Below are 240,689 nucleotides of genomic sequence, written 5' to 3'. Positions count from 1 at the left end.
GCTAAAACAAGCCCACAGGTGCCCAGGAGATATTGCAGAAACTGTGTTAGAAGAATGTGCAAAACAAGCATATGCATTGGAAGTGAGAACAGCACCAAAATAATTACTTTAGTGTCTTCCTAACAGAAGTGTTAGCTCAGTGGCATATACATTAAAATTATAATACAGAAAACTTTCAATATAAGCCCGTCATTAGTGGTCATAAAACACTGAATAACTGAGTGTAGATTAAGTTCTCAATAGGGAAACCACAACTGTCATCTTTTAAAACCTTGAGAAAAAATCTTGAGAAACCTCTAGAGTCTCTATAAATGTCATTAAATTAATTTCTCCCTAACATTGACATCAAGATGCATTTTAAAGATCATTAAGGATCATTATGACTTAACTTCTTAAACCTTGAAAACTAAGGCACAGAGAGGGAAAGAATTTGCAAAAGGCAGGCAGCCAGCCAAATTCAGGAAGGAATGGGATCTCCCAAGGCTCAGCTCACTACTTTTGACCATTAAAGAAAGGTTTTCACCCCACATCACATTTTCAAAGGGGGGGGGGGGGGGGGGGGCGAAAAAAAAGGAAAAAAATTACCTCTTGCTCAGTTCTCCTTCCTACCCAGAGCAAAATGCAAATGCAAGCAGTAGGAAATAAGTGCCCATCTTTGGCTGGCCTTATGTCACTGAGCATAACCACTGAAATTAAGAGCTCTGTTTCCCCAATAGTTTTAGTCCTAAAAGAGGATGCCACTTTTCAGAGATGACCAGATTATCGATAATTTGCTAAAAGAATTTAAGTGAGGCATTTACAACAAATAAACTCGAATGGTCACTACTAAAATGTCAGAACTCCTTTGGTAAACACCAAAGCTATTGACATTTTAAATGTCAACTATTTTGTGTTTCCAACCCTATAAGCGAAGCCCTTTATCCTTTAAAAGGTACTGTCCATTTTTTCAAACTTATTTCTGCAATTTCTTTTTAATTTTCATCCATTTGTTCAAGACAATATTATGTCCAACTTAATTCAAGCATCTATGTCCCAAACATAGACTATTTCATTTCACCTTTTATGGCAGCCAGAACAAATCAAGGCAAAGCCTTTTTGGTACCTTTTCTTACACTGTCATCACTTGTCTTCTTTCTGTGTACAACACATCATTGCTATTGTGCAGAATTCCAACTGTGCATGACTAATGCCAAGCTGCTGATAATCTCACCAATTCCTGCTGCAGTGATATTTCCAAAAGGATTAATTCCAAACTCAGCCTCTGTTTTCCTTCAGATTATTTTAATGGGAGGCACAGGACAATGCTGACTATGCTTGAATGGAATGAACAGGGCTAGTAAAGAAGCTTGTTATCTCTGCATCCTTGCTTAGTCTTCATAACCCACATTGTCAAATACCTTAAAATGCACTAAAAAGTGTGTCAGTGACTGTAGCTGGTCACTACAAAAAAACCAGATATTTTCCTATCAGCTGTATTTACTTTGATTTTAGCTGTCACTTCTGTAATATTCCAAGTGTGGAGCTTACATACCAAAATTATTTAAACAGCTTAAAGGCTGGATTTTTTATGAATTTTGCTTCTGCAACAGGGAAAGCTTTGTAGTGGCTTTGTTACAGTTGAATTAATGTTTCTGTTATCAGCCTTCTTTCATGGAGGATGCTTTATCAGAAGATAAACATGTCCATGGAGCTGAACATGAAACACTCAACTTCTGTACACCACCACCTTGTTTTTACCTGCAGTAGCAGGACAGCTGACTTTGAAACTTATAAAATTCAAGACACTGACTAGCAGCAGGAAACTGAGGATTTATCAGTTCATTGATATTTCAAGGGCTTCTCAAAAGTAGAACTCCAATCCCACCCTCGATTTTAAGGCCCAGAGAGCAGAGTCCACATTAACATACTGTGATTGAGTCTCAAACAGATTATTATGTATTGATGAGGATGAATGAAAACCTCCAATTTTAGCAATCCACCATACACCTCACGTACATATACAACCTGTGGATCCTGTTATTTTCTGAAGTATATGCTCATTTCCAGTCTTTTGTAAGTAGTGCTGGATTGTATTCAAGGTGTGGAAGGCCATGACTTATGTTTCAAATGTTTCACCTCTCAGAGCTGAGGGGTCTACAGCTGGAAGAAGGAAAACTCATCTTTTTGTGGTCACCAGAAATAGACCTGCTGTGTTTCAACAGACAGAATTCAAAAGACCACAGAATCATAGAATGGTTTGGGTTGGAAGGGACCTTTGAAGCTCATCTAGTTCCAAGTCCCCTGCAAGGAACAGGAATATATTCAACTAGATCAGGTTGCTCAGAGCCCCATGCAACCTGACTTTGAATTTTCCCAGCTACAGCTTCTCTGAACAATCTGTAAAGACCCCTTTATGCAAGCCAGAAGGCATTAATATTTCTCTCCTGTGACAGGTAGCAATGCTTAATTCCCAAAGAGCTTTCTCTAGGAAGGCAACAGAAGTACAGATTTTGTATCTTCTGAAAAATCTCTACAGATTATCATTGAACCTCTCTGGGGCTAACTGGTTCCTGTTACAGAGAAATGTACAGACAGCTGCAGGATTCTGCGACTATTTTGCATGTTCCTTTCAATAAAATTGAATTTTGCTTAACTAGCAGAACCTCATTAATAACTTCTGATTTAAGTCAAGCAAGGGAACAGTATGCACACCTTCATTATTCAGGGAGCCAAAATGCTTATTGGCAATAGAATCAGCCATCCCAGTTGCCACCACCTCTGGTTACCATGAGATTCTGGAGTTTCAAATTAAACACAACACAACTCTCAAATGGAGACCAAATATGCACAGCCTGACCACATTTGATACTGGATCTGACAAGGTCTGAAGTGAGTGAAAGGGCAAATTCTCAAGCCTACAGTGCTAGACTGGCACCAGAGCCAGGAAACACTTTCAGATCTCACCATCACCACCCCCTTCTGACCTTCAAATGACTATAAAAGGAGAGCTTTCCAGTGGGCCACTTTCCATATAGGAGCCCCCTCTGTAAGAGGACGGATTTTCAAGAGATGATAAACACGATTAGATGCTGGCTCAAAATCTCTGTTTGTTGATCTGCATGCATAAAATTAAATAGCATCTCCCTGTTAAAATATCATCTCCCTGCCAGGTCTGGTTTGTCAGAATGCTTCATGCTGTAAACTTCAGATGTTCTCATTACGCATTTGTAGCTTTGCATAGCACAGTGGAACTTAGATTTATTAGGGCTTCTAGCCATAATACACAAGAAAGATTCCAAATAAACTCCCTTTCCCCCCCTCAAGTGGCTCTTTTACTTCACTCACTGACAATACAACCCCAGGAGAGAGGTAACAGACAAAGAAGAACAAACACAAAAATATTTGCCTTATTCTTTCAAAGCAGTAACCAGTGTCCCACTGTTTTCATAATCTTTGCTATGTCAAAGGCCACTTATGTTTAACTAATTAAAAATAAAGCCAAGAAAGAACAAACCAGCAGGGTAAAAGAAAATTAGAAAAATAAAATAGATTTGGGAAGTACAAATAAAATGGACTAAATGTGAAAAAGGAAAGGGCTAACATGACTCAACAGTAGAGCTCCCAGATGGTCTAAAGAGACATTTTTGGATATAAATGTATGAATGAAATCACATTAAATAAATATTACCCTTGACATTTTTCACTCATCATTTTACACCTTTTCCTGGAATTTTCCATAGCAGCTACAATTCAGTCTGCAGCCAAAGCATACCGGCAATTTGAAAAAATTTAAATTTTTTTTAGAAGTGAAATATATTCCTGGTAAGACTAACTAATTGCCCAATTGATTGTCTTTAGCAATGTTATTTCTAAGTAAACATTATTTCTACATATCCAAATATGAACTTGAAACAAGCATTTAAAACAAAACTTCAGAAAATTCATAAAAGCTTGAGAGATGTGTAAAGAACAACCAATTCCTTATCTGGATCATGATCAGTATTAGAAAATCTATTACTGCCAACAAAGACTATTGATACCACATGAGAGAGAGCAGAGAATGCAAGAGATTAAGTTATTCCAATAGACAAACTGCTTTCCAACTGAAATGTTGACAGAGTAGTCAACACAGTAAGTAGTGTTATACAGACCAATGCATAGTAGCCTGCAATGGGAATACACAAAAAGAGAGCTGACACTACTTGAAAAACTACTTCTGCAGCAGAAGATGCCAGCACTCCTCCTAATTCAAGATATCCCATCCCATGACCCATGGCAAAAGCTGCCAGCGAGATCACACAGGCAGTTAGGGGATTTGTTTCTTCCCACCGACCTCTGTCATCTATTATTATTTTTTTGCTCACTGAAAGAGGATTTCTGTTTTCTTGTAACCATCTAATTCTCAGGTTCCTGGCCACACTACCGTTCAGAGGAGGGCTTTCCTCTACACCAGACTTCTGCACCTTACTGCATTGAGTTCCACAGGCAGGAGAGACTTTAACTCCAGTTCCACAGTGAGTTAAAGTATTTGCTTGTTTGGATTGAGAACATAAGTGACACCCTTTGGAGGCTTTGCTGTGCCTTCTTGCTATAGCTGCAGTCATAACAAGGATAACCTTATTCAGTGCCTTAGAACAAATGAAAAAACTGCCCTGCGAGCATCTCCGTCAGTGCCCAGCAGGGAATCCAGGCCACATTCCAGCATTTGTTATTCTGTAAAGGCAGCTTGCAGGTCATTGTCTCACGCATTCTCCACAGACTGCAGCACTCCAACAATTTCAGGGAATTTTTTTAACTCTGATGACTTTAGTGATCTGGCTACAAGGGTGTTTCCAGAAAAATAGCCTCAATGGAAAACTACAGCCGTAGGGACATGCAGGGATGGGAAATTGCAGCCTGTGAGAAGGGCGGGGCCACGGCAGTGTTTCACGATCTACTTCTCTGAACTCTTGAAGTTACCACATCAACACAACAGGAATTCAGGAAAAATTAATCCAAGCCACTAAAAGAAGCTTCTGCAATACTTCTCATTAATCTGGTCACTCCAGAAATCACTTTAAAGCACCAAGGATAGCACACTGTAATATAGACTAAGTATGTAATACAAGCTTTTCACAGCACACAGCTAGTGTTTGAAGCCACGTAACTGAATATTTGAAATGAGATTATCTGGAATTGTTGTGCCATAAGAAATGATAGATGAAGGTTGGCTTTGAGCTCAACTATTCAAATGTGGTGAAACTTCCAGACACTAAATAAAGGCCGACGGACACAAGCCACAAGCCTGTGCATTGTCAACACACAGAACACATGGGGGCACCCATGTTCAACCTGACAAAAAAAGCTTCTCCTCAAAGGCACTTCTTTGGTAGCAGGTCTTGAGCCTCTCCCTGTCCCTTCCTGAGAAAAACCAATATTTCTTTGTTCTATGTTATAATTTTATCCCCTCTTCGAAGGCTTTATAGTTAAGCAAAGCCACTACAAGGATTTTTTCTATAAACCATAATATTGTCACACTGTTGTATTTAAAAGTTTTTAGATCCAGATTTAAAAGCAACTTAAATAGTCAAGAAAGTAAGAGCTGAGACTGTCAACAGCACCCCCTATAAAATTTTCTTAGACCAATAAAATAAACAGTTCAAAACAATGTCAAAAAGGCTAATTAGAGAGTAACTTCATATACAACTAGCTAGGATCATCAGAACTGCTCATATGCCAGACATGCTGAGAAAGAATGGTTTTAGAAAAGCTCCCATGCTGCAGTAAGTAATATACCTGATAATTTCATGTTATTATATTGGTAAAATCAATCAGACTATCAGAACAGAGCCTGCAATTGCAAGCAGCAAATATTAAAAAGAAAAAAAAGAGGCATTAAATCCATTTCACCCTTAAGACTTGCTTCTGTAGTATCAGCTGTAGGTGTTTTATTTGAGTTTGAGGCTTACCTTGATAACACAATTGCTGTAGGAAGTTACAATTCTGTGAGCTCATAGGCTGCTCCTTGAAGAGCCTGAAAATTCTTCTTTGGGCCATTTCACCCAGGTCTCAGCAGTAAAACTAAAAAAAAAAAAAAAAAAAAAAAAAAAAAAAAAAAAAAAAAAAAAAGGGACAAATAGCCTAAGTAAAAAGACATCAGTATCAAGTACAATATCTCTAATGAATCATAAGAGTAAAAAAGTTACACATAACCCATAACTTTTGACTGTAATTATGTAGAAGGTTGATTTGTATTCTCACACACATGATTTTATATAAAAAGGGGAAAATTTTTCCAACCCACTACAAGTACTATACAACAAATATCCTACTGTTCAAAGTCTTTAGAATTTGCTTGCCCAGATCCTAATCCAAATTTCTCATCTATTAAAGGTAATCTAAACTATACATTATTTGCTAACTAGAAAGATCTAAAGGGCTTTTTAGAAGTAGAAGTGGGATAAGAAAGAAAGAAATTCAGTTTTTCTCAAAAACAAAAAGGTTCTTCTTGTCTCATTGCAACAAAAAGGTAACTGAAGAACTCATAAAACCCCAAAGTTTTATACAGTCACAGAATTTTCCAACCAGTCTATGGGCTAGTTTATGACCAAGTATATTAGCAGATCCTTGCTTAGAGCCTGGCTTTCAGTGAGAAGCCCTCTCTACTTTCACACACCTCCCCAGAATAACCTAGCCCTTAGATCTGGAGATATTATTTGCTTCTTGTGTTAGTCTTCTGCTGTCCAGCTCTCAGAAGTGCCACCATATGCAGAAATCTGCTCTTTGTTAATAATAGAATAAAAATAAAAAAGAAGAATCTCCTATTAGAGCACCCAAACTTTGTGCTTGTCATCATTTGAAACTAAGCCCTCACAGTGCCTGTTGCAAAGCAGGTGATTTATTTACCATATTTTGCATTTCAGAGTATACGTTTCAGTCTCTGTTCAGGTGAACTCTCCTGTAGAGAGTGTACAGTGCAGCTTCTCTTCCCCAATGCCCAGGGATGCAGGTGCCCTCCTGTGCCGTCCTGAGGCACTTCCAGCCATGTGGCACCATCCTCCCTGGCACAAACAGCAGCCTGAGCCACCAAAACCCTTGGTCACCCGAGAACTGTCCTGTGGTGGTGACAGCCTGAGCAAGGAAAACGTGTTTGCAGAAGCTAAATGCTTATTTAAATCTCAAATTTGTTGATATACAAGTAGTCACCTTGCAAACGGATCTGCCACAGCTTTAAAAGGTACAGTACTCAAGGCTACACCTTTGTGCCTCATTTATAGTGAAAAATCAGCTGCTGCATGCATGCTTTTAGACAGTTCAGTAACACCTATCATTAGTTGTAATTCAGATCCTGTGACACGCCATTGCTTTCCCACCAACCTTCTGTAATTGCCATAGAAGAATCTTTGAAGGGCCCCAAAGGTGTTCTGATTAAAAATCAAGTCCTTAAATTCTGGTTATTCTTATGAATCTCTATATAGACTGCATCTGGTTCTTCCCCTCCAACCAACTATAAAAATCAATAGGCAGTGTACAAAGGAGAAAAGAGTACAAAAGCATTAAGAGATCCAGGTCCCAGCAGTCAGTGTTGTTTTCCTAAATGTTCCTGTCTAACCAGCTGCCTGAAGTAACTACAGGTCAATATCTACCATCTATTTAAATATCTGGAATTAGATTCACAGGTAACATGCCTATAGCAAATGCCATTTGTCAGTGCAAAAGAAACCTGAAAGGCAGGAACAATTGTCTCCACCTTCTCTTTTAATGCCTACAGGCCTGCTTGAGTATCAGCTGCAGCATTTAAGGTAGAGAGAAGATACTGCATACTCATCGGTAACAGTAACACAATTGTCTAAACTTACCTGTTATGTCTATGTGAACAATTAGAACTAATACAACCTTTGCATTTGCTGGGGGCTTTTGTGTTTAGTCTCAAAATATATTTTGTGATAAAATATGACAAATGTTCTCAGAGAATGAACACTGCAAGAAAAATTGAGGTTGTATTTATTCCTGCACAGGTACCTTTGAATTTGGTAGCTCTTTAGACAAGCTTTTTAAGAAAGTCTGCAGCCAGCAGAGCCACAGCTATATACAAGCTGTCAAAATGATTAAAGCTCAGTGCTCCAAGAGAACCATATAACACCTACACATGGATAATCCTTTTTACAGTGTCACAAGGATATTTGTACTGACTTGCTCAAGCAAGCTACACCCAACCTCAAACATTGCTTTCTGACATCTCGTTGCTCTCTTCTGAAACTATGGAACAGTTTTGCTTTCACATACCACGCTAGGAAATACTTTGCCTATCCAATAAGCAGCAGATACAAGGTGAGTACTCTGGGCATGGCCTGTAGTCATGCACCACATTCAAGAGTGCATATCTTACCACTTTTATTAATCTTGAGATTAGCTTTCTGATTCCTGGAAAATTTCATAGAGGAAGTGTAGTTGTGTTAGGTTATCGTAGAACTTACATTGAGTTGATGAGATCTACTCCATAGAAGTGTTTAGAAAGAGATTAAAGTCACTTCAGCTCAGCATGAATAGAGAACATGACATTGTAAGAGGAAGAAATACCAAATTAAAAATGATATATTCTGCAGTTTCTTCTTTTCTTGCAGGCTGTACAGCACATTGAAAAGCTTGAGTCTTCTACCTCTGAAACAGATCCCTCCCTGTGTTTTTCATCTGCTCTGATTCAGCTGAGGGAATTCAGCTACATTTTCTTTTAATCACATGCACAAGGGACAAACAAGACTGTTTATACAGTTTACTCACTGTTGAAAAAGCAATTGAAGCTTGTTTGTTGTTGCAGGTTTAAGACAAACTAGAACTTGAGTATTTAACCAGAAGTTGCTGCCTTTTATTTCCATAGTGTTACACATGGCCTAACAAGGGAAAGGATTATGCAATAACTGTTTGGAAGTTAGTCAAGCAAAGGATTGCTGGTTACTACATTATCAAATGATAGGGCCTATCGTAGGAATTAAAAGCAGCAATTTCCTGTTCTATATTTGTTTCTTTCCAGACTTGCTGTGTGAATTAAATCATCTTTAACTCAGCAGGTATTTCTTGTGATCCTGGCTGCTCAAGAAGTCACAACAAAGTCAGCTAGGTAACTGGGATAGCACATCTATAAGCAGCAGCTGTCAGCTGAAGGCACTGTTAGAAGCATCCACAGGTGTTTTGGTTTGAAAGACACGTGTCTGCCAAGGAAGGCAGGAGCCTCCCTTGCAAAAGAAAATATAACCCCTTTCCCTCCAAATTATTATAACTTCAAAATTACGGGGCTTTCAGGCAAAGAGATGGGAAAAGGAATAACAGTTCTTTACTAGTGTGTACATATATAAATAAATAAATAAATATATAAAAACCAGGCAAACAAACAGCAGCAACAAACAGAACCAGGAACCCAGTGGCAGCCTTCTCTCGGACCCTTGGGCACAGTTCCGCTCACAGCCGGCAGGGGCGCTGGTGGCTCCCGGCCAGGCAGGGCGGGTGCGATGAGTCCCCCGCGGCTGCAGGGGGCGAGCTCAGCCCTCCCGTGGGTAATGGCGGGCAGGAGAGATAGAAAAGGGGCTCCCTTTGGAAACCTATGGGAAGGAGCTGGTCTCAGCGCCCCTCTGAATGGCAAAATGGGCTGTACCAGGAATCTCGGAGTGACAGCTGGAAGGGCAGAGGCAGGCACACCCTAGGGTAGCAAACAAAATGCAGCAGAAACTCTGCAGCCATAGCAGGAGCGGTGGTGGGTCAGGCAGACACAGGGTATTGGGGTAAAGTTTAGTGAAAAACCCAGAGCAGCAGCAGAAGACAGCGGGGCTGGACAGCAGCAGCCGGGCTCCTGCAGGCAACCACGAGAGGCTCCCTCAGAGGGGTTGAGGTCCCAGGTTTGGGGTCGAGGTCCCAGGTTTTCCCCTAGGGCACCCCAGCAGATAGTGAGGGTCTTCTCCAGTGAGGTCGGGTGTTAATAAAATCCCAATTCAACAGGTGCTCTTACGAGCAAAGGCTCACCCACGGTAGGAGAAGCAGTGGGAAGACAAAAGCTCCACAGTAGCAGTCACTCCTCTGGGCAGTAACGGTCCAGCACCAAACTTCACCTGTCTCCACTCCGAGAGAAGAGCCAAGCCCTGCCCATCACCCCCAGCCAAAACCTCGCTGTGTTTCTGTCCTTCCCAAGATAAAAGCCCTCTGCTAAGAGGCTGCACCTGGCTGCACCCTCCCCTTCCTCCTCCCCATAGCAACCCCTTTTACTCTCTTAATTACCGGTCGTTATCTTGTCTTAGGCAGCAAATGGGACGTCATTCCCTGAGAGAAAAAAGAAAAGGAAAAATCCTAACTTCCATCAACAGGGAAAGCTGGAGGCACGGTGAGCCTTGGTATCCCAGAGTCCAAACATACGTATGGAAAAGGTGCTGTAGGTCTAACAAGGGAAAATACGGAGTAGATTTACTTAATTCTACTCATGAATGGCCAGTACACCATCTGTACTGGCATCAGAGACTTTTTTGCTGAGAGCAGAGATGAGAAAACTTTTCCCTGAGTGTGTACACAGTCCATCAGGCAATAATGAGGACGAGTTTTATTTCACATTCCTTGTGCAGCAACAAACTTCACATATTTTAACTGTCCTTTGAAAAGAATGTTATTTGAACACCAGACTATGGGATGTGCTGACTGAAATATAAGATGGGATTATAGACTCTTACTGTCTGCTTTGTTTTCAGTTGTAAAACAAACAGTATGAAGGAGCATGTATTTGTGCTGTCAAGTGAAGTCTCTAATCGTGGTGAGGAGTTCAAACAAGAAAAATTCTAGCCTCTTCCTTTGACTTAACAGTGGTACCTGTGCATAGTTAATGTTTCTTTTTGTTTGTTTGTTTTATTTCTGGTACAAATAGCCTATGAAGAGTACCTCAGTTTTCATCCAAATTCCATTTTAGTCCAGTAACTCAGACTCACAGTATTGCATTTGGAGTAATTTCTGATTTTAAACTGAACATCAAGTGTTCGTTTTAAAATCCAGCAATTTAACTGAAAAGTTGGCCCAGACTAGGATGATGACACCTGAGTCTTGTTTCCTGAGGAGTTCAGCGACTTCTGTGAACTATCTCCCAGAAATGTATAGATGTCACAGAGCAGGTACCCAAATGCAGCAGCTTTGCAGTTGGAGTCTCTTTGTAAGTGTTTCACATGGGTTCCTTTGATGATGCCAGTATACAAAATGACTTGATCATCTGGTATTGAAGCGTGTCTAATTCTTTAGTTACAAAGGTGAGATCAATTTCCTGGCTAATTTTAGTACCTTAAAGCAAAAAAAAAAAGCATCAACAAAAGGTCAACCTTGCTAAAATATGTGAACTTTTTCCGCTGTGCCTCCTATCAATAGGACTATTGACTTCTAAATTTTTTTTTTTTAAGTTGCCTTCTGTGCTTCTTAGAAGATTTGCCACTGTATGCCAAATTTAAAGACAATAAATTGAGTTTCTGTAAAAATACTGACAGGCAAGTTGCAGTACCCAGGGTTTGATTGTGGGCATATGGTTAGTAATGACATTCTAATTAGATTTTGATACTTAAGCCTGGTGTGAGGAGGGTCAGTCTCTTAATCGTGTTAGACTTTGAAGAGATTATGAGTGACTTTTTTCCTCCTTACAGACTCTGCACTAAAAGCTGCCTCTCTTTAACTGGATTGCAACACTAAATGTAACTTGATAAAACATTGGCACATTGCTGTATTAGCTAGAAAATCACGCAGGCAAATTTAGTCATTTCATAACCCCACACCACTGATGCAATATGAAAAAGACTCCCCACACATAGTCCTGCTGGAATAAACTGGTGTGATGGCCAGCTGAACAACTGCTGTGAATTTGTTCTCTCTGCAGACTTCACTGACAGAGGTGAATTAACACAGAAATGAGACTACCACTAACGTCAGTCTCCCAACAAGTTTTCTGTAACTTGTTCCTCTGTGTAAATAAGAAATAACAGTAAAGAGCATCTCTGTCACTTCCACTGTCATTTTTGTTCTAACTTTGCGCAAAATTGGTGTTTCAGGAAAACAAACACTACTCTTCATACTAGAGGAAAGCTAAAGGGGAGGGGAAAATGCAGGGATATAAATGCAATGCTTTAAAGGGCACATGGTCTAAAATTTATTACTTGGTACTCTTATATTACATACCTATCCTTCCTCCACTTCCTCTCCAAAAGTACTCATCTTTACATGCACATTTCAAGTTACTAGATCTGTCTGACATAGTTATCAACAGCAATAAAATTTATTTATGCACATTAAAAGCTGACATGTGACATGTACAGATCACAGTCTGTACTTGGAATTAATCTCCCTGATCTTACATATAAGCTTATGTATGAGTCAAGAGGCCTTCAGAGTGAAAAATCTCTTAACTGTTACTGAAACAATGAGCTGTTTTCTCCAAAGCCATCATTCTGGGCTGCCATTGTGCCAAGGTACAGCCTATACAGGAAGTCAGAAGGAATTTTGTGCATGAGACTGCAGAAGATGCAAACATCAGAATTGGACTTAGCCACGTAAGGCTGTACTGAGTTCCAAGACAATGCTATGCACTCTCAGTGTGCTTTCTTAGGATCTATGGCCTGACTGTACAGGCACTGAGGTAAAATGCTTCTGTTTTGTCCAATAATGTGAGGCTCATGCCAGTGTCCATTAATTACTGACACAATAGGTGGCAGAAAGAATAAAGCAGATGAAAGGCGGGTTCTGTCTACAAACACAAGAAGTAAATCGGGCCTATTTGAAGTAGCTGATTTTAAAATCTGAGAACAAAAATACCTCAGCATTGTAAAAAAGATGCACTACTTTGGTACTAACATACCTGCTAAGCTTTGCTCACAGCAGAGTCTTACACAGCTTTAACTTTAGTGTGTGAAAATCTGGGCATGAGAGTTAAACGGAATCACCTAAGAGACAGGCTGGAGTAAAGCCTATTTCTCTCTCTCTTTCTCTCTCTGCTTTTTATTTTCAGCATGTTCATTTTAGTTCACTGGCCTGGCTGACCACTTTCATAGGCTCTTTTGAGGTGAGAAATATCTCCATAAATGCAAGCAAGTTGTTGAAAATAGTAATGAGTAGAGCCCAGCTAAACACACTGTTATGAAAAACAGCTGAAGCCACCCTGACAAGACAAGACTTGTGCTAGTTTAAAGTCCATAAACAATAAGCAGGGCCACACTTCACCCCTAGTACAGTTGGCCTCTGAGGAAGCTGATTGTACTTGTCCTTGAAAGAGAAAAAAGCAGATAAGCCACAAAGAGTTATATTGTGGGGACAGCTTGTATGGATGCTGGTGAAGGACATGAAAGGAGCCAAATAAAAATACATTCAGTCCTGATTGTAGCCAGCTTATTTTGATGGGAACTATTTACATATTCCACTTAGATCTTTAATGTTCTTGTGGTGAATTTCTTTTTTTTTAAGCCTCAGCAATTGATTCCTTATTAACCAGTTTGGGGAGAGGGGGGTGTTTGTCTAAGAGAAAGCAAATAAAAATTTTAATCATAACTGTAAATTTAAAAGCAGGATCAAATTAATTGCTACATTTAGCAAATTGTTGCAGACATGTAACAGGAAAGTTCTATGTATTTGGATATGTAGAGGAGGCAAGTTTGACAAATACTGCATTTATATGACTTGCTACCTTGTTACCTGTAAAAAGTCTTGAATTTAGAATTTATGTCTCTCAGTTTTCAGCTGTGGTTCTTATCACCCTTGTTGATTGCAGATTGAGAGTGGGTCTTCTGTGGAAGTAACTGCCTGACCCAACCAAAACTGAACTCTCACAAACCAATTACGAGAAACTGAGGAGCAATAACAGAGTGGTTCATAAGCTTCTTGACTTTGGGTTCTTTATTTCTTTTTCTATTTCTACAAACTATTTTATATTCATGTGCTCTTCTGGCTACTGGTTTTGCCTCTTGTTTACACACAGTGCAGAGGACTAAGTTGTCGGAGAGGAACTGCACATCTTTAGCACTGACAACATCAAATACATCATAAGCAAGTGTGAGGTAACTCACAGTCTGTACCGTACGGACACTCTTGTATGAAGGCACATGGAAATCAGCATTTATTGAGGGTCGGGGTCTCCTCCCCCCACCGTGTAGCCCTGGGAGAGGGGCCCTGAGGGGAGGCACGGGCTTTCCCTGTCCCTGGTCAGTCTCGTTCCCATTGGTTGGTTTGTGTTCCCTGCGCGGGCAGAAGGACCCTTGGTCCAGCGACTGGAACAGTTCCTCGGCAGAGCCCCGGCCATGCAGCTGGAGAAATAAACATCTCTGAAACATCTACCGAGAATCTGTCCACATATACATTTCTTTTCCACGGGACTCCTGGTTTGATATATGCTTGTTACAGTAATCCCCGCTGTAACTGAGGCTCACCTCAGCTGTTAAATAATATTTCAGTTTGCTGAAGAGCAGAGCTTTTCAAAGGTATTGCTTTTTGAAACTCAAATGTCTGGGTTGTGTTTTACTTTCAGTCAGATTCACTGCCCTGACCTCCTGCAGAAGTACCAAAGACAGGCCAATTCCATCTTACAAAATATTAAACTGGTGTTTCATTTGAATCCTCCCTCTGACTGTGATCCATCCCCTTCACTATGATAGCTATGGTTAAAATCCCTCCAATACTTTGCTGTGTTTGAACCCTGGAGATTTCCTTATGTCTGGAGGTGTATGGACAGTACTGTGTTCTCCAGGCAGTAGTATTTCATTGGCAAGAGAAGAAGCTACATCAAAAGGACATGCCCCAGCTTGGAGCTGGCAGGCAAAATATGTGCTGAATTGTCTGCTTTGGTTCTTAAAAAGCATCAGTTTATGAGGACTGACTTTGCCAGACATTTAAATTCTATCTCACATCCAGTGCTGCAGTTTAAATAGGCAAAACTTGTCACTGCTGCCAAGAGACATGGCCTCATCCATTGCTACATGACTGGACAGCTGCGCAGGGGTAGAAGACAAGAGAAGAAGCAGGCAAGGGCAGGCAGAACTGCCTCCAGGAGCAGTAGCAAGCTATGGCAATTCAAAACCTCACAGGAAATTCCCTAGATTTGAGCTGAGAGGAATGCTGAGCAAGAATTAAATGGTTCTATGTGTATTTGACAGACCATAGGCAGCCTAGGGTTTGGTGAAAGGAAAGAGGTGAGGAGTATCTAACCATTAGATATTTATGCATCAAAATGGCAACTTGGTGCTTTCACCTCCCTATTGAAGCAAACCCAGAATATCCTGTTATAGATCCTGACTGCCTTCACCCAGAAGTTTCATGGCCCAACTGGTATTTCCCTCTTCTAGTGAGTCTGTACAACCACTTTCTGTGGTGAGATAAATCAATTTTTGTTTTATTTATTTAATAATGAGTGAGAATTACACTGCATATAGTCCCATCCTCTCTCTCTTAATCATGAAATCGCTAGCCTATTGTATGACACAGACCTGTGAAAGGCTGAGACCTCTGCCTGAGGTCTCTAATGTTGTTAACCCATTATCAATTCCATCACTGTGGGCCATGGACATTTCCTGAAACATTTCTGTTTCAGTAGTGATATCTGTATTATTGGTATTGCCAGAGAATAGCATAAATCATGGCAAGCTGGAGAGCCTTAGACCTTGTGGTGTCAAGTACTGATGGCTGTTTTGAGAGTCCCATGAGATGGTGCAGAGAAGGGAAGGAGAAGCTCAGGCCAGGCTCTGTGCAGAGAGCAGCTGGGGACAGCTCCTGTTGCCTCTCAACCCTAATCAGGGATGCCTTTACTTTTGAGACTGTCCCATTTGTTAGGCTTTCACCCAAGTCTCAGTTGAGCTGCAGCCCATCACACACAATGAGTGCACTAGCTGGCACTCTTGAAGCACTCAGGCTCGCTTCAGGAGCTGACAGAAGAAAGAACATCAGACCTGCCCAGCGTAAGCAGTGTCTGCCCAGCTGGCAGGCACCTTCCTGGCTAGAGAAGAGATGTGCCTTTAATGATGCTGTTCCCGACACCAAGAGCCCTGCCTGCATTATTTCAAGAGTGGAGAGAGAATTTTGGACAGATGTTCCCAACTGCAGACTCCATTTTAATTAACTGTCCACTGGCAGGGTGTATTCTGTTCAGAGAGCTTGGAATACAGGCTGTGACTCCGATGGGGAATTTTCTTCCAAAACCCAGCACCTGCTGTGGGTCTGACTATGCTGTGTGACACGGGAAATCCAGAGCAATGGGGAACTGCGCCCCAGGGGAAAGCAGCACTTTGTATTGGCAGCATCTGCCTACAGATTTGACCCGGGCCAGTGGCTGTGCAGGGGGATAATTACTCCAGAATGGAATGAGAACTTACGACCTTCTGAGCACAGCATGAGGCACTTTTTCCCTTCCCCGGGGAACGACTGAAGAAGCAAACCGTATTCCGGATGACGTAGATGAGAAAATGAGAAACGGGGACGGGGGAGGAGGAGGATGTATTGCTGAGGAGGAAGCCTTTTACTTTAGCACGTTTCGTTGGCTATCCGTGCATCCAGGACGGCCGCAGCGCTCCGGGAGCGGCGCGAAGGATCCCGCTGGAGGCGGCCTGGCGCCCCCTGCCGGGCCCGCTGGGCACGGCACCGCCGCCCGCTCCGCGCCCTCGGGAGCGCCGGGGCACGGAGCAGCTCCGCCGTGCTGCGCGGATTGGGAGCGTTCTGCGGGTCAAAGATACAGCAAAGGAAGCTCTGGGCTTCCATAGGAATATTTTTGAATAACTCACTAACTCTTAAAACGGTACCGTTGATGTTTTAAGTGCAATTCTCTATACCAACTGGTGGAGTTTAAGTCAACTCTGTCATATTGTATTTTAGTTGCTATGTTCTCATCTCCTTACCAAAAAGGGTTCTAGCATAGGGACAAGAATGGAAGATGACCATTCAGGTACCATCACAGAAGATGACTCAGAAAGAAATTACCTTTTTTTCAGTGATCTTTTCTTACACAACCTTTTCCATGCCACTTCGTTTTCAGTGCTGTGAACAAGCAGTCTCAGAGGAACTTCTTATGAACCTTCTTCTGGATGTAGTGAACACTTACATAATTGGAACCTATAAAATCCTTAGGGTCCACACAGTGCTGAATTAGGGTGGAGGTTTTTAATCCCCGTAGCATATAATCACCTCTGAGAACCTAAGGTGCTGTATCTGTAAAGAGATTCACTTGGTTGCTTTGATGTTAAAATTTGTAATACAGGTCACTTGGGTCAGGTAACAGATGGCACTGAAATCCTTTTGTGAGGTGGAGTCATCATCCAATTGCATATAATTTCATAAGGAGAAGGTGTATTTATTTCTCAGAGTGCTTGAATGAGATCACAGTTGGTAAAAGTCTGAGGAACAAAAGATTTCATAAACTTTTTGTATTACTCCTATAAAAGAATGTTTGCAAATAGGTGTTAATTATCAAAATTGCTGTACACTTGCACTCCATTACTCAGTGCTCTGAAGATGTAAAAATAATCTGTACAAATAGCACAGTATTTGCAAATAAGAAAGCTTTAGTCTTTCCACTGGTTTGAAAGCGTGGGTGACATTAATTTTGGCTTTCAAAACCAAAAAAGCAAAGACTGCTGTTAAAATAAAAAAATACCCGAGAGAGAGCACACCCCAGAGGTATTTCCTGGCTGTTGTCTTGAAGGGATCTTGGCACAGATTAATACCATCCTGTTCCCATCAGGTGTGTCCTTTACAGAGAGAACAAACAGGCTTTAACTATAAAACTCCTATGAACAGCATTTTTTTATTAAGTTATTCAAGATAAAAGCCTGGATAGTTTCTCAGATTGGCATCTCTCAGACAAATTGGTCGCATTGTGAGCAGTGGAACACCCAGGAGTATCACCGCAGCAGGGCTCACAGAACTAACACATCACCTAGCAAGAGCACATGGGACAGAAATGTGTCAATCCCTACCTTTCTTCCAGTTCCACAAATGCATCCCTGGGACGTTAGTTCACACCTGTCCATGGCATGGGATCACCACTCCCCCAGACAGCCAGAAATCATGAGGGGGTACCAGCTTGTCTTCAATAGTCTACAGGTGCAGAACTCTGCATGGCTGTTGGTTCTGGCAGTGCCCCCAGAGGCTTTACTCCCTCAGACACATACCCAAGCTGCTCTGAAGTCTGAGGTGGCAGCTCCCCTGTGCAGGACTTGTGCCACCTGGGTGAGCACCAACACGGCCCCAGCCCCTTGGCCCTCGCCTGGTGGGTCCAGTGGTGCCAATGTCATGCCAGGGCAGAGGCTCCTCCTGCACAATCCACCCTCACACACAGAACAGAGAGCAGGTTCAAAGTGTATGCAACATTTTATTGAAAAAATACGAATGTTCTGTACATAAAGTACAACTTAATGGGCTTGATAAAATCTCCAGAGACTTATTGGTTAATATAGGTCTTCTTGTCTTCTTTTCCCTCTAAGGGCATAAAGCATACAATGAAGCAGCAGGTCCCCTGTACTTGGGCAAGTGCAATCCCATCGCTGTGCGTGCAGCATAGCACCTGGCTCTACACGGGACTCCAACATGCTCAATGTACTTTTGATGGATGGTCTGCAAGAAATTTAAAGCATGGAAGAACTGCACAGGACTGGTCCTTCAATCCACTGGGGATTCAGAATTTATTGTGAGATCTCTGTTCTCCTAAAGTCTGCATCTGCATATCCAATACTTCCGACAAATAAATACAAAAATAAATAGGGATCTGGCCTCACAGAACCTGAAGTCTCAGAAGCAACAAAACTTATAGCAAGCTACATACATAATTTCAACTATATCAACATAATTTATTTAAATCTCTATCAATAAATGTATTAAAAGTATAAATTCTTACCCAATACTGAGAGTTTAGTTCTGGAAATAAACCCAGAAAAGGAAAGCTTTTTCAGTCCTCTCACAATTTAGTGTGCTCTTAGAAAATGCTTTATAGCTGAACAGCAGAACCTAGCTGCTATATAATGCACTTCTATCCCCCCAAACCTAATATAAAAAGCTTTTTAGATCTTTTTACAGTAACTGGCTTTCATGTCCTAACTTTACATACAGTTACTAAAAATACTGCACATAGCAGTGCTGACTAAAGATAGGTTTAGTGTTAAAACTACATGCACAAATGCTGGGGTACCAAAGCAGAAACTGAATAATGTGGCAGCTTCACAATTAATTTACGTTGCTAATTGGATGGTGTAACAAATACTGCAATCCCAAAAGATATGTATGTTGCGAATGGAAAAACAATGAACAGGACTGGATGAGGAGAAAGTTAGGCAAAAAACCTTTTTTTCTTCTCCTTTTAAAACTGGAATGTCCGTTATGGCCAAGAAGGTAAATGTAGAGCAGGGTTAGGAGCTTCTAAATCAGGAGTAAATGGTGATGACTTCTCGGCCGCCACCTCTAACAAGTAATACCCTCTCCAGACCCTCAGTCAAGACTTCGAGAAACTCCATGTCTGTTTCAGTAAAGTCAAGGACAAAAAGCATCAAAACCAAAATACAAAGGGATTAGAGCCGGGCCAGCTCACAGCCCTCAGCTGTGGTCTCGCTTAGGGGCATAGTGCAAGTATCCCTCTAAGTATCAAAACACTGAGTTTGTGGGACTTTTTCCTTTAAGCAATTACTACCTTACAGCCACAAGCCAATACCCTCTACCCAGGGGACGCTTTGTCACATGTTACAGCTCAACAGCACTGGTGGCAAAATGAATTTAAGAGAACAGATTAAAGGAAAACCTTCTGTGTGGCCCAGGCCTTGGCTGAAAGGATACAGTTTTCATCTCCATCAGTATTCTTTGGAGGACCAGGCATGTTGAGGAGCACAAGTCTGGCATCATGGGATCTATTTACAATGACTTCATTTAGCTTCACTGCTGTGTGCATCCTTCGGACATTAGACTGGTTCCTGTAGAAGAAGCACATTCACACTTGCTGTTAGAAACGTGCCTCTGAACACTGAATTATTAAAAAGGTCCTTAAAAGCATACTCTAATCTCCTAAATACCCTGTTAAATGTCAACACAGTAATTTTTTTCAAACTTTGTGATGAAGATACCAAAGAGATTTCCCAGACTTATTCACGTACAGCTAGTCCATTGGTTTTAAGATCTCTGGAGTCTTCAGTTTAGAAAGTTACAATGCTCTTCAAAAAGCATATTTGATAAAGATGATTTAGTGTTGCATAAGAAATTGAAACACAGAGGGGATGTGCTCTTTGACCAGGCACACTCATGACTGCAGGGCCTTCCCTCAGGGCAGCCCTGCCCAGACCCCTCATGCCCATGGCAGCACAGGCCATGCAACTCTCCAAACTCAGAACCACAAAACTCTCTCTCAAAGACATGGGAACCAAGCAGGAGACTGGCACCATCGTGCTCAGCCCACACTTCCCAGGAGTGCACTTCCCCCTTGGTGTTGAACAGCAGTTGGCATCTCCAGAGAAAGCCTGGTTTGCTACAGATGGCAATCACATGATTCCTGGAAGTACAGGAAGGCAGCCTAACAGGCTGAATGTATGGGGCTTTTCTGGAGTGTAATAAGGATGTTAACCTCTCCTTCAGGACACTAATCAACCTCTCTGCCTGGCTATTTACAAGAAACACTTTTACCCAGGTGTCTTTAAAATCTCAATCACACTTCCAAACTTAAGTAGCCACTTAGTTCAAAAGTTAGGGGAGAAAAGGGAATAGGTGCAGCATAATCTCGTAAGCCTCCGCTCCATAAGAATCCAGGCTAAGAGAGGTAAAAGCATTAATTATTTGGAATATATTAACAAAAAATAACATCAATTCATGCAGGAAGAAAACTCAAAAGTAACCTTTAAGGATTTCAAGCCAGGGAATGTTTCCTTCTTACAGGAAATCCACCATTATTTTGGTAACAGAAAAGGAAATAAAATACAGAAATAAACTTATCAAAAGGAGAATATATTTACACTTTTGAGGCCTTTCCGCTTGGGTTTTTGTCTTCATTTTAATATATTAATATAAGTGTTAGTAGAAAAAAATGAAATATGAATCTGTGGTTTCATTGATTCAGCTTTGCATGACTATGAGTGAAACTCTTCAGTAACCTTGCTGCTCTTCTGAATATTCAGATTTGCAAAGAAATAATTTATATACACAGAGAAAAGAAGATGCAGTGGGAAAAATAATGTTTATTATGCTAACAGAATAATTTACCCACTGTGAACTACCTCTCTGTTACTTCATATTCTTACATAATTTGGAGCAAGGACACCCTCTGTCTTCACCACATGAGCTTCAGAAAGCCAGGGACAACACTGAGGCCAGATTATGTTTACAGGAAGTGAGGAAAAAACCAGCAGCAGGAAGATAACAGTTGTTAGCTATGTATAGTTTTGGAAAGGGTATTAAAAACTCAAGGTTTGGTTTTCTCTAAAGTGATATTTAAAATTGGCATCTCCCCAGTGATTTGAAGGTGTAGGCTACAAGAAAGGGCTTGTTTAGTGCCCAGAACCTGCCAGAAATAACATCCAGCAGTGTTGTGAAATGAGAGCTTCTCTAAATGAGTAATGTTTCCCCCTGCTTGTGTCATACTCTGCTTAAGAAAATAGGTTCAGACTGGAATTGTTTTCTATCCTTAGTTCTCGTCAGGACAACTCTTGTAGTTTGTTATATCCTATTTATAATGATACTTAGCTTAAGTAGCTAATCCTGCTCCCTTTAAAACATTGCTAAGAGTGCTCAACTCTAGTGCCTTTCCTTCTATCAGTACACATAGTTTTCCTGCTTTTAGTTGAGAAAATTAAGTCTTTCCTCTTAATGTAACCATCTCTAACCATCTTAATGTACTTCTAATTTAAATAACAAACTTACAAGATCTCCCACCCTCTGAAAGCATGGAAGAGGAAAAAGTACAGGTAGTTAACACCAAATTCAACAGGATTTCTACAGCATGATTCAGCCTAAAACAGATTTGAATTCTGATTTACCAGGAAGAAAAATCTGGAACTTGGCCAAGTATGCAAAACTGACTGACTGAGCTCTTCATGTGAGATGGAGGACATCAAAGAAGTCACAGGAGATTCACACAGTTTTACACAAAGCCAAAATAGACCTTTACTTCTCACTCTTCAGGGGGCACACTCGTGGTAGTACTACAGCTGTTGTTACGTCAGAGCTCCTGCAGCAGCAAGTCTGTCTCAGAGAGTTTATCACACACAGATGCTATTCCAAGTCATTCACCACCATCTCCATAGCTTCTTCCTTTATGTGTTAAACATCCACACTACACACTAGATAGTGAAATGATCATATTTTTTAAGAAGTTCTGATTAGATCAGTGAAATTATCAGTGTGTTCTACTGATGCGTTTGGAAGACAGGACGGAAGTTGTTACAGGATTTTAACAGCTCCAATTTAGAATTTGACTATACCAAGTGAAATATTGAGGGAAGTGTGCACATTTGATTGGTTAGAGATTTCTGGGAAGGCTAACTGCTGTCTTTTCATTGCCAGGTCTCAGTGTTTATAGCACAAGTCCAAACCAAGGATTAGGAAACAGCAGATAACAAAAGCACAGCACATGTAGACTTTCAGGAGATGCAAAGTGTAGACTTAGACAAGACTCACGGCTTAATGCTGATGAGATCTCTAAAGCTTCCCACAGCACTGCCTCGGTTCCGCTTCTCAGCTTCACATTTCTCTTTTGTCCAGGTCATCTGGATGTTCTCAGGAACAGGGTCTCCCTCATCTTCTTCATCTGAGTAGAGGCTCTCCAGACGTGCTATTGAATGTCTGTCCTTTACAAGCTGAGCCTGGAGGGGACATGAGTGACAAGGTGAATTCAGAGACTCTTTTATGCTCTCTGGTTCTCTTTAAGCAATTATAGACTTTTTGTTCCATTGTATCTTTTATTTTGCTCAGTCAGTTAAGCCTCCAGGAGAGCTCTGATACCAGGCATTTGCTCTAGCTGAAAGTCTTACATACCAAACTGACTTTCAACAGTTTTGATGAGTGTAAGCCAAGCAGAATTTGGACTGACAAAGGCCTGTATCTATACAAGAAAAAAAAGTCAGTCTCATTCACATCATGATATGGTCAGAAACAACAGACAAGACTGACCCAAAATCGACAACTAAAAAAAAAAAAACCTTGACAAACACATGCAGAAAAGATGGATCATCTTCCATAGCTACATGTCATGGACATTTTTCATAGCCATGTGTCCTATAAGTCCAAACAGGAATGACATCTTCAGTAGGAGAACAGGATATGTTATAAATTGAGACAAATACCGGATATCCCAGATAAAGAAAAAATAAGAACTACATGTAATTTTGGGAAACAAAAAAAGCTACACTACAAGTATTTCCTTACATCTTTAGAACACAGGAGTTAAATTTAAGCAGCAGCTACATAACACACTGCTAGGAAGGCACATTGTGTCATTCCCCTCAGCAGCCCATAGAGAGCAACCAAAATTACGTACCTCCCTTTCCCTCTCAGTTTTTGTCAGCCTCATTTGCCTCAGCATCTGAGATCTCTGCTCCATCATAAGAGTTCTCTCATAAGTATATGCTGAGATATCACTATTGTGCTGCAGAAATAAGGACAAATATTGTGCTTGTAATCAAGTCATAACCAAACATCACCACGTGCATAATAAAGTGAAAAATGGGCTCAATTCCCTTACCATTTCTACAACTTCTACCTCTGCCTCTATTCGGAGTTGATAGAGGAAAGTAGCCAAATCCTTCTTCATCTGGATGCTGTTATCATCCATCTGAGCTACAGTAAAAATTCTCATTTTGCATTTTCTCCAAACCTGGTGAGGGAACACAAACTCTCAGCTATTTGAACCAATAACACTTTGCTCTACAAAACAGAAACCTAGCAACATGTCCACTCTCATTTATTAATACAGGCTCTACAACTGGACCTTATTTCCTTAAACTAAAGCATGCAGAAGTAGGTGGGGGACATTCTCTGTGTAGCTGCTTACTTTGTGCTGTTTGAGAAGAAAAGGAAGCAACATCAACATGCCTCCATCATGCACAATCCACCACACATCAATGTTGCCTTCGTTGTAACGCTCATGGTTGCTGGGGTAGAAAGACACATTTTTGGGAACTAGCAGAGCCAGATGAGCTGCTGTTGTGCAGCGAACAGTACCTGCCCAGGAGGGGAAGAACACAGTTACTTCCAATCCTGAAAGAATCATCTATGGTTAGAAAAATGCTGCTCACTGAGAAAATGTCAGCAAACCATAAAAGTCATCACTTAAGTAAAGGAAAGTATGTACAGCAAGGCTTGCACAGACAGATCAGTCCAAATGACAAAGCCATGATAAAGCAGACTCGCAGGAACACAAGCCCTATTTCACATTCAAAAGAAAAGCAGCAACCTTCAAAGTTAAGTATGAGGAGACAGCATCTGCTCTGTTCTAATTTGATTAAGCAACTGGACCACAGTAGAAGAAGAGAGATAGAGGCAAGGAGAGTGTTATCCACTAGTGAAGGATAGGTTAGAGCCAGTGACAAAACAGAGATTATCTAGGAAACGAATTATAGTTTGCCATAAAACCAGCATTTTTTAACCATTTGTAGTTAGACATATGAGTTTTAGCTGCTAGATTAATCTTTGAAGATCTTTCTTAGGTCTTTTACCTACAGGAAGTGGTATTTCAAACAGAGCAGTTTTGTGAGAAAATACCTACTTCTCCATCAATACTAGAAAAAAAAAGACAAACTCAAAACCAATCTTACAAGGATTCTGTTAAAATCCCCTGTGTGTACCATGTGTGTAATAAACATCTCTGTTCACACTGTCTGATCACAAAGAATCATTAAAGCTCACCTATAAATGTCTTCCAAGACCTTGGATCTTCACTCTGTCTCCACCCATAGGGCCACCCCAAAACCACAGTGTTGTGCTTCATGCCACCAAGTCCACACGACTGGATCAAGTGAGCAATTCCTTCTCGAACTTTATTGGCTACAACTACTTGACAAAATCCTTTAACCTTCTCAATTTCCATCATATTCTTAATAGTCTGCAAGACAGACAAGGAAAAAAAATCTCAGTTTTCCTTTCCAAAAGGAACTCCTAATATTTCTCTGTCATGAGATTACAATGTAAATTCCTGGTTCACATGTCCATAGGTAAAGCACATTACAATGCAAAGTTCTGCTCATCAGATTTCCTTAATAAAACAAAACAGAAAACACCCATTTGTTTAAAACACAATTGCCTTCCAAACATAATCATTTCTAACAGATTAAAGTAAGGGGGTTTTTTCGTTTGTGCTATCATCTCTTATTCATAGTAGTATATAGTGATATCCGGATTACTATTTCACTTTCCATTTTCTAATCCTATAACACTCACCTTTTTAAACCCAAGGTCAATTGACTTCATTTGGATTTCCAGTTTTAGATTTCCATGTTACATGCTGTGTTATATTAAATTTACAAATATAAGCACCAAATCCCACATACCTATCAAGTATACCTCTTATTTGTTTAAAAACTAAATAAACTTGATCAACACATAGCCCATGAATTAGTTTTCCTTTTGTAACAACTTTCCTACAGAAAAAGCCTCTGTGGAAGAAAACAAATATGCTGATGCTATACATATGTAAACACGGCTATGATGTTATGTTTACACAATGAGGAAGATTAAGTATTTTATTGAAAAATTTTCAGGACCATCCTTCAATGCTTTTTGTAATAAATTTATCAACACACTGAAAAAAATCACATTTGCTAAGTTTGACAGTTACTGAAATGCTACTTGGAATGTTCAGAAAACTAAATAGCCCTCTTCCTTCCAATAAGCAGCATACAGAAACTTCCACAGTAATTATTTCCCATAAATGAAGACAGTTTTCTGCAGTAAGGCTGTTTACAAACATTGTGAGCATTGATCTTGCATTCCCAAAGGCACAACTGGCAGCTGAAACATGTATGCAAGTCCTTTACTGAACAGCTGTAGCACTGCTCAACTTGTCCTGTGTTTCACACAAGCCTTAATAAGATGCTTTTTCCCATGTATGATTAGGAAACAAAATTTCACATTACCTGCCCAACCACCCCTTTCTACTTCAGGACTTAGGACACTGACCTGCTCAGCAGCCTGGGCTTCTCCATAAGTTTCCAAGAAATTCCCTTGGATGACTGATCCTATGATAGTCAAACCTTTACCAGCTTTCAGCTGGGATGCAAATGTTAACAGTCTGGGGTATTTTACATGCAAATCTTCATCAAGTTTCAGAAGCACCAGCAACTGAGGCCTGGAGAAAATAAAAAAGACAATGTATCTTTTAACTAAGGCTTTCACAATAACACATGTAAAAAACTGCCTCTCATCAGTTATATTGTGCTTGAATATTAACTTGGAAACGTTCTTTTTGTATCTGACACATTTGAGAGGTTTTACTTAATGTTTTGTTTCTCTTGGTTAAACACAGATATGAAACTGTGGGAACTCTGCTGCTGCATTGTGCTGACAGTAATAAAACCTGCTGATATACTCAGTTTAAGAGGCTTGTATTAGTGTTTTATTTACAGGCGTGTTTTTCAAAGCTCTTTTAAGTACTTTTGGAGCATACATAGTGTTCATACTGTAAGACTGTTCTCCCAGATCTGTCTGGATACCTGTGCCAAGAAAATACCTGTATTCTGTATCCAGAAACCTGGCACATGGAAAACACGAAAATATTTTCATCTAAACACAGATCCCACCTTCCTTCTGTTCTTTAAGGTATTGCTACACAATCAATCGAATCCTCTTCTGTCTGGCTGAGCAAGTATAAAAAGATCTATAAAACTCTGTCTTTGGTGGATTCCAAGTCCTCTTGTTCAGAGCCCAAGGGCTGTGCCATGCCCAACCAAGAGGAGGGTTCTTGCCCACTTAATCTGTTCTCAACACCAAGAAGGGATGACATCAGAAGGAACAATGCTGGCCACTGTTCATTTCCTGGCCTCTACTCCTCTGTACTCACGGACTTCCAGTTTCCAATTCTGAATTCACCAATTTGGAGTCCAGTTAAAGATCCAAGGGGCACTAAAGGTCTTTCCATATAGGATCCACACAGCAGGGCTTGGTAGTGACAGGACAGCCTACTGCAAACTCAACACTTCTTTTTTAAGTATTCTAGGCATATAAATTCATTCACACAGACCAAAAGCATCTTGTTTGGAGTCCAGTTAAGTTCCTTTAGTGTAAGCAGATAACCATGAAAGTAATTTCATTAGTCCAAGATGAGTACCTCCAGTTCTTTGTGTGTGGAGGGCCCTCCTCCAGTCTGAGTAAGGCGTATCTCGCTGCGCTGAGTGACAGGCCCCGGATGCCATCACCCCACTCCTTCTCTGCACTGTGAAGAACAAACAGTTCAGCCAACATAGGGCTCCATGAGCACTTAATTTTACATTTACAGTCAGGCTGTAGAGATTTGAGCACCTTGCAATGAGTTTAATAATGTGACACATAGCATGTATTGCATCTACATTTATAACTTGTACATGAATGTCTGTGTCACAGATCACATGAGAAAAATGCAAATGTTTCAGTAAAACATATGTGATGACATCACCATTCCAGGCTTAATTTGTAATCAACACTACAGAGAAGGCTTCCCAAGCATATACAAACATCTGGCATTTCAACACCCAATTTAGTTATTAGGCCAAATTAAGTTACAAAGCTACACTACAGCCTGACTCCCATCCAGTGTTAATCTTCAGCAATCCAATCAGCAGATTCAACTTTTCAAGGACTGTTCTAGACAGACCTTTGCACCAGAAAAATTGGAATGGTTGGCATCAGCTGTTCTGAAGTAATCATGTGCAGTATACAGCAGATAAGATCCCAACCAATTTTCTACTTCCTGTGATTTGTTTCACCTAACAGCTTTAGAAGCTTAACAAGAAAGTACTTTGGGGCTTTTGTTTAGCAATGACACAGTAAAATAATGAGAACAAAAATGATCTAACAAGGAAAGCCCTTCAAGTCATCTCTGGACAGTTTCTTTTCCAAATGTGAACAATCAATATAATTCATTAAAAATAGATCCAGCCTCCTTCTTACCCTTTCTTATCCAGTTAATACTTACCCTTGGTATTCGATGTACTTGTAAATCATGCCAGCAATAAGCATAGCTACCAAAGCATAATACCAAGATGAAATGAACATCAGTGCCAGGCAAATACTCATGCCTAAAAACGAAAGGGCCCTAAAACAAAAAGCAAAGATATTAGTAAGTAGTGGGGCAGAAAAGCTTAAAAACAAGCCAGTTACACTCCTGCTCTTTTTTCTTTAAGCTGTCTATTCTGAACTGGCAGTGAAAGTAAAGCCTCCAATGGATCTCCCCAGTTCCATCAGTTTTAGTATCCTGTTGTTAAAATGAAACTCGTGCCATGACATATCTGAGTCTGGCTCTTGTGTACAGCTGATAACCAGAGAAATAAAAGATGCCCCCTGCCCTCACGGAGAAGGTTCTCAAGTGCAGATTGCAGGCTCAGTGAGGTGCCAGCCTTTCACTCACCAGTGGTAGTATTTAAAGCGAGGCCGCCAGTTCGGAGTTCGCAGAAGTGTCTGGACTGCACATGCAAGGTTAACAAAGAGGTAACACATCAAGAAAAACCTGCAAAACAAAAGTGCAAAACCTTTTAGCATGCACATTTATAGATCCTGGCATATATTATTATTACATGATTGATTTCAAGTCAAAATCCCACTGCCCTGTCACATGTGCCTATCCCTCTGATTTTTTTTAGCCTGAACTATCAGCATCAAGTAGCTAGAACAATATTTTAATCGGAGCAAGTCAGATCTGTTCACAACATAATGCCGTCTTTGTTCTGTGATTAAAATGTTTTCCCAAAAAAAATAAAAAGATAATAAAAACGTGCCTATTCGCAGAATACTCCAGAGCAGAAACAAACAGATTTATATGTAGAGCCTGAAGTCAGAGGATTCATAGAAATTACAGAAGTGGAACTCAGGCTCCAGGAATTTGCTTTACTGGTTTAAGATATGGTTCCGAAAGACAATCAAACTAGCAAAACTCAAGAGTATTTCTATTCCACCCCCCAAGACAGCAACCAGCCTGTTTCTTACATTGAGAGAATTGGAGCCACCATGTCAAGTGAAGCAATAAGGATTCCCAGCTCAGCAATTAATGCTGTTAACAGAAGAGCCCACGTCGGTTCACCATTCGCTTTTCCATGACCAAAGATCTGAAGAAACAGAGACATTAAGCATATCTTCCAGGTATTTAACAAGGTTGAAATGGGAAAAAAGCAAATTACATTTTTTAAAGTCAATAGTAATTCTCCTACATACTTCTCCTTCTCTAGAGGAAGGAGTCAAATTATTCTAATGGCTTTCTGTGCTTCACAGAATTAGATGTTCAACTTCTTGATAAAATTACCACATAAGTCTAGTTAAAAATCCTTGAAAGTATTCCTTGTTTTCAACAAAAGAAAAAAAAAAATCAAAATAAAAAATATTGCCCTTCACTTCAGTGCTGGGCAAACTGGGGAGAATAAATCTGATTTCCGAGAGCACGAAGTCAGATAGCTGGCTAGGCAGTATGAGCAGAAAGCCTTTTAAGGCGTACGAACCCAGAGGAAAGGGATGATGTTGTCCTTGGCTATGGCCTGCAGCAGCCGGGGGGCCCCGGTGAGGCTCTGCAAACCCGCCCCACAGGTGGAGAAGAAGGACCCTATGACGATGACCCACGGCGAGGGCCACGACAGGGTGCCCACCACCAAGTTCTTGTTCACCGCGTCGCCGTACCTGCAGGCAGGAGCACACCCAGGCATTCATATTCTAAGGACTATTTTGAGACTCATGTTTGGGGTTTTTGGGTGAGTTTTAACATGTCATTTATACACTGTTATTAGTAATACCATATTTTTCATATACTACACTATATTATTAATAATACTATATTATGTTCTTAACTAGGAGACACAGGAAGTAGCAAACAATCTGAGTTACTTCTGATATACAGATAGAAAGTGTCTGTAGCTTGATTTCAACAATTCAAAAGCTTTCTTTCATTATATGTATTTTAAAATTCTTGTATTACTATCACAGCATTATTTCTCACTATCAGCAAAAAAATGCGAGAATTAAGACAGGGGATGGAAAATCTGAAGGTGCCATGCCAGAAAATATCAGATTGAATACAAGAAGTTTCCAAAAACACTGTTTACAATTTACATACAAATATGGTTTAAAAGGCACCCAGAGGTAAAAATTAAAAACCAACCAACCAACTAAAACACCCACACAAAAAACAAACCAAAACAACAAAAAAACCCACCCCAAAACAAAACAAAAAAACCAACAAGGGAAGGAGTGGGGCATGCAGACAAGATGGGCAAGAACACACCTACACTACAAAAAAAAAAAAAAGAAAAACAAAGGAGAGCATTAAAGCAGTAAAACTTACTTATCTCTCAGGACAACACCTTCTATGCAGGCTCCAAATAATAACACACAACTGAAGTCTGGAGGACGGAGCATGCTAAGGAAGCAGAATTTATTTAGGCAGACGAAAGTATTGTGTAAAGGACAGTATGTGCCTCCATCCCGTGGCATTTGCACTCTAGCACCTCCACAAGTATGTGGTAAAGCTGGCAAGTAGATTAATGTCTCATGCTCACATATACCTTCTAATGTTACAGAGAAAAAGTTCTTCTAAGTTTCAGTTTTTAGAAAAGACAGATTTAAATGTTATGATAAAGGAGACAAAATCAAATGAAGCATTTTTACACTAAAATGTCAATTTAATCTTCTGCTAGTACAGAAGCTGATGTTAAAAATCTTTCTTTTCTCTCTCCTTCTCCTGTGTCTGAAGATATTTTGAACATATGGCAAACCATTACTTTGCACACTCCTTTTTTTGTAGTCTCAGCTGGCATTTACATCACCAGTAAGTCTTTGGCTATCAGGTTTGTTATTAAAATGTACTGCCTTCTGCATTGGGGAGTACAAGACACCTCAAGCTTTTTGGATCTGGCATTCCAGTGATGTTTTTGATTTTGTAAATTAAGTTCATACAAATGGTTAAATCTTGAATTCTACCCCTGAAATGCAACTATAAGTTACAAACTGCAACAAAAGGAGAACCATTGCTCCTAGAAGTGACAGTGTCAGCCTCCCCCAGGGTGGCGTATGAACATGGACACATTCAGTTACCCACTGAGTGAGGCCCGAGCTGCCAGTGGAGCTGGGGGTTATTGGCTGTGACCTGTGTTAATATTTATTATGTCCACAGGAAATGCTGACTTCTTGGTACAGGGTCAGTTCCCAAAGTGACAGCTGGGAAAGGCTGTGCTCCTAAAGAGCTGAGACAAGCGAGCTGGGATCCTGATTTACAGCTTGGCAAGTTTTGGGAAAAAAACAGGAATGAAACAGCAGAATTTGCAGGAGAGTCACCATCTTGGCCAGCTGCCCTTGGGGTGAGTCTGATTCAGAAAGCTCTTTTGACTTTTTTTTAATCTTCTTTGTTGATAAATTGTCCTTTAGGGCACCAAGAGCTAGATAAAGCTGAAAGATCTTGGCTCATCTCTTCTTTAGCAGGAGAGCAGAGATGAACACAGTCTCTCCTAAGCAAAGCTCCTGTCATCCTAAGCCCTGAAGAGCTGAAAAAACACTTGGGAACATTTAGTCAAATTTCTGACTCCAGTTTATCTTGTCCTAAAATGTTCAAGAAAACCTATACTCCTTAAAGTCATTCCAAAAAAAGGCTATTTTTTTTAAAAAAAGGAACTGAAATTTATGAACTCTCCCATTAAAGCCTCCCCTCATCTTAATGTTTCACTGCAACCTAAAAAATCCCAAAAATCTCCAAGTACACCACCAGCCTGAAAAGCTATAGATCACTGTGTAGCAAAGAACAGCAATGGGAATGCAGAACAGAACCCACAAAAAGGGGGATGGAAAATAACAGGATAATAATTAAAGTTGTTTCTTTCAGCTCAAGGACTGATGTTGTACTGTTTGGGTTTTTTTTTTCCCACTGGCCAATCATACTTGCACTGACAATTTGGTGACCTGAAAGCAGCTCCACAAATCAGATACAATGTACCAGCACTCCAGTAATTTTAAAAGGATACAGACTAGTGATGTGGTGACAATGGCGAGAATTGTTCCAACAGGGATGGACTTCTGTGCATCTTTGAGGTCCCCTGACCTGTTTGAACCAGCCATGATACCTGAAAGTACATTTTGGTAAGATCACAGGGTGGGAGGAAGCTCAGAGCCCGAAGAAGCCCCCTCACACCAGCATTCTCACCAGTCACTGAAGGGAAGAAGATGCCAACCAGCACCATGAACGACGTGGAGATATCTGACAGCACATACAGGTGCAGGTTGTTCTTCTGGCTTGCTACATCCACAGAGGGCTGATGTGCTCTCTCCAGTATCTCTCCTTTCTCCAAATAGTTGCTCCATAAGTTGTCTTCAAGGTTATCGTCACACCACAGAAAAGAAAAGCATGTTTCAGTTCAAACCCGTTCTCATTATAATTGGTTTACAGCTGAGGATTACAAATGCAGTTCAGTGATCAACACAAAACCACAAATACGTATCAATAACCTACAGAAGTCTAAGCAACTTACCCTTCATTATTACTAAATGGAACATTCTTTTAACCTCATACCCATTTCAACCCAAGGAAATACACCGAGTATTTTTATGAGCCACCATACCACACAGTAGCTCAGAGAATGCAAAGCAGCAATATTGACCAGTTTTCTAGACAGAAATGGGTTTATTCTTCAGTCAGTGAAGAATTACAGAATTATATGTTTGGCATTTGAAATTTCACTAACAAATGCTGAGTCTTCTTGTAATCTTAGAAACTAGACTGCTGGTTTCTGAGAAAATGGGAACCCTCAGGACTCAGCACCTGCACAAAGCAGCTGCTCAGGTGTTCCTTTCAATAATGAACACTTTTCAATTATGCTTTATTCAGAAGTGGGCAAAGAAGGAGACACGCTGTTTCTATACAAGTACTCTTCTTTCAGGGCATAATCTTAACCTGTCTAAAGTGGAGAGCTGTCACTACAGAGTTCTGATAAATTTTAATAATTTATTAATCTTAGTATAACTCATAATTACAGCTGACTTCATGCTGAAATTATGAGATGAATAAGGGAAACTGAATCAATTTTACAGCAGACAAGTGCTGTATCAGGACAAAAGTGCCATCTCCTCTTTTGAAAGGTCGTAAGACTTGACTTTCTTTATTGAAGATAATTTTCTTCACTGTAATTATGTTTCTTCAGTCCCTCTTTCTTAACCAGCAGGGAAGAGTTTGACCCATTTCAGCTGCTCAGCATGCCTCCTCTTAAAGGGAAAAAAAAATGTTCTACCATACCTATTAAAATGCCACTAGCAGCTCCTGGAATTCCTGCTATCTCCGAGACATTGTTCATTAGGAAATATTCATCACAGTGTTCAGTGGTTAAGTTTGTGCTGTGGCAGAAGAGCTCCCAAAGCTTAGAGGCCACAGTTATGTTATCCTTAACTACAGTTTTGGCACAAACATCAAAGTGATCTCTTGACAGAGTCCTGTTGCCCAACATGCAAATCCTGGAAGGGAAACATGAACACCAGTGTTATTGGATGTTACTGGAAAAATGAACATATTGCCCATATTTATTCTTTTACATCATGTGGAAACTTCAAGTGGCTCTAGTTTGCTACATAATTTCTCACCTTCAAAAGGATGGTGGTAGCATGACAAAGACTGTATATGCTCCTTTTAAGGGCCACAAGTATAAAGCTACTTTTAGGGAGAGGTATAAAGAGCCACGTCAATGTGATTTATGGAATTTGATTGATTTATCTTAAACAATGAAAGGGATCAATTAGGACACTTTTTGTGTTTTTTGTTGTTTGGGGTTGTTTCGGGTTTTTTTATTAAACAGAACTACTGGAGTGGAAGAAATGTGAAGAGTACTAGAATTTAAATTACTAGATACTTAGAATATCCAAAGATATTTGGAATCTCATTAACTCAGTTTCTATATCGCAACACTTGAATGACCCCTGACATTTTAGATTCAGAATTAGGAACATATATTAAAATCAAAATAAGGAAAGATTCTTCTTATCAGAAGATACTGTGCTTAATTGCTAAAATCCTCCACTGCCTGTTGCGTTTTGTCTAACCACAAACATCACTTAGTCCAGCACTGAAAAATTTTTAATCCACTTGTCCAAAGACAATTCCACAAGACAGTGATCTAATGTAACAGCTCCCTGCTACTTAAAGTTCACTCAGCTTTTCTTCCCACTGTCAGAAAACACCCACAGGAAAAGAGTTTCTTCCATTTTAATTTTAATTCCATTTTAATTGTTTCACAGGTCTTATTGATCACTGAAAACAGGAAAATGGAAAACACAGGGCCATTTTTGCATGGTTTGCAGGCCTGTGAACTGTAGCTTCCAAGAAGCCTTCCCTTACAAAATTAAAAATAAATACACTATCTTGTTACTTCAGGGGAAAAAAAAAAAGGAGGAATACAGTCCAAGAAGAAAGATAGAGAAAACATTCAAGAACAATCTAAGAGATAATGAGGGGGATGCAGAGACATTGTTTTATTTTTACTGCTGTAAACCTTCGCTGTTCTAAAACGTTATAATCACTGGGCCTTAAATATCCAAAGGGAAGACTTGAGGGCTGCAAGTACTTAGTTATGGTCAAAGCATTTCAAGATGTGAATAATTATGCAGATCCAACTCCTCTATTTCCATTCCATTCATCTCTTTTCAGCAGTATCAGAAAATACAGTTTGCATTCCTGGTAAAACACATGCATCCACATTATTGCTGCTCCAGCTCCAGGTTCAAGAAGCTGATTTCATGTTTAGCAGCCAACATGCCAAGGAGCATGTGTTGGGTCCAGAGCAGGCTCCTCACAGAGCGGGGGAAGTTTTTCTGGAGCCTCAGCATGGCCCCACATCACACTCCCAAGACCTGCCCAGTTTCTCAGCAAGGAGCTGACCAAACCATGAATTTCCAACCATGAAGGCAGTCTGCTGTGTCTGACTGGCCTGGGGAAAAGGGACCTGCCAAACTGCTCCCTAAGAACTGCCACAAATAACCCAGCAACACTGTCACTCAAATCTGAACAGCCGCAGGCCAAGAGACTGGATTGTCTCTGCAGGAAGCAGAGCAGTGTCAGCCTCCATCAGCCTCATGAGACTTCCTTCTACCAAACAGTTTAAAACGTGCAATCGTGTCTTCATTTTAGCCTAAGAAACTTCTCTTCCATGAGCTCTGCTCACTGTCATTATACACAGCTAAAAATATTGGAAGTAGTTCACAAAAAGAGGTATCTTCAACAATGTATCAGGCACAAGTTCTAAGTAACCTACATGATACCCCAGCTTCCAGACCCACAGGCAAAGCTATAACCCACATCCAGAAATATTACTCACGGAAATTCAGGTGGATCAAAGATGGACTTAATAGCTCCAGCATAAATGGACAGGATGGATATTACTACGCAGGCCAAGAAGAGCGAAGCAAATTTGTTCACATACTTCACACCTACGAACACCACCACTGCCATCAGAATTAGGAATACAGTGCCATACACCCTCATGTTGTTCAGCATGGCACTGGATGCATCATGGGCACCAGATGGATGAAAAATTGCTGCTTGTGGCACAATATATGTCTGAAAGAAGAGAAAGCAAAAGCGAGTTGGAGGAACACCAGCACAGAACTCTGTCTGGAATCATATACCTATACTAGAAATGTAAATCCATTTCCATTCCACAACATGCTCTTCACTGGGAATCTTTTACAGGAAGAGTCAAGAGATAACAGCCCTTTCTATGTCAGCAGTACAACTGAGCCAACTTTATCAAAGATGGAACATGTATCTTGGATTAAGTCACACTTTCATCTGTCAGAAGAGCTCCCAGTCTGGATACTCAGAGCATGCAGCTTCCAAAGGGAAGCACTAGTGGTAAAGAATTGGACACCAAGGAACTGGAGACCTGCCAGTCTCTTCCTGTAAATGTGTATGCAAATATGGGACAAGAATACTGGGGCACTTTCTATATGTTATTTGTCTTCAAAGCAGGAGTACTCTGGTATTACTCACCAATAAAATCTCAATGGCACCAAGGATATACATGGCTCCTGCAAATGTTGTTCCCAAGTAAAAACACAGCCCTACAGCTCCACCAAATTCTGGGCCCAATGATCTAGATATCATGAAATAGGAGCCACCAGCTGTGAAACAAGAAAAGTGAGAGTAAAATTATAATTTATTGCTATAAAATTTTAAATATTCACAAAAAGAATACAACAGAATTACATACAGTCCATCTGCTATTTTGAGGTTCAACTGAAGTATCTTTTTTTATTGGCACAGGGGTAAAAACCAAATAAATTGATCTTTAACCTGATAGATACTAAGAAGAAATACTAGATATTAATTCAGGCTTTGTATTCTGGATTAAGCAAATTTCTCTGGAATAAAATCATGTTAACAGTTTATAGCAAATTAGGTTTTGGGTTTTTTTATATTTTTAACACAGCTGAGACACTTACTAACTACACTTACCTGGAACAACACCATTTGTGGCAATTGCGCTCATTGATATGGTTGTCAACATAGTCTGGGGAAAACAGGGAAAAGGAAGCAATTGTGTCAATAACACTTTTTAAAACATAACTTATTATCTTGATAAAATACAGCTGCCACTGCATATATGATACAGTATTTCTATTTATTCTGTCTGTCATTATCTAAAAGAAAACAAGGACAGCAGGAATTTAATCACTGAGCCATTGAGACTTCTGTTCGAGATGGCCCCTGCTTTATCAGGTCAAACAATGGCTGTCTGCAGACAAAGCAAGATAAGAGAAGGCAGGTGTCCCTCCATCTGCAGAGCTACAATTCCAACAAAGGCTGGTCCAGCAAAGCAGGCAGGCCTCACACGGGGCAGGCATGGAAAACAGCTATTTGCTAAACAGACACTCTTTATAAGACTATACTTATAGTAGATACAGTTTGTCACTTTAGAAGTAACAGTAAAAAAAAAAAGTTAAAAAAAATCCCGCAGCTACAAACATGACAGAGGTGTCTGGCATAAATGTGACTTTTCTTTACACAAGCACCTACAATTCTGCCTCTCAGTAGTTTCACAGAGGTTATGTCACATGCATTATACTTACACAACAGCAGCAAAGCAATACAATCAGGAAGGACTGAAGAACTCCAGCCATTCCCACCATCCAAGTCAGCCGAAGAAAGAGAATAACCCCGAAGATATTCTGCATGCATGGCAAATATACCCCCATCAGGGTGCCCATGCTGGGTGACTGGAAAAAAAAAAAAAAGTTGATATTCATTAACTGAAATTATTCAGAGCAGAGATAGCCAAAAAAGCCTTAAAGTTCAGTTTTTTAAATGGTAGAAACCTGGGAAACATAAGGTAGACACATCCAAATACTGTTGTGCTGGATTTCCACAAAACACAACAAACTCCAAAACCATGAATTTCTGAACAAAATGCTGATCCTGTCATATATTGAAGTAATTATCCTCAGTATTTAACACTGACTACTAACAACAGGAGATATATTTATTTGGGTTTTTTTAGATCCATAGAGTTTCTAGTATGAAATGTGTCGAGTGCTGCAGACCGCAAGTAAGATAGAACCTTACCCTACTGCCCGGAGTTCAAGAATTAGTTTCAAGGAAAACCTACTTTTGTCATGTTACAACTAGAAAAGATTTGGAAGCAATCTGGACACATGATGTATTTTATTCCATTTTATATATTCCATGTAAAACTAATGGTTCTACCCTTTCTTAAGTTCAATGTCAGCATCAGACTCTGAATTACTTTTGACAGCAACTGAGAAAACACAAGTTGCATGATTTCACAGGAACTGCACGACTGGCCTTCAGCATAGCATCCTGCAGAATAAGTATCCAAAATAATGGCATCAAAGTGCCACTGGGAAGGGTTTTATTCCAAAGAATATAAAAATGTTTGTTGCATTGGCACACCTGGCACCAGCACCATTTCAGAGTCCCAAATCTCTGTGGTTTCCTGCCAAGACATTTCATTGCTTCTGCTTTCTGAGATTTCCTTTTGCATTTAAAATTATACTGAATTCTAAAACACAGGAGGAATAGAGTGTCACTTCTGAAAGGCTCATCCCTTTTCATACTCCCTTCTATAAATAAACATAAATTCCAAAACACATTAGATAGACAGCATTTAAAGAAGCCCTTGAACAATCATTCAAATGAGAAGGATATTAAAGGGAGGTGACAAAACTTGTTCAAATTTGACTCCACACAGCATTAACTAGATGCAAAAATAAATAGCACCTTTATAGACAAATTAAGTCATGAACCCAAAGCAACAGCACTTAAGGCAAGCAACAAAATGTCTGCCAAAAACTTTACATAAGGTAATTCAAGAGTGTATTTCAACACACAAAGCAAAATCCTTAAAGAATCACATGTTTATAAGATCACCAGGTCAAAAGCAAACAAAGAATTTAGTGCTTCAACTTGCAATTACATGTTACAATCCAGAATTTCCTCATCTGTACTAGAAACCTGCCCCGCCAGACATGAAACAGAACTGTGCCCAAGAACATGATCTGAACCTTTCTTTGTTAGAAGTGCCAGGAGTTGCTGACTGAGTTTTCTGAAGTCAGCTTTGAATTCCTTGTGTGACTAAAGCTGAAACAGATCAACCAGACTTTGTTCATACACACTACAGCTCAGGTGGACCTCCTGAAGGAAAGTGAGCAACAGAACCATGTGCTGAGGGTTTGCAGTGGAGCTACCCTATGAGACCTACAAGCATGGGGCTAGAGCTGTTCCTCATATGTTCCAGTGCCATAGTACCAAAAAAAATTTAATTCCCTAAACCATCACCTGCCATTTTATAAAAATTACCATCCTAAATATCTAACCTGATCAGCTTTGTCAGGATTATGTATGAGGACAAAAGGAATTGTCTTCTGATAGTAACAAAAATGACACTTGTTACGTAAGTGTCCTGATCAGGGCAAGGTAAGGATTTTTTACTGAGTTATTTCAGTGCTACAGTTGAGGAGGATCTTCATGGAGTATTGTTTATAGTGTACTTATTTCCTCAAGGAAGGGAAGGTTTAGATACTTTTGATTCTAACTGTATCTTTAACTGCAAAAACATAAACTGAGAAAGGACTAAATAATGTTGCCAGGCACTGCGCATATTTTGCCCAGCACAGGGGCTTCCTACTGTCACATTAATGCACACTTTCCCTCTCAAGGACACATTCCACATAATTTTATCATTATCCATCTGACCATTCTTCCATCAGTCACTCCCTCACAACATCTCTGAACCCATCAAGTGAATTTTATCAGACATGTGGGTATCTCAGGATAAAGGCGTCAAAGAGTTTGTCAAAACTGGCATCTGGGAAAAGAAAAGAAGCCCAACCTGTTGCTTCTACACAGGAGAAGCAACTGGACCACACTTACTGTGTTTTCTACATGACAGTCCTCCACACACCATGAAAGCAGGTGAGATTTCAGCCTGCCCTTTACACACCTGCCAACACCAGCTTTCTTTGCACAAGAATCCACTTTAGCTCAGCTCTTTCCTGTCTTCTGACCTATGTGGTCCCTGCAGCTTTGCTCCACTGTTCCATCATCTTCTCCCCCTCCCTCTTAAGTGGCCTCCTAAGCCTATCAAGTTACAAGCTCACTTTGACCACAGAGGAAGAGAAATTGTGCATTAGTTGTACACTTGTGAGACCACTGCAGAGCAGAGCAGCCTAGGAAATGCCCAAGTGTCTGCCCACAGCCAAAACTCAAGCCACAGTATTACTAAGTGTATCTCAGGCATAAGTTTAGTCTAGATTTTCTCAGCCCTGTGGAAAAAGAAAATACAAGAAAGAATGATCTACAAATATTACTTGAACCACCTTGACCACAGAAAGATTTAACCACTACACACCAATAACCTGCAGTGACTTGACCCTTTTTTATAGCATCTAATCATCACTGAGTGATACTAAACCAGTGCTGAAATCTCAACAGAATGTGACCTGAAACAAGGGTATTATTATGTTCAGCCTCAATAGCAACCACATGAAAAAATGTAACACCCTGTGCTGCATAAATGAAATAAAAGAGAGACATTTTGAAGAACACTGTTTTAGAACAACTAAGAAGGGACAGAAAAATCTCGAAAACAGTCTCAATTTCAGTGATGCAGATCATGTTTCTGCTCACTCTCATCAGCTGCACACATAATTTATGTAAATATTGATCTGAGTCTGAAGGACACTATTTCCATTGTGCCAGTGTGATGGGTTATTAAAGCACTTGGCTGCAGGGCTCAGGGACATTGATCAGCAATGACACCTCTCACGGTTCTCTATAGCATGAGGACAGACAGCAGCACAGAAATGAATTGCCCTGTTAAAGATACATGAACTACAACAGTTTATCTAATTTTTTTCCATCATGAGAAGGGGATATTTCTATAGCACTGTGACTGTTAAGTGCTTTATTGTAAGACTGTATTTAGAAAAGAATAAGCAATCCAATTTCTACCATATTACATTGGAGTTGTGTCAATTTTACCTGACCTGTACCTAACACGGAATGCTACTATCAAAAGTATTTAGTGGGGTTGCTGAAACAGGATAATATGTTCATATTAAGATGTCTTGCACTGAAATGATTTGAAAGGATATGATTTGGCTGGCATGTCTGGCATGTCTGTACTCACTGAGAGACATGTCTTACCTGCTAAGAGAATTACAGTCACTTACTGAAAGGACTGCTTTCCTCAGTTCCTTTTTGAATATCAGATCTAGAGCCTGCTCATCTGCCTTGCTCCAGCTCTTGCCTATGAGATGCCAGTTCCAGCAAGTGACAGGCAGGTTATTCTTTGTCACACCAGCTGAGCACTCTCAGTGCAGCACTCAACAACGGGTGGGTTAACAGTGGTTTAACCACTTAAAACAGACCTGCTGGAGGACTGCCAGACTTCTGTTCTCATGCTCAAATGGGAAAGATAAGGTAACAGCAGCACAGTGATTTATACTTCAAAGACCATTAAAAACAAATATGTAGAAGAATCCCATTTGCACTGTTTCTGAATACCTTCAATCCATACCCTTGTCCAGTTACTGCTTTTGAATTTTCTGGGTTTAATGGTTGTAATTATTGGCCAAGTTTTTCAGTCGTCTTATATTCTGCAAGATGTTTAAAATTTTATATTGCTCATGGCAAGAGAGGGAGAAGAAATTCAACCTGCAGTTACAATATTGCAGCTGATGTAATTTATCCCAGAGACCGACATGAAGACAAAGGTTCACCTAAGGAAACTGCAGTGTTTACACAGAAAACACTGAGATATTAATACAGCATGATACTGTCACTTTTGGAAAGGTTACCAAACCCACTCTACAGAAAATATCTGTGAAGTCTGTGAACACACATTTTTGAGACATGGGAAAACATAATGCAGGAAAACCCAGTTATTAAACCTGAACTCCATTTTGTCACAGAAGCAAAGCTTTAATAAAGTTAATAGTCCTTTTTAATGGCTGCAAACAGCTTGAAAATATGCAAACATAAATCACACCTAGATGTAGAAATATTAAGACCACACAATCATGGTACTCCATCAGGGACTGAAAACAAGTTCTCAGTTTTCTGGTATTTGCCCCATTTTTACCTTGTGAAATTTTATATACATTTGCTTTAGCCAGCTGTATATTACAGTCCCATTGCCAAATTCTCCCAATTCTTCTTCCATCACAGAAGCTTGCAGATTGGTCTGCATCTTACCCTAGTACTCTGGTCAGGCAATCAATAAGGAAATAAACAGCAAAAGTGATCGGAACTTCCTCAAAATCACAAGGACTGTATCTATTGTATCCCTCACCATTCTACTTTTGTTAGGGAACTAATCAATCTGCTTCTGATAGCAAGAGGGTGAAAATTATTTTAGATTATGCAATAATACCATATTAACAGCTGATGCCTGCCATTATTCCCACCAAAAGCATGCTAAAACAGAGATGAGGTGACATTCTTTGTTAGTAATGTGAAGGTAAAAGCTTTGGACAAGACTCAGACATTAATACAGTAACAAGTACCACACAAAAGAAAATCATAATTAAAATGCTTAAATTACGTTTTTAATGTCAGCTTATAGGACCAGAATGCAGCTACTTCACCCAGACAACCTTAGCTCAGTCCTGTAATGATGTCTCATTAACCACAATATTGCAGAACTTTAGTGCATGTGGTCTCAAATAAAACTGAATTTTAAGCTTCACATTGACAAAACAACTTTGTTATCCCCAGTGTAAAATTGCAGAGTAAGGAACTGGAGTGTGAGTAAGGGCATTCAGCTTGGGGTAACATGCATGCTCCTTGAGAGCACTGCTGGTTTTCAACATTATCACTGCCATCTCTTTCTGAAATGGCTCAAACTTTGTAGGGCAGTGCTATAAAACCTGCAGAATTCAAGTGCTATCTTTTGGAAACCTTTCTTTTGACAGAATTTGCAAGCAAACTGACAAGCCTGCAAGCCATAAAATGCAACCACACCATTTGCAGGTGCAGCAGTAACCAAAGCACCTGCGGCACTGCCAGAGGAGAAAGGAGCAGTTAAGCACTGCCCTCCTGAGAGAAATCAACTACCAACAATCACACCTCACCTGCTACAGCCATTCCAAGGCCAGCCCAAATGGGCCAACCATCTAAATGCAGATCCTTTGGGGCAGAATTCAGTTGCCTAAGTGTCTGACACCAGAATGACTCCTGAGCTGCCCCAGGGTGTCAATCTGACCTCCACCCACCACTCTAGACAGGTGTTGTCTCCTGCAAACCTTGTGTCATTACCTATCAGGCTTCTAGAGATGTGTCAGATACCACTGGGCAGCTAAAACAGCACTAGGAAAATGCTGGGTGACTGTTTAGTTTTAATTTGGATCCCACTAAAAGCCTATCTCCTTCTTATCTAAATCCACACCGAGTGTAAGGAATTGCACTGTAGCGCACAGTTTTAACCACCACATCTTCTCCGGTAGCAGCTGGTTCCCTACAGGTTCTATGTCATTTCTTTGCAACACTGTTGTGGCTCCTGAGAGAGGTTAAGAAAGATCAGAAAGGAGGCCAGCTCCCCAAAGATCACATAGGGGATCATCCCATTCATCAGCTGCCCATGGAGAGAATCTTTACTTACTTTTGATACTTTCTTCTTTGATCCATCAGTACTTTCTGCTTCTTCATGTTCCTTGACACCTTGAGTAAGATTTGTGTAGTTGACCAACTTGCCAAGCAGAGATGACACTTTTGGTCGTATATCAAGTTCTTCCTGTGGAAAAAGACAACAAGTCAACTTCTGCAGTTCACAGCATTTCTGAAGGGTGGCTGGGATCATGCCTTCCTGGGCATGCCTGAGGCTACCAGGGAACACACCAGGAAAATCATCCAGGGAATGACAGAGTATTTCACTGTGCCTGAACCACTGATGAGAGGTTTTAATTTTCTGAAAGGAGGGCAACTCTGATAGGAAAAGGCTATGCCAAAATGTCTGCACCATATGAATCATTCTCCTTAGGTGCTGAAAAGCGTAATTACAGCAATAAAGAAGTCAGAGCCTTGGAACTGTAAGAAAATGAATGTGTACCTTGCATGCATGTCTAACATCAACTTACATCAACAGATACACTTTTGAAAAGGTCAAGTTGCCAAACAAATCAGAGATTTAGTGATTAAACTCTGCTAATTCTAGACATGTATGCAGTCTGATAATTTTCCTGTTTTTCAAACTATGTTATCTAATTCATGTGGATCTAGACAAAATTCCCAAAAACCACATGTATGGAGGGCCTCCCACCTTTACACTCATCCCATCCAATTTCTGTTTCTGAAAGCTCAAGAGGGGAGAGAAGAAAAAAAGCTCCAGAACAAAATCATTCCCTTTCCCTTTGAAATTAAAAAGTCTTGCATGTCTTGTAGCACAATAAGGAATGCATGGTATAGAGAAACAACCTTCCACACAGGAAATAAAAACTAGATGAGAAAGATTTCACTGTCTGCAGCTTTATCATATCTTTAGGTATCACCTTGAACAGTTTCTGGTGGGATCAGTAGCATTATGTGCTTTGTACATGATGCAGAAACTGACCCCAAATGGGGTCATCCTTAAGGGATGCCATGAGCCAAGCACCCCTTTTCTTATTCCTTCCTCTGATCTGACCTGCAGTTCACATGTTTAAAAACCTGATTACAATTCCTTCCAGAAAGGGGTTGAGGGATTTTCAGCACAGCAGCATGGCCTTTGGGATGCTACTCCCTCTACTTAGTCCCACAGAAGAGCCTGCACACCTGGTGTGGCCCTGTGCCATCACTTATGGAAAAGGCTCCAGCATGAGTGTCTGCCCCTCCTTTTTTCCAGGTGGATACCGTTACACAGAGTTATACCTCTGCCTCACAGACCCAGGGGGTCATCATACCTGAGCTCTGCCACCATACAGGATCTCTCTGCCTGCTGGTACCTCTGACAACAGATGGACACCCACAAAAAGGCATATTGGGGAGAAAGATGTGCTCAATCCCCTCCCATCATGGAAGATCACAAATCACATCAGAAGTATAAAAAACAGCTAGAAATTACCTCAAACAAGGCCAGATTTCTGTCATAGTAATCACCTCCCTTGCCAGCTTCTGAACTGCTCAGGAAAGGACTATTTTCTTTATGGTTGCCATGACCTGCGAAGAAAAAAAGAAGCAGGTTTTGATAAGCAGAGAATGAGACTTTGTAATCTTGATGAATCCATAGGGAATAAACTCATTTGGTTAATTGAATATGTTTCTTTTTAGTATCTCAAGTTATATAATGCTAGCAATATCAAAGGTGTTACTCTCAAGGTAGAGTTGTTTCTATTTCTACTCCTCTGTTTCATTAAAATAGAATAAAAAGTCACCTCAAAGTAAAATTTACGAGTGGGGTCACAGCTACAATGCTGTATGTGCCTTTACTCTCTAGTGCTCACTTCTGTAACTGTTTCTTACACAGAACAGTGACAAGCACTAGGGCAGTTCCTCTGCATTTAGAAATCCCTACTAATGATAACAGCAACCTTTGAGCTGTATGTCCGACCCAATCAGATACATTTAGTAAGACTGAACACTTCAAAGACTAGCTTCTCTAATGACAATACAGGTAAACAGCCCCCAAAGCACCTTTTTAGTTTTTAAATGCTGTTGGTTGTTCACTATGCCCACTAATCCCAGACATTCAACACCCTCATCATGATTTTACCCTTACAGTGTTTTGAATATTTAAGGCTGTGCATTCGTCAGGCTCCTTTTATACTTTTAAATTAAAACCAGAGCATTCACATATGCAATGAACAATGTTTAAAAAAAGGATAGCATGGAAGATCAGTAGAGCAAGTAGTAATAAAAAAAAAAAAAATAAACAACCAAGGGCACTATAGTTTAAAACAACCTCTGAGGGAAGAAAAAAAAAAAAAAAAGATTAAATTGATTTCTGTCTTCAGAAGTTCTTGGACCTATGTCTCCCATTACCCTCTGATCAACAAACAAAAATTCTTTTCTTTTGCCCGTACCTCTTCACTCCCTGCTCCCTCAGCCAGTACAAATGAATGATTTCCAAGAGCATCTCCTTAAGAAAGGATTAATCCAAGGAATACTTTTTTCTATTTACAAAAGTAACCACTGTAGAAATTAAAAATGAAAGAAAAAGAAACTATTATCTCAAATGAAAATACTGCAAGTTAAAATATTGTACACTGAATACACCAAAAGCGAGAGATTAAACAGCTGGATTTTTTGGTGCATCTTTTCAGTGATTATGGTAATCAATTCAACAAGGCTACACTAAATTATCTGAATAAAATTCAAGTGAAAACATCTCTGCATTTTGAAATTTGAATCAACTTACAAAATGAACCTAACAGGCAAAGAGAAGAGTCCTCCCCTACACACAGTCATCAGCACAAACCACACTGTTACAAAAGTAATTGTTATAAGCCAAAAAATTATGAGAACTTTCAGTCCTACTCTTACTGAGGGGCAGGGATGCATAGAAAGCAGCACAACTTTCTGGAAATTGCTGACAGGTGCTTTGAACAAAAGTGTTGGAAAAACAATATTCACAAAGAACAGAGGGATTTTTAAGCTTCTGTAAGTAAATACTTAGCTGACCAAAAATATATGAAAAGAGCTGCCTATGGTGTTTATGTACCTACTGCCTTTCTCACAGCTCTGACAACTAACCCCAAAATGTTAATGAGCAGCTGCCTTAACAAGTGGGCTCAGCTTATCTGCTGACCCCACCCACACATAGGAGATGCTCACTTTGCTGTAATTGTAGAATTTTTTACACTACTAGGAAAACATCAGTAAGCTTAACAACACAGCTTCAAAATCAAATGGTTATCAACTTCAGCAAAGGTAAAAATCTGCAAAAACTGCTTGCTTGCTGTATTTGTTACGCCTATACTGGAATATACCAGATCAATTTTGCTGCAGTGCATGCTGCAGTCCCCCCATCCTGTTGCGGTTAAAGTACATTTGCAGTTTTTGCTGAGGAAATGGAATTATCTGCCATTACCTTTACTCATTAAGTTTGACACAAATGAAGGTGCAAATTACGACATCAACAGAAATACTGTCTGCTCTATTCTTCAGTGCTCTGGTCTCTGCAGTATCTTCTCACCATTACACTTACCAAACACAGCAAGGTCATGAGCAACCTTGGCTTGTTTCCTCAATTCCTATATGCCCTATATAGGAAATCCTATATACTAGATAGGAAATCCTACATATACTAGCTCTGGTGACTGAATGTTTGAAATATCAGCTGGGGGGAGTGGGGTGGGAGGGGTTTAATCAGCACGTGATTTTTAAAGCAATTCTTTGCTTTCTTAGTTTTCCTTCTTCCATCAGGAACCCAACCTTATCACTGTGTCAAGTCAGTATAATGGATGTTCTTGTACTTGTAACGCTTACAGAAACTCTCAACCTTTTTATGTACAAATCCCACTGTTGCCAAGATGCAGTCATACATTTAATCTCGTTTTTTTAAGCAAGATGATAATTGCTTTGCTCTTTCAAAATGCTCTTGTTACCATAATCCACATAACCTCTCCTTAGTTAAGAAAGATTACTTCATACCATCTCCCTGAGTCTGACAAAGACCAGTGACTTAAGATGAATCTTCAACTTAATTGATACTATTTTTTAGATGCATCTTCATTTTACCACTGACAATTTTTCACAATTGGTCTGTTCAGAAGACCTCTTTCTCTCTCTAAGAGCTTCCATCTTTTCTCTCATTTTCCATTTACAAGTTCAAGCATCACTCACACCCTTTCCCTTAGACTTTCCTTCCCAATTTGACTCCTTGGCATGCTTGCTTTATACACCATCCTGCACACAGGAAGCCCAAACTTAATAGAAAATTCAGTAGAACTAGTGACTGGAAATATAGTATTGATTTTGCAATTGCTAGGGCACATTTTCCTCTTGATGGTTCAGATGATAGAGAAGTACAACTGGCTTTTTACCACATTCACAGCACTAGCTCCATTATCCTGAAATAACATACATATAAATTACTGCAGACAATGCAAAAATAAAAGTGAACCTTCCTGCTGATCTAATGAAGTGCCACCTTAAAGTCCCTCTCAAACATTGTACACTTTCAACAGGAAGTGAAGGAGTGGAAGTTTATATGCAAGTTCTTTACAATGACATCCTAGTTCCACTTCACCAATAAGCAGAACAGGGTGCTGCAGAGATGAGTGCTAACTCAAGACTATTACACTGCTAACTTAAATACACCTAATTAAATGACAGTCAAAAAGCACTTTCAACCATTGCTGCATGTTCAATGCAATCTCTACTTTACAGACATGTTCTAAATAATTTCTCTCACTTTCTCTCTTCTCATACTGTGTTTCCATTTCAGGAGTAAAACCTCCAGCAAATGACCATTTCCTCAACAAGAATCACAATTGTACTTCGACAAAACAGACCAGACTGCAGCACAGTACAGAAACTACATTGCAAGAAAAAAATTGTCCAGTATATTCTCTCTGCCAATGAGCAATAGCAGCAGCTTCAAAGAGACTTACTTGCATGGGAAGAGCGTGTTATCTCCATCAGTTTTGGAGGAGAGCGGATGTGACCTTGGAAAGCTACTCTGGGGAATTCTTGCCCCAGCTTCACCCGAGGACAGTTTACATTCTGAAGCATGAAGTCTCCTGGGCAAGCACCATCCCGTGACATACGCACAGTTCTCCACATTCTTAGTTATCAAGTCTTTGGTCCTGACCAGTAGCTATGTGGTGTTAGTTTTCATCATGCAAGATTGCTTTGCAAGGAACATTTCTTAAAGAGGGAGCTAAACACTCTGCAATAGAGAATAATTTATTTGCCTTAGTCCCTAATTAATCTCAAATTTTGAGGCATTCAAGCTGTATTCCAAGTAGGCTAATATTTCCCCTTCACTTGTTTCATTGCTTCTCAGTCTTCATTATCTTTCGATAATTAAGGCGTTTTATTTCTGAATGCTACCAGTTCTCTTCCAAACCAGATAATTCTATCTGCAGTCACCGCTTCAACTATACAGTTTATCTAAACGTCTCCAGCATAGTTCCCTGAACATTCTAGAAGCTCCCCTACGCAAATATGGGCACAGGTCCATAGAACACATTCCTCATCCTGTGGATCACCTGAGTTCCTTAAAACATCAAAGATGATCCATGGAACAAAATCTAAAACTCTCAAGTGCGCATAGTCCCACAATGCCATCACACAAGCTCAGGAAACAGAACAAAAGCAATAAATGGATGTCCAAACTTTTGCCTCATAGCCAAGAAAAAACACTGTGACTAAATTGCAGCAGATATTCTACTGACTGGTTTTATTTTGTTCTTCTCCAAAAGGTTAATGTTGTCTTTACTTTTAAAAAATAAATTAATAAAAAAGGATTAAGAACACGGAGGACAGTATTCATGTTACTGCTTTCCTTCTGAAGGAGGATTAGGCCAGACAGACACAGTTTCACTGCTTGAGCAAGCTGAATGCAATTCTTTTGTGCAAGCCATTGTGTTTTCTTTAGTAACTGAGGGATGAAAACCAGAATTTAGAGAGAATTACAAACAAAAGACATATATGAAAGTAACTAAAGACAGATTAGTGAGGATAAATGAAAGCTGAACAATTAGGCACAGTGAGACTATTGTAAAAAGACCAGGAAGCTTCACAATGATAAGGTCTACTCAGCCAGACTAAAATAACCATTGAGAAGGTGGCAAGAGCAGTTGCATGACTTGACCTGTCAAGGTTTTGTTCTCCTCTACTGCCAGTTTCTGAACTCCCTTACAAAAAACCACCACTCCCCTACTTCATCACATTCAGGTAAAGAAGAGGAAACTAGTACATCTTTTAAAAAACTACAGATTTTTGCATCACGACATGACTAACTCAGAGATGCTCCCCTACTTCTAATGGAAACTTTAGCTAGCTGGGAAGTTAAGATGTGCTGAAGGCACAGGTGGACAGAACCTGACCAGCCCACACAGATAACAAGGAAAGCAAATAGAGCAATGCCACTTAAGCTACTGCACGGTTAAAACATTAAAGAAAAAGCAAATTCTGAAGAGGGCTGAACTTTGGTAAGAAACTTCTGCCACTGTGCTTCTACAGGCACATCATATCTGAGCTAATGCCAGCTGGCAGAGGCTCATAGCATCTCAGGAGGAACGCAGCCTCAGACACGCTCTGGTGGCAGCAAAGCTGGACAAAGCTCCAGACACTGCTGTGACATGTGAGGATGGCATGCAGGGCTGCCAGAATCCTCCCTGCCTCAAGTACCAAGAGTTAAGAGTCTTAAGTGAGGGACTAAATTTCTTCAAAGAATTTCAGTGTGAATCAGAGTACAAGTCGGAATTGGAACTGAAATGCTTGGCTCAACCAAGAACCATGCTGGTTTATTTACCCCTTTATAATTAACAAACAGCAGATATTTCCTAGAAAACCAGCTCAAAGGACAGCCCAACACTCCTCCCCTCAATGTAATTTAATTTCTGGAGCAGCATGAGAGTTAATATCTCACTTGCAATTGTACTATGCATGTAGAGACTCTTTTGTGTACACCACAGTAACAAACACTGCGATGAAATAGCCTGTCTAGCAGCTAACACCATGTTTTGCTATCACTCAGACACTATTTCACAAGTATTACTGGCCACAAAGCCTGTGATAGTTACGGGCACAAACTGAGCCATTTTTATGCACAGAGAACATTACTTGATCTGACTTTTTTTTTTTTTAATTACAGAAACAAACCGTTCATGCTTATAATATTTTGTCTACTGGTAACACTGAAATCTAAGATTAGAAATCAGAGTTGATACCCAAGTAGTTGCTGTGGGTTCCCCTTAATATGAGCAATCTAAACAGCAGGCAATTACAGCCAACTAATCACACAGGCTCACTTCTCACTTAGAAAGAGATGACTCAATTAGCTGACCCTGGGAGTGCCTCTCCTGTGCATGCACCTTGACATGCTGCAAATTACTTCTAAAGAGAGCCTAACCTAAATAAAACCCGAATTTATAGATGGCTTAAGGTAGACAAAATTTATCCCACTTGGAAAGCAAGTTAGTTCTGTTCTGATTTATTTATGCTTTCTCAGATTTTCATGTGTCAGTAAGTTCTGCAAATTTCTACACAACTGGTAATTAAGACACAATTTACATTGATTTTTGACCACAAAATCAAAATAGGTTTGCTACACTTAACTGTTCTCACAAGACCTAGAAGCAAATGAATACGCCCAAAGTAGGTATTCTACAGAGGGGAAAAAAAAATTAGAGAACCAGTGGGATTGCTCCAAACAGAAATTATTGCATAATCAGGTTTTATTAGTCACATTATTTTGAGGGCATTTCTTCACAGCCTTATGGATAAAATTTTAATATAAAAAAGCCGTCCATGTCCATTTTTATCACATTTTGTGGGTTTGGTTTGTTTTTAACACAGTTCCTGAGACACCATTTCCCAGATGTCAATAAGGATAACACTCATACTGCTCCTCCCAAAGGCTGTGTAATGTTCAGAGTGTTCTGCTCATCACCCACACGCTGTCAAGACCTGCAGGTCTGAGTATTGCTGAGAAACAGAAAGATCTCAACAATCTTCCTGGACTTTGCCAGCACTCCAAAAATCCTGGTATCTCCACATTTCAGCAGTCAAGCACTCAAGAGTACTGCTGAAGTATATCCAGAGACTGTCATTTTAGGATAACCCAAGAAATATGCAGATAACAATTTGATTTCAAATACATTCCAAATCTGCTTCTATTCATGTGCTTCCTCACATGTGGCTGGACTAAACAAAACTCTTATTCATTCTCAGAACTGTTATGGAACATTTCTCTTGGTTCATTCGTGAGACTACACCAAATAATTTAATGCACAATTATGCTTTTACAGATATCATTACCTTGACATTTCATTAACAGAAATCAGACATTGCTTCTTTTCTTAAATTACTCACTTTCAACAATTTAGCAAAAATCCTAATCCAACATCAGCAGCAGTCCACAGTAAAGATAACTTTAAGCAATAATTTAAAAAGCCTATTAGAAATGCTTGTTTCTCCATGGACAACACACAACTAGACAGAAACACAAAGAATTTCTAATATGAAAATTCTAGTTGGAAACTCATTTATGGCAGCAGAACAGGCAGCTGACATCACGGGCTCTGATAACGAGGAATACTTATTTTCCCTCTAGCTACAAAGTAGTCAGTGTTACCCAGAGCATTTTTTTCATGGAAAAAACCAGAAAGTCGTGATTTAACTTTCATATTTTTCAAAACTGAAAACAGTAATTTCTTTATTTTGCAGTAGCAAAAAGTCAAAAGTAGCATTAGACATTCCAAGCTCAGAAAAAAAAAAAATCTCAAAATGTTTTGAAAACTCCACTAAGTTCTTGGTTTGAGGCTGGGATGTTTTAGGTGTGTGGGGTTTTTTAATAGGATTATTGTATTTACACTAGAAACAGGAGAAACAGGAAATAAATAGCATTGCATCTAGTTAGATAAAACTCATTCACACTACAGACTAGGCATTACTAATGAAATAACTAACTGAAATCTGCTCATGCCAGTTCACACAAGACCTTGGGCAACCAGGTCTTTTTCACTGAAGGTGGCAGAAAGCACAAGCTGTAAAATCTCAGCTGACCCACTGTTTTATGAAAATAAAGGCCAAATTCACACTAGTTAAGAACCCATGCACAATAAGGCTTATGAGAGGAAAGCATAGCAGAATGAAAGGACAGATCTTTCCCTGGATAGCTCTGAGATCCTCTGTACTTTAAAAACAGGCTCAAACTATCAGTTTGAGTTACACTGGCAACACCGAATGCTCACATGCCTGGTCCAGACACACGTTTCCACCAGAAACAGCAGCTTAAACACCAAACTATTGACATTCGTGGGTATTTTAATCATACATGCTGTTCACCCACTATTATAACGTTATTATGCTATGTAATAACATTATTTACTTCACTGTTAATTGACACTGTCAAAATAGTTTTGGGTTTACTGAATTTTACCCAACTACTAAAGGTGTGATTCTTAAGACTCATTACATACTACACTGCAGTACATATTTACCATCAGCAACAGTTAAGGCACCTACAAAAGTGACACAAACAAAGCATAATTGTACCAAAAAATAAAACAAAAAGCTGTATTATTGATAATATATTCGTTCCTCTGAACCAGTTCAGAGTTCAAAAGATGGCATTTGCTTGTGCTCTGCTTGAAAGAAACAGCCAAAACTTTCCCAGACAATACCCTATGCAACAGGCTGGAGCAGAGTACAAAATCAAGTACGCAATCAAGCACAGATCTTGGATTTATCCCTAGATAAACATGTGTGACGTTACTATCAGACTTCTACTGTCCTTTGCAAAACTAGAGTAGAGAACAGCCTTACAAAGCTGACTGAACCTACACAACCAGAAGGATTTAACAATTTAATAATCCTGTGTTTCAGAAAGCACTACGACTTTATTTTTCAGTTAAGATACACTGATAGTTTCAGAACACTACAATTCTTTGTAGGTGCTAATATCAACATGAAGTACTTACCCTTTAGTAATAGCTCTTTGACATTTTCAGTAACTTGATTTACCATTATTCCTCTTCCAGCTCTTAGCATATGCTTTAGTAAATGTCTCCTCTGTGAAGTCCTGAGGATTGCACAACTTCAATAATATTGTATTTCCAAAGGAACTTTCTCTACCTGCTCTGACAAGGTGCTGGCTGCAATATTGAACTGGACTGATCTCTTCCAGGAAGCAAGGGTTTCTCACAGAGAACTAAGCTGACACTGATATAATCCTGGCATTACAATCCTTTCAACACTGAGAAAATATACAAATATCAGGATCTTACAGAAAATGCTACTTGTCAAATCCAAACCCAGACATGTTTAAGAGGCACATTGCAGTTGTTTGCACACTTACTCAGACAAGTGTGCCACAAATCTGACGCTTGCTGAGTGTGGAATCAGACAGGGTTTTAAACCTGCCAATGCCACGAAAAGTGTGGCTCTGTGACGTTAGCCCTGCAGGCATTCCAGCTTTCAAGTGAAAATAGTGATCTATTTCTTTCCATCTTCAATACATTAAAATATGATGGCCTATTAATGGATGAACCATATGCAAGATCACAAAAAAAAAAGCAAAAGCAAGATGAAATGGGAGGTTTATATAAGATAAACGAGGAAATACTAACGTAATGATTCTAAGCACTTCATAATTACCAGAGCCCCCACCATTCTGCCCATTCACGAGGAGGTCCTCTGGATACCAGCACACACCACACTGAGACTTATCTACATGATGAGATAGGTGCAATCACTGGGAATACCTGTGTAATTAAAGATGCCAAGTCACTTTTGAGAAACTGAATTTAGGAACTCACATCACTTAGGAGCTTTCATAATATAACTTGTCATTGCCAGAAGAGAAAAAAAACACTATAAAAACAACCTTTGTATCTCACTGTAATCCACTTCAGAGGTTCTTTCATGTGGAACGACTCCAAACCATTTCTCACGACTATCCTCCCTGAAACTCCATCCCTTCACATGCATGAGGGCACCTCAGAGCACACCTTCTATCAAAATACAGGGAGCAGCATTCTGGTATTTTCCCTGCCTCAGGAAAAGCCTCTTGTCTTGCTATAACACATTCTCACTTTTTCTGAAAGACTGCAATATAAATCTGTGAGACCAGCATGCAGATTCCATGCAATATTCAATTCAAATCCACCTTCCTCTCTGATACCAAATACAGAGAAATGTTTTCAGCCCTATACATGTTCAGCTGACCATGGCTTCAAAGTACAAGAGAGAGAACAACAAAAATAAAAGTCCACACACCACAATTTTGGACATACCTGCTCCCTCCTCCAGCTCAACATAGGTCAAAGAAACAATTGTACAGACACAAACCTCGGAGTGAGAGAAAGCAGATGGGAACAGCAACCACTAAAAGCCAGTATGGCCACCAGCTCAAAAAGCTTCCTACAGAGAACAAGTGGAAAGAAATAAGGTAGAAGCCAGGATGCTAAATATGCTCCAGACATGCAGAAAGTAACAGAAAAAAGAAGATTTAATTACTTTGAACATTTCAGTGCATGTACATTCTGTGCATTGCATACTACACAATGTACATTCACAGACATCTACTATCCATTCCTGGAAGACAGCAGAAAGACATTGGTAACCAGTTACAAGCTTATTGTGAAACCTGAATGTCATTAGTTTTCAGTCAGTTAAGTCATACAGAAAGTGCTGAACATCAGATATTTCCTACATTTGAGAAGTACTGTGTTCCATGTGAAAACAAAGTTCATGAGAGTTTTGGGGTTTTTTTTAAACCAAGGAAAAAGGAAAGGGGGGAGGGCGTTTTAAGGAGGAGGAAAAAAGAAGAGGAAAAAAAGAGTTAAGCCTGCATATAGTCCAAGGCTGAAATCCAAGGATGACCTTTCAGTGTGAAGTGCTACAAACAGCCAAACTCACTGTAACTCTGGTCATAATACTTACAGAAAGTACAAGTCAGCATGAGACTTCTCCAAGCAAAGGGAGTCACTCCTTCCCACCGAACATTTTAGAGGGTGGAAGGATCTCTGACATTGCACATGATAAACAGCAAACCACCGTACTTCTAAAATACAAATATTTTGACACACATTTACAAGTCTCCCAAAACAGCACAACACATTTCACAAAGTGCAACACAGCACAGACCAAGATAAAGTCAGATATCTGGAGAAGCCGCAGTGGCTTTTACCATCATTTTACAAAAGGTTCATCTGTTTGCAAGAGCATCAGAGCAAAGTGAGTATAACACATTAGCTCACAGTTAAGACTCTTCAAGGAGCAATCAGCAACATTAGATCACTTTTCTGCTCCACCAGTCAGGAATTAGGCAGCTGGAACACAGTCTAAGTCAGGAAACACTCCAAGATGTATAATAATGAGTTTGCTCCTGCTAAATATATGCTTCTACCACAAAGTCTACAATACAGTGTCTTAAAAGGGCAAAGGCAAAATATTGCAATTAAACCATTCTGTCTGTGTTGCCTTGAGTTACAGCTTTAAAGCACCTTTGCATGTGTCTAAAAGGCATCTTAACACAAGGCAGATAATCATCCTACTATCTGGTTACGTAGAATTGGGATTTACCAAATATGGCTCAACTATACCTCCTTTCATGTTTGCTTACCATGTCCCAGAAATTAACCTCTGACGTTGTTACTGCATTTCATGGAACACAGAGACACATCAAGAGGGAGTGGTTTGTGTTGGCCTAGGCAAAGAAGTCAAGATAAAAGTTCCATGTGGGAACTGAAGAAAGGGCTGGCTTGTGATGCTCTCAAAACAGCTGTGCCCCAATACACGTCCAGAACACAAACAGGAATCAAGGAAGGGAACCTGTTGAGGGGAGATGGTCAAGTGGTACTATTGCCAAGCACTTCATATTGTGAAATCACAGGCTGGACAGTTAAAACCTTAGCAGAACAAAGCCAAAAATATACAGGAGCAGTAGGTTCTAAAATCAGACCTGCAAGACAATTAACACACTTCTACCTTTGTGTCAGCCCTGGAGACAAATACATACTACAGCAAGTAGCAGGAAAAATAAGATCAATTATACTATTGAAGAAGAAGATCAGGAAGACAAAGCTCCTGAATGCAAAGGCAGAAGGCAGAGGAGAACAGTAATGTGCTGTCCTCCATCAGACACAGCAGCAGCTATGCCATCCTCTTGAACTACTTCTAGTCCTGACTCAGATCTGACCTCCTACAAGGAAATCCAGAGGTGGACTTTGCACACAGTTAACTAAGCTCAGGACTACTCAGCTTGCAAGCAGAGACTGGGTCACAAAACAAAGTTGCATTGCTATAGATAATTTTATGGAAAGCAATTATACTCCAGGGCATAAAAACTGTGTTTTACTGCAGCAATCAGCAATTTAAAGTATGCAAGAGCAAGTCTCAACAAGTTTGCCATTCTTAACTCAGCAAATGAGCAGCTTCTAACAGCACACCATAAAAAGCCTTTTTTCCCTTTGACATGGAAGTGAAAGTCAGAAGTTTGTATGGTCTAACCTGCTTCACGATAAGAAGGTAAATGCAGTGATTGAATGACATTCTAAATCCCTCAGATAAACAGAAGAAATTGCTGGCTACTGGTAGGAGATGAAACTGAAGCTTGGTGATTAGACTGTAGGGAGGAAAAAGAAAATGCAGTTTTGTTGAGGCATAATTACCTTGAACCTATCCACAGTACAGCATGCCTCTGCCCTACACACAGCTCTGCGTCATCGCTCCTCTGGCAGGATCCTGTTATACAATCCCTGCCACAGATCCCTGCAAGCCAGCCTCCAACATCAGCTCACAGCTTTGATTCTCATTTTCAAAGTAATCGATGGATTGCATCCTCATGACAGTACAGACCACGTGCCAATCAATGAAAGAGCTGGGATTCTAGGACAATGCAGGTCACTCGAGTGGAGAGAAAGGGGCAAATTAAGCATTTTACATTCAAGAGGATGCACTTGTGGGCCAAAAATCCATGAGACATGAGGCAAACACAAAATGTAAATACCTGTGGAAATGCTGGCACACAATGCCTTACACAAAGGAGCTTCCTGGTGTCCTGGAGCAGCACTGTGACCATCAATACTGAGATGGGATGATGACCATCCCTTCACCAGTACCAGCCACCTCCTCCCTCACTGCTTGCCCAGCCCTGCCTGCCACTGGCCTCTCATCTTCTGCTCAGCAAAATGCCATTTCATTTACATTTCCAGCAAGTCCAAGCTGCCTCCAGTCAGTAAATCATAACTGCCAAGTTATCAAACTTCCCCATTCATCCATAAGCACATCAAGTAAAAGCTTTCTGGGGGCAATTAGCACTTTATCTGGCATGTCAAATTCCATCTCTCTGTCCTACAGAGCACAAAGAAGATCAAAAGATGATTAAGAAAGAACTCCACCAGGTACCTTTAACAGCAAGAAAAATTTTGAAAAAATGTATTCCCAGAACTGTTCTGACCTGTACCTCTGCTGCTCAGACATGAATTAAGACTGCTGGAAAGCAAACAACCTCCTTTTCCAAGCCATACCTAGCACCCACCACAAAATCTAAAGCCCAATTAAAAGCCTGTTAGGAAAAAATGCTACTCTGTTCACTCCAGGAACTTCTTTTTATGGTTCAGAAATGACAGTTTGAAACTTGTGAAACCGTGTCTAAAATAAAAGCTACTGGGGACATATAGGCAGTAAACAGGTTACAAAATAACCTCCAAACACAGTTTTTTATATATATATATATATATGCAGTTACAGTATACAAAATGCTGTCATATTCAAAATCAGAGAGATTTACCCTACAGGCATTATAAGAGCTGTGTTTTTGTGTAGACTCTTTAAAGACAGACACAAAAACTGTCAAGTATTTGAGTCTGTAAAAAGACTAGTATTTTTTGTCTATGTATTTTGCAGTCAAACAAAGATATTGTTTGCTTGGCAATTGCTACAGCAGCCACTGTGAAAGATGCACAGTCCTCCATGCATGACAAAATCCAAGTATGCTGAAAGATATCATCCAAAGCAGCTCAACTGAAAGAACAAGAACAGTACTACTCATTGCTAAGGCATCACTTGGCAGCATTTAAACAGTTGCCTATTGAAAACTAATAATTAAGAAAGAAGTTTTACTAAATCAAACAAATTAAAAAAACCCTGAAACTTGATTATCTGAGAATAAAAATCAGCTTAGTACAATTAAGAGATGCAAAATTTCTGATTTAGATGTTACTGAAGACAAAGGAAACACCCCTAAAATGTAAATCAAATAGGCTTTAAACCATGTCTTAAAATGGTGCGTTTTTTTTCTCTGTAATTCAGGTCACAGAACAAAGTATTTAAAGAACAACCTTGAACCAACAAGTTGAAGACACGGACCCTTTGATCAAAGAAATTTTGCTCCACATATTGGTGCTAACAGCAATTTTTCTGACATTTAAAGCAGTTTGCACATATATTTGTTGCATCACAATCAAAAACAGACGTAAATCCTTAACTTGGTCTTGGAAGGGGAAACTCACCAAATGCAGCTTTCCTCTCCCTGTGGCACAGGGTATCCCCCATCCTGTTACACACACTTCAAAACAAGGCAGTGATCACTAACTCTGATCTTTCTCAAGGTGGGTGTTGCCAACCTCAGCCAACAGCATTTATTATGTTTGGCTACATTTCCTAGTCAATGAGACTGCAAACTACCTTAGTCTTCATTCTACACAGAACTTTAGAGCAAAAGCCAAAACTGAATCTTACATTGAAAAGCATGCAAAAACTTATGCTTTAATTTTGTTGCAGCAGGGAAAAGAAAGCAGATGTCACTATTTTCTTTGAGGAAGTGAAACACTGAAGAAATTTTTAAGGGGAAATTGAATAACACACACAGATCAATTTTATACATGAGAGAGAGATGCAATACAAACACAAGACACCCAAAAATGCACTTAAAATTCTTTAGAAAAGTTCAAAGATTGTATAGAAGGTATAACTTCAGCATTATTAAAATATTCCCAAACTTAGTCTCAACTCAAGTTTGAAATGGCCACTTAGCAAGCATTGGCAGAGAAAGTTAGATGGAAAACCCATGTCTTTTCATGTACAACTGCTTAGCCTTCTAATGCAGGTGTTCTCCAAAACACAAAAAATCTGCAGCTGCAAAAGACCAACAGAGGGTTGTTTGGGTTTTCTTAACAATCTTCTGTTAGTATTTTGCAACACGGAGACCCACGCACACACGGGTACGGGAGCTGCTTTCACATCACTTAGACATATCACAAAGATTCTTCCCAGAGCTTTTTCAAATAACTGAAATACCAGAGAACCCACAAAAAGGCCCATGTTTTTCTATATTTAGCTAAGTCTCCTGTTCAGCAGCAGCTGGCACCACGATCTCCTTGGTACTGGACAGCTGCAGCCTCTCCAGCTCGGTCCTAATCACTGCACAAATAAGAAGTATGAGACATGCTTAGCAAAAGTAGCAGTTTATGCAGCAACAAGAACTTTTCTGTTTTCCTAGACAAGCATTTTAACAAACTAAACCTTACTACACTACAAGCTCATAAAAGAAACTGGAGGTATTGACCATGGGCTCATGGGTCAAGGAAAACAAGCTTCTCAGAAAAATTCCTTTGCTTATAGGGTATAAAGAAAGTATATACCACCTCCTTCACCCACCCAGCTATTATGAACAGCTAATTATGTCACAAAGCACTTTCCCATTCTCATTTTTCACATGCCGAACTCATTTTTTCCTTATCTCAAGCGAGAGTCCACTTCTCTGCTCACCTGTATTGTTGAGAAAAGCATTCTGGAATTTAGCACTGCAATCAGTGCTGTGTTCATTGCTGACTGCTCAAGCAGAAAGAAAAAAAAAATCTAAAAAGTAAAAAGGAAAAAAAAGGAAAAAAACCTTAACAACCTCCCAGGACTTCTAAGACATGACCCTGCTGCTAAGATCCCTTTCAGGATCTGCACTGAAAACCATAACCATTGCTGTGGATCCCACAAGTATCCTTTCTGAAACAACATATTGACATATTTAGCACTGACAGGACACCTTTAATATCCCCAAATTTACACATAATACTTTTCAGAGAAGGGAAAACAGATGTCAGCAGAACAGAAAAAAAAACCCTTCCTGATTAAAATGCAACTACATCGAAGAAGATGCAGTCTCCATCCCATTTCCAGCAAGAAAATAGTTAACAAATCACTAGAAGAGATAGTTCATTGACATCAGTATTGCTATTCTCAGGTCACTTTCTTTTCTCTGAAACAATTCAGAGGTTCTGCCTCAACTCTACCCCAGGCTGCCTCCTCTATGACTTCTTTCTGTGGCTTTTAGGCAACACAAAAAATGCTGAAGATGCTTGTGCTACTGAGGTTATGCAAAAATATTCCGCTATGACCACCATAACAGTGTCATTTGCCCACACTTCTGCCAGCAGAAGTTCTTAAGATAATTTAAGTGCTATTTGGACATGTTTCTGTCGGTCCTATTTAGCTGTAGTGTCTAATTTATTATGTGACTAATTTTATCTTATCTCTGGACTTTGCCAAAACACCTACACGTAAGAATTAAGCACTTTGAAGAAGAATTTTTGAATGATTTATGCATCCCCATTAAAAGTATCTTCAGACACATTTGCATGAGCTTAGCTTCAAGTCTTGCAAAAGACTGAAAATCTAAACTAGTAAGTTACCACATATTAAAGCAGTGAACCAGGAGGACATTTAAAGTAAAAGCACACTGCTATCACACCAGAACTTTACCCACATTTTCCAAAACAGCTCACTGCAAGTGAGCAGCAAAATCTGTTGCTGCACAAGAGCACTGAACACACTGACACAGAATGTAAGCTTGAGGTAAAGGTCTCAAGTCTAGTTAGAGAACTCTGGGCTTGGAGAAAGCCATGTGATAACTGGAACATAAGCAGAGCAATTCCTTGGCAAAAACCAAGGGTGGCAGCTGACCAAAGCTGGTTAGTGACACCAAGCTGATTAGTGTCTCATTTCCACAAACAAAAGTCAAGGGAAGATAAATAACTTCCCACAGGACACATGACATTGCCACACTTTGGTTAACTTGGTGCACTGTGCAGCTGAGATTCCTAGTAAAGCAAAGTGTATTTGGTTTTTCAAACACTATTCAGACCCCACTGTCCCTCTCTTTGCCCTGTGTACCCAACCTAACATGCTGGCGTTATTTCAAAGACGGAGGGGATGCCAAATTCACATTTCTCATCCCTGACGATCCATAAAGAAGGGCTCACGTGTTTATCATAGGATCACAGGATAATTCTTTGTACTTCTTTTTCTAAATGAAAGATGTCAAAGTCTATTACAAGCAGTGGCAGTCAGTGGAACCTACTTAGAAATAAAAGGCTGATTTTATTCATAAGCAAGCACTGGAACTACCTGACAAAGCTAAATTATTGCACACTGACAAACGTCTTCTTATGGAAATGGTTGACAAGAAATTCTGTTGGAGAATGGCTTCACAACTGTAGAGTTTAGATGACACCCCATCACTTGATGCCCTAAAAAAAGCAAAATTTAGGAAAAAAACCTTCAAAAACAGAGATATGACAAATAAAGGCAGGGGTAGAAAGATCAAACCAAAAAAAGAATCTGTCAGAATCATAAGCAACAGCCTAAGATATTGTGCAAGGAGTACTGGACAACACAGCCCCTACTTTGCAGACTGTTACAGAGCAGCTATAAACAGTTACAGGGCCATGACCACACTCTGGAAGGGCCATGAGTCACCTCAAGCCATCCAACCAAACTCAGCAATCCAAGTAAGTCTTGAAATCAGGTTCTGAATAGCAAGCTGTCAAAATAAAATCTTCTCAGCAGAAGGTTCACCAGAACAACTACAACCAGTTTCTCACACTGTGGTGGAGCTACTTGATGGCCCGGAAAGCCTGGACCAAGGGCACTGCTTAGGCAGCTCTGTGTGCATGCATGCAGGGCCAGGATCAACTGCGTGCACTTTGATAAGGCCACAGCACTTGAACTCTGCACTCAAGTCAAACAGTTTATCTTATCTTGAATCAGGGGCATCACCAACACCAACAAATCCCTCCATGAGCCCCATAATCAGCTGCTACAGAAGGCTCTGCAGGGTCACTCTCTTGCCTCCAGTCTGCAGGCTTCAGCCAGTGCTGAAGAGCTCTGAGATACTGACTTCAACGGCAGCTTCCACCTCTGCTGTGTCATATCATCAACTCTCCCCTGTAGAGAGGCCAGGGTAACTGCACAGGATGTAGAAACCAGCACCAAAACTGAAACGAATAATACAAGAGAGTTCAGATTCCCCTCTACAGAGCTACAAACCCAAGAAACCTAGGTCAAGACAGAAAAGGCTAGTGGGGAAGAACATGCTTGTCAGTACAGGTAGGCAAGACATATCTTTATAGGCACACCCTGAGGATATGAAACAATACTTAATTACTGTGAAAGTAAATTAAAAAATAGAAGGCAGTTAGAGTTCAAACAGAAACAGAACTAGCTACCATATATTAGTAGAGAAGTTACTAGATATTTATCAGCTTTAAAATAAAGAGACTCAGCTAACTTCCACCAGCATGGCTGAGCACTGGAGTTGGGACAGCAGCACATTAGAGACCACAGCTTGCCAGTGACTGATGGACTGTGACAGGGAGACGAGTGGGTATCCTGAAGTGTGTTGGTTGCACACATCCTACAGGCAGTCTCATACACAAGAAAGAGGTGGTTTGAGTTGACCCTCCTTTATCCACCATGGCAGCAGCTTCCACAAGCCACGCTTACCAACCCATGGCCAAAGCTAGCTACTGGAAAAAGCATCCCACGAGGTCTCCACCTCAATCTGCCGAGATGGGAAAAAACACCTGTTACTTTCATACACACATGGACTATATGGTCCATGTAAAACATAGACCTGAGAGTAAAACAGACCTATTTTACAAAACAAATTAAAGGCCCTGCATAGCCCTTAGGGCTAGTGCCTCAAATTGTCAGTGGTAATAGGCAGCTTGGGAAAAGTACCTACCTTTCATCATCCTAAAATACCCACAGTAGGCATGGAAAGAACGGGCATTAGGGCTATGTAAGTTACTTGATATTCGAAATCTAAATTTTCCTTGAAAATGATACAAAGAAAGAAAAGAAAGAAACTCTCAATGCACACATACTGGAGATTGAAACACATGTTCTCAGAGAAAGGAGCAAGGTAACAAGGCAGGAACTGAACTTTGATTCTTATGACAGTTGAGTCTCACCCTGCAAAATAACCCTGTTGCCTTCCTTAAGCACAGACCTGAGCAGTGCAGGCTCCCCTCAGGGATTACTGTACATTCAATAACATTTGCAGTCTGAAAAGTTTGACCGCACAGGCAAGGAAGAACAGGTCAGGTGTTTACTGCTTTTTCTTTTGTTGCCTAGAGTCATGCATGATTCACAGAGGGTAAGTCAGATCCACCAGATGAGCCCATGGGAAGATCCTCTTCCTAAAGGTTACAGAAAGCTAAACATAACCAAGACAGAAAAAAAAGAACAGATTGCACAAAGAGCTAAAACAACCTTGTACCAGAACTACACTACTGCCCAAATCTAAGTGTTCTTCACATTCCCACTAGAAACACTCACTGTATTTAAAGTGATTTATATCTAAAACTCACAGCAAAACACCAAGACAGGCTGAGCACTGATATCAGCTGCCTAGTTAAAGAATGTACTTCTCACCACCCAAAATCCCCTCCTACTTACGTGATCATCTTCTGTAACTGGAATAAATTAACCCCTAACAAAAAGCAGCTCTGCCTGGCAGAAGCAGTTGTGAGAGCCACATAGCCACAAAGCACTTGCTGTAGTATTCAAGGGCCCGGTTTGCGGGAGAGACCTTTCTGGGCAGCCGCGTTTTTAAGATGATATAAACAAGTAGAGCAGCCACCGTTAAATTCGGCTAATTTAAGTGAATTCTCTATCACCCGTTTATTTTGGCAGTGGAGCACTGAAAACATCTGAGCCTATCTCCACGTACTCTTATCACTTCGGGAGACGGCAGCCTGTGGGAGCACCGATAAGAGCTGTACCCCGGGCCAGCCCCGCTCCCCGCTGCACCCCGGGCTATCACCAAGCGGCTGGGGGGGTGGAGGGAACCCCGGGCCGGCTCCTGTGCGCTCCCGGGAACCCCGCGTCCAGGGCATCCCCGGGGCAGCCGGGCGCGCTGCGCTCCCCAGCTCGGCCCGGCCCGGCCCGGCGGGCTGACATCGGCGGCAGCGCTGCCCCGGCGCGCCGGGCTCCCGCGTCCCGGCCGTGGCAACAGCGGAGCCGCCGCTCGCCCGGCGCACCCGGGGGGCTCCTCCTCCGGGCGCGGCGCCCCGAGTCGCCCCGGCAGCCGCCGCCGGCGCCCCCGCCTTTGTCTCTGCCGCGGCCGGCGGCAGCGGGGCGGGGGAGCCGGGCTCGCCCGAGCCCCCGGAGCGTGGGCACCGCCGCCCCCCGCCCTGGCCGTGCCCGCTCACCGTCGGAGCTGACGGTGTCGTAGGAGTCGCCGGGGGCGGGCGCCGCGGCCGGCTCCCGGTAGTCCACCCAGCTGAGCCCTTCTACGCTGTCGTACTCGGCGCGGGGCTTGTCCTCCACCGGCACCACGGTGAAGTGCGGCATGGCTGGCGGGGCGGAGAGGGCTCCCCGCGGCACCGCGGTGAGGCAGGCGGGACGCGGCGCGGAGCCGGCGGCGCATTCCTGCCCCGTGCGGTCACTTCCTCTCAGGAAACCGCGCTCCTCAACTCCACCCATTCCAGTGCGAGCGCCGGGGCGGTGCGGATCCCGCCGCCCCCGGGGCCGCCGGGCGAAGACCGGGCGCGGGGGCGGGGGTCGCTCCGCCGGGCGGCCGCGCTCAGCAGCGGGGGCGCGGAGGAGGGGCCGGAGGCGGCGAGGCAGCGAGGGGAAGGGGGAGCCTTCCTCCCCCATTCATCGTGACAGGAGCCGGGCCCGGGGGCGGTGGGAGCGGGGCGGGGCGGGGCGGGCGCCCTCCGCCCGCCGCCCTCCCTTGCGGGCGCTGCCGGGCCGCCTCGGGGAGGAAATATCCACTCCGCCGTGCCCCGGGCTCGGCATCCCCGCCGCCATTTGCTAGGCAGGAGCGATGCGCTGAGAGCGGCGGCGGGGATGGGGGGGCGAGCCGCGGGGATGGGGCCGGATGGTCCCGAAAAGCCCGGGGGGGGGAATGGGGTGGTGTGGGGCAAGCATCAGCAAGTGAGCCGCGGGCAGGGGGCCCGGGAGCCCCGCCGGGCCGGGGCAGCGAGAGCGCCAGTCAGGGATGTAACGGCTCCAGTCCCAGCCCGGCGTGGGCCGGCGGAACAGGCGGAAGGCGCAGTGGGCACCCGAGAGCCGGCTGCGTGCCGGGTGCCGGTACCGGGCGATCCGCAGCTGTTCCTGCTTCCTGCGCCGTCAGTGCCGTGGTTTCCCTTGTGCTCGCTCTCGGCTCCGGCGGCACGAAACCCTCAGCGGGGACGTGGCAAGCGGAGCAAGCCCACGGGAAACGGGGAACATGGCAGCGAGGGAGGCGTGGGGGGAGCGCGGGGCACGGCGCTGCCTGGGAAGATTTGCATGCGGGTCGGGGCCGAGGATATTTGTAGCTGTATGCAAAGCAGCCAGTTGCTAAGGCAGCAGACGGATGGGCTGTGGCCCTCCCACTCAGACTGGGGCCGCGGAGCCGGGGGACACCATTGTTCGGTCCCACTCCCGGAGGCAGAGCGGTGACATCCCCTCCATAAAGCTCGGGGCACGCCAGTTGCCCAGCCTCTTGTCCCTGAGGGAGCAAAATTCGATTTTGCCTTCACATTTGGAAAAGCTGGCGCCAGTGATGGGTATCTTGGCCTTCATTTCGTGTATGGTAGCCTTCACATGGGAGTTTAAACGTGAATTAGTAGTTGATAATGTTGTTTATTGTCTGTTTGAAAGGTAGCCTTGACAGTAGAAGGATCTCTTTTTAATGTGTTGTGTAATCATCAGAAAAAAACTCAAGAAAACAGTTCGTGTGTTTTACTATGGACTGTCAATTCAAACTGGTACTGTAGATTTCTGTAGACTTACATATTCCTTAATCAAGAAATCCGTGTACAGCGACAAGACATTCCAGCACGGATGTAAGTTTTGTCTTTTGGATCACACATGAGTCTCCAGGAGGATACAAAGTTTAGAGAGAGGAAGAGGCTAAGGCTGGGCCTTGCTTGTGCTCAGAACCACCTTACCCCCAGCTTTCTGAGTATGTCCTGTCTTTTTGACAAAGCAACCCGCAAGTCACTGGGAGAAAGAAAAATTTGTAATGAGCTGGAGAGAGACAAACAGGAGGGAGAATGCTTTGTCCACAAGAACTGACTAATAAATCTACTTTTAATTAGTTGGGGTTTGAAATAAACATGAAGGATCCATGCTGTGGGGCGACTGCTGCCAAGGGGGTGCAGGTCTCTCAGTTCACTTAGCACAAAGCTGCTGGTAGACCACCTCTGGGGAAAGTCAGAGCAATTACACCTCTTGGTATTGATCAGACAGGTGGAAAGACTTCTAAGACTCCTATGCTTTCATATAACCTACATTTTACTTTTGTCTCTTTGCTCTGTTGAGGGAAACAACAAGGATCTTCATGTGGCCATGTGTATCTCTGTAAACAGCCTTATCAGTTTTGGAGGAGTTTGAAAAAAAAACCACCAGAATTTCCTCTTGAAAACTCCCAGTTTCTTGAAGACCTAGGGTGAGATTTTTTTCCAGTAACCCTAAAATGAGCATGTTTGTAAATGCAGTCCCCAGAGATCTATGAGGCTTTACTTGCTATTTCTCTGGGCAAGCAGTAATTTTTTCCCCCAGAGGAAAGTAGAACAATGGGCCCAAAAGTAGCATTTGCTGTTTTACCCTCTATGAATTACGTTTTGTTCGTGTTCATGGAAGGGATGACCTAACAAGCTACACCCCACCAAGAAAACGGAAAAGTAATTGATAGGGGGAAAATAATTTTATATAGAAAAGGGGCAAGATGCTAATTCACCATTAAGCATGTCTGTTCATGTTCAGTCTTATTCCCTGTTTTCCACTTTATAAAGCTTTTGAGTGAAAATGTCTGGTCTAAGGAAGCCGGTGTAGAAAAAGGAGACAGGGACTGTAAGAAGTAAGTCTCCAAAGTTAATGTTTTTGGAGTCATGCATATTCAGGAAGAAGTATTAAACAAGATGCTTCCTTCTCATTTCACTATTGAAAGCAGATGTGGCAATGAGACACCATTCTTTAGGTACCAAAAATGCATCTATGCCATCACAAAACATTTTAGTACAATAAAATCAGTGATACTGAAATTGTAACCCATGAGCAGAAAAAGTTTAAAAAAAAACGAGGCTCATGCACATATACCAGCACCTCCCTTCTCTGGAATGGAAACTATATCCAAATGTGTTAGGGGAGAATTGAGCCTTAGGAAACCATTCAAGTCTATTGAAGCAAAAATATTTCTTTTGTCTAGGGACAAGGGTTCTTTACTGACTTGCAGAAAGGCCATATTTAAAGCTAAGAAGTTATCTACCCATGTCAACTTTGTTTAGCATCTGGTTTGTAAGAGAACGCATTTTCAACCTAACTTTTTTTTTTCTGAGGATAGTAAGTGACTGTTACTCTGAATGGTATGAGTGGCCATCATAAGCTCAAAAGTTGTCTGATAAGACTGTGATGCTGGGATGAAACTGGATGATCTCCAACACTACACTACAGTATTTACCTGAAACAACATTGCTATCCTCTCATTAAATAAAAGATGAAAATTACCTTTACAAAGCTAAATAGAATTTGGGATTATGGTTTCATATGGATACAGACTGGTCAGCGAAAACAAAAAGCAGAGACAATAATTTTAATTTCCTCTTTTTCATCTCATCTTTCTACACACCCCATTCCAATATAAACAGAGAAAAACTGCACTTCTAAGAAAAAGCCTGGTGGTTTCACAGCAAAAACAATGAGTCCAGCTCAGCAGAATCTTATTAGATTATTAGAAAGCTTATTAGAAGAAAAAAGGTCTTTATTTTCAGTACTCTAGTGTAGATTTACAGCATCAGTGAAATCAGCAGCCTAAAGATCAGCAGATCCATCATCTCCCCTCTGATACACAACCAGGAACTGCTTTTAAGTTGTTATTAACTACGAGTCATATAATCAAAGACACAGTTCAATTCTTAATTAGGAAGCCACATGATATTTGTGAACTACTTTAAGTAGGTGAAGCTTCCAGCTGAAAGGTCAGTACACTTCCACAGTAGATAACTGTTGTTCAACTCAGAGAAAAGACTGTATGAGAAACTCTTGAGTCCTCCAGAGGAGTGGTTTGGTAACTGCTGTAGAGCCTGATATAAATCCTCAGGCAAGTGAGGTCAAGTTTTCCTTGAACAGTTTTTATTGCAGGTGACACCTCTGAAGCATTAAAAAGAGGAGCTTGGCTTTTACAGCCCAGCATGAGACAGTGACTGCACACATCCTCAGCTGTTAGACAGGCTTGGCTCACGTGTGCAGGGAGTTTCCTGCATTTCCTGGCAGACAGTGCTCAGAGGTTCCCCTGTGGTACTCACACAGCCATCCTAGGAGAAAGGGAGCAGAGAATTAGTATCAGTGTTAGTTATCACTTACAAGGGTTCAGCCCTCACGAGGGATGTGGTGCACACATTGGTAGGCTCTGGTACACAAGCTCTGGAGTATTGCTGATTTTCAGACTTGCCAAGTGTGATGTTAACCTCAATCGAACAGCAAAAAGCATCACCATTTCAGTTCCTTCTCAAAGCAAGTGATTTCCTGTTTGTTTAAGGATAGAAAGACACAGCATCTGAAACTGTGTTTGAGGACAACTTTTATGTTCCTTTCTTCCTGAATTTCATGGAGAGATGTCTAATTTTAAATATTTAAATATTAAGTATTTTTTTCTAACTAGGAGAATCAAGGCCAAACAAAAAGTATCATCTGTAGAAATAAGTCATAACATTGCAATTCAGATAATTTTTTTAAATTCGTCTCTAAAATTATGTTGCCCCTAACATTATTTTGGTGTGCTCTATAATAACATCATCCCTCAAAAGCTTAGTAGAGAGTTTAAATTAATTTTCTGTAAATGAAGCTTTGAAATATCTCATTGGTGGCGTAACCTGCCCAGTTATTGCTGTCATTGTTGACAATGTTTATGTCCCCAGGCAGAATATGTGTCCTGCTCAGAGGTGTATGCACAGGATGCCCTGCCCTAGCAGCCTGAGGGATAACATCCATTACTCTGTTTTTCCAAAATACATAAAACTTCTTGAGTGAAATACCTGTATTCTGGTATTTTACATAATCATATTGCATTTCTGTTAATACAGCAGTATAATGATTCCTCTTTGTCAGTGGGACAATCCATGAAATTATGCTTTAAAACCATGGAAAATTTCTAAACCATATGACATGAAAAGTATTTATGAAATATCCAGGATCATACAGTTAGTAGCAGGATAGTGACCCAGAAAAGAATACATAGAGGAGAGGTTTGCAGATTTATAGACAGCACAGATCTAACAGTATAATAATCTCTGTGAAACTGAAAACAGCTCAGTTATCTGCCATACGATTAAGAAAAAAGCCCTGGTATCTGGAAGTATTAAATGCTTACAAGTTTCAAAGCCAACCCTTTATTTACAAAGCATAGAGATATTTAAATCTGTGTAACGAGAAAGGCTGGGATGCACACAGCAGGGAAACCGTAACTGTTATTTATTGGTTTGAAAGATTTTTCCCACTAGAGTGGGACCTGGGTGACAAATAGCCAAGAGCTGAGCATCAGAAATAAAACAACAAAACAAAATTTGCCACTGCCAAGCTATAGTTTCCCTGGACATCAGGCTTGGCAGGAATTCTGCAAGTTCATGGCCAGCATTTCACCATAGTGAACTTTGGTTTTCAGCACATTCCTGCTTCTCCACGTGCGAGGATCACACCAGCCTTGTGGACAAAGCAGGCCAGAACTGGCAACCTGGCTGTGAAGGTTTCTCACTCACAAACACCAGGATCCAGTCCCCGTGACAAGGACAGGCAGTGGCTGGAAGAGATCAGCATGTACAGCATGTACCTCCATGTAATAAATGCTTGTAGGAGATGCAATGTGCAATCCTCCACAGGCCATTTCCAGGAGAAAAGTAAGGCAAGGAAAGGCCACGTTATAGAAGACAGGAGCTCTTCTGCTAAAGACAACTGAAAATTTTGCTGTTCTGCTAGAAAACATATCACAGCTTAAACATTAAAAGACCACAAGAGGACACTGTGGTGCCACTTACCTTCAAAATTTATTTACTTTAAGGGACTTCTGCTTCACTTGTAAAATTACTTATAACTGTATTTGATACACGGAATATCCATTTCTACAAAGATACCTTCATCTCATCTTTAGAAATTGAAAAGTTACTTAGTCTTTGAGATACCTTTTTTTCCCTACTCACCCAGGTTCTGTACATTCAAATAGGAGAACTGTATTAAGGTTTTCTACAATAAACTTGTTAAATATGGCAGTAATTTTTAGTGCAGAATTAGGGTGCTGGAAAAATACTACTCAGTGTTTTGGTGTGGTCTTTCCTTTTATCCTTTTTTAAAGGGATCAATTTTCAGATCAGTGTCATCTTTAGCATGGGTAGATTTGTCATAGTCTATTTCATTTTTAATAAAGGGCTCAGAGAAGAAACTGAGCACAGGCCTAGACAAGATTTTTGAGATGTTGAGTTTAGCTACAGGAGGAAACTCAGGAAGATTAATCCAAATTGACTTTTCAAAGCTCTATTAAACTTTTTTCAAATGTTTGTATTCTAGACTAAAGGGACCTTATTTTGAGTTGTCTGATGAAACTTGTATTAGCTTCAGTTTTAATCTCACTTAGTTTGATCTTTATTTTGTTTCTCAGCAACAACCGTCAGGGGAACTGGAATTCTTGTTTCCTGGGCTTTATGCTTTCCTTTCATTGCAGAATTGACAAAAGAAATGTTTTATGAAAACCACAGATAGAAGATAGACCAGGTGCTGAGAAAGGACTTCAGAAGAAAATACCCATTATACAGAGGAAAGAATCACCTTAATGGAGTTTTTAAAAAAGTCTGGGGAGAAGCAACAGCGAAAGAGCAAAATTAAGTGCCCTCTAATTTGAGTTCTGATTGTTGAGGCCAGAGCCTTGATTAGAAGCAGCAACATTTCTCTGTTGTAAGATAAATGCTGAACTTTGTTTACTTAGCTTGGGGTTTTTTTCCCCTCCACTATTTGTTGTCTCATGACAGAAACAACTGAACCAAGTCCAATACCTCTCTCAGGTCACAGTTTTTGGAAAGAGGGGTTGGTTTTTTCTTTTGCTTTGCCAAAAAAAAAAAAAAAAAGAAAAGTCATAATGAAGTTATAAATAAACATGAAGGTTAGTGAAAGCTTTTCCATTTCTCTGGTTTCAGAAGATTAAAAAAAGATAATTACAATAGCAGCAAATAACCATTCCTATGTCAAGTTGTTCTATGTAGACGTAAGGCTTGTAGGTAAGATACCAAGACAAAAATCAAGACCAGATTAAAAAAAAAGAAAGAAAGAAAAAAAGAAAAATATAATACTTGAAACACTGAATCAAGCCTTCCAGAACAGTCAGAGTAGGTTTATCCAGGATCACAGTCTGTCCTGAAAACAGTTCAGCAGATCAACTAAAATACTGCTCTGGGTCTGCAAATTAAAGCCAACAAATCTTAAGAAGAAATGAAAGCCACTATTACTGGGAAGAATCTTTTGGTTATTTAATTCTTTTGTAGTTTAAACATGTTACATTTTCGGAATTTGAAGGAATTTGATCATTTCCATATGTATAAATCCAGAGAAGAACAAACAGAACTGCTGCTTTCAATAGCAAGTGGAAGAAATCCAAGTTGCTGCAGTCTCACTCTGCTTTTTCACTCCTCCCCTCCCCTAACACTGAGCATGGTTAATGCAATCACTGACGTGATCAGCAGGAAACTCATCTCTTGAAGGAGGAAAACAGTCTTCTGTAGGACCAGCTTCCTGAACCAGCTTACACAAACACCAGTGCTGTCTCAAGGGACAGGGGAGGCAACATGCAGCCGAGGGACAGAGCAGTGCAGCAGCCCCAGCTGACCCTGTCACAAACTGCTCTGGCACTGCTTCTCACTCCAGGACAGGAGGAGGATGCAATACCTGGCTTTGCAAAGTTGATTCTGTGGTGCAGATGCCCACTGAACCTTAGGTGTAAAATCAAACCAAGTGAATAAACTTAGATTCATGTAGGTGGTTAGACTTAATGCACAATATTTGCTGACCTTAAAACAGAGAAATATGCTGGCATGTTGCTTGGGCAACTCAATGACATGCAAGAAGGAATGTAGATGTTAAGCACAGCTGAGTGTTTTATATTCAATGTAAAACCTGCAAGAGTCCTTCCATGGCCCAAACAAATCACCTGCTGGGTGGAAGTTGGATACAGGAACTGAACTACTCAGATTTTAGGTGACAGAACTGTTGTGCGTGTCAGACCAGCAGAAGACTTTGGAGATTTGGTTTCTAGCATCATCTCTTCCCCAGATGAGACAACTTAGAACTGAGTTATTTATTTCTGTGTCTGCTACAGTCCATTAGTCTGGAAAAGGAGAGTACTGGGGAAAGGGCCCTGGCATCAACCTTTTATAATCAAATCAATAGTCTGCATCAATATTTATCCCTATAGTTCTTGGCTGTTCATATCACACATGTAAAAGCATGAGCTTTTGGTTGTTTAAGATGCCTTCAACTCTGGGTCTTTTGAAAATCGGCCTAAGGTAGTTCATAGTACATAGATTTTGAGATTTACAGAAACAGTAATATTTTCAGAATTCACGTTAGCACAACTCGTTATTTAGAAGACGTAAGTCATGACTTGCATTCTTTCATTTGGCAGCCAACAAAGCTTATTACAAAGTTTGTATCTCAATTGTAACTGGTACTTCAGTGATACCAGCAGCCATAACAGAATCTGTCAGCTGAATGCATTCGAATTACCAATGCAAATGGCTGTTATTAATTGGGGCAGGGCAAAGGCATTCAATTGCAGCATGAATCATCCTCCCACTGGGAGGCAAAAAACAGAGTGTGATCATTTTATGCTTGAGTGGTTACAAATGCAGTGTTGTGAATACTACAAGTTGCTGTCAGGGCTGGAGACACTAGCACCAGAGTGAAGCATCACTAGTTTTTCTGAGAGCAGTCACAGCTGTATCTTACATGATTTTACTTTTGAAATTAATTTCTAATACGTTTCTTCTATCACGTTTCAAGTTGCGTGGTTTTGATCATTTAAGAAAAATAAATTAGCTGCATCTATTAAATAAGCTAGATAATATGGATAACCACTGCACAAGATTCCATCTGTTGATTTTGCCTTCTGATTTTGTTTCACACAAGCAGCTTATTTGAAGCATTCTAAATTAACATTGTAACTGGTAATGGAAAAGGGACTTCTAGATCATGACACACCTGTGAGAAGTGCTGTGAGGCAGAGGTTATCCTAACTCTGGTGCAGGCAGCCCATCTGGTTGCCCATATGTCTTGTTCTCCAAGCCTTGACAGCTTGACCAGGGGTTTGCTGCAGGTAACACTGTCATCATGGACTCACTGCAGTGACTGATCCCTTCCCATGGGCTTGCTTGGACAGGTTTAGCACTATCTGAGTTTGGATGAGGCTGCCTGCCTACGTCCAGGATGCTCTAGGATTAAACCTGCTTGAATTTCTCCTGCCTGCCATTGAAGGGGCAACCCTTCCCTCTGATATTGACCTCATGATACTCTGGCCTTCTTTCTGCCACAGGGGTGCACGGTTCTTTCAGGGCCTCATGGGCCTCTAAATATCTACACTGTTTTGTGAGATTACACCAGTATCCTTACAAGTTTTAAACAATATTTTATTGAAATTTCATGTCTATGTTTTGCCACAAGGTTACAAATTACTCATTGCACAAGCAGTCAGCAAATAGGCGCAAAATATAATAGGTAAGATGAAACATATAAAAGTATTTTCTGTGTCTTTAAGGAAAGGAATATATATCTTTATATTGTAGTAGTATTATATGCTGTAGTATGGGAAGGTAAAAAAGTAAAAATTAGCAGGCAGTGACAACACAGTATAAAGAAAACTGGAAGCTGGAAGGAATAAAGAAGCATCTTACATTTCAAGTATGTAATGAAACACCTATCAGAATACTAGTTATGAAAAAAGAGACCATGGATGGCAGTTTTCCAATGGTTTATGAACCCATTAGAAGAAATATTGATGGGAAGTAAACATTTGCCCTATTGAATTAATCATTTTACCAGTAAAAATACGTTCTGATGCCAGTCAAGCAATATCAGGGAGGCCAGACTTCTGAGTCAGTAATTCCCTTTTCTATGTGCATTACCAGGATCAGTATTTATTGAGAAACTATTCTTAAAAAGTTGGCTTGTGTGCAACTAGATTGTTCCACATGATTTGTAAAGAATTTGGTAACATACAGGAATATAGTGACAATATATTTATCAAGGACACGATCTTATCAAAATAATTAATGAGGCTTAACTTTGAAGCTATAAAAAAAGTGTCCTTCCAGAAATCCTACTTGTACATGGAATGCAGAAATGGATGGTAGGAACAGTCTCAAATGCCTCTAGAAAAAAACTAACTTGCTGTTTTTCCATTCTGTTCATGCTCAGCCTTCTCTTTTAGTTGTTAAATACTTTGTGTGTTTACAAGTGCTTCCCTTAGATCAATTACAGGGCTTTTATTCTACACTACGGTTAAATTCTGTGGATGTCATATCAGTAAATAAATATTGGTATTGTAAAATCACAATTAACAACAAATATCGTAGAAAAGCATTTACCAGCAAGCACTGGGAACTGACCCGACAAAGATGTAGTGCTGCCATCTTATAATTTCACCATGAATCCCAGTATATTTGACTAAAATGTCAGTTTTGAGCCTTCCAAGAACAGCCTATCTCAATATATGCTCTTCTCTGCAACAGGAGCTTCTAACCTCACATACCTGCTGTATTTCGAAACATATTCCAAAGGCTGAAACAGCAGATTTATATAAAATGATCTCTGTCTAATCTCATGTCTATGAATCCATTGGCCATGGTCTGATTTTAGCCAGCTAGAATAAAAAATGAAATAATAAAACACGATGCTGATAAGGATAATGGTTTAAATGACAAAAATATTTCCACAACTCTCTTACTAGTCAGAATTCCTGCTTTGTCCTGGCTTGTTCTTGCTCCCATCATCATGAAAATGTTGCAAACAGCTGTCCCCAAATTATAGAAAAGTATCTACAACGTTGCCTGCACCCGAATGCAAGAGATCTCCGTCCACCCTTCAGTAACTTCCCAGTTGTCCACTGTCCTGGTCAGGGTTCAAAAATAAGAGTTTAGTACTGCAGGACGGGTCTCTAAAGTTAGTGGTAGGCATGCAGTCCAAACTGGAATAGGCTTCTCACCCATCTTGTTGTCTTAAAAAACAAAACAAAACCCCAAGCAAATCATAAAAGCACTCTTCCCCATGTGGCAGGGGCTGGTCTTCTCTGAGTAAGCCATCAACTGTTGATGGTAGTTGCATGATTTAACAAGAAGTAATATTTGAAGACTTCTTGGCACAGCTGTCTGAATCATAACCTCTATTTCCTGTGTGGAACTGCTGGTTCTGGACTCCAGTATTTATGCCACAACGTGGGTACCAAAACCATGCATCAAGTATTACAGAATTTATTCTTTAGTTGTGAATACTTTCTATTAACAATGTTGGTCTTGGTCTAGCCAAGATGACACAGAATTTATCACTTCAAATTCCAAATGCTTTTGCTACATCATTTATAATTTACATTAATTTTCAAGTATGCAGGTGAATTTATAGAAATTATTTTTTAAATTTATTATAGTTTTCCATTAACAAAACACAGAAAGATAGGTAGTTGCATTGCAGAGTACTCCATAAATCTCTCTCTAGATTCCATAGATCTTATGATACAGAATACACCATTAAACAGGATACAAGTGTCAGACTAAAAGGTTGTGCCACAGAAGGAAATCCAAAGGAGCTGGCTGGCTGAAGCTGAAGCTTACGTAGGTCTAGGCGACAGGAATTTTGTACTTCTTGCAAAATTTCACTTTCACCTGCGTCCATTACTCCAAACATGTTCCGCACCTACAAAAATTCAAAAGGTTGTCCCTGAAAGCCAGACTGGCACAACAGCAAAAGCTTTATGCAGCTAGGAAATCCCATGCTATTTCAAGTTACCCAACTCCAACTGTATTGCAAAACCACATCTGAATGTGAGGAAATCAACATCATTATTCTGCTGTTTGCTTTCCTATGAAACACTTCCCAGAATTCAGCATATATTACAGGCAAGAGTCACAGTTCTGGCTGTTCTTTGTCTTGGCTCTCTCCACACGTGTAGCAAACAAACTTAAGAGCTTTCTTCCCTGAGGTGAACTCGCACTCTGAAGACAGAGCTTCAACATCTCTAATTTAGAATGGAAAAAATGTTACTAAATCCCACAGATTGGTTAGGTGTGATGAATTTGAGCCTCTTCATAAAGTCAGTCTGCCACTCGATTAAGTCAGCATTATGTAGATATTTTGGCAGATTAACTGGAATAGTGCAAATTTCCCGGATTTCTGTTCATCCAACATGCCCGAAAAGGACAAGTGGAAGGAAAGTGAGTGGAAACTTCTCACTAGAAGACAGTGAAATATATGTTGTCTATAAGGCTTTGTGAGTATTATCTACTTACTTAGCCCTGTAAATAAAAGCAGTAGGAGGCAAGCAGTCTGGAAGTTTCAGCAGAGGCATTTGTAAAAGTTACACTTCAGGGGGCCCTACTCTTACACCGTCTCCTTCCCTCCTCTCCTCCCTCATGCTTCTGGACTAACTTCTACCATTTACACTTAAAGCTTGCTGTGATCTAGTTATGTTTATGGCTTGTTAGTGATCTGGTCATGGCAGAAGCCTTTTGAATAGCAGCCCAATCCCATGACAAGAATTAAATTGATTTGCAGGAGTCAACATTCCTTACTGCCCCAGCGAACACAGCCAGACTGTGGTGCTGGTACATCCGCAGTTTCTCCAAACCATGAAGTGATTCCATTTAGAAGTCACTGATGTGTGTTTATCAGATTACTGCAGAGAGAAAAAGTTCCAAAGAGCTTTGTCTGCTCTCTCTCATTTTCCTTTATTCTGCTAACACTCTCTTGCCATCTTGGTTTCTTTCCCAGCGTTTGGAATTACTGAATTAGGTGCTTACATTCCCTCATATCTCTCTCACTTAACAAAAAAAAAAAAAACCAAAAACAAACCAAACACTCAAAGGCAAAACACATAAAACAAAAACAAAAAAAAAAAAAAAAGAAAAAAATGAAAAAAACCATAAAACACCAACAATTCCTTCCCTCCTAGTAAGAATCAAGATTCAGTTTGGATTTTAATCTTACATTTTCCACTTCCCTGAAGACACGGAGAAAGTTCTCCCTTAAGACTCCTTTCAGTTCAGTTTCATTCCATCCTCTTCTAAGAAGTTCCTCTATCAAAGAAGGGTATTTAGAGACATCTTCCAATCCCTCAGGGAAGCTGTTGGTAAGTCACACGAGAATATTCAACACACATCAATGACAAATTGGAGAAAAAGGTTTTGAATTAGTCTTTTGCACATACTGACTTTTGGAATGAGATCACTTGGGACCCAATTCTTCCTCTGAGAATTCAACTGACAAGCAGAAACAGGTTTGGGACACAACAAAAGGCTTTTCCTTTTTTCAAAAAGACCCAATAGACAGAATACAACTGGAATGAAGATGCACTTCTATAGAGGCAAAACAACAGCATGGGAGGATATTAGAACAAAAGGGAAATTCATGTATACGTTAATCCACAGTTTCCATCTGGCCTTTAGAGTAAAAGGAAACAGCTGCATCACAGATTAAGTTGGTGCAATCCACTCGTAACTGAGAACAAAAGGAAACCTGCAAACACATGATGAGCTCTGGAGTTGCAGGCAATTTAGTGAACTCTGTTGTTTACAAAGTATTTGAAAAAAATACAATTAGAATAATAATATTGGTTTGAATTAAGCCAATTGTTTAGGCAATGGAAAGAAAACTATTCAGAGCCCTCTACTGAAGAAATTAGAAAAAGCAAAACTGATCTATGTCTTGTGCTACTTCTTGTCAGAATAAAAAGAATTTAGAAATAAGAAGCTGCAAAACCTGCATTAAACAGCTCTTTTAAATTGTATTTCCACAAGACTTTGACAATGTGTTGAGATAACTAATGTTTTTGGTATTTTTCTGTTCTGTGGAGGTGTGGTGATAATCACATCTCAAGCAATCTGTAGCGTTACTACCAGGAATTAGGGCTTTAACAAGTCCACCACCAATTTAACTGATGCACTTTCTGAAAATGCATGTGATAAAACGTGTCCTTTTGTTGCAAACTGTGTTTTTCTTTTGAACATTATAGTTTCAGAGCTATGATATCATGGAGCTGACACAATGGGTAGTGTTTGTACTATACAGATGGCAGCCTGACTCTGACTCTCATTCCCAAGGAGGCCTGACTCCAGGAGAAAAAGAAAAAAGAGAAAGGAGATGATGATTCAACAGAAAGATAAGAAGAAAAAAAAAGTTTAGGGTTACAGCAGCAAATGCCACCCAATCTGCTTTTATTTCCTCAGCTGTAACTGCACTAGCCCAAGAGTGAGGAGAGGTTTTGTGGTAGGCTGTTCACCAGGCTCTGCTTGCCTCGAACACTTCCCAAGCCCCAAAAGCAGGAGTGGTTTCACAGCACCCAAACACTTTGGGCTTTCCCCAAGGATAGTGGAAGAAAGAGTTTTGCAGCATCTCTTTAGGCTGAACCATTTACCATGTAAAGGTTGAGGCAGCTTTTCTGTCATTCATCTTTGGCTTTTGGAAAAAAACAACCTCTATCAGTGGTTTTGTATGCACAAACCACCATGTAGAACACATGGCTGCAGAGTTCACAGGCCATGAGGATCCATTTCTACATTTGTAGCACTACTTCATGCAGTTCTAAAAAGGAATCATTGTGCCTCTCTTTCATAAAACTTGGTTTAGTGCTCATCACAAGACAATCTGATACCAGTTTTTTTGTCTGCCTTCTTTTTTCCCTTAAATGAATCAAAACCTGCATAATTTAAGGAGCAGGTGTCAATGTATGTACAACTTTACTAACCGTTCCACTCCATCATAGTCACCGCCAATTCCTATCGATTCTGAGCCTGCAATTTTCTTTATATGGTCAAAATGATCTGAAAATAAATACCAAAGAAAACAACACCTAAGCATCCAGCAAAAAAGAAGTATTACAGTTCACACATATTGGCACTAGGTGACAGCTCTCCTTAATCATGGATTCTTGATCAAATCCTTTTTAAAATGTCAAAAGACCCACCCCATCAGGCAGCAATCTTCAAAATAAAAACAACACTGATGAAATGCAAATGAGGAAAGAGACATGATCATCACAGCACATTCATTCCTAACAAGTAGCCCAACTACACCAATAGAATTTTCATTATCCATTGCATACCTAGGTTTCCCACTCTTAATTACATAGGCTTAAGGTGTTTTCCCGAAAGTAATAACTACTTTGGGATTAATGGTTGTTGGCTCAATTTGTGAGCATCATATCCTCCAGCTACACACACCCCTTGAACTCTTGTTATTGTTTAATGAGTATTAGCTCAAAAAGTACCTAGAGCTGGGCTAAGGTGTGGATGGAATAAACAAGCAGTATAATTTACATGACCTTGAAAATTATTCAGGCAACAGGAAATTCATAGAATTTATATGAATTCATAGAACCCACAAAAACTACAGTGTATGAACATCAAACCTGCAAGGGTAGAAATATTAACAACTTTTCTTCCACAGGCCAGTACATCTGCATTGAAAGTCACCATGACAATTCCCTTGTTCTTTTTCTGAAAGATATGAATAGACAGGTGATGATCACTTATGTCCTGCAAGCTTCGTGGGCATCTTATACAGAACCTTCTACACCCATCAATCAGTGAGAACTGCAACACTAAGTCAAAGCTGAGGTGGCAACACAAGGCTTTTCTTCCCTGTCCTATCTCCGGGTTCATTTTACTTTCATGTGGACTGAATCAGCAGAAGTGCAGTGACTACATCAAAAAAACTCAACCAGAATTTCAAAGTATTTTCAAGCACTTCATTTTTGTAGTCATAGACTAAATACAACCCAAAGAAAATGTCTCAGAAGCAAATGTAAGCTGCTCCTCAGGGATATGCTTCTAAATCAAATTCAGGGATGAGGAGGTGGAAAGTAAACATCATGATTTGAATGCACGTTTGCTGCAGCCCAGGCAAACACTGCCATTAAAACAAAAAGCAAAACCCCCAAGAAGCAAAACCAACAAATTCCTTCCTCCAAAAAACAAACCAAACCCAAAAACCATATGACTCACCAGTTGCTGGAGAATATCATCAGGAACATTTCTTGAGTGATTACAAACAGAAAATGCTGAGGAGTGGCTGAAAATTACTGGTGCTTTTGAGATATTGAGTGCAGCTTTTGCTGTGGAATATGAGGTATGAGATAAATCTATCAGCATACCCAGGCGATTCATCTCCTTTACCACTTCCTAAAACAGATGTACAGACAACAGTGTCAGTATTACGTTTCCTGAAGGGAAACCGTTTAGCTGACATATGTAAACAGATAGATTAATTTTGCAGCTGTCAGCTAGTCATAAACATGCTGTGCCTGTGTTGGTTTCTACGTACCTATTAATTCAATAGTAATTTATTCACTCAAAATTAGCCAGCACACCACTACATGCTCAAAACTTAGAAAACTTAGTCAATCTAAAATAAGTCATTCAAAGTGTTATTCACATCTCACTGCTTGCACATATGAATTCATACATTTAATCGGTATTAAAACCGTTGTAATTAAATCTAACACTTCTTTTACCCTAACAAACATCACAGGGAATTTGATTTGGACTACATCCTGATCACCTCCTAACTATCAAGAACTTCTAGTAATAAATTTTTAATGACAATTTGCTCTTGAGAAGATAAGGCCAGAAGTCGTTAGTTGCATAACACATTGCCCGGATTAGCATTTGAAAGAGATCCTTACTTGGCCAAATGCGGTCAGACCAATAACACTAGGATAAAAGTTGTGTATTCCTTTAGATGATGATTCAGACCTTAAAAAGGGGAGTGAGGGAGGAGAAACATCATTATTCTGGAGAATACAGTATCAACAGCTAAAACCTCTTACACTACACACAGGAAATATTACCATGTCACATAGCCAAATGTGGGGATAATGGGCTACATAATAGGTATCTTGCTCAGGCAGTGCTTTTTATGTTCATAACTGTTTTCAGGTTCACTGATGTTGATGTTTGTAAAGGAATTTAAGACAAGCAGAGAGGTGATTGTCAGCATTTTTCTAATTAAACAAACTTCCATGAGAGAACAAAGAGGCACTGTAATGGCAGTTACCTGCCAGACAGAAAACCTGCTTTTCAGCCGCCTGTACAGAATTCCCCTTCCCCTCAGTCAGTGCAAGAAGGTATTTTGCCAGTCCAGCAAAGAGAAGTTGCAAAGATTCTGATACAGGATCTAAATACCCATCTCTGTAGCTCCATATGGGACCTGCACTTATGAGCTGGCCAGAGAGGACAGTGTTGAAGGCTGCTGAATGCTGAGTTCTTGCATATCATTTACCCTCTTTTATCTACATCATATGCATTTTCAGTACTTTTTTTTTTTTGTCTGTTTTGCTGTATGTAACTTTCCCAATATAGCAAAGGAGATATCAATTTGACCATCTTTGTGTTGTTAAAGAGGTTTAAAGTGTCCAAATCATGAGCATAACAAGCACTACATAACGGATGTAGTCTCCCACTATACACATGGCAAATTATTTACCCCCAAACCCTATCACCTGGACTTGGTTCAAGGTCTTTCACACAGTAAGTTTGTGCCTGAATCCATATTTCTCCCATCATGCAGCTGCCACTCTTTTGCATTAGATAGTCACACAAAATATGTGCATTAGTTACCAAGGAGTGTTGCAGGAATGTGTTAAAGTCATGTAACGAACACCCAAGTCATAGTACATCCTCAGTGTCGCCAAACTGCTGTCAATGGAGTGGCCACCTTCTATTCCAATCAAACATGCAATCTTTCTACTGTCAGAGATACCTGGAAAACACAAAGGAAGATAATTCCAAAGTAATTCCATGACAGATAAGAAGCCAGCACTACTGAGCAGCAATTGTTTGTGTAAATTGCAATACAGACATTTTCATAGAATGGGAGCTTACAGAGTACATGTTTTTATGGCAAATTCTCTCATGACTGCAGTGGACCAGGACTGTACACAGAGTCAGTGGCTGTGGTTCAGAGGAAGTGTTGAAGTTAAAGTTGCTCTTTAAAGCAGGATAACTTGTCTGCTTGCATCTCTCTGTACATACCTCCCACAATCACATTTTAAAAATTCTTTTACAAGAAGGAGCCTCACCTTGGGAAGTCATCACAAGTTCCAGCTCTTCATAGCTGTTACACATCCTCTTGACAACATCGATTTGCTCTAAGGTCAGGCGCACAGCATCCTTGTTCTGAGCGCTGCAAAGAACATACACTGACCAAAACTGAAAGAGATATTGACAAGTAAAGCAGATAACTTGTGTTTTGACTTGGAAACTTCTGTTTGCTCATAGTTCAGGAGCCCAGACCAAAGTAACTTCCTGCAGTTTATAAGGGCGTTGCCACTCTAGCTTTTCCCCCAAAGAAAGAGTTAGGATGCAAGGCAAGAGCACCCACTCCAGACATGATTAAGGCCTTCTGATACACTCAGCTACTCCACAGCACATGCATAAGATATAAGCTTCCTTTAATTTATGTATCACAAAACATATGCTGCTGTTTTGACTAAGGGTACCTGAATTATAAAACCCAAACTTTTGAAACACAACTGTCATGAAAGAGTGTCTGTGGCTTTTCAGTTTTATTATTTTTTTCTTTTTCAATATAAAGAGCCAAAATCAGGGCTAGAAGTACTTTTGTGTTTGGGGAAGAAGCAAATGTAAAAATATGGTCTCAGACTCACCACCACGGCAGTACATACCTGAGCTCCCACATAACCAGCCTGAAGTTTCACAAGGTTTGTGTGCGTCGTGTTGAGTTCTCTTAAGTTGACTCTACTGAGTCTATTTTGGTAAAGTATTCTCAGCTGCAGTACAAAGTCATTGTGGCTAGAATGGAAAAATAGGGCTTGGGATAGAAATAAGTTGTTCCCTTTCTAACCCAAATGTAATTTCTTCCACTGTTCATAGTCCCTTAGACTGTTAGCTGCCAATAATCCTTGCAGCAATAGATGCCTTAAAGTCTCCCTTCTTTTCTGCCTTTTCTGCTTCTCACCTCATCCCGCCAGCAAGCAGGTTGGGGGTGTACAGTAAGTTGGGAATGGACACAGTGGAGACAGCAGACCCCAGCTGGCCAAAGGGTTGTTCCAGACCATATGGGTCATGCTCAGCATATAAAGTTGAGGAGACAAAGGAAGGCAGGGGATATTCAGAATCAGGATGTTTATCTTTCCAAGAAAATGTTATGTGTGATGGAGCCCTCTTTCCTGGGGATGACTGAATACCTTAGTCATGGGAAGCAGTGAATTAATTCCTTGTTTTGCTTTGTTTGTGCATGGCTTTTGCTTTCCTTATGAAGCTGTCTTTATCTCAACCCACGAGTTTTCTCACTTTTCTGATTCTCTCCCTCATCCCACCAGAGGGACAAGTGAGCAAGGGCTGCGTGGGGCTCAGTTACCAGCTGGGGTTAAACCATGACTCCTGGCCAGATCCCAGTGGTGTTTAGAATAACGCAGTCCTACATTAAGCACCCTCTGAACCAAAATTCCTTCCTGATACATCACTGCAACAGTAGCTCGGTGCTATGTGCTCATAAACAGCCTGTGTCTCTGCTAATCTAAACACACTTCAGCATTTCCCCCTCACTTGTCAGGACTCACAAAGAGGGTTTAGTTGAACATATTTTATATACCCATCGATTAAACGTGCATCTTGCATCAGCTCCATAGCTCTTTCTCTCATTGATTTCTCACAGCTGAATGGCACAATATCAGAAAAGAACATCAACAGCCACAACAACTCTGCTGTATTTCTCTTCACTTCCATTTTCCAGTGGAAAAAGTGCTAAAGCACAGGAATACCACAATTGTTCACTGACAACAATGAAACAGCAAAATTTCCAGTCTGCAGAGGCTGTAGGCTTAACAGTACAGGCAGAGTTGAATGCCTCTCCTTCTGATAAGGCTTGTGTGAATTCTACAGGAGGAAAGAAAAAAACAAAGAAATCATAGTAAACAGAAGGGAAGGTAGTATTGGAAACTCTGAAACTGCTACATTCTCCTAAGGATTTTAAGGTCTCTGGCTATTGTGCTCTTGCACATATGACCGCTCCTTAAACACTGCTGCTGCCACCAGCTCAGTGCTGAAGGAACCAACTGCTCAGTCAGAGATGGCAGGCTGAACCTGCCTAACCCTGGACTCACTCCTCCCAAAACAGCTTCCAAAACAGCTGAAGAAGATCGTTTTTTCATCATGTTAACTAGGCTTGTTCTCTTTATATGGAAAACCTCACACTGAAATGAGCACTGAAACTGTTTTCTGAGAAAGTTGAGAAATTAACTGCTTCTGAGTAAATTGTCTTGTTAACACACACAGAACATCCAAGTATTTTCAGAGAAAAGCTATTGAAATCTGACAGTTCTCCAAACCTTAGCAAGTGCAATATCTGCCAAACTTGAAAGGGTCACTTCATGAGGAAACGGGTGTGACAACAAGAGTCATCAGAGTACCTCCTGTACTTTTTTAAAAATAGTACTCAAATATTTGGACAACAGTCTTTCAAGAAGCATTTTTACAAACAAATGAGAAATAGTTCCTGCTCTATGTAAAGTAAATGTAAGATCTACCAGGAGGGGCAAATACCTTTACAGATAAAAGATTGGCTTCACCTATACCCCACTCAGAGTTATTGGCAGCATTACCTATAAAGCTGAGGAACACTCGTTGCCTTCATTCCTGGGAGTGATATCCTGATTGAGGCACATGCCCTCAGGGGGGACAGAGCCATAAAGAAGCAGGAGGGCCATAGCTGCCATGTAAGGATGCAACAAGGGGGCTTTGCTCTTTTAAAACAGATAGATTTTAAAGGAAATTTCACAGTTAAAAAAGGGTGGTTTTCTGTATGCTTCTGTCATTTACCATCTTTGGAAACAGGGGCAAGCTGCCTGGCCCCTCCTCTCCTTTCCAGCAGGCAGGCCAGGCCCCAGTGCAGAAGGTTCAGTAAACAGCTGCTATTTAAGTGGAGCAAATCTCAGTTAGGAATGGCATTCCTTTCATCCCATCTAGAGTCCTTATTTTCCATTTTATTTTTTATTGAGACTCTTAACAGCCATTACATTAATCCTCAAATTTGTTGAATTATTGTGCCAAATCAAATATGCAAAGTGCATTAAAATAGATCCCACTGCTCAAAATAGTAACATATCCTGAAAAACAAAGAAGGTTCATCCCCTCCACAGTCCAGTTATGCTGAGACCTCATGTAGATAATCCTAGCATAGCTCTGAATTACCTACCTCAGATCATGGCAGCATCTTGGTTGCAACAGACAACACAAGGTGACCAGAACCTTAGATAGAAACTTCCTTGATGACCACTGCTAAAAGCTTGGATTCACCCTATTCTTTAAATAATAATTAAATGTAATTAGTAAAACATAAATATTAGACATACTTGTAGGAGCAGAACACATGCATCATACTAAGTATGTTTTAAAGAAAAGCTACTGGTCTCTCTGAAATTCATCTTTTCATCAGGATAGTCCTTCTAATCTTTCTCAGATTTTCTTGAAATTCTTTCTGCCATCACCAGCTCTAAATCATGATTCCTGACATGTCAGGTTTATTTCTTCTTCTGTTTGGAAGCCCACTTAGTGCTGTGTTACAATTCCTGATTTCCAACCTGCCATTCCTTCACTGCCTGTGGAGTAATGTAATGAAGTTCCACCAAGCAATGAGAAAACATGGTGTTTATTGCTTAAAACAGGGATGAAAGGGAATAAACACAGTAATATTTGGGAGGCATTTCAGGATAGCTTGTCCCAAACCTCCTGGGACAAAGGAACCCACTAGAGGCAATTCCAGTACTTCATACACAGGGAAAGGGTGCTGCCCACATTTTTCCGGTCTAAAGAGAGCACTTTGTGTTATTCTGGTCATGGCATGCCAATGAAAGATTTTGAGGAACAGTGATTGCTAGAAACACAACCATCCTCAAAATCCTCCTTCAGATAACAGTACAGTCTTAGACTAGAAGTTCTTCTGCCATAAATATGCATCAGAAATATACCTGCATTGTGAGACCCAAAAACTTTAGTGGAATAACACTTCTACAAAATCATAAAGATTAGACAGCAATCAGAAGTAGTTTCTTTTCTGCTCTGTGGCAACCATAGAGATTTCCCTCAAATGTCAAAGCACAAATACAGCCTTACCCTTTTACCACAAATGCAGACTTTGTTACCACAGAGAAAAAAATCCTTGTGTCTCTAATCTAGAAATCTAGAAAATGTTAAATTTGTTTGTGGCAGCTCAGCATGTGAAACTTTAAAAAGAAAAGGTCAAAACACTGCCCAAACAGAAGAATTCTGAAAAGTTAGTACCACAAAGGCAAATTAGTTTCTGTAGTCACATTTTGGTTGCAAATTCCTCAAACCAAAATACAAGACAGATCTGGAGCCTGAATCTCTAGAACTCTGCCAGATCCTGACAAAAGGACTCGAAAGGAAAAACTAAGATTTTATAGTATATTATCTGCTCTGACCTCATACACATATAGAAGTCCATATAATTTGTCAGTTCAAAATGCTTAATGAGAAAGTAGCAAACCTTGTTCACACAATGAAACAGTTCTGATGCTATAAAAACTGATACGCACTGTAGATTTCAGTCCAAATATTTACTATTTTTTCGTGAAGTCAACAGCAATTTTCAGGAAGATTTTTCAGCAGGAAATATGTGTTCTTCAAGTGGTTTGTCTGCTAAGATAAATTATTTTTATCTATTCATTACCAAATCTCCATTCTGTGTGTTTGTGCAAAAATGCAATTCTTTGCAGCTACAAGGATTTTTTATAGATTTGCTCTATCAAAGTATCTTCTCGGTTTCATGCAAAATATTCTTTATACTTTGACAGTGAGATTCATTTGCCTTTGAAACTGTTTAGGTAAAAAAAAGACACATAATTATATCATCATTCATAGATCAGTTCTTGAAAATTGAAGGAGTATTGCAAGCGCTACACAAAATTAAGAACATGGCATATTAGCATCCCTGTCTAAACAACATTCAAAATACAGAACCCACACAGCTTTTTCCCATGCTGACTAAGCAGAGTTGAGAAGTGGAAGCTGAAATGAGATTTTTAGCTTTTCTTTTGTTTATCTAAAGGCTCCTCGGAGCAGTTACCTTCTTCAGATAATGCAGCTGAGTCGAAATCCACATTCCACTGTGTTGGATACAACAGCTGAAGCTTGGCACCAGATCTGCTTGGCATCACAGCAGCAGCCAAGAAACCTCTGCTATTTGTTTAACTCATGTCACAGGCTGCACACACAACAGGCATTTGGAAATTGCCACTTTGCGAGCTGCAAGGTCTGTGAACGAGCTTTCAGCTCAGCTACGCCCACGTGGGAGCCCCACAAGTCATTTGCCGTGCCTTGTTGAAAACCCAGCATTTCCTCCCTCTTGTGGCAGCCTGGCTGTGCAGTCCACGATGCCTCTGTTCACTAGCAGATGACGTGTTAAAATCACTCTGTTTGTATTGCTCAGAAATAGGTGTCTCTCACCACAGAATAATTTAGGTTGGAAGGAGTTTCCGGTGGGATGTCATCTAGTGCAGCCACCTGGTCCCAGGTAAGGTAACTCCAAAGTTCGATCAGGTTGCTCAGATCCTCACTCAGTAGAAGTTTTGATATCTTCAAGGAAAAAGATTATAGAACCTTTCCAGGCCTCTGTTCCAGTGCTTGCTTATTCACACTGACTACACTTAACCCAATAAATATCTACCTCTTCTACTATATCTGCTGTGTTTTATTCAGGATTTACTGTGCCACTGTATTATATCCGTAAAGGTCAAAATTGTCACAAGGTACAGGTGGCCTTTCCAAAAATAATTATGTCTCTGAACGTGCTGTGGCTTTTCACTCCCTTTCAAACATGAAAGTTTGGAAACAAAGAAATATATGCAAAACCATGATGCTAGAGTTTTACAAGAAGTAAGGTATGCTTATCATCATTTCTATTTCACTTTGTATTTTGCACTGGAAACCAAAAGGGCATCATGCTTTTGTTTATGATTCCATTGCAGAGAAATGATCAAGTCTCATGATAAAATCTCCCACAGACCTGTTGTGCAAGTTATGTCTTAAGTGGAACACACATTCATCATCAATCCTCTAGTTCCCACCAACTGGAAAACTTAAACAGAACCCCCCACATTCCTGAGAATTCTGCTGCACATTGCTAATTTGGTGAATTTCACTTATAAACACTTGCCATCCACTTCTGTGAAGCAGAGAACCCTAAACAATACAAATGAGGTAACAAGAGAAAAGACAAATATTTTCCCTTCCTAATCTGAAGTTTGATCCAGGCCAGAGCCATTATTATGCCTATGACAGGAAACTATCTTTCATATTTAAATTAAAGCAGCAAATAACAGGCTCAGATTCCTTTTCCATTTGTGGTCTAGTTCTAGCCCATGTTTCACTGTTAATTTTAAACTTGTCAGATTCTCATCTCTATCTTCCAGAGTAAGAAAATATCACATAACCGTCATTGCTTGCAATTTTTTCCCCCGTTTTCTAAATTTTCTCTCTTTGGAGAGTCAAGTTAAATCTCTGATCTGATTTCTACCTAAAACTCTGTTTCCACAAGCCTCCAGAAAAACTAAGCTCACTGACTCCTTATTCAACCACCGTTTTTGCTGAGCCACTAAGCACCTTCTTGAGCTTTTAACAACTCACCTCCTTGCAGATTCAGAAAACAACTGATTTTTAAAGCTGCTAAAGGCCAAATGCTTCCTTTGGCTCACAGTGAGGTTTCTTCTGTAATTTTATTCCAATAGCCCTGGATTAGCGTTAGCAGCTGTCTGTGTATAGTAATTCTTACAAATGTGGCATTTGTGATGTACATCCTTCCTGCAGAGTTCATCTGGCAGGACTGGTCTCCTAATAAATATCCCAAGAGCTATCTTTATTGTCCAGAATGTTGTTACACAGCTGTGTCTCTCTGATAATAGCTATCCCTATGTTTATATCATATTATATTCACCTCACACATATTTTGGAGCAAGCTGAGAAGCTATAAAATAACTGCAGCACTCACACTCAAATCAGTTGCTGTCAGGAGGCAGAGAGATATTACGTATTGGAACTACTTTTCACACTAGGAAGGCTTGTTCCATCCCAGAGCAACTTCATTAATTTCAGTACTTACACATCCCAACCACTTGTGTTCTCGCTACCAGCACAGATTAAACTGTAGATGACTACAGCTGGGAAAGTAGGACTTTCTACGTGCAGGTACCTATTGCAGCAGTCATTTTTAACTGCAATTTGGTTTTCTCTAAAGGTCTTCTATTCTACCAGCTCCTGGTATCAACTACACTACATAACAGCACTTCAGCATTTGGGATGGTGTCTTGGTTTGAAAAGACAGGCGTCTGCCAAGGAAGGCAGGAGCCTCCCTTGGAATGAAAAATGCAACTCCCTTCCCTCCAAATTATTATAATTTTGAAATTAAGGGGCTTTCAGGCAAAGATGTGGGAAATAGGAATAACAGTTCTTTACTATTATATATCTATATGTGTGTATAACCAGTCAAACAAACAATAACCATGGCAGTAGCAGCAAACAATCACAAACCCAGTCCCAGCCTTCTCGGCTGTCGGGCCCTTTCCCCTCGGGTGCAGTTCCGCTCGCAGCCGGCAGGGGCGCTGGCGGCTCCCGGTGAGCAGGGCAGGTGCGATGGTTCCCCCGCGGCTGCAGGGGGCGCTCCGGAGCGAGCTCGGGGAGCACGCGGCGCTGGTGGCCTGGGATCCCGGGAAGGGATGGAACAAAGGCTTCACAAACCCCTGGGCAGCCAATCCTGGTGTCCGGCCGGACCCTCGGGAACAGCAGGCTGGAACAGCAGGGACGAGCACAAATCCCGGGTGGCAGACGAAATGGTTCAAACTTCGGAGCTGCAGCGGGAACCCCCGGAGGTCTGGGCAGGCAGGACGTGCAGGGCTATGATGTAGCGAAGGCTCAAAGCAACGGCGGGGGCAGGGTGGCTGCAGCCCGGCTCCCAGCAGGGCAGGGAAAGGCGGGCTTGGGAATCCCGGGGTTTCTCACTGAGGCACCCGAGCAGATGGTGAACAGGTGCCTCTTTTAGTGAGGTGGGGTGTTAGGGTCCCAGTGCAACAGCCGCTCCAGTGAGCAGGCTCCACTCACAGTAGAAGGAAGGCAGCTGAAAGCAGAAGCCCGCAGCACTGACGAAATCCCTCCAGAACAATGGCAGCCTCTCTCCGTCCCAACTCCGAGAGCACCAGCCCACCCGGGGTGTACCCAACCCCCAGGTGAAAGAGAGTAGCCAGTTTGACCCCTCCCTCTGTGGCCACGCCTTTTGTTTTTCTTAAGCACACAGTAATTTGTTGCCCCGGCAACATCAATGGGAAAAATTCTTTAAGAGAAAAAGAAAACAGGAGAACTCCTAAAAACCCCAACAGATGGATATAGTTTTGTGCGTGAATCAGCTTTAAAACCACATTGCAATTGCTTAGGAACAGGCCACATTAACATAGTATTGTAAGTCCTGCTTATCCAGTATTCAAACTTGCTGTTGTACTTCTGTCTGAATATTGCAATCTCCAGGGCAGTCAGTTTGGCATTTCTTGAGTGCAGATATCAGTGTTTTAATTAGAAAGTGTTACAACATGTTAGGAAGAGGAAATCCTGTGTACCAGGACTTCTGTTTGCATAAAAATAGCAATACAGGCAGACTTAACTATTGCAAATTGAGTTCCATCTGTTTCTTCTACTCATCTCAGCATTAGTTTCAGGTCCTAAAAGGAAGTGAGTTCACACTTGGAGGGGGTGGTGATGGGAGGTTCTTTGGTAATTTTAATCTGTTTAAATCAGCATGGTTGCAACATATTTCTCAGATGAGACCTTATGAGAAATATTAATCTTGGGAGATCAAAGAAAGAGGTTAAAAACCAAGTCAGTAAAAAACTTTTTCCCATGTTGCTCTGCTCTGTGGGTGCCTGAGGCTGCCCCAGTTTCACAACTAATTTGACCGGCACCCTGAAGTTAGTTCAGAGAATGCCATACACTCTCAGGATGTGAACATACAGAACATCATCAACTGTCACCAGTTACCAAACACGAAAGAAACAGGAAGTACCAAGATAAGTTTTTCTCTTCACAGAGAAAAGATTTCCTGAAGCACATCAAGATACCACCAAAGCTCCTAAGAAGGAAGCTAGAGCTGAACGTTCCCTGTAGCTGAAAGAAAATAGTGCATAATAACGCAGATACCTTTCAAGATGAGCACAAATTAATACTATTCTGACACCCTGTCTTGGTTTGAAAGACAGGTGTCTGCTAAGGAAGGCAGGAGCCTCCCTTGGAATGGCAGATGTGACCCCCCTTCCCACCGAGTTATTATAATTCCGAAATCAAGGGGCCCTTAGGCAAAGACGTGGGAAATAAGAATAACAGTTCTTTACTATTATATATCTATATGTGTATAACCAGTCAAACAAGCAGCAATAACCATGGCAGTAACAGCAAACAATCACAAACCCAGTCCCAGCCTCTCTCAGCCGCAGGCCCTTTCCCCTCGGGTGCAGTTCCGCTCGCAGCCGGCAGGGGCGCTGGCGGCTCCCGGTGAGCAGGGCAGGTGCGATGGTTCTCCCGCGGCTGCAGGGGGCGCTCCGGAGCGAGCTCGGGGAGCACGCGGCACCGGTGCCCTGGGATCCCGGGAAGGGATGGAACAAAGGCTTCACAAACCCCTGGGCAGCCAATCCTGGTGTCCGGCCGGACCCTCGGGAACAGCAGGCTGGAACAGCAGGGACGAGCACAAATCCCGGGTGGCAGACGAGGTGTATCCAAATGGGGAACCCCCCGGAGGTCTGGGCAGGCAGGACGAGCATGGCTGCAGCGCAGCGAAGGCTCGAAGCAACGGCGGGGCAGGGCGGCCATGGCCCAGCTCCCAGCGGGGCAGGGAAGGCGGCTTCGGGATCCCAGGGCTTCTCCGGCAGAAGGAAAAGCAGCCGAAGAAACAGCCTCCCTCTCTGTCCAAATGCCAGAGACCGAACTGCCCACACACCCAGGTGAAACAAAAGAGTAGCCAGATGCACCCCACCCCGTAGCCACCTCTTGGTTTTTTCTTAAGTACCCAGCCATTTGTCCCCCTAGCAACACATGTGGGGAAAATTCCTTTAACAGAAAAAAAAACCAGGAGAGCTCCTAAAACCCCAACTCACCCATCAAGGTCTCTTGTCAACAGGATTTTACAAAAATACCAAAGTTGCTGTGGATTCTCCTGTCTCAATACTCTCACAGAATTAATTTCTGTACTTTCTTGGAAACAAAGATGGATAAAGCAGCAGCAGAAAAAAAATAGCTGCAATAAGCTTATCTAGTAACTTAAATTATGTTTATTTGAAAATAGTATTAATATTTGCAATTGATAAGGCCCAAATAGTGAAACAAACCGAGCAAGGCCTGTTTGTTTGGCTATACATTTGTTCTACAAAGGTATCAGGTATCCAGTTTAACTCTTTTGATTCAAGCAAGGTGAAAGTTCCTCATTAAAATAATATGTAGTCTGTGATCTGATGACAGATTGCTAACTGACAGGACTAGAGACCACTTCTGAGAACCAGGATGCAAACTAGCTTGTTTCAGATGGGTGGGCTTTTTTGTTTGGAGGTTGTTCCCGCACCCAAGGAAATTAAAAGAAAAATCTTTTTGAAAGGCAATTGAAGAGGTCACAAAAACCTCGAGGACAATAGAAGTTGTTGCCTACTCAGTTTGAGAATTTTATCCAAAAAGACTTCCAGAAACACAAAAAGAAAAGGAAAAAGAAAAAAAAAAGACTTTCCTCTTTAAAAAAGGCAGAATTCTCAAAGCTCTATTTCTGCCACTTCCTATTCAAATTTTTCAGGAAGAGCAAAGCCATTCATATTCATATTTAATGTAGCTGCTGCCCTTGTGGCATTGAGCACCCACAGCCCTGCAGGGCAGCAAGCTCCACTGAGTGCCATGTTTCCTGTTTAGCACAGGTTTCTGAGAAGAGCCAATAATTTTGGTATCAATAAGAAAATCAAATGTAGAGCAAGTCTACATGGATTCATTTTTGCCACCTAATAATGCGTCTAATTGTTTTCTTTGTGTTCAAAGACTTTGCTTTGAGTTTGGGGAGATGCCTAAAAATTGTCATCATTGCCTGATCTGCAGATGGATTATCCAGGTAATCCTTGAGCAAGGCCTGATTTCTTACTCATTCTTTTGCTTATGAGTAGAAGCTCCCAACCACCTTTAACTGCAAGCTTGTCAGCACATGCTAGGATATTGGAAGAGTGTAGGTTCTTGTACCAGTTTTCCAAATAATCAGTTGTGTGCCAGTCTCTTCATTAGCAATTCTGAAAGGCTTAAGCAATGACTTCTCTTTGCTGTGTATCTGCAAACAGCTGTACTGGGCCCGCATACAGGTGGTGTTTATTTTCCTACCTCAGAAGCATTATGAACCCAAATGCAGCATGGAAATAAACTGACTGGTTGTGTCTCTTATCCAGACCACACTGAACAAACTGGAAACTAAGTAAAGTTGCTCATTAAGTCTGTCAGAGGCTTTCAGAAAAATCTAGAATTTGCTGTAATTATTTTCAGTTAGCTGCCTCAGAATCTGACATGAAGCACAATCAGGTGCTCTTAAACATCCAGAGCTGTGTGCAAATAAGATATCCCAAATATATATATATATTATTTTTTAAATTTTTTTTTTCCGTAAGTACTAAAAATCTTCCAAGTACTTTTGTCTTGGGATGTTTTTGTTAGACCAGAAAATTTATCAACCTAGAATACATTATTTCTGGGTACTTTACAAAACATGTTATGTTTCTTAAGAAAAGGTTTCTTGAATTGAGGAATTTGGCAGTAATTTCAATGAGGCAGTAGATAGAAATTTGCTGTGGTTCTATTGGAAAGAGAGTACCCTTGCAGCAAGGAGAGCAAATCACTGTGGACACTTTTTTGCTAAGATGGTATTAAAGTGCAGCATGTACACTTTCATCTCTCCTTTTGTAACAAGCAGCATTTTGTGATACAGTCTGGAGTGACTGAGTAAAAGGGTTATTTGCACAGCAAGACACCAGGACTTTCCCAGAACTGTTGCAGAATTTTGTTATGCTCCAGAGCTGGCCAGTTGACAGCACATCTTGTTACACATAAAAGATGAGGGGATGAGTGAACTTACCCAAACAGTTTGATAAACTCAAGTTGATACACACAGAGGAAAAATAGATTTGTGAACTTAAATTAAGTTATCACCATGAGAAGCTAACTAAATGTTCTCATGTTGTCATAGAATGATCTGGTTTTCAAATCAGAGGGGACCAAACTCACACACTCCACTGAACTTGTAGTATCTTCTTACCTTCCTTTATGTAAACACCAGCTCTGGTATTGAACAGGGGAGCAGCACCTCTCCAGGGAGACATTGTGCTTCTGGCTTTCACAACACAAGCATGTCTCAGACTCTGCACTGGGATCTGATTGTCCTTTGTATGGAGGCTCATATATATTTACAAATATATCACACTAGGACCCAGATAAAGACATCTTGTTCTTCCGTGTTAAGGCCAAACAGTGAGAGATCACTCACATCACTTATCTCCTCTCACTTCACAGAAGAGCTGTGCGCAAAACCACAGGGACACACAGGAAGAGATACATTGTCTTGAATCTGTTGACACAAGCCAGAACACGTTCCTTATTCTCTAAAGAATACTAACTAAGTGTCAACAAGCATCCTATTTTGAGGTTTATTATGGTTTTGACATATTCCTGTCCCAGTATTTGCCAACACTGTATGCCAAACAGTCTTTTCTTTCTGTAGCTTTATTCCAACATCATTTCTGTCAGAACCAAAATCATGATTTTTTTACTCAGTTTTTTGGTTATAAGTGAATAACAAACTTTGTTAAACAATTGTACCTGCCTTTTTAAAAATTAAACTGCAGAAGAAAGTTTGCTAACAGTGTGGATACAATGCTTTTGGCTGTTTAAATGAAGTTGTTCTATTTTTACTACAAATTCTCGGTAAGGCAAAAGCCATTTGTAGGGTATTTGTAACTAGCTACAGTAAGGTTGTAATGTCCAGTAAGTACAGTAATGTCCAGTAAGGAGAACACAAAAAAGTTGTGTGAGGACTTAATGGCCAGAGTGAGACATGTAAGTTCAATTCTGATCCTTCACCCAAGAGACTCAAAGGTTACAGCTCACAAGAAGCGAAAGGTTTTACTTATTCTAGCCCTGGGAGGTTTGTACTTGCTTCAGCACTTCATCGTAGCTCCGCAATGGGCAAGACTACCCCGTACAGCTCAGCTTGAGGCCTGGTGGAAAAGTTAACTTCTAGGGGGATTAAGGTTTCTGTTCCTTCAGGACGTATCTAGATGCATCTCAGGAAAGGGATTATGGAAAGGAATTGAATCTGAGCTCTCATTTTGGGGGAAAATATGCAGAGCAGTCAACAGGACCTCCGGCCTCTCTTGGGGTTATATTTCAAGAGGAATGACCACTGCACCTTCTCTTTCCACTTGGGATCATAAATGGAAAGAGTTGAGCCAACTGCAAATGTTTCTGCCCTACCACTGCTTGTTTCCTGGTTGTGTCTAGGTAGCTCATTAGTCAGCCTAAAGGGCTTTTCAGCCTGAATCAGCCTTTCAAAGAGCAGCAAGAGCTGCCGAACCCAAAGCCACAAACAGGCTTTTGATCTGGATGTTTGTTTTTCTTTAAATGGACCTGAATCTGAGATGTAACCCACATTCTCCAGAGAGAGAAAAAAATGTGACAGTAAGGTTTTTGCTTGCTGTTGTGCTTAAGTGCCCTCCTCCCACTCAAAAGTCGAGAGGCTTAGAGAGCTAATGCACAGGTACCAAAACATTGAACCATGACTATCAAAACAATAAGAGTGGTTTACAACATACCTGATATTCACTGCAATTAGGAGCTGATGCACCCATTAGCAATCAGAAAATGGACAAATCAGTTTGTACCTACACAAACTAAAAATGTTACCATTTAAATACTACAATCTAATGTTTTGGGGTTTTTTTCCCCTACCGTTATTCTTAGGGTTGACATCCTCCCAGTCTTCTCCTTACACAGCGATTGCAATTTGTTCACAGAGGTCCAGTACTATCCTCTCTCAACAAGGCACCTCTGATGCCTGTTTAGTCAGGGATAAAAATCCAATGTTTTTAGCCCAAATAAACTCAGACAAAAGCAACAGCATCTGGCTTCCAGTTCAGTCTTGATCTTGACCATCAGTGATGCCTGTCAGACTTCTACATTTTTTTCTTCTCACAGAGTATTCAGTGTCCTTTTCCTACATCGTCCCACTCATGTTTAAATATTTGTTGTCTTCATCAAAGAAGCAACAGAGTTTCTAAAGAGCAGCAGGTTTTTTACAGCTGAGGTATTTCATGCAGCTCGATCCACAGGGCATTAATTGTTTCTGGTTTCCAGATGAAACACAGTGAATTTTAAAGTACCACACATAATGTGGGTGTTCCCAGCAAATCAGACATTACAGGTTCATTTGCTATTTATGCTCCTGTATTTATTCAAGTGACTTGACCTTCTCCTCCTAGTTGGGCTAATGAACAGGTCTTATGGCAAGTACTTTGTCTTGGCATTGTCAGTTCCCTTCTGACTGCACTTGGATTGGGAATTCTCAGGGACAGGAGATTTCTCTCTGTCAAAACAACATGATTTAAAGCAGTTGAGAAGCGGCACAATGAAGGAAACAGAAGAAGGAATCTTTACCTTTGTGAAACTTTTGACTGCCATGGTAAACATACTTTCAGGATAAGTTTTCAGCAAAGCATGTAAATTAACACTGGAAATTATGTGTAAGTCCTGTGAGCAAGGCCAGCCAGGAATACTTCCACACCAGCCAAGCTCCATTTGAAATCAGATTTGCAGCATCTCAGTTCCCTAATGAAAACAAGCTGAGTGCCTGCACATAGTTTTCTGGATGCCTAATTCAGCAGGTGATCGCCACTGTCTATCCAGAATATTCACCTTTCCTCCCCCTGCCCCAGTTATAACACTTCCAGAGAACTGGAATGTTCCTTCTGTAAGAATTTAGTTAATTGTTGAATTTTATTTTTTTTTACAAATCTAAACAATCCTATGATCTGTCCCTCCTCACTGCCAAAACTGTGCTGTTCTCTGCCCATTTTCTGCTTAGTATGCCATGAGATCTTTCAGATCTCCAAAGCTGTGTTTGTTCTGCAGGTGGCACATACAAGCAATTCTTAAATTCCTGCATGCATCGTCTCAAGTCCCCGGCAGTAGAAACCACACACATTGCAGTTTTTATTAGTTTGCCCAAACCCACTAAAAGACAAAATTGCCTGCTCTCATTTGTTACATTGTTACCTGATTGTTGCAGGTGCTTTTTAAATAATTCTTTCTGGTATGACTGTTCACTAAAGAAAAAGGGATAAAACAAAACCACAAAAACCCCAAACATCAAAAATACAGAGATAGCCATTGAAATCACTTTCAATAGCCTTCTCTAAAACATTACATGTATTTATATGAATAATATTACAGAAGTAACCTTACAGTGGTCACATATTATCACAAAAGGAAAAAGCAAAACATATTTAAGTTTCATCATTTAAGGCGGGGTGTGTGCATAAGGACGAGAGAGAACCACAGCAGACAGAGTCAAGTACTGAACTGACTCTGTGTTCGAGGGCAAGAGAGGTTGAGGGCGCCAGAGGAGTTGCCTGAAGGCAGCGAAGGAGGCGGAATGTCAGTAGATGGCACTCGGGCTGCAGCACAGCCCCACATCTTGCACGGTCCCCGCAAAGATCCCATCAAACAGACAAAACATTCGGGAACTGGAAGACGTGTCTGAGGTCCTGTGCCGCAGCAAGTGAGGCAGCCAGGCCATGGAAGATCCAGAGAGCTGCAGGTGGCGCCGGGTCCAGCCACGGTGATCTGCTCACGGCAACGAGAGATCACTTTTTCCATTGCAGCTTAGACATCACATCTTTCCTGCCCTGGCCACTTCCCGCCTCACCCCGTAACTACCCCGAAGCTATGAGGGAAAGAAGGGACTTAGCTCCAGATCAGTTTTTAAGCAAGGGTATAATCAGAGCAGGCTACGGAAGGCAACACTGTCTCCTCTCAACAAGAGCTTAGAAAAAAAATCGCAAGGGAGAGCAACTGTCAGGTCCTGAACTTCGTTTCTAAAATTAAGGGGTTTCCCCCGTCCCGGCCTCCCATTCACAAGATCCAGTGGTGCCCCACTCTGATCAAGTGCCTGGAGTTGTAACCACTGAAAATAGAGGTGGGTACTCTTCTCTGCAGGCAGCTGTCCTGCATCCATAAATCACTGTGTGCAGGTACTGTTAATGTTTGCCTAAACTTTGTTCCCTCCTCACTACCTGCAGAGTTCCTTAAGAAATATGAGTAAAAAACCCATTAAAACTAACCTACTTAGTACATTCTAAAACATATGTACTGTTTCCATAAGTAAGCATTAAAGCCACAGTAACTGAGCCATTAATCTTTAATAAAACTTCTGTTAAAAAAACATATCTTTGTTCCCTGGCAGGGAATATTACAGCTGCTCATAGCTACTAAGACTGAACATTTCCTTTTCCAGTGAGAGGTTGTTGGCACTACTGGGCTGAACTCAATACGTCTTTGAAGATGGATCAACAAGGTCCAAGAATATTCAGGCACTAAGGAATTTGGGCAGATATCCCAGAAGTAGCAAGACCCACTCCTGAATCTAAAGTTCTCACAGCTTTTTGTGTTGGAAACACAACTATTCAGATGGCTTTATGCTCTAATGGGAGCATTGAAGACTATGACACAAACAAATGAAATCCTTATCTGTTGATTAAAGTATTTTAGCTTTTTTTCCTTCTTGTACAGCCAGTAACAGTGCTGCCTCTCACAGAACTGCACACACTATTGTTCAGCAGCTGCTGCTTATCCATCCCTTTGGATGAGAATGGTTGCTTTGCTCTTCCCCCTCATGAGCAGTAATGCATGGGGACAAAGATGGCCAGGGGTTGTTTTCTGAAGTGCTCAGGTCCCAGACAGCATTTGTTCTCTCTGCCACAGCTCGGCATGGAGATGGGAAAGCAGGTATGACAGCCACAGATCCAGGGAGTGTGGGAGGGAAGCAGAAGAGGAGGGGCATGAGGAAGCCGAGCTGCTGCTGCTCTGCTGCTGCTCCAAGCTCCCAGGGCAGCCTCATCCTCTGCTCTTCCAGCACGGACTTTTTCTCTGCCACACTGGCACCAGCTGCCAAACCTGGGTGTCATCTCTTGGATAACACAGATTCCTCAACCTCCTTTTTGCCAGTCCCTGGAATAATCTGTACCAGAGACAGAGAGAACTGGGAAAAATCATCTTTAGAAAATTGCTCCTCAAAGGAAAGACACGGCGCTGGAAAAGACAAAAGTTCACCTCTGGCCACCCCTAACAAACACAGATGTACCTGTCAGCAGTTCAGGGCTGCAGTGACTGCTCCTTGCCTGGCTCCATGAAGGAGCAGAAAAACAACTTTGTGCTTTCCCTTGGAGCCAACACCAGCAAGTGCAACCTTGAGACCAGCCAAACAGAGTCCCCAACATGCTGGGCAGAAGCAACCAGGGGCGGCCCAGAGGTGGTGATTGTACCAGTGCTTTTTGGGTTGATTTTTCTCCTGGGAATGGTGGGAAACACATTAGTGTTGGTTGTTTTGGGGCGTTTCCGGCCTGGGGGACGCCCATCACGCAGTGCCACCAACATCTTCATCCTGAACTTAAGCATTGCAGACTTCTCCTTTCTGCTCTTCTGCGTTCCCTTCCAGGCCACCATCTACTCCTTGCCCGAGTGGATCTTCGGTGCCTTCTTTTGCAAGTGGGTTCACTACTTGGCCATGGCAACAATGCTGGTCAGCATCTTCACTCTGGTGGCCATGTCTGTGGACAGATACATTGCTGTGGTCCATGCCAAACGCTCGCCCTGCATCCGCAGCAAGCGCAACGCTGCCCTTGGCGTGGCTGTCATTTGGCTGCTGTCTCTCCTCATCGCCATCCCCGTGGCCCAGCACCAGGCCCTCATGAGTGGCCATCAGCAGGCACCCAACAGCTCTTTCTGCTGGGAGCACTGGGCAAACGGTTCCACAGCCAAGCAGATGTACAAGATTACCATCCTGCTGGTGGGATACCTCCTGCCCCTGCTGCTCATCACCTGCTGCTATGCCAAGGTGGGTGCGAGGGATGGGAATAATGTTTAAATGGAGAGAAAGATCTCAGACTCCTGGTGGCTTCTGTGTGTGCTTAGCTACACAGCCAAATAACTGATCCAACCCTTTCCGTATTCTCTCCTAGTACAGAATACTTTTTTGAGGTGGGGGGAGGGATGGAAAACAGAATGAAATTACACCAGATCACAAAAAGGATTACAACTGCTAAGATGACACCCAGCCTGGCTCCCAAACCCTCTAAAGAATCTTGCTGTTTTTCATATTTTTCATTTTGTTCTTTCTAAGTAACAAATGTTTGCTACTGGCAAGAGAAAAAACCTATGGAAGGATAAACATTTCCAGGTTATTGCTGTGCTGTAAACAGTTTTCAAAAGCTAGATCTAGATGTTGTTAATTGAGAATTGCCTGCAGTGCTTCAACACTCCTTATGACCCTCCCTTCAAGGGTGAGCCCACTCCTACCACCACATTTGTTTGTGCTGCCTCCAGGAGCAGCAGGACAGTCCCACCAGGGAACAGGACTGGCAGCCTGCTCTCTGCCCATGTGCATCATCAGCCTACGGAATAAATGAAGACAATCTGAGGCACAACATAAAATTCAAAGTCCATGTGAAAACCCCTGTGGATTTCAGCATAGTGCCAGCTGAGCTCTTAATATGTGCTGAACTACTGGAAGCATAGCAGGTTTAATGCTCTTTCCAAACCTTGTTTCTTAAAAGAGAAAGTGGAGAGTTTAGAATTAAAATCTGAAAGTATCATATTTGAAGTAATGTTAAAATAATTATTTCAAATTTTTGGTGCTTGTATGAGGAGTTCAAGTATTAATACACAAATTTCAATTTCTCATTCCATATATTGCTCCTTTTTTCCCCCCAAGGTTTTATACCATCTTCATACAAAAGTAAAGAACATTTCCAAGAAGTCAGAGAGATCAAAGAAGAAGGTAAATATCTTTGGTTTAATCTGTTAATTGACCATAATACAATAGGTATGCCAGTTTTATAAAGTAATCAGCCTGGTCTATGCTGATTCCAGTTGTTTTACAGTTACAATTTCTGTCAGTCCTTTTTGCCTATGGATCCTAACTAGATTTAACTACAGATTATATTTAGTTTCTACTGGTTCATTACATTCACTAACATACACTCAGCTTTATTTGCAATATACTTATGAGTATCAATTCATAATTGGTCTTGCACCTACACTGTCTGTAAGGATAGAACTCAATTGGTACTTACAATAATATCTCATAACACAATAACTATAGAAGTTATACACCACAATATTGGCTAGACTGGTGTTCCTTTCCCTTTCCCCTCAGAGTGTTTTTGAACATGTTTTCTGTGTTCATCTAACTTCAAGTAGGTTCTGATAAACTTTCTTTTAACCACCTTTTCTAAGGCAACACATTATGCAGAAATGAGCTGCTGTGTGTTGCCTGCTGCAGGAACACCACCAGACCTAGATGGAACAGACTACATTGAAGAACACCATGTCTTATTTTGCCTGCTGATTTTTTGATGAATGCTGATGCTACCACAGATAAACTGTGAATTAAAATTTCAAAATCAAGAGTATAATTTCTTGATCAATAGTGCAGACTACAAACAGAAACCGGAGTCAGAGTTTGGTGAGTTTAACAGCTACCATGAGAAAAGGCAACCAAGACATGCTGACAATTTTGATAATGTAAAATGCAGCAAATAAAGTGCTAAGAAGCAATGTCCTTCCACATAGAATCATTTCACAATTTCATAAGTTTGAAAAGTTGTTTTGGGTCTCAAAGTCACCAGCAAATCCCTAAACTGGTTGTATGAAATTCCCCTCCAGAATTTCTTTACCCATGTATGAATGGCACACTACCTATTTTGTTGCTAATTTTTAAGAGAATACTACCAACAGTTGAAAATTACTACTGTCACTTTTCTGTAAAGAAGTTAAGAATTTCATTTATGACAGTCACTTTTTCAAATGTACCCACTTGTGTTGTTTTCAGATTTGCTTTGTAGAGTTGGATGAAAAAATAGCTCTACAGTTTCTTCAGCCTTGGGCATTGTTATTAGATATAGCCAAGAGGATCAATCTTTAAAAACACCTTTGATTTTACCTGTTCAAACAAGTTAGTGATGCAGCACTTCTTCCTCCCTCCCCTTAAGTATTTTCCTGGCCATAATTATGAAACACCCAATAGCAATTCTTGTTCCATGTGGCACAGTTAGGCCTAGTTTAATAGGTGATCCTTTCAGATAAAAGAAAAATAAAATACATTCCTCTACACACACATATCATCCTTCACAATATGTCTTCTTCCAGCACTGTCTGTGTAGAAATTGTCCATATAGCTTTCCTGCACGCCAAGCATCTTCTTTAGTGTACTTACTTCAAGTATTTTTTGTGGCAAACACTACTCTTAACATTTCATAAGGAGGCTTTCTTGGTCTGGTTGCAGACACACTGAATTCCTGCATATGCTTTCAAAGCATACTTGAAACACAAGAGTGAGAGTCCATCTTTTAAAGCACGTCTTCTTAAGCACACTTCACACTAGAGCCTAATAGGAAACTCATAGATGCATGTCAGTTCTGCTAATCCAGCTTCCTTCATATGTACTTAGTTGGTCCATTTGTGAAAGTAGTTGTGTTTGGGTTTAATTCATAAACTTCATCAGGGATTAAGTGAACAGCTTTTGCTTATTTTACTCAAAGATATTTGACAAATGAATCTTGATCCACATTTGAAAGGTTAATTTAGTACATACAGAACATCGAGTTTGTTCTGAAATATGTGTGACTTCAGTGGCTAAACGCTGATTGCCTTGAGCTGTGAGAGAAAGTGTAGCACAACAACCAAGTCTTCCCATATGAGGTGATAAAATCATGTGAGTCACATCTGTTAATTCACAGTGTGCATCTTCACCACACTGATATGGAAAACAGTGTCATATTCATAAAAAGGAGTATAGTCTGAAACTATGACCATGCAGTTCCTGCTTCATTCCTATCATTTTAAGAAAACTGGGCTATTATCCTCCTTCCACCTCCAAGAGAACGGGGTTTGGGTTTGCTCTTTTTGGGTTTTCCTATTTGGATTTGGTTTGGTTTTTTTCTGTTTGGTTTGTGGGTTTGGTGTTGTTTTGTTTTTAAACAGTTAAATAGCAAATTTTGCAAACAGGTTTTTGTTCAAATCTCCCAACGCTCATCTGGGCTACATACATGAATAAAAGTCTCAAAAGAATCAAATTGCAGGCTCAGAGTCCTTGTTGAACAAGATTTTCCAGTGAAAGAGTTGCCAGCATTACCACTGCAAACAATTTGCTTTGTCACTCAGCATTTCAGAAGCTATAAGAACTCTCCTCAGGACTGAACACTTCAAGATAAAACATAGTTAAGAAAGAAAGCAAATGCCATAGAGTTCAGGCTGTGGTCTTGCCATAAGCAGCATTCCACATGCTGATTGGAAACACATTGTTATTATGCTCCGTTACAGACTGCTTCTGAAAAAAATAGTACTACCAGGTAAGAGTTTTTAAAATGTCAAGACTTATTTCTGGATCTTTAGCTTTCATTGACCTTGCTGGAGTCTTGGTGTAATATCAGTCCCTCCACCCCCAGATCCTATAACACTGATATCAGGCAGAAGAGACATCATTCTTACTCACATAGTTTGAGCCATAGAACACAGAAATACAGTAGGAAGTATTACTGGGACAAATCCAAATTAAAGCCACCTGAAAGGTCATAGAGGGGCTGGTATTTTATCTGCTATTAATACATCCTGGAAATTTGGAAACAGCATGTGAACCTCAATAAGACAAATATTTACGGAACAAATGGGATACTGCTGGATCCAGCCCTAGGGTGATTTCTAATGAGATGGTGATAGCATGGCCAAATTGATAGTCCCAGTTGTGCAAGTACATGCCTGACTTTCCTAGCTGCACTGCTGTAGCAAAGAAAGCAAAATAATCCTGGATTTAACTGACCCTGAGTATGTGAAACATATTACTGGAGCCCAGATACTTGGTACTGTGGCTCAACCTCCCCCTTTAAAGATCGTACTGTATCATGAATTTATATCTATGCCTTTAAAATGAAAAAAAAAAAAATAAAACCCTGTTTTAAAAAGTAAATCAAACCCATGGAAACAGGAAACAAAGCCTAATGAACTACGGTATTGGGAATTCGTTATTTCAAGAAGTCTCTTGCTTGTTTCTCTACCCCTTTTTGCCTTTTCATGACACAGTATGGTTCCCAGTGCCTGCTCCCTCCAGCTGTGCTCCCCTCCCTCCCTGGTGTGTGCTGCCTGCTCCCAGCAGAGCAGCACCTGCTGCCCAGGGACCCGCAGAGCTGCACGTGCAGACAAGCATGTGATAATTCTGTCTGTTATCACAGTATGGAAACAAAACCCAGTTAAAAGTTAAAAGAATTGTAGGGGTTTTGGCTATCCACACAGTTAAGAGGAGCTCTGACACATACACCTACAGAGTGGCACTGCCACCCAATTTCCTCTCAACAGGGTCTTGTCAAAAAATTCCCACTGCTGTATGAAGCACCTTTAAATAAATGTCTCCAACACCAGGCTTCACTTCAGCAGCATCTGAAGGCCCATCTGTTGTCTCCCAGACCACAGTGCCACAAGATATACCTGGGGTTTCAGCAGGGATTTTATTCCCTGCACTACATTTGCGAAGTCACTTTTCCCTTCTCCTCCATTACTGATGATCGTTCTGCTCTCTGTCATTGTCCCATTTGCCACAACATTGTACTCAAAGTCTGTTATTTGAAGGTACATAGGGGCTAAAAGGACAGCTTAAGAGGGCCCTGATTTTTAGGACAAACTACTCATGGGCAGTGTTCAGACACACTATTGTAAAGTCAGTTACAACCACATTTTGTTTGAATGGGTCCAGTTTACGAATAATCCGGAGAGCTCTGGCAGCTGTCACCCCCTCCAAGTCAGTGCTCAAACACCTGCTGAAAAGAACAAGTTTGTCTTTAGCAGAAACCTACAAAAGACATACAGGCACAAATCACCAAACAAAAAAAAAGGGAAGGTTTTGTGCTTGGGTTGTGATGTGGAAGCTTTTAAGTTACAGGATGATTATGTAGAGAAACCTTTTCAATTTAAGCACACAAGAAACTTTGTAAAAATTTCCCCTGCACAAAGTTTGCTGCATCCTGACTTCACATCCCGTTATAAAAAGATTTTGACCTTTAATTCAGATTCCCACTTTAAAATTTTTATATAAGTTTGCCATCTACATGACAATGTTGGACATGCTCAATTTAATGTGCTTTTCCATTTATATGTAACATCTGTGCATTAGATCAAGGAAGATGTTTAGTACTTTTCACAAGCTTAGGCTGAAATTCTGCATGATGCACTAAGACTGTGCCTGCAGAAGAGATACATGACCGTCTGTTTCCCCATTTAATGCCATACTGGCTGTACAAGTTTGCCAGCCTTGAAAATCAGATGGTGTGATGCTGCGGGATTCTCCTTTGAAGTTTTGGATAATCGTTTTTTGAGGCCAGCCAGCAAGACCACAGGCTAAGAAATTCTGTGCACCCCTCTATGACAATTAAGTGTATTTCAATTCTGTTATCTCTTTTCTGAACTATGCAGAGTACAGCAAGTCTGTAATTTGGCTCCAAGGAAAGTTAACAATTCCCCCTCTGACAGTGTTGCAAAATATTTCATAAGAGCCCAGCCCCAGGAACTCTGCTCATACATCTGCCTTAAATAAGATGATTTAATGACGGAAATTAATGCAAACCGAGGGCTATCATGGCCCTATGGTGTTTTACTGGCCTCTGGAGCACACCAGAGTTCCTCAGTGTTTATTCAGTTCTGTCTTGTGCATCTTTGAAGAACAAATAACAAGGCTTGCAAACTGAACAATCTGAAATGCTTTTTCAAATTTAAGAATGTTTCTGGGAATGTGAATTTCACAGCTATTTTGCAGGCTTCCTTGAAAGGATAGTAGGAGCTGTGGGGCCTTGAGGCCAAAAGCTTCAATTAACAGACCAAATGAGCCACTCAAAGATAACAAATTAGTACTATGCTTTTCTATTGGTTAGCTACAATAGGAAGGTGAGCCGTGCTTACCTGGTGGGTAAGCAAATCAGCTGTTCATTGCTTCCAGAGATAAGTAAATACGAAGACACACGGAGTTTATTTGGGACACTCCCTGGAGTGCTGCACTTTGAAGGTCATACAAGAGCTTAAGGTAAAAGATACAGAATTCCTCCAAGATAGACGGGTATTCCTGAACATCTTGGCCAAGAGAGGCAGATAAAAGCTGCACTGTTACTGCTTTCTTGTATGCTAAACTAACTATTTGGCTACTGTTCATGCAAATTGAAGGTTTTCATGGAGATAATGGACGTGAAGTTCAAGGCCTTGGCATTTGAACAACAGTAGATACAGCAAAGGAACATGGAAGATCCTGGGATCCATTGAGCAAAAGAATATAATTCCAAGGTGAAATCCTGCACGTTGTTTGGTTAACAGGAGCCCAGGGCAGCAGGAATTAAGAGCATCATTACTAATTAGGGGATAATAGAAATATCACAATGCTCATAAGCATTTATGAATACAGGATGAGTCAGTTTCAAGGGCACCAACAGAGGAGATTAGAACGAGAGATGTGCAGATGAGCAGCTGGAACAGTGCAAGCAAGCTGCTGCGAAATGAAGAGCCCCCTTTGTACATAAAGCAAGTAACCAAAATGAACTGATAACATCTGAAAATATATTTACTTCAGTCCCTCCTCTTCTTCATGACATCCAGCTGCCATCTCTGACTCCAAGAAAGAAGACAGAACAATGAAAAAGAATACTTTCAGTGTCCTTCTCAGATCACTGAAGAGTAGAATTATATACAAATGTAATAAAAAAAAAGACCAAAGGGCAATGAGAAGTGCTTCAATAGTAATTAAAAGATGTGTGTGCTCTGAAGTAGAGAAAGCTGCTATCCAACATTTAAGTTACTTAAGAATAGGTATGCCATTTTCTGAACATTTTGCATTTATCACTTAGCTATGGGCATGTTTCTGGAGATCAGATTGTGTTTGGGACCTTTCTGTTAGAACTTTATGTGCAAAAGGAAAAGAATGTTTGCAAATCCATCAGGGGGAGTCAGATTTGCCAACAGAGCAAACAAGAATGTGGCAGCAGGAGTGAAGAAATTGGCAGTTTTCACTTTGCACGTTGGCTCACAGATGGACTTAGAACAAAGGGATGTTCTTGGTTCAATATCCCTGAATCTAAAGCCACAAAAATTGTCTTCCTCAGAGGTTGGTAAGTTCCTTCAGCAGTACAGTAGTATATTGCACTAAGCCACATGTCTTTCCTGGGCACTGACACAGGGTACCTGCAGTATCTAAAACCAAAAGCTTTAAAAAGTGACCCAAAAGCCATGGGTCACTACATTTTTTTCAAGTCTTCACTACAGTAAATTACAATATATAGTGAAGTCTGTAACCCTGTAGCTTACCATAACCAAGTCTGGGGCAATCAAAACATGCACCATTTGTCTCTCAAACTTTAAGGGAAAAAATATACAAGTTAGAGATGAGCATAACAGGAGAAAAGATTTATCAGTGAATCACATAATCAGGTATCAGACATCCTCCTACAGAGCAGCAATAAAGGAAGAGTCAATTGTTGTTTGCTGATAAGACAGTGTGGAAGAACAGGCATAGGCTACTTTATGCTTCTTCATTCAGAACTATGGAAGAAAAAAAAAGAGAAAATAATCTCAGCATATTCAGGAAACAGCAGTTGTCTCACTAATGAAGCCCAGTTTGTCTGCAAGCCAGTACTCTTTAATAAAAACCTAATTGAATGTTCTTTCCCATTTCTGTGTGGCTGAAGTACACAGTAGAAATGGATGGTCTGATCAGCTCTGAGAAATGATGTGCAGCTGGGCTGTCTCCAACTGGGACTAAATTAGGAAAGTGGCAAGCCCTCTACCCCTCTAGACTGTTCTGTCCACTCTATATTTTAATCTCAGGAATTCAGCTAGTCCTTCCTAAAATATGTAAATCCATGGAATACTTGAAGCATTTGACTCATTACAGGACAATCTTAATTTTGCCCTTGAGCAGATGCCTGACAAGTTGAAGCAACTTCATTAGAAGCTTATCAAGGACAACAGCTCTAAACACAATTAAATTTAAGGACTTCATCATCCTCCGGAATGAGGTATCTCTCCCAAAATGTTTTTTAAACATATTTCCCATTGCTTTTTGAAGGATGGGAGAAGGCTAAAAGCAAGAAACAGCTTGTCTAGAGCGAGGGGAAAAAAATAATCAAAGGGCAAAACAGACAAAGAAAGTCTGGAAAGCATAAATGAGAGGCAGATGACCAATAAAGATAACAAAAGAATAAGCAGGTAAATTCGAGACAATCTGCACATGACAGAAATGGGGGGGCGGGGGAGGAATAACAGAAGTTTGTCTAATTATCTGACAAACAAAAATATCTCCTTGTCTTTCTTTGTCACTATGCTATCAATTCACTGTACAGCTTAAACACACTTACTTTGACTCTACAACAAATAACACAGTAAGTTATTTTCTGGAGCTGCTTGAAAGACTTCTAGAAGTATTCTAGAAGTATTAAGAGAGACTGAAACAACCCAGTAGAGCGGATTGTACGTCTATTATGGACCCACCAAAACTTCAAAGTTGAACCAGAAGGTTTGCATTAAGTGGGGACAGCTTGACCAACAGTAATGCAATGTGCAAACTATCACAGCCCCTGGAAGAAGCTCTAACAATACACAAACTATTTGGATCAGTCCTCCATAGCTGGTCAGTCTATAGTAACAGTAGTTTAAGCTACAACAAAGTTGTAACATTAAAAGTCAAATAATGTTTTGGTTCACTTTCCTCTATCTTAACTACATGATCCCTAACTTGAAAAAACAGACACAAGTTCCATTTCCAAAATCTGTTTCTTGAGTCATGAATGATGTACATTATTGCTCTAATATTGTCTGTTTTCCATCTCAAAATCCCCAAAAGCTGGACCCCAGAAATAGCTTTGTGCTATTACATAGCAACAGTAAACCCATTTTGTAATACTCAGCCCTATGTTAAATGCAAGTTTTGTTATTTCACAATAAAAGGGGAAAAAAAGCCAGGTATATAAGCCTTATTCAAAAGAATGTTTCAGTGCTTGTAGCCCCCTAATTTAAGCAGATGGATGCTATGAAAGGTTGCCTGGGTAACAAGCCTAAGCTACTTAACATTGCTAGAGGGTAAAGAAGTAGCACCATTACTTCTGGTGAAAGCTAATGATGAGACCTGTTTATTCATCATTTCTTTGGTACCCATCATACCAAGCTTACCAAGTGGGTAAGCTAGATCCCACAAGACCACTAGGTCTGTGTCTTTTGGTCTCATCAACTTCTAATCATTCCAGTCTATTTTTAAGGACATCATCTGGCTCAGAGCATGATTGGTTTGAGGACGCTTGGCAGTGTAGTTTGTTCACTCTCAGGGGAATATCTTTGTTAGCTCAGCTGTCAGACACCATTCTGGTAGGTGAAACAAGGAAGCACCTGGAGTATGCCAGGTACACAATGAACCTACAGGTTATTGCCTTTCAAAGTTAATACAAACTTGTTTGAGAGACCTATTTGACAGAAATCTCTTTTTTTTAAAACTTGTATTGTAGTCTTGATCTAAAGCAATAACATCTTCCTTAGAGAGGTTAATGGGTTTAACTAAATGTGGCCATGATAACCACTGACTAAATGAATTTTTGTTCACTAGAAAATTATCCCTGTTCTAGGAAAGTAACTTTACACTATTCACTTGAAGTCATGCTAGGGAATTATTGACAGAAGCATTGACGTAGCCTAGCAAGGCTGTAAATCTTAAGCTGAAATGCAACCTAAGTTTTAATTTTTCTCCACTGCTTTCCTGCTACTTGTACAACAATTCGCCTCAGGGGAAGGATATCATCTGTATGTCTGCAAGTTGTTATATTTATTAAAATGACAAAATACAAATGAGAAACACTAAATACCAAAGTTAAAAATCAGACATTGTGCAGAGAAACAAGTGGAGCAAGAGGAGGGAAGTCACCAGTTGTGCATCTGCTACAGAACCCCAAAATGAGGGATTAAATACAGAAAAATTGGTCACCTTGTATTACCATTTGTATTTTTGAAAACTCATGAAGTCAGGTGGAATAAGCCCCACAAAAACATTTGGAAAGGATCTTAGGGCCCCCAAGTCAGCAATCTCTGAGCCTTGCTAGGCATTCACTTAGTGTTCTAGAAGTAGAAAGTGAGAGAAAAGCAACACTATCAGGTCTCCTAAACGTGAAAAATGAGATCCTACTCCCACAGGCCTCAGGGTCTTACAGAAAGGAAGCTGAAGTGAGTTATAGCCTAATTTTATTTACTGTCACTGATAACCTTCATTTTGTATGGTGATCTCGAAGAACACTGTTTTCAGGAAAATTTTACCTCAGGTCAAGCTTTGGGACTGTGCCAGAGGCTGCCCAGTTAACTGGGAAGCAACCATGGCAGAGGAACACCTCTAATCCAGCCAGCACAGGCTGGGATCCCAGAGGCACAGGGAGCCTCCCTCAGGTCATCACCCAGCTAGGAACATTTCTAATCAATGCACACTGCATACGTAAAAAAAATCCTCTATTCAATGGTTTTCTGGGTTTCTCCTGTAATAGGGAAGATACTGGAAAAATCCTTCTCCTCAGGCCAGTTTTTGTTACTCCTCTCAGTGGCAAGCTTGCCTGCAAGTTGTTTTTCCCTGCAATTATTTTCAATAGCGTTAATGTTCCTCAGCCTCCAAATGAGATATTATTTCCACTCTTCCTTGTAACACAGTTAGCATTGTTGCAGCCTTTATACTGTTTGAAGTTTTATAGGCACTACCTCCATTGTCTATAGCTATTTCCTTGAGCCAAAACCAGCCAATCCAAGTTTACCAGGGTTTTTAGCATCCTTTTTCATACTGTCATAATGTGCCCACCTGGCAGTCGTGAGTGTTGCCTGTGTTATGCTGCCTTCACTAATGACAGAGGAAAGCAAACTCACTCATTCCACAGCCTCACTTGATCATTGTGACCATTTAACACACGATCTCGTCTTTTCCAGACAGCGCAGACAGTGCTTCTCGTGGTTGCTGCGTTCCTGCTCTCCTGGCTGCCACACCATATCATCACCATGTGGGCAGAGTTTGGGCACTTTCCCCTGAACAACATCTCCTTCACCTTCCGCATCATCTCTCACTGCTTGGCCTACGGGAACTCTTGCATCAACCCCATCCTTTACGCTTTCCTCTCGGAGAATTTCCGCAAGGCCTGCCGGCAAGTCTTCACCTGCAAGTTCTTCCAGCGGCCGGCTTCCACTGAGAAACTGGCCAGAGTGCGCGTGGAGAATTTCTCTACCACACACTCCACCACTAATGTGTAAGCTGGGCTCACAAACATGTTTCAGGAGAAAGAGGAGGGAAGAAGGTTCTGTCTGGGGAGAACATGTATATGAGTGCATTCCAGGGAGTGGTGGAGTCTGCAGAAGTGTGGGCTTCGTCAGATTGATGGAGTGGTAGGAGATGTATTTCCCTCTGACTGTCATGATACGTGACAGAGTTTGTCCTAGGGTACCTTGCTAGACACTGGGCTATGTGAAACAGAATTACCTGAATGCCCGTAAGATAGAGCCCAAATGCAGCTGTAGTCGTGACAATAGGATCTAAAATAAGATTTACACAGAAGGTAGCATCTATACAGACAAGAAAGCAGCAGTTAATTATGACTGTAGGCAGTCATTTGGATGTGAACAATGAGTGATGCGACTCAGAGAGCAGTTTAGGAGAAGTCAAACTAAAGTCTTTGTATGTCTTTGTTTCGTGAACAAATTTGACTATGTGTGAGCTACACACACATTTATATCACTACCTGTGAGATAAATCTCTAAAGTCTCTAAATCCCCTTGAAGGCTTTGCTATAGCATTTACCTATTGGGCAGTAAAACCTTTCACATGTGTCAGTGACGTGGCTGTCAGCATTTGGTGGCTCTGTATCAGCTTATGCATCCCAGGGTCTAAATGTCTGTGTGCTCCTGTGTGTAATTACTCCTGTTTATCACTGCCTCCAACAACTGTCTCTTGGTGAGCAACAGGAGGAAAGTGGTATTTCTTAAAAAATTGCTTAAAAAACTGGTGGTATTGCTTAAAAAACTGATTTCGTTTGAAAGCAGTCTACAAAAAATTTTGTTGGTAAATATAGTGTTCTCTTGAGTCTATCTACCCAAGGCTTTTAATCAGCCACTTTAGTATATACATAAAGTGCCCGAAATTTTGTGGTGCGGGGTTTTTTTTGGTTTTTTGCTTGTTTGGGGTTTTTTTTACTAACTGTTGTGATCAACAGTGCTCTAGCAACAAACAGTTAAGGGCATTTGTACCAAGTTCAAGGTTACTACTTGTAACTATATAAAGTGCATATTACTTCAAAAGTAGGAAGCAAATCACTGAAAGAACTTCATTATTTCACTGTGTTGTCTAATTTAGTATTTCTGCGTGCTGCAATCCAGACTGACCTGTTCACAGACTGTAAAAATGTGAGTTACAGAACTTAAACTACAAATTATTTGCCGTCCATGCAACGAATGGGTTTCCAGTCTCCAACTGGATCGCTCTTTCACTGTATTTCTAAAACTTGGGAGCCATTGTATTAAATAATTATACTGCAGTTTGTAACTTCCTTTAAGAGCCCCTTAACTGTGCAATATGAACAGAGCAAATGTGTACAACAGGATAAGGTCATATTGCCTGATTCTTAGGTGACTATCTGTGCAAGTTTTCTTTGTTTAGCTTTTACTCTCAGTATATTAAGAGTAGCTCCAGTGTATTACTTAGATCCAATGCTGTGATCTTCTCATTTACCATAATGTAGAAATCTACTATTTCTTCATTCCAAGTGATTGCACAGCCTAAAGTGGATGGCATGGGAAAAACAGCCACTAAAAGAAAGGGTTAAAGAAAGGGTTAAATCACTGCAACAAAAATCAGAGCTAAAATGCTTATTTGTGTGATTATTTACCATGGATACAAACTTTTTGAAGCAAAATAGGACAATGGCACAACATTCAAAAGAAATCCTGCACTCACTCTGTTACATGAGAGTCATTAGAAGCTGTGAGTCAACACACTTCTTTCACTTAACAGAAGACATCTTTCAGTATATTGGGTTTTTCTGGGTTTTTTACAATCAGTTCAGAAACTGGACATGTCACTACAGTATGCAGAAAAAAATGTGCAGGAAACACTTTAGGCTTTTAAAATTTTATTTACTATAGAATGAAGGAGCAAGATCCCATTTCTCAGTGAAAGGTAACCATAAAATAACAAATTAAGGCCTTGAAAGAGCCTCAAGCATTATTGTGCCTTCTCGTTCCCACTGAACTTTACAGGTATCTGGTCTAGAATTCTCCAAGTGAACAGCTACATCACAAGAAAATCAAGTATCCTTCGTCCTTTAGTCTCTCTACGTGTGTCTGTAACTGGTCAGGCTTTTTTTCCTGCCACAGTAGCAATTTTTAAGTTTTAATAATGAATGTTAGCTGATGGTGGGCAGCAGTGAAATGCAACAGAGCTGTGTTTCATACAGACATACCTTCATTTTGATTTGAATTTAAGTTATAAGTCTCAAAATAAGTAATCCAAATCAACTGATGAAGTAGTTCTTCAATATTCTCCAAATGCAGTCTGTTACTCACTTACTAGTTTCCTTTGGGAAAGCCACATGTTGTGATGGCTGTGGGAATGAATACTGCAGCTTCCAGAACAGTACACAAAGTTAACCTGATCACCTGGTTCTGAAACTCAACTCTCTTTCAGTCTGCTTTACACACAGCAGCTCATTTGCTCTGCTTTAATGACCTCAAGGTAAGCCCCTACCAGGGAATGCCTGGCGACCTGAATCAACCTCCTTTAGGTGAAGGCTTATTAATAGAGGAGTCCATTCCTGGGAGACCTGTCCTTTTCCGGGCTGCAGTCTCTATTTTCCGTACCAGGTCCACATCCCACCGATGGGTGACAAAACTAACCACAGCTCCACGCGCCTTGCTCCCAACCCGGCCAACTCTCCCTGCGCGGTGCAGGTAGTCCTGCAGGGTGTCTGGGAAGTCATAGTTGACCACTAGCTGCACATTGCTGGTGTCCAGCCCCCGTGAGGCAAGGTCAGTGCAGACAAGGACAGACACATCATCCTTCTGGAAAGAGGCAAAGATGCCAGCTCTAGCAGCTGCCGACATCTGTCCCTGCAGCCTCAGGTGCTTGATTTTGTGGTCGTCCATGATATAGCCCAGCCAGTTGACAGTACTGGCACTGTTGCAGAAGATGAGAACAGCCCCGCCAGATGATGGGCGCTCCTTGAGCAGCTGCAGCAGTTCGGGCAGCTTGTCCTGGCCTTTGAGGCGGACAAACTTCTGCTGGACGTGAGGCGGCAGGCAGTGCAGGCTCTGGGTGCCGAGGGTGACAAACCGGCCCACGTCAGTGAACTTCGCCAGCGTCTCGCTGAGCCCCACGGGGAACGTGGCTCCGACCACCACCACCTGCGTCCTCTCCTCGTCGGGACCGGCTGGCCCGGGAGCGCCGGCGGCAAGGGGCGCGTGTGCCAGGATCTCTTCCAGCAGCTCCGTGAAGGACTCGTCCATCAGCGAGTCCGCCTCGTCCAGCACCATCCAGCGCAGCCTCTCGAGGGCCAGGAAGCGCCGCCGCAGCGCCTCCCGCAGCGCGCCGGGGGTGCCCAGCAGTACGGCGGGGCCCGGCGGCGGCGCCCGCAGCTGCCTCCGCAGCCCGCCCGCGGCCCCGCCGCCCGTGAGGCCGCGCACCGCCAGCCCCGCGGGCGCGCACAGCGCCGCCGCCACCGCGCCCACCTGGGCCGCCAGCTCCCGCGACGGCAGCACCACCAGCCCGCGGGGCGCCGCCGGCCCCGCCGCCTCCGCCGCTGCCTCGGGGCGGCCGAGCAGGCGCTCCAGCAGCGGCAGCAGGTACGCCAGCGTCTTCCCGCTGCCCGTCTCGGCGGCGCACAGGGCGCTGCGGCCGCGGCGCAGCGCGGGGATGGCGAGGCGCTGCACGGCCGTGGGCCGGCCGATGGAGAGCCGCTCCAGGCCGGCCAGCAGCGCCGGCTGCAGCCCCAGCTCGGCGAAGGTCGGGCCCTGTCCCGCCTCAGCCGGCGGCGCCTGCAGGGCAGGAGCCGCCTCCTGCGAGGGCTCCAGCTGGAAGTAATCCCCGTACGCCTTCCGGTGCTTCCAGCCCGCCGACACCAGCGGCGGCTGCTCCCAGCGCCCCACCGTCTGCCAGCGGGGCTGGCTCAGCTCCGGCCGTCGGCTCCGCAGCAGCAGCTTCCCAGGACGCGGCGCCGCCGCCTCCCCCTCCCCGCGCCGCCGGCGCTGCACGCCCCGCTGCAGGCGCAGCCGCAGGGCCCAGGGGATGCGCACCACGGCCCCGAGGGGCTGCGGGCTCCCCGCCGCCGCTGTCCCGCTGCCCGCCGGCCGCCGCGGCAGCAGCAGCGGGAGGGCGAGCGCCGGCCCGGCGCGGCCCAGCGCCATCGCGGCTCTCACGTGGGGCGGCGGCGCTGCCCGATGACGCCTGAAAGAGGCGCTGGCCCCGGTTCTCCCCGCCTCGCGGAGCCGCTGCGGAGCCGCGCGAGGACGGTGAGTGTCGCGGGCGGTGCCGGTCTCTTCTTTCGCCTTTTTCCGCTGCCGGCTGAGAGTTGTCCCCGCGCCGCGATCGCGGGAGGAGACGCGGGCCTGAGGGGCTCTGGCAGGGACGGCCCGGGACCCCTCCCGCGGGGAAGGAGCCGGTGTGGCGCGGAGATCCCCCGGCGCCGCTCGGCTCCCTCACGGCTGGGCGAGCCCGACCCCCGCTGCCGGGCGAGCCCTGTCACACCTGGCGGGCACCCACCGCCCCTTTCTGGCAAAGGACACGTCTGTGTTTTCCGGTAGGAAATGACACTCCATGGCAGTCCTCCCGGGGTTTCTCTTTCAGGTGGTACAGCAACAGGAATGACGGTGAACACACCGCTGTCTTTTAGAGGAAAGAAGATCCTGGCTCCAATGGTGCGAGTGGGAACACTACCAATGCGTCTGCTTGCTCTGGACTATGGTGCCGATATCGTGTACTGTGAGGTATGGAGGATGAGCAGATGAGGTGGCTTTATCTGATAACATTATTATTAAGAAAAGTGCAAATGGAATTTTTTCACTGTATGACTTGTTCTTTTTACACATAATTTTCCATTAAAAATGAGGAAAGGAGAATCTCTATGTCTTAGGGCATTTCTCCAAGCAGTTCTCAAGTTACTGCAAATCCATATTTTAAGGCTGTTCAGCAACTTCAAGTAGTTTAAACAAAACACCATAACAATTTTTTCAAGTTGTACTTTTCTTTGCATTTGGGGTGGGGGGGTTAGTATTTTTCTTTTGTATTTTTTTTTTTTTTTAGTACAGTCAGAACTTTGAAGGAACTTTGTGGACTGACCTCATGTCTCATCTGGTTAGTTCTCCTGTGCCTCCATATATATTTTTACTCACAGCACTGCTGTCCTTGTTTCTTAACCACTTTTTTTAAAGCTGACTGAAATTGAGGTCTGGGGTCCTCAGCGCAAGAAATATGTGGACCCGTTAGAGTGGATCCAGAGGAGCCACAGTGATGATCAGAGTGCTGGAGCTCCTCTCCTACAACCACAGGCTGAGAGAGTTGTGATTGTTCTCCAGAGAAGAGAAGGCTCTGAGGAGACTTTGTTGAGCCCTTCCAGTACTTAAAGGGGACTTTTAAAAAGCGAGGGAGAGGAACTTTTTACAAGGACAGATAGTGATAGGACAAGGGGAAACGGTTTTAAACTAAAGAGAGGAGAGCTTTAGATTAGGTGTTATTAAGTAGTTCTTTAACCAGAGGGTGCTGAGGTACTGGAACAGGTTGCTCAGAGAAATTGGTCTCTCTAGATAATTATTTAATAAAATGGGCAACTGTTTAGAGCTGACTGGCTGAAACAATTCAACTCACTGAGATTTTTTTATCCTTTCTACTCAGGAGCTGATTGACATAAAGATGCTGCAGTGTAAGAGGGTTATAAATGGTAAGTATGGCATTTCTTTTGATAATACCTGTAAGCAGTCTCTTTTCTAGTTAAGAAAAAAAGTAATTGTCTCTACTGCAATCCAAACAAACTGAAAGTTTGAAACTATAGTGCAGCAGACAGGTCTAAGGTAGCACTTCAAAAGCTTACTGTAAGTCCCTAGACACAATTTAGTGAGATTATATGTACTACACTATAATTGATACATCACTATAATTGCTACAAAAATGCTTCAGAGAAATAGTTTCCAATCATGAGTCTTTTTAAATGTTAGCTGTTTGTGACATGATAGTATACACACCTTTTAGTCTACTGCAATAAGGAAGCAACACATGCAAAATCTCACTGTTTGTCGTTCATTTACTAACTTGAAGTCCATGGGCTGGACTTGGAATAACATGATTGTCCCTGCAAGTTCTTAAAAAGATGTCTTTGAGACCTGGCCCTGTCTGAGTGACGTTTGTAGTGTCCCTGCTGGGAAACAGAAGTTCACTACAAATCTCCTCTCTCCTCCTGCCCCTTCCCAAAAATAGTACCGTTCATTCTGGTGAGTCATCACTGGGCTTGTCTTGGTGGCGATGTCCAAGGAAAAGGCTGCAGGGTCATTAGGGAGCACTGTGGAAGGGAAACGGCAGTATGTCAGAAATGTACTGCAGGGACAGGTAGGGTGCCATTAGCTCTGCTGTTCATGGAAGACTTCAATAGCATTTCATTTATATATAAATTACATAGTCATATGGCTTTTAAAATTTTTACATCTCTATAGAATTTTCATCAGTTTTATCTGTTTCTCATTTGATACAGAAGTACTTGAAACAGTGGACTTCGTTGCACCTAATGAAAGAGTTGTTTTCAGAACTTGTGAAAGGGAGAGGCAACATGTAATCTTCCAAATGGTAAGAAACAAAGTACTCTTCTAACAACACAGATGTGGTATGCTGGTGACATGTTGATGTCAGTCTAAAGCAGCTCTCTGTATTCCAGACTGTCAATTTCTTGGTGTTTCAGGGGCAGGTAAAGCTTCACATGAAATGTGCTGCAGAATTTCTAAGCTATTGGTACAAATCAAGATGCTATTGTAAGCTCTCCTACATGTGTTTTCAGAAGAGGTGATTAACATGAACTCTGTGCTCTCTGACAACAGCTTGCTTTTTAATAGGTATCTCAGATATATTTCCGAACTTGTGGATGCCAGAAATAAATTGTGGTGATGTCTGATCACATGTTGAAGTTTTGCACTGTCCTGTAAACAGTCTCACTGGAAAGACTGAAAGAAATGGCATTGTTTAGTATAGATAAGAGAGGATTAATGTGTGCCTTAGCATTGCACAAATGGATTAAAGATTCCCTCTCTGCTGAAGAGAAAAAGACAGTAATTTGCTCTTAGAGACCACTCTGTGTAGGGCAAGAGACAATGGGCTTGGAGGAAGGGAGAAGCATGAATGGACTGCATTAGATATTGAGAAGACCTTTTTTGGTGGTAATGTAGCCCTGAAATAGGTTGCTTGTAGAGGCTGTAAAATTGTTATTAGTGGAGCTTCTTAAGAACATTAAAGTATCTGTTGCTGAGGGGCTAAGCACATTTGATATTGCTGTAGGTAAAGAGGGCAGACAGACCTCTGTGGATCCTTTTTTGTGACAGCTTTTATCATCCAGTGTCTGACTCCAATACATGCTTTAGGTGAATGTGTTAAGTATCCAGTGTGTCCCTGAGTGGGTCCCTGTCTGTACTAAATGTTCAGAACAAATACAGTTGTACACATGTGCAAGTAAGCACCTTTCTTTTTATTAATTCAATGATATTTTGTAATTATAAATCCTCTTCTTTTACCAACAGGGTTCAGCAGATGCTGAAAGAGCCCTGGCAGTAGCTAAGCTTGTGTAAGTCATCTGCTCTCACCCCCATCCCACCATGGATTTGTCTGGGGTTTTTTGTACAGAGGAATTATTGTAGAAGACAGTTTTTTATGATTAAGGGGATCAAGGTAGCTCTTGATAGAACCAGGAAAATTCAGCTGCATAAATTCTGTTCTGGGATTGATGGCTTTTTGCTAGTGCAAGTGTGTCCTTGATCTCTCCAGTATGAATTTTCCTGGGTATTGCACAGCTGCAAGACCAATACAACTGAAAATGTTTCTTACTGTTTGTGGTTTAAAGACTCCAATAATGCATTGTGCAGAAATGAAAAGTGGCTCTCAAAAAGGTGATTTAAAGGCTCCATTTAAATAGATGGAAATTTCAATAGGACTTGCTGTAGTGATTGTGGTGAATTTAGTGGTGGATGTGCTTTATATATGATTAAGTATATATAAGGTATTTAAGATGAGTATTTGCAGCTTCTGCACAGCACTGGTTATTGAAACCTGTGGACAGAGTGCTCTTCAGACCACCATTAAGATTTATATATTTAACTTAAATAAGTGAGAAGCTAAAAATTCTGAAGTTCAAATAAACTTTACCTTAAGCTCTCATTTAAGCCTTAAAGATGATGGAACAAATTACCTGGAAGGATATCTGGTTCTTGATTCTTGTTCTAATAGGCTAAAAAATAGTTTCATTTTTTCCTTCTCTTTCAGAGAGAGTGATGTGGCTGGTATTGATATCAACATGGGATGCCCAAAAGAATATTCTACTAAGGCAAGTGGATTTTGATTACTCTTAAATGAGCCTTTTCTGTCTTGAAGGTATGGAGTGTGGAATACTCACACTCCATTCAATACACTGAATGGTTTTCAAATTGAAGCAGTAAAATTTTGATCCAGAGAAAAATTGAACTTAATTTTTTGTAATAAGCAGAACACTCTAGAAAGTGTCACAGCCCTAATACAGTAAAATAACATAGGCTGTTAGATAATTAAATTCTTAAAGGCTAGGTAAAATGAAGTATTTTTTTAGGGTTTTTAATGTTTTTCTGAGGTCAATAATTTGTTGGGTGAGTAAAATAAGTTCTGCCTAGCCTTAATAAGAATTGAAATCACAATTTGTCGTCTGAGCAAATAGATGGCAAAAAACAGTCACAACTTAGTAATGCTGAATTCAATTATTTGTCAGTTTTAAATGGGAGGACAATGGATCAATTAAAACCTGATTTTAATTTTTTTTTGTAGTAAAGCACACGCAGCTCTAAATTAGTCCTGTATCTGTGGCTAAAACAGAGCATTCAAACTGGTTGTTAGGACTGTTAAGCCACTTGGTGTAGAGATAAAGGATCAATAAATCAGACTATGGTGCTCTGTTTTGATGTCAAATGCTCCACAGAACCATAATTAAGAACAAAACATCAAAATATCCATCTTATACTAGGGTGAAAGATCAAATGTTCAACTGCTGGTGAATGGTTATTCTCCCACAATAGTTCTGGGTCAAAAAAGTTTGTACAAAAAAGTTGTTGGCCTCTGCAGATGAAATAGTACGGGAAGAGTAGCCAAAATACTAAATTGTTCATAATTATGTTAAATGTTCATTATTTCTGTTCATTACAGGCACTTAATTTGTCTTAGTCTTTTTTTTTTATGTAGTGTATGGACAGAAACTACTGACATAAAAACCTCAAATGTAGTGTGTAATGTTAAAACAATAAATCTGTTGAGCTGTCACTTAATGAGGGGAAACTGCATGATTGTATTTGCTAAAAATAGCTTTTTGAAACCCTGTCTGCTCCATAAAGTAATGAGAGCAAACTGATGCTCTGAATTACTGCTTAATTATTCTTGTACAGGTCTAGGGAATGTAGCACCGAAGTGTTCACTAATGCTCCTGTATTTTAAATTTTGCCATTTTTTCCTTAATATAACATTATGCTTTTGTTGTGGTCTGCTTTTAGGCAAAATGGTTGAGTTGAAAAATATGTTTGCCTAGTGCATAAAAGCTTCTGTCTATTTTCCCAGGGAGGTATGGGAGCAGCGCTGCTGTCTGATCCTGACAAAATAGAGTCTGTAAGTATCACCTGGTGGGGTTTGAGTTGCATTGGAAAGAATTGTGCATTGCGCTCTACTGGCAGCAGGAACGAGTTGTATAGATGACAAATTTGTAATAGCTAGAGTGGAATACTCAGTTTAGGACACTGGAATCAAGGTTATAAATAAATATTCCTGATTTTGTTCTCCTTGCCATTGTGTGGACTGTAAAATTACTGCCTTCTTTTCAGTTTTAAAACTTTCAGTGTGGTGCTGTATTTGCAAGTTTTATGTGTCTATACATGTAATTTGAAATTATCAGAGTTCACTGGTCGACTCATATTAAAAGCAGTGTTGAAACTCCAGCAGCAGTTAATTGCTCTCTAAAAAATCCAGTTGAAAGCAACAAAGAAGTGGAAGTAAAAATGTCTTAGACTAGAGACAGGTTTGTGTATCTACTGGATAAAATTGTATATTCAGTTGCAGATTGCATGTGTCTGTCTAGCGTGTAAGACTCTTTATAGAGGAATAGTAAATAGTGTTACATTATTCTGTATTAATTTATTAATAAAATATAATAATTTTATTGATTTATTAATTTATCTTCAAGAGAGGAAGGAGGAGAGTTTTAGTAATGTCACTGTTGTGATCAGGTTTTTGTCTTTTTTTCTTTTTCCAGATATTGACCACCCTTGTTAAAGGAATTTGTAAACCAGTTACCTGCAAAATCCGCATTTTGCCCTCAGTAAGAACGTAAATCATTGTGCCGAAGTGTTCAGCTGTTATTTCTCTGATTTACTGTCAGTTAGAATATGTGGTCTTCTGGTATGGTGCCATTGTAGGCCTCTTGCTGTGAAATAGCACTTGGATCTACAATTTCTGTTTGGGATGCTGTCCCGGCCTAAAGGGTTATCTGACCTGCAGGTGCACAGAGGCTGTGGTTGTGGGCTTGTCAGATTCCATGATATGCAAGGCTACAGAGGCTTTTATCCTCTAAATTTCTCAACTAAGCCATTTTTATGTCATAGAGGTACAAAAAGGTGTAGGACACCACCCCCTTGAGCAGTCAGTAGATGCTGTTAATTCCTGTTTTTCACATGGGGTTGCCAATAGATGATCGTTTTCTTTTCTTTCAGACTGATTTTTCTTCCAAACTGTTTTCCTGTTCTCGCATTTAGAATAGCCAGTGAAGTTACAGGGTCTGTCTTTTTCAGGATCTTTCTCCAGACTTTTTTTACAGCTGATGTAGCTTCCTTACTGCTTTTTTTTTTGCAGATCAATTCTCTACATACTCTTATACTTCCAAGAGATGATGGGCCTTCTCTTTTAAAGACTGATTATTTTGCAATTGGGTATTTAATTACCTGCCTAGATACTGTGATTGCATATGACCTAAGGAGGTATTTTAGTAGATGGATGAGCTGTTCCTGAGCCAGCTTTGTTCAAAAGTCATTTATGTGTTGGGATAAACAAATGGAGCTTGTGTGAAAAGAATCAGTAACCCAGTCTAAGATCATTTTCGTTCTGGTGTATTAAATCAGAGAACTGGTACCTTTCCTTTTTATTTTCTACAACAATCCTAGAGCCTCTTCCTTTTTGTTTCAAGCTGGTTTTGCATAATGTAATCCATCAGAACAGCAGGTGAGCTTCTGTTTCTGCGTCCCTGCCAGCTGGGACATGTTGCAGTTTTCAGACTGAATCTAGTATGTTTGGGATGAGCCACAGATATTCCTCCAGCTTTTGAAAGAAAAATTCACCTTCCCTTTTTTTCATTCTCCCTTTCCCTAAAGCTGCATGAGACAGGCTAATGCTGCAGTGTGTCAATTTTGTTTCTGCCTTTTAAGAGCATCTCACCTCTTTGAAGATATACTGGGCCTTTTGATTCACTGGGCATGTATGAATGTCCTTAGAATTTTTTAGATGCTGGTTAACATTTTCAAGACACATCTGAGAGGTATATTTATAGTTGTGTGATTGCATGTTATGTTGATTTCAGAAGGCATCCTCTTACTGGAAAGCATTTTAATTACAATTTACAGAGTAGTCATTAGAGAGGAGTTGCTAATCAAGTGTTCCAATCATTTTCAATTGACAGTCTGAAAACCTGTTGGAAAATATTCTCCTGCTCCAGAGTATTATGTTACCTGTTTTGAGAAAGTTTGTAGACTATAGTTTCAAGGAAGCATTGAAAATGGATCTTTATTTTTGCCATAGCATGTAGTTCTTTAATTGAAATATATATTAAATGATTATATGTGTTGGGCTTTATTGATGAAACACACGAATCACATGGTCACATGATAGTTTTGCTTTGAATTAAAATCATGTCAGTCTGTCTTATCCCTCAGGTTGAGGATACTGTGAATCTGGTGAAGAGAATAGAAAAAACTGGCATTGCTGCCATTGCAGTCCATGGAAGGTAAATTGATTTTAGGCAAAAAAGATTTTTTTTAGTCTGTTGATGAATGGAGCACAGTATATGACTGATATCAGTATCCTCTATACTCTAAATGTCATATGTGGTTCTGATGTCAACTGTTAACTGAATTGCTGTTCTAGAAAATCAAGCCAGTATTTAGGGAATGGAACTGCTTGCTGCTCTTTTCCTAAATATTTGTCCTCAAAGACCAAGTAGAACTAAAATTATCTTGCATACTTTATACCTGAAAAATTAAATATATAAAATAAATAAGCTGAAGCAAGTATATCCCAATAATCCTTCTGTCATGTCTGCTGTGATTTAGAGACCTATAAATTCCACAGGAAATCTTTGGTCTTGTCTTTTTTTTTCTTTTTTTCTTGTTTGTTGGAAAGGAAGAAGGAGGAGAGGCCTCAGCACCCTGTCCACTGTGATGTGATCAAGGCCATATCTGAAGCAGTCTCCATTCCAGTAATAGCAAAGTAAGTTGGACTAATTAGCTCATTATGATCAGATGCCTGTACCTAACTTAAGATTTGCAAGTGCAGGAAGAAGAACCACAATTAGTTACATTTGTGTTGTTAATTTTTAGTGGAGGATCTCATGACTTCATCAAAGAATATGCAGACATTGAGACCTTCCAGAAAGCAACAGCTGCCTCATCAGTCATGATTGCTCGTGCTGCCATGTGGAACCCCTCTATCTTCAGAAAAGAGGGGTTTTGCCCCTTGAAGGATGTCATGCAAGATTACATCAAATATGTATGGTTTATTTAAGATCTTACTTGTAATTAACATGATTTAAAGTTGTTAATCCAAATTTTACTGAAGCATCTTAACTCCATTTCAAAGGCTTGGTTCTGGGGATATTTTAACATAGTGACGGTGACATGAGTCTTGCAATCAACCACCGCTTCCTCTGATTTTGTTCAGAAAAAAAATACTCAGAAATCAGAATTCAGAAGACATGCTTTTTAGGCCTAGTTTCTTGGGAACATTTATGAGGCTTACAAGGCTTTCTAAAAATGTCAAGAAATTTAAAAATATGTAGTCCAACTCTTTTGAAGTCACAGTTGTACAAATTGAACAGAATATTATGTACAGTATACAGTATTGAATATACAATATTGAACAGAAAAGTGAGAGAATATTAAATTCTCTGTTGCTCCTAGATTCATTTTTAGCCATTAATTACTTTTCACAAATAATGTCAAGAAGTATTCACAGCAGGGAAGCAAAGGGAATGATTTGCCAATAAAGTAATGCAGTACTGTAGTCCTGTAGCTCCATTAGCCAAGTCATCTAACATACAAAGTTTTATCCATTATTCAAAAGAGAACATTTTAGTGATGTAATAGGAAATTAGTCAGAAATCTGTAACTTTGATCATGTCATCAGTTCAAAATTTTTTTGTTTTAATTTGAGCTTGCTATTAACCAGTTACTTACTAAAATACCAGTGCATTGCTAGTCAGTGATGTAAACTGGTCAACTCTTTCTTCAGAAGTATGAGTCAGTTGAACTTTAGTTCATGAAGTCATGCCAAAATAATCAGATTATAGTCACATTCATGGGTAGTGTTGAATATGTTATTGAGGAAACCACTGTGGTTTGCCTTTCAAAAATGATTTTGAAAGTCATCAAGAGACCATACACAGTATGTAAGAAATATTTGTTTGGTGTGTTTTTAAATTGTCTCTTTCCATCAGGCAGTGAGATATGATAATCACTACACCAACACTAAATACTGTCTGTGTCAGATGTTAAGAGAACAGCTGGAAACTACTCAGGGTAAGAAGCTGCATGCTGCACAGTCCACACAGGAGCTCTGGTAAGCATGGACTTCAGAAAAGGTATTGTACTCTGCCAAGCTGGCACACCACTTCTCTGTCTAGCACTGCCTGGCATTTCACAACATCACAAGTTGCAAAAACCCCAGAAACAACCCCAAAAAAATCCAGATAAGGAGATGTGAAATAACATAGTAACCTTTTCCAGGTTTCCTTCACGCTCAGATGATAAATCTTGAACCCTAACACTCTCTATATTCAGCACACTAATTTGAGTGGTGCTTCACTGAGTGACAGGCATTTGTTTGCATGAAGTGATTAAGAAAAATTTCAGCTTGTCTGAAATTTTATGGAACTTGTCTTCTTCCAAGGATATTTATTTGATTTACCTCTCTCTCTTGCATGTGGGGTTTTTAATGTTACTGGAATATTTGCAACATATTTGTTTTAAAATGAACACTTACAAACTCAAAACCATGTATCAGGGTTGTGTGGTTGCATGGTACTTAAATGTATTTTTTTGTTCTGCTTTTCATACCTGAAATATCCTGATGACGGCAATCTTCTAAGGAAATATAGTAGTTTTAAAAAATCTTGTCATCCCACACATCTGAAACAGACTGGATGAAATTTCTCAGTGGGAGAGACAGAAATGGAAGAAGGAAAAATTTAAGAGAAACCATAAAATAGGCAGGTGATTAAAGAGTTTGCACGGAATTAGGGGAATTCAGGTTTGGACCCATCCCAAACGGAACAAAATAAAGTTCTGAGCTTGTATGTGTCATATCCATGTTGTGTGTTATAATTGTCCTCCTGGTGGAAGGGAGGGGAAGAGTCTCCTTGTTTTTATAAAAAGTCTGAAACTGTTTGATATCTAATATGTATAAAAATGGATAGAAATGTTGAAAGTGTGAAATACTTTGCAAAATAATTTAATGGTTTCTAGCAAACCCTAATCAGCATTCTGTTCATGTTCAAAATGAATGGAAATGCCTGCAATCCCTTTGCCAGTTTATTGCCTTTTACCAGTTTGGGCTTGCTATAAATACTTCTGTCCATGATTATTACATTACATTACAGGACAATGAAGGGAATTTGTATTGCATATATAAAGGCAGCTAGGCTTCATTATTCTTAAAGGAGCAGTGGAATCCATGAAAAACATTTAAACTTTGCAAGTTACTTTTCACTTTGGCAATTTAAAGAAATTAACACATTTTAGTATAGTATCAGACTATCTATTTTGATTATAGATTTCAAGTTTAAGAAAAAAGATATAGTATAGATTGAAACTAAAACAGTCTTTTGCAACTTCAGTTAAGTCTTAGCCAAAAGGATGGTGGTGTTTTCTGCTGCATGAACAGTAAAGCATAATATGTAAATAAATATTGTAAAGTAAGAGTTTTACACAGGTAATTAGAGGTGTCACAGTTCATACATGTAAACACTGGATACAGATCTAGTGTAAAACTTTGGGGCTTGTGTGCTATGCCTGACAGTTCTTTAGGGGCTTCCAAAATCGAATTTTCTCAGTTTTTGTACCTGTGATGCAATACCAACATTAAAATGGGCTAAAGCAATGTGTGTGCAGGAGAGGGGGACAGACAGTGCCATTTGAAAATTTATGAAACTGCTTTCTGCCAGCAAACTTGGTCTTTTAACCCCTGTTCTGAACAACCTGTTTCATGTCCAGATAACTGAGGAACATTCAGTTTTTTAAAAGGCACCAGTTTATCTTCAGATAAAAATGGTGCATAATTCTGCTGTCTCCTGGTGGTGAGAACAGGTTACAGCCATTTGAGCTTCAACCTCAGTGCTGAATGCAGAATGGCCTGCTGCTCTTTCCACAAAACATTTACATAGCAGTACCTAATGAATTGCCTTCCCTTAGAAGCGTAAGTTAGTATTGTTCAGCTTCATTGCTTTTTTGCTTGGAACGTTGGAGATGGCTTAGTGGGCAGAATTCATTTTGTCATTGAACAGCCCCATATCAACCAGCATCCTCATAACAGAAAGTGAAAGTTTATTTTATGCTGCAGGTTTAATTGCCATTATCATCTGCAGAAAACCAATAGTCTCAGTTCTTCAAAGTAGATCCAGCCTGCCATGGATCTGAAATTTAAAAGGATCTGAGGTTTTTGCCTTCGACTAAAATCCTGGTTGCAGCAACTCATTATCTGTGCTTGTGAATAATACTCTGAAGTCAGAAAATCTGAGATTTTGAGGGGTTTGGATGCTATAGTGTTCATTGCTTATAGTATTTTTAATTACTATAATTAGAAGAAGAATCTATTTCCTACTTTTGGTTCTTATTGCCTTTGTGGAACTGATGCACTCTGAGATGTTCGTTTGCTGACTCATCCAGCTGCAAGTTATTAAATGAGCTAATACTTTGAACATTGCAGTACCTGTATTTCTGACTGATTCTGCCTGGACTTCCAAGCTACAAATTGCATATGTAGTGCTGGAAATCAGAACGTTCTTTTTCTACTTGTAGCTCAACAATGTCTGGTTAGAATTGAAAGAGAAACAATATGTCACTGTGCAGAATATAGCCACGCTTCCAGTTCATTCTCTGTCCTCTTAACATATACCATAAACGCAACTGATTTCTCTACTTACTTTCTCTGTCATAATGTGATACAAAAATTTATAAACTGATCTTTAATACAAAGGAATTCTGTTTGAATAGTGAAGTCTTTGAAATGGGTGACTTCTATGAAGAAACAACAGCTATTTTTGAAGCAAAGAAAACGTCTTTAGAAAGCAAGACACAAGATGAAGATGACCAAATGGAAGATCCAGATGTAATAAAAATGGCTGTTAGATTTGACAAGTAAGCATGCAAATCAAGTTTTTCACTATCTTGCGTCTCTGAATAATAAATGTGAGGTTGACAGTGTCCTAGTAATTTTTTGAAAATGATTTGCAAAACAGCACTTACTGAGTGAATTCCTATGAAGCAGTATCTCTTCTCTAGCTGTATTACTACAGGATGTAAATGTTTGGGAAGAATTAATAGAAAGCTTTAGATTTTATTTTAGATGTTTTGTCACATCTATTACTTAAGTTATCTAATGAGGAAGAAGCATCTTTTTTTATAATTTGAGCTGTAAAATTAAACCTCAAATAACTGGTAGAAGTAATGCAATAAGCAGCACTGTCTGTCTTAAAATAGAACTTTGTGCACAGTTGTTGACCACAATTTTTTCTGTCTAGGCGAGAATATCCACCACAGATCACTCCAAAAATGTATCTTCTGGAATGGTGTAGGAAAGAAAAGCATCCTCAGCCTGTTTATGAAACTGTGAGTTGATGAAAAACCCTTTCAAACCTCTTCCTCTGCCTTGTACATGAAATTAAGTATTTTAGGACTCAAGGTAGTGAGAAATTATGCTTCCCAGTCTGGTGTAGCTCTTTCAGAAAGCAGCTGCAGAAATGGTAATACATATAGGGATGAAAAATAGCAGCTTATTTTATTAGAAAATAAAAAATTAGAAGTCAGACCTTCAGTCTGCTTTGGTTCATGTGTGAAAGAAGTTGCTGTAACTTCTTGGTCATTATATAGGAGCCCATGACTTACTTTGTTTTACTACTTCTGTGAAGTAAAGAATTAAGTCTCAGAATGTTTTCTCTCTTGTTGCACACTGTTAACACATAGGAACTGCATGGGACAGGAGCACCTGTTTGGTTAGATGGGGACATTATTTGTTTATTTGTTATTTTTGTAAAGCAAAATTATTTGCAGCTTGGACAATTTCTTATTTTTTTAATGTTAAGTATGTACAGTTAAATTTGTGGTGTGAATTAGAGTAACTTTAAAGTTATGTTACTTGTTATTCTTGTCTTTATACCTATGAAGGAATGTTGATGATGTTGTTTCTTCTGTAAATTACTGGTTTTTGACAGCCCCTTCCCTTCTAATGCTTTTTTTTCTACAGGTTCAAAGACCACTGGATAGATTATTCTGTTCAGTAGTGACAGTAGCTGAGCAAAAATACCGATCAACTCTGTGGTAAGCCATCCTTAATGTTTTTTTCAGCTGGATTTTTGTTTCTGAAATGTTGCTTAAAAATTTGCATTAAAAGGGTACTCCAGTTTATTCCAGTTGACTTTGATAAAGGTCAGCTAAAAGCTACCTCCTAAAGCTACCTCTAGGAGGGAGAAAGGATTAAAATTTTCTGAAAATTGAATGTAACAAGAGGAAGTTAGCACTGGCATAATCAAGTAAACAGTTACAGATTTTAATTCCCTTTGCATTAGTCCACAAGTTGTATTGGAAGGGGAGCAAATAGGTGACCCAGTTCCATTGTGTGTGATGAGTTCAGAAAGATGCCAGGGGAGGCAGAGGGGAATGTTGGAGGAGGTTGTGTCTTCAGCCACTACAGCAGATCCATTCCACTGAGAAGTCAGGACTAAGTGTGTATATCCAGTGAAGCAGAGGACAGTGCAGTGAGTTCTTAGAGATCACAGTTAATTAGCAGCTACATCCAGGGCTGCTCTAAAGTTTCACGGTGGTATTTTATACAATCATCCATTAATACCGGAGTTGACTTGAGGCATTTGCACCTAAGTTGATCTTGATTTAACTGCAAAGCTAGAGCTCAGCATTGAACATTTTAAGCAGGACAAGTGCACACATCTGCTTTGCAGCCTTCCTGTTCAACACTTTAGGAAGTTATATGATATGAAATTTTGAGAAGAAAGTGCTTTCAAATACTGACTTTCACAAATGTGTGATGTGCAGTCTCTCTCAAAAATGACAGAATTTTTATTATTATGGAGCACTTCCTGCTTTTGTCAGCATCAAGGAACTTGTACACCTGCCAGAGAGTATACTTAAGCCTGAGCCTCTTTCAAGAAAAGTGATCCTTCATAACTCAGTTTTGTTTAGTGATCAGATTTGTAAAAGTTACCTTTCTGAGGATTGTGACCACTTGGGCCAAGCACACATTGACTTTGTACCTTTGAAATGAAGAGTGTTTGAGAGACAAGACCTGATAGAGACAGATTTTCTAGGAATATTGCATCAAGAGTGATGCATCAACACTTGACACCTAGCAAGATTGAAATAATTTCTGGAACTGACCTGTTTTGTTCCTCTGCTGTGAGACGACTACAAATGCTGGTTGTTTCCTCATGTTGCATCAGAGACAAGAAGTTGTCTCTTGGCAGGTGGAGACCTCTATTTCCACTTTTATGTGTGCTCTGTCTGCTTGCTCTTCAGGGACAAGTCCAAGAAACTGGCAGAACAGGCTGCAGCTATTGTCTGTCTGAGAACACTGGGTGTCCCAGAGGGAAAGCTCTGTGAGGGAGAAAATCACCTGATTAACAAACGCAAGAGGCAAGACCAGGAGCGCTTGATTAACAGAGACCATGGAGAAGATCTTGCTGAGCCTTCCCATAAAAAAGCCAATTTTATTGAAGAAACTTCTGACAGGAATGTGCCGAAGATGCCACGATAGCATGGAAATTAGAGGTTTCGTGCCTATGCAGCTACAAATGAGCTCCTGTTTGTATATCTTGCTGTTCACATTTCATTTGGATTTTCTCGGAGACAGATAAATTTCCCAGTTGTAAAAAATGCCACTGAGATGTTTACTGTTCACCACTCGCTGTCCCTATGGTGCCTTTCAGATGATAATTAGGAACTTGATTTTAAAGAACATGGAGAAGATAATCCCAAATAATAAATTTTTTTAAAATATCAGGTATTTTCAAAGCAATTTTGTCATTGGTTTTATTATTCGTTTTTTATTTTTAAGAAGTCTACAGTGTGCTGGTAAGAGATGTATTAATATATCATCCATAAGCAGAGGAATTCCCTATGGAACTGTGTAGTTAATCAGAAAAATCAATGTAGGAAAATATTAATAGCAAAGTAGACATGGTTGCGTCAACTGAGTTTTATGCATGACTTGCAAGCTTTGTTTACATCTCTTATGTATCAAGAAAAAGTTTTTTGCAGGGAGAAGGACTTAAAAATTGTAAGACAAGCATTAAAATAACAGTCTTCTGTGATAATTTCTACTGCATTCTACCCTTCAGAAATATGACATAGAATTAACCATCCTTTCTTGGTCTTACGTATTACAGTTGTGTCTTTCCAGTAAGGAGCTGGAGCCAAGCCTGGCAGCAATGGCTTTGTTGAATGAAGGCACTTTGAGCTGTTTTTTCTTTTGAACTTGAAAGTACTCATAAATGTCTACAAGTAGATTACTTGCAATAATGGCCATCCAAATATGGCCTTGTATGTTCTTGAAATGTGACCTTGTTTTTCTCAGTAATCAGCTGTTGGTGATGCAGGGGGTCTCGATCAAAGGCCCGTGTTCTCTTCGTTGTTTCCATCATCACAACTTCTTATTAAAGTAAACTGTAAGGAAATGCTTTATGCCAAGAGAGGATACAGATGCTGTCTGATTCATGGCAACTCAGCTGAGCTTGTCTGATTTAGGGTTCTGAATCTGCAAAAGAATGCCAAAAGAATTCAGAGATTTCTGTTACTAACAGTTTATTGAAATGGTGGTTTAGTTTCCCTCAACAGTGTGAGGGCTCCTGAAATTATCATCTCTGGTCTGAAAACAAAATTATGGGGATGTTTCATGCCATGACCTCTAAAGTACTTTGTATGAAGAATGTACAAGATATAATTCGTTTGGTTGCAATTCATAAAGAATATTCCTATTTAAAATTTTGATTTTTTTCCTCAAGTGATCGTGCCAAATTAAACCATTCTTTCAAAAAGGAAGAACAATATCTCATCAGATAATATTCAGGGTTGTGAAATTAAAATGTCTGCTGTTTAGATTAGAGTAATTTACAGTACATCTATACAGTCTAGGAAGAAGGAATTTTCTTGTTCAATTCATACATTGAAGTAAATGCACTTAAATATATTTACATTTGATATCATTTTAGTGCTACAATTTTACTCTGAAGCACTAAAAAAAATTGCAGTAATAATCAGAAATTTCAGAAGTAGCCCTTTTCCTATTATAAATTCTATCTGGATATCTTACTTTTGTCAGAACTATCTGGAGCCATAATAATAAAGAAAAAGTCATTTTTAGGTCCTGTTACCAGTGTGGTTTGCAAGGTCTAATGTAATAGAATCATGGACTGTTCAAGTGTGGAAAGAACCTCTGGAGATTGTCTGGTCCAAACCCCCTGCTCAAAGCAGGGTGAACTCGGGCTGGTTTCCCAGAACTGCATCTAACTGGGTTTTGCACTTCAAGGATTGAGACTCCACAACCTTTCTTGGCAACCTGTTCCAGTGTTTGAGCACCCTTAAAGTAAGCAAAAATGGGTTTTTTTTCCTTCTCCTACATGGAATATCTTGTATTTCAGTTTGTGCCCCTTGTCTCTTGTACTGCCACATAGAAGGATCTGGCTTAGTCTCTAATCATTAGTGTCTGTCTAAAAGGGAAATTGAATCTTTGGGTAATACAGATGGTGATGCCTAAGTACAGTGTGGACTTGTATGGCAGCAGTTACTATGGATCAGTGGAAGTTACAGTCGATTGGGATGAGTTTATAGATAAGTCAATCGTGAGAAGCATGTTACTTCTCTTTTGACTCAGGAAAAAACCCAAAAAATTACTCAGCAGAAAGTGTGCCGCTGCTGATTTGAACTTCTTAGAGAAGTGAGATAGGATTGTTCAGTTTAGGAGCCAAGGCCTTCATAACAGTATTTGTAACTTGGGGGTTACCTCTGGTATTTTGTCATGCAATGTGGATGGGCATCCTCCTGCCTCCTTAGTGAGGTACAGCCTGTGCAGACTTTTCATATTGCTTCCTTCCAGCCAGTGACTCCATGCAATTCAGAGCTCAGGTCTGTGGTGAGAGGTGGGTGTTCCAGTGCTGCTTGAGGAGGTGTAAGTCTTGGGTTCATTTGAACAGCTGAGCAGATTTCTGCAGGATGCTGTCAAAAATTCTCATGGAACTGTAGCTGAAGATAGATACTTTAACAAAGGCTGTATGAGTTGGCTGGAGGTGCTTTAATACTCATCTTATATTACAGGATATGTGCTTTGGCTTGGTTGATGGAGAGGGTTGGATAATACTGGCTGCATAGTTTGCTATGAGTGAAACAAATGCTATGTAGACAGCAGTCTGCAAAGTGTGTATGTTAAATCATATGAGTGCTGGAAGTTGGGAGGGATGTTTCTGGTTTTTAATAACTGCATGTTTTCAAATCCTTCCTGAAATTACTACATGGTTGCCAATGTTGCCCTTACTCCTCTTAGCTCTCAGCACTGGTTGTACGCATTAACGGGGTTGTCGGTGCTGTAGTTATGGATAGACCAAACAGAGCCTGTGAAAATGAGAGTGAGGAGTCACTCTGGTGGAATGAGCTTTTAATGCTAAATATAGAAGGGCTGTAATTCTGGCAAATGGCTAGGAAGTGTAACATTTGACAGCTTTGATCAGTTTCAGAAAGAACCAAAGAAAAGTTGCACTTGTATATATATGCACGTGTATGGCAGAATGTTATGTTTTAATGACTTTGTTACATACTTTCATTCCTTGTAACTGTTACAACTAATGTGTGACAACTTGCCCTACTTTGATTATTCAATCCTAGCCAGTTCTACTGATAGCATAATTGTATTCATCACGTGTGTTCCCTTCTCAGCACTGGTGTTAAAGTAATTACTTCAGTGACCAGTGCTTTCCTCCTAGAAATCATTCCATGCACATTGCTTTTAAAGAGCAAACTACACTGTGTGGGTTTCTCCCGTGCTTCTCTTCCCTGCTGTACCTTCCAGGAACAGAAGGTGGCAGGTTTTTTTAGTTTTCAGAAAAATACACTGACTTCTGCAGTGTTTAACAATCCAGCCATTGCACTTCTGCATTCTTGCATAGGGTGGCAATTGAGACCACAGCTGGGTTGGAGGATATTTAGCCTCACTTTTCAGAAACTTTTTTTTTTTAAACGTAGTGTGAATATGATACTGGGTTAATACTGATGAAAGCTGTGCTCTATTTTAAGTATTTGCTTAGTGAAAATGTTTCACTATTAATCCTGTGGAACTCTGTGAAGCAACTGGAGGGTTTTTTGTCCCGGGGTACCATCAGCCAACAAAAAAAGCAGTTGTATTTTTTACTTGATAATGATGCTGCAGAGAGTATTTGTAATGATACCTGCCAAATTGTGGTCCATGGGTATGGGGAGAACTGTAACTAGTCCTCCCTGTATTCTGCTTACTAGAAACGTGAATGGGAATACAGAGATATTTTTACCAGCCTTTAGCGTGGATGCACTTCACTCACTGTGGGTCTACCTCCAGGGCCTTGCTGGCTGGAATGCTTTTTGGAATGTCCCGGGCTCTGAGCCCAACCCCGCCCTGGAATGTGAGGTTAAATGTTGGCGGTACAAATACAGAGTTTGAATATCAGAATCCTAGAGTTCCCCAGCACTGCAGTTTCAGAAACTGACAAGTGAGCCACATGTCAGCTCAGCTGCTCTCCAAGTCAAAGAATAAGCATGCCTTGGGTTGCTGGGGAAGGAGGGGGAGGTGGGGTGGTTTTTGTTTTGGTTTGGTTTTCGCTTACCCGTTATGACACGCAGAAGAATGTGCTTTTCAAACACGTCAACTGGCAAGATTGTGAGAGGTCCCAGACAGGTGTTAGCTGGAAGGCAGTCTTCATTCACAAAAGCATTTTACTGCCATTCTTTAATCAAACCTAGGAGCTCAACATAATGAGAGCTGTTGCCTTGTTAAACAGGAGCCTGCTTATATTTGGACTCCGAGTCAAGGAGTGATGAGATGGCCTGTAAGGCTTAAGTTCCATCTGTACCACAGTGCAGGAGGCCAACGCTTGAGGCTTTGAGTCAGAGGTGCTGATGACAAAGCTGATGAAAAACATTAAAAGCTAAACATGAAAAGCAAGCCTTTGGTGAGGAGGGAGTGCATCATGTATTGTTAAAAAACAGTTGCCTAGGTCAGTTAAGGAGAAGAACTGCTGAGCTCCAGGGGGAGTCTGGTTCAGTTGCCCGTATTCCAAGGAGCTCTAACCTCAGTGGGCTTTGTGAGAGGAGGCTTAAAATATGCCTCACTTGTGGTGTTCACTTAGCTCCCAAATGAAACTGTGTTGCAGGAGCTAATGTGAATCAGCTGTTAAACAACTATTAGTTAAACAAATAAATACTTTTCACTTGCCCTGGTATGGTGGGAGAGTCTCTGTTTTCTGTTTTTAGAAAATTATTGTCTGAGAGATAATCTCTTCTGAGAGTTTACAGAGCACTGTAGTACAAATCTGATACTTCACTCATTTTAACTTAATTTTCCTTGATAAACTCCATACGTTTGTTAATGCTTCAGTATGTCATTGTGTTCAACGTGAAAAATTCCTGTTCAACTGCCTTTAAAAATTATTGTTTGGTGATTGGAACCAATGGATCTAATCTATGTATAGTTGTGAACATGGATTTTTTTGATTAATATTCTGTTGCATAGAGCCGGCAGAACTGGATTTGAATACAGATCTTCAACCTACTTTTTAGCTGCTTTAAAACTATATAAACATGTTCCCTTTTCTAATACAGTTTTTTGTTGACTTGCAGACTTCTCTGTGCAGTGTTAGGCTGCTGTGGTTGCCTGTGCACTTGCCACTGCCTGTGCACAGGTGTTAGCATGGATTTTCAGCAGCTGGTCATGGGCCTTTGTGTTAAACTTCTTAAACAGAAACTGATAAAGTGGTTTCCCCTTTTTTGGTCAAAGAAAAGTGAGTGTTATAAAGATATTTAACTACAGCTAGTACGTTTTTGCCTTTTCTCATCTCAAGTGTTGGAAAATATTATCTTTTTGAGTTAAAAAAAATCAGGCTCTAATTGAACTTCATTGTGAATCTTCTCAGTGACTGACCTGGTTTGATTCAGTGTCTGCTTATTTACTTAAGAAATGGACTACTGCAGTTTTCTAGTTTTATTTAAGTTTTTCAGGCAGCAAAAGCTTTTTTTTTTTTTTTTTTGGTAGTAGTTTACTGATTCATTAGCTCTCTGAATTGCTATAAAATTAAAAGCAAACTTTCAGGCTATCTGTGTATCTGTTCTAGTTACATACTCATAGTAAATCCCAGGCAACAAAAAGTTTAAAAGCTGAAACCATTGTTTTCTTTTGTGCTGAAATAGAGCCAAATCCTGGACACCAGACAGAACACAAGTAAACATGTGTGGGTAGAGCTACCTATATGAGCCACAAAACCTTTGCGATCTGAAGAGTGTTAAAAACAATATGGGCGGTTTCACTTGAGCAGAAGCGTGCATTTATTTCCCCTGTTTGGCATACAAAAGGGGTGTTTGTAAGGGTTTTTTATTTTTAGAAGTTAATTGAACATTGTGTGCTCAGATCTCTAGGTGGAAGGGAATGGAAGGTGGAGTGTTCACAAGGGCATCAGAATGATATGATTTCAGAGATGTGCAATACTGAGACTGCAGGATTCGGGCAGTAAATCACTGTACAGTTAGATCACGTTGCCTACCTGTCACATCAGTGGCATGGTAATTGTAATTTACTGTCATGCTGCCCTGTGACATTCTCTTATTACAGCTAATAGCAGCTTTCATATTTTGCTGTGCCTGAATGTGGAAAACAGTTGTAGTTCTTAGAAAGTTTGTAGCCTGTAGGCTATAGAAATACTGCATTATGAATGCTGAATTAATAGGCATTTAATAAATGACCTTCTCTCCCATTAACTTTTATCAGCATGCCAAGTGTTGCAATGTAGACTGTAAAATCAGTGGTAGTTTGCTCACTGGTGTGGGTAACATGCATGACTCTGCAGCGTCATGACCTGAGAGTGTGCATGTCCCATAATGGCAGCGATGCTGGGTAAAGGGATAGAGAAAGAAAAACAAAAATAAAATTAGTCACTTCTGTCTTTCTGTGCAATAGTACTGGTACAGCATTTACCCACAGATTGAGCATTTACCCCTTTTACTTGTGCTCATATTCAGTATTTAAACTCTTGTGAGCCTGTAGTAGGATTCTCCATTCTTTGTTAGAGGCAAAATGCGTAATGCAGTGTTTATTTAAAGTGATGCCTTATGCCACAGAAGCAAACACAGCTCATAGTAGGATAGAGGAAAGAGTTTCCATTTAACTTTGTAGAGAAACACACTGAAGACAAACAGATTTGATCCACCCACACTTTATTTTCTTCATACCTCTTAATTAAAAAACAAAATCAATTTAGATGAAGAGGAGATTTTACAGATACATTTTCATGAAAGGAAGAGCTAACCTCATCCTGTTAGAAAACATCTTGCATCTTCACCTATCACTGCCTGACTGTCATGATGTACTGTTTTCCTCTCAGCCCATCCTGTGAATTCACCGGATCACCTGGTCGGAGAGAGCATTTCACCCACACAGCTCACTCCTCTCACTTCCCCTGCACTTTAGAACCCCCTGTGCACACTGTCACTGCAGACTCACAGAGAGCAGCTAATTGTATTCCTTCTTGCATTAGGAATGTTTATTGACTGTTCTAGGACTGTGACTTAAACTAACTTTCACTAAATACAACTCACCCCTTAGAGAAGAAGCTGTCTGCAACTTTTCAACAGATTTTGTGATACTGACAAAAGCTAATCCTAGCATATTGATACTACTCTTCACTCAGTCTCTGTGGGTTGGGAACAGGGTTTTCAAATGGCAATTCAGGATGGCTTCTGCTCAGTTGTTTTCTTAGCCTCACTAAGCTAAAGTTAGCTTTTGTAAACACCTTTCTTTTCTTCCACTTCAGTATTTAGAGTAGGCATGTCAAGCTGACCAGTCTTTTCAGCTGAACGTAAATAGTCACCTTGTTAATCCTGGAATTTCCATTGCAAGCCTTTCTTGCATCCCTGGGTGAACTAAAATGAATTTGGGGTGCAGCTGTTACACCTGAACAGTATTGTGCAGGTATTGACTTCCATTCAAGAAGGTTTTTTGCTGGGGTGAAAAAAAAGTACATTGGTTGTTTTCCAGTCTTTGCTTTGCAAAGATTGATTCTGTAGTAGAGGTCATTACACAGCTTCTTCCTAGAGGTTTGTAGGGCACAGTTGGCAGCATCCAACTGCTGCCGGTGTTGGTTTTCCTTATATTGCTTACTCACACTGCAGCTGGGATCCTCAAGAGCATGTGTGTACGAAACATCCTGTTGACAACCTCAGCGCAAACATCAGTGGCAGAAAAAGAAAAGGGCAATTAAAATGCTTCTTAGTCTTTTCAAGTACAATACCTTCAGATCAGGACTCAGGGTCAGTGATAAGAGCATCTGTGGAGTTTGTACAGTTACTGTCTGTAATGTAGCTGATCTCCTAAAGGAATGTAATAATTTTCACTCTTTGGCACTTCTACGCAAACTAGCAGAGAAATTCGTGCCATCAGAAGATACAGACCAACAGATGCACTTTTCTGCTATGCTTCCTTGTGATTGATGAGATAGAACTGGGAAATGCCTGGAAAATTATTATCCAGTGTACTTCACATGTATTGACTGCTCAATAATTTGCAGACAAGTTCATCAGCTTTGCATTGGTATTAAATTTATTCTGTTCATTTGTATGGATTAATCAATTAATGAATAATATACATTATTGAGCTCTGTCAACAACTTGTATCTATACAACAGAAATACACCCCCAGTGCATGGCAAACTGCAGTAGTTTAACACAAAACTCGCATCAAGAGGATCTTCCTTGATAAGTGAGGAAGTGGCATGATCTGTCATTAGCTTCCTTCTAACGAGAAACAGGTATCTGCAACCACATCTTTAGACTCCCACGCCACTGTGGATATCAAGATGTTAAACTTGGTTTATTTTAAAGGTCATCGTGTGAGATCTCATGCACAATTTCTAAGCCATAAACAAAACATAGCTCCATAAAAGGAAAATGCAGATTATCAAAAGTGAGTGAAACTTAACACAGTGTCTAAAAATAGACTCCGACATTACTTTTCTGACTCAAAAACATTAGCAATTATGCACAGGGTTTGGGTTTTTTGGTTGATATGAAACAAAGTTCAGGTCTGTGTGGAATATAGTTTTCTTCTCTATATCATAGCAAAATCCAAAATAGGCCAAGTGTTAGGACAATATGGAGCATCTGCTGTGAAGAATTTACCATCTAAGAGAACAAAGCTGAACAATAGAGCAGACAGGATATAGCTGTGCAAAGGGTGAAAGGTAGGGAGGAGCACACAGCTGACTGACCCATTTGTCACAAGAGGAGAGGAGAAGCTGGAGTACATATTTTTGCACTTTTTGTGCTCTCTGACAGACAAGGATGAATGTGGTAAAGGAGGAGGAAGCTGAGGGGCTCAGAACGGACTCATGGTATAATCAAGACAAAGGAGAAAGAAAAACATTATACAAAGCAGCTTAAAGAATGTGTTGTGGATGAACTGGTGAGCAGAAAGTTAAAATAGTCAGGGATCTGGAACTGGGGTCTCATGGAGCAGTATTAATGTCAGGGTAAAATGATATGCCATCTCCATAAGTGCATTTATTGGTAATTTAGGTATGATTCTAAGATCCTGGATGATGTCCTGAATTCAGATCTACCCCCTATATACATGGGATGTATTGATGTACTTTCTTATATATGAATTGTTGACAGGAGATTGTTTAAAATGGAAATCAGCATTCTTTTCAAATTTTCACTAGTTGAGTATAAAGCTTTAGACTGAATTACTTATAAAGGATGAAATGCTGGTTGAATTAGATGGATTAAAGTAACATACTTTGGATCTAAGTTCTCACAAACTTAAAAGCTATTTAGCCAAGGAATTTTGCCCCAAGCTCTTTTCTGTTTGAAATTTTTTAATTGTGTGCTTAAGAAGAAGGAACTGATATCCAGTAATTCATGGGGGCTGCATGAGCTTTTTTGTGAAATGTATTATATTTAACTGAGATGGGAGGTGAAATGAAGAATGCCAAAAAAGGGGTATTGAATGACCATCAATTAAGGAAGTTGCTACCTGTCCTTGAGTCTCATAAGTGTACTGGAATGACACTGTGTTTGATCTATGTTGCTGTTATATTCTTGGACTAATTATTCTTGAAACACACATTTCTTAGAGACACTCAAAGCTACTAAATGAACTATTGTAGCACTGAATGAAAACACGTTAAACCCTTTCTTTCTTGAAAGGAAAAGTGGAGATGTAACTAAGGTAAGGGACTATGAAGGCTGACTTGGCATCTATTCTGAACTCTTTAATTGTCCTTTTCACACTCAGCAGTAATTTCATCCCTTTACAGTTCCAGATCCTCTGCTGGAATAGACAGACTCTGTTATCAAGGCTCACATAATAGGCTGTGGTTTGAACTGAGGTATCAAGTCCTTGCCTTCTGCTTCTTGTTGCAGCCTCTTTTGCTTCTTACCTCCTCCCTTTTGCCAACACAGACACTTGCTTGTGGTTGCTTTTATTTTTCAGCTGAATCAATTCCATGATTTGATTCACTCTGGGACCACACAAGTTTTAGTGGTGGCACAACAGCAAGAATGACACCTCAGTGAGAAAAGGGACCTGGGAATGGAGAGTGCCTAAGGAGGGAAAATGGGGGCTGCTGAAGTCAGTATTAGTCATCTAGGAAAGGTCAATACAGCCAAAGCCTCATTAGCTTCAGGCCCAGAGAAATACCTCCTGGCAGCCTAACCTTTACATTTGTGGATCTTGTTTATGGGCAGCATTCATATTAGTCAAATGAGACTTGTAATTTTTTTGCATTAAGTTATCACTACAGATGATGAGAGTCATGGCAAAAGAGCCCTCCTGATCAAATGATATGGGACATTGGGAGACAGTTTGCTTTGTAAGTTCTGTGATTTCTGGGAGCAGTAAAGACAAATGTTATTCCCATGTAATTGAAGTTGTATTGTTAAAATACCAGTTAAAATGACTGGCTACTGGCAGAAGAGCCAGACTGAAACAGATCTCGGAGCTGGCTAAACTTCTCAAGTATTTATTCAGCTTTGTAGAACATCATGCACCCCTGCAATGAAATCTGTGCTGCAAGAGTTCTGCTAACAACAGCTGCTTTACAGCCAGGCTGGCTGTTCTTTCATGAGCTGTAGCTCTAAAAATTCCTACAGTGTCCATACACTCGCAGACACATTGGGGAATTGCTGGGCCAATATCTGCATTATTGAATGGTTAAAATAGTTGTAGTTAGGTGGACTGGCCATTGATTTTGATGCATATGGCAGCAATGCAAGTTTGTGATGGAAATCTGCATTTCTGAGCCTAGATGGTGATTTCAGGGAAGACTGTATCTTTTAAGCCCTAGGCATTTTATTACTTCTTGCTCGCTCTCAGTAGGGATCATGGCAGCTGATAAACAATTCACTCAAGTGTAGAATCTAAAATTAAATATCTTGTTCTACCTCCTTTATCCTCCCACTATTGTTTCCTCAAAACATTTTGAAATCATTATTGAATCCACAGCCTACTTGTACATGTTTGCCTGGGGAATTAGTGCTATGGAAGAGGTTTGGATTAGTGGCTGTGTCGGCTGAAGTCCTCTGTCTATGATTTGAATGCACTGTGGTCAAGGCAGTTTTACAAGTGTGACTTGTGAAGTCCATTCTAGAAAAGTACAGTGGAAATCTCCTCCTGCCCCTGCATCACACTCAGTTCTGCAAGTGCAACTGTGTGTACAACTACCTGGCCAACTTGACTGGGGAACTGATGCAGGTAAAAACAAGCCTGCAAAAGAAAATGGGTTTGTTAGGTGGAATTTTTTGATAAGCAAGGGCCACTGCTGCCAGAAGAACCACTCAGGAACCTCTTTTATTCTCATCCCAGGATGCCTTTGAACCAGGTTATATAGTTCCTAGGCTACCCAGGGCCCCACAGTTCACATTGCCAGATGCTTTGGACAATGTCTCAGTACTAAATGAAAGATGAAAACAGATAACCTTTTCAGCACAGAAGTGGCAGCTGGAAGTATTTAAAGGGTAGATATTGGCAACTACAAATGAGCTGAAATGGAAGCTAAGTGGATTCTTGTATGTCTAACAGACAAATAGCATTCTTGTACAAAGTGAGTTGTCTTTCCTGGCAGCAAGGCGCTCAGACTTGTTTCTTGACTGGGTAACAGATGCTGTTCCTCTTCCCTATGTATGTAAGATAGCAGCATTTAATACTCGGAGGGAAGCTAGTCTGCAGCAAAGAAAAGTTGTGCCAATTCAAAGTGTGTACAAGAGAACAAATATATTTCATCTTGCAGCAGTTTTCAAGTTAACTGGTTTTAATTGTAAGTGATTATTTTTAAAATAGAACTGCCAGAGGCTAACTTTGCAGATCATTAAAATATAAATACTTTTTTCCAAATGGCCATCAGTTCCTCTCTTTAAAGAAACTGCTATACAGTTGCCTACTCCTGTGATATTCGTAGGGTTTCCTAGTGAGATTTCACTCTTTTCTTCTAAATCATAGTATTAATTCACTTTCTATCAGGGTATTAATAGCCATGGTAACCAACTGTCAGTGAGAACCTTGTCCAGTCCCTGGACTAACAGGAGCCAACAAAAAGAAGCATTTTTCTTTCATTCATTTCCTATGGTTCTCTGATAATTTGCCACAAAAAGCAGATTATTTTGACAGAACCAGGTTAGGGAGTGGCTCCATGTGTAGTCAGACTGGCAGATCTGAGAGGACTGGCAGCTGTAGCTTGTGTGAAGGAGCTCATCTCTTCATACAGAGCAGCTGCACAAGTCTGACCATGTCCTCAAATTCAGTAATGCTCCTTCTCAGATCAAGGCAGTAAAGACAGAAACTCCATTCTCAAAGTCCCTTGTGATACAAAGGCTAAATAAATGGTCAGCTTATGGTTTCTGAATGATAAACTTGAAGTTCTGATTGCTCTAGACAGGCGGATGAGTCTGATCCTTTGCTTTACTTGGCTGTGAATAAAGCCAAGGCTTGCAGAGCAATCTTCTGTACTGAACTGGTCCCAAGGAGCATAAGGGATGGAAAAAAGCAAGGGGAAGAGAAAGGTCCAGGAGAAAGAATTGAAAGAAAAGTTGGTCCAGGATCCACACTGACCTTTTTTCACTACTCTTTGATGCTGCTCCTGAGAATTTATTTTCTAAATGAACGAGGTGATGCCATCTTGAACAGTATGTCTTCCTGAGGAGTCCAGGTATTTCTCACAGCTGCTGGGATAGGTGACAGACAAACTACACAGTTATCTGTGAACCATGTTACATATATCTAGGAAAGATATAAACTTTTGGGACATTATTCACACTTGAAGGCAGATTGGCAAAAATAATACAGTTGGCTCCAGTCTCCACGTTCCTACCACATCTATATAAGCCTAGATAAGATAGAAGCTCTTTTAAGAGGATTTATGCATTTGAGTTTTCTTCTGACTTCTGGCTCCAGATTTTTGTCTATGGATTAAAAAAACACAAGCATGAAGGATTATCAAGAGTTGTTTCTGAAGGAAAAGATTGGGGAGGGGAGGAGCAAAACAGAAATGTGCCTCTGCTCCCTAAAACAAAAGCATATTCTTCAGAATCTCTTTATAGAGGTTCTAAATAGGGAGCATATACCCTGATCAGTATATGAAAGGTACTTAGTCTAGTCCCACTGCCCTTCAGAAAATTTACCAGACCCTGGAAGTATCACTGGGGAGGCAGATATGACCTGTAAACTGACTAAGTGTTAGGGATTACCTTCTACCTCATGGAAAAACAAGTACTCTATTATATAAAGTAATAACTCAGCCCTCTATTCATAAAAGTGGGGAATGAGCAGCTGCTTAACAGCTCTTTTTTGTGTTATAGAGCCTTTAAAATTCTGTCTATGAATTTTTACATACAAATACCTATATTGTGTATCTGGTTTGGGTATAGGCAAACATACTGGATCTTAAAAGTTTGTATATTCATGTGGGGTTATAAAATAGTCTGCATATTTTAATTTTTAATTTTCCAATAAACTGCAAGAGTCAGTAACAACAAGCTTGTTCATACAAAAGCGGTGTGAAATTGCAACCTTATCTAGGGTGGGAGGGGGAAGGAGATACCCCCGTGGAGGGTTGTGTGTGACCCTTTTTTAAGGAGGTATCTCCTTGGTCCTCATAGTGCAAGTCTGATTTATGGGTGAATCAGGGAGCTTATGCAAGTTAAAACCTGTGTTTCTCCACACCACTTCAACCCCCTTACCAAACAGTTCTTTGGGGGAAACAAGGCAGAAAGAAAAGGAAGGAACCAAGGACCCTGGAGACAAGAATGGTTTAAGACAGAACTGCTGGCAAAAGCAGCATTTATCAGACTATGTCCTTTAGATATTAGCTACCTTTGTTGATGTGGATGTCTGTGACATTAGAAATATTAAAAGCTTCCCAGTAGAGCTAGTCCAAGGAAATATAAACCAAACTAATTTGTTTCAGGAAAAAAAAACCCTGATCTATCCAAAAGGAGAATTGCCTTTATGGAAGAGATGTGCTGTTTCTTCAGCTGCCCTTGACAAGGCTGAGTACTCAAAATTTACATGTACACTATGGCCCTTCCCTGCACATACATGTATTTTGTCACATAAAACTGTTGGTAGAAAAATTTCAACAAGTCTAAGTAATTTAAAAGTTCAAGTTTCATTTCATGACTAATATTAGAGGCTACATCCCACTGACTTAAAATGAAAGAATGATACATTTCTAAGGCATTTTGGAAATTAAATGTAGTTTTTGGAGGTAATTTATTGATGGTAGACTATTTACTCCATTCATTGCTAAGACCCGGTCCTACTGCTGTGTATGGTCAAGCTTCATCTCTAGGCATGTCATAAGAACTTGGTGGGTGTCAGAGTTACAATTCAAGTCAACTGAGAGGCATTTTTGATTTTGTGCCATGTAACTAAAAATCAGAACAGAAGTTGTCTTTCTAGTTGAATATATGGGGACTTTTTAATCTTGTAAAGTGAAAACAATTATCTCTTTAACTGCATGCAACTTTTCAGTAATAACAAAAATTTTACATTACCATCCCATTGTCTCTTTTAGTAACAAGAGGCAAAGTGAGTTTACATAGGATAAAAGTCTCACCATAATCTTCTACTTTTAGAACTGAACTTTTTCCCCACAACTCTTGAAGACAAACCACCATGTGTGAGGTTGACTACTCTCATCATATTCCAGCTGAGAACAGAAATAAAAATGCCAGCAACATCGCAAATAAGCCTTTTTCTCACAAGACTTACAGCACATTTTTTTCTGACAGAAGGCATTCAGATGAATTTCCAAACTCTTAGATGTTTATCTAAACTATACCCACATTTTTTGACCTTTTGTAGCTTTCCTTATATCTGAGACTAAAAAATACATTTATCAGGGCCATGGCTTAGAACAACAGTCATCCCTAGTGGATAGATTGCTTGTTTTCAGTTACTGCTGTGGATTATGGAGAGGGGAAAAATTGATGACTTGTTGTCTAAGTGTTTTAAAGATTCTTTCTTATTTGAAGTAAGCTTTAGCCTTTTTTTACCTGATTTACAATTTCATCTACTTCTTTCTGGCAATGATCCTTTAAAGTGATTATCCTTCTCATTACTGAATGCAAATGACTTTAAAACAAAGGTTAACACGAGGAAATTCTATAGCAAATAATTCAATAGCTCTGTATTTATCACTTGCAATAAGCCTCATTATTTACTGTTCAGACTCACTTTCTCCAAGTTTCACTACTGATCAGCCTCATCACAGCTTTTCTTCTAAAGTCACTGTACAGCAATGTATTCACAGCATTTATCCTCGAGATACCATCTGTTCGTTCATGTGCTCCTTCGCAGGGGTTTTACTGCTCGTGGGGCGCCTGGATCTGACTCAGTGCTGGAGTGTTTCTCTCGGGCTGCTGCCTGCCGTGGCCATGTCCAGTGGCCGGGGCTGCTCCTGTGGTTTTGTCTCATGACACACAGCATTTGGCAGCAGTACTAACTTTAGACATCCTTGGTCTGTGTTCTTACTGCAGCCACTGCACCACCCCTGTGTGGCTGTGCTGACACAGCTCTTTGTGGGGCCACGCTGTGGATCAGATCAGGGGGAAGTTACCCGACCTGAACTATCCTCCCCTCTCCTCCCGAATAAAGCCCAAAGCTGGGTCAGTTCCCTTGGTCTGGCTCACGGGGTGGTCTCACAAATGGCTCTGCTGAGCAGATGGATGCTTCCGGGGCACAGAGGGAAGGAGCAAACCATGATGCTGGCATTGCCTAACACCATATTCTTATAAGCCTTGGAGTACAAACAGATGTAAATATTAAATTTATTTCCTAATGCTTGTTGTTATAACTGAAATTTACCTTAATGGCTAGGTTGCTGATTTTAAGTTTAAATGTATAAGGGAGGAGGTTTTGAGACTTAGGTGTTATACCGTATCATGCAGCCTAAATCAATTTATTTATTCAAATTGATTAAAATGTTGTTAGAGAAAAATCTGTACTTAATACACCCCAGTTGGCATTAATGGCAGTCTAAGTAACTGATACAGATCACAGCATTGCTTCTTTTGCTAATTATTCTTTAATTGCTAGGCTAATATCATCTCTGGTTTGTTATCTGGCGCAATAAAGATACATGTTTAAAACAGCAACAAAGGTCCTGCAAATGGGGTCAGGTCTGGCTCTGTTCCCTGGATTAGAGTTTGCTCTGGCATTCAGTCAAATTGAACTGATTCCAGCGATTTCTGTACTGTACCTGACTTGGGCTGGCTTTTCCTGCAAGTCTTGTAGGTCAGAAACCTGTCATTATGCCTTTGCTGCCTTGCATTCATTCTCCATATATTGTTCTTTGATCAAACCTTCAGATATCCCATGGTTTAAAAGCTTCCCCCTGCCTTTAAAGGCAAGCAATTGACAATTTCTGTTGAAGCAACAGGTTCATCCTTATTAGTACCTTATTTTTGAAACTGGATGTGTTCAGTTGATACAAATTGCTCTTTTTGTTTTAATTTCACGGAGAAGGTGTGGAGACACAAGAATAGAGGAACAGGAAAGGGCTATATACAAAGCCCTGTCTTTTACATGTTTGTTGTGGCCTCATTGCATAATGAGAGAGCTCTGGTACACACCAATCAAATACCTCAGAGAATTGGCTCTGGGGCATAGGCAGGTGGGCTGTTGGTGAAGAAAACTAAGGTGATGAAGTTATGACCATGATACAGGTTCTATCCTGATTTTCACAGGGAAAGATCCACTGTTTAAGCTGTGTGGGTAATGTGGCTTATTTGAACTGTAACTGGAAGGGAGTGTCAGTGGGTGGGTTGTGGGTGCCTGGTCACCCCTTCCCCGAGCCCAGCAGCCATCCCACCAGGACATGCATCCCCAACCGAGGGAACAGCCACAGGCTGAGCTGAGCTGAAAAAACCTGCTTCCGAAAGAAAATTACTCCATTCCCACCTTGTTCTGCCCCAGGCAGGAAATTAACACAGCAAAAGTGAGTGAGACATTTCCATCCGGTTGGGTGAGTTTAGGCAGTTCTCATACGAGGGGGTCTTAGGGAAGAAAGTGTGGGGAAACCCCCCTTTCCACACAGGGAAATGTCCGACTGGAGCAGCAATCCCACTGCACCTTTACTGTGCTGGTTCTAGTGAACCACTTATAACAAATCATGCTGGGCCATTTGTGACTTTTCTGATGAAAGATGTTACTGTTTCCATGTTGGAAGTATCAGATTTGGTGAAGTTTCATCTGTTTAATTTACTACCTGCGTATAGGTAATTATAGTTCATGTCACTCCTTAGGCTGTGGACTCTGGGGCTCACAGAGGGGTGGTTAACCACGGAACAGTGAGGGTCCCAGAGCTTCTCTAGGACCTCCTGTCAAACAAGCCTGAAGCTGAGCTGGCTGAGGTCCCTCTCTTGTGCCACTCATGCTACTGTATAATGAGCCAGTTCAGGGAACTGAGACAAAAAGTTGTTTTCTTTGGAGCACGAGCCTTTAACTGGCTCAGGTCCCTGAGCTGCCTTAGTGCGCAGTGCTCACATCAGCACAAATCACTGGGCAGCCAAGGGGAGGGTGGAGGGCCAGGCTATGGCAGCTGTAAATTAGGTTGGCTTAAGGTGTTAGAGAAAGACACACTGAATGGAAGCAGAAAAAATATAAAAATTTCCTTTCCAGAATACTGTTTTTCTTGAGCAATTGAGCCACTACTGAGAAATGCAAGGATATTAAGTACAAAGGAATTTAAATCCTACAGAATTCTAATTTAATTTTTAATTTTGAGTCATATTTGGGCCAGTTAAGTTTTAAATATTGAAGTAGATTTCCCAAAAAAGGAATTATTTCCACCCTTTCCCTTTTGTTTAAATACCTGTCATTCTGGTGATAGTATGGGTTAATTAATTTATTTTCTGAAATGTATTTCTGGGATATTTTCCCTTTAACTACTTCAACCCATAACCTCATGTTCTGAGAGTTACTTAACCTTTGGTCTTGTACAGTTTACTGGCAACCATTCCTTTCCTTTTAGGATTTCTTACTTGTAATTCCCTTAGCAGTATAAACCACATATAGCTACTATTTCCTAACATGAAGCCTCACACTGTGAATTGACGTTATGGTTAATTAACAGAAGAGTTTTAGATATTTTACAAAATTATTGACACCAGAAATGCTGTACATTAATACCAAATGTTTGACATCATTTACTGTAAGAAGAGATTGTAATCTCAGATTAAAATAATATTAAAAAGTAGATCAAATTTATTTTCCAACTAAAGAACTACTATAGGAAAGAGTTAACATTGCTTGGATATCCTATGTGTAGTTCTATGCCTTAAAAAGTTTGGATTTCTTTCAAGTTCTGCTCTAACATTTCTTGGCTTACCAATGTTTTCTACACTAATTTTAAAGCTTAATTTTAAACTCTTACAATCAATTTTATTACAGCATTAATGTAATTTGTTAGGGAATTCCCAATGAGAAAAAGTCCAAGAAATCCAGTAAGACTATTTTTAATACTCTGAAGATATATAAATACCAATGTTGAAACTATTTTTAGTTTGATCTTTTGTCTGATTCACTGGTACATACCAATTGTTTTGTACCAAGCACAGTCAGAGCCTGGTAGCCAGTTGAACTGGGTTTACAACTTTGGAAGCTGCTTAGACGAGTAACTTTCATGTACTGTCTTGACTGGAAAAGATTCATTTTCAGTTTATGGTCATACTGTAGCAGACACACCCCTCCCTTTGTGATAACAAATACGAAACTGCATTCTGTGATATGGATCTTTAATACATTGAGTGCTTTTGGAAGGTGCTACTGTAAAAATTTTAAAGCATAAAATACATTTTTCTTAACATAGATAAAACTTGGAGCAAGCAATGTCCCATTTGGTGCCTCTGGTGCTTTAGAATGCTTTTCCTTTTAATGTTTCTTGAACAACTGTATAAACCCAGAGGATTAGAGTCTGCTGCAGGAGAGCACCAAGAAGGGCAGCTGTTGTTCTCTTCAGCATTTTTTTGCTGAGCCATCAGGGCAGCTTAATGCTACTACATGCTAAAAAAGTCATGCATTATAGTGATTGTGAGTACATACAGTCCTGCTGAATCCCTGCCCATGTGAGCATATGTGAAACCACTCCATGGCTGATTGATTGTTTCTTCTTTTTCAATTGTGCAAAACTGGAGAAGATGTATATGTTTTAATTCAAATGGAAAGCTAAATAGCAGATTCCAGAGACCTTTTCTTGTCTATTTAGTTCAGAGAAAGGGTTTATTAAGTTAAAGCAAAAATTGCCATAAAACTACTAGCACCTCCCTGTCTGTATTTTACCCATCATCGTGGAGGTGACCAGTTTCCATTCTCTTATATTCTTTGCCTTCCAAATGTTACTACCTGGATGTAACTACTATTGTGGTATTTTTGCTTAACAATCACAGAAACTAGAAGTAAATGACAAAATTAGAGAGTAGTCTGAACACTGAGCAATTTTCTAACGATACATTTTGCAATTGTTGTCTGCTTTCTGATTAATCAACAGATTGTGAACCCCGGTGTCAAAAAATGCTTTGTAAAAAAAGTCAGACTGAATAAAAGTAAAACTGACTAGTCAACTGTTTTTCCCAGGAGCCAGTGCAGCCTTGAACACTTAAAATGTTAACTGGCCAACATTTTAAGTGATAAAGGCACATGATATTTTGTACAGATAATCATATTTTCAGTCTGTCAAAGTCATGTAATTATAATGCCTCAAAAGAACATTATGCAATTAAATACATGAGAAAAAAGATTTTGATCACTCTAAAGTATGTATCATGTTTTAGAATGGATGTATTCTGTATTTTAACATGAATCGCTTAATGTCATGGATTATAGAATTGTTTTAGACAAATTCCATTTTTTAATGGGAAAGTAACCTATTTAAATTTGGTATAGACCTCATAGAATCATTTACCAATCGAATAATATCATAATGTTGAATTTAACAAGTTTAGCCTTTCCTCTTACTGGTTTTCTTAATGGGAAAATATTTGTAGCGTATTTGTATTATTTCTTCTTAACATATGGGAGCACCAGACCCTGGTCTCCAAAGGAGTAAGCAGCAGGTCAAACATTTTATTTTGTTTTTGTAGACAGATGATTTGTGCATATTCAGGCATCTGTTGCCTTTTTGATAATGAAAGCAAAAGGGCTGATCATATGATTTGGTTTTCTCGATGATTAAGTGACATGAACCCTTGTTATAAGATTTCTAGTCTGAATACATGTTGAAAATCCTTTTTATGTGAACATTCATTTAAACTCTGTTGTTTTGTTCAATATAAATTACCAGCCAAACCATTCTTTATATACATATCTGATGAATAAATATATAGGATCTGCAAATACAGAAAAACTATATTAATTTTAAATGTGTGAACCTTTACTGAGTATTATTCTTCCAGAGCTGACTGGGATCACTTTATTAATTGAATAGCTCATTCTCCAGCTAGGAAAAATACTGAGATAGTATTTAAACAGTTATTCCTTTCTGTGTTTTGTCTTTTCTACTTTCCATAAATTTTTAATATACAACAGTACCTCTATCCCAATCCACTCTGCCAACATATAAGGAGCTAGAGAATGCAGCTAAGCCTATTCTTGGGAAGGGGTTAGGGTAGAAAGATAAGGATCAGGAGCAGCAGCATAATATCAGATGACTGACTGTAATGAGGATTGATTCTGTGACCAAATCAAATAGTTAAAGCTCCCAGCCCTTGCTCTGTCAAAGAAGAATCAGCCCTCTTACATGCTGCAATCTGGACATCAAGCCAGGCGGAAACTCAATCAACTAAAAAATTGAGAGGCAACAGCAGCTAATGAAAACTTCTACTCCAGTGCAAAGGCAAAAATAAACGTAAACCACCTGGCTGGCCTGTTTGACTTTAGACTGGGATGGATTATAGCAAAAAAGACACATAAGCACCTACAACAGCTGGGGTATGGCAGTCGTGTTCCACATGTTACCTCTCAGCTGAAACCTGTTGTGTCCAAATTAAGATGTTGAGTTGGAAAGCTCATTAGGCACAGACTAAGCAAGTGATGTGAGCATATGTGATCTAATGACTGCAAAAGGGATCCACCTGCACAGAGGAAAGGTGGAAGTCCGAGATCCAAACTGCCAGGCAGCCTTTAAAGTTTTCCGCATCATTGGAACCTATTGTTTCATGTTGGCTTAGCCTGATCTGAGTCAAGGACACGAGAGTGGTTTGCACAAGGCTGACAGTCCTGCTCACTCAAGAGTGAGCCCATTAGGCTTCCTATGGAAACCTGGGAATAGGCACATCAAGAAAAGTTTAGTAATACATTTATTCTAGTTGCTTCTTCTGAATTATGGTGAAAAGCTGTAATGAGGGAAAATACTCTTTTTCTACCCCTGAAGATAATTAAAATACTGAAGAAACATTAACTTATGGATAAGCAAAGTCTATGTATCATTTATTAATTACAATATATAGGGAGGGATGACTTAAGCACATGAGACTGTGGTTATACCTGAGCTAATCAAAGGATGTAAAATGTATATATGAAATACAGAAAAACTCTTGCACCTTAAACTGTGCATGTATTACACTTGAACAAAACAGAACCATTCCACAGAAGGACCATAGTATTTATAGATCCTAGGATAGAATAGCTAAAGGCTCGGGGACTCAGGTTCCATTTTGCTACAACAGCTGTGTGATGCTTCTCCTTGTCCAGTACAAAGAGAAATACCAGCCCAAATCATCTGGACAGGCTGATTAACTGTTCAAATGGAGTGTAATAAGAAGTATTCCAGACTTGAGAGTCCTTACCCAGATGCATTTGCAATCTAAGTGAAAAGGGGAACAGAAGTTGTGTTACCCTCACCTTAGAGGGAAACTAAGGCAGTGTTTTGTGTCTATATAAATAGCAAGTTACTTGTGCCCTTCTGAAAATTAGACTGCAAGAAGGGGGAAGCTCAAAACAGAGCCTGTATTTTCTATATGCAAGTAATGTACAAGAGGACTGTCTGTTGGCTAGTGAACAGTCAAAAATGAAAGTTAAAATATGGAAAAGTAAGTAAAATGCCATCTTAGTCTTTTTATCAAGCCTAAGAGCTTTTATGAAACCTCATTTGAGTTCCCACAAATATTTATCTTATGCAAACATCACTGTGCATTAAAGGAGTTTGTTCTTGTTCTGGTAGCAATCTCGGCTGTCATCTGATTTCACTCACAAACCACTTTAGGCTTTGTAATAAGACTCTAAGGTATCTGTAAAAGCAATCATTTCAGAAGCAAGTACTTGTGCCTGGAGTGTCCTTATATGCTGGTATCAGTAATAATGCAGCTGGTAATTTTACTTTCCTTTCACTTGATGTTCTGAGAGCAAAATACTATGAATATAAAGTCTGTGAGGAGAGCCGTGCAGTTCAGTGCCAGGTTTCTAGACACTCTATAGTCTTTTCAACATGTGTGATGGTAACCTCCAAATGGGAGGATTGCAACCTCCACTGTAAAATGCTAGAAATATAAAGCAGCAGCAAACTTTATGAAGTAATGTCTGCTTTACATGGCATGTTAAACAAATAATAAAGCAAAGCAATGATTGTTTAATGTAAAAGTATATTGAAGAGAAATATATTAAAGTGTATTTAATATGACTGCAGTAGGTTTAGGAGAGTGATGAAACTTCTTGGGTAAAACTGTAAAATGGTTAAATGAGACTGCGACCTCATTAAGTTTTTATGTGGGTATGTTTTTGTCAACACACACCTTGTACGCAATTTTTTTTTTTTTTAACTTATTACTCTTGCTATTACAAATGCCCCATTGATCAAGCTCAAGATCTAGATAGGAGTGTTGTAAGTAAGTCATGGCATAGGAAATCTTAAAAGGATGACTGTGGATTTTCACTAAAAATTTATCAAAGTTCAGTCAAATTACTGTCTTTTACTTTGTTTTTTGCTACTGTGTATTTTAATGCCTGAATTAGCACAACTCCTAATTTCGCTACAAAACTTTCCAATGCTATGCAATCTACTTTTGTTTTTGTTTTGCTTTTAATTCCCCAACGGCAGAAGTTTCATATTTCACCCAGGCACTGGTAATTAGCCAAGGAAATTATTTTAAATGCCAGATGTCACATATTAAATATAAATAACCTATGACCTTGTGTGCAGAATGCAAGCCCCTTTCCTATATGACTGCAGAATTTAACTTTCTTCAACATAGGCTCTATACTGAAATATTATCTTTCTCCTATACAACACCATTCTGCTTGCTTAGACAATGGATGTGCTTTGTTAGCTGTAAGAGATACGAAGGCTGTAATAATTTTGTTTGTATGCCATTTGCAAATGAGTTTAAGAGTATTAAGTATACACATTGATCAAAAAAATGTCCCTTGTACTCATGCTTTCTTCAACAGCAGCCGTAAAAGGCATAACCATTGCTGCAGCCAAAGAACACTATCTGCTCAATCCAGGAGTCTTTCTCTGTGCTTTCTTATCTGCCCTTTCTATGCCATGCTGGTGTGTGTGGCTTTTAAACAGGTCCAGATTCAACCACAAACACGAATGAGATCAAGCACATGAAATGCAACCTTCTGTGTTATATTCCTAATTTGAGGCTGTTTGGTTGATTGAATCATGCAGAACAAATGCCTGACCATGCGTCTTCCAAAGCCTATTCTGGCTACAATTGCACAGCTGGCTTTGATTTGCTGCCCATAGGAAGGGGGGAGGAATCCCTCTTACTCCAACACAAATACAGATCTGGGATGTGGCTGCAGATCCAGAATTCCTAGCTATCCAGCACTGGATGATGTGTGGAAAATAAAACACAGCACAATGTAGCCCTCAGGTTTTTGGAGCCGAAAGTCACAACACGCCTGAAAAATAGCCGCAGTTTGGAAAGGATTCAAATACCACAGGAAGCACGTTCCTTCCTTCTCAAAGCACATGCAATAACTCCAGCTCCTGACCAGATCAAGGTGTATCCCCATCTGGATGCAATAACACAGCCTAGAAGCAACAAGGACAGAAACCACCTATGCATATTAAATAAATGAATAAATAAAGGCAACTTCTCCTCACAAAACCACAAGTGAAATAAAGTTGCCCTTGTTACTGCCACTGTTTCATTTCTCAGTAGCCAACAAAAGCCAAATCAGCCATCCATGTCCTGGACTTCAAGCACAGAGGTTGACATAATTCCCTGGAAACTGATGCGAGCTCACTCACGTCAGTTGTTTTACCAACTCACTCCCAGTCACACCCCAATTGCTCTTTTGCTGTGTAGAAGAGGTTTGAAGGTGTGTTTCTCTTTACAGTTTCAAATGCAGAAAGGATGTGCTTTAGGTGCAGTATAACAGAGTCAGCAAAATGAAAGCTATGGTGAAGACAAGATAAAAAGAAAGGATAATGCTGGCAATGGAAGTACTGAACTCAAAGACATACATCTGCTTTTGAAGTAAAAAGCTTTATAAAGTTTACTGTAAATAACTTGCAATGCCACCTTACCTTTTACATATTCTCTAAATTCTTACCTTGTTAGCTAGGTGGTCATGTCATAACCAGTCACTCTGTTTTATTTTAGAACATATAGTCCATTTTCTTTTTCAATTGACAGCAGTAGGTAAGACTAAAAGCCTGCATATAACCTAATGTCTTGCATATATCATAGCTTTCTGAATGAACAGTGGAGACAAGAAAAAGGGGAGACAAGATTTATTTTACAGTTAAGGGAAAGGAGCAAGTCATTAATATTAATATCTTTGATTTAGCATATTCATTAGAAATATACTCTGAGCATCTTATCAAAGAACGTGGATCAAATACTTGCGTTCAAATCCTCCCTTATGAAGAGAAGTTTGATTGTATTTTTCACCAGGGACATGCATAATGAATAATCTACTGGTGTAACAGAACAGGAAACTGCTGTGGTTGCTCCATTTGCTGTAATTTGACACAACAATTATTTAACAATAAGACAAAGTCTAATATAGCTGCTTTGAAACACAAAAGATTACCCAAAAGTTTTTAGACAAAAATTAGCTGTTAAAAGTCATTTTACTGTATAGTGTATATTACTGACTCGTTCGTCGTAGAGCTGTTTTCATTCAAGAATGTATAAGGGTTTTTCTTAACCACAGTTAATCCAATTACACATACTTTTCCAGCTTGTCTTGCTACGTGACCTTGGATTTAGAGATAAAAAGAGGCTACAGGCCAACTGGGTGTGAGCTTCTTATAAAGGTTTGGGCTTCCTTCAGGAGAGGGAATTGACTACCCTAACATGAGCGTGAATCTTTGGTTTAAGTGTTGTAGGAACAGCAGCTGTAGTTGCTCGTGTATTTTCAGTAAAGAAATAGCTAGTGGTGTGTGGGAAGTGACAATGTCAAGGACAGTGCTTTACAAGATAAGTAAAAAACATATGGCTGCTTTTGCACTAGAAGCAACTTCCCATTTTGGGCAAACTTCTGGTGTCCCAAGTTCTGCAAAGTATTTTTTAATATAATGCATTCTGTTTCCACTAGAATTGCAATGTCACAAAGTAGCTTTTCATTTAGGCTTGCCTTCTTCCACACAGATTACTGAGCTTCCTCAGCAGTGCACAGAGAGAGAGAATTCGTTGCACTCTGTTAAGAGCCTCTGGACTGAGGATTATTCACTGTAGCTAATTCCTCTTCACATGAGCCTTCTTTTTTCACTTTCATTCACAGGCTCCAGTGAGAACAGCCAGGTACAAATGCATGCCTGGGATTAAGACATGCCTGTTTGGATCTGTCTGAACAGCAACAAACATGGAAAGATACTGCGCATAGAAACAATTAGAGTTATTTTAGAATCAAACAATATTAATCTCCAGATGGCCGTAGAGTCACAACACACTAACTAGTTCAGCTGATTTCGCAACTGAGTAATGAAACCTTAGAGATAGCAATGATATTTCTGGTTAGCATGAGTTTCACATTCCATAACAAATTATACTCTGAGTATTACATAACTGTCTATAAGCAAACTTATCTATTTGTGAGTAGTAGTTTAAATTCCATCAATGCTCAAGTTTCAGCACAAACCTAAAATCTTTCTAGATCATATGTATTAAGGGTTAATATTTTACTAATTCCACAGCACACAGTGACTTTCATTAAGTTAGAACCATAGAATAGAATCACAGAATCATTTAGGTGGGAAAAGACCTCCAAGATGATCGAGTCCAACCTTTGACCGATCACCACCTTGTCAACCAGAGTGCTGAGTGCCATGTCCAGTCAGTCATTCCTTGGACACCTCCAGGGATGGTGACTCCACCATCTTCCTGGGCAGCTCATTACAATGCCTGACAACCCTTTCCATGAAGAAATTCTTCCTGATGTCCAACCTGAACCTCTCCTGACGTAGCTGAAGACCATGTCCTCTTTTCCTGTCGCTGATTGCCTGCGAGAAGAGGCCGACCCCCACCTGGCTACCACCCTCCTGTCAGGAAGTTGGAGACAGTGATAAGGTCTCCCCTGAGCCTCCTCCAGACTAAACACCCCCAGATCCCTCAGCCACTCTTCACAGGACTTGTGCTCCAGACCCTTCACCAGTTCTGTTGCCATTCTCTGGACATGCTCCAGCCCCTCGATGTCTTTCTTGAAGTGAGGGACCCAGAACTGGACCCAGAACTCAAGTACTCATATTAAGCTCCCCTTAAGTTGCTCTATGATCTCTTAGACTGCAAATTCCAGACACATCAGGACAGTTACCATTTCTATACTGCCATGTCCTGCAGGGAACAGATGCTCCTGCTGCAAGAATAGCTTAAATTCTACATTTTGTTTTGACCTTCTTCTTGTCTTTCCACCTTAGTGGAAGGCAAAACGATAGATTATGGTATGTTGTCATGCAAGCAGAGTATCCTGAAGCTTCTGTGCTCTTCCTACTGACTGCTGGGCTCCCTTCATTGATGGCATACATTGCTAAGGAATATTTTAATTAGTTTCCTTATGATTAAAACTTTTAGATGCAGATCTCACAAAATGCAAGACTATGAAGACACTATTCCATCCTTTAAAATGCTTTTTGGGTTTGGTTTCGAAGGCGAATCCCCCACAGTTCTACGGCCTTGGTGCAGCAGTTGTGGTGACCAGAAAGTGAAGTGCATGAGGAAGTGCCACAGTGCAAGCAGGGTGGCTGGGCACTGGAACAGGCTCTCGAAGGAAGTGGTCACAGCACCAAACCTGCCAGACTTCAAGGAGTGTTTGGACAAGGCTCTCAGGCACATGGTGGGATTCTTGGGGTGTCCTGTGCAGGCCCAGGAGTTTGGGGATCCTTCTGGGTCACTTCCAACTCAATATTCTGTGGTTCTGTTTGCTTGATTGCCACTGAGCCGGAAGGCAAGTAGCAAACAGCTTCGAGTCCTGGAGCCAGCATTTGTTACCCAAGCGACATTCCTCAGCTTACGCCATCCTACCTAATTACTCGAGTCATTAATTGGTGCCAAGAGCACCACCTATTTACATGCGGTGTTTTAGAATGTAACACTCCGCACGCCGCAAGGGATTTCTGCTCCTTTGCTCTCACGTGGGGCCGTCTGCGCTTTGCAGGAGGGTTCACGGAGCGGGGCCGGGGCCCAGGCCGGGGCCGCTCGGCGGCGGTGGGGCCGACACGTGGCACCGCGCCCCGCGCGCGGCCCCGCCCCCCGCTCGCCGCTGGCCACGTCCGATTGGGCGCCGACCGCCGACTACAACTCCCGGCAGGCCCCGCGGCGCGGGGGGCGGGGCGAGGCGGCTTTCCCTGCAGTCCCTCGGCGGCACGCGGCCGTTACGGGGTGTTGTCGGTGCCGCGACGTCACCGCGGGAGGAACGGACGGACAGAGGGAGGGCGGTGGGAGGGGCCGGCGGGGCGGGCCGGGGCGGGGGGCGCTGCCCGGGGCGCGGCGCGGGGGCGGGTCCAGCCGCAGCCCGGAGTAGGCGCCCGCCCCACCCTGAGTGACAGAAGCGCCCGGGCACCGGAGCTCGCGCTGGGGTCGTAGCCGCCGCTCGCGCCGCCGCCTCCCCCTCTGGCCCCTCCGCCGCCCGGTGTTATGCGCCGGCCCTGAGGGGCGAGCGCAGCCCGGCAGGACCCGGCGCGGCCCTGAGGGGCAACGGGGTCTCGCTGCGCTTCGCCGGCCAAACCCATGACTACGGCAAACTGCGGCGCCACCGACGAGTTCGACTTCAGGCTGATCTTCGGCGAGGACGGGCAGCCCGGCCCCGGGCCGCCGCTGGGGCCCGCAGGTGCGCCCCGGGGCCGGGGGGGGTCGGTCGTGTTCCTGTTTTCCTCCGAGCGAGGCGGGGAGGGCAGCGGGGGCTGCGCCGGCCCCGCCGCTGCGGGAGGCGGCAGCCCGGGGGGAGCGGCGCCGTCCATACGTCCCTCAGGCCGCGGCCGCTTCCCGGCGCCGCTCCCGGTCCTCCCGCGGGACGCGGGGGCTCAGGGGGCGATGGGCCGGGCCGGCCGGGCCTCTCCCTGCCGTAACAACTTTCTTTGGGAAAAGAAACCCAAGAATTCGCGTCGTGCGGGAGGAGCCGTCCCGGGCGCGGTAGCTCCGGCGGGGAAGAGGCCCCGGGTTGGATCTGGTGGCCTCACGCCCCCCGAGCCCGGGGAGCGCGGTGGGGCCGGTGAGGGACTGAGCAGAGAGCAGCGAAGTGTTAACGGGGCTGGACGAGAGCAGTGTTCGGGCTCTTGCGATGAGAAGTTTCAGCCGAAGTGTTCCCCGTATATAGAACATCCCAGTTACTCCAGTGTGTTCCTGCAGACTTTGTGTACGTGTGGATGGGCGAACACCGCGTGTCGAGATGTGATGGCCCTTTGGGTCCGTGTGTACGGATACACGCATACATCTCAGAGTCCTTCAATTTTACTTTGTTTTGTAGTATTGGAGCCTGGAAATCCTGTTTTAGAAAGTCGTATTTCTTTAAACTGCAGAAAACATAGTATTCCCTGAGAATTATGGTGTGAAGAATCAATAAGGGCCAGCTGTGCCTTGTTTAGCTGTACCAGAGTTTGATGGCTGCGTGCTTTATTTTCTAACCTACTTGAAATAAGTATTAATTGGTAATGGGCTGTTTTATGTCTAAGTGTTAGATGATAAGACAGCTCTGAAACATTACTGTATCCAGGCTAAATGATGCAGCCATGTTGTTTAGTTCTCTGACTCGGTTGTCTGCCTAAGTTAATTAGAAAAAAAATTTGTTTGATACAGTCTGTGTGTGAAAACTCGGGAGTAACTTCTTAGAAAATCCCTAACTTTCTTGATGCTCAGATTTAATTTGCAGATTCGTTTAGGTAAGGGAAGATTTTCTTTGCCTATTTTCCATCTTAGTGGAATAGCAGATGGTGTGTTTTGTGAAGGGGACCTGAATTCTGCAAGCTAGATAAATGCATTACAGTACTGTATGAAAACAATGGAAAACATGTTAACAAATGACAATAAAAATAATTATGACACCCCCATTTCTATTATTTTTACATAAAACTGGAACTGTGTTCCTTTTGTTGATGATAGATGAGAATGAGAGAACACGTTGCTCAGAAAACTGGAAATACTAGTGTGGTATCAACTCACTGTTATGATATTTGTATTTGGGTAGCATTCCTTAACAAGCAGTTCAGATATTACTCTGAATACAGAGAATTTTCCATGCTTGATAAGTCAAAACTATTCTTATGTCGAATTTAAAATGTGATATTTGGACCATGAACTAATTTGTTTGCTGTAGCTTTCAGTAAGAAATCCTGCATCTGCATCTGAAACTCAAGTAATTTTACTGTTTTGTAGAGTTCTGGAGATGATCTCGCCTGCTGTGCACAGATGTGGCCTTCGGGGGGAAGGGTTAGAGTAGGTCTCTGTCTTCATGTATTCTGTTAAAAGTATTGCCAGGGCTCATCTGTTAATTCTGCCCATGTATTTTACACATGAAGAACTAGAATTCATATGAGAGGTCCCATATTGGAAATCTATTTTGTCCCTTACCCCTCTTCTAAATTTATTAGTTAGATGAACAAAGAAAAAAGTTTTTAGAGATCCCTAAAGCATCTATTTCATAATCCCATATCACTTCCTTTGGTGGTGGTATCCGTTGTGCTGCAAAGTAAGCATAAGGGTATTTTTTTTCAAATGTATGCTAATAATAAAACAAGTAGGTCACAGGGAAAGTTGCTTAATTTGAAGTAAATAATACTAAAATTACTAAGTTTTCCATGATCGTGGAGAACACCTAAAAACACATTCTGATCCTTCATGCTTTATCTCTAGAAGTTTGAGAGTGGCATTCTGATGAAAAAGTGTCTGGTACTAAGTTCTTGTGCAAATAACATGGAAATATATGTTAATGCTGTGTCTTTTATGCTGAGACTACTCTAGTGTTGTGAGGATTTTATTCTTTTATATATGTGCACATGAAAGTATATACAGTTACATGTTTATATTTAACTGTATTTATAATCAAAAGCAAGGAAAAGTGAGCTATTCTTTAATTTCCTTGAAATACTTTTAATATCTGAACTACTAAGAAAGTGCTAGTGCCAGGCAGTAGATAACCCTTTTTATGATATTAAAAGAAGAGTAAGAATCAGCTGGGATCTTTAGTTATTACATTTTTAGTTTTGTGCTAAGTGGCAGGACTTGAGACCCCTGTTCTGCAGTAGTGTTTATTTGCTTGATCTGAAAGTTGTAGTTCCTGCTGCAGAAGAGAATGCATGAAAGATGGTGTGAAGATGATTTAAATTCCTAGTGTAATACTGCAATCTTTGCAGCATTCTTGGCTTGAAATTAAAGGGGTAGCCTTTTTCCTGTAGTTTTTGAGTGGAGATAAAAATTTGCTCAGGTAATTGCTAAATTAAAGACTCTCAAAGGCTCTTCAGCTTTCAAGTGGACATTAGGTACTGAGCACCGTCTGCAAAATCTTGCCTTCTGTTTCTGTGATTGTTCAGTGTCCTTGTCCCAAAGAACAAAGAAATTGTCACTTCGGTTTTTTAGTGTTAAGCACTAAAAGTGTTTAGTACCATTCTAGGTACTGATGAGCTTCATCTTTTTATGACCAAGAAATTCAAGCCTGCAGTGCCCAAAGGTGATGCTACAGATCACTCTGAAGTGAACCAAATCTCTTTGGTGTGGTCTTTGTTGCAAAATTTTGGGTAGCTGCAGTAGCATCTGGTTGTATCGTGCCAACTTATATCAGTTGCATTTGAAATGTCTAAGTCAGCATGTGCATTACAGTTATGTTCAGGTCCTCTACAGGCTGCTAAAATAGATTGCCATGCAGCTGTCAGTGACCGTATTTGATGTGCCACCTGGTTTGGTCTTCTTGATGAAGAGAGTTTTGGGTTGTAATATGTGACACTTGAATAATTGAACTTAGCTTGAATGCTTTTGTAATGATGCCCCCATTCCCTTCACCACCACCAGTTTTGCAATACTATTCAGTATAATTTTGGGAAGTTTGTCTAGAATTTATTAAGCAATTAAACTGCATTGAGTTTTTCACACTGCTTGAGGACACATTATACTTTTTAAATGCCGAACTTCGCAAAATGGAAGCAAATATGAGTTGCTGTGGTATTTTCTTTAGCTGAAGTTTTATTTTAGTGGTTCATCTTCTCTTTTAAAGAATGAACTTTTACAAGGTAAAAGCTGTACTTGAAGTATATAATACTAAACTGGGAATTCAGGATCTTGTAAGGTTCTGTATCATGCAAAGCTATTACTTATTGGTATGTGAAATCGGGACTAACTTAAAAATAGAAGCTGGAAACTGTTCTGTATTCAGAAAATGAATTATTTAATTACTTAGGAAATTCCGACATATGAGTTATTGATGCTGCTGTTTAGAATCCTGTCTAAAATGTTCATGTTATTTCTGATTAAGTATTCTAAGAGCTCAAGAGGGGCTAATGTTTTGTTACCCAGTGAAACAGAGTAATATGTGAGTTTCACCCTAACTTCCACCTTTTGTTCTTGGGTTATGAAGTAGAGAAGGAGAAATTAGTATTTCCATGTAAGTAATCTTCCTTGGTTGATTCTGTTTATTTGCTTTCCCACAATATGAGTACTTTGAAAGAACTGATCAAACTACCCTCCTTGGTCTTCAGGATCATAGTATTTGTTTTATTTTCTTGGAAACCATGAAACAAGCTGAAAAGGGGTTCTTCATATTTCCTGTGACTTAACATCTGGTTAAGTAATACTATTTAGTAATCTTGTTACAAATGAATCTTAAAATATCTCTTACTTTTCTCCTGAAGAGTTTGAAAAATATCCCAATTCTGTGATGTATTTAGTGACAGTTCAAAACATCTTTGTGAGCTGCAGCCTCATTCTGGATGGATGGACACTATGTCTGGATTTGACTCTTTCATTGATTTGATAACTTCTACTCCTGTTCTCCTTTGAGATTTTTTTTCCTTTAGCTGACTGCTGTTAGGTTATTGGTTTGTTGCTGGATATCATGACTGGAATACACATTTTGCTATAGTGACTCTTAGAGTAATACCTGATCTTTTCTTTTGAAGGTTTTCATGTCTGACCTTTCTCGATGAGCATCCGGGAGCTGCTTGGGCTGCTCAGCAGTTGTCTCCTGCCCACATACCAAGTGCTCTGAAGTGATGATGGGTGCTGAATTTTCCCTCAGCTAGGCAGAGTTCTCTTGTAACAAAACTGGCACTATGTACGTGCTACATAGTTTCATTTAGATCTGTCGTAGAAGGCGTAAAGCCACTGATTTGTACTGAAACACCACCACAATACTAGTCTTTGTAGTTTTACCTTGATCATTAATATGTAAAGTATCCTTTTTCCCTTCCTAAATGTGTATTCATGACTGATATTGTTGTCAGGGGTTGTTGGTAGAGAGTAGAAAACAGCCAAAGCTGTTGATGGGAGTTTGCAATGTGGTTGAACTTTGTTCTTTTCCCCAAGATCGTGATTAAGGTAACTAATCTTAAGAAAGTCAAGTTGTGGTAGAAAAAGAGAGAGTAGTCTTCTAATTAGATTGAGTGGAAAATTAAGGGCTGGATGCTGGCAGTAGCTGTGAACTTGAGGTGTGAGTTGACTGAGGATTGCTCTTGGAGAAGTTCGTTTTTGTGTTCACATAGAGCTGATCCAGAACTGTTGCAAATTTTGCTTTCCTTAGCTGAGTAAGAGGAACTTGAGACATCTTTTAGCAGGCTGTCTTGCACACCTGTATGGTTCACTTAAAGTTTTATTATTGTTTTAAATATTTTGATTCTGTTTAGATTTGGTCGTGTATATAAATGGGTAGGAGAGAAAGTCTTTGCACAAGATGGTAACTGTTGTTAATATGCATGATTTGAGCCATCCGTATAAATACAGCTGTCTGTGTTGACCTGTTAACATTTGCTATACAAAAACGTGCTCATGTGGCTTAAGAATATGATCAGTTGGTGCACCTTTAACAAAGGAATGAATGGATAAGTTACTTGAATCCATTTCTTTTTTTTCTGTCTTAAATATAAATGACACTTTCTAACAGACCTATTTGTTTATGTATTAGATAACTGAGTATTAAATGTATTGTGATAAACCACCACTTGCAGGAAATTGAGTTACTATCATTTTATTTTACAAGCTAGTGGATGCTGGTATCTGCATGTAAAAGATTGACACACAGGGACACAATACAAATCAGTCATATAGTCTGTGGTTATATAATCTGCTGATAGGGGGGAGGAGGGAAAACCAAACAGCTGCATCTGACCAAAAACAGAGGGTCTTGTGATTTCAAGATAACTTAGAGGAACACTGAGGAAGAGACAAAGGAAAATGGAGTCAAGAATTGCCTGGCAATTAAGAGTAAGAGTTTAAGATGGTAATCCTGGCAAGCTTACATGTTTGAATATGTTGTGATTTTTTTACAGTATTCTGGATAAATGAAACCTTGCCTATTTGAATGAAGCTTGACCAGGATGACACCATTCTGGGAAAATGCCAAAATCTTTTGTGTGGTGTTGCGAAGCAGTTGTAGTTGCAGCAAATCTAATTTAGTAACTTTTCTGTTTTGGCAGTATGGTTCTTTGATCACTACATAGTGCATTGAGAGTCACTAGGTAGTGAGTCACTATGTAATGCAGGGATTTGAAAAAGGTCCCTGGTTTGACAAAATGTCACTTATTTTGTTCATGAATTCGTAGTTGCACGTCACTCTCTGTCCCCTTCCCTCCCATTTGAATTGTGGGCAGAGTGTAAATGGAAACAAATCCTGAGATTTGGGATATGGGAGATGGTTAGGATGCAAAAGCATTTGGGCTAGTGCTTTGTCTTACATATTTCTGAAAATTAGAAATAAGCTCTTTCTTTCTCCAAGGTAAAAAGTAGCCCTCTACTTAAAACATGACGGTCCCATTCCTTTGGTCTGTATTGTCCAACTGGAAGCAGTTTGTCATATCCCACCTGAAGTGTAGCCAGCTCATTAATGTCTCTGTGAATGAGAGGGAATAAATTCAAGTAGATGGGGCCTGGGTCAATAGTAAGCAGCAGTTTGGCTGTTCACAGCAATAACGTAAATACGGGAGTTGTTGCCTCAAGCTGCCCTAGTGGGCCAGAGAAGTACGTGGAGCAGACTTGGCAGTGAGCCCAGCCAGTAAAACAACATCCAAGTCCTTGCATTTGTCCAGGCATGCCATGTGGGGTTCGAATGACAGTGGAATTTAAGATGAGTGAAATGATCAGTAAGGCTAAGTAAAACTGCAATGCAGGAGCAAGCTTATTAACAAGCCAGCATTCTCTTCTACCTTTAGTATACCCATCTCTAAGTATTCTGGTGAAATACTGGCAAAAGAGAACATTAAAAAATCGTAGAACTGTTCAAAGTCATTCAGGGAAGATGAATTTGAATCTGAAGCACTGCAGGTCTGGTGGAAGGAGAGAAGAATGAACTTCCTGGGGATCTGACTACAAACCCATGATCTTTCACCAGTAAATTCATGAAAATAGAACTCTGTGTGTGGTTCAAGTTAGTGTTGTGTGGTGATTTTGGTGGTTTTTTTTAAAGCAGAAGCAAAAACTTCATTTGAGGTTGCATGAAAGATGTTTGTAGGTAAAAACATCAGCAGTACTTACTGCTAATTTATTAATGCCAGAAATGTAGAATCATATTATTCATATTAATATTTGGATTTATAGGAATTGCATGCTTAAAAATGCCTTCTCACGCTGCACTTTGAAGATTAGTAACTCAAGTAACTCTAAAAATGAGAAATATTTTTAATATAGAAAAAATTCTTGAATGGAGTTAAATATTTCTATTGTTTTGGGGTTTTTTTTTAGCAGGTTGGTGCAGAGGGTTAATGAGAGTCTTAATGTTTTAGTGGCTGCTAACATTTTTTTTTGGAAACAAATGCTGTGAGAAATGTTTTTATAATCCTGGATTTTAATTTTTTTAATGGTTTTGGAAAAAATGGAAAGATGATTTTAACATACTTTTAGAGAAGCAGTATTTGTTCTGTGCTAGAGAGGGAATGGAATTATGACTGATTGTGATTGGGCTGGGGCAGAAACTGTTACCTTGTAACTAAAGTTGTTTTACAGAGTAGCCCTCTGTATCTTCATAGCCAAAATGAAAGTGTGACAGAATGACAAACTGCTAATCCAGTCATGTTGCATTTATTAACTGTTAGTGACAATGATTCATTGCTTTGATGGCTGCATAATGGCCTGTAATAATATCCACGGTGATGTATAGCTACTCATGTGTATCTTTAGATGCTTTAGAAGTTGTTCCCTAAGACAAGGACACAAAGGAGATGAGGCGATTCAGTAACTCTGATTACAAAAGGCTCTAACAGTGTCATTTGAAATAACTGTACTCAAACAACAAGGCCGCAAGGAAATACATGGTTTAATCCAAAGAACTACTGAGAAAATCTGTCAACGTTTTGTGTTTTGCATAGCTTCCTTAAATTGCCTAAGAGTCTCTGTATTTCATCAGTGTAATTTATCAAGTTTAGTCTTTTGAGGGCAAATGCTGCTGTCTTTCAAATTGCCAAGCTTTTTGTTTTGGGGGCAGGAGGTTAGGCTGATGTACAGTATGTGGTGATACCTCCACTCCTGCTGGAATAAACATAAACTGTTTAGGACTCTGGGAAGAGATGCAAAGTTATACATGGCACAGTCATGAGGCATGCTAATATCATCATCTGTGTATTTTGGGGCATCATTCTGAACCTTGCTGAAAAAAATCGTATTCGTGCTCAGCTTCAGCCTCCTCTTTTTCATTTGGCTGATTGCTGTTTCTGCCTTTTACTGTATCAATCTAGCAGAGTGAATTCAAGGTGTTTCTGATTCTACGTTCATGTGAGCAGATGGGAAAACAAGGCAGTTTCAGATTATCATTCTGGCTCATTACAGTTCTTTGATGTACACAGCCTTTGAGTTTGATGCAGCTGAAGTCCACATTTAAGCTGTATTATAAAATATTGGTGAAAAGCTGTAATAATTAATGGCTTGAAATACTGAGTGAGGATTGCCTGCTGTGGAATGGTTTGCCCCTTTGTCACGCAGGCCAGCTGCAGAAGTACAGTGTAATTTGGCCGAGGTGTGAAGAGTTCCCAAACAAGTTTGTTCAGATATTATCGATACCAGTTCTCAGTCTCTGTGTCGTGCTCTGTTTGATAACCAGAAAGGGAATGCCTCCATTTCAGTCTCCCCTCCACTGTGTAACTGCTCCCCACTCGGACATCTTGCCTTGGTTTACTGCTTTCCTTTTCTACCAGTTTTCACAAAGACCCTAGTCTGTGTCACCATACTCTCCTGTAAACTAAAATACACATTGTCTTGCACACTCCTGTCTGTTTTCTTTGATATGGCCCTACTTACACCTTCTGATCTTGGAATCTTGGCTTCTGCTCAGTGCTTGCTTCAAGAGTGGAGCAGTAAACTGGCAGTGTCTCTGTATAGGGCATCAGATTGCTGTGAGCAGGGTTGTTGTATTAGAAGTCAGTTGGTGATTAAGGCATCCATATAGGAGTTGAGCTAGGTGAGGATTTCAGTTCATTCTGTTTGAATAACTGGAGAGCCTTTTGATGGAGTCTGTTGGTTTTGCCCCCACAAAGGAAGAGCTGTGCTTGGTAAATTGGCCCACAATACCAAGAATCTAGGCAAACCTGGCCTGGTGGCAACTACAGCACATGATTAATTCCCTTGTTCCCTTCGCTCAGTGTTTGCCTAGTCTTCTCACTTACCTTTATGCTCAGTCTACTTCCAGTGGGCCAGGCTCAGCATACCACTTTGGGAGTGATCAGACTTCTGTCAGGTCCCATGCCTACACATCTAAAATGCTCTGGGATTGCAGACTTTTGCAGACTCTCTCAGCTGATCATATAGAATAGGATCATTCATCTTCAGAACAGCAGTGTCAAAAGGCTGCTCATACTGTGTGATAGTACCTGCTGTGCTGATGTATTGTGCTGTTTCCAAAAGGCTGTACACTAATATCTCTGAACTGCTGGGTCATGTTAAGCTGACTTGTGATCTGACAGTGACTGACAAATGAGGCTTCCTCAAACTGGAGGGCAGCAGCTTCTGTTTTGTCTACAAGGTTATTATGCAGTGAAATACCATGTCTTCTTGAATGATATAGCCACAGATTAAAAAAAAGGAACCAAAGAGGAGCCCACAGAACTTGGAGGTTTTTAAATCTAGTAGATTTTTTTTTTTTAACCTGTTGTGAGTATTAATGAATAATCCTTAAATACTGAACCAAAAGCTTTAGAAAATTATCGTTTAAAGACATGCTTCATAATCAACCAGAAATAGCAGGAGAGCTGGAGAAGGCACAGGTATAAACACTGCTTAGCTCTTCCGGTTGCTATTTTCTGTTTTGTAACTGAACTCAGAATGACTAATTTTTGTTGAATCTTACAGTTACAAGTTGAATTCTTTACCTGCCTTGTACATAACTTTTTATCAATGTATCTCAAAGCTGTTCTTTCCCTATTTTAAACTTAATTTCATTACTTCAGTGTGAAGCTGGAGGTACACTAGGACAACAGTTCTAGTTTAAATGTGTACCAGGCTGTGGCCTAAGGGTTTATTTAGTTGCATGTTACATTATTTGATAGTGAGCGCTAGCAAACACCTGCAGTTCCTGTTGCTTGTTTCCCCCACGTCCTAAAGCTTGCCATTCTGTCAGTTGTGTATATACAGGTGTTAGTGCACTGTAAATATGATTGCCAAAATCATCTGTGTTAGAAGAACCTCTCTTCTCATTTCCCCTCCCCCTTTGTGTGTGAAGGTGTGTGGGAGGGTGGTTGCTGCTGAAAAAACTTGGTGTAGTTACACCCCAAGAGCCAGTATGTTCTTATTTTAGTCAGTGTCAGTTGTAAACATTTGATATACTGGATTATTCTCTTGCTTAAACTGCTTAAACTAGTGCATCTTCTTTATTCTTTTGTATTTCTAGCAAGGATAATGAATTCTTATCCAGACTAGAATTTGGAAAAGACTCATTGATGAGCTCTCCCTGTTGAGATTATTTTTCTTCTACATTTCCAGTATTCTTGCTTAACAAAAGAAAATGAGTGAAATTGTGACTGGCACAACAGAACTGCCTCTGGCATGCATGATTGACAAAAGTAAAATTTATTTTTATCCTTTTTTGCATAATCTGATATGACCATGAAACAGAGCACAAAACCATCGAAGAGAGTGAACTGCTTCATAAAATGAGTTGTCATAAATCTTCCCTTTCTAAAAACTTAAACTTGCCTGCAATACTGCTTCACATATTGCTAAGTCTGGTCTAGAAGGATGTGTTTCCCCCTACTCCACCCTGCAACCTTAATTTTTTTCACAATTTAGTATTTTTCGGTACCATATTTGGCTTACTAGCCAGTTGTACTCCTTATAAATTAATACACTGCTGTGTTTCAGTTTTGGGTTGTGGGGTTTTTAAAGTTGGTGTTTAAGCTTGTAGGAAGTGTTTCTGGAGAACTGATAGCTTGTAATGGAAAACTGAAGTTAAACATCCACTTATAAAGTTTTAGTGTGATAGTGTACCAAGCACAACTCTGATCAGTCATGTTTTTAAGTGCACAAAAGGAAAACTATGATTATTGGCTATTTTGTGTTCCCTGTGAAGATTAAGACTCCTCTTTCATCCCAAGAAATACATGAACTGCTGCAAACCTGCAGAATAATGAAATCAAAAAACAGCCACATATGCTTTTTGTCCTTATTTACAAATATTTTTGTAACTATTGTGTTCAGAAAGAGGTAATGGTAACTGTCATGACAGGACTGGAAAACAGAAAAGTTGGCCATTCTTTTTAAAGCTTGTGAGACAGACTTGCCTGAGAACACATATGTCTGTGTCAATGTTCAGGTCTTTCCTCATGTTATTTAAAGGACTTGATTACTTGAACCTGTTTTCACAGTAGTATTTTTGTAAGACCTAGGTCATGTTGCACTTTCTTCATACCTTACAGCAACGCCTATTGTCTGAAAATGATTGTTTATGGGCTTATAAACTTGGAATAATAAAATAGTTTGGATAATTCTGGCACAGGGCTTGTGTTCAGACATTTGATAGTAATTGACCTTCCTTCTCTGGAGAAATCTGGCTGAGTGCACAGCTGCACACGTGCATGTGCCAGTACATCATTGAGGAGTGAACAACTGGTGGGCAAGCATTGCTAGTCCTAAATATGCACTCTGATACACCAAGTAGCAAGCAAAATGTACTTTTGAAGCAGTTGTTCTGGATATTATTTAATTATATTTCCCCCACTAGACAGCTTATGTTGAAGTGTAGTTAGCAGCTTAGTAAGGGATGAGCCAGCATTGTTTTAATACTGAACAGGAGCTTCTGTATACGACTGTTTCCAGACAGTAGCAAATGTACATTCAAAATGAGCAACCTTCTGGTTCTCATTGACAATGGATGACACAGTCGCCTGATGTAAGGTTACAATGAAAGTCTGCCGTTTTATTTAGCTTATACACTGTGAATATAGAGCATCTGCTCATTTTTGTGATCCCTCAGTAATGAACCTGATCTCAGCAGGGTGGGGAAGAAGGCTTCAGTAAGTTTCTAAAGACTCATGGCTTCTCTGTGCATGGTAGCGTTAAAAGACTTAGTAAGTAAAAACAAAATTGAATTTCTTTCTATGCCATTTATGCAGAAGATCTCCTTTGATCGTAAAACAAAATTTGTTTGCCGTGGTTTGTTCTGAGCAAACAGTGACTTGTTTTGTTTTTGTCTCCTTTAAAATGCTTATTGGAACAAATAAACTATCAATACTACTTCTAAAACTGAAGTTGAACTTACTGGCCCGTAATTCTCCAGTATTTTTTAACCTTTTATTTCGTCCAGTTTTCTTTACTCTGTATTGCCATTATCTGTTACCAATTTGATTCTGTTGTCCTTCCTAATGCAAAAGGATTTAGCACACCTACCTTTTCAGTGTCCTGATGGGCTTTTGATATGAATGGCACTACTTCTCGTGGTCCTTGTATTTTGCTGTGTCTGTCCTATCTAACATCTTGCCCCTGTGTGCTTGCGGTAGTTTGTATGCTCTACCTTCTTAATCTGCCCTGGTTTCTGTTCTTGAGTGCTTTCTTATATTTTATGGTCAGTGATGGCCTCGTGATTTGGCCAACTTTACTTCTTTATTGTCTTTCCTTCCCCAATAGGATTGTTTGGATGTAATAGCTCTCCTATTAAGTAACCAGATTTCCATAACTCAATTTTTTTCCCTTGGGCTTCTCCATAACTCTTTTTTTGCCTTACACTTGCCTATTGTGAGACTTCCCTTTGTTTACCCTCTGCTTCTTGAAGCCCTGTGTTGGATTTGTTTTGTGCTATTCTCACTATTTCTCTTGTAAGGGTTATCACCTAAGTTTTTTTCATTCTTTCTCTTTCCCCCCAAGTTGTATTTGTGTTTGTATGTTTACTGTTCTTTAAGATAAGTTAGAGGGCTCTTCAAGATTGGATTCTCTGCAGTCTTTAATAGCACAAAAATTATTACTGGTAAAGAATCCAGTAGCATTAATGACATGATTTGTAAAGGTCTTAGTGTTGTCCTTTCTTATGTGCAACTAACAGGTTATTTTAACACATGAACTATAAAGGGGAGGATTTGTGTGTGCAGACTGAAATAAATCTACATGTTTATCAATTGTGTCTGAAAATGGTTTGGGTGATTTGGACTTCAAACCATATTGTGTTCACATTGTTAGGTGTGCTTTTGGGATTGGATATTCATTAGGTTTCTAGCTTCCTGTTTTTTGTGTGTGTGCATGTGCGGCTGGGGAGGGGTAACAGGAGAGCACAGTGCCAAATTCAGGAGAGATTGTTTGTCAGGAGAAGGACCAAAGAAGCCTGAGTCAAAAAAGTGCTGTCTCCTGTCTGCTCCATCTCTTCTCCAGTTCTTTCCAGCTGCTGTTGGTAATTCTGTGCAGTCTGATCTCTCCACCTCAGCCATGTGAAAGTTAAATTTTGAGTATATGTCTGCTTTTTGTAAATCCCTGTGACACTGAAAGTAGAGAAGTTGTCTTAAATATTTTAAGATTTCTTGACTATTCGTGCAAGAGAAATAGGTCTCTTTGCAGTGGTAAGACTTTTAGTGCAAACAGTGTGCTGCTACTGTTCCTAAAACCATTAATGACAGTAAATGGTTACACACAGAGCTTGAAGACTTCCAACTGCTGTTTTTCTAAAACAATTTTATTGTTATTTCAAAAATTCTGTAGCTGTAACTGTTTTGTTTCTAAGTTTTGATAAGCTGGATAGTAGCCTTTATTAGGATTGCCTTTTTCTTCCCTTGATCTTTGCTTTTATTAATACTGAGTTAGGAAACAGACAACAGTGATCTTGCACATTAATACACTAATAGATGTGGAAAACTTATAACCAGCTGCTGTCTGCATTTCATGTTTTGTGATGGAAAAGAGCAAAAAGAAAGACTCTGAATTAATGTTTTAAAAGATGTTTGTTACCCTAGTGAAAGGACAGGGAAATGTGGTTTTGGTAGAGCTCAGCATAGTGAGGGTGTTAATTGTTTGTGATACATGCAATAGGCCTTCCTGAGAATCCTGATCCTTTCGGTGTGTGCATATTTAGAAATCAACCTGTACTGATTTTTTGTGCTCTTAACACATATAATTGTAGTTAATGATATATAATATGGATAATTGTCATACATAACCATAATATACATAAAATCACACAGTGTTTATAATATTACTAGGTACTCCTTAAATGCAGTTTGCCTCCTTTAATAGATTTCTTATAGAGTTGTTCCCTGCCCATGAACTGTCAGCTTTTTCTTTTTTGGTTTTTTTTTTTAACGAAGTCTGAGGAAAGTAGTCCATTCCTTGGTAACAATGTGCTTTCTCTTCGTTTGGAAATGCTTCCCTGTCTGTGAGGAGCTGGTGTTTTGTTTTGTTTCTGTTTTAGTTAATATTAAGCTGATTGGTATTAGTGAAACTGATAATAGTCTGACTTCATTAACAAACTAATTTTTTTCATCATGGAAAAGTCTAAAATACATAGCTTCCTGTCTGGATATTTTAACTGATTGTGAGAGAGACTCCATTTATTTTAAAACAAATATTAATAGTCTGCTGATAGTCAGGATAAAAATAATTTTAAAAAAAGACCTAATACCAAGAGATGCAGTTAATGTCATCTAGCCTGGATTTATGGAAAATTAAAGAGTGAAGACCCCATTTACAAGTGGAAAGAAACAAGAGTGGAATTACAGTGGCTACAAAATACAAAAAAAAAGTTGGTTTCTACTTTCGTTTCAGACAAATGTCTCATATTGGCAGTTAATTCAATATTGAGAAGTGGGGCAAGAAAATCTGCTTCAGTTCTGTAAGACGAAGTTGCTGATTTTGTTAACAGGACTTGTACTCCTCAGTTTGTTTTTCTTTGGAATATTTCCTGTGTTTTGGATAAGTTAGCGAGATTTGAGAATATTTTGTTTTGCCTTATTTTGCTGAACAACTTGTGCTCAAACTTCACGCGACTGCACTGAAAAATGCTATTTAGCATAGGCAATTGACAGTTTTCTAAGCTACAAAAAATATATCTTAGGAATATGATTCTTCATAGTATCTTTTATAATATTCATTGTTAGGGCTCTTTTGGTTGAATGTTTTTAGAAGTTCATGATCTTCATTAAAGTTTGAGTCACTGTAAGATGTGCTTTCTATTGTTGAAGTAGATAAATATTATGTATGTGGTGTTCTGGTGCTTGTAAGTATTGACTGGGCTTGCAGAAAGTACCTTAGCCTTATTTGTGTCAAAAAGATGAATTTTTAATGATTTTTGATTAAAAATGTTTAATTATTAAAGTGGAATACAGTTATGAAAGGAAGTTGGAACTGAGTGTTCAGGCTTAGATCCTTTCAGGATTTCAACCCATTTTTCTGTTTATATATTTTCAATGACTGAAGATGTGTATAAACTGTGAAATCTGCTTGAGAACAGGATTTATGATAGAAAACCATACTGTAGTCATATTTCTCTGTAAAATTGACTGGGGAAAATTTAAAATTAAGAATTAGCTTTATTTTGTGTAACTTAGAGTAGTGGGAAATGTCTAGGATGTTGATAACAGCCCATGTCTGGGAAGCAAAGGATTTTGTTTATGGCATTTTTCCAAGTGTTGCATTCTGACTCTTACTACTTTTTTTTTCTTTTTAAATTTTGTTTTCAGATCTTGAGTCAGATGACTGTGCATCCATATATATCTTTAATGTAGACCAGCCATCATCCTCTGTCAATCAGCCAATTTGTATTCCTCGCCATGGACTGCAGTCTCACTCCTCTCCTCTGACACCTCCTACAAGACTTCAGAGTCACAAGAACTATGAAGGCACTTGCGAGGTACCAGAATCCAAGTACAGTCCACTAGGTGGACCCAAGCCCTTCGAGTGCCCCAGCATTCAAATCACATCGATTTCACCCAACTGTCACCAGGGGATTGAGGCCAGTGAAGATGAATTACACACAAATGGCACAGAAAATGAGTATATGGAAAGGCCTTCCCGGGACCATCTCTATCTTCCTCTTGAGCCATCGTATAGGGAATCATCCCTTAGTCCGAGCCCTGCCAGCAGCATTTCATCCAGGAGCTGGTTTTCAGATGCTTCCTCTTGTGAATCCATTTCCCATGTTTATGATGATGTAGACTCAGAGCTAAATGAAGCAGCTGCTCGATTTACCCTTGGCTCTCCTTTGGCATCACCTGGTGGTTCTCCGAGGGGTCCCAGTGATGAAACGTGGCAGCAGCCTTATGGATTTGGGCATGCCTTGTCACCTAGACAGTCTCCCTGCCATTCTCCTAGAACTAGTATTACAGATGAAAATTGGCTAAGCCCTAGACCAACATCAAGGCCCTCATCAAGACCTACATCCCCCTGTGGGAAACGACGACACTCCAGTGCTGAGATTTGCTATGCTGGTTCTCTCTCTCCTCACCATTCTCCAACTCCATCACCTGGCCATTCTCCCAGAGGAAGCATAACAGAAGACACGTGGCTAAACGCTTCCATTCATAATGTACAAGGCCTTAATTCTGGCCTTTCACCCTTTCAGTGTTGTACAGAGACTGATATTCCTCTAAAAACCAGAAAGACCTCAGAGGATCAGACTGCCACTTTATCTGGAAAAATAGATATCTGTCCTGAAGAGCAAGGTAACTTGTCATCATCCCTTGAAACTGCGGTAGATGATTGCTCTGGATCTCAGCACACCTTGAAAAAAGACTTGCCCGGAGACCAATTTCTTTCTGTTCCTTCGCACTTTACTTGGAACAAACCTAAGCCTGGTCACACTCCTATATTCCGGTAAGTGATCGGAAAGTACTTCCCTCCTTTTTTTTCCCCTCCTGTGCATCTTAAATAGACATATAAATGTCCTTGTATTTCAGTGATGCATTAAGACTTCTTAAAGAAAACTTATTGAAGGCAGGTAGATGTTATAATTAGGAAAAAACAAGTTGAGATACCAAATACCTACCATCTTTTAAAATACAGTAGATGCACTGTAAATAGAATAAAGAAAAAAAATTGTATGCCATGCTGAAACTCATCCAGAAGGAATGGATGTCTGGGCTGTAGTTCCAAGATATTTCCACTATCCATGATAGAATTAAATAGGTCTTTTCCTTCTGCAGTCCTGTCATGTGCTAGCAGTATGATTTGTGGAGACTCAGAAGAGGGAACTGGTTCAATTGGGGGAAAAAGTCCCCCTCCTTTCCAGTCTGTTTCTTTTTAGATGGATCAGTTCTGTGATCTTTCAAGTCATAGAGCTTGTATAATATTTCAGAAGTTGTCACCAAGCTTGGCTTGTTAACAGCTAAATATATTTAAGCAATACTTATTCAACCATTTCATTATTTTTTTGCCTAATTGAATAACCACAGATTTTAATTTCTCTCTGCAGAATTTTACTGATTTTAGTAAATAGAAGTGATTTTTTTTTCCTCCTTTAATGTTCTTCCACATAACTGTTTATGGATGTAAAATTTAACAGTAAAGACATAAAGCTGCTGGCTGGAGAAATCTGTTCTACTAGGTCTGAAACTACTGTGTTAACAGATAAGTTAACTGTCTTCGAGTCTGGAGGTTTTTTTTAATTCCATTGCCATCTGTTACTAGAATCTTTTCATTTGAACTAAGACAATGATGACTGTTTAAACTTAATTGTGTATCTTGGAATTGTATTATGTTTATGAAGGATACTAAGCAGTCCTAACTTGGCATTTTTGTTAGCTTGCAGGCTAACATTGCTCATAAATGGTGAGCGCTACTGTAGGGTTAGAGGTCATGAGCATACAGGCATGGGGTGTCGATCAGTGGTTCTTCTGTGGGATGAACAAAGTAGTTTAAAACACAGACAGCTCATACCTGTTTCCTCTTGTACTGTGGAGAACTGAGTACAACTGAATAAAAAGCACATTTCATGTTTTCATTAAAAAGTAAAAACATTTTTTTAAATGTCAGACTTTATTTAGAAGCTGGCACTGAAGAATTTCTGTAAATATAAGATGGGCAAACAGGCAGAAGATAATGAAGACTACACCTATACACAACTAAACTACATAAATCTATTAAGCTGAGTACATTTGCTGCCAAAAATGTTGGCTGACAATTGAATTAGTGGAAATGGCTGCACTGACAGCTGTATCCTCAGTGATATCTTCAATTACTTAGCAGTTGTAGCCTGTTCCATTGGGGGTATGGCAGTGTGCATCTTCAGTATGTAAAACATTCTATTCTGTCATACAATATTTTATAATTTTGATTCTTACAAACCAGGGTAGCCTTACATTTTATGAATAAAAATGAAATGCAAGAAGATCCATTCTTTCTAAATAGTTGATGATGGTGACCAAAAGTGAGCATATTATTTGTCATAAGGAATTGTATAATTTCTATTTATGTATTCACATACATATTGTATGTACGTACAATTGTATTAATTGTAGTATAAATTACAAGATATAGTAAAAATAGTACACTTTCTAATGTCTTGATTGTATTGTCAAGCACGAAGTAGTGCATGAAGTAAACTGGAGTGCTGATTCCAAGCAGGTGAGGTGCACACCCAGCTGCAATAACTGACCCCTGGTAGAAGGGGGGGTAATTTGCCTCATGTATTCCGTGGTGTGAAATGTGTAGGTAGCACCTTCTGCTCTGAATGCTCTCTAAAGTTTTGTAAATCTGTTATCTGCTTTATCTGCCAAGCCCTGACCATGTTTTCCTTCGTTCTTCTGTTTTCAGTAAGCGTGCAATGCTTAACAAAATCTAAAAATGTGTAACATGCTTTTGAGCATGTTAGTAATATTTCACATGCCATCCAAACTGTTTTGTAGATGACAGCTTGTTATTTGGTCACAGAAACCCATAATCGGCCAGCCAGTGGCATATGAAAAATGTCTGTGTATTATGTGCCCTGCGTCCCATTTCTGCTCCCTTGTGAAAGATAAGCATAGTCAAGGGACTGGGCAGGACCACTGCAACAATTCATTCCTACGAGTGAAACTGGGCAGCAGCTTCCACAGGGAATAGTGGAGGTGTCTGTTGATGATGTTACTCACCAGGTATGATGGCAGATTCAACTGGTCATTTTACAGACTAGTCAGCAATGAACTTGATAATTTTATTTATTACATAGTTACTCTTGGTACTATTTAAGATATCTGTTTCTTTCACCCCCAGCCTCCCCACAGGTGATGGATAAGACATGGTTTTATCTGTGTCTCATGTTTTCTTTCCCTTTCTTTTTGGGATCCTAATGCAGTGATAGTAGATCCAACTGCCCCATTTACATTTTACCCCAACATTCCACAGTTGTGCTGATTTTATGCCTTTCTTGCACACTTGCTGTTAGAGGTTGAGTTGTAAGATTTCCAGAAAGTGAAAAAAAATATATCAGGAAGTCTGTTTTACAATGCTTTTTTTACGTGAACAAGGGTAATAAAAAGAGTCTAGAGATGACTTAGAAATCTCTACTGAGCAGGTGATAGAATACAATACCTTTGGTGAGGACTTCACTCTAAAAGTACAATTCATAAAAGATCAAGCAGCATTGCTGGTGCTTACCGTGGTTATGGGATTATGGAGTTGAGGACCATCACAGACATGGCCAGCACTGGTGTAGGTAACATGGGGCTATTTTTTAGAAGAGTGATCACTGATGATGCAATTGAAAATCATCGGAGTTCTGTTATTTTTGCTTTTAGGCTTGGTTTTTTGTTATCTTTTGCTTTAAACTTAAAATTTTAACACGGATGACTAGTGAAAGAGTAGGCTTTAGGTTTGGTAAAGTGGATCTTGAGAATCTGTGTCTCAAGCAAAGAGGCATTTTGCAGGGTAGTAAACTTAATGAGTCATTCATTTTTTCTTTCTTTAGCCCCACAGTGTTTGATGGCAACAAATGGTGCTTTTGTGTCTGGAAGATAACCAGGCAATATTCGTTAATGGTCAAAAATCTTGAAATAAAATGTGGTTTCTTTTACTTCCCTTGTGGAATTCATAGAGATTTGCACATTGATTTAAAAACTACTACATAAATTGGTGTTTGTCTCCAGACTGTTGTGTCATGAATTTAATCTATGCCACTGAGAAGTGATGGGATATCAACTAGTTTCTTTATTCCAGTGGTGGTGAACAAACAGGCTTTGACAGATGTATTTACAGCACAGAAATATTTTTATTGGTGGATATGTAATGGCAGCTTGAGAGTATTTTACTGCTGAAAACCAGGATGGCTGACAATGTAATTTATTCATTCAGAAAAAAAATTAGTTGAAATAAAGTGGTAGATAGTGGAATACTTGGAAAAGTTGTTTCTCTTGTCCGAATCCTTCTCTTGGAAGTCTAAAGAATAGAGAGGAACAGAATTATGTCCCATTTTTACCATAACTATATTGGGACTTTGGTCTTAATTTCAGAAGTCCACTCACATTGAAAGATTTCTATAAACAAAGTTAGTCTGCTAAGTATTTATCACCTTATTCTGATAAATAGAAATAACACCAGCTATTCTACCAGCAAAACTTGAAAATGTTTGCGAATTACTGTCTTTGAAGATAAGGACCCACCTAAGAGAGACAAGCAAAGGAACTTTGAACCTCTTAGGTTTTTAATGAGCGAGGCTATCACTGTAATGTTTACACACTATTAATGAATTCAGAGAAATTCAGGTAGTGTTTGATACAGGACCTTTGTGCTATACCTGTTATTCATCTCTACACTTTGTTCTGGGATGATGGAACAGAGATTTCCATGTGGCAATACACTGTACCTGTATTCTGAAAGCATTATTAACTGTGGCTCTGCTAGGAACACAGTGGTGGTAGTTTGAATGTAAACAGTATTAGTAAAGTCTATTGATAGGTCACTGTGGCAGCTGGAATGGCCCCAAACTTGTTAACTCCAGAATTTCTCCACCTGGGAGAATATTGCTTTGTTCTAGACAGTGAAGAGCAGCTGCAGCAGTATTTTGGCTCTACGGGAGTTCTTGAAAACCATAGTATTGGATCATAGTTATGATTTGAGATTCTCAGGGGGTTGCTGTGTTGCAACACTGACTTGTCACAGAATACGCCGTGGGTTCATCTCTGCAAAAACTTGGGATGAGGAAAAAATGTGGAATAGCCATTGTGTGGTCAGTGACCTTTTACCCTTTTGAAATGTTAGGAGGAGCTGTAAGTAGAAAACTGTTTTTGCTGCAACTGAAAATTAATAAAAGCATCTCTCTAGAAGATCTGGGAATCTCAACCAATGACGGAAACAACTTTCACAACTATCTGGAGATACTACAGGGTATCTTTGAAAGGTTATTACTAGATTTAGTGGCTACAAAGAGGCAGGAACATTTTCATACAGAGTGGCTAAAATGACTTTTTGTATCAGTTGCACCTGTGTTCAAAACCAGTGCTACAAGTGGAAGGTAATTGTTTTTAACTGGATTGTGTTAATGAGTCCTATAGGCTTTGTTCTTCCTTCTGTCCCACACATACTGCTCTGGGGCCGCAGTCAAATGCAAACAAGCAGTCTTGTTTCTGCCCTAAGCTTCTCCCTATGTGAGAGAGGTGTAGTGAGCCCATGAGCTGTGCCCTGGCTGTTACAGGTCTGAATGCTGAAGTCATTATGGACACGTTTGGCTGTTCTTACACTGAACATCAGTTGTTTCCTCATCAGTCAGGTCTGTTTTGGAAATAATGGTTGCAGAGAAGAAGGTATTTGTTAAATTAATATTGATAAAATCAATGAAGTGGTAGCTTTAAATGTGGTTGCTTCTCCTGAGAATGCTGCCGAAGGGTTCTTTCTTTACCTCTGAGTTCCCTGTAGTAGCTGCTGTTCCCTAAAGTCTTTAGTCTTGATGTGATATGAGTATGAGCTTTTGGAGCCTTGCATTAATCAGATTATAAAACTCCCTTGATATTTCCAGGACGACATTTGTAGGTTTACAGATTGGTGCTGTTTCAACAATGTGCTAAGATTTGATTTAATGAAAGCTTTAGAATGACTATCACTCATTACTTCCATATCCATATCCTGACATGTGATTTGGTCCTTTACTAGTAGGTTACTGCATTGCTCATAAGGTTTTTTACTCAGAAAAAAAAAAAAAAAGGGAAACGCCTGTGAAAGGCTAAGTCCCAAGCTATTATAACAGTAATTTGGCACTGAACTGGGAAGAACTTAGTAATGAAACATGTGGAAATATCTACAAACATGTTCTTTCCTCATCAAGACTGAAAAGTGAAAGGTTTTAAAACACAAAAGTTCTAATTTTTCTTAATCTTTTGTTCTAAAATAACTTGAAAAAACCCTCATGGCCAGCAGCTGATCTGGGTTCGGAATGCAAAGTTAGATGTCTTTATCAATAGCACAAAGCTGTCATGCTGTGTTTAAGCTGGGGAGAGACGGAGAAAGTACTTGTTCATTTCTGAAGCAGCTGAGCTGCTAATTCTTAAACATGTTCCAGATATTTTAAGAGTAATGCACCACTAAATTTTGAACTTAAATTCTGCGCTATCAGAGATCACTGAAGTTCAATGCACAGTTAACACCTGAGAACTGTGGTGAATTGGCTAGTAGTTTTACTGCTGATCTTCACCTAACAGTGTAGACTGAATAATATTTTCTTGAGAATGGATCCTTAAATGCAGTAAAGCTGGCAGCTTCAGACTTCCATTCCCATATTCAGCATCTGGTACAAAATAACATTGCTTCATATCAATGTATTCAAAACATATGCAAATTTGTTACTTCTTGCATCCCAAAGGCTGACATGATTTTTCTCATTTGATATTGAATTCTACGTAGAATTAAAAAACCCAAAATACTGAGAGTTTGTAGACTGTATTCTATTGGATTTTTAAATTTATTTAAGGTGCAGTCTTGTGGGCTCATGTGACTTTAATGAGGTGATGGTGCTGATTAGGAAGTTCCCACTCTGCTTCTCACCCTTTAGTTCTGCTTGAAGATGTACAGACAACTGGAACTCTGGTAAATTAAAAGGATGAAAAAATTTACATTTCAAAATGAACCAAAGTTAGATTGCTGATTCAGTTCAATGTGTACCTCTATAGTATTTGTCTCAAAAAATGTGTAAGGATGATATGAAAGCAAAAATACATAAAATTATGCCCCTTCAGGGCAGAAAGGTACATGACAGAGTAACCTAAAACCTTTTAAGAATCCACTGCTGCTAAGAAGTTCAAGGTGATAGAGACAACAAGAAAAATATTCGGAGAGAAACAACAGTTTGGATATCCAACATCAAAAGGGAAGCAACTGTAACTCTTGAACCAGCTACATCTAGAAAACATCTGTTTGATGCAGTACAGCCTCAAAAGCTGTATCATTTACTAGGGAATCTGTGTATTGGAAGCTTTGCAATTTTTTAATGTTTTAAGCATCTACACGTGCATGGTGTGCTTCCTTGCTCTCTCATGCTGTTATTTTCTACTTGTTTTCAAAGAATGACAAAATCTTGAGACTTGGTTATTTTCCTGTCTCCATGTTTGTTCTAGTATGCCAAATATTTTTTCAAAAGATAATGTGATTCTGATACAACAGACTGTTGTCTTGCGCAACATTATTGTTAGTTAATTGCAGGAGGAGTAAATCTCCCTGAGACACTGTATGGGGAGTGGTCATGAGCAACAAATACTTTTTTCTTGACTGAATTTATCTTTCAACTTTCAGTAATGCCTCCCAATAATTGGTATATAGCCTGTGGTGAGTTAACAGAGTTCTCTCAGGTACCATATCTGTTCAGTATATACCAACTATTTGAACACAGAAATTTGGTTATATGGGGGATAAAAACATTTTCAGAAACACTGTTGAAAAATTCTCACATGCTACATTTCTTTTTAAACCCTTTTTAGTATCTTCTAATCCTGACGTTTTCTTCCCTTTTCAGACTGAAGACTTGAATCCTTCTCCCTCAATAGCTATAAAAGTGAATGGCAAGGTGTAGTTGATAGCCAGTAGTAGCATTTAGGCAGTACGTCTTGGCCTGTGGTGAGTATCTGGAAGGATTGGGCTTATACTGCATTCCTGACAGTTCCCTCTTTTATTGTTGACATCACCATCCTCTCCTACCCAGTAAATACTATTGCTGTGGGAGGACCAGTCATCAGACCTCCTTATGGGGGAAAGAAGCCTCTTTGCTGTACACTGAATGCTTGTGGCGATGATTTATTTCTCACATTTCTGCCTTTCAGTAATAAGAAAGGGAAATACTCACATTCTTCCTCTGATTGCTCCCAAAAAGGTGCTTCAGGAGAGGTTTATGTTATAATGCTAGCTCTCTCCTGAAGTGCACAGTACAGTGCCCATGAAACAGCAGATCAGCAGCTTGGAGGTTGTTCTCCTGAGGAGGAGGCCAGCAAGCAGTGCCATTTCTTCTCCCTCTTTTCCATTCTTAATGACTGACACTTCTGTAGTAAAAGGTAGATATGTGGTGCTGCAGGCTGAGCCCAAGTCCCTCCAGATACTTCCTAAAGACAGAGATTTCTTTCTTTTTTTCTTCAGTCCAAATATTTATCTTCTTTCTCAACTGTGGATATGTTTTTGTATGTCTTAGCTAAAATCCCCAAAAGGAATAATTTATCTTTCATGGTTCTGTGACTCTTCATGTTTGTGGAAATTTGCATTGATTGGTGGTGGAGTTTTACCTGATTTGCTCTAAAGTGGTAAGAGATGAAATTGAGCTTTCCCAGATGATGATACAAACCAGTATTTGTCCATCACTTTAAAACCTAGTTTGCTTTCCTTATTGGTCAGAGTAAGGTAGTATAAAACTATTTTAATAGAAGCTTATTTTTATTATAAATGTTTTTGTTTTATAAACAATGCTATAAATGGTCACTTCTAAATGGTCATAATTTAATTTACCAGGTAATTACTGGCTTGAATCTGACTGGTCATCTTATTAGAATCTTAAGTCTATAAATCTGTGCAGGTAAAAGGGTAGGTATGCAAGCATTGATTTGAGGTTCTTCCATGTTACTTCAATTGCTGTATGTTGTTCTTCTTCCCTGGAGTGACTTTGCTACTGTGTGTAAGGGTGTGTCCATGGATAAGCTGAATACAGCCTTAGGTGTCTTTGTTGCCTGTTGCAGTAAGTCTTTATGCTTGGATAGAACAACTAGCTTTTTAAAACTTTGGATGATCACAGAGTGTTCATTTTAATTATAGTTTTAACACAATGCAATGCTTGCCAAAGGAAAACAAAACCAGCAAGCTGGAAGATAATAATGCAAAGAGTTAAAACTTAATGATTGGCAGATTGAATTTAGACTGTTCCCTCTAAACCACATTTGAATTTGCTTGCTGATATACTTAAGGTTAAAAAGTTAATATTAAGGGCATTATAGAGTAGCACTGGTAGTGTGGGGCTGGGGGTCATACGGTACCTTTCTTTTGCTCAGGTGTTGGAAAGAAGAAATTCCATTCTAATTGAAGATTTTAATGTACCAGCAAAACTTTGGAATTTTCATGTAACAGTTTTAGGCTAATAGGTATTCTTATTTGGTTATCATTTGTTAGGAAAGTGACATTATTGTCTGTATTCTACAGTGAAGACTTTGTGCTGTGGCCAGATGGCACAGTTCATGTAACCACAGTGTACTTGTTTTGATTGCAGCACATCTTCATTGCCACCTCTTGACTGGCCTTTACCAAGCCATTATGGGCAGTGTGAACTGAAAATAGAAATCCAGCCTAAAACTCATCACAGAGCTCACTATGAAACAGAAGGAAGCAGAGGAGCAGTAAAAGCATCTACTGGAGGACACCCTGTAGTAAAGGTAGGAAGTCTGGCTTTCTTGAATAGAAAGTAATTTTTTAACTACAGTTATTGGTATTTACAATGCTGTGAATTGTTACCTTTTGTGAAGCTTACAGCTTTTCTTGGGCAAGATTTTCTCCCTTAAATGTAATGATAAGTATTTTGAAAACACTGACCAATAAAACCAATTGTTGTTTAGCTCAGAATTAGATGTAAGGTCCTAGTAAATTAGACTTGGCTTTGGCATTATATTCTCTTTGAAGAGAAAGATGTGTGGATTCAGTCTTGTTGGAATAACTGTGTGCACGAGATGTGCTGTGCTTCTTTCTGACTTTGAGTGTTCAGGTGTGTACACAAATATCTTGCTCTGTGCTGGGGAGACTTGTGGATTGGTTAGGGATAGTCACTGATTCTCCTTTAATATCCGTGGTGTCAGCTGGCTCACACAGTTTGGAGGGGAACCCACCCTCATTCATTGAACATGGGGCAAATGGTGCTGAGAAACTGTGGGACTTCTTAAGATGCCTTGGTTTATGTTTGCCACTTCCTTAGGTGAAAGCAGTATCTCTTTAATTACCTCAATATTGCTTAATGGTCTTTACCTTAGTCCCAGGTCAGGTTAAGACAAAATTTAACTGCTTGTTTATAAGTGAAATCAGACACCAGTTACAAAATCTTTATAAAACAAAGAGGGGTGGAAAAAAATCTGATTACATCAAGGTTACAGTGGGTTTTGTCTTTTCCTCCAAATCCAGGATATTTCATGTTCTTTTCCAGTAAAATTATGGTCAGTGTTTCAGTCCTAAATCTTTTGCTACAGTCCATATATTAAAAACATATTTTATATATTTATCCTCTTCCAGTAGTTGGAAGTAACTCATTACTACTGGAGACCAGATGCAAAGTGCTATTAGGATTGGCATAATCAGTCTTCATTATTTTTCCTACTCTTACTGTAGTATAAACATGTTATCACTTTTCCTCCTTATAGTTTATTTCTCCTCTTTGGCAAGTGAATTCTGTCACACTAATTACATCATTACATTTCATCTATATAGATGAAGATATACCAGCAGAATTTAAATGTCTTAAACTATCTGCTGTTCTTAATTAGTCGAAGCAACCTCTGCTTTCCAGGCGCTTCATCTGATGAATTTCTTCCATCAACCTGACTCCTAATCATATTCTTTGGGCTGTTTATCAAACTATTTCTTCTCTGATATCTTACCTTGAACTTTTTCATTACACCTTTTTTCCTCTTAAAGACTTTGTATCGTTCCTTTCTCTCCCTCTAAAAAGGGTTGGTTATCTGCATCCCATGCTCTTCCTTGAATGTCTTTCCTTGTTTTTCCATTTCCGTTCTTAAGCTGAGGTCTTCATCCAGCTTTCATGTTCCCTGCAAAGTTGCTCGGAGTTTTTTTCTCATAGTACTGTGGCCTAAGAGCTCCAGCTCTCTCCCTTTGTCAGATTTCTTAGCGCAGTAGAGGCAAGGGTCTAGTGCTTACTAGGGAAGTGTATGCTGCAAACTAGAGAAAATTGAGGATGCCTGGACTAGGCTGGAATTGGAAAGCTGGCAAGACACGTTCCTTCATATGGAGCATTGTGTTGGTTTAGTCAGTGGAGGACAAGTAGACACAGCTTTCACATGCCAAGGTGCTGACAGTGGAATTTAACACATCATTAATGAGGACAGAAACTTGAGAGATTTTAGCTGACAAAATAAATCTTTCCTGAACTTCTGTAAACTGCATTCAATATTCTTTAATTTTTTTCCTCTGGGTGCTTATGTTTTGCACTAATATTTGCATTAAGGGAATTTATGCTGATATTTGTAAGTTTTGACAAATATGTAGGCCTTCTTTTGCTTACAGAACTAGATGCTTCTAAGCTGCAGTAGTACTAGATGCAAGTTAGAAGAAACAGATCTTTTAGTGTGTGGCTTAGACCAATGATTTTAAAAGCTATTTATTTGCACTGAAATTGTGGAATACATTGCTATATGAGAACGCTGTCTTTAAAACGTGGATAGCATTTATGTCTCTGACAGTCTCATGCTTCAACACATGCATTGTACTACGCCTCTAAATTAAAATGAATGCAAATGCAAATCAATATTCTACTTTGCAATTTGGTCTCTTCCAGCTGGATTGGAAATTAATTGTTGTGTTTGATAGGAGATACGAAGTTGTTATGAAACAAAGCATTGATTTGTATTTACTCTTTTACTCACTGCTGGGAAAAACAGCATGGGAAGGGCCAAGTTTGGAAAAGGTGCTACTGAATATCTGTAAGCAGACGAATATTACTTTACTTTCATACAAATTGTAATGTTTTCAAGTACTTCTGGAAGCCTATTACAGAAATCCATGTCACAATATGCATTACTACTTGTTTCTGACTTTTCTTTTGGTGCTCTTAGCTTTAGAGCAGACACTTCATGTGTGTGATCATTGCAGTAAAGAACTCAGCGTTTTCCTGTGTAAAACAACTGTGTCTTAACCAGTGTCAGAGATGAGAAAGGAGGTGGGTAAATTGAATAGAATCTTTTCATTGGAACACACCTACAGCGATTGTCAAATCCAACTGCCACATCTTTGGGTGCCTGAAGGCCTCTGTGCTTTTGCTCCTTACACAATTCATTTTTGCTTTTGAATATTATTTTGTAGAGAGCTGGAGTGCTAATTTCCAGACTGTGAAGCCTCTGTAGTTCTGCATGTGCACTTGATGTATTATTTAAAATAAGGATTTTTAAGATAGTACATGGCTTCACGCCATTAATGTATTAGTGCATGTCATTAATCTATTACTAATACTGTACCACACCTGTTGCTAGGACACTAAGCTTCTGACAAATTTGGCATCATCTGTTGTGAGTACATTTAATCAGCTTATTTCCAAATGGAGGAAATTAAATAAGTGGAGCATCATGCTTTGCTTTGTATATCTCTTAACTTTAAGAAAGCTAATTCTATAATGATGTTCCCTTGTTTTTTGCTTTTTTTTAATGCAAAATGCTCTAAATAGCAGATACTTTTCGTTTTAAGCTCTGTTTTCTTGGAAGTATGTTCCAGCTAATCCATGTCATCTGGTGCAGTTTCTTTTACCTTGGTAGAGAATCTGCATGATAATGCTGACAGTTTTCACAGGGAAGGAATAAATAATACAGCAGAATGGTTTGCAAGGAGAAAGGTGGCATGTTGCGCTTTTGTCATCCAAATTATGTGAAAATTTTGTATTGCATTGCCAGGAGACAGTCTCTGAGCACTCCCTACCTTTACCATTCTAACTCATAGATGAGAGTCTGCAATTCACTCATCTACAAAGCCTTTTAAACAAGTAGCTGTCACATTTTATCCAACTCTAAATGAACAGTCACCATTGCTTGAATTTCCACCCTTCCCATGGGCCCAACTGTACATAAAGTAACATTTGCACTTACAGTTTGATAGAACGAGCTTTTGCTTCTGTCTGGACTGGTTAAGGTTCTTCATGAGACTTCACTTGGATAATGCCTATGATCAAAAACAGAAAAGCCTTTTAGAGCAGGTGGGCACATGATAAGAATCGCTCAGGGATAGTTTGGGTGTTTTTTACTTTTGTGTCTTAGTTTTCCGATCTAAAATGAACTTTCCTTTTTTAAATAAGCAGACTTGTTTTATATACTGTTTTCCTACTACTCGTAATTTTCTGCGGTTTTTTGTGCTTAAGTATTTTAAATTTAATGAAATCTTTTGGTAGTAAATTATAAAGGTCATGTTGTGCACAAGAAGTAGTATTTCCTTTTATCTTTTGTCCTATTCCTGGGGAAGAAGGTGATCTCCATGCTGATCATCTTGTACCCATACAGTGTGATGTACTCAGGGGCTGTGAGCTCACAGCTACTCCATAGCACCATTTTGTGTGCAAGGAGTGTCTGTCCCGGGGCCATTGACCCCTATGGGAGTCAGGTATAGATATGAACTGTGATGGCGTAATTTGTTCTACAACTGATGATGTATCTGCAACAGACACTGTATGGAACCCACTTACACCCCATGTATGCAAGATAGATTTGGAGTTGTGGTAGCTATTAAGAATTTGCCTGGACCAAAAGTGTCTTCTTCCTATAGAGGGTGGAATCATTCTGTTCCTCTGCCATAAGCAAAGTTATTCCTGTAGCTGCTTCATAGTAACAGATGAGGGGAAGCATCATGTAATCCATATGGACAACTCAGCAGTTCTGCAGCTGAAAAAAGATGTAAGATTAAAAATCAAAGCAATACTGAATAAAAGCCAGTTTATTTAGACAGCTATGCACTGCTACTCACTGACAAGCAAAGAGTTGTCTTCTGTGTGAGGTTTAATGGAGACCTGTAAAAGAGGGACTCAGTGTCAGCTCTGTTTAAAGTGATTGCAGAGCTTGAAGTCATGATAAGTGCTGCAGTGGAAGAAAAAAGTAAACTAATTGAGCAAAAGTAAACTTACTTTGAACTGCTTTGAAAGTTCTGAGACAGGAATGTGTTCTCAAAAAGCCTGTCAAACTCTGCCTGAGTCCTGGTGGAAGAAACTGCAACCAACAAGAGAGGATCTATCCAAGCAATGTCAGATGATCTGATAAAAATAAATTAACAAAGGTTGTCTAAATGAGTATGTGTTTCCTGGCCTGTAATTCTGTGGCTGTCACCTTTTCCCAGCTGTTCTCTGTGGCCAATGCATGTAACTACTTGAATATCAGGTATTATATTGGAATTCTCCCTGTTCTCTATGCCCAATAAACAGCACACTTTTTATGTGTTTTGCAACCCTTCCCATTCTTCCTGCCTTTCACTCTCTAATTTTCATTTTTGTCTTGAATTTTTTCCTGGTTTGTCCATCACCAGAAGGCAGGCTGTATCCCAGCTCTAGTTGCCTACTGTTGATTGGTGGCAGCAACCTGTCAATAAATCTAAAAGGCAGAAGGTGAGTGTCAGCCTGTGTGAACTATGTAATGGGCTGTATTGGGAAAAACATTGACCTTTGGATGAGGTTCTAAACCTATGTATCTTTCAAGAACAGTTTGATGATTTAGGCATCTTCTGCTTCAGAATCCCAAAAATAGATAGCAAAAGTGATGCATCTACTCACTCTAGAAAATGCAGTAATTGGTATGAAAACCAGTAAAAGGTCATCTGTTTTTTTTATCATAGGTTTTTTTTTTTCTACAGGTTATTTGGGAATAATGTCTTCCTATCCCAGCAATGCTTGTCCAAAAACTGTCCATAACATAATTAGCATTTGGAGTTGGTATTTCAGGAATAGCACTTTTTTTTTTTCAAGAGTGTGGTAGAGCCAAGTGCAGATGGATGGTTTGATGGCTGGTTACATGGGACTTGCAATTCTGCACTGTGTTAGCCTTAACACTATTTTAGCTATTAAATTATATCCTTTTTGCATAGTGTAAAATGGGGCAGGACTAAAACACCTCAAAAATGCCTGACGCCAGTATTTAAAACACTTTCAATCCTGTCTGCAAGCAGTGACTGTGTAAAAGTGTGAGATTTCAGAAACAGGAATCCAACTTTTTGAACCTTGAAGAATGTTCTGTACATGTGTAAACACATGGTACCATGACCAGTAATGAATTGATATTTGCCATTACTTGTTTGCTTTAGTCCTTTGCAGGATCTGTTTGTTTTTGTGATGACCTTTAAAATGTTTTTAATTGGGCTTGTGCCCCTACCTAATAGTTTATTGAAGTTTGTTCCTTTTATCTGCCACTATTTTTTTCACAATTGCAAAGGTCTGTACTATTTTAAAGTCTTCAAGTCAGTCTACTCAATAAGTTTATTTAACAAAAGACAAAGGAAGATACTTTTTCAATATGTATGCTTTTCCTTCTCAGTTGATGGAAGGTGCATCAAATAATCAAGCGACAGAAAATAGTACTGCACTTCAGGAAGGGGTTGAAACAGGTATTTTGGTTTAACATATTTAACTTTTTGTAACGTTATAAACTCTGCGGAGTCAGAATGAAATTATAAAAAAAATTCCAATGTGCTGTGAAGACTTTCTGAGCCAGTGATTGGGATATTGCATAACAGATCTGAATGGAGTTTTCTTCCATCAGTTTCTGCAGTCTCTTTCAAGCAGTCCATTGGAAATTACAGGCCAGCACTCTCTTCACCTCTGCAGGGCTGCAAGGGATGACTGTGGTCAGTCTGACTTTCAATAGCTTCCCTGAGCTCTGGTTTCTTTGTTTCGTGCCCATGGTTTGCTTCAAGTTTTTCAAAACACAACTGTTGATAAATTCACAATAAATTGTACCCCTGGTGTTAGTCATTGTGTCTTTTGTTTCGAATTACGTTCATCTTCATGCCCTTGGATCCTTGTCATCCCAAGTCATGGTTGATAGATGTGCTGTTCAGCTTGGCAGATAGCCCTGCAGCTTTTAAACCCAGCAATTCTCACAGTTCTTTAGGAAAGTCACTGCACACCACTCATAAGGGAAATTCTTGTGGAGAAATGTCTGTAGAAAAAAAAAGTTCAGTTGTTCAAAGCCATGCACTGGTGCCTCTCTGATATCACTGTCCAAAAGATTCTAGGTTTGTGGGTCACATTTCTCCTTTCTCAAAGGATAAAACATTTAGAAGGATCATTAAGATGGTTCAGTTTTTTCTTTAAGTTTTTAAAAGAATTGTATTTTACTTTTGAAGTGGACTGAAATTTAAGTGGTGAAGGTTCTTTTCCTTTAGGATCGTTTAGGTTTCATGGTGAACTATACCATATTTTGCTCAGCCTTCCAAAGTAAAAGGAAAAAGTACCTGATTCAAGAGAACAGCTTGCTCTTTTCACCCTCTAGAATGGGGCCTGTGTTCTTCTCTTTTGCCCTCCTTACCTTGTCACTTTGGAGGATGTTCTAAGGAATACAGAAGTCACTGAAATGCATCCAGCTGCTGTGCGTCTATCAAGGAGGAAATAAATAGTTGCAACATGCTTTTCATATCAAAGTGTTGAAAAGCATTGGAAATCTCCATCTGAAGTAAATGCTTAGTAAATGCTTTTGGTTCTTTACACAGCTGAGTTTCCTTCCATGTTCACGTTTGAACTGAGAATTTTTATCTAGATACTGGTGCATTTGGTGAAGATAGATTAAATTCAGGGAGTTGACTATGCCAAACTTGCCTTGTATTTCAAGACTATACCCTATTTTTAGGGAGGCCTAATTGTATGTAAAAGCTTTCTTTCTAATCAGCCTACTTCACCAATCCAGTAATGCCATAAGCAGTGAATTAATTGCGCAAAGGCAAAGGAGCACTGAAGTGTTGATCAAATCTTTGTCTTCAATTAGCAAGCAAAAAAAGGCACATAAAAGATAAAACATGAGTATTAAGCCCTAATGAATCTTTGATGAAGCATGGCAATTTCCTAATAAATGATTGGAAGTTTTGCAGGAAAAATGCTTTAAAAATACAATCAATTAGGTTTTAACACCATCTGAATGTTGTTGGTATCAATGCTGACATTATTTCTGGGTTCAGTGACACTATTAGGTATTTGGGGTTTTGGATACTTTTGTTCAAAAAACCAGACTCTTTCCAAGTATACTAGTGTTGTCTGTAAGTACCTGGTTACTGTGAAGTGTATATTTTCTATTGGATATTTTTCCCGAGTCTTGTTGCATGTCTTAAGAAATGACACTTTTACACTTGAATAGGGATTGATAAGACTTGGCCTGCAACGATAAATGGAAAACATGGACAGAATCTTCTTCATTTAAAAAGAAATGGGTTGAGGAGGTAAAAATTTTAATTATTAGAGGCTAAAAGAGTCTTCTCACAAGCTTTTCAATTTGCAAGGTTTTCTTTAGATCAGAGCATGGAACCAATGATATGTGAGACATCTATGGCCCAAATATAATCTGCATGTAATCTGGAAAAATGCTAACTTGTTTTTTCCAGGTTAATGCCTCTTAATTAAAGTGACCTCTTTGTTTTCCTCAGTAAGGAAAGGTTCTCACCACTGCCACAAAATTCCAAGTTTAAATAGTGCTGTCTTTGGTGATCCAATTAATCCACAGAGTCTCTAGCATGACACGTTTTTAAAGGATTTTCCATGTGTGCATTAAGAACATAGGAGTGTTTGTCACATAAAATACAACTCCTTGATGATACAAAACTTTTCTCATTAACTGCCTGCTTTTGTAGTTGCTTGGTAAAAGCTCTGAACTCACAGTGCCATGCAGGGGTTTCCTGTGTGCAGTGTAGTAATACGGCTGGAAATGCTTTGGCGTGAAGCCCTTGTGGCTTATCCTGTAGTGACCTTCAGTCTTTAGCCTTCCAGCTTTAGTTTAACTTACGCAGGCACTGACCTTTGCTATGGAAACGATATAGAAACACAAAAACAACTTGGCTGAGTTTCCTCGGCAGAGCAGTGGGTGGTGTATCAGGATTCTGTTACAGGGGAGGGTTTCTAGAGGTCAGTAGTGACACAGCGCAGTAACTTACTGCTTGTCTGCAGCACACTGTTTGCTGCTCCTGGGAAAGTGGTGTATCTTTTTTTAAAGTAAAATTAGCAATTTTTTGTTTATAGTGAGCAGCTCCAGGATTGCACATTAATGGAATAAGTGCTGAGGGGTGTACCTGAAAGCCTACCTAGGGCTAAATCAGTAGTTCAGGTTACTGTTCCTCCTCCTCCATGACTGAATCTTGGGCACATTGATACTGTAGTGCCTTACTGTAATACTTCTTCGTGGTGCTGATTCTCAGCACTTGCCAGTAGGCTGTAAAATGCTGTTTATTTAAATACCTATGGTCTGTATAAAGACACTGTGTTCTTATTTGTGTATATTCTTTACTAAGGTGAACTAAAGGTTCAGATACAATGGCTTCATTATGTATTTGAACAAAATATAGTATTTTTTCTTTCAAGTTAATTAAGTGCTTATTTTAGTTGAAAAAACAATTAGCAGGTTGGGTTTTTTTACTGACTTAAGTATTTGGGCTGTTCAACCTACAGAACTGTGCCTAAAGCAGACAAGGTGGTAAGAAAGTATCATCCTGCTGTCAATGAAATTAGGAACAATCAAATTTTTTTTTGAATGAGAACAAAACTGTATTTAAAAGAAATGTATTTTAAATGCCTAAATAAGTCATTTTTCCTGATTTGAAGTCGATTTGGGATAGTAAGGCTCCTGCATTAGTTTCAAGGTAGGTATTGCATCAATAATGGCAAGTCAGAATCCAAACACTGTCTTTCCTTTGGAGGAGAGATGACAGCATTCCTTGGAGATGGAAGGCGATGCAGGTTCTGTGATAATTCAGTCTCTGGTGGGGACCAAGTATGGTGGGCAGAAAGTTTTGCTTTGCTTACTCTTGTGTAGGGAGTGACAGCCAAGACTTGCTCTCACCAGGACTAGCCACAGAATGGACTTCGGAATATTTTGATGCTCTTCGGCAGAGTGCTGACTGTACCTGCAGATATGGTGGGGGTGCTTGAGGTGGATTAACAGTAACCCAGCATTGTCCCCTGTTCTCGAGGATGGTGTCACATGGGCTGTCTCTACTTCAGTGGTGCTGTGCACAGTGTGTTGGTTTCACTGGGGCCTTTGAGTGATTTTGTAACAGAGGCTTCAGGGAATGTGCAGCCGTCCTCTCCACAAGATACGGGATCATTTTCTACTGAAACTTTGACTCACTGGCCCCCACAGAGTCTTATCTTTAATTACAGACACCGTAAATTTTGGACTGTACTTCTGCAGAATCTGTTTGCATGCCTGGAGTTGTCAGCTCGCTTATTACACAAGATTTAAGGGCGAAATGTTAATTCTAAAGCACAGATTCTTATAATAAAAGTTGGGTTTTTTCCTATCCACCATCTCTCCAGCTGCCTGAGTTTCACTAGCACGTCAGGCTGTCTCGTTAGCATGCACAGTCTATTGAGCTTGCTGGCTTTAGCTGTGGACTGGGCACGGGGACACTGCAGCCTGTCCATTGCTTGCTTAAGGCTGGGATGTTTCCTTTTAATGAGGCCCCATTAGTGCAGTCAGGCCCTGAATTACACTCTGTGCTGGGGGACATGGGGTTATTCTCTTTCCTACTCCCTGGCTTACTTAATTGCCACGGGTATTGCACACATTGGTTATATTCATACCTTTACATTGTGAGGGGATTTTCTCTTTTTATTTTAACCTTGAGTAAAAGCAATAAATTGTCTGCAATACCAAATACATATTTTTTAAGTCTCTGCTACCTTGCCAGTGTATATGGCCATAGAGTTTCCTGGGCAATACTAGTGTGACTGCTGCATGAGGGATGTTTTACTTCCCGAAGTTGAGCTCTTACTCTGTGTAGGCTTTTATAGAAGATGGTCTTCATGGACTGTAGACAGACCAGCTTAGTTTTACAAGTATCTCCCCACCCCTCCTTATCTCTGATATCACCAGTATCTCTAGAACTGCTGTGTACATGTCCATTGTTCGGGATGGGGAAGATTAGCCTTAATTGGAAATTAGCTTTGTCACAGTGACCGCATTTGGAAGGCAGTCAAATTTTTGAATAGGTCTGGCTTGTAATTTTTATAATTCCCAGTATTAGAGTGAACACATTTAACTAACGTCACATTTAGGCTGGATTCCATTGTGTTAAGATTTAATTTTAACTCTGAGGAAAACGGATGGTGGAGTCACAGTGTTGAAAACTTGTGACAAGATGGCTGCTGTAATGCTAAACTAATACATGTCCTAATTTTCTTTAAACTCCTAAAATAATTCAGACTAATAAAAAATATTCAAATATTCATTTGGTGTTTAACGAAAAGAAACTTTTGGAAACTGAATTCCTGCATAAAGTATAAAAGGAACTTATGCATGTGTATATATTTAATTGATGTAACAGTCCCTATGCTCCACTGTCATCACAACATTCAGAGGAAAGTTCCTTGTGGTCCAGTTGTGTTCCTGTAGTTTATAGCTGACTTCTGACAGATGAAGGGAGAGAAACCTGTCAGTACACTGATTGTCACAGGAAGTTCTTTACTGTAACATTTCTGAATACTTGTTTATCACATTCATTTACATGGGAAGCAACTTTGACAATCTAGACTGTCTCCACTCAGAGGCTGAAGGGATATTTTGGGTTGGTCTGGGTGTTTTGTAGCTGGACTTAGCTTTTTCTGTACTGAGAACTCCAGCGAGAACAAAAAGATGTTACATATTTGACAAAACAAAGACTTTCCAGACTTCTGTCAGAACCTAAATTTCTATTCCTGATTGAGAAAGTTCTAATGAAAGTGACAGGACTGGTAGGTGCTGCCATAGCTGTAGCTTGAATATAGAAACCAGGAGTTCATTTGGTCCATAAAACTCCCTGCCAGGAGTGATGCACCAGCAGTGGAGCTTCTGACTGCTGGGTGTGGGTGTGCTTTGGGCTTTTGTGCCGCTGACTACTGGCTTAAATTACCCTTCTAAGTAGGTTAAATTGACATGTTTTGCTTGGTTTTTAAGTGTTAGTTCTGTAAAGAGCTTGGATAATATTGTTGTGTGACCAAATAACTCTCCCTAGAGACAAAAATATTGACATGACAAAACCATGTTTAAAGAATGACTGTCTGGCCCTCCCTCCCGCTTGAACATAAGTTGATGTCAAAGTCAATGAAACGTAAATTTGCTCCAATGCAGTTTAGCAATTATATAACTTGCAGCCTGCGTCAATCTGCCAATTTCAGGAAGGTGAAGGAAAATGGATTTGTAAGAAATACTCGCTAGGCTTCAGACTTATAATAGCAGTGCTTAAAGGAGACTTTGATGTTACTGTTGATTACACTTGTTTCCTTAAATCTTCTGGATAATATTACCCACATACTATCATAAAACGGGCTTTCTCTTTTAGATTCAATTTTTTTTTTTTCTGCTGTTCCAGTGTGTTGTGCCAGAATTGCTGCAGTTAGCTCAAGCAACAGGTGGTTTTATGACAACTTGAGTGCATTGGTGGTTAGATTTGTGTTTGAGAAAAGGAAATATGTGTAAATTAACATTTGCAAAATTTGGGAGTTTAAAGTATTTTCTTTGCCAAAAATAAACCACGCTTGATTTTCTATGTATAAACTGAATCTTCTTATCCTAACTTGATACATTTGCATTCACAAAACTTCTTAAGTTTAATAAAAGTTGCTATTCCGTTTCACAGTAGAAAAACTAAAATATTTTAGTATTTCTAGAATCTAGTTGCATCTTAGTAAAATTGGTAATTTGGCTTTGATTAAAAACAATCCCAGAAACAGACATAAGCATAGCATAGTTTTGATGTAGAAATTCTGTAGATAGAAAAATTCTCTTTGGGAGATTCAAAAATAATAATGATATTTTGGTATCCATTTGTTCCAGTAATTGTTGCCACTACTTGTGTTTGGGTACAGATACCTGTACTCACTTTCCTGCTTGCTGAAGAGTATGAAGAAATTTGTGATTAAGTACTACTGACTCTTAACTCTTTGGCCTAGCTGTGTGTTTGTACTGTGTGCACACAGACGCAGTAGGAGGCAGCTAATCTGTTCCTATTCCGTGTGCCCTTCCCTCAGCTGCTGGGCTACAGCGAGAAGCCAGTGAACCTGCAGATGTTCATTGGCACAGCCGACGATCGCTACCTGCGGCCCCACGCCTTCTACCAGGTGCACCGCATCACTGGCAAGACTGTCGCCACCGCCAGCCAGGAGATCATCATTGCCAGCACCAAAGTTTTGGAAATTCCACTTCTTCCTGAAAATAATATGTCAGCCAGGTACATCACAGCATGAGTTAGCCACTCAGTTTTTATTTTCTTTGTTTGTGCAAAGGTGAAAGAAAAATCTTGTAAAATTAGTGTATTTTCCACAAATCTGGATCATGATGAAGAGACACACCTCTTAAAGCAAGCCAGTGTGTGGACAGCCAGAAGCAAAGGAGCAGAGAGGCAGGGAAGCTCCGTGCGTATGTGTTATTTGATTGAGGTTGTGTGTCTTTTATGAGTAATTGACCACTGTGTGGAACAGCAGCTGGGACTTGATGGGTACAGTTTATTGTTCTCTAGTCCTTCCTAAACCAGAACTAAATATTGGTCTCTTGCTCCTTGTAAATGATGTTTATTATGTTAAATAACTCACTTCAGAGGTTAAACAATGTGCAATAACAAATAATCTTTAAAAGGTTCAAAAAAGCAGCAGCTGGACATTTACAAGACAAAATGTTTCACTAGTACTTGCTGCTGTTTTCACACTAAGAGTTCTTTTAATCTCAGACATTTAAAATAACACTTGAAATGCCATAATGTGGGGGAAAAATAGAACAGCTTAATTCTTTAACCAAAGAAAGGCTTACAGAGTGTACTTTGGCAATAGCTTGATTGATTTTCTTCCATTTCTCTTGTGATCCATCTGTCCATCCTCTCCTATCTCCAGTATCGATTGTGCTGGTATTTTGAAACTGCGCAATTCAGACATAGAGCTCCGGAAAGGAGAGACAGATATTGGAAGAAAGAACACCAGAGTGCGCCTTGTGTTCCGTGTTCACATCCCACAGCCCAGTGGAAAAGTCTTATCTCTGCAGACTGCTTCCATACCTGTTGAATGCTGTAAGATTGCTCTAACTATACATCATTTATACTTATGTTTTCTGCATGTGTCAGTAGTAGTGTCATTCTGACAATATTTATTGCCAGAATTGTATAAAACAAGTGTGCAAAAAGCATTGCGTGTAAAGAGCTCAGTTGCCAAAAATTACTGTATCTTTAAATAAAGATGGTACTTGCCAAGTGGCAGCTTGGAGGTGTAGAGAAAAAACATTTTGGGCTTTAATCTCACAGTGCAGTCACACAGCAGCTTCAGCAGTGTCTGTGTATGAGCAGAGGCAGCTGACACATCTCAGTGAAAATATTCATTCTAAAGGTAAAACCCTTTCATTGACAAGGGCTTGTACCATGACTTATCTCTATACATTTACCTAGTGAACAGCTGAACTTCTAGAGATTAAAATTGTGAATAACAATTATTCCCTTAATATTTCTAAAGCTCAGCGATCTGCTCAAGAACTTCCTCAGATTGAGAAGTACAGCATCAACAGCTGCTCAGTAAATGGAGGCCATGAAATGGTGGTGACAGGATCCAATTTTCTTCCAGAATCCAAAATTATATTTTTTGAAAAAGGACAAGGTAAATACTGTCTTGCTGTTTTTTTTTTTTTTCAAACCAAGCTCAGTACCTAAGTTTGATTGTAAGAAGTAAGGATGTTTTAAAAGGGAAAAAAAAAAGTCTGGAGTCGTAATTGGAAAGTTCATTTGGGCACTGATCTATGTGCTGGTTGGCAATTATTAATGAAGTACTACTTCTGATTCAGGAAGACAGTTAGAGGGTAACTAACTTGGAATTGTGTGTATTTGAAAGATGCTGTTGACGGATCATACCATGTATTTTCTCCTTCTTATTATAAAAAAATGAAAAGTGAACATGGGAACTAATTGAAATGTACTATTTGGCATTGATGCCATGTTACATCTGGTATAATCAATGCATAGGAACTGACTCCTCAGCTAATGAAGTAAATGCTAGTTAGATAATAATAAAACATAAAATCTGAACTTCTTAAATTATCATTGTTGTGATTTAAGTGTCTGATTTGAACTTTCAGGGAAACAGTAGCAAAAGAAATTATTAAAAATAAAAATTTGCAAACCGAGTCCAATTCTTCTACCTCTTATTATTTCCTTACATATGTAAATAAGAGTTGTGTTATTTTTATTAGCAAATACCATATGTTATGTAATAATGTGTTTTGCCACACAAACGGAATACGTTTGGAAGAAGCACAGCTGCTGCTGTAGTTCCCTGGTTACCTGTAACAACCCCCAGTGGCACAGAGAGCCAAGTGCTCCGTTCAGGGTGTGGGTTATGCCAGATCAGAGCACAGGGAGGCTGTCCAGGTGATTCCCCCCTCTCAGCACAGCCACCTTGCCCAGCATTTGACCCACGGGCTCCCTGGGTTTGGGGCAGGGAGGCTGCGGGCAGTGCATGGCCCGTGGGGCTGGGCAGGAAGGTGTGGCCTGGGTTATCTCTCGAATGCTGACTCAGCCTCCAAGTCATCAGCGGGTTTGTTTGAATAACCACAAGTGGCAGCAGTAGTTTAACCACTCTTCAGAAGCATTTTCAGAAACATGAGGGGACAATCCCTGTGTGCACTTTACAGCACACATGGTCTCCTCTGGAGCTCGGTCTGCCTGTATGGGATGAGCACACTGGGTTCCAATGCAGAGCCCTGCACAACAGGCAACTGATAATGCTACAGTGTTGAAACTCCAATAGCATCTCTGTTCTTTGTTTACAGTGTGTGTCTGTAAGTTTAACAGCCTCTTCATAACTGAAAATAAATCCAGTTTTATATTAAGTATTTAAGTATTTTTAAGATGAATTAAGGTGTTAAGAAAATTATTTTTGTTTGAATTATTTGTAAATTTCTCTCAACAGATGGACGACCTCAGTGGGAGGTAGAAGGGAAAATAATTAGGGAAAAGTGTCAAGGGGTGAGAAACAATTTTTCTTACTTTAGAAAGCTTATTTTTTAAAAAATGTGATAATAGACATTTTCATTGTTGTTCTGAAATTTAGACTTTGTTTATTAAAGTAATAGATCACTGGCTAATTCAGACAATTGGAGACTTCTAATTGGCTTAACACTATAAAGTAGCCATTAAGATGATGCTTTGAAGGAATTGGAAATAGCATGCTTGTTGTAAAAGTAATGAAAAAAGAACTTGAAAATTTAAAAAAAAAAGATAATTTTTCTAATGTGACAAATTATTTTCAGTGAACTAAAATTTTTTTTGAAAGCTTAATGAGCCAAAATGCAATTCTTTAACTGCTAGAGGGTTTTATTGTGCTCTCAGATAAGCAAAGCGTCCTTTAGATGAGAAGTCTATTTAATGAAAGCATTATCTTCAGAGCACTTGTGTTTAAAAGAAGATAAAATTCTCCAAATAAAAGTTTGCTTATAGTACTGTTTTACTGTGTAATGTGCATAAACTTGAAGTTTGCCAATTTCAAAATATTAGGGTGCTTTAGTTTTACAGTAGGTGTTTTAGTTTTTCTGTAATTAATAGTTTCATTTGCATTTAATGTGTAAAACTTTTTTTTTTCAACTTTCCTATAGGCAAACATCATACTTGAAGTTCCTCCATACCATAACAAAACCATCACAGCTGCAGTTCAGGTGCAGTTTTATCTCTGCAATGGCAAGAGGAAAAAAAGCCAATCTCAACGTTTTACTTACACACCAGGTATCAAATGAAAAATACAAAAGTGGCATTTTATTTTGGTTTTTAAAGTGTACATACAAAAATACTCCAGACAGTCTTGTCCCTTTGACAGGTACATAAGATTAGCTTGGAACTGTTTGTAAAACAGTTACTAAAGCTTGTCTAATTAAAAAGCTGAAATTTAGAGCAATAAGCTCCAGTTCTGTGACTACAGCCAGTTATTTCTTCATTACACTTTCTACAGAATAATTTTTGCATTCTACTTTTCTTTGACAATGATGATGAATCTCAGAAGCTGCTCTTTAAATAACCCTGGTGATGACACAGAGGATAGTGAGATCATAGAAGAACAGATTTATGCATTTTTTTCCATTCTCAAATGTCAAAAAAAGAAAAAAAACACCCAGGTTTAGATACAAGGAAGGTCAAAATATTTTTTCCCCCTCTCTGGACACATTGCAGCTTACTGAGACAAATCAGTTTGTAACTTACCCAGAAGTAATAACAGGATATGTTAACTGCAGATGTAGTTAAAACAGCCTTTGGTGTGAGGAAGAGCTTACACGAGGTGTGCAATGCCTGCTCCTTTCCTGCCCCTCGCTTTATTTAAGAGCTGCATGCCCATTTGGAGCAGTCAGGATTCCCAAGGTACCAGTGATGGTGGGGACCCTTTGGTGCTGCTTGGAGCACTTGAAGTCAGTTATCTGAAGGAGTTTTTAAAGTCGGATACAGATATTAAAATAAACTTCTTAAAACTTATGTATATGCTGGCAAAGCCAACTTCCATTAATTAACACAATTTAAAATAAGCCATGCTCACTTGTTGGGCTTTAAAATTACCCACTTTTTAAATTTAGGCAGTGTTACCGAGGTGTCTGGTACACTAAGTACACATTAACTGTGTTATCAGATTTCTGTGGTATTTGTCAACTGTTTTTCAAGAATATCAGCTCCTAAGATAATTGCACATCTTAAACTGTATTTTTGTTTGAAATATCTCTATTTAAATTATTTAAATGGTGGAATGAAGTAATGACAGTTGCTACTTAAATAAGAAGCAAGTTTAATTGTAACTGCAGCTGTTATTACACAGGCACTTAAAAATCTCTATATGTATTACAGTTCATTTGACTGTAATATTTAGTTAACTGTATTTTATAAAGTAGTAAATGAGCATTTAAGTGTTACCATTTTTCTACTACTCGTACTTAAAAAAAATAAACCTGTAACTGAAAGTGTGTCAATTTGTAACTCTGTTAAAAGAACAGTTGTTGCCATCACTGAAATTGGGGGACCTGCTTAAAGGGCTGCTGTAATTAAAACAAGGTGCACTACTCAAACTAGTGTGCAAGTTGGCAAAGTTCAGCTGTCATTGTGATCAGAGGCTGAGGTAAGCCTGAAGCCTGCTAAAAATTTCCTTCACCTTTTCCTAGTGCGGGATACTGAACCCACATCTGCCTGTTTTCAGTGGAGCCCAGCAGCATCTCCCCCCTCTGGTGATGAGAACATCATTTAGATGAACTGAACTTTTGCTGGCTGGGTTGCAAATGTCATTAAAAACATACATTGGTTAGGATGCTGTGCTGGAAGGGAAGATACTTGCCCTTGAATACCTGCTGGGAGAGTTGTTCTGGCTTTGCAGGGTTGATGTAGCAGGCATAAAATCAAAGAAGGTGAAAGCAGAGCAGAAGGCAAATGATGGCACTAACAGTGCTATTTGGGTTGTTAAGCAGCAGTTGGTGTGTATTTGTCAAAGGGTATGGATGGGCTGGAATTGTACAACTGTTTTACTTTTTCTAGTTATAATGAAGCAAGAGCACAGAGATGAGGTGGATTTGTCTGCTGTTCCATCTTTGGCCCTGCCGCACGCAGGCAGCGTCCAGGGCCTGCACTCGATGCGAACCCAGCTGCCTTCACCAGAGCAAGGACACCCCCATGACGGTTTGCTGTCTACGTCACCCAGGAGCCTCGTGTGTCCCGTTCAGCCACCCTACACAGCCATGGTGACCTCAGCAGTGCCACACCTGCCACATATGCAGGGTAGAAACCTCAGTCCAAGTGAAGAGTGTCATGTTTTGCCTCCTGCTGTGGTTCAGTCTTTTCAGGTAACATCAGCACCTCCTGTGAGGCCTTCTTACCAGCCTATGCAGTCCAACGATGTGTACAATGGACAGCCTGGTCTTCCTATGAACTCTGCCTCCAGCCAAGGATTTGATCCGATTTCGTTTCCTCAAGACACGGCTGTACCTCATTTGATAAATCTTAGCTGCCAAGCTCTACCACCAATGCAGTTCCATTCTTCAAATCCAGGTTCTGTGTCAGCATCAAGTCCAGCAGGACACCCACTGGCACATGCAGCTCATTCAGGACAGTCGTCTGCTCACCTGCCATCGCTGGGATACCACTGCCCGGGCACCGGGCAGGGCTCCATGCCCTCTGCAATGAGCCGCTCCCTCGGCCAGGCTTCTCCCCAGCTGCAGCAGGTCCCGTACCACTCTCCAAATCCAGCGTCCGCTTCATCCCCATCCCCGACAGCTTCCCACCCTCTGTGCCACTCGCCGCTTTCCGGCCCCTCTTCTCCCCAGCTCCAGCCTCTGCCTTACCAATCTCCGAGCTCAGGACCCGCCCCGTCGCCGCCGCCCGGGAGCCGCTCGGGGCAGCACTCACCGCAGGCCGCCAGCCCCGCGCTGGGAGCCCTGGGCACGGTGTCACCCCTGGGGCCCCACCCCGTGTGTGACTCGTCTCCTTTTGCACCCGAGGGGGCAGCTGTGCACATCAAACCAGAACCTGAAGACCGGGAATTGAATTTTCAAACTATAGGACTACAAGACATTACACTAGATGATGGTAAGTGGATCTAATACTGCAATACTGGGGTATAATCTGCATTGAACTACAAAGTTGGTGTGGGAGGGTTGTTTTGTTTAGAACACACTGCTCTTCACAGAAGAAAATTTATATAATCAGAATGGAGTCATATTTTTGTGTCCAAAGCAACAACTTGTTTAAAACTAATTATATCAGCTGTTAATTTGTAGTTATACAACTCCAGCATTTTAGTCTAATTTGCCCACAGATTTTGGTTTTGTCGTAAAACAAGGCTTGAGGATCAACTCCTACACATTGACACCTTATATTCAAGAAAGTAATTTGAAGCCTTTTCTGATTGTCTCATTGGTATGTTTCAGTGAAAATCATAGTAAGGTATCTAAATTGCATAGATGTAGTTTGGAGGCTTGTTTCTTGGAGTTGTCCCAGTTTTGAAGGGCAGGCTGGTGCTTTGATAATCTATCACATGCATTTTGGCACTGTCTTGGCCTCCTCACAGACATTCTATAGATAACCTGTCATCATTCAGCACTTCTGCTCACAGTGGCTGTTTGCTTTTTCCACTCTGGCTACCTTTTTGAGAAATTCACTTAACATAAACAGAACAAGGATATTCTAATGCTAAAGGCCAGACTATAAAAGACTGTACTTTAAATATTTGGACAATTTTTATTTAGTTATTAATTAAATAGTTATTCATAAAATTTTCCCACCAAGTGAAAAAAGAAAAATATCAGATCCTAAACATTGGAGTATTTAAGGTGTAGATGCAAAGCAATTTAAAGAACATGTTGTGCTAATAAAGACTGGAAGACTAGAAGGCCTAGCCTTAAAGGTTGTGTAAAATGTGTTTGGTTTTGATGGAGGGAATCGTACCAGTGTCTCTTTTCTAAAGTAGCCTTAAATGTTGTGGTTTGGGGTTTTTTTAACCATCCCTGTTAATTACTTAATTGCATCAGCAGTAGAATAAAGGCTTAAGTGTAGGCCATCTGTTAAATATCTGTGTCTGTCCCAGCTCCTTTCATAAATGGAGCTTTGCTATTGTTACCTCCAGACAGTAGTAATAAAATTTAGTAAGAAATGCCTTTAAAGACGTGGCATAGTAAGAAGAAAATGAGAGAAACCAATCTAGTTGTGCTTTCAGTTCAATGGCCACCTTAATTAAACAAAGCTCTCTTTTTAGAAACACTGTTTATCAATCAACTTAAGTTTATTTAGAAAGGAAGGAAGAGACTGATTATGTCAAGGACTTGCTGAGGGGAGAAAAGCAGAGCTTTATGAAACAGCATGCAGCAAAAAATAGCATTTTATACTTCTATATAGAAGAGTGAGAAAGAAATCCTTTTTTTTCAAGAGGTGTCAGGTTAGAACCTAACTTTTGCTCATCCTTCTTCTCTCCACACCCCCCCAAAAAAAAAGTAGAAACAGATAAAATATAACTAAATACTGTAGTTAGACTGTTCACAGTGTAAGCAGAAGTGTTTAGCATTTATGAGCATCTTGGCAGTTTGTTTATAATTGATCAGAAATTAAAATGGATGCGCAATAAAAAGAAAGTTTTTTCTCTATATCACAACTATTTGTTGCTTTTCAATACTATTTCCTTTGCTTCACACTGAAAGTACTGCCTTGTTTCTGTGCTGACAAAGCCATGGGATCACAGGAGAAGCTGTCGGAGCCCCACGGAGAGCATGGCCACTTGCTGATGGTTTAGAGTACAATGAACATGGGAGTCAAATGGCCACAGCTTAATTAACTTCTTTTTAAAAATGATTGTTATAGAAAATTAAAGAGGTTCTGATAGCTGCTGCTTAAACAACACACTTCATATATGGAAAACTGAACATGGATTTAAATGCTGAACTTGCCCTTGGCAGCAGCACTGGGTTTGGGAGCAGGTTCCTGCCTTTCCCTCCCATGCTGCCACTGTGCGATGATTTCCTGGGGGCTGGGTTTGGGGCTTGCTTGCATTTCCAATCTGCAAATACAAATCAGATGTTGAAATGAACCTGCTGTTCCAAAAGTCTGGAAGGGCACAGTGACAAGAAGCAAAGCTGCTCAGTTCTCTCAATGTGAGTGAATACTTCCTCTGCTTAATCAGCTTTAGGAGGGAAAAAGAAGCATGTTTAGACAAGAACACTTTTTTCAATAATTTATCTAACATAATACTCTGGTTTAAAAAATAATTCTAAAATTTCTCTTTCATGTATAATTGAATTTTAGTTTCTGTACAAATAGAGCCAGGCACAAATAGCAAATAGGCTACTCTACAATAATGTTATAGCAATTAAAGAAAAAACTCCAAACATAATTACATACATAAAATGAGTGTTGATACAGTATGTTCTCCCAGCTAATACATCAAAACTGAAAGCTCTACTTAGTTGGAAAATAGGGGTTTGAGGGTTACCAATTAAGGCAAATAAACCTCTCAAAACAAAACACTAAGGCAAAGTCAGCTGAAAATTCTTTAAATCATCTCTGGATTACTGGCCTTAAATATTTAAATCAGTAGTCTTAAAATAAACAAAAAACTCTGAGAGCATAAATTACCTTCTTGCTTTTAAGTAATGTACACTGTTTCAAAATTAAAATAGTAGATATTTCTTTGCCAAGAAAATAAAATATTTCAAGAAATATTTTACAAAATTTCAGTGTAGTATGGAAGTGCTACCCCATGACAAAGTTAATCCCAGAATTACTGTGTAGTTTGACAGAATATGATCTAGAATTCATAAAATCCCAACAAGAAACCCACCATGAAACTTGGAAACCCCCACCCCACCTCCAGATGTGGCAGTCTGGATAATAGTTACATAAATTAATTTAAGTAAGACCCCTAGAAGTGACTCTTCACTGCCTCTTCAGCCAACATTCAGGTGTTTTCTTAAAAACACACCAAGAAGCCCTCCAAAACCACTCCATAGTACAGAACTACAAAGCTGCTACATCTATCAGTGCTCAAGCCAAGACCATCTGGATTAGTCTTGATCCAGCATCTCCTGGAAAGTGTAATACATTTTCAGTTTCCCTGCAAAGTCCAAGGTGTTTGCCAATCACCAGATGGAGAATCTTTTTAAATTCTGTTGTATTCCTTTGCCCTTTACCTGGGCTCTGTTCAGACCGTGATTGAACACAGGCTACGCAATAGAAAGGCAGATCCTGCCCCTGTGTGTCTGCACAAAGGACACTTCTTTCCTTTTTTCCCCCCCATACTGAAGTTTGTGTGACTTCATTATCTTGTTTTTCAGCAGGACCTTGTTGATATCCTTAGACTTTTCTAATCTCCACCTTGAATTTGCTTTTATGTTTTGTTTCCCCTCTTCCCATCCTCGATTTCTACAGGAAACACCTTCTAATTCACTTGAAACAAGGGATCAAAATGCATGAGGACACATGGATATGAAATTCAAATTATATTAAAAAAATATTTGAAACATAACAATTTCAAAATACTACTGTATACTACTACTTCAGAGGTATTCTGGAAAACTTCTCCTTTCTGCTTAGGTTTTTGGAGTAGTCAGGCTGCACAATCTCAGAAACTTGGGTTGGAACCCAAGTAAGTAAAAGCAGCTTCATGCACTTTTATTTGTCCCCTCTACTTTTTCGACCCCCTAGTGTGTTGGACCTTTTTTCCTCTAACATCTTTCAGCAAGTCAGCCCTCTGGCCAGCACCTCAGATTAACATTTCCCTGGATAGACAGTGGAATGTTTAGGGCTGCAAATAGATGTAAACAAGGCAGCTGAAGTGACAGGAAACAGGCAGCTGGTCATTTCTGTCCTTTCCCATATCCATCATTCATACTGGGCTCTGCTGCACACTCATCTGATAAAATTTCTTCCCCACTTGAAAGAAAAGCTACTCAAAGTTAGACTCAGTCTGGTTATTTGATGAGGCCTAATTAATTTCCACCCCGTTTTGAAAAGTGTTCCTAATGTAGTGGTTTACCTATTGCCGCTGTCAAGTTTTAGGTTTAAAACTGTTGTAATACTGTTGATCTCAAATTTAATCTTTTGTGGTTTGCAGTTTAGGAGGGAGTTTACCTTGGATTTCATGGCTTTCTCCAGTGATGAGATTTCTAACATGTACACCTGTTTTTAACCATTTTTAATATATTGTTCAGCTGTATTCAGCAAATCAGGATGACCTTCTACTAATCCTCTTACATTTTGTTACTCATTGCATCTCCATTACATAAAGCTGGAGATTAGAAAGTCCAGTATGTGCATTTACTATAAATCATAACTAGAAATCCCCTAAGCAGTTTGTGTATATAAAGCAGTAAGTCTGCTTTGTCAGACACATTCCACTTAGAACTCTCGGCCATTAGCATTCATTCATTTTAATAGTTCTGTGATAACTCTCTAGCTGATAAATTCTCTTGCTGAGAAGCTCAGATTATTCTGATCTTGGCTAGAAGACTTGTACATCTTTGCAGGCAGCTTTTTTTACTGTAGCTTCAGCTTAATTTCTGGAGCATCAAAGTAGTGACTGAATAAGAAAGGATTGGAGAAGGACTATACTTTTTATTTCTGTCTATATTTAAAACTTAATCGTTAACAGATCAGTGTTAATTAAGGCAGCATCCTGCCATTGGAGGTCTGCAGAAGCACAGACAGTACTGAATGCTGGAGTCTGGTGTAGGGTGGAGCAGAGCAACTCAAACTTGAGATGTGCATCTCAAATCCAAGTTGTTTTCGTTGTCTCCTGTGTACAGAGAGAAATGTTGCACCTTGCAGTGTGCCCAGTAAGGCCAAGGACTGTAACCTACACTGTACCTGGAACTCTCAGAACAATCCTGCTGATAAGAGGCATTCTGAAAACTATACTAGTATAAATTGTTTAGTAAAGTTGTGTTCAAACTCCTCCTTTTTTAGCATTCTGATTATTAGATCTGTATTGTCAAGCAGTATGAGGCAGCAGTAAAAAGCAGTCCTGCAGTGAGATGTTGAGGTGATAAGGCAGAACCTGAAATGTGTTGAAAGAGAATGGAAATCTACTCTGAGAAATGTGTGTTATGAACAAAATAAAGATCCAGACTGAGCAGTAGTTTAAAAGCTGAAGGGTGGAACAGTGAGCAAAGGTGAAATGTTATGCATCAGGAGCTGTCAGCAGTTAAAGGATGCTTTGACCATATGTTCTAGCGGATTCACTCACTGTGTCCATAAAAACTGTGTCAGCAAGGCATCCATTGAGAAGACCAGTTACAAATTTCTAATGTGTAAGAATGCCATCTAAATCCTCAGGTGTCTATGCCCAGCTCTCCCTGTGAGAGCCGCAGAACATCTTGTAACTAATGCAAAGTAAACTCAGCTGGCTAAACCACTTCAAAAATATTCCCATTCAAGAATTGGAAGAGGTTAGAGACTTCTTCCATGAGTGCAGGTGGCACATCTGCACCAAGATGTGGGTGCTGGCTATCGCAGCAGAACTGGAAGGAGCTCAGCACACCTTGTGACCCTGGAAAAATCCACGGAGACCCTTAAGCACCACTTTCCACTGCACAGCCCACACGTTCTCTAGAGCCAAAGCTGGCACTGAATTCTGTGTTAGACTCAGCTCTCTTGTTGTGTGAGAGAAGGGGTAAACATGACTGCAATGAGTTGGTTTCGCCAGGATACAGAAATGCAGAGTGTGATAGCATAGCCAGGACATGAGCAGGTATTTGTTACTGTAGCACAGAACTGCAGAGCTGGTGCTGTGACTCTGCAGGCACATTTGGTTTTTCTGTACAGTTGTAACCACAATCTGCATGGGAAAACTGTACTCCAACATTCCATACAGCCTTATTTTATCAGTTAATTAGAAAAAAAAGTAGTACTGCTTAGTGAAGTTGGCATTAAACCTGAAATTACTAAAAGCAAGCCTGGCCTATGGCTTGGAATGGTGACTTGTAAGGCAACCCACCACGTCCTTGGTAATTTGCCACATCAGCCATGGCCTGACATGTGACTGGTTTGGTCTCAGACCAGCATGATCAGCTGGCTGCTCCAGCACAGGAGGCTGAGGGTTAATTATAGCTGGGCAGCTTCTTTTTTTCTCTCTTTTTTTTCTTTGTTTGTTAGGGAAAGTTGACACGGTATTACTTGCTGGTCAAGTGGAGTCAAAACCAGGCTAAATATATTGCGTTAAGCAATGTGATGTAATTGCAGGGATTCTTCACATAAATTCAGCTGGTAGAGTTCTGTCTGGAGCTGGCAGAAGGTGTATGCCCCAGGAAGTGTGTGCTGCAGTCTGTCCACAGTTTTCCTTGAAGTTTGCTGATCCTGTTTGCCTTTGTCAGAGGAGCAATTCACTCATTTGTCCTCTAAAACACACAATTTGTATCAAACTTCTTTTTGTGAACATATTTGAAAAACTCCACTCTGTGCTACTCACTGGAGCAACACTGCAGACAATCATGCATTCTAGAATATTTTGGGAGATCTAATTTTCCAAAACCAGTACTTCTTCTAGGTTATGTCCCACAGCCCACACATCCTGCTTCAGTTCAGCAGCAGTAAAGGATACACAGGCTGAACTTTTAATCAGATAGTGCTACAAAAACAGGAAGTTAATTGACTACTGTTGGAAGAGATGCTGAAAACCAAATGGGATGACTCCAGGAGCTCTTTGGTCTGCCTGTATCCATAACAGACCTCTAATTTTAAATTGACTTCCTGCTTTGACCCAAACCGGGTGCTGATAATTGAGGGTTTAAAGCTTTTCTTAACCTTTCTTTACTTAAAGACTGAGTCAGGACAAAGAGGTCATTCAAAAAGTATGAATTTTTGATCAGTTAAACAGATCTACCAGGTGTCATTTTTCTTTATTTTTGTTTCAACTTAATAGTTTTCATTTTGGCTTTATATTCTTTGGTTACAGAACGCATTTTAGTAGTGCTTAAGGAAGTAACAAGCTTTCTCAAATGTTTAGGATATTACAAAGAATGGTATTTTTAATGTATATTTTTCTGGTACCTCAATGTCGAATGTGTGTGTGTAGAACAAAATCTTTATGCTGTATCACACAGATGAAAAGGCTGTTGCTTTATGTCTCACGTTTCCCAAACAAGAAGCAGTGTATGCCCGAGGGCAGTGCATGCTCTGTCCCAGAAGGTGCTGGCTGTAGACATTGTGTGTGCTGTGCATGACGCAGTTGTCAGGGATTGATAAAAGCAAACACTCACCACTGTCAGCAGCTTTGGTAGCGCACGCAAGAACCTCAGAATCTTGCTAAGTATGAAACTAATTAGAAAAATTGCTCAGAAGCATATTTCCCTGCCAGAGTGACATATAATCCTGTATAAGATGTGCTGTCTTTATGGTGCAGAGGCTGTTGCTTTATGAGCTGATGAACTCCACTGTTCTCTCTGGAGGCTTTTTGTCAGTGTTTGTTGTCTGGTCTCTTGAAAGCTTCACCTTTCTAAAGAGGGTTGTTGGTACAGTTAATTTGTTTCATCACGAGGCAATTTCCTGCCCATGTCCGTGGATTCATTAGATCTTTATTTAAATATCACTTTGTTGCTGTTTCTGCCATAATTGATGGGGGAAAATGATCTTTTCTTATCTCCTATTATTTGACAAGAATTTGTCCTTAATTTACTCCTTTCCTTCACAGTGGCAGCAAACATTTTCATTGAAACCCAGATAATGCTTTCCACTTCCCATTTAAACACATGTAACTTTACACTTTGAACAGTTAAGCATAAGAAGTCATCCAAAGAGGTAATTTGAGCTGCTTGAATTTCAGAAGGAAGTAAGAGTAGATTCCTTTGTTCTCCGAGGAGTCATCCATAAGCAGGGCTTAGAAACCATGCTGGCAAAACAAATGTGTGCCTCTATCCAGAAGGCACAAATAAGCCATGGTCCAGAGTACTTTTGTTAATTGTGTTAAAGCCTAGTTTACTAAACTTAAAACCCTGTCTTGGGCAGGAAAAAAAACCAAATGCAACCCTCTTGTAAGTTCTGCATAGCCACTAATCACAACTGAATAAACACAGACTTGTTGGTTAAAATAATGAATACACCATTTGACATTGATTTTTCCTCTAGGAAAAGCAGTTCCATGAATGCAGCTGTGCACTACCTGCAGGGTTTCTCACATGGCCCTGGTCTGAGGGAAGCACCTGTGCCAAGATAACACTTGGTGTTCTGCCACTCGCAGCTGTGGTGGCCCAACCGCAGAGCAGTGCCGTGGGCAGAGTGTGCAGTGGGACAGCAAAGGGGAGCCAGCAGCTGTGAGCAGCAACAGCTTCCTGTGCTTGCGGGAGAGGGAAAATGGCAGGAAAGGTTTTGTTTACTAGGACTCTTTTACCTACCCTGGAGTTGCTGTCAAGGGCCCTGAGTACTTCTAATTTGACCACAGTAAGTAAAGCAAATTGAAAAAACTGCAGGAGCAATGTTCTGAACACAAATACTAAAATCAAATTTAAGTAGTGTAAATTCATGATGATACAACTAGGCAGACATCCAAAAATATTAACCATTACCTTTATGGCTCTGGCTGCTAACTGAAAAGTAACTAAGTACACAAGATAACTGATACTGGTTTTAATAGGCACTCTGATAACTTATAAATAGTTACTTATGTCACAACGCAGTGTTGGTGAATGAAACTGGGTATTTAAATTTAGTGCTATTAAAAGAAAAATGAAAATCACTTCCTGATTGAGTGAACTGTAACTTCTTGGTTTAGTCCAGTCAGTAGTTATGTCTGTCTTCTTCTCTGACACAGACAGTTTTATCTCTGACCTGGAATACCAGCCATCAGGTTCAACAGAGAAATGGACTCAACATTCAGCACTCATGTCCAACTCCTATGTGGAAAATCTAGAGGGTGAGTCTGCTTACTGAAATGCTTCAATGTTTGAAATTGGAGCACGAAGGAAAGGGGAAAGTGTTTTAAGAGTTTTAAGAGCTACAAGTGAAAAGCACTGTGAAATACTGAAATATTGCTATAACTGGACACACTATTTCTGTATTCTGAAATAGTTGCAAATTCAGCATTTGTGAACCAGGTGTACACTCATTCAGTAAAGATCTCCACTCAAAGTATACAGAGCTGCCACAGAACTTCCTGAGTGCTGTAGGATCTAGTAAAACATCAGAAGAGGATATGAAAATCTTAAGCCAAATATGGGCAAAGTAGAAGACTGGCCAGATCAGTTAACTGAGAAATTTGTAATGTTTCTCTTTTTCAAAAAGATGAAGCAATGTCAATTTAAATAGATGGGATACAGTGATGTGCACTACCAGTCAGAGTATTAGGAATACAGATCCATAACTAGATTTAGAGTTGAATGTGCACTATAGTTGGGTACAAATATCTGGATTTATTATTTCAGCTTCTTTATTTCACATATAAGCAAGATAATTATGCACTATGACTCTTCTAAATACTAATGATATTAGAAATTGTTGCATGGTATATTGGTCTTGTTTGTGTTTAGACTTTAGTGGTTTTCACTATAGTTCTTTGGCATTTTAGGCATGTTTGTAATATAGTGGCCCTTTTTTTCAATATATACATATAAACAAATATATTATAAACACTTATAATGTGTTCTACTTTCTCTATAGATTTTTAAAGGATAATACCTGTAAATGTACAGTAGATTTGGTAATAGTAAAATAATCAAGCTCTTCATAAAACTTTCACACAATTACTGTGTAGACTGATCCTAAGTTTGCTTGTGAAACTGAAATAAATCATACTGGTCTTTTGCCAGCTTTCAAGAAACTTAATTCTGCTTTCCTTACCTCTCAAAATGTTATTAGTAAGGTAAGTAGCTCCTATTTGGAATGGCAAAGCCAGGGAAAGGATTGTACACCAAGCGGACATTGCTCTGTCTTGAAACAGCAAATCAATTCGTAAAATACAAGTTGTAACTTAGATTATTTCAGTGTTCTACACTATATCCTGTGCAACTCAGAATCTGATAGGTTCAGAATAATTGTTGAAGAGCAGAAGTTCTTGAAAAATGGAAATTCGGGCTAATAATAAAATAACCCCCAAATACCAGTATCACCAACTAAAAAATAACACACAGGGTGGCAAACCCCAAATTTAGGCCTGTGAAATGTACGCTGACAAGTCCCTTTTACAAAGTGCACACGAAGAGAAACCCAGACCGAGAGAGAAACACGTTTATACACACATGTTAGCATGTGACAAATGCAATAGAGAAACATGGTGGTTTTAAAAATAAAAATAATGGGTATTTATGTATTTGGCATACTGTAGTGTGGTGTGAATACAAGAGATAGGTTTACACAGGAAAGTAGGATGGTTTTGTACCTTGAAGAATGCTTAGTGTCAAATCAGACAAGTTAACTGTATCCACTGCCAGTACATAATTCTTACAGAGCCAACTTTCAGGCTTAAATTAGGAAGAGCACAGCTTCTAAATTATACTGATGAAGAGGAGAGCAACTGTGACTGTAGTGTGCTGCAGGAGATCAGAGCATCTACAAAGGCAGGAAGTAACTAATGGAATACTTGACTCATCCTTTATAGAAGGGGTAAGTCTGATGACTGCTTCAGGGAGTACCAAAACATGAGGAGAACCCACACGAGGAAATATCTCTTTATTTGGTCAAAAGGAGTGTACAAAAAAATTAAATCTTCGTTTTGTAGCAGTTTCAGCATTACAGGCTGTTACAAACTTGAAAAGACAAACTGTAGGAAAACAATTAAGCTTATGAAGATATAATAGGTGGTCAAAAGGATCAAATAGTTGCAAGCAGTCTGCAGATTATTTATGAAGGTTCATATTAAGTGTGCAGTTACTCTGTTGTGAGAAAGACTACAAGCTGCTTCCAAATGCAGAAATCAGAAAAGAACATTAAAGTGACGAAGTTAAATGGGAAATGTGACCAGCGGATGACAAATGAGTTATTCAGTTAAAATTAGGAAAGTGATCTTAGAAAGTGTTGTGTATTGATGTTGGCAGTTGAGGAGCTAGAGATTCTCATGTCCAAAGTCCTTTGAAAAGGAGACATGTTGCAGGACCTGTCTCAAGGTAAGGTGTCAGTAAAAAGGTTTCAGAGCAGTGACAGTGACAATTGTCCTCAAGTAGATGACATGCCAGACAACAGCTCTGAAAGAGTAAGCAACAGTTCACTATCAACTGTAATGTAGAACCTGATGTAGAGCCTGGGTAAATGTGACACCACTGCTGCTCAGCTCTTCAGAAGGGTGAAAACCAAAAACTGTCTAGAAACCTCTACAGGAAGATTTTGTGATTAACGAAAACCAGGTAGCTAGAGGAAAAAGTGAAAATTAGACTAAAGGAAATAATAAAACCTGCACTCACCAATACAGTGACAACTGCTCTGTGAACTATTCTCATTTAAAGCTGTTTTGAATTTAAAATGGACAGTTCTCTGAAAACTTGCTCAGTAGTGTTAAAAGTAGTCTTGAAAGGGTGAATAAAGGCTAGGAATGTCTAGGGAACAGCAGAGAATAAGAAAATGTTACTCCATAGATCTACTTTGTGCCCACATTTTGTCCCTGATGGCATAAAGGAATTAGATGAATGCCTGTTGTTGGATCTGCTAGAATTCTGCAGCTAGAAAAAGCAATGAGGAGAAAATGCCAAGTATAATAAAATGAGTGGGGGCCACAGAAAAGGTAATGGAAGATACTTCCTGGGAAAGAAACCAGTAAGTGACCACCAAGGATTCCTGGGGCAAGTTCAGCACATCTAAAATGCTTTGCTACTGCTATAGGGAGTTAAGCTTTGGAATCTGCTGTCGCAGAATGTTGCAGTTGACAAAATTTTGCACAGACCTTAAAAGACCCCAGGGAGAAAAATCCAAATGGGAGCATTTGGTGCAAAAGATATTGTCTCTAACTCAGGAGTTCCCTGGGAAGAACATATTTTGGAGGCTGGTGGAACACCCTGGGGAAGCATTGTTGTGTTTTGCACGTCTCTGCTCTTGCCCATTGCAGACCTAGTGGTCTGAAGTGATTTGCCTGAAGTTCTCCGTGGAGGTTTTCAAGCAGTATTTTTGACTTAGAAAAACCTAAAATGCTTGGTAACTGACCATTAAAGAGATTTGCTTGTCCTGTAGAAAGTATAGATGCTGATTGTAGATTAGTGGCTTCCTGCAAGGAGAAAGAGGTTACTTGCATTATTCCCTGAAAGGCCTGTAGGTTCAGGAATTTCCTTTTCTTATATTCTTATATAAAATATATATACTTAGATATACTTCTGTTTTCCTTTGTGCTCCAGTACAAAATATTTTTCTCTTAGCACAATGAGAGGGGAAATTAAATACTGAGCAATTCAGAAGCATGCTAGTATTTGCTTGGCATTTGATAAAAAAAGATAATGCCTTTACTTTTGATATTAGAACTTCAAACACCTTAAAAACACCTTAAGAGAGCTTGTTATTCTAAATTCATAGTTGGGTTTTTCAATTTATCCAAAACATTTGGGAATTCATTATTAGAAGCACCAGCTTTCATGATGATGTCGAGCTTCATAACACAAGAGCTTTGTTCTGTTCAAATCAGTGAACATGGATCACTTTTTGTAGGTGGGAATTTCTCCAGAAGGGTTGGTTGGTACTGGAAGAGCTGATAAGATCAGCACCCATAGCTCTGGGTGTCACTCACTGCACAAATGGCTGAGCTGTTCAATTTAACTTTAGATCTTAAAACTCTGGATTGCAAATTGCAAAGTTTGAAGAGCCCATCCTGAGCAGTCTGGCTGTCAGGCACAAACAGCCGGAGTTGTGGCTGTGTCAGCTGTCCAGTGCAAGCCTTCAGTGACCAGAGGCAAAGCCCTCAGCCCCAGGGGCAGGGGAGGCCTCAGAGCTTCAGCTGCTTCCACTTATGCAGTGAGCAGGGAGTGGAAACAGGCACACAGAGCACAATGGGAAATGAAAACCATGGGAAGAACCCAGAAAAACAGAGTAAGTGGTTGCTCTTATTTTACAGCTTGACAGCAGATCCAAAAGTCAGAGCCACTTCTACTCTGTTCCACCCATATTGATGTTAGGGCGCTGCTTCATTTTTTGCAATTTTTAATTTTGTATGCTGGAGCCTCTATCTGACATTTGGTGCTTTCTCAATGCAGTGTGTTGCTCCTTTTTCAATGCAGCACAGAGAGGGAAGAACAAACAAACAAAAAAAATCACAAAAATCTTTGCAATCCAATATTGCAATATCACCAGTATTGACCAGGCCAATGTAATTTGTATGTATGCAGATTTTCTCCCCACCAACTTAACTTCTCTTCTGCACAATCTATTTTTAACTGTTAGTATAAATTTGCCAACCAGCTTACGTTCAGATAAATACTAAGGGAGGAAAAGGTGAAAGTATTGCAAATAAAGTAACAGCTGAAATTCTGAAATCTGGGAAAACTGCCAAAGAGGTCAATTACACAGACAGAGAAAAGTTGTTAAAATCATTTCCATTTCACAGCCTGATATTTAAAAAAAAAAAAGGGAGGAAAAACTTATTAAAAAAAACGCTGTATCACATTTTGATCTGTGCCATATCTGACAAGTTTTCAAAGTGCACTTATCACTGTTGTATGGAGGAATATGCCACATGTGTACAGAGTGTAGTGTGTGCACCCTTCTTTCTTTTCATCTGCTCCAGTCATTATTTCAGGGTTAGTGACCTGGAGTGTTAGAACAGAAAACATTTTGTAACATTTTTGATGTCATCCACTCAGTTGACACTGATCATCCAGAATGGTTTTAGGTGTCAGCAGGTACCAAATGACTGCTAAATATTAGCGAGGTCTCTGTAATGATTTTGTGTGTAAGATGTTTCTGGTTCCTCCTGACTTGAGGAGTGAGTAGAGGTCCAGGCTATGGGATCAGTAGTCAACACCTGGCACCACAGGTACCAAACAGGCAGGGATTTAACTGGAGGGGGCAGTGGACTGAAAAGTCAAGGTCTACTTGCACAACTGCTCACCTCCATCTAAAGTCTAATGAGACTGGCTCTCTCCAAAGAGGCAGCAAAAGTATGAACTACACAACACACGTGAACCTGGCAGACAGAGCACAGAGAACCTGAAAAACATCCTGGAGATCTGTATTGCTGAATCCCAAACAAGCTCTGCAGCCTTCCCGTGCAAACTTGTGCTGAAGAAAGGAAATGGTATCAAAACAAGGAGGATTAACAAAGCCGTGCATGCTGCTTTCCCAGTGTCTAGTTGCTAATGCGATGGCTATAAAGGTTAAGCAAAAGGGAGTATGAAATCTTTCTAGCTGTATTTTTAGGACAGAGTAGCCGTTGCAGCCATAGTCAAAACTAGGAGAGGTGAAATTAAGCAGTTTTTTAAAAGCAAAGAAATTTTCTTTTGTTTGTAAAGCATCAGCAATAGAGCCTGAGCTTGTCCTTTCTCAGAATTGTTGGAATTTATTTCCTCTCACAATTTGTCACCTGAAGAACTTGAGTTTTTCTAGACAATATTGTAGAAAACCTGTATTTATGCTCATGAATTAAGTTTTCAGTTTTAATCACAGACTACTACATGTTGTGTGGCTTGTCCTTCAGTGGAAGAAGGTGACGTGCCATGCATTCACGTCATACTGACCTTTGGATTTCTCTTTTAGTCGTTAATACAAAAAGGAAAATGCTGTATGATTTCACCTTCATCCTTGTACATTTTTATGAAGGATTTTATCTCTTCTGACTACATGATTTACGTTTTAAACTGCTTTAATTTTTACCATTCCCCATCAGAAAGACAAGTTCTGATAATGCTGGTATTATATTAATATTATATGTGCCATGAAAGATTGGAGACTGATCTAAGCTGCTGCCTTATGCAAGTTCTGCTTTCTTTGAAGCATTTATTTTATATTTATTTAAATTTTATATTTATATCTTCTGTACTTCATATTATCAATGGAGACTTTTCTGAACTCTGCAGGCTCCCCCCAGTCCATTTGTTGGATACAGAGTTCCAGACAGCTGAAATGGACATTCCTGGAAAGTATAAAATAGGAAGATGTGTTAGTTGGGAGGCCAAAGTCGGTGAAAAAACACCTTGGCCAGACACAGTAGGAAAAACATTTTGGCCTTTTCTTGAGGCCTGCAAGGTGCTCTGGCTGAGCACTGATTTACATACTTATTTTGAAAAAAGCACACTTGAATACTGGTTGGGTTTATAAATTAGCAATTCTTACAAAGTCACAGGGACAAGTAAGACTTCTCCACTAGAATTCTTTGTTGGAATGAAGACATGGTCCTGCATTTGCCTAAGAAATGGTAGATGTTTCTAATGGAAATCCATGTAAACCAGATACATCTGTATTCACCACGTGCTAAAAGTATTGCAAAAAAAAAGCACTGAGCTACAAAAGAGCTTCTTATAAACAAATCAGTTATTGTTTAGAACAAAGCAACACAAGCTAACCTGTAGCTTTAATACTCTACATAATGACTGCTGCAGAAGTTTGGCAAATAAAATCCCGTGTGATCAGCTATTGTCTTCAGTGTAACGTGTTCTAAGGAGAATGCAGTGCCAATGGCTACGTGCTGTTCAGGTAAACACCTCTGCCTGTGGGAACTACAAACCTTTGCGGGATAGACCAGTTGTGCTGATGGTGCTACTACAGATACAGATCAGCCATCAAAACTTAAGGGAAGTAACTGTCTAATAATTTCAAAATACTGAACTTCAGATAGTTATTTTTAATGTTTTTATTGTAGCACTCATGAAAGTTTTAGCAGTACTGAACAGCTGGGACACTCGATTTGCACAAAGCTACTGTTCAGTAGATAAAAGCTGTTGGAGGTCAGAGCAAGCTAATGAATGCCCTGACAGAAGCTGGTGGAGCACAGTTCTTATGAATGATCATCTATATTTTGTTTAAAAAAATAAAAGTCTTGGGGGATTTTTAGCAGATGTTTACTTATGCATTGTGTTGGCCTAATAAAAATACTTGGGAAAGTGCCCTACCTGCAGTCACACAACTTTCAGTGTCATAGTGCAGTTAAGTTCATTGAATGACAGGTTTTTTTGAAGCCAAATGAATTGCAAGTCTTGTAATACTTGAGGGAATTGGCTTTTCCGAAGTGTGTGTGACCTGTTTGAACATTTGGGCTGCAATACTGTGTGTGTAACAAGCTGTCCTTGCATTCCTGAGGAGAAAACCATTGCAGGTGGTCAACTCATGGATAGCAAACACCTCCTCCATTACACACAGCGCTGTGACATGAGGTGGTTTTAAAGCTTTCCCAAGCAAGTTAAAAGAATATAGACATAACCTCTTTTCAGAGTTGGATTTCATATAAGTTACACAGACTTCAGCATATTCACAATATTAATATGTTTTCTTTCAGAACCACTTACGATCCTGCTGCCACGAAGGGCAGTGCTCAGGCTATTCAGTGCTATAAACGCAACCTGTAGATTGATTTTGTTATGCTTCTACCGGACAGGAATGATTAGTAGGAAGCTAAATCCTGCTGTGGAAAATTAAGGAAGCGTTAAGAAAGGTGGTGAAGTGCATCAACACTGTTCTGTAAAGTTACCCAACGGAGAACAAAGTAGCAAAAGCCTGGGTTCCAAGTCTGTTAAGATGTTCAACAGAAGCAGCTTATTAGCAGAACAAAACGTTCTAAACACAAGAATGGTCCTTAGTCAACACAAAGATCCCATTAAATACCTGTTGATAGAAGGTCCAAGCAAACTCATGCCAATGATTAAGGAAAAGCCTCTATAATTCAGCATATTCAAAGTCTTCCTAAGAGATACTATAACCTACTGCCCACTCAATAATGGGAGTCAACAGGTGTGCTTCCCTCTAACAGTGAAATAACAATTGAGATCTTGGTTATAATCCAATATTTTTCTAAAATTTGTCATTATTATTTAATGTGATATTTTTCATGTCCATGTAGAAGGTTACTCGGTTTTCTTTGATAACATTACCAAGGTCCATTTTTGTAAAACAGACATTTCTATCACTGCTTTTATACTTAATCTTTAAAATGATAATTTTTATCATCTTCCAACCTCAATTGTCCTGCAATCAATTTTATAGGATTTAGAGTAAGACTCCGAAGTTGTCATTTCTTGATAACTTAGGTTAACTTTGTCACAATCACACAGGTGTCCCTCACTTTTAAATAGTATGAGTTTTGTTGACAAAACCTGTACTGAAGCTGACATGCATGGACACACAAACTGGCCTGCATATTAGTCCATCCTAAATCTTCATTATAGAGAAATTGACTGATAAAATTTAGTTACTGTGGTTTCAGAAATCCAAGTATTCAGAAAACTGGTCCATTAATAGGTATGCAGTGTTTAAAAAGAATATTCTATTAACCCAAATCCAAGTTCTGAGGAAGTTCTGTAAGTAGCTTGAAAGAGCCAGGAGTTGTTAGAGTTATTTGTTGTGCCTGTAACAATCTTGAACAGAAGGAGTTTTGTGGGGAAATCTCTATTAAGGTGACCTATGTTGTGCCTCTCAGTTACCTGTGTGTCTTGTGCTTATTTTCTTCAAGGGGCTTAGGGAGGCTCCAGCATGGATTATGGCAGGACGTTTTTTCCCCCCCCCTTGCTTAACTGTTGCTGAAGCCAGGCTCCTCATCCATCTTCTGTCATGTAACAGCATCCAGGCTTAGGACTGGAAGTATTTATTTTTAAAAGGGTTATACTGATGAGTTCTGCCTTTTGGAAAGCATAAAAACTGCCACTTTTTAATATTTCTTCTTTCTTTATAGTGAATGAGATCATAGGAAGAGATATGTCACAGATCTCAGTGTCACATGGAACAACAGTGGCCAGCCAGTCTGCACATACGTGTCCTGGATCTCTGGAGACAAGAATATCTGATGGAATCCAGTAACAGATAAGCTAACGACTCAACATCCATGAAAACGTCACATTTTCTCTGAATATTTCTTCATCCTCTTCCTCTTTAGACTTACTGTGCTTCCAACTCTGTGGCCTTTATGAACTGGAACAGTGGATCCTTGCAAAGCCCTTTTAGTGGGTTACATTTTTGATGTAGAGACAGAGCATTTTAACTGTAGTTCCTCAGATACTGTAAAGAGACTTCTTAAAATGGACACACAGAATCTACACCAGATATTTTAACTGTTTTAAAGTTACAAACAAGCTTTGCTTTTTGCATTTAAATAGAATACTTTTATATTGTAAGTGCTTCAGATGTGTGGAGATGTTAGTTTGCTCTTATAATATTCACAGTCCTGAATATGGAAAAAGATTTAATGCACATCTTGAGTGTGCTGCTTGCCCTTAGAGGTAGTATAGTTTGTAACTGATGATTTGTAACATCTTTTGGTCATTTTGGAAAGCCTTTAAAGCTTCTGTTGTTTAATTTTTTTCTTAATAAGATCTTCCAGTGGCAAATCATACCTGTCATCTGAAGCCAATGCCACGGAAGCCATTGTGTATATGAATACTGTAGTGTTTTCTTTCTTAGATTCATAGGAAGCAAAGCCAAATGTAGATCTGCACTTGTTTATAAACTGAAAATGTTACTTGATAGGCTGCAAAAAGACCATTCCATCATGAAAGTGTTGGGATAGAAATTACATTCCAAAATTTAACTTCTATAACTTTATGGATAATTTTCCTGATCTTTACTAGCACAGGCTCCTTCTTGAAATAGCTTTTTTCTTAGAAAGTTACATTTGTAATCAAATTTGAGCAGTAGGATTTTAGATTAAAGAACAGCAACATCAAAGCCATGTTAGATACAGGAGAAAATCTAATGTTTGCTGAGGATCTAAATGTTCCCATTATCCCTGCAGAATATGGTTTTGAGATCACTAATTCAGTGGCATTCAAGTTGTCAGTGCAATAAATCATTTGATCACAGCTGTATCTTTTATATGCTGTATGCCTGCCCATGCCACTTGGGAGTCCTAAGGAGAGGACCACTACAGTTCCTTAGATTCAGGCTGTTTATAAAAGTCAGTTTGCTAAAAAGTAATTTACTGTGAAGTAGTGGTTAGGCAGTATAATGTGTCCGTGTTTAATTTAAAGGTGTGAAGCAGGAGCTACCAAAGAAATACACAAGATTCATCACAGTAGCAGTAAACTCTGTGCTGTGCTCTGAGGCTGCATCTCCCTTATCCACATAATCTGATTAATTTGAAATAATCTGTTTACATCTTTACTTAAAAATCTCTGGCCTTTACAATTAGACAGTGTAGAGAGGATCCGACACTGCCTGTGAAGGCCACACACGTTTCCCTCCCCCAGGAATCACTTATTTACAGAACTCTCCTCCATGGAACAGACGGTACACCAATCATGGCAAAGGAAGGTCAGCAGTATATGGAACCTCAGAACATCCAAGGTGTTGCTTTTAGTTGCTCATTTGGGTCAGCCATGACAGTCTAATGAAAATTAAGAGTGAATTAATGCAAAGAATTAGAAAATTTGAAAGAATATTTGCATTGGATCCAGTTCAGACAAGTGTGGCCATTTTAGCAGTTTAGTACATGGGGAGCACATGAGTCTGTGTAGACTTCAAATGAATGAAGGGGTCTGACAGTGGAGAACAGTGCTGAGTTATAACACCTGAAGAGTAAACACAGCTTTTGCTGTGGAAAACTTTCCATTGAACCTTTTGTAGGCAAAACCTTATGCCTGAAGTGAAGTCAGTGCCCCAGCAATACCACTGCAGCAGCTGTAATTGCATCTCTGTAATAGCTGAATCATGAACTTTTAAAGATCATATGTTAAGTAGGTAAAATTATAATTTTATCATGTACTTCCTTTTAAGAGTGCAGCCTGAGGCTATTAACTTGATGTTTCATCATTATTTCAAACAACTTAATGCAAGGCCACTGTGTACCTGCTGGGAATCCTAAGCATCCTTTTTGTGAATGTACTGTTCAGTGGTGTAAGTCTTGACATTTGCAAGAAGTAATTGGCAGGGCTGGAATCTGAAAAGTGTGATATTGTAATGGTCCCTCAGCAATGGTGCTTTACTCTGTCCTCTACTCATGTATGTTAAAGATCCTAGAAAGAACTCACATGCTCAGAAATACATCTATTTATGTTTTTAACACCTTCAAAAGAAATCAAACCACACAATGCTGTAAACTATGTAATTGTCTCAGAGTGTGTGCTGGTGGCAAGGCGTGTTCCAGTTTTCATTCTTGTATTGGGTCTTTTGCATTAACCATTGTTTGTAGGAAAATTCTGACTTAAAAGCTTTTCATACTGTATGGGATTTATGCTCCTTTATCCTGCTGGTACAGACTCTCCTTGCAAGTTCTCCAAGTAGCTGGAATTCACACTGTACCTTAAATATAGGAGCCCAAACAATCCGGAGTTGCTATGCACTAAATTTTCTGATGCCTTTAAATACCTTGATGCCTGTAGACATAGAAATGCTTTCCTATTTAAAAATGAAATTTAAAAAAATATAGCTTTGGATACTAAAGCAGTTTTGTATTTGCCTTGTAAAAGCTTCAATACAAGGGTCTTAATTTTATTTTAGCTTGTGTGATAACGTAGATGCAGACTGTTAATCTTGTATAATTTTAGTGGTATAAAAAGCACACGATCTCTATTGGACTATGCAAATTTAATTAAACAACAGAACCCGGCAACTGTTAATATTTTGTTGGCATCCGCTTCCTTGCCCTTAAGTCCTGTCTTCTCCCTGAGTACTTTTCCAAAAATTTTTAATAATTTAGATGGTCCTGAAGGAAAGCCTTAATGATGAGCTAGCTTTTCTATAAGGAGGGTCAAAGATCGATGTTTAAGAAAAGAAATAAAGGGGTAGCATATTAATCCAGGGGGACAGGAATGAGTTTTGAAATTACCATAAACTAGCAATCTGAATTTCTGTAGTAAAACTTACCTGTTATCAGGGGAACTGCCACCCTTTTTAAACCAAAGAATGAAAATAATGGTTTTGTTCTGATACAAAGCTTTGAAACTCTATTTTTGATACTCAAAATGGATGTCATTCCTTGAGGTTCGGAAATCGTTCAAATTGAAGTTTTATATTTAAAAATGTGGGACAATAAAGATTAAGTTCTAGATGTTTACAGAGCCTTGTATTGTAATTTCATGTACATTTTGTATTTTAAACATTTTTGTAAGTTATGATTGCAGTGCTACTTGCAGAAATAAAGGGAAGAACTTGCATTTAGGCTCTTAAATCATAGTGTTCAAATAAATAAAAATAATGCAAATGCATTGTCATTTATTTAAAATGCAGACCCAGACACAGTGGGAAGAAACTCTGTTTGTGATGCAATGGTAACCAGCTGTGCTAAGTTGTGACACAGGAAGTGAGGGACGTTGGATATTGCCCCTGGAAGAGTGGTGATTTTGAACAGTCTGATGAAGTTTGGGGCCAGCAACAGTGAACTTCCTACATAAGAAGTGATCAGCAGTGCAGGCGGAGTATCAGTTTGCACCATGCTGCTGCTTCCCTATTTGCAAGTGTCATCATTTCAATTAGACAATCACAAGATTATTTTGAAAACTTTTTCCAGACGTTATTTTGCAAGGGAGTTAATCAAAAACAGTAATTTCCATTCCTGAAAGGATATTATCATAGGGAAGATGCAGTTAAACTGTTTCTGAACTAAATGTGAATTTCCTACAAAGCTTAAATTATTTGCCAAATCCTGGCTGATCAAGCAATACCGAGGGAAGTCCCTTTGTGCAAAGTCAGGCCTTATAATCTGTATCTCATCTCAGTGATCTTGGTGCTACTGAAAAGGTGTTTATCTCCCTTGCAGTTTCTTACCGGGCCCTTTCCTTACCCGTGGGATCCCACAGTGACGTGTGGGACTGTTCCAAACTGAACACGGAAGCAAAAACTCCGGCCTTTGGTTGCCAGTGCTCACCTGCCCGGGAGAGAACAGGAGCAGGATCGCAGGGATGACGGCTCGCATTCCCAGGGACAACACGGCTAGGGCGGGATTAGCCTCCCTTAGAGTGCGTGTCCCGGCCGATTACCTTCAGCGGTGCTTTCAGCTATAAATACACCAGAAAGGGGATGCTAAAGTGCCACCAACCGAATGCACAGGGACAGGGTAAATATAGCCGAGGTTTAGTAAAAATAGCCCCGGCAGTTTGAAAGCTGTTCACATGTTTTGTAGGGTGATTACCCAGGGTATAATTAGCACACACCGACCCCAGCAATAAGCCACTGACTGCGTCTTCTTTACCGTCAATTCAAGTCCCCTTTCAGATGCAAATAGGCTGGAGGCTGGTGGGGTGGGACAGGCGAGGCTCTGCAGTCACGCCAGGGCGGGCGAAGCTGAGCGCTGACACACTCGGCTGTTGTTGCAGAGACTACACTATTCCAGGCAGGGTGAAAACGTCGGTTCTACCTTACCAAACATTGGTTTGGTATTTCAGGTAATCAGAGAGAAGGAATGTCCTGTTAAAGTCAGTTCCTTTAGAAGAGTAGCCGGAAGTTTGTTCATTTAGGACCCAAATCCAAAGAAAATGCTGGCAGAAATGAAGGCCTTTTAATTCTCATGTTGTAGCCAGTACTTTTTTACAATATTCCTCGGCACTGCTTGTGCCGTCTTCTTCCTGCTGCTTGTTTCTGAACCTCTCTCTCTCCCTCCCTAACTCAAAATACCACTGTATGCTCTGAATCCACCATGTGCTCCACTGGAGTGAATGAGGTGAGGACTGAGCTGTTTTCTCCCCACCTTTTTTCTTTGCCTCTTGCTTAAATTAATTTACAATAACAGTATTCGGGAAGTAGCCACTGCTGTAGTGAGTAAAGTATTGAGGTATGTAAAAGGCCATGGAAAAGAAAAAAGAATTGTCAATATATTTAAATTCATGCATAGTTTTGCGTACAGACTTCTCTGGTAAGGAAGTTAACTTCTCTTCTGCCTGGTAAAAGGATAATGTTTATCAGTCAATCAATCATTCTTGACACACAAAAAGCATTGTCATTTGCAGAGATCCTCTAAGAAATTATTTTACAATAACCTACTGTTACCTTTGTTAACGGTAGATGCAAAAGAAAACAGAAGGAAAAAAGACTAAGATACAGAAAGAATAGAAAAAAAATATTTACTTTGTAAAGACTTGGATGTTCCATGGATCTTGTTTTTGAAGAGATTGATCCACTAGAAAAGTCAGGCTATACAAGTTCTCAAGCTGTTTCTGCAAATGTAAAGTTTTCATTTCATCGGGGTTTTTAATTGGAACTGAGAAAGATAATACTTATCTCTTCCTTACTGTCGTTGCTGTGACACCTGCTGGTAAGAGCTGGAAGAATGTTTGTAGTCTGTGCTTGTTCTTTTCTGTAATTTTTGATCAAAGAGAAGTGATGCGCCTAAAGAGGACTCGATATGAAAATATCGCTTGGGAATGCAGTACTGGATAATCAGTGGTATCATATGGAATAAGTTGGAGGGAAAAGGGAACAACTACTCCTACAAGTTCCTGTAACAATGGAATGATAAATGATGACTTAGAAAGGTCCTTCTTGTAATAAAAAGCAGGAAAGACAAGGAAGCAGTGCACTGAAAATCCTGACAGTTGGGAAGGAAAATATTTTCTAGAAAACAGGCAATTATAAAAAACAATAACCACCCTACACATGAACAACTGCAGCATCTCTCAGTAACCACCTCCCCACATGAAGGACTGCAGATTCTGGTATCAGAGACACAAGTTCCTAAGCCCAGCTTCTCCACATACCAGAGGTGCTGGCTGTTACACGAACAATTTAAGCTGGCATAGAGCATTTTTTAGGACAAGGCATGAAAGGTCAGGGCTGCCTTTCTAAATTTAGTACAGCTTGGTACGAAAGGTGTGATGGATTCCTCTCTGCCAAGGTGGCAACACCACTGCAACAAATGCACAGCACAGAATAGCTGAACGTTGTCCTACATGCATCATAAATTTTTTTCTCACAGAAATAAAAGGATCCATTTGTAAATATCCCATGAAATCCCTGGTGTATTCACCAGCCAAGTCGTTCTTGCAAAGTGTTGGAAAAGGACAAGACAAACTTCTAGCAGTCAGTATGTCACTGTTTTCAAGTAGGAAATTCTCCAAGTATGATGCAAGAACAGATTTTTCCAGTCTTCAGTCATTTGAACAAGTGTCTCCAGAGCTGCTGCACAGACTGTCCAAAGCACTGGTTTTCTATGATTTAATGAATTAAGGTTTACTTTCAAGTTTTGCCATTTTAAGAGTTGCACCATAAGAAAGGTGCAACAAGCATTTACAGGTCAAAAACAGTTGCAGTTGACAGCAGATATGCAGATTTCCAGTTTAACTGCCACCGGTTCAACTTTACCCTGTGTGTCTTCTAGGCAGGGTCTCCATGTGGAAAGGTTGCTCACAGGACATTAATCCTCACACCTGCCTGTCACAGCAGCTCGTGCTCAGGTCCGTGCTGTGTGATCGGTTCCTGCTGTAATTGTTTCTGTCTCCAGCTGCACTGATCAGCACACACTGTTTTGTCAGTACATGAATTTCTGCATTTCCATTTTCCCACCATTTCTTCCCTTACCAGGAATAAAAATTTGCTAATAAAATCTTCAACAGAAAGCAAATACGAGAGGTCAAGGATAACTTTATTTGAGTAACAGCAAATACCACCCTGTGACATTTGCCTGGCTGTAGTCACAGTAGCTGGAGGAGGAGTACAAGCCATCAAGCCAATAGGACAAATAAGGCAATACTGAAACTGAATTAAGTGCTACTATGGGATTATTTTTTTCTAAGGATATGAAAAAAGAAGCTATGCCAAGAATGTCATCATTGCCATCTGACCTCACCACTGACAGAAGTTATAATGGAAAAGTTGCACAAACAATGAGGGATAACAAGCAATCCAACACTGGCCAAATGCTGGGCTGAATGACATCGTGGCTTGGAGAGGCACAGCCATACATTTTGTGGCTGTCAGCAGAGTTTGCTGAGAGACTCAAATGCTGCTTGCCTGAGCCTAAACCCTTTGGAACTAATCCAGCTGCTAAAATGACACTGGAATCCAGTAAGGTTTCCTTAGCTAGAAAGAGAAATACAAAACATACAAAAGACAGCGAAAAGGGGAAAAAGAAAAAAGAGAAAATATTTTGGTTACTGAGCAGGTCTGTCTCTAATTACAGGCTTCCACTCCCACAAAAGGCTGACCTCAACTACTTCATAGCAGAAAGCAGGAAAGTATATCTAAAAAGAATTTTGTGAGAGATTTTTTAGACAGCAGTAAAGCTGCAAAAACCATCTTTTAGATAAGCAACAGTTGAACATATCACTGGCTAAGCAGGGCATGTTCTAATGTTAATTGTTCAGTTTTTCTGTGCCATTTGTGCCCTCTCGCCTGGACCCCCCCCCCCAGGGACTGTGCCTTCATGACTTTGTATCATTTTCACAAATATTACACTAAACTCAATATTTTTTCCAACAGCACGTGAACTCTTAGCAGGTCAAACACCATCTGGACCAGATGAGTAAAATGCAATTCTACCACTTATGACCAAAAAAAAAAATTCCTGTTTGGTTGGAAGGACATAACCTAAAAACAGTACAATTCTAAGTGACATTAAATATTGTATTTAAACAGCCACTCCGTCTTTCATAATCAAAGAGGAAAAAATTTAGAAAGCAATTAAATGCTGTCTTTACACTCAGCTTGTAACGTAGTTTTCAAGCTACCTGGTGTTTCTTTCATCCAAAATACACTCAGGTGGTTTATCACTGAAGGCCTCTTTGCAGACAGTAGAGATGTGCTGCAGATGGGCCCAGCAAACAGAATCAGCACTGGCTCCATGCAACATAAAATATCCTCAGAGGTGAAGTTAACAAGAAAGAAATCACGTTATTGAGATTCAAGGAGCTCAGTTGTTCAGCGGTTCTGGGAGTGTCTCCCAAGCTCTCAAATTTGTTTAAACAAGCAATCACCGTCAAACCTTCACTTGGTGTTACTGACACTCTCTGAGTCACATAGGCACCATCGGGATCCTGCTCTCAACAGCAAAAGGACTTTTTTTAGGATTTTGTTGGTTTTTTTTTTTAAGAAGGCAAATTGCAGCTTGGGGGTGGGGCCAGTGCGTTATAACATTTAATTCATGTAGAGATCCTACGCAGTTCTAAGAAAAGTCAGGGGTAAGAAAAAAGCTGACAAAGGACAAATGTCTGGAGTCTCTTTGTCTGGCAAATGAAGTGTGAGTGCTCACGAAACACGCACCTGAATCCAGGTTAGACTTTGTGAGCTCCCCAAAAGGCACAGACATTCGGCTTAAAGCAAGAAGTTAATGGAAAACCAGCCTTAGCTTTCTATTTGCAACTGAGAAGGAGGTTTAAGATCACATGCAGTTTGAATTATTTCTCTCCATTTGTGTATTTTGAATCACTTTACTCTCAGTAGTACTCCCACAAAACAAACATAAGCAAGCAGGAATAGGAGATGAAATCTCACATGCAGAAAGGTCACTAGGGGAAGCAGCTTTGGTCTGCCTGCACTGAACCAGCCAGGGCTCATCAGGAGGTTCACAGCCTCTACAGTGTCCCTCTGTACCAAACTCCAGTGAAGTCCCTCCTGCTTCTACCTCTAATTAATAATGCCTGGACTGTCCTACAGCCAGAAGAGGCAAATGGCTGACAGCTAACCAAGATACAATGAATCCAACTGAAAGCGGAGCCTGAATTTCTGGTAGCACTGCTAATTCTTCATCACAGGGCTGACCACAGGGTGAGTTCAGGGGAGATTTGCTTATAGAACAAGAAAATGCTGGGAAGCCTATGAAGGAGAAAAGGTTGGAAATCTGCTCCCCCTTGAGTGGTGCTCAGTAGTGTCTGGTCTCTCTGAAGAGCCAGCAGTAAGGTGATACAACCACAGTGCTGCTTTCAGTGCACAGGGCCTCCGTGAAGCTGTTCCACAGCAAGGGGCAGCATCTATCGAAGGGGGAGAATTCCACACCTCATTGAGGCAAAACACTTGAGCAATTTAGTAAAAGAACTGATGCTTAATGGCTGGAGACGTTTACATAAATATGGAAGGAAAACAGCCTTTATTGTAACTAAAAGGGTGGCCCAACTTTCCTACTCAAAAGAGTACAATCTGGAAGAAAGGGGGTATCAGGTGAGATTAAACCTGGATAAATCTTCTAGAAGACTTGAAAGGGATAATGGCTGTAAAAGCTAAAGACACAAAGGCTAAACCCTTCAGTAAGGTTACCAGAAGGGGAAAGAAAGAGCAAAGTTGATTACTGCACAAAGAGAGAGCTTTCTCACACAGTATAAATGCAACCAGACTAAACATGGGGCCGGTTGTTTATCTATTTCTATTCCTATGTCTTTTTTAAAAAACAAAACAACAACTTACCTGATTGCTCTGAGCATTATGATTAAACACAGATTCACAATCTAAATCACACTTAACTCATGCTAGTTAAAGTAATCTGGGTAACTGCAAGGCATTCCTTATCCTCACACATGGTGAATTTAAAAACTGAGACCTCAGGACATTTTAGCAAGTGACCCAGCCCTCCAGCACTTCATCCACTCAGTTGAAATACCAACAGAGCAGGTTCCTCATTCAAAAGGCATAACTCCAGGAAGAGTTGCAGTACATGTGCCAGAGAAGCACAAATAATTCCTAGTAGCTGTTGGCTATACTGGAGGCTCCCTGCTGGGCATTCAATTTTTGAAAATACACTAGAACTACAAGGCTCACACAGGGCAGAACATCACAGCACTGAAAAAGCTTTGGTAAAATACACAGATATCTTAGGATGTACAGTATCACTGTACCATAGACAATTTGTGCTACAGTTTTGTTTTAACCCACTTTCTATCATGAGGTACTTCAAATAAATGCAAAAAAATCATGTTAGTCACCAAGAAGATAGTCTCCATTCAGCTGGAATGCAGCAAGTGTTTAATATTTAAAAAGTCAAGATTCAAGAAATATCATGGCCAGCTGAAATAAAGGTGAGCTTCAAGCAGGTATTACGTAATTATCTAGGTTTGTGCAGGCCACTAAGGTAAACGTTTTCTTAAGCAATCATCATTTGAATTCCGAGTTATTTTCCACTATGTCCCACAGAGATAACATAAAATCTCTGTTAAGTACTATGATCTCCAGTTCCCAGAACTCAATATATGTTTTGGTTGACATTTCAGGTCACATATAGAAAGCATTTTAGAGTCTTATTGGTTACAAAGTGCACCTTTTAATCCCAGTCTTTGCAAACATATTGATCATGAGTTGTTCCATCACCGATCTTTCCCGTAACTCAAACTTTCAACAATTCAGAGCTTTATCAGCAATTTCCCTCCCTACTCCCAGAAAAATTCACCATCTGAAGTCAGCCCCACACTGAAGGAAATTTAAGATGCATCTGTTCTTTTCCCCTCCATGTGACTTAATGTGTCCATATCAGATTCCACTTGGGAGGAGAAGAGAAGGACGAGTTCCCAGTTAGGATCAGGTGGGTTTGGGTGGTTCACATCCAACCCTTGGCTCTCCCTGTACTCCCAGAGGAAGAAAACATGTGGGGAGGAGACAGGACAGAGCTATTCAGGGGCTTTTCTTATCTGCAACTTGCATCTGCAATGGCAGCAATGCCTCCTGCCAGCTCTTGGTTAGATAGCATTATCTCACTCCATTCTGTTTCTATTATTTCATATTTAAAGTTCTCCTTTCCAGCTCCAAAATTCTGCTGTTATGAAAAGATGCTCGGGTTCATCTAATGCCTTATTTATGCCCCAACATCACATTCACTTAACTAACAGATAGCGGCTGATGAACCCTAGAAATTTTTAATGTATGCTTCTAGTTTTATTAATTTAAAAGTAATGAATAATTTATATGTAAACAATTAATCTGATGTCCCTCTCTTGTTCTGACAGCAGTAGAGAAGCATCCAAACCATATAAAACAATTGCTTCCAACACCAGCCATGCACAACTGCCCAGAAAGTCTTCCATCTGCCCCTGCCACTGAAGGTACTACCTGAAAGCCAGTATTGCACAACTGGTGGTTTCCACAAAACAGATGCAAAACTAAAGAAAAGGACACATGAAAGTGTATTTGAGGAAGGCAGCATTAATTCTTACAGAACAGATTCCTGGTATCCCACAGTGGATGCCTCAAAAAAAATAAGTGAGAAGAATCAAAACAAAATAACCCTCTGTAGACTTATTTTCTAAAAGTAGTGCAGAATTTAGCACAGAAAACTCTCCTTTGTAAGAAAAAAGATACCTGACAAAAGAGGCTGGATTCAGAGGCATGGCCAGGTAGGACTGATGATTCAGTGGAGGCTTTCAGGCAGAGGAGCCATTTTGGAAGCAAAAAAAGCATGTCCTTCAGAGAAAAGGTGTTCCTGCTATAGCAGGGTTAAGAGGAAATCTTTGTTGTTTGCTCAGTGTTGGGAACATTTAAATTATTTTCTCTTTTTTGTCTGCATAATTAAGGCTGGCCTTGGTTGGCCTTCCAGCAACTACTGTAGCCGCTCCAGTGGCTTCACACAGCTGGAGCAATGTTTACAAGGGTTGCAGAGCTGAGCTGTTCTCAGAACAGGCTGGGTGGGCTGGAAACAGGAGGCACAGAGTGTGCTCACCCTGCACAGCAGAGCTGTCTGTTCATCAGCAGTGACACCGAGCTTCACTCCCAGCTCCCCTTAAAAGCCAAACCATCCACCTCACTTTGTCAGGCACCCCTTGATACTTCCTATAAATACCCTCCCATCAGCCTGTCCTCCCAGAAATGTCCATTAAATTACTTTTACAGCAGTGCAGCAAGGATTATTTATAAAGCTCCACATTAGCAATCTTTAAGGGAACACTGCAGTAAGATAAATGCAAAGGCATTTTTGAAAGAGAGGAATGTTTTCCCATCATGAAGCATTATCAAGAGAACATTATCTTTAATACTTTAATAGAGTTAAGACAAAAGGCTGTATGTGTGGTTTGATTATTGGTCTGAAGTGAACTGCATTTACTGTGTTCACAAAAAATTACTTAAAAACCCCAACTTACTTTGTTCCTCAGAGTGAAAGTCTGAACAATTTATGTGAGGAGGAGGGGGCGAGTTAAAAAAAAAAAAAAATCACAAGTTGCTGATCTTATTCAGTGTTGAGATACTGTGTGGAAAACAAAGATAATTTTAGACTAAATATTAACCTCATGCTTCAAATGTACTCAAATGTGGCCAAAACCAGATGAGCTCATTCCACAAACAAAATCTATACTTGGGGCGTATCGGAGCAAACCTGGGCTGTTGCTCTGGGCAGATTGCTGGCCCAGCCTGTGTGTGCAGTCCATGCAGGGAGAGGTTCAAGAGAACCCCATGGCAGATAACCCCCTATGCAGAGCTTACAGAGTACCCACCATACTGAACAGGGGATATTCTGAATAGGGAATGAATATACAAACACCAGACATGGTCTAGGCTGTGCCACTAAGGTGTTCTGGAAGCACAATCTGAGCAGCTGCTCATGAGCATCACAAGGCAGGACAAAAGCTTTCCTTTCACACTCATATTATTATGTCATCCTTACTATAAATTGCCACTTTCATTTTCATATTTAAAAACCCCAAAACAAGCCTATCACACTTTACTCCTTTTGGCACTGTAGCACCACCACAGTGACAGGTACTAGTTTGGGTTGTTTTCCATTTTACTGTTGGTTGCAAACCTCACCACTGGTGGAGAAGTGAGGTTGAGAGCTTAGGTTTTGTTTGCCATTCATGAAAAACATCTATCAAGTTTGGAGTGGTTGAAGGGCAGCAAGCATGAAAGGTCTTTATGCAATTCCTAAAGCACAACAGCGAACCCATTTAGGAGAGAAGAGAGGGTAACTGGTAACTCCAACATCTCCCAGTGAAGGGGATTGTCACAGCAGTTACCATTCTGCACAGCTGCTCTCTCACAACACCATCTAAACAGGGATCTGCAAAGCACTGCCTGTTCAAAAGGTATTGAAAAAGAAAGGTACTGGAAATCTCATCTCTAGGGTTTCAGTGTTCCACTGTTGATTTGGGGAACTAACGATGGAGTGTTTTTAATATGAAAATTCAAAAAAACACCCTATGGTTTATGTGGGTAAAAAATAAAAATTAATTACAAACCACAAAATCTTATTTTTCCTGGGTACACTGAACAATAGAGAAAACCATTCAAGTGGGGGTGGGGATGGCAGTGGTTTTGAGCATTCAGGAAAAAATGCAAGTCCTCTTACACAAAGAGTTTGCAGAGTTCAATTTTCAGTGCCATAGTCTGCTGAAGAGCAACCATTTTCCCCCTGTATAATTCACAAATTTTGTATCTAAAGTAAATATGAAATTGAATATTTCTGAAATAAAAAACAATACACAGGAATGAGAAGAATTTCTGAAGAGAGATGCTGTGCTTGCTAATTAGAATTCAAAAGTTACTCTAATTCTGTAATAGCTCTTCTGAAGGATTTCTGACTCAAATGCGAGTTACAAACTCAAGGGCTCCGAGAGCCAGGGGTGTCTGTTTCTTTACTAGCTCCATAATTACTCCTCAAAGTTATGTGATTTTACAGTGACATCAACACAGATATTGCATGTTCCCCCTTACTAAGTCTTATTTAGAGGGATGAAAACTGAGGTGCTGGCATAAGAAACACTGTTCCTTGGCTCTTCCTTCTGATTTCAAATCCTATTTCCTGCTCTGTATCTAGAGACTAAACCTTCATTTATGCTCAATGATAGACATGCAATGAACAAACTGCAACTGTATCCAGCAGCCCCTCCTTTCCCCCACTTTGGTTTATCCTAATTGTCTCAAAAAATTCTAGAGTCTATAACTTATAATCAGTTGTGACTACAGTTCATGAGACCAGCAACATGAGCAGAGCTGTGCTGGTAACTGCATTCCTGCTTGCCCAGCTTCCCGACGGAGCTGTGCTCAGCTGAGTTCTGGAGCTGCCCAGCTCAAAGCTGGTTTAGTTCAATCCACAATGCTCTTTGACTGATTTTTCTGTTCGTGGCTTCCCAGAGTTACCCCAAGAGCAGACTGCCAGCAGTGCTGCCCTTTGCCACCAGCTTGTCCCAGCCTGCCAGCAATGTGGGCTGATGCTGCCTCCTCAGCACGTTTGCAACCTGCTTTTCCTGTTCAAAACAGGTCAGAAAATCATCCCATCTCCTAAACCATTACAAGAGTCATTAGCCTGGTCATTACAAACCTTCTGGAGGCTACAATATCCAGCACTGAACTTGCTCTGTAGCTGGAAGATCTTCAGGCCCACTCCAGCAGTGAGCTCCTACACTGCAGCAGCAATGTGCTGTTTTTCCAGAGTAGCTGTGTCTGACAAGGAACCGCTGGTGGAACCTGGTGCCAGTGAACAGAAGGGAAAAAAATAACAAAGAATCTACAAACCCAAAATATTGCCACCACTGCATGCACAATTTCCCCTGTTGTTAGCATACTCTCTGTGGTGTATCATCAGGGTCTAGGTCTAAGGCCTTACAATTTTCTTTCTTCCCCAAATCATCTCCAAAATAGTCCCCATAACCTGAAAATTTGGAATCCTTTCTTTTCTGGGAGCTTACTTCTTACAAGGTAAGATCAGGTCACTTTAAAAAAAACCACTGACATGCTGTTATCCGTCATAAATATCTTTTAGCTGAGCAAAAAAATTAATTTTAAAGACAAACAGAAGTCACATTTCATTGAAAATATGGAAGCTGCCATCCTTATAAGCCTTCTCCTCCTCACAAGCAAGAGAAATGGTCTATTACTGTCATGAGAACTACCAGGTGTAACTCTAACTCTAGTTTAAGATGTATCTCCTTATGGCCTGCAGATCATCATCCAACTTGTGCCCCAGATCCCATCACGAATATGATGTACTTGACTTTTGATAAAACATTTTAGAACAATTTAAAAGGTAAATACCACACACACAGAGCACTGTAAGCATTCTGAAAGTTTATATTCCCAGGCATAGATTTCTTGTCAGTAAAACTAAACAAAATTGATTGTTTTTCTAAATTTTTGCATTGCTTTTCAAAAAAAACAAAACCAAAGCAAAATAACCAACCAACCCCACCCCAAAACAAACAAACAAAAAAAAGAAGTAATGACCTTTTCAAGAACATTTTAATTTAATGCTATTACTACAATTATTATGCAGTGTAGCTTGTGTGGATTTTCACAGTAAAGTTCACAATTGCACAAGGACTGCATTGCATCAAACAAGAGAAGGACACACTGAATCCAATGGGAATGAGTCCCATATTTTCAGGGCATGTTTAACTAAGAATTCCTTGGACTAAGTGGTACTGACCAATGTTATGCTCCAGATAAGGCTCAGACTGTCCTTTTCTCACTTTAACCTCTCATGCGCTGACCAGAGATGAGGAAGGAGGTGTTCCTTGCCAGCCTTTGCACCATGCAGTTCCACCACATCTTTGCATTTCTCCCACAGCAGAATTTTGTGTGCCTGCCATCCCTACTGAAAGCAGCCCCAGAGAGATCCCCAACACTGAATTAGTTCAGAAAACAGCAGGAAAAGACCTTACTTTTCCTGACAAACCCACAAGGTTTTATTCAATGGAGCAAAGACAGCTAAATTCTAATGCTATTCCATTGCACACAATAGAGATTTTTCCAACAATCACCCATCATTTCCATCAGTTTTTTGGAGCTTGTTGCAGAAAATTCCTGTAAGACTCCCCCTCCCCAAAATACTTCAGTTTTCCTCTCTTCAGTTATTCTGTTATTTCCTTCCACTTCTCACCTGTTCTTGTTGATAGTAGTAAGAAGAAATATAACAATATTTCCTCATTTCTCTCTTGCATACTTTTAAGTATTTTAAATGTACCCAGAGTAAAGATTTTGAATATTTTTCACACAAATACAAATTTTAAAAGTTACATTTGCATGAAATTCAAACATCTTAAGTTATTTTAGAAGGGAATATACACACACAAGTGATCTGTGACAGTAGCACATTAACTTTTCCCCTACCTCCAGCAAGCAGAAGATAAAGTGCTGATAACAGGGAATGATTAAAACCAAATAGCAACCAAAAAAAAACCTTTCAAAAGTTACAATGTTATAACAGCCAAGCTGGAAAGGTAGGGATCAGTACAGGAGAATGGTATAAACCAGAACAATTGCACGTTCATCAGATCTATTGTAAAAGCTGCTTTCCCAAATGAAAAGCAACACAACATGTTCTTCTTATTTTCACTTATTGCTCAACAAGAGAAAAATGTCCTGGAAGGTCTAGGAGCAGTAGAAGGCCCAGTTTAATGCTCCCAGATTTCAAAGCAACAGAAATTTACAAAGACAACTCCCGTGTTTGAGGGTTAAGGGTTGTGGGTGAGAGTGTTTGTTTGTTCCTTTTTTTAAATAGTGGAACTATTGATATGCAACTCCCCATGCTTCCCCAGTTTCTCTTGAAAAAATTAGGCAGTTCCGAAATGTGGCAAGTGCTAAAGCAACTCAAGATCTAATGCTAAGCATTAAAAACCTCTCCCCATTTTTACACTTCTTTCTATACTATCTGCACACTCTAGTGTGAGTGAGTATCTCGTGGGATCCTCCACAAGGAGAATTCTCAAAGGCTCTCAGTTTATGGTGCTAAACACAACCAAAGGAAATTACCTGAGAGACAAGGATTAAAACCAACAAGAACAACAAATTTACTCTCTGCCAACAGTAGTTTACAATCCTCAGCAGTGAGGAGCTGAACGAACAACTTGAGAAAGTTCTCACCTCCTTGAGAGCAGCCCTGCCAATATCGAGGCCATGTTACCACACACGGGAACCAGGAGCCAACCACAGGGCCAAGGGCAACTAAATCAATCAGCAGAGCAAAGCCACAGCCCTCGGCTCTGCCAGCTGGGAGCAGGGAGCCATCACAACCAAAGGCTGGTCCAGCTGAGGCTGCAATCATATTTGTTGCTACAAAATTTAATCGGTTGTAAAGCCTTGACATTATGCTGCTGCGTTATGTTATCTTTCTTAAAGCCAGAAGACTAAAGAGTCATTTTTATTTCATTTTTGGCCTAACACAGTATGTTCACATTGGGGTGACACTTAAAGCACTCCTTTTGTCCAATCATTGCCACTGAATCTCTAGCAAACATTTTATCGATTTCTTTTTGTACAGCAGTTTGTAAAAGTTAATTTTTTCAAACGCAGCCAGATACAACCGTGATTTTCACAATTTGAAATCAATTTGTACATTTCAAAGCAACTATCTTGAATATCAATGAACACGTAGAAAACATTCAGAATAGAAAAACAAGAACAAATTTGAACAAAAGAAAATAAAACCAAACGAAAAAAACAACACAACAAACTTAAGTCAACAATTTTATGAGCGGCAAAGTGACCTCCGATTTTAAGGCTAACAGGCAACAGAGTGTTCCCTGAATACACTGAAGCTCCTGCTGCAGTTGGGAACACGGAACTCCCGGCTCCAAAGCAGTTGCATTTCAAGCCCCTTCCTTGCGAACCCCGATGGAAAGGGGACATCTACTGGCAGCAAAAGATATTCGCTCAAAGACGCAGCTAACATTAAATCGATAGAATTAGAGCAGGACATTAGTAATGTTTACAGAAGGGAAGGCATTTTATTTAAACTCTACTATTTATTATCAGCAAGCACACAGAAAGCAACAAACTATTTTTTAAAAAATAATGTATTTAAAGTAAAATAATTATAATAACACAGCAATAAAAGAAATGGTAATTAGCAAGTCTAAATTAACATATTGTCATCTTTATTTGAATAGTTGCATTTCAACTGCATATCCAGCTAAAAAATACAGTAGCCCTCACCTGATTATATAAAAAGAAAAAAGGGGTAAAAAGTCAGGTCTCTTGTTTAGTTTGGATTATCTTTTTAAAAAACTTTAAAACAAGTAGATCTAAAAAGGTGACATTTTAAATAGACTACAGGCAAACCTGCAGACTACAGACATATCAGGAATTTTCTGCTTTAGAATATTTCAAGTTATTCATAGATGCAATCAACCTTTAGAAGACACTTTTAGTGGTAGACTCAAAATACTTTTTAACAGATTTTGTCAAATACAGTTCTGTATAAGGCAGGACCCAACAGGTTAAATTGCCAGGCTTGCAGTTCATTTAAAGTGACTGAAATAGAACAAATACTATTTCAAAATGAAGGTGCTGAAAAGCTTTTTTCTTCTAAAAAAATGAGGAATTGAATTTCACTAATAAAATAATTGTTGAAAATACCTTAGTTTACATAAACAAGCAAAACTTATAAGCCTGTCTTGGGCAAGTCTGCTCTGCAAATGAGAAATCCCAACAAGAAACACCTGATCTGGATGCAC

General features: G+C 40.1%; 6 protein-coding genes across 13 annotated transcripts; 3 read left to right on the top strand and 3 right to left on the bottom strand.

Moving 5' to 3' along the window:
- Positions 1-18,287: 18,287 nt before the first annotated feature.
- Positions 18,288-64,975, bottom strand: SLC12A4 (solute carrier family 12 member 4). 5 transcript variants are annotated; one of them, XM_039558334.1, is made up of 25 exons: positions 64,702-64,975; positions 44,658-44,752; positions 43,221-43,352; positions 37,171-37,317; positions 36,557-36,611; positions 36,092-36,222; positions 35,418-35,659; positions 33,350-33,564; positions 32,264-32,428; positions 32,085-32,183; positions 30,416-30,473; positions 29,580-29,754; positions 29,074-29,192; positions 28,499-28,597; positions 28,067-28,186; positions 27,224-27,328; positions 26,077-26,245; positions 24,808-25,003; positions 23,954-24,123; positions 23,645-23,776; positions 23,441-23,548; positions 22,582-22,766; positions 21,826-21,840; positions 19,759-19,892; positions 18,288-19,444 (listed from the first exon to the last, which is right to left on the bottom strand). In XM_039558334.1, the coding sequence occupies exons 1-25, from the start codon at positions 64,973-64,975 to the stop codon at positions 19,353-19,355; spliced, it is 3,432 nt and encodes a 1,143-aa protein (XP_039414268.1). In that variant the 3' UTR covers positions 18,288-19,352. The 5 variants fall into 5 exon arrangements, with proteins under 5 accessions (XP_039414268.1, XP_019139775.1, XP_010394904.1 ...); XM_019284230.3 differs by lacking the exon at positions 64,702-64,975 and adding an exon at positions 53,188-53,563; XM_010396602.3 differs by lacking the exon at positions 64,702-64,975 and adding an exon at positions 48,148-48,334.
- Positions 64,976-75,361: 10,386 nt separating this feature from the next.
- LOC104687477 (dipeptidase 2-like) lies at positions 75,362-90,065 on the bottom strand. 3 transcript variants are annotated; one of them, XM_010396604.4, is made up of 12 exons: positions 87,824-90,065; positions 85,934-86,040; positions 84,332-84,615; positions 83,403-83,529; positions 82,797-82,926; positions 82,336-82,477; positions 81,402-81,471; positions 80,722-80,898; positions 80,127-80,214; positions 79,464-79,539; positions 77,708-77,843; positions 75,362-76,417 (listed from the first exon to the last, which is right to left on the bottom strand). In XM_010396604.4, the coding sequence occupies exons 3-12, from the start codon at positions 84,463-84,465 to the stop codon at positions 76,232-76,234; spliced, it is 1,266 nt and encodes a 421-aa protein (XP_010394906.1). In that variant the 5' UTR covers positions 84,466-84,615; positions 85,934-86,040; positions 87,824-90,065; the 3' UTR covers positions 75,362-76,231. The 3 variants fall into 3 exon arrangements, with proteins under 3 accessions (XP_010394906.1, XP_010394907.1, XP_039414445.1); XM_010396605.4 differs by lacking the exon at positions 85,934-86,040; XM_039558511.1 differs by lacking the exons at positions 85,934-86,040; positions 87,824-90,065 and having other exon boundaries at positions 82,797-82,900; positions 83,403-84,422.
- A 9,711-nt stretch (positions 90,066-99,776) lies between these two features.
- LOC104687478 (galanin receptor type 1-like) lies at positions 99,777-113,651 on the top strand. Its single transcript, XM_010396606.4, has 3 exons — positions 99,777-100,909; positions 101,786-101,851; positions 112,045-113,651. Exons 1-3 carry the CDS (start codon positions 100,151-100,153, stop codon positions 112,360-112,362), a joined length of 1,143 nt encoding a protein of 380 aa, XP_010394908.2. The 5' UTR covers positions 99,777-100,150; the 3' UTR covers positions 112,363-113,651.
- A 565-nt stretch (positions 113,652-114,216) lies between these two features.
- DDX28 (DEAD-box helicase 28) lies at positions 114,217-116,913 on the bottom strand. The gene is given in 5 exon segments (XM_010396720.2): positions 114,217-116,739; positions 116,741-116,797; positions 116,799-116,851; positions 116,854-116,881; positions 116,884-116,913. Coding segments are annotated over 5 exon segments (2,037 nt in total). The 3' UTR covers positions 114,217-114,870.
- Positions 116,525-151,855, top strand: DUS2 (dihydrouridine synthase 2). The gene is made up of 16 exons (XM_039558333.1): positions 116,525-116,607; positions 116,942-117,081; positions 117,986-118,031; positions 118,836-118,927; positions 119,869-119,912; positions 120,608-120,668; positions 121,919-121,966; positions 122,607-122,672; positions 124,276-124,346; positions 124,742-124,828; positions 124,939-125,107; positions 126,054-126,175; positions 128,827-128,970; positions 129,354-129,441; positions 130,076-130,149; positions 131,362-151,855. Exons 2-16 carry the CDS (start codon positions 116,959-116,961, stop codon positions 131,597-131,599), a joined length of 1,473 nt encoding a protein of 490 aa, XP_039414267.1. The 5' UTR covers positions 116,525-116,607; positions 116,942-116,958; the 3' UTR covers positions 131,600-151,855.
- Positions 151,856-159,518: 7,663 nt separating this feature from the next.
- NFATC3 (nuclear factor of activated T cells 3) lies at positions 159,519-225,601 on the top strand. 2 transcript variants are annotated; one of them, XM_039558178.1, is made up of 11 exons: positions 159,520-159,841; positions 175,284-176,415; positions 185,243-185,405; positions 197,918-198,117; positions 198,773-198,945; positions 199,382-199,522; positions 200,831-200,886; positions 201,513-201,639; positions 203,419-204,465; positions 213,167-213,268; positions 222,140-225,601. In XM_039558178.1, exons 1-11 carry the CDS (start codon positions 159,742-159,744, stop codon positions 222,262-222,264), a joined length of 3,366 nt encoding a protein of 1,121 aa, XP_039414112.1. In that variant the 5' UTR covers positions 159,520-159,741; the 3' UTR covers positions 222,265-225,601. The 2 variants fall into 2 exon arrangements, with proteins under 2 accessions (XP_039414113.1, XP_039414112.1); XM_039558179.1 differs by lacking the exon at positions 213,167-213,268 and having other exon boundaries at positions 159,519-159,841.
- Positions 225,602-240,689: the final 15,088 nt, after the last annotated feature.

Source organism: Corvus cornix, chromosome 11 (assembly GCF_000738735.6).
Source record: "Corvus cornix cornix isolate S_Up_H32 chromosome 11, ASM73873v5, whole genome shotgun sequence".
Taxonomy (NCBI): Eukaryota; Metazoa; Chordata; class Aves; order Passeriformes; family Corvidae; genus Corvus; species Corvus cornix.
This window is presented reverse-complemented; position numbering and strand designations above follow the sequence as displayed.

What these genes read in the sequence shown, in the direction of transcription:
- NFATC3 (XM_039558178.1), top strand. Translation starts at nt 159,742, where the DNA reads ATGACTACGGCAAACTGCGGCGCCACCGACGAGTTCGACTTCAGGCTG. An exon ending in GGTCACACTCCTATATTCCG is followed by an intron (nt 176,416 to 185,242) that starts GTAAGTGATCGG and finishes TTTTGATTGCAG; the next exon opens with CACATCTTCATTGCCACCTC. An exon ending in GAAAATAATATGTCAGCCAG is followed by an intron (nt 198,118 to 198,772) that starts GTACATCACAGC and finishes TCCTATCTCCAG; the next exon opens with TATCGATTGTGCTGGTATTT.
- LOC104687478 (XM_010396606.4), top strand. Translation starts at nt 100,151, where the DNA reads ATGTACCTGTCAGCAGTTCAGGGCTGCAGTGACTGCTCCTTGCCTGGC. An exon ending in TCACCTGCTGCTATGCCAAG is followed by an intron (nt 100,910 to 101,785) that starts GTGGGTGCGAGG and finishes TTTCCCCCCAAG; the next exon opens with GTTTTATACCATCTTCATAC. An exon ending in CAGAGAGATCAAAGAAGAAG is followed by an intron (nt 101,852 to 112,044) that starts GTAAATATCTTT and finishes CGTCTTTTCCAG; the next exon opens with ACAGCGCAGACAGTGCTTCT.
- SLC12A4 (XM_039558334.1), bottom strand. Translation starts at nt 64,975, where the DNA reads ATGGGTGGAGTTGAGGAGCGCGGTTTCCTGAGAGGAAGTGACCGCACG. An exon ending in CACAAATGGTGTTGTTCCAG is followed by an intron (nt 36,223 to 36,556) that starts GTAAGTGTAGTT and finishes CTTGTTTCACAG; the next exon opens with CTGGTGGCTCCTATTTCATG. An exon ending in GTGCCATTGAGATTTTATTG is followed by an intron (nt 35,660 to 36,091) that starts GTGAGTAATACC and finishes CTCTTCTTTCAG; the next exon opens with ACATATATTGTGCCACAAGC.
- LOC104687477 (XM_010396604.4), bottom strand. Translation starts at nt 84,465, where the DNA reads ATGGAAGTGAAGAGAAATACAGCAGAGTTGTTGTGGCTGTTGATGTTC. An exon ending in ATGATATTCTCCAGCAACTG is followed by an intron (nt 80,215 to 80,721) that starts GTGAGTCATATG and finishes CATATCTTTCAG; the next exon opens with AAAAAGAACAAGGGAATTGT. An exon ending in GACTATGATGGAGTGGAACG is followed by an intron (nt 77,844 to 79,463) that starts GTTAGTAAAGTT and finishes ACTTACCAACAG; the next exon opens with CTTCCCTGAGGGATTGGAAG.
- DUS2 (XM_039558333.1), top strand. Translation starts at nt 116,959, where the DNA reads ATGACGGTGAACACACCGCTGTCTTTTAGAGGAAAGAAGATCCTGGCT. An exon ending in CAAAAGAATATTCTACTAAG is followed by an intron (nt 120,669 to 121,918) that starts GCAAGTGGATTT and finishes CTATTTTCCCAG; the next exon opens with GGAGGTATGGGAGCAGCGCT. An exon ending in CAGTCCACACAGGAGCTCTG is followed by an intron (nt 126,176 to 128,826) that starts GTAAGCATGGAC and finishes CTGTTTGAATAG; the next exon opens with TGAAGTCTTTGAAATGGGTG.